This window comes from Panthera leo, chromosome B4 (genome assembly GCF_018350215.1).
Source record: "Panthera leo isolate Ple1 chromosome B4, P.leo_Ple1_pat1.1, whole genome shotgun sequence".
Classification (NCBI taxonomy): Eukaryota; Metazoa; Chordata; class Mammalia; order Carnivora; family Felidae; genus Panthera; species Panthera leo.
The window spans coordinates 29,634,731-29,923,088 of record NC_056685.1 but is presented as its reverse complement, the minus strand read 5'-3'; the positions used below and the strand labels follow the sequence as shown (position 1 = coordinate 29,923,088).

Sequence of the window (288,358 nt, the reverse complement as noted above, 5' to 3'; positions counted from 1 at the left end):
AGCAGTCTGAGTCATATATAGTTCAGAAGTCAGAAATGCTGAAATTGCTGGGACATTCCTATGGTTTGTGGGATGATTTGATAATATGTTTGTATTGAATCTGGCTGGAAAACCAGAAGGTATGTTTACTCAAAGAGGTCACACACAGAGACCTTCCTAAGTAGGAATTTGTCATAGAGGCTGGCCTCAAAGAATCATTGATTCCCACCCAAGGAGAAGAGCTTCCATGAGATTTTTCTAGTAGCAGAGACTAGATCGTATCTTTGTAAAGTATATACCTGCAAAATTCAATTCTATTCACAATTCCACTGTATCTAACAAGTAACTATTGAGTACTTAGTATTTTGAAATCCCATTGCCTTAAAATTCTTACCTACTGGCAAAAATGCCACACCTCTTTCATGGAACTACATGAAAAAAAAGTTTTTTTAAAGGATTAACTGCTTTACATATTTGGGCATTGAGATGGCCCAGTCTTCCCTTTGACTTGATTTTCAGTTAGCTGGCTTTCTTAATCACAAAAATAAATATACATTTTTCTGATAACAAGGTAAATCAAATCATGATGCAAAAGCACAAAAGTAGAAAATGAATACTATTCCAAAAATCACCACTTACAGGTAGCCACCTTCTAATCTTTTTCCTGTGTGTGTGTGTGTGTTGGTATTTCTTCAAAACTTGCCTCTCTGCCACTTGATCAGTATCCATCACATCCACTTAGATTCCAGATCCCCCAAGCCCTCACCATAAGTCCCATATGGTTTCTTTTCCTCAATCTCAAAAGTTTTGGATGCAACCTCAACAATTGCTTTATGCATCTCTGGCTCTTAAAGTCATGCATTATGTTTACTTTTGGGTTACGAATCACTTCATTTATCAGTTCCCTGCTCATCTTCACCATCTTAACCTTTATCCTCGTGCACAAGTCAGCATCAGAAATTTCCTATCTTGTAGATAAGCACTATATCTGCCTTTAACTGCTAAGAATAAGAGGATGGGGTGGTGCTTTTGTTTCTCTCGGAAAAGGACAGGTGGCCCTGGCCATCTGGGTGTCATTTATCCCAAACATTTGCCTTTGATTTCCCAGACTTTTTCCCCAATTTCTTCCAGAACACTTGTCCCTTTCCTCTGTCCCTTCCCACCCACACTCCTGTTTCTTCACAGCCTGTCCTCTGTCACTGTTTTTTGCCACTTCCTCTGTACTTTCAAAATCAGTCTTGTGTTTGTCTTGTCAAAATCTTATCTGCCTTCTTTCTAGTTATTTAGAAAGTTTTATTCACATTGATACATAAAAATTCTGACTTTTGTCATTGGCTTATCCAAGAGTTTTCCCATCCCCTCTCTATTCCTCTCTTAATTGTAATCACCAAAAATCCATTTTCTCAATCTACAAAAAGCAGGTTCTAAAGCTTTGTGATTCAGAAAAATGCACTGGAAGGTACACAGATGTGGATGCACAGAAAACAATAAAATCTGGACAATGAAATCATCTGATAAATTCTCTGCCAATTGTGTCCATGTTCTTCATGTTTTCCCCTCTTGCTAAATTTTACTCTTAAGACATTTCTCCTACATTTGTGGAGTGAGTCATGACTTGGGTGTTGCAATCCCCTCTGCCCTCCTATTTCCTAGACACATCCTCTCTCTGGTCTTGACTCTTAAATGTTTCTCCTCATATATCAAATAACCAACCTAAAAATGAACTCTGTTTGTTTCCTTTTTAAGACACCTTCTTTCCCTTCTTGACTGTCAATAACACCTCCCCGCTTCCCAAACTCAGGGGCTTATAATCATGTATTATTCCTCCATTTCCTTCTCTGGCCACATTTCATTCCCATGGGACCACCGCTCCACTTCCTGAACAGAAATCTTACAAAGTGAGCGTTTTCATTCTCACTTCCACTGGACTTTAGTTTAGACTGAAATAATTTCCTGCTCAACCTGCATGCAACCCCAACTTCCTACCTTCCTAACTCTTGCTTCTCCCTTCTCCTTCCTAGGAATCTAAAATTTTACTAGCAAAATATTTTATTTTCTCAGCCCACTTCCCTATGTCCCCCACACCCGCAGGTGTACCCTGTTCATGTAGTTGTTCTTCTTGATTTCCAGAAGTATTTTTTTTTGTTTTTCATATACAATTCAGTGTTTCATGATATTTATGTAGCCCTCTCTTTTATCTCAGGCTCTGGCATCTTTCTTTCCTGACCTGCATTAGCGACTGGCTCTCATAAGCATCCTGTTATGGCATCTTTTAACTTCTATATTTATTCCAACACACTTGACTTAAAGCTTGAGCACTGAAGTATACATATTTTATCTACACTATCCCCTTCCAGATGAATAGTTTGGTTGCAAATAACCAGGATATGCTAGATTATGTTACTACATAACAAATGATTTCTAACTACTTCTTGTTTTGAATCACAACAAACAGTGCCACAAGGCATCCTTGTTATTATTTCTTTAAAAACACTTGGAGCCCTTGTACAGGAAGTGGGAAGTAGGACAGCCTTGGAATAGCCTTGAGGAAATATTGTGTTGTGGAAACTACTTTTGGGATTACATGGGACATTTCCTAAGACCCAGGTAAAAGCAGAAGCAAGAGAAAGATAGTCTAGGCTGCTTCCCAGGGAGTTTTCACGCACTGAAAACCACAAGAGTGTCTCCATGGCTCACTTAATGGAGAAGGTACTTGAGACCTTGGGACTGATTTGTCTAACTTTGGTGTAGTTGGATTGGTGTCAAATATAAGCATCAGTACAGTGGAACCGGCCAACTTTCTGAAATCTTTCCCTTGGTTCCAGACACCTCCTCTATGATGTTTATACTAACCCTGGAGCTAGAAAATCCTCTTGAATCGGATAACTATGAAGACCTATATTTCCTCCAGTCCATCTTAAACCTGTTCATTCATCCCTTAATAATCAACATGATGCATTAACTTTCTCCCTTTGACTTTCAACTCTTAGCTATCGCCTCCCGAGTCCTTCAGCCCAAAGATGCGTTGAAATGGCTGATGCTGTACAGCTGTCACAACCAAACACTCAGTTTAAATGTTACTTCTTCCTGGAAGAATCAGTTATTGTCTTAATGTTGCCCCAAGCTGGTCCCCTCAGACCACTCCTGGGGACTCTGCCACAGTTGCTTGCGCTGTTTCACCTCTTAGATTTTAATACATATTAGAAAAATCTAAATGAGATTTTTCATTGGGGTAATTTCAATTTCTTCCCAAAAGATAGGCAGGGAAAGCAGCGGGACGCTTTGCCAGCTGCAGCTTTAGCACTTTGATGGAAGGATGCAAACTCAGTCTTTATCTCTTTATGGATCACAAAGGCCTGAACTAATTAGTACTTATTAGAAAGCCAATTAGAAATACATTTTATTTCTCCATGTGGTGTAAATGGAATATACCAAGGTTGATTGTGGACCAAGATATGCTCTACAGCACTAATGCAGAAGTGGCAAGAGAGCGGAGGTATGGTTCTCTCTTTTTCACATGCTAACTTGACCAAATGCTATGCACGGCTGGGTCTATGGCTAATATCCATGTGCTGTGGGGAATAAATATCCTTGCCTACTTTTGATCTAACATCCCTAGCATTCCAACAGATCGCTCACCTAGAGTGTTTCCTTTACTTTCTCATTTTTCTTCATTATCAAACCTATTCAGCTAAGATGTTATGTAACTGGGTTTAGACACCAATAACCACACAGATGTGACATCTATTTTTGAGAACCTTCCATCTTCTTCTCTGACAACCCTTTTACTGTGTTATCCAAAGGTGCTCAGTCAGGGTTGATATAATACCACCTCCCACCTCCCACCTCCCACTTTAACCACTCTGTCTTGTGCTGGCCTTAAGTGTGCTCCTGACCTTCCTCTTAGAGATGCTTTGCCAATTAGCTAGGTGATAAATACAAACAACTCAGATCCATATTCTTCCATAAATTTCATACTCACTCTATCGATATTAGAATGCTAATGACTGTTTATCAAATATAAAATTCATTATATGTCTGTGTATCAAGCCATTTGCCCATCCATCTATCCGTCCATATCTGTATCTATGTCTGTATAACCCTCATTCCCTCTCCCTCCCTCGCTCTCTCTTTTCTCATGTGTGCGCACTTTAATAACAACCTATATAGCTTAGGAGGTTGGAAGAGTGATGTCTTTTCCTGTCATATGCCTCCTTTTGGTTCAGACTCAGTAAGTAAACCATTTTTGGCCCTCCACTCACAATCTGGACCTTATGTGTTTATATTAAGTGTCACCTCTTCCTTCATTAGACAAAATGCTTCTTATTAGCCAGCACTGTGCCCATACTGAAATGGAGATCATAAGCTCAGTAACCTCCATGTGGACAAAAATTATTTGCTAATTATCAGAAGTACTTGCTCAGGAACTTGGTTCTGCCCCACTGTTACTGCTGAGCTGACTAAGCCATCTGCTAGCCTGCTTTCTTTTATTGTACAGTTTGGGGCCTCCCGTGTGTCATTCTGAAAGCTGCTATTGCGACTCCCTAAATTACTTTCCACTGCTCATATTCTTTATTGCCTTTGTCTTATTTTAGAATCTTAGATTGTTCTCATTCTTCACCTGTCTTTGAGCTTAAACAAAATTGGCCTGGTTGTATGGGTCACCCTTTATGTGGTCATTCGAAATTAAATGAAAGCTTTCAAACAGAAAGGTCTAATAAAGACATTAACTTATTTTATCCTATAATATCAATGCTTTTTTTGAGGGTGGGGTAGGGTGGTAGGGGGAGATTTTCATGGTTTGTAACTCTAATCTAAAATGCCCAAGAAATTCCATCACCCTTAAAGTGAAAAGCAAACAGACATCCACAAAAAAAGCACATTCCTTATGCCCCTAATATTGCCTTCAACGCACTGGCTACCTGGCTGACATTTACACTGGTATTTTCTTCTAGTTTTTCCATGAGATTTGCTTCCTTCCCCTCTTTCAGTCATCTCCCTGGTATTAACTTGTTATAAGTAGAAATCTGTGGCATGTTTCTTCTTATTTCAGGTGCCCAGATAACACATGGATCTTCATCTGTCCCTAAGATCAGCTCTTTCTTTTCATTCTAGGACATTATGCTGTGCTTTTTTTATCCCCTCTTATATATCTTCATGTTAAACAATCAAGGTTTTGTACCCATCTTGTGTTGATTAACGAACCTTAATTCTTGGAAGAAAACTCTGAGACAAGATTTTTGAGTCGTTCCTGACTCAGCGAAGCTTCTAGCATTCCCCTGTCCTCAAAGCCCTAATACGAAGAATGTCCGTCTGACAGAACCTGAGTTCATTGCCCACAAATTAAAAGTGTAATTCTTTTTCTTTTCAAAGACTCAGGCATTTGAGCATTGGAATGCTCAACTCTGAGGTCCCCAACTGCACAACATATTTCACATCATCCTTCTGTATTACATATTATTCATTCTTGATATTATTCCCAGCCATGTTCTTTGTTATTATACAGATTGCTGATGTTACATTTTTGTAGACATTTCTCCAGTACCATCCTCACTTTCTCTCTGATGGGTTAAACTTCTGCCTGTCTCTTTGAGTCCTGTTCTAGTCACTTTGATGCATTGTGATTGACAGTTTTTCTGACCCCCCCCCAGGCCTCAAGAAAGGTCTGTTAGTGCAATGCCAGTTCTCCCTCCACTTTTCTCTGGTGAATGATTGGGCAGGTGCTCCAGAACTTGTTACCCAGCTCCCCATTGGTCCTGCTGGGACCACCCAGGTGCAAGTTGCTTTTGCTCTTGGGATCAGAGTTAGCTGCCCAGGTAAATGTGGTTCTTGCCTCTGTATGCAGAGAAAGACTCCAGAAATTTTTAAAATTTAAAAAAATATTGTTTTTATTATTTCTTTTTGAGAGAGACAGACAGACAGAGCACAAGCAGAGGAGGGACAGAGATAGAGGGAGACATAGAATCCGAAGCACAGAGCCCGATGCAGAGCTTGAACTCACAAACTGTGAGATCATGACCTAAGCCGAAGTCTCAGACCTGAGCTTAACCACCTGAGCCACCCAGAAGCCCCCAGAATTTTTTAATGTGGGATGGGTCATCAGAGATTTCTATAGTTCCCTAGGAGCTAGGACTGTTGGAGTGTTACCACTTTCTAAATTACTAAAAATGCATTTTTGTTATTTATCAGATGGATTGGATATGATTTAAACTTCCTCAGTTATGGTTTTCATATCTAGAAATTATGCATGCATTTTTATTATCTTTGATGGATGTAAACTTTTTAGAATTTGGCAATCCTAAGGAAGCAAGATTATGTCTCAGAAAGATGAATTCTAGCTGTTTCTTCTATCTTTAGTTCCTTCCTCATAGGCCTGGTCTTCCCCAACTCTGGTCAACAGAAATAAATACAGCTTTCCTTGCCATATGAGGTCACAAAGCACCATTTCACCAGGGGTACCCCTGGGCCAGGTGCTCTCATCTGGACTATGTGAGCCTGAGCAAGTTATTAATAATAAACTGTTCTCTGAATCCTCACAAGGTATATGTGCAGCTATGCAACCTTCCTGTAAATATCTCCCCACTTCTTCACAGAAAAGGATTTCAGTACATTAATCCCAGATTCCCTTTGTCATAGATATGCACAATTTCACCCCCATGTCGTTCAGGAATCTATGACAGCGCCTTCCTTCTGTCCATCCAACTGTGTCACCACTAGTAAATGTGATCCCTCAATGACACGCTAACAGCTTTTATCCTTGGCCTGTGTATCAGTATTGCTGCCAAACCAATGCTCATCTTATCCTCCAGAATAAGTCAGAAACAGCTCCCTTGATGAAGCTGACTCTGTACTCTCAACTCTGGAATCTGAATCACAGCTAAAATCACAGCTAAAAGGTTTGTGAGTCATGGCCACGGTTTTAATACCGAAAGTTCCCAGGGCCAATGTGCCAGTGTGGGAAGTCACTGGCTTCTTCTTCAACCCCCATCCTGATGATGACTCAGCTTTCAGCTCTTGTGATTTGCCCTCTTCCTTTTCATTAACCCTTCCAGATCTGTTCTTCCCTCTGTCATCTGGTTTCTCCTTCTGAAACTTTAGGGGAATTAACTGATTAATTCACCCATGCCAAAAAATTCAACTGCTTTTTTTTAATGTTTATTTATTGGGGGGGGGGGGGAGAGAGACAGCATGCAAGAGTGGGGAGGGGCAGAGAGAGAGGAGGACAGAGAATCCAAAGAGAGCTCTGTGCTGACAGAAGTGAACTTGACTCAGGACTCGAACTCACAAACCATGAGATCATGACCTGGGCCGAAGTTGGACGCTTAACTGACTGAGCCACCTAAGCACCCCCAGAAAATTCAACTTCTTAAGTCTAATATTTCCCCATCCTTTTTATTTTTCCTTCTTCCTTCTTTTTCCTTCAAGCAGCAATTCCCCTCATGTGGTCACTTGTCTGGCTACTCCTAGCTACTCCTCAAAGAAGCATCTCCCATTCTGATGGAGTCTGTGCTCTTCCATGATATTTCGTACAGCCCTGACTTCCTCTGTGTCTCTTACAGCTTCTCTGACCTCCCACCGCAGTGCTCTCTACAGTTGTTGAAGGAGTTGTCTCTCTCCCTCTTTTGTCCTTGCAAAGTGGCCATCAGGCTTAGCTTATGTATCTCTCAGATTGGGAGGATCTTGCCCAAATATAAAACTTCAATCACATGACTAGACTTTTAGGGAACCAGTATTCCTTATGCATCCCAAACTGTCATTTCTAGAATGGACAGGGAAACTAAAAAATGGTCAATGTAGGTGACAAAAATATTCAGGACAAAACAGAACAATATCCTATAATCAAGACTTTAAATTACAATGGCAGACAAAATAGCAGGTGAAAAGAAAACTAAGAAGCATCTTTCTTGGTGGATGGGATAGTGCCATCTTCCTACCTTCACCCTCACAGATACTAGAATTTTCTCAGTAAAAAGCCACAGACTTGTGGGATTCCTTTACTAACCCCTTTTCTCTCCTAACCATGCTTGGTGCCACTAATACTATAATTGAGAGCAGATAGGTATCCCAGCCTCTCTAGAGCATTCAGGGGCTCTTTAGATAGGAGGAGAAGGCAGCAGAGAAACAGCCAGACTAGCTTTCTGAGTCTCCATCACAAACAGCTGGCCAGTTTCTATGTCAGATGAACAATAATTTCATGTATATTGCTCAAAATTCAGTAAATCAAAAACTATATTGACTTTCCATGAAAACTGGCTCACTTTCTCACTATTCCATTCTCCTGCATTGTGGTGTCTTTATTCTTTGGTTGAACGAGAACTTCAGGTTGGCTTCCCTTCCCTATCCCTGATATCCAGTCTGTCACTACTCTTTTTAGACTCTTCCTCCTTCCTCCTCCTCCTCTCCTCCTCCTCTTTCTTCTTCCTCTTCCTCTTCTTCTTCTTTTTTGTTCATTTTAAATTATTTTATCTTTTCCCATCTTAGATCAGATTACCACACCTATCTGGTGGATGGGAACTATGGCACCTTGTGTTTCCTTACCCTTGCCTATGTTCTTGGGCAATGACATTGACCACCCCAAACCCTGCTCTCAGGACATCCTCTCTCATTCAAGGATGCACCATGGCTTCATTTCATCACTATACCAAAAGCAACCAACCACACTTAACTAAATTTAAAGGTGGAACACTATTCAGTACTCCCTGTAGGATTGCCGTCAATCTTTGTTTGGTTTTTTTTCAGTATTATTTTGTTAAGTATATGCAGCTCATGATTGCTCTGATGACTTTGTTCTTTTAAGTATTATGTAATATCCTATTTTTGTCCCTATTGTTTCTGCCTTAAATTCTAATTTGTCGGATTAACATTACCAAACTAAATCTCTTTTGATAAACATTTGTATGGTGTCTCTTTTTACTCCTCTTCATCTTTAATCTTTCCGTGTGATTTTAAATTATCTGTTTTAAGCAATATATACCTGGATCTTTATGATATTGAATAATCTCTCTTTCAATAGATGGTTAATTCATTACTTTCATTGAATTTTATTTACTTTCAATAATTTTGTTTGGACTAATTTCACCATCTTAGTTACCATTCTTTTCCTTGACTTTTTTTCATCTTTGCCTTTTTCTGTAATAAAAATATTTCTGCATTTTTGTTTATATATTTGTTTTCTTCCACTACTTTTGTAATTAGAACTTGTGTTTCCATTCTTTCAGTGACAACTCTTAATTTTTTAAACATATATATTGTATATTTTGATACTTATATCCTTCTGTTGATCATGACAACCATATCAGTATGATTTAACACTCTCTGAAGAATGACCCTCTCATTATCTTATGGTTATTGGTTAGATTGTGTTTTACATTTTTTAGTTATTTTAGGGTAAAAAAAAAATAAACAAATGTAATGTCCTTTAATCAAATTCTGTTATAATCGCTTTTAACTTACCCAGTGCATTTAGCTTTTAATGTGCTCTTAAGAGTTTCTATTTTGATCTCACCCTTGAGATAGTTTAACTGGTTTTTAGATCATGCTGATGATTATTTCTCCTCACCTATTTGTTTATCTGCCATTTTGTTCTGGATAATCTATCTTTTCTGTGTTATGAACTTTAAGATTTTCTCTTTATCTTTGATATCTACAAGTTTATTATGAAGTGAATGGGTATGGATTTGTTTTTATTTCTCTTTCTAGGTACATGGAATGTGCTTTCAGTCTGAGTACTCATGCCAGTCTTTTCTTCCCAACTGTTTCCTCCATTTTCTTCTGCTGGAACCCTTACTAGATATACTCTGGTGGTTTTCACCTGGCCTTCCTGTCTCTCAGTGCCTGTTCATGTGTATTTTCAAATCAATCTCTCCCCACCACCACCACCCCACCCCACCCCCCACCTAGCCCCAGCCATTTGCTTCATGCTGGGTACGCTGTATCTTAGCAATGTCTTCCAAATGTGTAATATGTTATTCCACAGTTTATTCTGTATTTTGGATTTTTATTTTTATTTAATTACTATATTCCTCAATCCCAAAATTTTAGAATTGGTTCTTTTCTATATCCACCCATTCTAGTTTTATTTCTGCCTTTTGTTTCCTACTTATATTTTATGGTTTCATTTATCTCTTTATGCACCCTAAATGTAGGTCTTTGTCCAGACTTCATCTATGCTAATTTCTTGTCCAGATTTTTTTTTGTCTACTTCCTTCTTTCTTACCATTAGTTTTCTCCATGTGGCTTAGAGTTTTGTTTTGCTGGTTCATCCTGTTTGATTGGTTTCTTTCTCTCTTCCTCTCTCTTACATCTTCATCCTTCCTAGTCCAACCATTTGCATCTGCTTCTACCTGGTCCCTGAGTTCCAAGTGCAGAACCAGACTTTATAATGGTCATTTGGGGACCTAGTGTTTTGGGGAGAGGAGAGATGTCACAGATGGAGTTCCTTATCCTGAGACTGTGCCTCTACCTCCTACCTTCTTGGATTTCCAATTACCATCATCTGTAGTCCCTAGGCAGCAGTCGATAACAGTTTTTCCATATCTTTTTGAGAGCTTGGAGAGCCCAACCTCAGCCCCTGGCATTTGTCTTCATCTCTTGATTTTTTTTTTAAATCTCTTTTACCCTGTAGGAACTTAGTTCCCATTGCCTGCTGCCTGACCTGGACTCCATCCCACCCGTGGCTATGACCCTGCTTACCACTTTGTATTTTTGTTTCACTTTTGTTCCATGGAAATGTTTTAATAGTACTTCAACTTAGCTATTATAATTTTCCCATTTAATACTTAATCATTTCTTGGTATTTGAAACAGATGGGAGGTGTGCCAAAGCCCTGCCTGCCTGTACCAGCTTGACCACAGTTCAACACTACTTCCAACTACTCACCAAAATAAGATGTTTGGTTGAGTTAGGAAACCAAACACCTCTGCCCATGCTGTATGCAATAACATATTCAAGTCTTATGAGACGTATAACCCAACTCCCTAGTCCTTGGCAAAGTCTTCACCAAAGCCTCCAACCCTTAAACCTTCGCCTCTCCTTTGAATTTCCCAAGTAGTGTAGATCTCAAATAGAAACTTAACATTCATAGCCTAGTCATTTTATGAACTATTTAGAAGGCCCATGCTTTACAATAACTTGTAATTGGTTGAGGCATAATTAAACTAGTTAGTAAAACCAGATAACCCCCAATTAATGCTGATTTTATTGTGCCTTATTTATCAATTGGTTGGTTATTACAAAAAGTGACCAAAAACTTCCTCTCTTTGACATTTAGAGGCATTTGTACATATTGCTATTATGCATCTATTTCTATTAACATAATATAGTAAAGAGTTCATTTGAGTTGTAGGATTCATTTTAATAATGTAGTATAGTTTTTGGTTCTAAACCTATATAGTTTTAAGTTTTGAATTGGACCACTGTATTTTTCAATTATATTTTATTGAATTTTAGAAAGGAGAAGAAATATATCTTATTTATTTTTTTCAATCAAATATATTAATATATTTTTTCTTTTTTATTAGGTTTTTATTTTAATTCCAGTACGGTTAATATACAGTGTTATATTAGTTTTAGGTGTACAGTATAGTGATTCAACAATTCTATACATTACTGTGTTCATCATGATAAGGGCATTCTTTAATCTCCATCACCTATTTCACCCATCCCCCCACCCACCTTCCCTCTGGTAACCATCAGTTTGTTCTCCATTGTTAATAGCCTGTTTCTTGGTTTGCCTGTATTTCCTGTTTTCCCTTTTGCTCATTTGTTTTGCTTCTTTTTTTTCAAGCATTTTACTTCTTAGAATTTATTGCACAGATATATATTTGAGGAATGACAAAGATAAACAGAATAAAAATACCTAAATGTCCATTAGTAGTGGTCTTTTAAGGTAAGTTAGAATGTTCAGTTAAAAGTCACGTGAATTCTATACCTACAGATATGAAAAGATTGCTTAAAGTCTGTTACAGAATCAGATGTAAAGTTACCATTTATATTATGTATAAACATGCACATATTTACTACACCACATGCTCAACTATGCATACATTATCTTTGCATGAATACATACAAGAAACTGGTCACAGAGGTTGCCAGAGATGAATTTACTTTTAACCAACCATGTGTTTGCTTTTCAAGCTTTTTACTATTATATGGATACCTATGCAAAATGGAGAAAATATTTCCATTTTCAATTCATTTTGCCATGTTAAAGAGTATTTCCAAATCTGGAGGATTTACAAAGACCTAGCAGCATCTTTCATCAACGTCAAGAATCTACTCATAAAATGTTCCATTCGGTACCCATAGCTTAGCCTCTAATTTTATTTAATACTTTCACTCATATTTTCAATCTTTACAGCTGAATTATAAGCCCTTTGGTGGCAGAGAATGTCCTGCAGGACCTTGAAGAAAGGGACTCAGCTCTGTTTGTTCATGTGAACCCAGGATCTGGTACACAGAAAAATCTCAGCAAATGGTTTGCTGTGTTTGTTTGTTTGTTTGTTTTGCTCCATCAGTTCATTTTTACTTTCTTCAATCTTATCTGTAGTAGATAAATAAGAATGGGAACAAATACCTGTTACTTGTGAAAGGCTTTGTTCAATTTGACGCACAAGCTAAAATCAGGAGTAGATTCTTAGTACACGGAGATCAAGATGATATGATGAGCCACTATTATTTGGGTTGTTTGAGGGAGCTTTTCATGTATCTCAAAGTTCCTCAGGCACAGGGTTTTGTCTTCCACTTATTTTTACATCTCCCTTAGTGCCTAACAAAGGAATGCATACCTACGTAGTTACTCCACAAATTCTTGTTGCGTGAATGCCACTTTCAGAGACTCCTAAATGGTGGATGTGAGAGCTCGAAAACTCCCTGGAGAAATCAGCCTAAAATGGGCTTGGGGAGACTGGCATCTGCGTAAAGCAATACTTTAGTATCAGGCGTTGGACTCTGAGATGTGCTACTTTGCCAGTAGGATCATCAGTGTGGCAAACCTATTTCCAGTGTTAATATTAAATTCTCTATCTCGTTGTGTCCCCTTTCCCTGGTCCCTTAAGTCCAATGGCTTGACAGTTTTAGATAATGCAAAACAATGGTAGTGCTTGGTCTTTGTCTGATTTGTGATTAGTTTTTCTTGGTTATTTTCGTACTTTAGCATTTCATCTGCCTCTTGAGACTTTGATGCTGGGCACATATTTTATTTATCTGAATTTTAAAATGCTGCCATCCTTTGTGAGAAAAGATAAGTAAAAGTGCTTTTTTGGTCCCCCTGTGGAGCTGTTCTTTGTTTTATCAGTAATGCATGTGCTAGGGAACAATTTTAATGGGATCTGTTCTGAGTGTCTGAAGGACATATGCAGATTGGATTTCATTCCTCAGTGAATTTTCATCTGAGAAGATTGCACCATCCTTACTATACCCATGCTTTAGCCTTTGCATGGCTGTGGTAGACTGAGTAACAGTCTCACCCCCCACTCCCCAAGATATTCATGTCCTGATTCCCAGAACCTATGAAGGTTACCTGATGTGACAAAATAGTCTTTACAGATATGATCAAGTTAAGGATCCTGAGATGGGGAGATTATCCTGGATTGCCCAGGTGGACCCAATGTAATCATAAGAGTCCTTGTAAGAGGGTAAGCAGAGGGAGATTTGATGAAAGGAGAGGATGAGGTGATGTGACAATGAAAGCAGAGAGTGGAGTGATACTCTTTGAAGATGGAAGAAGCCACAAGCCAAAGAATATAGACAGTCACTGGAAGCAAAAAAGGCAAGGAAACAGACCCTCCCTTCAGAGCCACCAGAAGGAGCCAGCCCTGCTGACACCTCCACTTTAACCTCATGAGTACCCTCTGGCTTCTGGAACTATCAGAGAAAACAAACATGTTCTTTTAAGCCATGGAGTCTCTGACAATTTGTTACAGCAGCAACAGGAAACTAATGCATACCCCATATAGTGTAAGCATCCAACTTGCTTATATAATGACAAAGAACCCTGGAAGCTCTCATTGAACAGTTCCTTAACAGCCACAGAGTCTAACAATCCAAGTACTATTTGAATCCCTGTTATGTTATCCATGGCAATGATCACTGGAAGGAGAGGAAACCATCCATCTGGAACATAGTCCACTTTACCTCTGACAGCTACATTCAGGGGGTAGATAATATACAGTATAATAGTTCTTCCTGAGAGAACCTTCATGCAATGGAAGAAGAGAGCCAGATAGGTTTAAATTATGAATGCATCTGAGATCCTTCAGCAGCACAATGAGGATAAAAACATATACCTTACAGGGTTGTTGAAAGGATTAGAGATCCTGGCAGAATACCTGGCATGTATGGGTCACTAACAAATGATAAACACCATTATTTTTATTGTGCACCAAATAAATTTGCTTCAAATAAATAGCTTCATCCAATTACACAATCCGTACTTTATCGCTATACAGGAAAAGTCTAATCCTTCCTCTTACATAGACAACCTTTGCAATACTAACAATAGCAATGCGTCTTGTGAGACTTTATCTAGTCCAGTGAAACCTTTCCAGATTCTTCAGCTGTAGTTCCTATGTCATGGTTTAAATCTCCTCCATTATTTTCTAATCTCAAGCTCTATCCCATCCTTAGTGTAGAAATAAGACACGTGGAATAGGATCTGTTTGAGGGGTTCACAGCACCTGTGAATGGAAAGACAATATATAAGCACCAATGTTCTCCATTAAGGCTATCATGTAGCTGCTATGACTCAGCGTGGAAGATGGGCCTATGGGTAATAACCAGCCAGATGATAATCTCTGTCTTTAAACTGACATTTGAGGGATAATCCTCAAATTTGTAGTCCAGTGCCTAGAAAGTAGGATAGACTCAGGAGGAACAATTTGATAGTTTTATATATATAGTTATAAATATAAACAGTTATATATATATATATATATATATATATATATATATAAATTTATATATATAAATACACTAATTATGTATGGGATCTCTAAAACATAGTGCAGTGGCCTCTCTGATTTTACTTTCTTGGGATAGAAAGCAAGTGGTCTTAACCTGCAACAAAATATTCCTCTAGTTCTGCCTTTCTCATTTTGTCATTGACCTGCATCAAACCCATTGATAACTATCCTGCTTGGCTCTTGCCTCCCTCCGCAGCCCTCACCTCCTACCGCCTTGCCTTTATCTCCTATATCCCCACCATAGCAAACTTCCAGCAGCTTGGCAAAGTGCCACTTCCCCTTGCCCATAAGTCAATCTGCCTGGTACAATCTTCTCCCCCTCCTATGTCTATTTCACCTCCTATTTGACTGTCAAGATCCATCTCAGTATTCACCTCACTCAGGACCTCCTTCTTTACCCATCCCACCCCATCACCACCACAAGGATGAATCAGAGCTCCTCTGTATGTGGATAATACCATGTACTTGCTGCCATCATAATATTTGTTTATATCTTGTTGTATTTGATGATCATGTGTCTCTCTCCCATGTGAGTTTCTGAACTTCTTAAAGGTTGGGATTTGTGTATTGCATGTACTTAGCACAGAGCTAGACTATGCAAAGCGTTCAATGTGTACATGCTAAATGCAAAGATAAGTGCTCACGAGTTCTCTGGTACTATATGTGCACCTTTGCCTAACCATTCTGTGTGTCTGGTGTTCTGTCATTATGTCACCAACAGGGATTGTCACACAGCCATCTCACATGGTACTCTAGATGCCAGAGCTATCCTAGTACAATTTCTCCATGGAGTAAATGCTCAAATAGACCCAACAAACCCATAAATTTGAAAACTGGAAATGATTTACCTAGGAAAAACAGCATGGAACAACGCTTTGAGCTCTCTAAACCAGGTGGTATCTCGCAAACTAGAATGTGGTTCCTGATTGATATTGGGTGCTTGAATTACTTAACCCTGTCTCCCCTTTAATCAATTAATCATTTATAAAAAAGACCAAATAATATAAATGATTATTTATTTATTGCTTTTATTCCTTTCTTTAAGCACTCTCTAGACTAGTCCATATTTCAGTGCATGTCAGCCCTCTTCAATCATTTTTTCTTGACACACACTGATCTCAGAATTTGGTATTTATTGCAACCTACTTAATGTATTGCGGTGTGGGGCATTTTTTTTCCTAATAGCATTTAAAAATGTGTGCTTATACTTCCATAAGAATAGTTACCAATTTTTCAATACATTTGTATTTGATAATTTTTGTTTCAAAAATAAATTACAAGGTCTTCCACAATTCCTTTGGTTATATCCTATGCAGGGGAGAAAATCTGTACAAAAGGATATCACTGCAAGTTTATGTGGAAAAAGTAGAGAAAATTTGCTTTCACACTTTCTAGTAAGTCTTTAGTAATTCTTATTCCCCTGAATTAACTAATCACTGACGCTTGTTCTTAAATTTGTTTAACAGGTCGGATAAATGCTGACTCAGCATTTATGGCTTATTTAAGAGAGGTAAAATTTATGTGTGTCTCTTAAACTCATTGGATAAAAAACACAAATAGTAAATCTAGGACACACTTCACACAAGTCACCAGAGGAGGTGAATAGTGTCAGATGCTAAACATGGGTCTTTTCTGAGGGAGAAAATTTTGTCAGTTTCCAATCAAACACAGGCAACTGTAACAGCTATGCTCTGCTCACTACCTGCCATGTCACTTAACTGCTTGGTCAACAGTTTCCTTTAGAGGCGCACAAATAAGCTTTATTAGGCCTAAAGCCACTTTTTTTGCTTATGCTCAAGCCCCATTGAACCAACCTAAGTAATCAGTTGCTTTTCGGCACCTATGTATAACACAAGAGACTGGGAAACATCCGGTGGCTTGGAGGGAAAACTAGCAAGCAGGACAAGTCCCATTGGTTTGTACAATAAAATGGCTCATGCACAGAAAAAGTAAGCCATCTAAATAGAGCGTGTGGAAATTTACTAGGACTTCTGATTCTTTTCCATGGAAAAATCTGTTTAGTAAAAACACAAGATAAAATTTAGACTATTTTCTGATTAGATGAATGCACAAGAGCCTGGGAATAAGAACATGCTAGAATATAACAATCAAATTAGAAAATGGGCAAAAGACATAGACACTTCACTGAAGAGGATGTACAGATGGCAAATAAGCACGTGAAAAGATGTTCCACATCAGTAACCATTAGGGAAATGCAAATTAAAACCACAATGAGCTATTACTACACACCTATTAGAATGGCTAAAATAAAAAATAACAAATGCTTGCAAAGATGTTCAGAAACTGGATCTCTCATGCATTGCTAGTGGGAATATAAAATGGCACAGCCATTCTGGAAAAGAGTATGGCTGCTTCTTATGAAACTAACCACATACTTACTATAAGACCCAGAAATTATACCACTAGGTGTTTGTTACAGAGAAATAAAAATGCACATTCACACAAAAACCTGTACATAAATGTTTGTGGCAGCTTTATTCCTAATAGCTAAAGCCTGGAAACAATCCAGATGCCCTTCTGTGGGTGACTAGTTAAGCAAATGGTGTTCCATCTGCAGCATAGAACACTACTCAGCAAGAAAAAGGAACTTTGGACTAATGATACACAGAACAATTTGGATAGATCTCAAGGGAATTATTTGAATTTAAAAGGTTATGTACTGCATGCTTCCATTTATATAACATTCTTGAAATAGCCAAATAATAGAAATATAAAAACATATTAGTAGTTGCCAGCGTCCAGATAGTGGGAAAGAGAGAAGTAGCCCAAGGTATCCTCATGATGAAACTGTTCTATATTTTGACTGTTGTGGTGGTCACATGAGTGAGTCTACACATGGATAAAATTGCATAGAACTAAATGCATGCACACTAAAATAAGTGCATGTAAAACTGGTGAATTTTGAACACAGTTGGTACAGAGTATCAGTGTCAATTTCTTGCTTGTGATATTGTAGTATGGTTACCATCAAGGGAAACTGGATGAAAAGTGCATAGGAACTCTGTGTTACTTCTCAAAATGAAAAGCTAAAAAAATTTTAATGTTAGAAAAATATCTGTAGGTTACTGATTGATAGGATTACAGTTTTAGGTTGATAAATTTGCTCTTCTGAAAAATGGTCACCTTAGGGTTTCAACATTACTCAGGGTTCTAAAGCAATGGATGACAGACCTGGACATCACCCTCAATTTTTTCCCTGTTTTTATCCTCTTCCACACTAACTCGTCAAGTTCTACTTCCTATACACTCCTTAAATATTATGTCCTCCCTTGTTTCTACCGCCATTGTCTTGGTACAGATCATCATCTTTCCTTAGAGACTATTCCAATAGTCTCCTGACTAGCCTCAAAGTCTTTGTTCTCTTCTTCATTGCAGTCCATTATCAAAAGTGTAATAAGCTAGTCCTCTTTCTTAAAAAGAAAGTTTGCCTTTCATCTACTTCATTGACTCCCACTTACCCCCAGGATAATAAAGAATTCTTATATATTAGAGAGAAGCCCCAACATGCTGGAACCATTACCTTAGTATCTACCATTATTTTTCCCTCATGACACTTGATACTTCAAGGATTTTAAACTACATGGGATTTCTATTCACACCACAAGTACTTACACTTCCATACTTTGTCCACACCCTTCCCTCTCCCTTGAATGATCCATTCCACCCTCTTACCTTCCAAGCAGTCTTCTGCAAAAACTCAACTTAGATATTAGCTTCTCTATCAAACCTCCCCTGAAAACCTAAGTAGAATTGATCACTTTCTTTTGTGTCTCGAACATACTGTTGAATTTATAACATTGGTTCATATGTGTTGATGTACATGTCTCTTTCCCTTCTCAGGGCGATGAACTCGTTAAGGACAAGTTCCATGCCCTCTCATCTTTATCTTCTTATGATCACACACAATGTTTATCAAACAATAGGCACTTGATAAGTGTTTGATGAATTGAGTTAGAGAAAAATTATGGAACTCCAGCAGTCTGATTGACTTGGATGTAGCTATTTGGTATCAGTAATGAGAATTACAGCTGTGATTAATTGCAATGATGGTCCCAATTAATAGCCTCCCATTACAATGTGACTTTGCAGCTCCTCCCATCGGGAGGGGTAGTCTGTTCCCTCACACCTTGATTCTGAGCTTGTCTTGTGATTTGCTTTTGCAAACTGAAAGTGACAGAAATGTCAGTGTGCCAGTTCTGAGCCTAGGCCTTGAGAGACCTCTTGTGATTCTGCTCTCTCTCTTGGAAAGCTGCCCAACCACTATGTGAATGAGCCAGGCTGACCTGCTGGAGGACAAGAAACCACATGAAGGACAGCCCAATATTCCTAACCAGGCTATGCCAGACAAGCCTATAGTGAGCCAGTCCCTAAGACAAGCCAACAGAACTATCTGTATGACCTAAAGTTGACAGGAGATTTATAAGTGAGCCAGTTGAGACTAAGAAGACCACCCAATTGACCTGTAGATTCATCAACAAAACAAAGTGATTATTATTGCATGCCACTGATGTTTGATTGTTTCTGATATAATATTAGTTTGGTAATAAATAAAGATGTGAAAATTAGTACCAGAGGTGGAATGTCGATGTAACCAACATCCAAAGTATGCAGCATTGATTTGGGAAACAATGTGTGAGTAGAGGATGGAAAAACAGTAAGTACGCTCTTAGCAAAGGCTGGAGAAATGGTGTAAATATTGTTTTCAAAGCTAGAAAAATGGTGATCTGTGTTATGAAACAGCAAAATTACTTGTAATGGTCATCCCTGCACATTACATGAAGTGAAAGGAGCCAGTCATAAAAATCCACATATAACTCCATTTGCATGGAATGGCCAGAATAGGCCAATCAGTAGAAATAGAGGTGGAATTTGAGGAACTTAACAGAAGTCCATAGAGGAAAGGAAGGAAAAATAAGTTACAAACAAAGAGGGAGGCAAACCATAAGAGACTCAAGTACAGAGAACAAACTGAGGGTTGATGGGCATGGGGGGGTTGGGAGGGGTGGGGAAAATGGGTAATGGGCATCAAGGAGGCACTTGGTAGGATGAACACAGGGTGTTGGATGTAAGTGATGAATCACAGGAATCTACTCCTGAAGTCAAGATTACACTGTATACATTATATGTTAGCTAATATGACAATAAAATATTATATATATGTATATTAGATTAATTAATGTTTGCCAGGGGCTTGGGGAAGAGAGAAATGGGGAGTGACTTCTGGTGGATATAGGATTTATTTTTGGAAGCACAAAAATTTTCTAAAATTAGATAGTAATGAGAGTAGTACAACCACTGAACTGTACAATTTAAATGAATGAATTTTAGAGTATGTGTATTATTTCTCAGTAACGTTGTTATTGAAAAAGCTATCACCTGCTGCAAAATAAAACATGCTTCATCAATCAATCAATAGATTGATCAATCAAGTATCATATATACACACATATATATGTATATATACATACATATATATATATATGTATATATATATATACACATATACATATAAAACCTAAAAAATGCTTGGTTTTGGTTAAGTGCATTCTCCAGGCAGAATGTTAAAAGTGTTAGCTGGTCACTTCTAGCTGCATATGGCAAGGTACATAATCAGAAGATGACGTAAAGAAAGCCCTGGACAGTGTGTAAACAGAATGACTTGATGGATTGAAAAATAAAACACTTACTTATTTCCAGTCTCTTTAGATAGCAAAAGATTCTTAATGTAAAACTCTGCCTGAGGACACAGATCAAATCAAGGGTATCATTGTGTGACCATTTGTTTAAACCTCTGAAATAGTTAAAGGACACATTGAGACAAATGATTCAATTGCCACTGAACCAAAGGACTTCTAAAATATTAATGGTATAATCTCTCAAAAACGGAATCCCAAAGTAGCAGTTGATGAATCTAGAGAGCCATATCTACAGAACAATCTTGGGTATTGGCTTTGTCCAATGAGGTGAAGAAAATAATCAGATTAATTAGGAAGTTATATAGGCAAAAGCACTGCCATTCTAGACTAAAGGTGATTGAGATTGTCCAAAATGTTCAAAATATTCTGAGCATCCTACTTTCTGTAGGCAGAAATAGGTTAAGAACGTCATTCATCAAAAAAAAAAAAAAATCCATTCATCTGCCAATATGGGTTATTTCTTCAGATAGAGCCAATGAGGATGATGGAAAAGAAGAACATCTCAGAGGCCAGGGACAGGATCTCAGAGGATGGCATAAGAACTTTAAAACAAAAAAAAAAAGACCAAGGAATCAGTCACAAGAATCAGAACCAAGGTTCTTCACCACCAGCCAAGGTCTAATCAAGAAACACTCCCCATCTCCAGAGTTGGAGGCGCCTGGTAACATTTCCCTGGTGAGTTTCAGAACTGCTATGGGTCAGTTCTTGCTAGTGTCTCCCATCCTCTCCCTTTTTCAAAAGGAGTTTTTATTGCAGTGATTTGCCCCTGTGCCATCATGATATGCTGGGTCTCTGGTGACACGTAACTTGTCTCTACATTTCACAGACCTCTGGATCAAGAGGATACACATTCCAAGAGCCACATGCAGAGCTGATATTAAGTTTAATGCCATGATTGGTTGAGATTTTGTCAGTCTTAGCAGAGTCTGACTATATTTTGCGTGTAGGAGGGCTATGAATTATTGAGACCAGAGGCAAATTGCTATGAATTGATTGTAGAGATAGCCCCAACTAATGGCATCTCTATATATGCACTCTGCAATGTGACTTTGCTGCTATTCCCATCAAGAAACAGAGACTAGCTCCCTAGCACTTGGACCTGGCTAAATTGTCTATTTGCTTTGACTAATAGAATATGGTGAGGCCAAAGTTATGCCAGTTCTGTGTCTAGGTCTTGAGGACTTTCACACTTTCACTTTCTTTTAGAATCTTTCTTCTGCTAGGAGAACAAGCTTAATAAGCCTGCTAGATAATATGAGAGACAGAGTGTAGAGTATAGAGTATGAGAGAATTCAATTTCCATTGTTATTCCCTAGCCAGTGACTATAGAAACGAACCAACATCCAGAAGCAGAGCCACCTGGCCTACTTGCAGATGACTGCAGATGCATAAAGAAACATACCAAGATGTACTGAACCCAGTCTAAATTGCCAGCCTTAAGAATTGTAAGCCAAATTAGTGTATATGGGTGTAAGTTGCCAAACTTGGGGCAGTTTGTTATGTAGATATAGTTAACTGATACAATAACTAACATAAACTGGGTACCTACTCAATGTTAGGCATTGTTTTATACACCTTGTAGGTATTAGTTCATTTATTCCTTACAAGAACTCCGAAGTAGGTGTTTTTATTATCTCAGTTTTACAGAGAATGAAACTGAATTAAAGAGAGTTGAAATAATTTGCCAAGGCTACCAACCAGAAGGTAGTAAATCCTGAGCTCAAACTCAGAAAGTCTGGAGAGAGAGTCCACACTTTTAAGCAGTATACTATACGATTGCATTGAGCAAGCAACTTGAGACAAACACCTTGATTTATTTACCTTTGTTTCCCCAATGCTTGGCATCAACTAAGGGCTCTAAAAATACTAAATTTTCCATTTGTAACAACATGTATGAACCCATTTTTAATTTCTACATGTTGCTAACTATAAGGAGCCATTATCTGAGGAATAAAGTTCAAGTCCTTTAATATCTATCTAAAAAGCAGCCTATAATGTAATTTCCTCTACCCCTTTCCCTCCATAGTGTACACACTATTCCTTGATAATTCTCCATAGGGATCTACCAACATGTTCAAGTGTTCAGTAAATATTAAGTACATATGGTTTGGCAGATACTGGTCCTCTTGCTTTTTATGCATTACGGATGGCTCAATTCACACAACTCTATGAAGTATTTTATCCTAATTTATAAATGTGCGCAAGTATATGATTTTTTAGTATACAAGTACAGTTGTAAGAACAGAACCAAAATATCAATGATTTAAACAATAGAAAAATTTATTTATCTATTGTTTAACAGTCCAAATATAAACCAGGGAAGGTTGGAAACCCCACAGGGTTGCAGATGCAGACAATTTCTATCTTTTTGCTACATTATCCCCAACCCACAATTTTTGCTATATGGCCCAAGATGGGTGCATTGGCTCCAGCCATCACATGTGGATTCCAGCCATAAAGGAGAAAAATAAAGGCAAATAAGAAAGCATCTTCTTTCCTTTCAAGGAAATGACCCAGAACACACCCACATTTTTTTTCCATGTTCCATGGGCCAAAACTTTATCATGTGTTCACATCTGGTAATAGCGGAGGCTGAGAATTATAATCCTTAGCAGAGCAGCCATGTTCAAAGTTTAAAAAAAATGTGTGTAATGTGAGAATGAGAGCATAGGCACTAGGGACTACTGGTCACTGTTGTCGCACCCACTGGGTCACATCCAGGTCACAGAGCTAGAGAGTGATAGAACTGGGATTTAATAAATGTGGGCCTGCCTCTGCCACCTGTGCTTGGTGCATTGTGCCGCCCTTCTGCTTTCCTCTCTCTTGCTCCCTCAGCAAGTTGTTTGTGCTTTCCTCAGAGCACTTGCACTGTCTGTGTTACAGTCGTGTCTGTGCCTCTTTGTCTCAACAGTGAGACAAGACGTCAGGACATCCTGAAGTCACAGAGCTATTTTAATCATCATTCTTGCTCCTAAGCCTTCAATATAATCCTAATGACCATTGTGTGCCAGGCAGTGTGCCAGACTCTGCATTCATTCACCCCCCCATGTGAAGAACACTGTACTGATGTACTCGTTTCAGAGGCCAGGAAACAGACACTTCAAGAGATTAGGTAACCTGCCTGAGATCATGCAACTAGAAAGTGTCCAAATGGAGATCTGGAATCTGCACCGCTGGCCTCCAAATCCTCTTTTACACTGTCTATTCCGGACCAAGCTTAGCCATGGAAAGTCATGATTTACATACAGCCCTCCCATTCACTCAGTAAGCCACTTAATTATGCCACTGAAACTATTCCCTTGGGAATTATAAAGAATAGTTATTTTGTCCGTGTTCTCCAAGATTTTCTGGGTCAGTTCTCTTGGTCTTCTTCTGACAATTTACTCCTTTCTTACTTATCCTTATCCAGGGGTTTCCTCTCTACTGATTTTATTCTTTTCCTGGGAGGTTTTTTTCTCTTTCCTTGAAGGCAGGTACCCCACAAGTATATTCTCTGAGCTCTGCCCACCCTTCTCGTCCTCTCACTCAAAGACAGCATCCAGAACACTCCTTTGGAAGCTCCAGTCAGCCAAATTCCCGATGAGTCTTCATCTCTCCCTTCCCTGTCTCCCCTGTTCTGGTGCACATCCACCTGCCCGTGGACACCTCCTCCTGTTAACTATGCTAGCCATCTAAACTTGTCATGTCCAAAATGGAACAGCGTGCCTCTGCCTCTCCTCCAACCCAACCCCAAAACTAAAATTAAAACATAAATAAATTGACTCCTGCTTATTTTCCTTCCTATATCAGGGTATCATTTTTTTCTGTATTTCGCCAACTTTAAATGCCATAGTTGCATCTTACTTCTTTTTCTCCTTAGCCCAGTCCCTTCCCCTGCCCTTCTATGGTTCTTTGTTTTCCTACTCTATTGTTACCCTTATCAGATCCTGGCCACCTGTGACAGGGCACGACCTCTCACCAAGCCTCTCTGCTGCCCCCAGATGCATGAGTGTGGGCTGGGACTTGGGGCTTATCTCCCTGCAGCCCCCGTCTCCCTTGTGGGTTCCCATAGAACTGCACCTTGGCTCCCTTGGTCCTACCCAGCCTCCTCCCACTGGCTTCTGCCCAGCAGTCACTTCTACCTTCCACTCCCATCAGGGGCTAGGCAAAGACTCAGGGATGGTCACATTTGGACACATGTGCCTTGCAGAATCTCAGGGCGGAGTATGGCTATGGCCCTCCCTGACCCAGGCTGGCTGTACCACTGACCACTGTATGGGAATTTGGCAGAGATGAGCTTCTCATCCACCCTGATCCAGGAACCTCGCACCTTTAGGTGCCCTGAGGCCACCCATCTGCTCTGGGTTGAGGCACCGGGCCATGGGAAGGGAATACGTACGTGGCTTGACTTCCTCACCACCAGCCAAGGCAAAGCACACTTGTACAGCAGCTGGTGGGAGGGAGAACCCAGCAGCTAAATGATGGGCTCTAGCCAGGCACCCATGGAGCACAGATCTTCCCCTGAAAGGACCCTGGTGCCCTGTATATTATCCCTAAAACACCCCTTCAACTCTAGTATCTCCTCACTTACTGGACAACCTGGCAAACAGGCTGCAAGTGCTTTAACCCAGTGTGTAATTTCTCCTTGCTCTGGACACGTGAACATCACCAACATCCTCTCTCCCTATCTCTTTCCTTCCTCCTGCTTGCCTGCCTTTGCTCATGCTGAACTCCTGTTGGAAATGCCAGTCCACACCTCAGCCCCATTGGATTCTACTTACCTGAACCCTGTGCGTCCTGCAGGGCTAGGTAAATCTCTCCTCCACGATGTCCCCATGATTCCCAAGGGATGAGCTCTCCCCTCTGAATACGTACATCACTCCCATACATTTGGCTACTTTACTGCCTTATATTTTCATCGGTTACACATATATTTCTCTTCATTCTAAAGGAGATTTTAAACCTGTTGAAGTATCTGGGTCTTAAAGATCTTTGACTACCATCAATATCCAGCACAGAGCTTGCACACAGTCAGCCTACAGTAAGTAGCTGTTGATTGTTAGAATGTAGACAAGGCGTGCAGAACAGACACTCCAAGAGGGTCAGCCAGTATCTGCAAGAGTGTGGAGGTGGAATACGTGTAAGGGACAGAAGGAGGCTGCAGAGAAGGGGGTAGAAGCTCGAAGAGGAGACTTCTTGACAAGAGCTGGGGGTCCTGGTGGGGAAGTGAAACATTTAAAAAAATCCCAGGTCACCGTATCTAATGAAATGTCAGACTGGTTCTCAAATCCTCTGCACAATTTTGCATTCCCACTCCGGTAGCCTCCAGGTGCTGTTCTCATACATTGATCTCCCTAATTGTATCTCACTGTTCGTTTGAAATGTGATTTGCAAATCCAGCCCGTTGCTTCAGAGCCCAGGTCCTGGCAACTGCTTGTGACTGATTCAGACGAGACTGTTTGAGGATACTCTCCTTCCCCCACCTCGTACATGTTTGCTGCAAGTCCTGTCTCTCAGAAAGGGTCTTTGTGCCACTATTTTACAATAATATTTTGGATAAAATGTTCAGTTTCTTCTTTGTGATTCCAGTCAGATGGAGAAGATCTGAGCTCAGTGTGCAGGAAAGGGCAGAGGATCTGTAATTTTCCTTAAAACAGTTCTTGGCCAGAGCCCTTGTCTAATTTGTATGATGCATTGCTTGACAATGTTACGAAACACCATGCTGGCCTACAAGGCTAATTTATGGAAATTACAAACATGCATGGATTGGATTCTTTTTTATATTATAAAGTGGTTTGACGTTTTGAATTTTTGTTGGCTTTTTAGTCTCTGAGGGATGAGTGAGCCCAGAAACTTCCTAACGTTCCCATACATCAGAATCTTGCTAATCTTTTGGTGGTCTGTGAGTCCAAAAGCAGCAAAGCCTTTGAAAATGCCTCCTGCATTCTGTTCCACATTGCATTTCAAAGTTTCTTTTTGATGATTTTATTTTTGGGAGACCTTCAGAATCCTGTTTGTAAGTTGGCCATTTTGTTCCTATTGCTTGATATTTCACTAACATCTCAATAGACAGTACATTCAGCCAAAAGTACTCTGGACTCATACATCAAAGAAATCCTTAATGAAAGTACATTAAAATCAGCCTTCAGGGTCTGACTTAAATCACTAGAAATACATTTACACTGTAAAAAATTTAATTGAAAGGATTTTCTTTTTTTCAAAAATGTATGTAGTGATCTGATCCTAAGTATATTCCAAATCCAAGGTCATCTTCATAATGAAGCAAATAGCTACTGATTTGCTTAGCTTTGATGATAAATTCCATTTTTTTTCCCAGGCAAAATATAAGCCACCAAGGATTTGTCCATTAGGAAATAAGGTTGATGCACTGGGTTTGTCTTAATTTACTATGTAAGTAATTGTTACTTGAGATAATGTTTAAATAGTTCCTAGATACTCCTTTTATTCCAAGAAAGGTAGCCTATCACCTGTTTTCACCTAAATGAACATGCTTTCTAAATTTTAAAAAAGTACATTTTTTTGCTTCTTTAATTAATCCCTTCTTCAATCCTAGAGACCATAAAAACAAAAGCAAAATATTTCTTAAAGTCACGTATTACTCTCTCATCTTCTCCTTAAAAATGTCAATCAATTTATTCTGAAATCTTCTTGTAATTAAAGTATGGAATATCTTACTTTTTATTCATTCATTCATACCACAGACATTTTCCCTAAGAATTCTCATTTCTCCATTCCAATTTTGGCTTTGCAAGCAAGCCTGCTATTTATTTCTGGTACTGTTCGATGTCTCTCAATTTAATCCTCAAATAATTATATTCAAACATCCAAAGAGCATAAATGTAGCAGCCTAACTATTTAACTCAAATTCTAAATCACAAGTTATTCATGTTAATGGTTATAATGAGTTTTTAAAGCATATATTACCATTATTTAACATGCCAGAAAAGGAGTTCAGTGTTTCTTTTCCTCATGAAATTTCAAAAATCACTAGAATTAAAATCACATCAGACATTTTTGGCTGACCTGTGAGTATCACAGGGCAGTGGTCCTCACTTCCCATGACTTAGCACCCTCTTTCTCATTCAGTGTTCTCTTATGTAGAGAGGAAACAGCAACAGAGGATCAAATAACGGGATCTTTTCCATTTTTTTCCATATTTTGTCCACACATTTACACAGGTCTAATTGGCAAGATATAAATACGATGATCTTTTTCTGAAAGGAGAGCTTGTGGCATCATCCATATTCTCCATGCCTTTATACATGCATACACACACACTCATGTACACACACACACACACACACACACACACAGGATCTGTTACTGCTCCTTGTGAAATTACCCCAACTGTCTATGCTGGGAAAACTAGGAATATGTCCTTACTCTGCAGCAAGTCAGCTCATTCAGACAATGAAAGCCTGGAAGTTAGGACTTGGCACTTGGCTTTATTCTCCTTCCCAGAAAAATGCAAATACCAGCGCTGTGACCAGGTTCTGTATCCTCTTCACCACTCCCTGCCACTAACCCTGCCTCATCCAGGTCTCATTGCCAAACCCAAGCCTGAACAGAGGAGAAGAGCCACAAACACAAGGGGGTGGGCTCAGACCAGCAGTGGAGCAACAGGTGCGGAGGACTCCGTCATAATCCCAAAAGGATTCCATGTCCTAACACTGCTTTTGTTACTGACTGGACCAGGTTCCTTGGACACAGCTAGAGTAGAAATGAGGCTGAGCCCCAAATTTAAAGGCACAGGCAAGGCTTTGTTGGGGGCAACAGCTGCAGCTGAAAGGAGACACAGTCAGACAAAGGTGTCAGACTGGCTCCCTGAACAATATCCAGGGAAAGGCTTAAAGGGGCTGAGGTGGGAAAGGAATGATGTGTAAACAGGTAGGGGTGGGGAATCCCAGTAAAGTGGGAGCACAGGCGCAGTTGACAGAACATGATCTGGGTGTGGTTTTTAGCATTAAAATGAGGGGAGATGTTAGTGAAAGGTCAACTTTGGTGACCCTCTTGTTTCAGATCAGTTTGAACAGGTCTGGGCTTGCTCCTTGGTCCCAGCTGTACTCTGGAAGAAAAGCAACAAGAGCCAGTGGAGGGTGCCCCGGGTACATAGGGACTGGTTACCAGAGTCCTTGACTGTCTCACTTTCCCTTCTCCCTCCTGTTTCCAGGCAGGGTTCCCACATACTGGCCTCCTAGGACCAAATTTCTGATTTTCTTTAACCTCTCTTAAGCCTTCCTTTACTGGCCATTTATCCCCATCTGCTGCTTCAGGAATTTCTCTCATTTCCTTTCCAGAACAAGGTGGACTATCAGAGTCCACTCTGCAGACTCACCCCAATTCAGCATCCTCCCCTAAATTGTTGGTCTGTGGGGTGGTAACTATACCCATGATTCTGGAAAAAATCTCCTTGTTAGGTGTATCATCAGTTCTCAGTGGTGAGCAAGTTAGTGGAAGGCTACTTGGCATACGGGCTTTCGTGAGGATCATCTAACTGTAATGCTTGGCATCTCAGCTATTCTGGCCACATGCATATTCCCTTCTGTCTGACTCTAGCCCAACATTTGAAGTAAGTCAACAAGGTAATCTTTCTAATACCGATTCTTCCATCAAAGGCTGCTTGGATTAATAGGCAAACATTCAGGCCTTGACCGTATCAGACTTTCCTTTTACTTACATTGTCTTCTAAAATATATTATGTAAGCCAAACACTATAACTGAAATTTCTACTCATTCAGAATTAGTCGCCCCACCTGCCTGTCTGACCAACAATGACTCAGTGGGAACTTCTGTCTATCAATGTCAGAAGGCCTTCAGGATGTTCTTTTGGCTGTTTCCAAAGTCATTCCAAAAAGCATTCCTTCAGTGCTGTAATAGAGGCCAGATTTGGTATTCAACAGCACAAAGACTTTTCTTTCTTTCCTGCCAACTTGAGACATCCTTATAGCTTTAAAGGACAAGAATATTCAGTAACTGCCAAGACTGAATGAATCAGCCCCCAAAAGCTATAGTAAAAATTATGTAGGAAATAACAGGCCAAGAAAACCCAGTGCAAAACAATGGTCATTTTACATGTAAATTTCATGGCCTTCATGTTACAAAAGAAACAAACAAATTAGTAGAGACCTTAGCCCCAAGGAAATTAGTTTGGAATTTAGAAAGTGTGACAAATACATTTAAAGATTTTAACAAAACCTGACATTTTTAGCCAACACACAAGTCTTGTATTTCATCAAACTTTTCCTTAGATCATAAAATGCTCCGTTATGAATATATTGGAAACACGATGAACTATTGTTCTTGGCTTCTTTGCAAGAAAGCAATAAAGTTGCCTTTTTCTTGGCTGTTATCTAGATTCTTGTCATTATCCATGACATTGCGTGAACCTGTATTATCTTTAATTTTGTTTTTGCAAACTAATAGTCATAAGAAAATCTCCTTTTTTCACTTAATGATTTGGTTTATTTTCAGTCTCTTTTTCAGTATGATCTCAGCTCCCAGGCAAAAAGGAGTTGAGAAACTTGTAGAAGATTGACAAGGGCAGAGGACTGCAGTTGGCAGGTAGAGGCACAATAAAGCCCTGATAAATCTATAAAATTTTGGCTTAAATATCTTAAGTAGCACTACTGTTTAAAACCTGCCCCAATATCATGGTAGTAGGGAAAGAATTCCAAAATATTGGCCAGTTTAGTGGGCATTCCCTTTCCTCTGGTGACCCAACACCACAGGAGAAATACACTTAGGAAGCTGAACAATGATATCTGACTGATGTGTGATGGCTACCCTGTAGGGGTACCCTAAAGGGTTTAGGCCAAGGTGGCTAAATGCGTTCTCACTAAGACAGCAACATAGGTTATGAGACAAACACTTTAGTGACTTCATATTCACTTTGGAGTCCCAACACCAGCCACTCTAGATTATTGTCTCATTATCTCCTGCTCTGGGCATATTATTCATAGACAAGGTGGGGGCTTATGATGGCAACAGAAAGAGAAAATTATTATTAAAAATATTTCAAGAACCCCAATCTCTTGCACATTTAGAATATGAATCAGGCAGAAAGAAAAAGCTTCATGTTTGTCAAACAAAAAGCATCCTGATAGACAAATAACATGGAAAGTTTAACATTAAGTTAAGGCAAAAAACAACCAGGGCTGGTAATGTTGTCCATCAAGGACGGAGACGGGGGGAAATGTGGGCAAATGCTACCAGCATGTAGACAGTGACCTGGATAATCCAGGACGTTCCAGGTAAGGGAACAGTGCTTTCCCATGCCCTGACTCCCTCTGTCTGTGGGGGGCCACTTTATTTAAAAATCTCAGTTAGTTAAAACTTCAAAACACCTACAATAAAACTGAGGGACCTACAGAAGGTACACCCGTAAACAAGACTCCTTCCCTTTCAAGGTCCTGACGGATAACAAAGGACCGGTGGTAAAAGCCTAGAAATAGATACAGTATGAGTGCTGTGAGGGGGTTATTTAAATAGACCCTGAGGTGAGGGTGGGAGGATCCCAGAAAGCATGAAATTGGTTCAAATCTTACAAATGAAGAAGGAAAGAGATTTGTTCAAGATCCCACAGTTACCAGGGTGCCTGGGTAGCTCAGTGGGCTGTCAGACTCTTGATTTTGGCTCAGGTCATCATCTTGGAGTTGTTGAGTTAGAGCCCTGCGTCACACTCTACACTGACAGTGCAGAACCTGCTTGGGATTCTGTCTCTTTCCTTCTCTCTGCCCTGCCCCGCGCCACCCCCCCAAATAAATAAATCAACTTTAAATATAAAAAAGATCCCACAGTTACCAGTAGAAACTGAGTCTTCTACTTCCTCCATTATGTAGCACTACCTCTCCAGGACTCACATTTCTGAGAAATAATGAGGTTAATGGAATTAGATAACTCATAACCCAATTTCTCATTTCTCAGTGAGATCAGGAAGGGAACTATGAAGTCAGGATGTGTGTGACAATGAGATAGGGCAGTTCAAAGAGGACCAAGGGTAGACAGGGGTTAGTGCTGATATCTATCAGGGAGGGGACTTCTGTCCAGGATCTGGGAAGTCTGCAGAGGTGTGCAGAAAGGACTGAGAATTAAAAGCAGGTGTTCGGGAGCAGCCACACAGGTCAGCAAAGCAGAACAGACGAACCTGTTCTGATGTGGTGCTGAGGAATAGAATATTTACTCAACCTAGGTCAGAGGCTCTTTGTTTTCCAGTTTTATGCTGTTAGAAACACAAAAGACTATTCCAGACAGAGGCATGCTTTACAGGTCCTGACAAACGCTACTCACAGAAAATACTGGATATAGGCTTGTTAAGAATGAGGATTTAAAGAATCTAGCCGACTTCGCGAAATAACCAATTAAATTAGAATTAATTATTGAGAAGAATGTACATACATATATGTACATACATATATATTTGGGTCTCTGGAAACAAATAACAAAACCAATTAGAGCTACTTTGCATCCAAAAAAAGAGGAAAAAAAAGAAAATTTACTCTCAGTATACAAAGTCACTCTATGGAACTCAAGGTCAAGCAAGCCTCAGGCTTCAGCAAGGAACTAGAATAGAAGTTGCTGGAACTCTCCACTTGCCCAGCCTGCTTTGCTCTGTAGATTGCTTCGTTGTTCCCTCTCTGCATTTTGCCTGTGCTGCCTGACTACCACACTGGGCAGGAGGCGGCCACCCCCAGATCCACAGGTCACCGTTCAGTCACAAGCAGATTCTGATTGGCAGGACCACAGACCTAACGCCAAACACCTGAAAAGAGAATATGTTCATTCCAGCTCAATTCCAGAGTCCATCACTGGCCTAAATGGCTCTATCCAGGAAAAGTGCCCCAGCAGAGGGAAATGGATTGGGGGCTGAGCAGATGGTTTCCAGAAAAAGACCTGGAGGTAGGGTCCTGAGGCATCTACTATGTATTCATTCCTTAAATTTAAAACTAGGGACCTCCAAGAGCTTCTAGGCCAAACCAGTCATTTTGTAAATAAAGAATATGAGGCTCTAAGAAGTGAAATGCTTGCCCAAATTTATAAACCATATATATGGCAAAGCCAGAATTAATCCGAAGTCCTCCTATTCCTTCATTCCTTCATTCAACTCATGTTGACTTATAGCTTGTCAGCTTACTACATGTCAGGTCCTTGGCCAAGGACTAGAAATAAGTGTTGTATGCCAGACAAGATCTTCTCCTTCCTGGAGTATACAGACATGTGGGGGAACAATCACACAAATAAATAAAAGTATAACTCTCATCAGTGTTAAAAAAATTGACAGTACCAATTTTCATTTTGCTGTTAGATGTCATTGGCTAGGTCAAAAGAGTAGATATCAGCACTCAGAAGAGGAGTTTCACCTAAAATCAACTTTGACAGGCATGATATCGCCAAGATGGTTGCATAGGAGGCTTCTGACTGGCCCTTCCTTCTATGGACACACTGCAAATATAGCTACCCACAGACCAATTGCCTCTGAGAGAAATCTAGAACTAGTTGAGTGACTCCTGCACATTGGATGACACAGAAAATACCCACATCAAAACACGTAGAAAAGGCTGAGACACTCTTGCTATAAACTGCACCCAGGACACAGTGACATGCATTTGGGAAGGAACCCCCAAGTCTAAGCTGCTCCTTGAGGACCAGAGGATTTGGACCACACTTAAGTATCCTAACTTCTAAGGCTGCCACTCAAGGGACAGTCTCTCACACAAGGGACAGACTCCCAAATCACCTAGCTCTGAGAGTCAATGAGGTTTGTATTTACCAGATCCATAGCACTATAGCAAACAAAAAAACAGTTGTTAGATGGACATCTGAGCACTCCCCTTGGTTATATCCCCAGCTCAGCGCAGAGGGAGTAGGGAAAAATAGCCATCCCTCAGTTTCTTGCTGGAAGGGACTGCATACTTTCCAAGCTGCTGCCTGAAGGTCCAGCTTCTTATCAGCCCGTTGCTAGGTGCTGACTGAGTTCCTCCCCAGAACCCAAAAAAGCTGGTAAGCACTTTCCCTACAGTCTCCCTCCGGCTCACTCTAACAATAAAACCAAGTTTCCAGCTTCTCTCTGGAAGGAACTTGTTCACACATTTAGTGCCCCAACTTCTCAGCTTTTGTGGTGGCCACCCAAGGGATAAGCCCTCAAATCACCTAGCTATGATAGCCAACAGGGCTCAGCATTCACAGGTCTATATTAAACAAACAAACAAAGAAAACAGTTTTCAAATGGGTGTGCAAGTACTTCCTGCAGATATCTTCCACCCTGGGCTCAGCACAAATACCAAATGGAAATAAAGAAAATCCCATTTACAATAGCATCAAAAGTATTCCTAAAATACTTAGGAATAAATTTAACCAAGGAAATGAAAGAACTATACACTGAAAACTGTAAAACATTGTTGATAGAAATTGAGGAACACACAAATAAATAGAAAATATTCCATACCCATGAATTGGAAGAATTCATATTATTCAAATATCCATAGTACCCAAAGTTATCTACATATCCAATTCAATTTCTCTCAAAATTCCAATGGCATTTTTCACAGAAATGGGAAAACATAACCTTAAAATTCATATGGAACTACAAAAGACCCTAAATAGCCAAAGCAATCTTGAGAAAGAACAAACCTGTAGACATCACACTTCCTGATTTCAAACTACACAAAGCTGTAGTAATCAAAACAAAGTGTAGCACTGGTATAAAAACAGACACATAGGTCAATGGAACAGAATAGAAAGCTCAGAAAGAAACCCAAGCATATTAGTCACTTAATTTTTGACAGGGATGCCAAGTGGGGAAAAAATAGTCCCTTCAATAAATGATGCTGGGAAAACTGGGTTTCACATGGCAAAAAAAAAAAAAAAATGAAACTGGCCCCCCAACTTATACCATACAAAAAAAAATCAACTCGAAATGGACTAAAGACTTGAACATAAGACCTGGAACTGTAAAACTTCTCAAAGAAAACATAGGCAGTAAGCTCCATGACATTGGTATTGGCAATGATTTTCTTTGGGTTTACACTGAAAGAAAAAGTAACAAAGACAAAAATAAAGAATGAGACTACATCAAATTTAAGAACTTCTGCACTATAGGGGCACCTGGGTGGCTCAGTCAGTTAAGCCTCTGACTTTGGCTCAGGTCATGATCTCACTGTCCATGAGTTTGAGCTCCCCTTCAGGCTCTGTGCTGATAGCTCAGAGCCTGGATCCTGCATCAGAGCCTGGATCCTGCATCAGAGCCTGGATCCTGCTTCAGATTCTCCATCTCCCTCTCTCTCTGCCCCTCCCCTGCTCATGCTTTGTCTCTCTCTCTCTCTCTCTCTCTCTCTCTCTCTCTCTCTCAAAAATAAATAAAGATTTTTAAAATTTTTTTAAATAAAATAAAATAAAAGCTTATGCACCATAAAGGAAACCATTAACAAAGTGAAAAGACAACCTGTGGGGGAAAAAGACAACCTATGGAATGGGAGAAAATATTTGCAAACCACATATCCAATAAGGGATTAATATCCAAAATATATAAAGAACTCATACAACTCAACAGCAAAGTAAAGAAATTTTATTTTCCCTAAATTTAAATAACATTTTATTTTGCTTAAATTTAAATAAAAATTTAAAAATGAAAAAAAAAAAGACAAAGGACCTGAATAGATATTTTTCCATTTTCCAAAGAATACACACATATAGGCAACAGGTACATGAAAAGGTGCTCAGCATCACTAATCACCAGGAAAATGCAAATCAAAACCACAATGTGATATCACCTCACCCATGTTAGAATGTCTATTATCAAAAAGACAAGAGATAATAAGCATTGGTGAGGATGTGGAGAAGAGGGAACCCTTGTCCATCACTGGGGGAAATGTAAACTGGTGTAGCCAATATGGAAAACAGTATGAAGCTTCCTCAAGAAATTAAAAATAGAACTACCATATGATCCAGAGATCTCACTTCTGGGAATATAGCCAAAGGAAATAAAATCATTATCTCAAAAAGATATTTGTACTCTCATGTTCATTATAGCATTATTCACCATACCCAAGGTACAGAAACAACCTAAGTTTCTGTCAGTGAGTGGATAAATAAATAAAATGTGATACATACACATTTATACACAACGAAATATCATTCAGCCTTAAGAAAGAAGGAAATGCTGCCTTTTGTGAGAAGATGGATGGAGCTAGAGAATAATATGCTAAGTGAAATAAGTCAGAAAAAGACAAATAATGCATGCTTTCCTTATATATGGAATTAAAAAAAATAAAGAAAAAAGCCTTCCTCATAGAAACAGATAGTAGAAAAGTGGTTCCAGGGGCTGCAGAGTGGGAGAAATGGGGAGAGACTGGTAAAAGTATACAAACTTTCAGTTACAAGAAGAATAAAGTCTGAGGATCTAACACATAACATGGTGACTATAGTTGAAATTTGCTAAGAGATAGATAGAACTTAGGAGTTACCACACACACAAAAGGTAAATATGTGAGGTGACGGATATGTTAATTAACTCAATTGTTGGAATCCTTTTTAAACATTTTTTTTTAACGTTTATTTATTTTTCAGACAGAGAGAGACAGAGCATGAACGGGGGAGGGTCAGAGACAGGGAGACACAGAATCTGAAACAGGCTCCAGACTCTGAGCTGTCCACACAGAGCCCGACGCGGGGCTCGAACTCACAGATCGTGAGATCATGACCTGAGCTGAAGTCGGCCACCCAGGCGCTCCTGGAATCCTTTAACAATATACACATGTGTCAAATCACCACACTGTATACTCTAAATATACTACAATTGTATTTGTAATAAAATAAACTTAGACACTTCATTATTTCATCAATCAATATAGTGTGTGTAGACATGTTACGCTATTATAAAATCTTGAGAAGTGGTTTTAAAAGCACCCATAGCTGTGGCACAGCCCTCAGTGTGACTGTTTACCAGCAAACAGCATTTTATCAATAGACATTAATTTTTGTTTAATTGGCATTGGCTGAACATTTGGAAACAATGAAAATATTCCATCAACTCAGAATACAGTCTTTTTCGAAGATTCTTATAGTACAAGCATCCTAGATATTTCTTTTTTGGATATCTGTGGCTCCTTAACTGAGATGTTGTCATCAAAAATGTAAAAGCCTATGAAAAATTAAAATGGCTTTGGTTTGGCTAAGGCCCTCAGCTGAAAGAATATCATCACATGTCTTCACTTCTCTTGTACGTATGGAATTGTATTTTGGAGATTTTTTTTCTTTTCTTCCTTTTGACTAAAACCAAGTGAGTTGCAAAGTATCAAGCCGCCTTGCTTCTTAAGAAAGTACTCTTGATTTTTAGGTGTCATTGTTCTCTCCCATTACCATGCAGCAGGTTTCTTCTCTAAACAAGTGGCATTCTTAATCTTTCCTTCCATTCCATGCAACACAAACTGAGTTGGAAAAAAATAACTCCAAAATAGCATCTTTCTATTTTTGCAGTTTTATATGATTATAACATGCTAGAAATGTCACTATAATTATAGCAACAAATTATTTCAACAATCCTCACAAGTGATGCTATTTATAGACACTTGGAGAAGTATACAGAGCATGAATCGACCCTGGCGGAAAATCTACTGAATGGCTGTGCTGTAGCCTTGGGCGGGTACCACCTGGCACCAGGTGATTAGATGTGTCCTGTGGAAACGAGGTTCCGGGAGTCTTCACTCAAATGCAAAACATAAGAAACAGAATAAAGGAAAGAGGACATTTAACTGATTATAGCTTGGCATTCACTCTGCATTCCTAGTGTGTTAGATACTATTTTAAAAAATTACAATCACTGTTTCACTCTCTTTCAAGACTTAAAGCTGACTGTTCTATCAGAGAGACCTCAGGTTCAGGAGAGGTAAATGGCAAGGGAGAAATGTTTAGGTCAGAAAAAAGAATGAGATATCCACCTATCTCTTATCTGTGATCATTTATGGACTATTGAAGCTGGAAAGAATACAAATAGTTATTATGGACCATGCTTACTTCGTTCATGGCAGTTTAAGCAGATTGGCTGGACGTGTTTGTTTGTTACTGGGTTTTCCCTTTTTTGTTTTTAGTTTCTTTCATTTTATGGTTTTTATATAGTATTGCTTAACAAAGCTGTAAATTCAGGGATGAAGTAAATTTCACAGTGGCTCCTTTAACCTCTACTGCTCGGATGCATTTGCAGAAACTGCACTTTAGCTCAGAGATTCAGCCTAGGATGAGATTTAGAGAGCAGGGAAAACCATTTCATCAAAAGTAACCCCTCAGTAAATCACAATTTGCTCCAAATTATCTGTGTTTTTGCATATTGGTTGATGAAGCTCTCTTCCTGGGTCACTGAGTAGAGTTGACAGTGCTGTCATTCTGACAGCAATGGGTAAGTAGCTTCCCTTCTCTTCCCCAAAACCTGACCATGCCTCTCCGGGACACCTCCCAGGAAAGTGTGAGCACCAGCTGCAGTAGCTGATAATGACAACCCTATGTTTGATTTTTTTTTCCTAGCAAACAAAAAAGATGTCCCTAATTTTCCTAATCTCCCTGTGAATGTCCACCTCTGTGTCATTAAATGTTCACCTATTTTAAACTCTATCAGAGATTGCTTTTTTCCTATCTGTATTTCTCTGGTGTGCATTATTGCCTCGAGTATGCAAAGGTAAATTTGCCATTAGTCGGCTGTCATTATGTTGTGGGAGTATACATACAGAGTGAAGCTTAATTCAGGGCACAAGGTTGAACTTCCGTGACTGTTGCATGGTGCAGAGAAAGTGATCTGGGGACACACTTTATGGGTAAATGGCAAGTGCAAGAAAGGGGTCTCCAAGGCAGAAGACAAAGATTTCCGGAATTAATTGCTAGTAGCTTCTTCTGATCCATGTAAAGGACCAACCTAAGTAGGAAAAATAGTAACAATAAGAACAACAAAAAAACAAACCCAACAACATGTGTACAGCAGGGACTGCAGCCGCAGCTCCATTTGGAATGAATAAACATGTGTTAATCATTAGAGTTTGAAACTGATCCCAGAGTATGTTGCATTATAGCTACAGACGTGAAAAATGCATATTTGCACAGACAATAACTATGAATGCTTAGATGGCGACAAAGCCATCCCTCATAGTGCAGAGCTCAGGATGGGCTGGGGAGGACAACGCAATGTTACAGGTCACATTTAAGGAAGGAGGAGATGAATTTTCTTCAGAAGCAGCAGGATGTTCCCTGGCACGCAAACTACGGGCTTTGTAAGAGAGCTCCAGATGGATGCTGAGAATAAGATACTAAACACAGCAACACCATGCTAGTTGGACAGCTACCTGACAGCATTGGAAGAAGCCTGCAGAAAGGGTCCCTTCATTACGCTAATAATACACGGGCTTATGTGGTTAACTGAAGCCAAGGGCTGGGGATAATTTTACAAAAAGGAAAAAAATTTAGCTGCCATGGTAACCTAGACAACGACAGATCTTCTGGATGTGACAAGATTCCAGTCTGAATTATACAAAGTCACCATAAGCCCAGAAAGCAAAATGGATTTAATTAGTTGGTTAAAGTCTGCAGTACAGGAAAAATGGCAACATTTGTCCTTTATTCTCTTTCCAAACTAACAACATTTCACTAGTATGAGCGTTCCTAGAAAAGGAGCATTTTTAGCTAAGCACGTGATTGCAAAACGATGCTTCGCATGGGAAATCCCCAAATTTAAATTCCCTCAAAACTCCAGATCCAAATTAGCCATGACTCCTTGAAGGATGAACAGAGAATAGGCTTCATGTCATGTCATTACTAAACATGGAGTCTTCAAATGTTCCTCCCTGTAGCCACAGATGCCAGATTCCTAATTTTAAGGCTATTAAGATAACTATAGCACAGGAACCTTCTTCATCTTATTAATCAAAATATATTTTGGTAAGTACATATGGCATATTGAATATTAAATAAAGCAACTCTCAACAGAGAAGATTCCTATAAACTAAGATTTACTAACCAAAACAACAGCCGTGTTATCATAGCCAGGCCTGTGGGGGGATATTAAAGGGCACTGAAAACTTTTCTAAAATTGGAAGACTTGTGGGGATGTTGCACATGTATTTTGCCTTCCTATAATTTTCTTTTCCTTGGTGTCTTAACTGTGTATTATAGACTATTAAGATTATACAATTATTATTACTACTATTAATAATAATTGTTACTATTACACCTGCTTTATAACTCTCTTCTTTTGGTTTTCTAACCCCCATTTCTGGGTAATCTTGGTCCCATTCATAGCTCCTCTTCATGGAGTCCTCGTTCTCTCCTTTTCTGATGTCAGCTTCGACTCCTCATCTCCCATTTCTCCAATTTACCATTCGATATTTATATGTTTCCCAAAGCCTCCTCTCATATCCACAGTTAAATTCTTCTCCCCGGTCCTTTATTTCCGTAGGCTTCTGTCAATGCAGTCATTGCCCTTCCAGGGTTTCTAGTCGAAACTTCAGAATTGGTTGTCTTCACATCTCATGTCTAATCAACCACCAAGTCCTGTGGGTTCTTCCTTCAGATTCTCCCTCAATCCTGCCCACATATTTATACTTGGCAATGTCAAATGAACTGCTGCTCATGAACAGATCATAGTCCCTCAGGTCTGCGTGCCTGCGAGTATGTGCTTTCCTCAAGTATCATTAGGTAAAGAGCAGTAGAAACTCAAAATAATTCTTAATGAAGGGATATTGTGTAAAGATTCAGAGAAATCTCATGGAACTCAAGGTGGGAAGCCAAGAGTAGCTGGCAGTCCCAGAGCTGAGAGTGGGAAGAGCGCCAGGAACTAAGGGGGTGTTTCTCTTTACTCAAGAGGTGCTTCATTCCCTCAGTTTGCTTGAAGGCCAACCGTCTCTTTATTCATCAACATGCAAATGACTACCAGGCATCAAGACCTTCCAGCTCTATTTTCTGTCACCACTTGGCAACATACCTGGGTCTCTCAGTTCAAAGTTCAAGGGAAAGAAAAGATTGGACCAAGTTATCTGTTTAACCAAAACCACACATATGTTTGGTAGCTGGACCATCAGTAGGCTGCCTTTGTGTCAGGTGGCACGTGCCTACCCCTTAGGCAATGAGCCTGATTCAAGTAGTGGGAGCCGTAACCATTGTGGCCATTTGCAGAGACTGCAGGTGGAGGATGGTCTTTAGAAGGGACCATGGGGAGGACAGGCAATGAAACAATTCTTGTCAAAAGTGCTGTTTCCTAGAACACTCTTTTCCCCACCCATCTACTCAGAATACTCCTCCTACTCATTCTTTGAAACCCAGAAAGGGTCACTCTTTTGTTCACCATTTCACTTATTTTGCTCAGAGCCCCAAGCAGAAACAATCACACCCAGCTCGGTGTTGTTGCTATTTCTTGAGCTTATATCTATTACTGCATATAAATCACTAAACTGTAATTATTTATTTGCATGATTGGGTCTCCCACTGGACCGAGCATCTCTTCAGGACAGTTTTGAATTCTGTTCATTGCAGTATTCCCAACATTGAACACAGTGTCTGGTAGTAAGTACTCAACAAATGTTTTGTTGACTGAGTTGCTTTTAATATGCTAATTAATTAATTAATATTTATGAATGTTGTCTCCCAAGTCTGCCCCTTGCTTTAGGGAATTAATTGTATGTAATTGAAAGGGCAGAAGTTGCAGTTAGAAGCAATGAATTAGAAGCATCTATAGAAATATGGATGAATCTTAAAAATACAGTCCTTAGTAAAAAACAGAAAGGAAGAGAAGATATGTAATGAATTATCATTTGAATGAATTAAATTTTTAATGCACACAAAATGTAGTAATATTTAGGAACACATACAAAAAAACAAATATACAACAAACACACGGAAATTTTTGACTATGGAAAGAGAGTAATGGAAAAAAGGTACAAGAATTTTTAAGAGATAAAAACAAATAAATAAAATAAGAAAGGGGTCTTACACAGATTGAAGATGGTAATGTGCCTTGATCCAAGGAGAATGATGGACTCAACCATCTGCTTTGACTTCAAAATAAAGAATAACAAATGGAATGAATTTTAACATTATTAAGGTTTACATTGGTTTACGTATCCTAGCTCTTGTTTGTTGGTGAATTGATACTGGGAAAGTTACTTACATCTCCTTGTACTTTAGTTTCCCTATTTATAAAATTGGGATATTATCAACTTAGTAGGTATGCCTTAAAATTAAATTAGAAAATGTATATAAAACACAGGTCAAACAGCAACTCAAGAAATATTCATATAAATGGATTCCTATGCTGTATCCCTGCTTGCATTTGCCTTTGGGTTCTTCCAGATCAAATTTACCTACTATAAAAGACAAAGACATCCTGCCCCTATTCAAAAATTTTCCATTATTTCCTGATCCCTATATTATCTATTTCCCACTTTGTTGGAATTGGGGGGTTAGTGGTAACAAGGTAGAGGTGTTAGAAATGATGTCTTAAATCTTACCTGTGAGTTTAACACAGTAGAGGAAAAGGTGGCTGAGGGAGACAATAGAGAGGGCATGGAAGGATATTGCCCTTGTACCACAGAGTTAGACCATGGAATTGGCTACTGGAATGACTATCACACTCCTATAATATGAGAATTGGAGTGCCACCCAGTGATCCACTAATCAATGCTTAGCAACTCAAGGCCAACCTTACTCACTTCCTTTCATAAATCTTGAGCTCCAGGTAAACTGATTTTGTTATCATTCTCTCTGTAGGAGTGCTGACATTTCCTGCTCTGTGACTTTCCTGAAGATATTCCACACTTGGAATGTCTTGTCTCTTGTCCCCCTATTTCAATACTATTCATTTTTCAGGGACAAGCTAAAACCCAAACTTCTGAAAAAACTTCCATTGATCACTTCAATTTTTGAGGAAGCTCTCCTTTCAAGATGGTCACTTTTATTTGGCATTATATACTACCCCCTCATAAGTTTGAGTCATCTGTTCAATCTGAATTATATATTGGGTGTATAGACTTTTATTCTTATGGTATCTTAGTATCTAAACAGTGATTTATATGTAGTAGACCCTCAAAAAATATTGTTTAACAAAGAAGTCACTTCAATAGCCTAAAATTATATAATTTTTAGGTGAGTTAACTGAAGGCTAAAATCTCAACTTGTTTTATCAGTGAGGAGACAGCAGGTAGAGGAAATAACGTCGTATCTATGAATTAATGAATATATTTGTTCTTTTAAATTTTGAGTTTCCCTGTCTTTTTCCTAATCCATAGAGGTTTATGGGGATATCTTGGGATGATACACAACCACAAAGGGCCTTAATTTCAACCATTTGTGAAATGAAAGTGTTTGATTAGAACTTTCTTCAATCAAAATCTTACAGAGAAACCCAATCAACAATAACAACACACACACATGCACACACACATACACACACATACACACACAAATACGTAGCTGCTGTGATTGAAGATTCCCATCATCTTTCCCTTACTCCATTCACCAGTTACTTGGAAGTAGAGTTTGAAAACCCCAGGATGGAACCAAAGGCTCTCAGACACTTGTTAGTTGCTGACTCCATGACTGCAGGAAACTGAACACCTTCTTGCTTCTTTCATACCATCCTCCATTTGGCAGGCTATCTGAGTGGTACAAATTACTTAATAGGCCATTCAAAGTAGTAGGAGTTTCACTGCCTTCCCAAGATTCTATGAAGATCAAATGAAATAACATCAGTTGAGGTGTTTGCCAGTAATAAATCATAGCATAAAGGCATAGTGGTATTATTCATATTTAGATGGTGATTGTTGTTGCTTTTACCATTTTTATTATTAACTTGTAACACTACTTAGAGATACTAATTTTACTTAAATATGAGGAAATGAGGACTTATAGAGGTTAACTAACCTCAAACCAGGCAAATTCTAAGTAACAGAACAGTGATTTTAATTGCAGGCTTTCTTATCCAACATCCATCTTTTCACAACATGCGTCCTCAAACTGAATTAAAAAGGCTGCCTGAAAGAAAAGATGGTTTTTGAAAAATATGTTTAAAAGAACACAACTTATAATGTCCTCCATGACAGTAACCCTAACTGATATATCTGAAGAGCTTGGAGTGAATCATTTTGATCCTTGGGGCCACCTTGAAACATGGAAGTGTTGGGGGTGATGGAGTAACAGCTTTTCATGAGCTTGGGATGCAATAAAAGATGTCAGAGGGAAACAAAGGCCAGCTGGTGGAATTTACCGGAAGCCAGGGATGAGTGTTTCTGGTAAGAGTAAACTCTATTCCCTGGGATATTACTCTGGTTCCTGTTTGTCATCTCCTATACTGTTGGTAATAGTTGGACACATTTCTATGCTTGGTTTCTAGGCACTCCCAACCACATACTAACAAGTTTAATCTTTGCTCCCCATTGATCTAATACCTCTCATAGATAAGACCTTCACACTTCCACATATGTACACTCTGCTTTGTGGTGTCAAACTTATGTACTTGTTTTTTTTACTCTGCAAGCTCAAGACCCATCATCAGTCATGACAGGTAAGACATTGAGACTGAGACTGCCTATATTACTCAAATGAAATGACTTTCCCAAGATCATGAGAACACAGACAAATTCAGTGTCCAGATCCAAAATCCAGCTGTCTTCCCACCACATAGTTTTTTGGATGAAGCATTAAAAACTGGTCTGCATATTATTACATTGCTATCTGATTCCATTAGTGACATACGAGCTTTGTGAAATACAGTGCTTTCTTCCTCTGGAAGCCATTTGATTCTCATATAATCAAACACTGAAAGTATTGTATTTCATGTCCTCACAATCAACATGGAAGGTAATGAATATGGAGCATGTTTGGTTTTAAGAAATCTCTACATGAGGGGTGGAAGGGAGCAGGCATGGTGTATATTCATTTGTTTGACTTCATTTTATTGTCTTTTGCAAATCCTTTTTAAATTAATTGATTGGGCCCAATGAACAGGTCTTTCTTTTCTCCTTCCCACTCTCTTCTCTTTCCATAGAGATCCCTCTGGGATCCCAAAGACATCTATTCAGAGAAGAGAGCTTGAGACATAAAGGGGTCCATGCTTTGGGGAAAGTCTTCAATACCTGCTGTCTCATTGGGCTCCATGTGTGTCAATAACTTTACTTCTGGAAGGTGCTGGTATGAACATTCAGATTCAGGACAGAGACTCCAAAACCTCTAGTTAAAACCTCTGTCCTACTAGTTTCAGAGAATCTAAGTCTTCCCTCTAAGGTTTCATTTTTGGTCTCAGTACTACAAAAAAGGACATGTTTTCAATATAATTCACAAAAACCAGTCACATCTGGCGAATTATTAGTAAATACTAAATAATTAAGCTTCAGTTCAACAAAATTTGAATCTAATGTCATTAGGTGACCTCCATTTGGAGTTTCTGTTAACTACTTCGAGTCTAAAACTAGTACAAAACCCTTTCAATTCACCAATGTTTAAATTTTGCATTTCAATTTAGGAGGAGAAACAGGAAATGAAGAAAGAAAGAAAATTATTACAGTTCCAAATGTCTAAAAGTGTTTAACTTCAGTTTTTTTTAACTTGGTTTTCATTTTATTCAAATTAGTGTAGGCACTGCAAATAAAATTTTAGAATGCAGACAGAAGGTCTGTGAAGCATAAATTATAGGTGTTTTCCCAACTGGTTTGTATAAAGGATTTGCTAGATCATAAAAGTTTAATTCACTAAAAGTCAATTCTTCTGAAAAAGAAATTAACTTGGTTTAAAGAATAATATTCATTCACTTAAGGAGTTTATACTGAGTGCCTAGGATGTACCAAGCATTGTGCTTAGTACTATGGGAGACATGGATATACATATAGGTATATAATCTAGAAGTTTGGTGAACTTATTTGAAAAAGAAGAGGAGAGGGACAGAAAGATATACCTATAATACTGGAAATGCTGGCAAATCTAGTTTTTGCAAACATGATATATGTTGAATTTCCTCTGCCACAGTTTGGATGCATATACCTTATCTATAAAACAAATATCTATCTAGTATTTAAGCACCAGTGAAGATACAATGATGAATAATCTCTAACCCCTGCCCTCAAGGAGTTTACAGTCTCGTAATCAATTTGATAACTAGGTGATTTTTTAGAAAAAGGGGTGAGCTCTCTATTCTCCCAAAGTAAGGATCAGTAGCTTTGAATACAGGAATTAGGGAAGCAGCAGAACCAGGCAGTATCTGGGTTGAATTCTGTAGGAAGGGGATGATGTTAAAAAGACTAACAACTAACTTTTGAGAAACAAGCTCAACATAGAAGAAAAATAGACTGGAGGGAGCCAATTTTAATTCCTGAGCCAAGAATTTACCACGGCCTGGATGGATGATCCAATCTGAGAAGAATCTGTAAGAATGGCCTCTTTATCTTTACAAAGCTAGATGCCTTATCCTTGGTGCCTGCATGCTCCTATCAATAAGGAACTGGTACCCACATCTGGCTATAATAAGTGATGAGTCCTTCCCCCCAAAAAAGATTCAGAGTTCCAAGACTGAAGCACAGAAGAAAAAATTGCAGAATATACATTCATCCTGCCACCCACCCCCACCTCAAGCAGGGTGCACAGTGCCAGTCCCCCTTCTCAGTATTGAGAGGACACTGAAGGGACTATGTCATTGTCCACAGTAACAGCAACAACCAATTTAGATCCTTAATGACAGTCATCCTGCACTTTTTCCCCATGCAGAATCTAGATGAAACAACAAGCACACCAGAGATGAGGTAAGAAATTAAAGTCATAAACTCAGACTCTAAGAGTGTACCTTAGTGTAACATTTAAATTTTAGCATTAGAGATTGTCTGTCTACTCATAATATAAAAATAAAACACAGTAAGTCTTTTAAAAATCTGGCTCAAAAACTTTTTCATGAATTGATTTGAAATGAAATCTATGACATGTTCTAAAAACTCTTGAATCACTTAAAAAAGAATTCTGTAGAACCACGGAATCTTAAGGCATGGATGTTACCTTAGGAGGTAATATTCAAAATTGATTATGGGATTCTCCTGGGAATTCTCTATCGGAAGTACCCATAGTGTAATTCTGTACTGGAAACCAAGGATTACCTGTCCTTCAATATTCCCCCTATATCATCTTCTACAAAATCTGCCTCAGTAAGAATCTGCATTCTCAGGGCGCCTGGGTGGCTCAGTGAGACTGACTCTTGTTTTTGGCTCAGGTCACAATCTCTTGGTTTGGTTCCTGAGTTCAAGCCCTGTGTCAGGCTCTGTGTTGACAGTGTGGAGCCTGCTTGGAATTTTCTCTCTCCCTCTCTCTGCCCCTCCTGGACTTTAGATCTCTCCCTCTGTCTCTCAAAATAAATAAACTTAAAAAAGAGGGGTGGGGAAGGGCTCCTGGATGGCTCAGCTGGTTAAGCATCTGACTTCCACTCAGGTTATGATCTTGCCATTTCAGAGTTCGAGCCCCGCGTTGGGCTCTGTGCTGACAGCTAAGAGTCTGGAGCCTGTTTCAGATCCTGTGTCTCCCTCTCCTTCCCTGTCCCTCCCCCACTCGCACTCTGTCTCTCTCTCAAAAATAAATAAACATTAAAAACATTTTTTAAATAGAAATAAAAAAGAATCTGTGTTACTCACATTCCCTAAAGTAATTTGCAAATGGGATTCTGTTTGCCTACAAGAGATGGAACAGGGTAATTTTAACAACAAAATTTAATTTGATCTAGGAAACATATGAGGGAATTTTAGCCATTCAAAGCAGAAAAAAGGAATAATAAGAACTGAGGCTTCTCTTTTCCCTCACTTTCCTCAAAACTTGAACTTCTGGCAGGACCTTGTTCATTCTTTCACTTCTCAAACCTGCCATTCTTTGTTTCCAGTTTTTACCTTTTTCTTTAATACCCCATTCTCCTTATTTAAAGACAAATGAGGAGTTATTAAAAAGTAATTTTTTTAAAAAGAGAAATAAAATTTGTAGAGTACATACCAAAAAACCCCTAAATTTTATAAATTATAAATCTGAGGCATAAGGAATTTAGTGACTTGCCTGAAGTCACACAGTGAACACATCAAAAACCTAGGGACCCAGCTTCTAGGAAGATTAGAGTCAGATAGACATTGACTCTGGAGGCAGAATAATAATGAGATAACGTTTGGAGATTAGTTCCAAACCTGCATATAGTAAATACCCAAGAAAAAAATCACCATCATAAGTTTCTGTCTTCAAAGATGTCAGGATGATGAGTGCTGCAGAGGAAAAAAAAAAGGGGGGGGGGAAGTAGAAAGTAAGGAGGGATGCTAACTTCATTGAGAGAGATGTATGTCGTTCACAATAACCCTGCCCGCTGCCTCCTGACGTAGCCCCCTTTTATCCTGGCTCTTTGCTTTAAGACCTTTTTTTTTTTTTTTTTTTTGCCTTATATCTCTTGCTTCCTCTACTTTTTGAATACTAAATGTTTAATACCCAAGATAAAAAATATAAGTTCTGCACTCAATAAAGAGAGAGGTGAACGACATGGATACAAAAATTACTTCAGCAAACTGTGTATAACTTGGCTTAATTTTTGTCAAATATAGGGATGCCTGGGTGGCTTGGTCAGTTGAGCGTTGGACTCTTGATTTGGACCCAGTTCATGATCTCACAATATAGCCTGCTTGGGATTCTCTACCTCTCTCTCTCTCTGCCTCTCTCCTACTCATGCTTGTTCTCTCTGTCTCTCCCTTTCTCTCAAAATAAATAAACATTAAACAAATCTGTCAAATATAAGAAAAATGGTTTCAAGTTTTAAAAAGAAAACCCAAAATACACAGAAAAACTAAATTTTGTTGAAGACCCGTTAGTCTTTGCTCATTCATCTCAGGATAGTTGCAGAAAGGTGAAATCCATTCAAACAAGCTGTGGTCCCTAAAATTGAATTTTCACCGAGTCCCCAAACCTCTCTGCCAGTATCTCATTGACCTACTCATTTTTTTTGTGTATCCATCAAATATAATCCTCCACACACTGAATTGAAAAAGGAGTTAGAGTCAGAGTATTCAAATAATTTAGAATTTTTATAGCAGCTGATATCTATTATTAAATTAATTTTCACCTGTAGGATAAAACTGAAGTGTTTTATGGGCATCTACAATCTTAAAAACCTTTATTTCCATTTTAAAATAACTGAATACATGTTCTGGTAATCTCTCTTTCAGACTCTTCTTCTATGAAAAGAGGGTAGATTCACAACCCCTTTGGATACTCAAGCAGGAGAGGACTGAGAGACACAAACCTTTAAAAGTAATTTTAATGCCATTTAGAAATTATCTCATCAAACCTAAGATGGTGGCATGAAGTAGTGAGAAATCTTTGCCCTGACACTCTGGTGGGGTTGGGAAAGGAGACAAACCAAGTTTTCTAGAACCAATTGTGCTGGAAAATGCTATATGGTATTTTAAAAGAAACACCTTCATTTTTCCAGGTCCCAATTTCCTCATCTATAAAATGATGGGGTTATGTCAGCTGCTTCTAAGTTCAGGAATTGAAACTTAACGTAGTCAATTTCAACCTAAATATCTTCCTTATCTGGGGTGCCTGGGTGGCTCAGTCAGTTAAACATCTGACTTAGGGCTCAGGTCATGATCTCATGGTTCATGGGTTCAAGCTCCAGATCTGGCTCTGTGCTGGCAGCTCAGAACCTGGACCCTGTTTCAGATTCTGTGTCTCCTTTGCTCTCTGCCCTTCCCCCGCTCATGCTCTGTCTCTCTCCCTCTTTCTAAAATAAATGAATTTTTTTAATTCGAAATATCTTCCCTATCTTGCTTTATACCTCAACCTGACCAGTGCCATCTGTCTCAGGAAAAGGAAACACCACTCACCCAGGTGGTCACACCCGTCACCTAGAAGATGTCGTTCATGCCTTTCTTTCTCTCACAACCCAAATTCAAGCCATGAGTACATGATTTCTGAACATATCCTGAATTTGGATCTTTCTTTCTATCATAATTGCATTCCAAACTACCTCCCTTTCTCTTCTCTCCTAATGTATTTTCCTGTTCCCGCTTTTGCTCTGATAAGGTTTATTCTCTACAGAGCAGCCAGAGTGATCCTTTTAAAACATACATCAAACCCTGTCCCTTTCCAGAACAAATTCATCCACAAGTTTCCCTTCAATCTCAGAATACCTTGGCAAATCCTTACCATGCTCTGCAAAGGCCTACACAGCTCACTTCTGGCTATCCCACCAAGTATGACTATATTCTCCCTCTGCCTATTGGCCTCCAACCACTCTGCCCCCCTATTGTCCCCACTCACAGTCTTTGTACACACAGCTCCCCTGGCTAGTACCCTCTCCCCTCACACCTGGATGGCCCCCTATTCTGCTGCACAGGTCTCTGTTTTATTGTCACTTGCTCAGAGATACTCATGCTGACCTCCATATCTGAAATAACTTCCCTGTTACTCTCTCTGAATCCCCTTCCCTTTGCTTTATTTTCCTTTGTACCTCTATCACAAATGTGTTAGATTGTTTCCATAGTGGTGCACAATGAATCATGGCTCCTGACCATATGTAGCTCACTCTGAGCCCCTGGGACATGAGCAAATATGACACACTTGATAAACACTTGTTCTTTGGTGCTTGTTCCCATGGAACCCTAGGACCACCCAGGGTCAAAAGACCACATGGACAGAGGATCCCAGCCAGCCCCGCTCTGCCAACTGAGCCCAGCCACCAGCTGACCTTTCAGTTCAAAGCGGTCACATGAGGGAGCCCAGGTGAGGCCAGCAGGGACCCCGCAGCTCATCTAATTGTGGGACATAATAAACCATTGTTTAAGCCACTCAGTTTGGGATGGTTTTTTATACACCAAAATATAACCAACACAGCTCCGATGGCATATTATTCCTTTATTGTTGTCTTCCCATTGGCATGTGTAGCCTATGTGCATGTAGGGACTTGGTGCCAGAGAGTGTTGTGGTGGCAAACTGCCAAAGGAAAAGTATTTGAGAAGGTACTCCCAGCCAGAACGAGTGCAGACCAATCAAACAAAAATATCTTACAATATTTCAGTTCATTCACACAGGCAGTGCCCATGACCAAAACCACTGCTGTGCCCATCCTGTCTTCCTGCTAAACCAGAATCCCCTCAAGCTGAAGCCTTAGCTCATTGTATTATTGATTTCTAAACATACCCATCACTGAGCTTCTAGACCCTTGGACAAAGAACAATATACTTTTTAAGTAACCATTATTTTATATCTGGTATAATTAAAGTTATAAACCTGCCATTCCTCCCACCACATTAGAAAAATGACTTCCCCACACACTCATAGCCTCAGGCAAGATGGGCAAAGAAAACTATGTTCATGGAAGAGCTGTCAGTTCTATTGATGATGAGCAACATGGATTGAGAGGCCAGACCTAACACCCTGTCCCCTGCCCAGTGGGCTGGTAGAGCAAGACTGGGGGAATGAATCAGAGAAACAGGCATGGAGGCTTTAAACTGAGCCCAGAAGTGAGCTGAATCTGAGCAGACAGTAGACAGGAGATACCATTTGTTTTTCATAGTCACTACTCTTGGGGACACCCTGGTGTCAAGTAAGGCAGGCAAACTAGGGGCTCGTTTGCTTGGGAGCCATTCTTGAGTTTTCCCACAGGCTACACTGCCTGGAGCAAGTTCATTCAGCACTCTGGGTTGTAGTTTTCTTATCTGCAAGAAGAGGAAATTGTCCTAGATGGGATCTAGGGCCCTTTTAAGCTAATGCTATGAGCCTAAATCAGTAATACCAGAAAGATGCTGTTTATCACCCCCACATCCAAGAGATGAACAATGAAGTCACTATTTTTATCAATTGTTAGACACAAATTAATAGTCCTATGAAGCAGTTTTTATGAAACTGCTCATTCCGCATGTATGTGCTGAACACCACTGCATGTTGGAAACTGGACAAGCACCCAGGCCAGGTGAGAGGCACAGAAGACAACCCCCTGTGGAAGGCTGTAGTCAGTTCATAAAGGATCTTGAGTCCCCAGTGGCTTTAAAGGAGGAAGTTACTGGTCAGCGTGATTCAGAGGAGGCTCATTCTGGTGTCAGGGCTGCTGGGCAGGGGGGGAGAAGCAGATGGTGGGGAAGCCAGCAAGAAGGCTGTCGCAGTAGTGTGAGTGAAACAGAAGCATAAAGATCTTCCTCTGTTATGCGGGCAAACTGTAACAAAGAGACCCAAGCAGGCCACAGCTCAACACAAGAGGCATTTCCTGGGCAGTGGGTCAGCACCGGGGGTAGTTCCTCCACATGGGTTGTGCCATCCGCATCTCCACCACCTCATGGGGACTCATGGCGAGCAGTGTACAACCAACAGAAAATGAAAGAGCACAGAAGACCTCGTGTGGCAGGTTCTCAGAGACCACACCTGAAAAAAACACATTTCTGTTCTGTGTCCCATTGGCATGGCCTGGATGATACAACAGAGTCTGGGAAAACCATGTACTCCTTGACAGTCCCAGGAAGACAAAAACTTTTGGAAAACTACTGGAAGTGTCTGCTACAAGATGTGAGCTGACAAAGTAGCAAAGACAATAAGATGAGGGAAGGATAGAATTAGGAGACATTTCTGAGATTAAATCACAGAATGTGGTGACAATTTGGAAGGAAGCTAGGGAACGAAAGGGAGACATTTGGTGATGACCCTGAAATTTCTAGCTTAGTAAACTGAAATTAAAAATATTGCCAATAAGAAATAATGTTTTTGAAGGGCAACTTAGTGTTATCCATCAAAACTTCAAATGGAGCATATCTTTCATACAGACATTCTACTCTAGGAACTTCTATATAGAAAAATTGATTCTCTCTCTCTCTCTCTCTCTCTCACACACACACACACACACACACACACACACACACTTACACACACACATACACACATGCAAAAGCATTTCTTGCAACATAGCTTGCATTAGTCAAATAAGGGAAAACTACTTAAATGTCCATCAAAGAATACAATAGGATGAAATATGATATAGCCACATAAGTGACAACCATTAAAAATTGCAAGAGTGATCTATATGTATTGACAAGAAAAGATGTTTAAATTGTACTGTCACATTTAAAAAGCAAGTTGCAGAATGATATATACAACTGTTTTTGGAATAAAAATATATGTATGCATATTCATTGAAGAAAAATTCTAAAATAATATACCAAAAACCATTAAGTCATTACTTTGAGAATTATGTATTATTTAAGTTTATTTTTATAGAGTTTCTATCTTCACTTGAATAATCAGGAAAATATATGATTAGGGGTTTTATTATTCATCTTTTCATCTAGCTAGCTATCTATCTAATTTATTTCCCAGGATCTAATTTATTTCAAGGAGTACATAGTTTCCCATGCCTGTTTAGGTTTAGGAGAATGGTCAGAATGTGAACATGTATGTGTGCATGTGTGGAAATGTGTGTTATTTTTGCTGTTCCTCCAAAACGCTTCATAACATCAGCAGCTTTCCCATTTTAGACAAGAGTCTCTGAGAAGTTAATGTGCTTCCTCCATATCACAAGCATCCATATGAAGGATCTTTCCTTGGGCTTCAGGGAAAATATGAAGGCCTTCTTCTGCTATCCTTGTCTGCACAAGACCCCCACAGGCAGACATTAGTGGTGGCTTGGTGGCAGAAGGGTGGGCTGAGTGGGCAGAGAGGGAAAGGCAATGAGCAAAATAAAGAAAGCTGTGTCTTCTTTTGGAAGATCATGTGGAATGTCAGCTAAAACAACCCCCTGTCTATTTTCACTTTTCCTAGTTCTTGTTTCCCTTTTCTCTTGATCCTTCTCTCTGACTCTGTTTTTCTCCCCTCTGCCTTTCAGCAAAAGATGATAATGAGAAGAGATATAAAAGCCAACAAACCTTTAGCTGTTTTTGATATTTGGAAATGTTGCCTTAGTATTTTTTTGTTTGTTTTGTTTTTGTTTTTGTTTCTGATCACAAGCCCTTGAGAGATACAAGCCGTGCAATTTTGAATTTTTGTTTGTTTGTTTGTTTGTTTGTTTAGAAAGAGCAGGAGGTATGTAGAGAGAGGGAGGGAGAGAGAATCCCAAGCAGGCTCCACACCATCAGCACAGAGCTCAATATGGGGCCTGAACTCACAAACCACAAGATCATGACCTGAGCCAAAACCACGAATCAGATGTTAAACAACTGAGCTACCAAGGCATCCCACAATTTGAAAATTGTGTACCCTGTCTTCTATAGGGACATAGTCATGCCCATAAAATTCTATTATTAAGCTCTTGATCACAGGTACCATTTGAGAAATAAACGGCAATTGTTGAGTTTTTTAGTTGTATATCGATGTTACCAGTTAATTTTTGTTTTTCTCTTTCTTCTCAATCCAGTTATCTCTCTCAAATGTATTGAGTGAAATAAATAACAAGGGTGTACATTTTGTCTTCCTGTCTTGTTTTTTTATTTCTTTTTTTTTTTTAACATTTTATTTATCTTTGAGAGACAGAGCATGAGCAGGGGAGGGGCAGAGAAAGACAGAGAATTCGAAGAAGGCTCCAGGCTCTAGCACAGAGCCAGATGCAGGGCTTGTGAACTGTGTGATCATGACCTGAGCCAAAGTCAGAGACTCAACCAAATGAGCCACCCAGGTGCCCCTTCCTGTCTTGTTTTTGATGAATCATAAAAGGATCCATATCAAAAAAAGGAAAAGGCGTTTCACATGCAAAATATTTCACAAAAAATGAAACTAAGACATAAGATATCACATATATTTGTATCAGCTCACAGAAACCTGTTATTTCCATGTAATAAGACATTTCATAAGCTACCCATGAAGTCTGTTTCTTAATATTATAGCCACTACACACACACACACACACACACACATGTACACGCACACACACATGTACACACACACAGCGGGTTGGGGGAGAGACAAAGACTGACTTGGCTTAGCAAATATCACTAATAGCCAGTATTGTTGCAAATTCATCTTTATTGCTTTATGTATAAAAATAAATTTAAGTATATATTTAATATGCATCTAATGTAACAATAAATTTGTTATAAAAATAATCATTAGAATGCAGATGGTAAGACTTTGTTTCTAAATAAAGTCGGCAAAAATTACTAAAAATGGTTTATTAGGTTCTTTTTTAAATAAAGGAAAATGATAAGCCTCAGTGTGTGTAGGATATGTCTGCATCATGCAGGTTTACTTGGAGCATAAGAATGCATACTGCTTCAGTAATTCGGATGAGAAGAAAGAAGTTACGATATTTTAACTTGTAACAAAAATCCATCAAATATGCTTTTCAAAAAATATTATTGTGTGAATGTCTTAAATGGCTATCATTTCTAGGAATCTTCTTTAGCTATCTCTGCCCTCAAGAAAATCAAATAAATTACACTAGACCAAGCATTAATTGGTTGCCAAGATTCATTTTGGTAAAAATCATTCTGGAGTTATAGACGTTCATAAAAAGACTAATTGCAAAGTGGTTTAAATTATTGTTATTATGATTTAATTGTTCAAAACAATTTTCCTTTAGGAGTATTTTTTCCAAGGCATTTATTTCACTTTACCAAATGACCTTTTAAGAAGTTCTGTAATCAGCATACTTTGTCAAGCCAAAATAGGAAATATGCAGAAATACTCTGGACTGTTTGCTCTCTTTTCTTCTCTGTCTCTTTCTTTCTTTAGGAAAGCCATGAATTTTATTATTAAAGTAATTCAAAAAGATAGGCACCTATAAAATTAAAAACAAAAGCTCAACCTTAATGCCATTAGGCTCATTAATTTTATGTGAAAAATAGAAACAGTATGTTAAAGTAGTATGCTGAATATTTAATATGAAAAATAATGTGAAATGGCTTAAACATATTAGATGTAATATTAATATATAATATAATATAAATATAAAATTAAAATATAAAATGCAATACCTAAATATATGATGTGAATATATTTATCTTGTAACACTTTGTATTTAAAGTCTTCTTTATAGGGAGTCTTTGAAAGGCCCCAAATATTTTCCTTTCCACAGCGTATAATTTAGCAACATGTCCTTTCTGTGCACTGACTGATATCAAAGTGGTTCAATAATCAAAATATATACAGAAAAAGAAATTCAACTCAGTATATTTGCATCTGCTTAATGTGAAAAATTTTATTGTCATCTGAGTTCCCAAAATAAAGAGGAGGATTGGAGACTGACAGTCTAGCTTGTGGCCCTTTTTCTATCCACACATTGAGCACAGGGTCCATGGGGTAAATATGAAGATGTGGGCCAGCTGACCTTCCCATCTTATGAAGAACCTGAGTAAATAATAAAGCTAGGAAACAGGATGGAGTTCATCTACAGATGATCAAACTCAATATTTTTTCATAGTTAAAAGCTGGGTGTATTTAAAATAGAATTTACTCTTGGGGCGCCTGGGTGGCTCAGTTGGTTGAGCATCCGACTTCGGCTCAGGTCATGATCTCACGGTCCGTGAGTTCGAGCCCCGCATCGGGCTCTGTGCTGACAGCTCAGAGCCTGGAGCCTGCTTCAGATTCTGTGTCTCCCTCTCTCTCTGCCCCTCCCCTGTTCATGCTCTGTCTCTCTCTGTCTCAAAATTAAATAAACGTTTAAAAAAATTTTTATAAAATAGAATGTACTTTTGATAATAGTTTGAGATTTCATCTATATAATATTAATCAGTAAAAACACAGGTTTATCAGATTCTCTTTTAAATCTAGCATTTATCTCTGGTCTTCAAATGGTATAAGAAGGTGGTGACCAGTGTCACGTATGCACAAAAGGTGTCTTCTACCAAAAAAGAAAAAAGAAAGAAAGAAAGAAAGAGAAATCAGCAGATGTAGTATGCATTAACTGTTCTTTAAAACTTTGTGGCCATGGTAGGAATATGGAGGAAAAACAGAAGGTGAAAATATATGCAGATGAAAGGATCTTGTTATGGACTGAAGTGTGCTCCTTCCCCCAAATTCATATGTTGAAGCCCTAACTTCCAATGTGACTATATTTGGATATAAGACATTTACGGAATAATTAAGGTTAACAAAAGTCAAATGGGTGGGGTCCTATTCTAACACCGATGGTGGCCTTATAAGAACACAAAGAGACACCAGAGTTCTCTCTTTCTGCTAGTGCACAGAGGAATTCCATAGGAAGACACCATGAGAAGGTGGCCAACTGCAAGCCAAGAAAAGAAGTCTCATTAGAAACCAACCCTAACAACACCTTCACCTTGGACATTTAGCCTTCAGAACTGTGAGAAAATTAGTGTTTTGTTAAGCCACCCAGCCTGTGGCATTCTGTTATGGCAGCCCAGAAAGACAATGCCAGTTTAAAAAGTGCTTCCATTTGTTAGCTAATGGAAGGTGAATGAAAAGAAAAAGGAGACACAGGACAGGGGCAACAACTGATTGAACAAGTCCCAGAGGAGACTAAAGATGATGGAGTCTTGAACACAGAACACAGTTCACAGAACACAGATGACTTTCATTGAATAAATCAATTGCTCTAGAACATTTTAGACAGAATTTAGAGAACTTAACAAGCATTCTGACTTAGTAGGTGCAGTATTTTCAAAAATGCTTCAAAACAGTACCCTTTCCCTTTTATCTCAGAAGAAATAGCTCCTACTCCAGAACCAAACCTTCCACTTGTGCTTAGGATTTCAAAACTTCCCACCCCCTGAAGACATCTTAGACTTTCTCTTCATTACATTCCTGGCCAGGCCTCTCCTTGAGGTCTCTCCCCACCAACAACCACACCCATATACCCTATGCCCAGGCTTGAATTTTCTAGCCTCTTGTGACTTACAAACCCCTTTCATAATGATCTTGCAAATCATCTCCTTTAAATTTCTCCATGGTATAAAATGAGTAAATTTTAAGTTAAATTTTTTTTAAATTTTACATCAGTGTATTATTAAAAATTATATCACAAAATTCATTTAAAATACTCTCCTATAATATTAAATCTGTGTATAAAAATGTTTAGCTTTTTCCATTTATTATATGACATAGTACTGTTTGATTTGCTTTAATTATGTAAAAAAAAAAAAAAGATGGTTTAGTAACAAATCCCAAAATGATACTGTATGCAATTTGGAGACTGATGTATATTAAAATGTAGATTAAAATTTAATTACGTGTTACATCATCAGGATTTGACTACTTTAGTAGCTGATGTTTAGAATCCCTATATTTTGCAGTTTAAAAATCAACTGGTTCATTTATATAATTGTTAAGTTCTAATGATGATATGAAAGGAGTTTTCAGGCTGTTATTTGCAAGCACTTTCCAAATAACGTATTTTTATTAGATGAAAAGCCAAACTAGATATGATAACTACTCTATTTTTTTCTCTTTTTCTGTTTTTTTTAAGCATTTGAGGCATCTTGAAGAGCTTCTTCAGAATTTTAATATATGACTTAGGTGGATTAGGTGAAAATCACATAGAGGCAAACATGCAGAAATATTATCATGTGCTTTTCAATAATTTCTATTCTGACATCAACATTCCTTACTTTATGCCTTAAACCCAGAGGCCCCTTTGTCAGCTCCAAGACGAAATTGAACAAATTGCTTAAAAATTATATGATGATTAAAACCAGTGGTATTCAGTCTAGTGACAACCTTGTTATTTCCATCTCCACTTTCTACCATGCTTGCCTATCTGGTGTGTATAGGGACTCTGGCATCCTGCTGCTATTACTTACTAGGGCACAAATCCCTTGGAAAATCTTGGGGAATCTCTGGGTGTCCACAGATCACAGATCAGAACACATTGCTTTAGCCCCTTGCTCTCAAACTTGAGTGAGCATCAGAATCAAATGAAGGAACTGTTAAAGCACAAACTGCTGGGCCCCAGAAAATCCAAATTTTCTGATTCAGTAAATCTGGAGAGGTGCAACAATTTGCATCTCTAGTGAGTTCTCAGATGATGCTGAAGCTGCCAGGTCCAGAAGCAGGCAGGAAGAAGCACTGCTCCACCATTGCAGACTGTTTAAAGTGTTCCCATTTGTATCCAGGGTCCAGGTCTCAGCTTTTTCCCTTCCTGGAATGCCACTCCCCCAGCTCTTCCCATCCTCTGAGTTCTACCTGTGGAAACTCCACCCCCACCTGTCCTTCAAGGCAAATTTACTACACTTCCTCTAGCCAGCTTTCTATTCTGCCCAGAGTTCCCCATGTTCTCCCCTCTGAGACAGCCAGGTGGATGCTTGCCCAGCATGCACACATTGAGCACAGACTACGGGCTAGGCTGCAAGGAAAATGTCCAGGATACAAAGATGTGTAAGCTGCAGATCTTCCCTTTAAGGAGACCTCATTTATGGATCTCACTCTTGTTGGCTGAGTTGAAAATGCCTGGATTGTGACAACTATGTCTTATTAATCTCTATATCCCCTAAAGAGCCTCATGCACATTTAGGCATTTAATAAGGTTACTTCTAATTTTAATTGACTCATGAAAAATATTATTTACTTATTCAACAAATACTTATTGGATGTGCCATGATGGATGAGGAAGACCTAATCCCAGCCCTTATAATAATAATGACACATGATGGTTTATTGAGTGCTTATTATGTGTCAGACACTGTACTGAGTGCTTTATATTTATCAACTCATTTAAACCTCAAAACAAGTCTATATGATGAGTACTGTAATTACTTTGACTTTACATTGAGGAAGTCTAGGTAATCTGCTCAAGGTCACACAGCTAGGAAGAAAAGGAACCAGGATTTAGGGCCCAGGCAATCTGGCCCTAGAGTTTGCCATTTACCATGACAGTACAGCTGATGAAACCTATTTTATTTAGTAAGGGAGGAGGGCAGTAATGCTGAATGAATTAAACACAATCCTAATATGTACTATGAAATGAGAAGTACAAGATGTTGTAATACTAGATGATGTAGGGGCAAACTTGGTCTTTGGGGATGGTCAGGAAAAGCTTTCTTGAAAAAATAATTTCAAGCTAAAATACAAAGTGCAAATAGGAGTAAAGAAAGCAAAAGAGAAAGAGGGTAAAGTGGTGTTACAAGTCAAAGAAAAGGCATGTGCTTAGTTTGAAAGGGGTGAAATATGTTTAAGGAACTGAATGCTGGGGCGCCTGGGTGGTTCAGTCAGTTGGGTGTCAGCTCAGGTGGTGATCTCAGGGTTCCTGAGTTCAAGCCCCGCATCCACCTCTGTGCTGACAGCTTGGAGCCTGGCACCTGCTTCAGATTCTGTGACTCCCTCTCTCTCTGCCCCTCCCCCGTTCACACTCTCTCTGTCTCTCCAAAATAAATAAAACGTTAAAAATTTTTTTTTAATTAAAAAATTTTTAAAAAGGAACTGAATGCTTATGTCTGAAAAGATGCAGCTGAAAAACACTGGAAGCAGATCAGTCAGATTTAGACATCCTGTTGGGGATTCTGAAAATCATCCTAAGAACAATGGGAAGCCACTGAAGTTGTCTATGTAAGACAGTTGTATGATTGGATGTACACAGATTGGAAAAGAACAAGTACAAATATGGACACTGGCTGGTAGGCTACTTCTATAGACTAAGCAAGAGAGGAAGATGGCTTATATTATGGTGTTGGCAGTGGAAAAATTGAGAAATGAATGGATTTTAGCAAGACTGAGAGAGAAGATAAAACTTATTGCTAACTGAATGGGAGGGCTGAGGGAGAAGTGCCAAAAAGGACTCTGATTTCTGTCATGCAGAGGGAGGTGACAGAGAGTGACTGAAGGGTGACTTTTAAATTGAAACCAGAGTGATAAAGAAGAACCAGAAATGTAGGGATCTAGACGAGGAAATTGCAGGCAGAGGTGAAAGTAAGTTCCAAAGCCCTGATGTGGGAATGAGCTTGATGTGTGTGGGATGGCAGTGTGACTGGGGCACAGTGGGAGAAGCAGGGTGTGGAGGAGAGCAAAAAAGAAGACTAGACCTGAGTCATCACAGCCTTGAGAGTGAAGGCAGAGAATTTAGAATTATTCTAAGTGAAATGGGAGCCACAGAAGAGTTGCCACATAATGGAGACATACATGCACATGTTTAAAAATTGTTTTAGCGGGGTGCCCGAGTGGTGCAGCTGGTTAAGGATCTGACTCTTGTTCTCGGCTCAGGTCATGATTTTGTGGTTCATGAGTTTGAGCCCAGCATCTGGGTCTGTGCTGCTGGTGCAGAGCCTGCTTGGGATTCTGTCTCTCCTTCTCTCTGCCCCTCCTCCATTTGTTCTCTCTCTCTCTCTCTCTCTCTCTCTCAATCTTAAAATAAATAAATAAACATAAAAAATTGTTTTAGCTGCTTTTGTAGAGAATTGTTTATAGCGAAGCCAGAGTATACATAGAAAGACTTGCAAGAAGCTACTATAATAGATCAGGTGAGAGATACTTGAAGCTTTAACTGGGGAAATGATTATACTTAACATTTAAAAGATCATGGGTGTTAGATTTTGGCCTAGACAACTTATGGATGGTGGTATTTACTACTTACTAATGTGGTGCATGCTGGGGAAGAACTTCTCAGGTGGACAAATATCAAGGGTTCTGTTTCCAATGTGTAGTTTAAGATGCCCAGCAGACTTCCCAGTGGAGTTACACTGACAATCAGGTATGTGGGTCCAGGGCTCAAGACGAGAGCTACTAAGAGTACATTTGGAGCTTTGCTTGAAGCCATGGGACTGAATAAGATCACTGAGTGAAACATGGAAAGGGAAGGGACAAACCCTGAGCTCTGGGACACCTCAAATATGGGCCACCTGGATCGTTAGGATGAAACTAAAGAAGTGACCACCACGTATGGCCACCTGCACATCATTGTGACCTTGACCAGGGCGATGTCAGTGGTATGGTGGCAGCGATAGCCTCACGGAATTCCAGTGAGGAGACAAATCAGAGGGAATGACACTGACTACTTGTGTCTTAAGTTGTGTTGTGATGAAACCCAGGGGAGTGGCGGGGGGCTGGAGAGGGTGTGGGAAATACTATAGCATATCTGGGTGCAGGGGAGAATGACTTTGAATAAAGGAGTGGCAGGGAGTGGGTAGCGAGAGAGAGAGAGAAAGAATAACCATAGGACTTAGTCCTTGAGAAGGCCAAAGGGGGTGACAGAAGTAGAGGAGATGGCTTTAGACAGCAACAGGGATAGCTCATCAACTGAAATAAGAGAGAAGGAATACTATATGGGTGCAGATAGTTAGGTTGGTACAGATAGGTTAGATAGATACAGATAGCAGTTAAGTTGTTAGATAACGTGGAGGGAAGATGAATTAATTCAGTTTCACTCTCTGCTTATATTTTTCAATGAAGTATGAGTTGAGGTCATCAGCTGAGCAAGATGGGAAATTGAATACAGATATTAAAAGCAAATAAAAAGTGACATAGTCAGAGAAGCAAGTGGAAAAAGAAACTACCAGAGAAATAAAGCAGGGTTGTACAACAATGTCCAGTACAGATTGTGGTTATGAATATAAGTGAGACCGGTCAGCACAGTTATGTGATCTTTTCCCCCAACATTGTTCAGCTGTTTTGGTGAAGCGTGGATGCATGGAAAGATGGATAATTGGTTGAAGCAAGGGTGTACATATGCCAAGCAGGTGCAATGAAAGAAGAGAGGGACAACAAAATGAAGGAAGTGGTTGTAATTATGGGCTGTGCAAATAAAGGTAGGTGAGGAGGGAAGGAAGAGAGGCACTAGATTTGAGATCTTGATAACATTTAAGAATCTCCGGTATAAGGTACCAGAGCATGTAATAGGGTAGCAAGGATAGGCTGTGGTGTCTCAAAAGAATTATGTTTAAAACCAAGCTAGTTTCTCTTGCATTATAGGTCATAATCACTTATTCAAAGCTAATCTGGCCAGATGCATTCACTATTCAGAATTTTTCAAATTTCCCAAAACATAGTGCATATGTGTCATATTCCAATGGGAAACAGGGGCACTCTCCAATCAAACACATTAATATTTCTGTAGCAAAACCACGAATTTTCATGTGAAGTAGGATAAAGACTATTAATACCCTTGGAACAAATCAGATCAGGTCATCTTGCCAGATGAGTTGTCAGAACTGGTGGGATGTGGCCTCCAAATGAGTGGCAAATAAATAAATAATCAAATAAACAAAGGTGTCAGAGCTATTTGATTGGGGATTTCAGATAAGAGATTGTGAATACAACAACCTCTGTGCCCCCAAGTCATTTGATTTTTAATTTTCTCTCGTTTTCTTTTTCTCCAAGAAATTTCATATACTTCCCAATTAACACAGCCATAATGCTCAAACAATAGCCATAATTTTAAAGGTCACACATGTTTACAATTGCTCACCTAGAGGAATAAAGTTTTACACCAACCCATGAAAAACTTAACCTCCTGTAAAAATATGTGAACAAATGTAGACTTGCTTCCGTAGGGAAGGGAAGCAGGGGGCAATTATCCCAGAGTGTGCCAGCTCTGGAATTGCTCTGGGGTCAGCTCCATCCTCTGGTTTACATTCGTGGGGAGCATCCACCCAACAGCTGTGTTTCAATCATCTATAGAGATACTGTCTCCCACCCACTACCCTAAGTTAGTGAATTGTAATAAAAAGCACAGAATTGAATGTGCTGCGAAATATACATTATGTTCCATTGTGTAACTGTGTAATTACTGTACTATACATGCTGGGCCAGAGAATGACTGAAAACTGAAGAATTAACCAAAGTTATGGCTAATCCTGGGCCAGATCCAGCAGGCAGATGAAAGGGAAAGTCCTGATATTTTGCCAAGGCCAGGGCTGTAGATAACTGAGCGACACATGGGGTAATCGAAAGAATTAATTGACTGAAAGTTCAGATTAGAAGGTTGTTGAGTGTGGCAAGCTTTGTCCAGAATGGTCTCTTGGGATGTGGTGTTAAAACAAACAAAGAAAACCACATAGGATATTAATATTATTTTAATAACCAATAAAAATCTACATAACCTTAAGTTTTAATAATCTTTCTCTGTATCAAGCAATGTTTCCATTCCACCATTTAGCAATGTTTCATCATGTTGTTGCAAGTATCAACCTTCTTCCTTGTTTCTTTTGTAATTTACTGAGGTAAATCTGTTTTCTTTTAGGATAATCTTTCTAGCCCAACATTCCTAAGCAGACAGAGTTTGCAAGAGTGGTCCATTAAGAATTTCATCTTTCCAAAAGCTTAAGAAAACCATACATTTAATTAGGATAAGGCTAAGAAGCTAATTAACCTTGCAAGTATATTCCTGAGAAAGTACATTCCAAGTGGGAGAAAGAGTGAATGAAAGTAGAAAGGTAGAGAGATGTAGATGCCCAGGGAGTTCATTCCAGCAGGACAGAGAGTGTAGGTAGAATTAAGGAAATTGAAGAGCAGAAATGAATGTCACCATCCAGTTTTGAGTCTCTTAAATGCTAGCCTGACAAATTGGAATTTATTTAGTTTGTTTGCAAAGACAACACGAAGGTTTTTGAATAAGACAATGGCATTATCATATTTATATAGCTTTTTTCCGTAGAACTCAAACCACTTCACGTTCTTCTGAGTCATTAAATATGTCTGTGGCTTTAGGGTAACATCAAGTTAATTTGAGTCCTTGTCCTAGTTTTTACTGACTTCCAAGACCTGGAATCTATAAATTAAAGTCTGCCAGTGACTCAAACTCTCTGAACTTCATTTTACTTCTATGTAAGTGGGGATAATAATACTAATTTTATAAAGTCCCTGTGAGGATCAAATGAGAGAATATGTAAACCACATTGTGGAGTATATGGTACAAAGTCAATGCTCATTATAAGTCAGTTCTCCTCCCAGGCCTTCCATGTCTTCTAATAATTAGAATGATAACATCAGAAAGAAAATATCCCTCCTGTAAGCCTTTTCATTTTCTCTTTATTCAATTTGAGAGACTTTTATATGGCAACTTGCTAGATCCTAGGACACCAAGATGAATAAAATAAGGCTCTTTTTCTCAAGAATTCCACAGGCTAGTGAAGGGAGCAGAAACCACATCAATAACCAGAACACCAAGTAAGGAGAATTAACAAAACACTGGAGGCTTAGAGGATGGGAGCTAATCCTTGCCAGTGGATCTGAGATTTCACAGGAGAGCTGATAGTTTAGCTAGGCTTTCAAGAATGAGGAGGTAGACATGTGAGCAAATCACAGAGGCATAGAGGGTGAGTTCCTAAAACAAGAAGGCCAATAGGGTGGACTAACCCAGTATGAATCCGGAAGGAATATGAGAACAGGTTATTAAGGAATGTATTTATCCTACTGTGAGTATGAGTTTCATCCTACATAGAAGCAGAAACCACAAAAAGCGTTCAAGCTGATTTGATATTTTAGGCAGTGGTGCAATAGGATATACTGGAACACCAGAGCAGGACCACCTCCAAGATCCACAGAGACCTTCATGTTTCCAGCATTGGTATCACGATGGAAACTGTAACCAAGATGAAGGGTCCAAGGAGAAGAAAAGTAGGGAGAAGTGGGTTGAGGAGTGAGATGAAATTATTTGGGAGCCCTTAGACTTGCATTGGCTGTGGCACAACCAGATTAAATCTGCTTTGAAGTTCAGTAAAGAGATCATGATGGATTCAAGGAATCACAGGTTATAGGTAAGGGCTGAAGCCTCGCATGTGACCAGGTTCAACCATGAAAATATGGAGTGTGAAGGAAAGAGGGCTAAGGGTGAAATGAATGATGGGGATCACAGGGTAAAACATGGTGTGAAGAAAAGAAAGGATTGGTAACAATAACACAGGGGCACCTAGCAGGCTTGAGCTATACAGCATGCAACTCTTAATCCCGAGGTTGTGAGTTCAAACTGTATGTTGGGTATAGATATTACTTAAAAAAATAAAAAATAAAATAAGTAATACAAGTGGAAAAAAAACAGAAAAAGAATGTCTATGAAGTCAATGGAGAAAGCCAGAAAAGACCAACTGTGTTGTTGTTTTTTTTTTAATGTTTTTATTTGTTTTTGAGGCAGAGAGAGAGAGCATGAGCAGGGGAGGGGCAGAGAGAGAGGGAGACACAGAATCCGAAGCAGGCTCCAGGCTCTGCGCTGTCAGCACAGAGCCCGACGCGGGGCTTGAACTCACCGACCATGAGATAATGACTTGAGCTGAAGCCAGAGGCTTAACTGACTGAGCCACCCAGGGGCCCCAGACCAACTGCATTTTATGCAGAAAGAAGGTCAAAACATGTTTAGAGTGAAAATACATATATAGGTCTTTTTCCTTTATTCCTTTATTTATGTATAAATAAATATAATAAAATATAATATAGAATAAAAATAAATATATATAATATAAATTTAATACATAAAACATATCTTTTATCGCCATTTAACAAACAAGATGAAATGCTTACCTGATTTTTTCCATGTATTATGTAATGGCTCCAAGTAGAAAACATTTCCTGAAGAGAATATCATTTTTTCTCATTCTTAGATGATCTAGATGGCATCATTCAGTCTTTTGTGTCCACACTCATTATAATACAATCAATCCTATATAATGACACAAGATACATTTTCCTGAGACTACCAATCTGCTACTTTCCTATTCAAAGAACTTTGAGTTACTCCTAATTGCTTACAGGATAAAGAATAAATCTTTTCCTTTGTCATTAATGACCCTTCGTATGCAAGCAACAACTTCCTGTCCTGTTACTCTATTACATGAATCTTCTCTCTCTGGTTTATTCATTGTCCTCAAACAAATCTTATGCATTTATGCTTCTAATAGTTTTTTAATACCTGATATAATTCCCTTTATCCGACCCTTAGAAACAAAACGAAATGCTGCTATGTAATTCCTGAGCATCCTGGAAGGCTTATCTCAAGTATCATTCCCACTAAAGTCCACTCTGCTTTCTAGACCTTTGATAGTTTTCATTTGGTACTTATCAGGCCAGAGATGAGAGAATCTGAGCAGGGCCCCTGAAAGACTGTGTGACCTTTGGAAATATCTCCAGCCCTCTGTTTTCTCATCTGTAAAATGAGATAATTTTTAAGATTCTCAAGCTCCAAAATCATTTTGTTAGAGTGGGCAGTAGGTTCTAACAGGATACTAGAGGCCAGCAAAGAGGAAGACATGGGGCAACACTCCACAAGAGTTGGATCAAACCAGACAGCCCAAGATGGTGGATGCCATGACAGGAACCACCCCCCAACCCCGACCAAATTAGGAAGAAAAAGCAGGAAACACTGCTTCCCACCCCAAGAGATGAATATTCCATCCCCTAGCTAACAACTATCAATACAAGATAGAAACCCAACCCCCAGGGCATGCAGCACCTGTGCAGTGCTCTATCTCTGTCTCTCTCTCCCACTCTCATATCTCCAGAGTGTACTTTTTGCTTTCATTTTCATAAACTTTCTTGCTTGTGTTGCTCATCCCCTGTGTTGTATGTCTGTCCTCGAATTCTTTCTTGAGACAAGACCAAGAACCATCTGCACCTCCTTCAGGATGGGCTAGGTCTAGGCCCTGGGGTTCAGGGTCTCCCCAGTTCACCCAGCAACAATTTGATCCTATATGTTATAGTGCGTGTCTAGCTAAAGAGATAGGCACAGAACAAAACAGAACAGAATAAAACAAACCATGATACTAGGCACACACATGCGGATGTGCACGCACAGACACACACAGACACACACAATATTCCAGCAAGGAATGAAATTGAATATCTTCTAATGAAATGAATGTACTAATACTGATGAAGGAGCATGAGGTAGGCGGAGGGGCAAAACACAAGCTAGCACACACCCCCTCCCAAGGTGGGATTTGTGTGATATTCCTTGGACACTCCCGGCTGCCCAAAAACAAGACAGGACAAAAAAATAAATTGTTAAACTGATAGGAGTCTCCACCAGCTTACCAGAAAAAAGCAATCCCATCAACAGCCTAAAGTCCAGGAACTGCCTACTGTCTTAATGTTAATGTTTTGCTGGAGGGAAAAACAACCTTAGCTTGACAATAGCTAGGCCTCCGATTGTCTGTGAGCCTTTACCATATGACAATCCCTTTAGGAACTTCCTCTTTACTTTATCTCCCCCACTCTATAAAATGGTCACCCCTGACACTTACAGCGACGCTCTTCCTGCCCATGGGTACTGTCCCCATGCTTCAATAAAATTACCTTTTTGCAGCAGAGACGTCTTTAAGAATTTTTTCTTGGCCTCCATCTCCGGACGGCCCCTCCCCCCCACCATCACCTCAAAATTTCATCAATACTAAGACTTTGCCAATGAACTTGAGTTTGGAAAAGAACATATATATGGAATAGAATGACAGTAACACAGGAATCAATTCAAGCACCTCACAAAATTGGAAGCTAAAAGTGTAGAACAAACTTAAGCTTTTAAAAAACGTTGTCAATAAAATGAACTTAGGGTCCCTATTTTCTGACTTTGATGACCTCCTGGGATTCATTTCATGTTCCCCTCTCATGCACACTGTCCCATTTTGACATACAATATCCTCTCAAATCTCTCTGAGTATATTAGTCATAGTTTCCATATTTTTTTAAGTTCTTTTTTTCCTCCCTGAATTTTCTCTCTTTCTTATCTATCTATTTTTGTTTTCTGGTGTTTTGCTTTCACACTGCAGGATTTTCTCAAATGCTTTGTGATCCATGGTTGGCCCTTCAGACTTAAGATGAGGGAGCAAAACAGTTGTTTATATATCTGCTTTTCTTACTGAACAGTAAGTCCTTTGACCAGAAGGATTATGTTTTGTTTACCTTTTTTTTCTTAAACACTTTTGCAAACTTGACATGCAATATTAAAATTATAGTATTTAGAACACAGGAACTGACCCACTCTTTTCTATCCATACCATATTTGGAGTAAGAGTACCATTAACAACCAATAAGGAAGACTGAATCAGTTATGAAACTTCATTCTGTAATCAAAAGTTGAATAGTTATATCATTGATCACACAAATGGAGAGGTCACCTGGAAAAGAACAGGCAGAAGGAAGTAAGGAAAAATGGGACATTAAAGGCAAGTCAGATATCTGAATGACTAGACATGACTGTTGTACAAATACCATTACTATGATAGGCACTCTCCCTATATCAGGCACTATCCTGAAAATTAAACATCTAACTCTTGCAGTCCTATGAGGTAGGTATTATTTTTTGCCCCATTTTACAGATGTGAGATCAAAAGGCAAAAATACTAAGTACTTTGCCCAAGGCAACACTGTTCATAATTGGCAAAGCTGAAATTTGTACCTAGGCTATTCCTAGAATAGTCATTTAATCTCTATAGACCTAATTATCATACATTAAGGGCTTTAGAATTTGGAAGTGAATGGAATTTATTAGAATTTAGAATTTCAATCAGAAATTCAATCCAATTAGAATTTCCCAGTGATGAACTAATAGAATCAAATGTCAGGGACATCAAGAGGGCATGTTTGCAATGGTCAAGAAGTTAAGTCTTCAAGATCTACTCTAAATCCAAGAGTCTCTGATGGCAGTTTTATGTGCATATATGTAGTCATCCTTTCCAAGTAAAATGTAAGATTCTTGGAGGTATGAATAATGTCTTAACCTTTTCCGTGTTCTATGTTCTCTCCATACTGTTCTGTATGCATAGTAAGCAACAACTATTTGTTGTTTAATTTTGAAATACTTTCCACTGACTAGCCTTTTAGAACAGGGTCGATTATCTCTTCTCTGTGATGTTTAGCATGAAGGCAACAGAACAGATTGATGACTTCTAAAGCTCCCTTCCAGAGCTATGATTTGGTAGGGGACAAAAATAGACAGGAAAAAGCACCAACATCCTTATGTCCCTCTGTGGCACAGTTGGAGAGTGCTATGCCAGGGTTTCTGATTTTAAAGGTTGTTTTAAAAAAGAGAGAGAGAGAAAGAGAGAAAGATAAAATGAAGTTCTGAGCAAGTCTCAAAATGGCTTATTGATCATGTCACGCAGGTCTTCTAAACTCCATCCTGAGTATATACAAAATATCAAATACGTGTTGGGAAAAGGAGCTAGCCTTTCTGATGGCCTCAAGGATATGTCAGATATAGCAGCAAGTTATCTAAATATTTCTAGACTACAACATTGAAGACAAGACAAGAGGAGCAATCACAAAGATTTTGCAAAATAATTGTCAGCAATAAGAACATATCTGACAAGTTTGGGGGTAATACTTCTTAAATATCTCTCTAGGTTGTTTAAATCCATTTGAAATCATCATTTTGTCTCCAAACAATGACAATTTGATATTACAAGTAGAACATTACAGTAATTTTGAAGCAAATGTTACTGGGTCACTTTGTAACTGACACTACATTTAAATACATTATATTATTTTTTTAAAAGCTGAATGAAAGTGCAAAAAATATTACTGAGTTAAGAAAGTGAGAGTATAGGATAATAATAATGATACTTTAAACCTAGTCTTGAAATTTTTAGACAGCATACATAACTATTTTCATCCAATAGCAAAAGCATACAGACATAAAGATTTGAACAAAGAGAATTAGATGTTCTTGTGTTGAGAGAGAACTGAAGAGCAGACCTCAAAAGTCTTTGAAAGCATCAAATGATCCTATAATAGTGAGATATGGTTGCTTATAAAGTTATAATTATATCCACATTGACTAAAACAGCTCCTAACCTCCAAAAAAGCCATTTACAGAGAAGATAGAAATTCTACTTACCTGTGGCCCCACCCTCCCAAACCACAAAGCCTCACTGATGGCAGCTGTTCCCTCTCACCCTCATCTTCAACTGCATGTCTTTGGCTGATCAGGCTCTTCCTTCAGGAATATGAGTACTATCAGGACCTCAACCAAGGCACTTCTTTAGAGCCCCACTATCCAGAAAATTTCCCCTCACAATCCTAGGAGTAGAACCCAGCTGCCAAAGCCTGGCTTTTTTGAGCTTTTCCCTATTATTACCCTATTGACTTAGTGTCCTTGCCCTTCTTAAAAATAACCAGGTCTAGGATCATAAGAAGCCTCACAGCTCATGGCTACCAATAATGAAAGTTCAGCTATGGGTGAGTTTACAATGTCTTAGTGAACTGGCCTGTTGCCTATCTTGTAAAACCTTGTCTCTGTGGGGAACCATGTACAACCCTAACCAACTAATTTTGAAACAGATATCTAGAGCATAACCCATGCCTAGGCTAGGGACCACCCATAATAATAATCACCCCCAAATAAGCAGCAGGAGCTAAAACTACAAATTGAAAATATTCCACCAGGGAAAGAAGAGGAACTAAGACATTGGGAATGCATATTTAATAGTTGTAGCTATAGAAAAAGAAAATAAATTAATACCCAAAAACAAAAGCAAATTAAGAAGGCTTTTTAGGTGAAACTACTAGCTAATAATGCTGTCATGGGAACTCTGATAAAATGCTTACATTGCAGTCTGACAGATCCCAGAATCCTCTGATGGTCTGGGAAATCAAGTTATTGAAAACAGTGTCTTTTGTATTTAGAATGTCTTCTCTGCTTTGGAGTAAAAAAAATGTGTCCACACTGGATGTTAAAAATAACCAAAAGGAAAAGAAAGGAAACAAGCAAACAAACAAAAATCACTCTCTTTTTTTCTTCTTTTCCAATGGAAGCACTAGAAGGAACAGTAAAATAACAAGGCCATGGTATCAATCTGTCAGAATTAAAAGGGACATAGTAAAGGTCACAATTGCGTAGAGTGCACGAACTCAACACCAAGAAGATTTGGAAGTCATTTGGCTTTGACTTAATACCGTAAAAGTGTTTGTGCTTAATTATGGAAGCCCTTGGGGACTCGTCCCTTTCCCCTTTGAAGGTGGGGAGTCACCAGTAATGGAAATTACCTGGTTGTGAGATTAAGAAAGACAATGTGCTGGACACCAACGAGGGGCCAACATGGTTCTGACAAATTACAACCAAGCCTCTCTTTTAGGGCAGCAGGATATCACTCTGGGGGATTTTTCCATCAACCAAAGTACACCTACCTGGATCTTTGTAGATGTGACCTTCAATTAAGGCAATGATTTCCTCATTACCCATTTTCCACAGGCTTATTTTACAGAGAAACTCCCAGGGAGCATGAAATAGGAAAACTCAGAAGGAACAACAAAAGGGATTTTAAAATCAGGATAGTCATTACAGCCTCAGGGGAAAAGGAAGAATGTTTTGGGAGCCTTTATAAAACTTTTATTTTATTTATATTGTTTTCCAAGGACAGCTTTTACTAAGGGATGTGGTTGTTAAAATCACAGCAAAGGTACGCTTTGTCAGATAGATGAAGAAGCTCTACTCTGACCTCCTCATGCTTTGGGCCAGCAAGACACTGAGGAATATTTTTATCTTAGCCACAAAAACAAACCTATCTTCTGGACTTAATAACATGGGGAATATTTGCTAGAGCCAACCACAGCTTAATCAGTATGAGCTCATCTAATACCCCTATGAAGAACCAAAAATTGCCCCAGAAAATGCTCCTGTGTCAAAAGCATGGTACTGGGTAGGTAGAGCTTTCAATCTCACGAGCAAGTCTGCAACTGAGGTCCAGATTAATCTGAAAAATACTCTGAAACATAATGTGCCCTTGATATGGAAGCTAGAGGTAACATAAAAGGAGACCCACAAACCAAATGTGTTATTTTTTGTCTTCAACTTGACCTAGCACTGGCAAGTCTCCATTATTGCTCCCTGAAGGGAAGTGGGAATGAAAGAGCAGAAACCCAGCTTGGTGCATATCCCGCTTCCATTGACAAGGGTACCCAGAAAGGCAGAGCATGTCCATTAGCACAACAGCACATGGTCAGAGAAACATAAAGAGGAACAGCCTTGCTTTAACCTGTACTTTCTCAATAAACCTTTTCTTAAATTTTTAATCTAGTTAACTCACAAAGATCCTTTATGAAATAAGTACTCCTGTTCCCAGCTGAATAGGAATGCTGACTTGCCCTATACTTATGAGAAATCAGGCAAAGAAGAGTTTTGGTGAGGGGTGTTTTGTGGTTTCTTTATTTTGCTTTCTCTTATGGTTTTCGTCACTCCCTGCCATTCCTCCAATAGTACTATTTTTATTTTATTTTATTTTATTTTATTTTAATTTCTTACTGACAGTATATACAGATGGACACAGGACACAGTCTTCAAGTCCACTGCAAAGCTTCATGGTCCATGTTAGGAAAACAATTCAGAAAGAAAATACACTGGGAAGGTTTTAAATATCACATGAGCAAAGGAGCCAGTGTGAGAGACTCCCTGAGATGTCCTGGAATAGCACCCATACATTCAAGGTCTTACAGAATATTGGAGAATGAGACACCCACTCTAATGTTTAAAAAAAAAAACTGCTCTCAAATAGTAAAATTATCATCCAATTTTGCCACTGATAAGGCCTTGAAAGATTACTGAATCCAATGCCTGTGTTTTACAGATGAAAACCCTGGCAGCCCAGCAGGATGAAGCGATGTGTTCAGTACTGCACAGAGTTGTGGTAAAATGGTAGCCTGGACCCTCTGGGTCTGGACTCTCAGCACAGTGCTCTGAAATTAAGTTGTACTTTCCTGTTATATGCTTTCATAGGTAAGCATCTCTCTGACATTGTTCACATCCTTATTTAAGCATGTATCTTAAAAAATTTTTAGGGACAGCTGGTGGCTCAGCCAGTTAAGTTTCTGACTCTTGATTTCAGCTCAGGTCATGATTTCACAGTTAATGAGATCGAGACCCAAGTGGGGGCTCTGTGCTGACAACAGGAACCTGCTTGGGATTCTCTCTCCCTCTTTCTCTTCTCCATGCCCCCCAACCCCTCTCTCTCTCAAAATATACATTAAAAAATACTATTTTTAAAGAGTAACATTATGTAAAAAAAAAAAGTCTGGTACTATAAATGTGTGTGGGCCTGTTCCAAATATGTCTCAATATAGTCAAGTAGTTCTTTTGTTCCATGAGGCTTAACATACCTCAAGAAAACGTACCACATAAGACCTGCATTGTTCCGAGTTCTTTTTAGGATGTGATTACTGTTTATTGCGAACTTCACACCAGAGTCTACCAATCATGTCACCCTAAAACTGTTTATTTGTTGAAGAAAACAAATTATTTTATAAGTGATTCTTAGGCTGTGTCTTCACAGCAATCTCCCCAAAGTAGATATGTTTTTATTTCCCCCTTGAAGGCAACTTAACATTTTGGAACCCCAGTGGTGGTACTCTGACACCATTGTGCACAGATTCCTTATTCATATCCTTATGAGGGTATCCTGAAAATTTCCTGGCCTCTAAGAGCTTACTAACTTGGATTACATAGCCCCTGAAATTTCACCATTCTGTGGGTCTTGTGCTCTTACAGTGAGTGCTATATTTTTTTTAAAGGCCTTTGTGAAGGAGCAGGGAGAAGAGAAATAAAATGCAGGAGAGTCACTGAAAAGAAGGTGGAGTTAAAAAGGAACTCCTTCACCTGCTTTATCATTTTACTGACAGCTAACCTTAAATGAAGTTTGAAATAAAAACTATAGATGCATGCTATGTCACAGTTGGATATTTGGATAAAAATCTAAAAACAAAGGAAAGCAAAACAAACACACACTGTCATCCACCATAATAAAAATGAAGAACTGAAAGTTTGGTAACTGGTCACTCCCAAACAACAAAGAGACTGGTCTGCTGAATAGTGGACACTTGTGGCTTCTGGTGACCTGGCATTCCTTCCTACTTCTTCCAGGAAACTAGAGACCCTCTTTTTCTTTTGGAGACTGCCTCTCTGCACTCCGTCTATCATGCGCCCTCATGCCCACAGCTCTGGTTGGGCAAGTGACCCGAGATGACGAACAAGAGGAATCCATCTCCCTTGACAACTGTCTGCTCCAGGGATGGGCACATAAACCAAGGAGATCCATCTGGATTTTATGGAAGGTAAGTACATATTTTGGGAGAGAAAGCCTACCTCTGAACCCTTTCTCTACTAACACAATCTACAAAGAAGGAAGCTTTAAGTATGGACTTGCTATTACCCTTGACACTGCCTGGAGAGTGCCCGTTGGAGAATGAAGCCAGCTCAGATGAAAACACACATATCCTGCTGATTGGCACCAATTGAACCTTTGGCCTAGCTATGCCTGAGGCTAGGTCCACATCTTGATTTCCCAATTAGGACCATTAAATCACTTTTTTGTTTAAGCTAAAACGGACTGACAAGTGACAACCTTGATTACCCCTCATCAACCTGGAATTTAGGAGATGCTTCCTTTTATACCTGACAGGAAAGTTGCTGTCTTATATCTACATAATAAAAGATATTCACCTGACATGATCAGAGCTAATAGGAACTACACAGATATCAAGAGTTGATCTGTTTCCTACAGTAGCACCTGTTTAAAAACCCAAGGCAGACCATTTCAAACCAAGGTCCAAAGAATCTTAAAAATCAATGAGACAAGAGTTTGCTTAGGCAGGCAACATTAAATTTGAGTATGTTTGAGTAAATCTGAGAATGAGTTAAATTTGACTACATCCAGTCCGTGTCTCAATATAATTCCAAAGTCTGAGATATCACAAAGGAATTTTAAAATCCAATGGAGAAATATGCCTTTGAATGCCAGACTAGAGACAATAGCACAGTGTGAATTTAAGATGCCATTTGACCTCATAAAACACAAGCTAGTGGATATTTTATGAATTTTCTAAAGAATAAACCAATTGTGTTAAACTTATTTTATAGTTTTACTTCTATCTTCCTTAAGATACAAAGGAACATCAATTGGTAAAGATAAATTCAGAACATCAATTTCCCACAGTTTATTCCATCATAGAATTGCTGCATAATCTTGCCAAATTTGAATTCTCCATGTATCTTGGTTCTTCAACCTGTGGCATAAGAGGGAGAAATGATCTCTTTAGAGGCTGGTGAGACCCAGGTCCACTTTGAACTCTGAATGCAAATTGTAAGTAGTAAAGTTCTCATGGATGCTTGCTTTTTGTTTCTTTCTTTCTTTTTCTTTTTTTTTTTTTTTTTTGCTTTTCATTTCAAAATGCAAGCCCATATATTTTGTTTTATCACCTATCGCTTAACAATTTTGCTGTCTCAACTTTTACATTTCTATTATTTTTAATTTCTACAACTAAAAGTTACACCAACAAAATTGAGAAGAGAAAGTGCAGGAGTGTCTCTTACTAAATATTTTCCCTTCCTGTCTACATTGCTATTTATTGTCCCTGCTGAAGTGTTTATAGCATTTGTGCAGGAGGAGAATGTGCCTGCAAAAGGTAACTTGTTGAATGACTAGTCTGAGGAACTTTTACAGTACAAAGGTTCCCCAAAGGCTTCCCTTGTTCTGCATGCCTTCCTCAGGTCATACAAACTTTTATGTGGCATTAGGACAAGTCCATCAAAGCAATGAATTTTGTAGCTGAAAATCAACCAGCAAGTATATGTTACCTCTTATATAGGAGAAAAGGTGCTTTGACAATCTATTGGTTTAACATAATAAACTGAAGGAAGAGGGCTTGTTGAAAATGATGCCCACTGACAATAGTCTATCAAATACATTTGACTGAACTATCAAGGCAGGAAATTGTATAACAACTCAAAGTAAGCAAAACAATCACCTATGTATCTATGGAAAGTGTGTGCAATATTGTTGTTGAATCTTGACTTTCCAAAGTTGAAGAAACAGTTTATTTCACATGGAATATCCAAACAAGCAAGTCTGTGGATGGCTTCTATAGGGTGTAAGTGAACATTTAAAATTCTTCTTTGGCCATCTCCAGAAGGATAAAAGACAAAGAAGAGATTGGGTGGGAGTGGAAGACATTGCAAAGAGTTATTTGGAGTGACACTTTCCTGTACATTAGTAGACACATTCATTAATTTGTTATAAATAATAGTTAGAAAAATTCCCTTTTATTAAGGCATTATTAAACACCTACTTTGAGTCACTAAAACTGAAATAATACCATGAATATTTGATTACTAGGTCAGTAGGGGTTAAGCAAGCTTTTATGTTTCATGGAAGCCAATTTTTCTAGGAAAAGTGTCCCTAGTTCAAATTTTCAACCTACAAAATTATCAAAACAACAGGAACAGCTTCTCTGGTCAGTCTGTTCTTCATTCCAATTATGCTCATCTCCAGAGACTTTCAATACCTCTCTCTCTCCCTCTTATCACATGGGACATGAGAAAATGGAAGACACTGGAGAGAAACTGTCCCCTACCAGGACAGCAAACCTCCATGCAATTACATCCACCAGCTCCTCTTTCCTCACATGGCTATGACAGAGAGGCTGTGCCTTATTTTCAATATCTTTCCCAATACTAGATTCTACCCATTGGCGTTCAAGAGTGTTCGAGAGCACCCATCTTGAAAGCAAACAAGAAAGAGAAAAAAATCAACCTCCCTCCACACTTCTTCTTCCAGGGCTATTTTCTGTCTCCCCCACCTTCAGTAGAAACTTGCAAACAGAATTATCTTTGCTCATTGTCGCTATTTCCTTACCTTCCACTCATTCACTAGCCTCCTCCACGCTGGCCTCTAGCCCTGTCCCTCCATCACTCCACTGGAAAGACTATTGTCAAAGTCACTCTCAGTAGTGATTGGCCACTACATCCAATTGCATTTCAGTCCTCATCCAACTAGGACTCTCAACAGTATTTCAACTTGCTTGTCTAGCATTTCCTGTTTGAAATCTCCCTTCTACTTGACTTTTATGACAATATACTCTCCTGGTTTTCCTTCTACTTCTCCAGCTGCTCGTTCTCCAGAACTTTTGTTGAATCACCCTGACAATCCAGTCTTTAAATGTTCCTCAGCATTCTGTCTTGCTCTCCTTTTCCAATTCCCTTAGTAATTTAATCCATTCCTTCCACTTCAATTACTAAATTCTTATAATTACTGGATTGTAATATCACAATCTATTGCTACATACCAAAGACTACGAATGTATATCTCCAATCCAAACCACTCCTCTGTATTCCTACCTCATTTGATTGTCTCAAAGACACTAAACACTAAACCTGGATCAGATCAAACTCATGATCTTCTTTCCACACTAGTCTTTCTTCCAGTGTCTTTTGCCTGTTTGAAGACTATCACCACCAATTATGAAAGCCATAACCTTAGGGGTTGTCCTTGACCACACCCTCTTCTTCATTAGCATAGCCATTTCACCATCTGTCCTGTTATTACACCTTCTAAATACACCAGAAATACATCTTTTTCCAACCTCCACTGCTATGATCTTTGTTCATGTTCATATTCAGATTCTACCATAGTTACTTCCTAACTGGTCTCTTGGCTTCTTCCCTTATTCTACTCTTAACCTATTCCCTACATAGCAGCTGGAATCATCTGATATGAACACAAAACAAAATTAAATTCTGCTAACATAAATTCTACAATTCTTAACTGTGGGTTTGTTTTGTTTTGTTGTTTTTGTTGTTGTTTTGATTTTTGTTTTCAACTTTTAAATTAGTTTTTACTAGTTTTTTTTTCAAAATTCCTTAAAATTTTAGTTCTCTGTATAAAACTATGATTAAATGTTAAGAGAGAACTACTTCCCTGTTTGATTGCTCAAATTATATTTTATACATTGTCCTACTTAAAAACAATCCCTTGGAAATTTTGAATATGTTCTCTGTAATGTTTTTATTGGTCTGATGAGTGTTTCTATTGGTTATTATTACCTTAATTTTCCTAATTAAAAAATAATTCAATAAAGGCAGAACAATCTAAGAATATTCTTTTAGACAAATAATACATAATTTTCAAATTCTAGCCCTGACCTCTAACACCAAAAACTGTTTTAAATCCGATAACATGCTTCCAATTTTAGCATTGTCTTCCTGCATCTTGTTATTGCATGTACTGTATTATAACTTTGTCTTAAAACTTTAGATGGTAGCATTTTCTCCAACATGTGAAGAATTTTTAAAGTAATTTTTTATTTACTTAATTTTTTTTTAACATTTATTTTGAGAGACAGAGACATAGAATGAGCAGGGGAGGGGCAGAGAGAGAGGGAAACACAGAATCTGAAGCAGGCTCCAGGCTCTGAGTTGTCAGCACAGAGCCTGACACGGGGCTCAAACCCATGAACCATGAGATCAGGACCTGAGCCTAAATTGGATACTTAACTGACTGAGCCACCCAGGTGCCCCTTAAAGTAATTTTTAAAAGGCCAAAACTGAAAGATAAGAAAGTAAAGGTTCATTTGTTTATTTTCTTCCTTCCTCTGCCAATCCAAATTAATGACATACCTGTGGATGAGGTCCAAAAGACACCTCCTGAATAGCAGAGTCCTTTGACAGAAGTGTCATTTGTAATATAATTTTAAAAAATAGTAGTAGGGACTCCTGGCTGGCTCAGTAGGAAGAGTATGCAACTCTTGATCTCAGGGTTGTAAGTTCGAGCCCCATCTTGGGTGTAGAGATTACTAAAAATAAATAAATAAACCTAAAATAAAATAAAATAATAGTAAATTAATTTAAATTTAAGTTTCTAATCTTTCCCCAGTTTCACTTCTTCCATCCTTACATTTCAAATGTAGGTTAGCTCCTGCTAAAAATATGTTGTTTTATTGCTTTTCTGAAATATGTGGGCTTGGTGCTTTAAAAAACTTGCCTAGACTTGATATAGTTTTGAAATACCAACCTCAATCTCCATATTGCATCAACCTGGAATACTTTGAGGAAGTTTGTGGCTCAAATGGCCCTCCCGGAGCAATGGATCTCATCTTATTTCTGATAAATTGATGAGAGCTTGATGAAAAGAACCAAACATTTACCACCCAGTCTATTCTTAATGGCGGGCAAAGATTCCAGCCCTGCTAGGGAGGTCTGAGTCCCTTATTCCTCTGCAGTTCCAGTGTGGGAGTCTATGGGCCTCGGTGTTGCCCACCCAGGGCCTCCGCCTGGCATTCTGGAAGTATGCTCCATGAATCTTCCCTTCACTGAAACTGGGTCCTATCTAGTCTGGGGATTTGTGATGTCAGGAAGAGCGATGTGTTTGTGAGATCAAAATAAAATCAACCTAGGAACACTGCCAAATTCTTCCTCTGTCTATCACTTATTCTCATATAAAGGTCGGTCTGTCTCCCTTGCTGGAGAATTGCGGAAATCTAAAACTGACCCTCTTCAGCACTTAAGCGGAATCTAACAGCAGAGGAAAGAGGTTGTTAGCAAGGACAATTTGCTCTGTACCAACCCACTAGCTGGCAATTATCAATCAGTGTGGTAGGGCTCCATTCCCCAGTACTGTGTAGAAACTAAGAAGTCTAGAAAAGCCTCAGATCAGGTAAGCCCAGAAAAATCAGAGGCAGAACTTAAATTTGATATTTCCCCCCAGCACTTAGTGCAAGTCTTATTAGTTGCTTGGAGAAAGCCTGGCTAAAGTGTTCACCGGTGAGCAAGAGAGAAGACAGGAGTTTTTTTTGTTTTTTTGTTTTTGTTTTTGTTTTTTTCCTGCGTGTTGACACGCTGGAGGAGCCCTTCCTCCGGGAAAGGAGGAAGGGAGCCAGAGGGGGCGGCGAGGTTGCAGAGTGGGGGTAGTCCCTCTCTGAGCGTCTGATGTGGTGGCTTTATTTGTTAGCGCGGTGGGTCCAGGCTGGGAACTGCACACTCAGCAGGGAAAGGGGAAGAGAGATTGGCGGCAGTTTTATAAAAACAATACAGCTCAAGTCTCCCGCGTGTGCCCCCTCGCTCACCCCGCGGAGGCACAGTCCGGTCAGAAACGGCTCCCTGGAGCGAGTGCGGCCTCCTAGTTCCCAGTAGGAAGAAGGCGGGTGTTTGCGACTGGAGGACGCCCTGACCGCTGCACGCCCCTCCCCATTCCCCTTCTCTGTCAAACCGCCAGGTTCTGAGAGGCGCCTTTCTCTCCGAGCCCGGGACGGAGGTCGCTCGGGGTCACCCCAAATCTGATGATGCCGCTCGCCCTGCGCAGCTGGGGCTTGGGACTGGCGGGGGTGCGCTGGAGGCAGAGAGGACACGGGGAGGAGGCGACGTGCGCCTGTCGTAGCCAAGCGCCGGGGCTTTCCTCCGCAGCGCCTGCTCCCCCGGGTCTGCGCTGGGCGCGGCTGGCGCCCTGGTCTCGCCTCCCTCCCGCCCTCCCGCCGGCCGCCAGGGCCCCCGGACGCCGGGCTGCCCACCGCCCCGCCACTGTCCCTTCCGCTCAACCCGGGCATTTGACTCCCGGCCTCGTAGCGCCACCTCCCCACCCAGCGCCTCCCGGGGGTCCGAGAGCCAAGACTCGGGAAACTGATGAGGGGAAGGAGGCGCCCTGAGGCCGAGTCTCCAGCTTGGAGGCGGGGGCTTCCCGCACGCCCGCAGCGGGAAGGAAAGCTGGACCCGGAGAGAGCGCGCGGTGAATGCCGGCGCCACGGCTGCACCTCCGCCCGGCCACTAGCCCGCCGGCACCCCGAGGGGCGCGCGCCATCGCGCGTTGCCGGGGCCGCGCGCCTCGGGCTGCCCTCCTCCCGTCCCGCCCCTAGTTCTTCCGCCAAAACCCTTGACCAGAGTCTCCTGGCCAACATTCTTAAATCTCTTTTGCCAGCTCTTTGCGCCAGGTAGGAATAAAGCTCTGCTTTCAGGGTGTGTGAAGAACGCCTATTCCCAGAAGGTGTAGTGACCTTTTCACCTCCCGCACGAACTCCTTGGGAGGGGGGTCCGAGGGCATTTACCCTCTCAAGGGCCTGATCGGTGGCCGAAACGTTTGTTCCCTATTCTTGCTATCCATATCCTCAGAGGCCTTATGCAGCAGTTCCGGGAAAGCCTTTGGGGATGGAACTGGGGGGCATCCAGTCCACAGTGAGGACGCGCCGCCACGGGAGGTGGGGGTGGACAGGAGCTGGAGGACTGGCATGACAATTGCCTGTGGCCTGGGGCGGGCACCGTGCGAGCCCTGCCAAGAGCCCTCCTACCCCGCTACCGTTCTCCCTCCCAGCAGAGGCACAGAAACGGGGGCCCCTGGACCCCTAATTGCCAACCCCCGGGAACACCTGGGCTCCAGAGAGACAAGAGTCTGGGCGGGGTCGGGCGACGGCTGCCCCCTAGCTGAAGGCGCACCACTTCCCACCCTCCCGCGTTCCCTCTGTCCCGCAGGAGAGGGCCCCAGATCTCAGTTAACAATGGAGCCCCCGGTGCGCGGCGGGCACCCGGGCACCACTGGCGCCCGGCAGCGCGCCCTGCTGCGGGACAGGGAGGCCGTGTGCGGCTGCAGCACAGCCTCGCCCGCTCGAGTGGTCTGATTCGGATTTACGTGGCAGCGACACTGTCAACCCTTGCCTGGCTCTGTGGTGCGTCTCCCACTCCAGCCTAGCTTTCCCGGGTCTCCCTCGTCCTGGCCCGGAGCGCCAGGGGAGCCCTGCTCCTCCTCGCCCCAGGCCTCGGGCCGGCACAGCGGGAGTGACCCGGCAGGCCCAGCGCTCCTCGCCGCCGCGGGTCGGGGATTTGAAGTTGCTCGAAGCTGCAGCCAGCTCCCGGGCGCGCCGCACTCCTCCGCGGCCGGATCCCGGGGATCCTCCACCAGCTGCCGGGCTCTCCCCCGGGGGTCCTGAGCGAGCGCGCAGAGGTAGGCTAGCCCGACCCAGTCAGTCGCTGGCACCGACCTCGATGCTTTCTTTCCAAACACACACACACACACACACACACACACACACACACACACAGACGCCCTGGGCGCAGACCCCCCAACGCCTCCCTTCCCGTGGATATCCTTCAGGGCCTCCGGGAGAGACCGACAGACGGACGGGGAAAGCACACGGAGGGAAACTTGTTCCTTCCAGTCTCCTGTCAGGCAATTACTGGCGAGCCTGTGCCGGCAGAGGGGAGGGAGGAAGCGAGGGAAGGGCTCCAGAAGGGGAGGGGGAGGACGAAGGAGGTGGGGGAGGCGGGGGTGCAGTTGGTGAAACTCCTCTGTCTCCCGCTCATCTTTTCATTGCGTGCTCCTCTCCTTCGCGCAGACACCCCAGACCTCCCCTGGGCGCCAGCTCCTCGGCTCCAACGGGTCCAGAAACAAGCCGGATTTTTTTTTTTTTTTTTTTCTGGAAATTGGCTTTGGTGTGTTTCCCTACCTCCCTCCTCCCCCGTCTAGCCCCCCCTCCCTTTTTTTTTTTTTTTTTTTTTTTTTTTTTTCTGAGACATGGCCCGGGCAGTGGCTCCTGGAAGAGGAACAAGTGTGGGAAAAGAGAGAGGAAACCGGAGCTAAATGACAGGATGCAGACGACTTGAGACACAAAAAGAGAAGCATTTCTCTCGGATCAAGGCATTGCATCGCTGCTCTCCTTTCTCCAAGACGGACTGAGGATTTAACGGCTCTAGGCGGAGTTGAAGCTCTTCAGATTGTTTAGATTCCCCGCTTTGCTCTATTTTCCCCGCACGTTCTGGTTCTCCCGCGTCTGCCTGGGGATCCGGCGAAGGGAGAATGGAGAGGGGGCTGCCGCTCCTCTGCGCCGCGCTCGCCGTCGCCTTCGCCCCGGCCAGCGCTTTTCGAAACGGTAAGTGACAGGCGGAGGCGCGTGTGACAGCGCGGCGCCCGGGCTCCCCCGCTGCCCGCGTCCGGCCGGGACTCGGGCTTCCCGCTCCAGCCACGGGACTCACGCGGAACTGCCGGGATGCACCGGGAATAGCCACCTCCTGGGCGGAGGAAACTTTTGTCCAGGAGGAGAAATAAAAAAAATAAGAACGGTCGGTTCTGGGCAGGAAGATTTCAAGTCCTCCGCCTCCCTCCCGAAGTTGGTTGTTTGGTTATGGGGGTTTTCCTACCTCCGTTACAAGGCAAAGCTGCCTACCTTCCCAGATCAGCACACCAATTATCTTAATAATGTTTCCTCCCAAAGGCAATTAGATGAGACTCCCTTTCAAAAATCTGATGGCTGTTGAAAGTTAATGAACACTTTGCCGGGAGAACTTCCTGGTTGTTTTGCAGCTCTTTGAAACCATCTCCTCTGGTGGGTGCCTGCAAGAGATAGCGGCTTTGGGGTTGCTGGACCTCCCTCCTCTGTCTTTACATATCGCCCCTCATCTGTCTGAAGTATGAATGAAAGTTACATAGTGTCAATAAAGGAATCTGATATATACAGTGTAAGACACCGGGATATCTGAAAATCCCTAACCTAGCTACAGCTTCCACTTAGCTTCTAACACCACTCACTGCTAAGTAAATGAAAGAGTGCTGGGATATAAACAGTATTCTGTAAACTAAATAATATATTTTAAAATGTGATCTGGTTATAGGCATGTTTAACTTACACTTTAAAGTAGGTGAAGGCAAGGATATGGAATTATCTTTACAGTAATTCTTCAGCAATTATTATTAACTATTTATCAAATATTTACTTTTGTCTGGCTTAGGTTTCAATCAAAGTAATTAGGAAAAAAAAAGAACACCCACTACTTACTGTGGTATATTGTTTTAATAAGAGGCCACAAGTGGAGGGGTTCATACCAAGAGGAATTTAAATCACGTCTTTATGATAGGAGTTAATCTCTCTAATATGCTTTTTGGAGGTTTTGTGTTTGAAGCAATAGATTTCCCCCAACAGCCACCAAGCAGTGTTCTAAAAGAAAAGCTTAGAGGTGACACACACACACACACACACACACACACACACACACACACACACCTGTAAATATGGAGTTCAGTTTATTAATGAACCTGAGTTAGTGGCATCTTTCTATTATCTGGCTGGCAAGGGATGAAAAACATTCTCCTCCAATTGAAAGAGGTCAAGTGGTTAGACTTTAGAAATTACAGTAACCCAACCTCTGCCCTCTACAACTCCCGAGATTAAGTCCTTAGTAGGGATATTCACAGGATGGATTCGTAGCCTAATGCAAATAGCTTCCAGACTTTAGATTGTGAAGTCCATGGAGATATATATATATATATATATATATATATATATATATATATATATATAGTATATTTTTAAATTTTCTTAGCAGAAATCTGGGGAATGCTGAGAACCTGAGCTCCAGTCTGTGAGCTTGCCTGGTTAAAGCCATGTTGCTATGCGTTCAGTGACCAGAGCCAGTAAATGCCTCTGTAACACAGCAGACCTCTTAAAGCCATGTCCACCTCCACCAAGTACCAGTGTCTGCTAAATTAATTCATTAACCTTATTTAGGTCTAATGGTCCAGAGTCATTAGAAATTGCTCTTTCTTAATCAACTGTTAGAGAGATTTAACAGAGCCAGGGAGTCTAGCAGTCCACATTATCTTATTACACTGTCACTTTCTCAGAAGTCACAGATTAAAGAGCTCTGGTGTGGTACCGAGTCTACCTAAATGTCTTCTGAAGTGACTCTGTGGAGTGACTAGAAACAGTGCTGTTTTATTTCACTCCTCTTACGGATGCCAGACACTGCCATGATGTTTGTATAGAGCTGGATGAGACTTAATGAGATGGGGTCACTTTCCAAGTTTTCTACACATTTGAAATAATGGAAAAGCCTCAGTAGAATCACATAACAGAGTCCAACATGATCATTAGTTGAGATCCTGAACTCTAGTTGCAACATTTCTTCTTGGCAAGCCTTAAGCTTTTAAAAGCCAAGGCAAAGGAAACCAGTAGAAGGGTACCCCCCAGTCTAAGAAACAGGGTCAGAAACATCTAGCAATTGAGAAAAACAATGTGATTTATATTGTCTTCTTTTTAATTTATGGGAAATGATTTCTGTAATGCATGTAGCTTTATGCATTTTTGATGTGCACTTCATCTTTCATTTCCATTTGACCTGGTTTTCCTGTAATAAAATTCTGTAGATTTATAAATTCATGCTGAGAGCAAAGAATGCCATTCTCTTTCCACAGGGAATCTATTAGATGCAATATTAAAATCTATATATACCATTACTGAAAATTTGTGATTGATAGGCTTATATATTTCACTGCTTTCATACCTATTCCTCTTACATAGTTTATGCACCAAATTTTTATTGCTTAAAATTAAGCATCAATAAATGTGGCAGCATTTCAGGCTGAGACTCTCCAGCATGAAATCCATCATAAAAAGTGACAATGAGAATCTATGCTGAACAATAAAGCAGCCCAGTGACTGGTTTATTTGGCTCTCAGTGAATCACTTCAGCATTTGGTTTTTGTTTTTGTTTTTTAAATGAGGGCTCAAAACTAGTTAGCTCACCTTTCGCAGAATGTGAGACTATGGCTTACCATACCCGGACCTCATGTGTGGTAGGATTTTTTTTTCAACATATAGGGAATTAGAATTAATGCTGGGTGGCTATTTATTTTTCTTTCTGCCCAGTAGCTTTGATCTAGTCTCTAGGACTGAACAACTTTACTTGGAGCGGTAGAGCAGAATTATTTCTGCTTCACCAAATACACTTTGTTCTCTGTTGATCTGGATCTCCAGAGCAGAGATAACTCAAAATCACTTAGATTTATGGGCAGATAAAACAACAACACAAAAGGTTTGGCTTTAAGCCAATCGAAATCTTGGATGACAATCCCCACTGATCAATGACATAGACCAGGCTTATCATCAAAAAGCCACACAAGGGGTCGAATCACTTCTTTTAGTCACCTTCCACTCAGAACTTGCTACTTAATGCGATTACACTTCTTGGGGGATAATTAAGTCTAGTAGAAGCTCCCTGGGGACCATGTTAACATCCATTGAGAGGATTTAATGTTTTTAACGCTAGAAGACCTTTTTTCTTGGGAAGGAACTTTGTGGGGGTAAGGGTGGAGTCCTGTCAGATGTCAGTCTACTTTTCTCCTGTGCTAACCTTCCTGGGATCAAAGAGTGTTCCTTGGTGGGGGGTTGCTATCAGTGCCACCTGAAGGGCCTGTGGGGACCTCTTGGAGTTCCCCCTACAGAGTTGTGGAATGTTTAATAACCAGTAATGTTTGTATAAAGCTAGAATACCTAAATGGTTGTCAGGGAAAGATGTTATAAAAATGTTATTTTTATTACAGATAAATGTGGTGATACTATAAAAATTGAAAGCCCAGGGTACCTTACATCTCCTGGTTATCCTCATTCTTATCACCCAAGTGAAAAATGTGAATGGCTGATTCAGGCTCCTGACCCATACCAGAGAATTATGATCAACTTCAACCCTCACTTTGATTTGGAGGACAGAGACTGCAAGTAAGTGAGAAAGTATTTGAACAGGGCACCACACCACCATCTAGTGGTCATGGATGCCTAAGGGGGGAAGTCTGTGTGTACAGTATGGGATATAAATGGATCCAGGAGGGATTCTGATCTAGACCAGATCATGTATCAATGGTATGGAAATTAAATTATGTTAAGTAATTTCTGAGTTCCCCAAACTAGCATATTATGTTTAAATGTATAATCTCTCAATTTTTTTTTTCCTGTTAACACTTATGGTTTCAGAACTCTTTTGTTAAGAAATGTATATTTACATTTCTTTCTCTCTTTTTTTTTGTTCCTGGAAAGGGGAAGAACTAGAAACCCAAACTTTCACTTCAGATTTTTTTTTAATATTGTGGGATACTAACATATATAGCATCAACAGATGATGAGGTTGGGTATTTTTTAACAAATCTGTGACACATTTTGTGATTTAAGGACTGAATCTTATTGAGTTTGACATGACAAAAGCAAAGTGTCATTGAATAAAAATAAGGCATATAGTGTAAGCTGGATGAGGGGTTTTCGTTGTAGATTAATGATTGCAAGTGTCTTATGGAAAATGCAAAAAAAAATGTTAATGCATAATGAATACAATGGGGCTCAAATGTAAATTATTATTTCATCTATCTGCTTTCATCTTGCTAACGCCTTCTACTGTGAAGTAAATAAGCATCAATTTATGCCAGATTTCCTTATTATCAAAATATCCTCACTATAGATACAGTCTAAATTTTATCTCTTCACTTTATATGAATGAGCTAGTGTGTGGGTCTTGCTTTGCACAGTGTAGAAAATGTGTTTTAACATTGCAGGCAGCAGTCTTCTCAGATCCAGGATTTGCTCTTCTCTCTGGACATCCACGAGACCACCTGTCTCTGTCTTGTCCACGTTACCACATTCTGCCACCCTGCATGTGATGTGTTCTCCAGACACTTGAACCTGAGTATCTATCTTTAATGAATGTTTGGACAACGAAATAGTTTTAGCCAAGGAAAACAATCTACTTAAATCTCAGTTCTAAAGTGTTTCTCGGGGACCAATATGTTTTCCCAAGTTTTAAAATGGATCAGTTTGATATAATTTCATACGATGTGAGTAGGCTATGGTTTCCATTGGATATGAACATTATTATGCAGGCACATTCGTTATTAAAAATGTTCTATTTGCAAACACATAGCCTTTTTAGGGAAGAACAGAGTAATATGAAAACGTTCCCACCTGTAGGAAGTCCTTAACGACCTGTTGAGTTGGTGGGGTAAACTAGTGTTTCATGGGCAGGGAAATGAGGTCATCGGACTAATTCAACATTCTGGTACCTAGAGAATTAGCATACATTCATACACTGTTGATCAATTTCCAAATAATCAGCATACACTAGAGTGTAAAAAAAGTATGCTGATTCCAATTTAATCCTTGTTCTGTGCCTCAGGGCATTATATTGACTTCTTAATCTTATATGAAAGTTGCCATTAATAGAGTGTTCCAGTGACTGCTAAGAAACAGGGAGTTTATTGTTGTTGCCAATATTCTGTATGGTGGTTTTACAGCATCAGTCACCTAGAGAAGCTGGATATTTGTTCTCTCTTTCATTTTATTTTGTTTTATTTTTTGCTTTTTGAAAATATTTAAACTGCTATAAGAGATATTTTTAAGAGATGGTAAAACATGTTCAAGTAATAACATTTTTCCAAAGATAAGATGCCATTACATTTTAGTAAACTCATGTCTACTAAATCCTGATCTGAAAATCATGACCACAACTGCATATGATATAATAGCTAAAACATTCAAAATAATCAGTAGTCAGTAGCAATGGTGTGCTGGTAAGGGTTGAACAACTGGTTCTTGGAAGGGGGTGGGTCAAGTCCTCATTTGTAACATTTGCCAATTTCTGTAGTGTAAATATTCCCACCATGGCCAGTTTCAAACTATCTATGTGATGTCACTGTATGCAGACTTGCAAAGAGACGTGCATGAGGGGTTCTTGTGAGCTGGTGCAAGCTGGAGTAGAAGTGTATGAAGGGGAAGCCAGTCAAGTGAGTTAATATGTGTTAAGTGCGTATCACAGTGTCTGGCAGGCAGTAAGTCTGCAATAACTATTTGCTATATCATAATGGGAGGTGGAGGGTTGTGGAATTGGAAGAGCACTTTTTCAATGTTCTTTCTTAAACATGACAAGAAAAGGGATAATTATAATTTATAGCAAGGGAAAATTTTAGTGATGTCGACAAGGTATTCAAGAAACTGACATGACCAAGAAGATTGTTGCTGTTGTTCTGATAGAGGCGAGACTTTTCAAGGCTACAGAGTGAAGTGGTTTCTTAACTGTAGCGAGTAGGGATTTGTTCTCTGTGAAGGTGCCATCTCCTGGCCAGCCTTGAAAGGCTGATAATGTTTAGCCTGATGAAGTCAACGGAGATGATGGCATAGAAAAATAGCTTTGTGCCCTGTTTTGAAGTGTTGCTACCTGATTGTTTTATCAATAAAAATTCAAAAAATGATATAGGAAGAGCAGCTTAAGACATTGCTGTCACTATATTTTCAGGCTGGTCCATATGTGACTCCTGGTCACTGTTGCACGTTGCAGTTGAGATATAAGTGTAGCACAATTCTGACAATCTTTTGTGAAGGCTGTGAGAATAATCTACAGCTTTAATTTAAAATTAAAATTCCCTACAAAAATGAAAAATACCAATAACCCTTGGGAGAACAAATTCATAGGCAAAAATTTTTTGTTGGATGTGCAAGAGCATAGTTTCTTTGTTTTTTACATTTTAGTGGGTTTGGGGTGGGTTTTTGTTTTTGTTTTTGTTTGTTTGTTTGTTTTTTGGTCATTTATAATAGGCTCCTTCCAAAAACATATTTGAGTTGATACAAAATTAGGTACAATAAACCAAATACAGCGAGCTGGCAAGCTTTTAGTTATCATTCCTGTTAAGATCAAACTGATTGTCTTATTTGAGATATTTAATATCTTCCCCTGTTTCAGCTACATTTTATATCTAAGAGCAGTAAAAAGTCCAATGTCATTGGGTTATTGGCAAGATAAAATAGGGTAGTGGCTATGAAAGCCCTTTGAAAAGTTAAAAAGCTTCCCTCAAAAGAAGTTGCCACTGTTATTATGATACCTTTAACAACTTGGTGATGGTTAGAACATTTAGAAATATGAAACTTAAGCATATGTCAAACTAAATACATAGATCCAGTAATGGGATGATCCACATAAAATATACCTGGCAATTTCTCTTGAAGCTTTCTAGTATTTGTACAGTCAACTTCCACCATGTGAAAGTTTAAGAAATCAATTCCCTAGCACATTTGCTTATTGAGGAACATCCTTAAAACCCAGGTAAAATTCTTTTTGTGGAGTGTAGTGATGGATAAGTAATTAAATAGATTAGCTCTGGTAGGAAAAATATTTACTTATTTAAATTGGTATTGTTTTATTTATAATTAAATTAAAAACTATGTGATATTTTTTAACAATATACTAATGCAGTATCAATTTTTCATGTGAAGAGCTCCAAGACCAACCCAACACATAAGCACTATGAACCTAACCTTACAAAAGGTTTTTAGAATGGATATCAAGGCGTTACTTCCTTAGGGAAAATGGATGTGCAAGTTTGTGCCTGATAATTTTAAAATGCAACAATCTATGCTTCAGGTTGCAGTATGAAAGTCAGGTTTCATTACTAATAAACATAAAGACATACTATTATAACTACCAGAGTTCTTTTATTGAACAATGTATAGTATTGATCAATCAATCAATCAACCAATAGAGCAGTAGAGAATCTGTCTGTGGCTAACATTGCACTAAGACGTTTAGCTAGAATTACCACCTGGTTTTATTGTTATGTTGATAAAAGAGAGGTGGCTAGAGAATATTCTGAAGGAGGAGAAGGTATGGAAGGAATGTACCAGTAAAATCCTCCATACCTGTGAAGTGTCAAAGCATAGTTACAAACAGAAAAGAAAGAAAAAGGCAACCTGCTGAAGTGTTTTTCAGAAAACAGTGTTCATTGTGACCTGTAAATGGTTTTCAGCATTTACATTGAGCTAGTTAGCTCTTACTCAGCTACAGTTTTCTTCGGTGGTAAAGCAGACATCTTGAATCTCATAAAACTTTATATCTGCATAATAAACAAGAATGTCATTGATACAGTAGTTAGAATTTATGGAACTTTTCCGGTTTCCCAGCAATGCAAACTATCAGCATGATAATTTATAATGGGTTGTGACAAATACTGCTGAGCAAAGAGGTGTGTGATTACATTCAGATCAGATGTCCTCATCTAGGGAGCAATAAAAATTTCACAGACTTTGGGTTAAAAACATTAAGAAAATGAATGTGGAGCTCCAGAAAGAGTCTAAAAAGGTGGTAGTATTGGAGGGAGCAAACTCAGTAGTGGTCTTCTTACTGACTGGTTCCTGGCTCCAATGGCTGATTTGTCAGTTGCTGTTTTGCAGGATTTCACCAAGACACAAGCTAACATGGTACAGATGCTTTTTTGTCTATAAGAGATTTGTAATCTGTTCTTTGTGTAACCAAAAGTAGGTTTTTTTTCTAATTCAATGGAATCAAAGGAGATTTCACTCTTGTAACTTCATGTGAAGTTTAGTTATAAGAAAATTCTAACTAAACAGAGATAATACTCAAGTTTGGGCATTTTGTTGGAATAGATCACACACTGTTTCTTTAGTGCCACTTTTAAAATTACCTAAGTTATTACGAACTTAGAAACACTGGTCATTTCATTTATTTTCATAGACTATAAACTCACTGAATGAAAATTAATGTTATGCTAGTTTCTCAGGTCTGATAATTTCCACCAATTTAATTATCCAATGGCCACTTTGTCATTTATTGCCAATTTGGGGAAGTATAAGTTCCATTTTTGGTTTCCCTGAGTGCTATTTTCTGTTTCAGTCTTTTCTTATTTTCCTTTGTTCCACATGGGGTTTTTTTTCCCCAATTAATTTTGATTTTTTTAAATGCTGCATTAAAATATTATTTATCTTGATTGGTAAGTTTTTCATTTTTTTGTTTTTGAGGTGAGTGCCTTACTCTAGTCCCAGTCGTGCATTTGAGAGCATCACTTACACCCAGACAAAGTCTTTGTTTTATGGAAAACAGTATTTTAAACCAAAATACTTCTCCATTTTCTATATGAAATATAGAAGTATAGGTTCTTTTAATTAAGGTATGATATGTATGTAGAAAATACACACAGTGTGAAGTTTGATAAAATTTTATAAGGTGAGCACATCCATATAACCAATCCAAAGTAAACATTTCCAGCTTCCTATGAAGAAGCCCCTTATGTTCGCTTTCAGTCACTAGCCTTTAGCTTTTTAAGGATGACTACTATCCTAACTTCTGTGATTCCATTTCTATAAATTTCAAAGTCAGACAAAACTAAACTATAGTCTTAGAAGTCTGTATGCACTATCCTTCAATATGATAAAACTCTTTGGAATAGAGATAGAACAATGCATACTATTCCCTTTCTAATAATAATAATAGTAATAATAGTAATAACAATCATACTGAAGTGTACTCTAATATTTTTTAGTAACTCCTGTAGAAATCTCTTGTATTTGTTACATATATTATGCATATGTTAAAATATACACAAAGTTTTCAATCTGGAGCTTGCTTTAGATTCAAGGCAAATGCAGAAAAATCTTCCTTTGCTTTACTTTTCAGTTTTTCATTGTTGATTTTCATCCCAAGTAACTTCCTGACATGGTCAGTGTGAGAGACACCACTCAATTAAAAACTTTTGAGTGGATAAGAATGAACCCTTCTTAGAACAACTGCTGGCCAATGTTGTTGCTACCACCTGCAGCCTCCTTGGTTACTACTCAGGCAGATAATTATCTACTTTCTTCCTTTTGATTTTTTTTTTTTCCATTAGCACTGATTCAATTTGAACAAAACCCCATGTGTTTAATAAAATTAACTTTCTTTATTATTTTTTACTATAAGCAGTCACATTTGATCATAATGAATTTTGAGTATTATAGGGTTGTTTCGCGTTAGGCATTTTGGTAATTTGAAAGAAGAAACCTTTATGAGAAACTAAAAGAGAAGGTTAGTTGAAATCTTATCAAATTGAATCAACATGTGCATGGCATTTCCAACCAGATTTCACTTGGGGAGCAGACACTTAAAAATTGATCCAAATGAGACATATGCCTTCAGCCGGCATGCATATTCTCAGCTCCTTTCTTTCCAGCATAAAACTTGATACTTGCATGCATGCTGACATACTCCAGCAGAAGCACACACACAAACACATATGTGCATGTGTGTGTGTGCTTGTAAAGGAGGCTACAAAATAAACTTAACTAATTGCTGTTGTAGTATTCATCAAGGCTGATCATTAAGCCCAAAGAAGAACAAGAGACAAGATTAGTGTTCAGATCAGGTTCCAAATGCCTCTTAATTGGGTGTTTGTAATCAATCCTGATTGTAGGAGTCAGTGACTTGGCAGAACATAGCACCTCAAAAAAAGATTTTTCCTGCTATTCTGTGGTTGATAGAACTGTGTCTAGTATCTAGGTCAGTTAGGGATGGCATGAGGTCAGGATAACTCTCAGATTGGCTGTGAAGCATGCCAAACACATTATGCTGCTTATGTTTGAAATCACTTAGTCTTTGCAGTTAGCTTAGCAAATGAACTTCATTCATTCAGAACTCTACTAAATTCTGCAGAAGAGCAGAGAGGAAAAATAATCTTTTGGCTTCTGTCCACTCAATTGCCTTGTAACTTGGATTCTTTCCTGATCACACCCAGGTCTATATTGTACACATTTTATATCTTATTCAGTCAACATGTTTTTTTCCCCTTTAATTTAAATAGTTGATAGAGTGTTTAGAAAGTAATGGTCATGGCTGGTTCTTATTGTTGGGTCCTCACTCCATGCCTGCCATGGCACTCACTAAGCACTATGTACGTGCACGGGATGTCACTTAATCTTCCTATCATCCCAATTTTACAGATGGCAGCACTGAGGTTTACAAAAGTTAGACTGAGCCCAAATGCTCAGCTGCTGCACCAAATCTCTTTCCATCTTTGTGACTGATGCGGCTTGTGATGTCCCTTTTGAATGAGAAAATTCTTATGAAGGGTTGCCACCTTATCTTTTATTCAAGTAGCCATTTTCTTCTATGAAACACCTCACACAAAACTTTGAATACAAACCAACTAACTCTGGGGAAGGACTCAGTTTTGGAACTCTCAGTTCAGATTAGTTAAGAACCGCTAAAAATGGTGCACAGAAACTTCACACCAATTGGTGATTTTCCACTCAGTTAAAACTTGCCTTGGGGTTGGGTGGCTTAGTTAGTTGAGTGTCGAGTCTTGATTTTGGCTCAGGTCATGATCCCAGGGTTGTGGGATTGAGCCCCGCATAGGGCTCCACACTCAGTGTGGAGCCTGCTTAAGATTCTCTCTCTCCCCCTTTCCCTCTCCCTGCTCACTCTCTCTCTCTCTCTCTCTCTGTCTGTCTCTCTCTCTCTCAAAAATAAATAAAAAATAATATAAAACAAAATAAAATAAAATGAAATTAAAGTAAAGTAAAATAACTTGCCTTAACTTGGGGATGAAATCCTGGGGGGGAAATATCTAAATTCTGGTCCCTTTGGTTGGTGGAGTTGGAAAGCACAAAGCACATACAAACACAATATTTATGTAAAGCCTGATAACCAGGCAGCACAAGCGTTAGATTTATGCAATTGGTTCGGGGGACATGTGAGATCCCAGCTGGGTCCAGGGCTTTTTCGCAGGCCCAGAAGGCAGCAGGATGCCTAGTCTTCCAAGCATGGCTCATTTACTTAATCTCAGGCAAATGTCAGGAAAGTTTTGCTCTCTCATGTCTTCCCTGTCTGTAAAGTTTTGATACTTCTCTTTGCCATCATGACTCTGTAAGGGTTAAATGGAGAATGTTTGCTCAGGCACTGGATTCCTATGAGAAACAGAAGAGTGTTTTTTGAGAAGAAACAGATGCTCCAGAGTATTTTGTTTTTATCTGGTCAGATACTTGTATAATCAGCTGGCCAGGTTGGAGGTGATGGCTTGTTGCTTCTGATTGACTGGCATGTCACAGAGAGAGCAGCCAGTCCCAGGCTGAAAGAGGATGCTGAATGTCTCCTTATTCAACTTCTTAAATTTCTTTAGAACAGCCAGAGGTGCCAAAGGCCAGTCAATATATTTGTGATTCCAACTTCTTGCCTGACTCTCCAACCAACAGATGCTATGAGCAGGGAAGCTATTGTGTGAAATATAAGCAGTCACTGAAATGGCATGGAAAAAAAATTAAATGTGCTCAAAATCTTGTTCTGAGAGAGATAACTTTAAAAAAAATTGAAGGCACTAGGGATGCCTGGGTGGCTCAGTCGGTTAAGCATCCAACTTCAGCTCAAGTCATGATCTCCCTGTTTCCTGAGTTCGAGCCCCACACTGGGCTCTGCACTGTCAGTTGTCAGCGCACAGCCTGCTTGGGATTCTCTCTCCCTCTCTCTTTCTCTGCCCTTCCCCACTCATGTGCTCTCTCTCTTTCAAAATAAGTGAACTTAAAAAAAAAATTAAGAGCACTAAATTCCCAAATTTAAAGAAAAAAGAACAGGCTCTTGACCCAAACAAAATAAAGGACACAAAACCCCACAAGCATGGTAGCTTGACTTCATCTCGTTTGGGATGATGATTTTTAGACAGAGCAATCCCTGGCAAATGAGACTGATATTTTACCTTTTATCTCAGTTCATACCTGCCTGTTCATTCTTGAATAGCTTGAGAAAACAGGCGTTTATTTGTAACACAGTTGGTCACAGAAAAAGATGATTAAAATTTTAATTTCTGGATCAATCCACTGTTGAAAAAATTTCAGCCACTAGAAATGACAAATTCTCATTAGTTCGACAATGAGAGTGCATTTGCATCTCTCTCCTACCACCCATCTGTTCAGGTTCTTCATTGTAACAGTACAGGTAAAGGTTGGTCTCCCCATTGGGTAGTGAACTCTTTGGAAGTAGACACTGTGTCTTACTTTCATTTCTACTCTCTACCATCCCCACAGTGCTTTGCACATATAAGTTAGTGGAACTACACAGCTGACTTTTCTTGAAATTGAAGTCTGGAAAGAAGAGAAGAGAAGAAAACAATGTTGCCCTGAGTAGAGTTCACAGTGGGCAGTCTGGGGGACAGACTAGCAAAAGTCAGTGAAGGGAGAGCAAAGGAGCAATTCTGGTAACTGTCCAAGTGGGTGTTCTCTTGGTCTCAGTGCCAGTTTTTCGAAAAGACATGATGGCAGCCACTCCCCAGACACGGAGGTGCGTTACCGAAATCTGGCCAGGTTCCCCCTCCTCCATCCCCACCTGCCTAGTCAGAGGCATCAGAACTGGAACTTTCTTTGTTTTTTGTTTTGTTTTGTTTTGTTTGTTTGTTTTAATTTATTGTCAAGTGAGCTAACATACAGTGTAGTCTTGGCTTCAGGAGTAGATTCCGTGATTCATCCCTTACTGATGACACTCAGTGCTCATCCCAACAAGTACCCTTCTCAATGCCCATCACCCATTTTCCCCGCCTTCTCCAACCCCCCACCCCCATCAACCCTCAGTTTCTTCTCTGTATTTAAGAGTCTCTTATGGTTTGCCTCCCTCTCTGTATCTTATCTTTCCTTCCCTTCCCCCTATGGTCTTCTGTTAAGTTTCTCAAAGTCCACATATCAGTGAAATCATATGATATCTGTCTTTCTCTGACTGACTTATTTTGCTTAGCATAACTTTGGAGTCTCAGTTCCCAGCCACACAGGCAAGGCTGGCTGATCAGCTGGGGAGTGATCAAGCAGAAGGTGGGGGGGGGGGGGGGCAGGGGTTAGCCTCTCATACATGTACAGCCCACTGCTCTTACCCTGTGTATGTTTGAAATGCATTTTAGCCCTGGTTCCACTGGAGCCAAAACATCACCAGAACTGCCCTAGAAGCGTCTTCCCTTCTACAAGCGGTAGCCCGTAATTTCATTTTTCAGTGAAGGTTGTTGACCCCGGGCAGAAGGAAGAGTGAGGTTTTTTTATAGAACTGATTGGATTTTCTTTCTTTCTTTCTTTCTTTCTTTCTTTCTTTCTTTCTTTCTTTCTTTCTTTCTTTCTTTTGAAAAAGTTTTATGTTTTCCTTATCCTTTATTCCATTGCCAATTTTTTTGTCCCTGAGCAACTGTTAGGTTATCTTGGTTCAGTCCGTTAAGACATCCTCCTTTCCCTCCTTAGCGGATCTAGCCTCATATCTGGTGTGTGTTAGTTCATTAACAGGAGCTGGAGATTTCTGATTGTCGGGGGAACATGTTAGCAGCTCCTGTGAAAAGTGTTCTGGTGAGGATCAGGGGCATGGAGTATAATTGCACGTCTGCCCTTCATTTCCATCTGTGAGGCAGGACACAGGGAAGGTGGGCGGGGTCACAATCTGTGAATGGCTGGGTTGTGGCGCTGTGAATACTGTGGTTTTCACAACCTCAACCAGTGCATCTCAGGCAGATGTAACAACATCAGGCTCTGATGGAGCAACACAGCCTAGACATAGCTTCAATTCCTCTTTTTCCTTCTCTTTCTGGAGAAAAAAAAAATTGCTTTCCTTCCTCTACCTATCTCGGTGACACAGTGTTGATGAGATAACGTAGGTGGAAGTAGCTTAGGAATACAAGAGAAATATGTTAAATAAAGCCTAGGTATTACTATAACAGGAAGTGCATCCGCAGGTTTTGTTCCTCAAAATAAGTTCAGACTGTAAACAATAACGTCTGCATCCTTACGAGGAGGCACTTATAAATATTTCAAAAGCACTGCACATGTCTACAATGGAGATAGTATCTCATGCCCAGCATGTATTCAGCAAACAAGAATTTCTGAACGTTCTTATACTAAGTTTGGCTGGATAAGTGGGCTATAATTGCTGTCTTCTAAAACTCTGGATGGGTGGAGTTTCTGGAAAAATCTCATGGAAGATGCTATCTCAATGTCACAGACTTGATAATAAAATTCATGGCTTTAAAAACATAATTTTCTCAAGTTTGCCTGAGGACTTATAAATATATGGTACATTCAGACAGTAAACCAGCCAATACTTTATGTACAGCAGGAGCCAATATCATGGTGGCTGTTACAGGAGGGATGCCAGTCCTTTCCGACCAGTTAACCAAAATTGTGCCAGTCCATTCATGTCCACAAAAGAGGAAATTAGACGGATTTTGTGTTAGAAATTTGTACAGAAAAGCAACTGGGAAAATACATGTCTTTAAATTGATGATTCATTGCATTCCTGTCCCTGTCCCTGAACTTCTGGTGGCCCCGAGTCTTTTAACTTTGCTGTCTCCTTCCCCTATTTCTGGTTGTGAGAGATTTCCCAATCGTGAGGAGATGTCTCGGTGGCTGTGATGAAAAGCACGTTCTCAGGAAGTCCCTTGAGAGAGTGGCAGAGGAGAGATTGCTGTTTTAGCCCCCTCTCCCCACTTCACCCTCATAAATGGCCTTAGATGATACAGTCATATCTGTAGCTTCTCAAATGCACTTTCAATTCTGTTTTCATTTGAAATGCCTTCAGGTGCGTGTGTCCGGGAGCTCCAGCAGAAGTGGTTTGCTTTCCTTCTTGTGGGACCATTGTGGTTCTTCACAGGTCAGATAGATTCTGTAGGACTTTCTTACTCATGAGTAAAAGAAATCCTCCTGGGAACTTGTTACCCTTCACACAAATATTTCATCTCTCTCTCTCCCTTTCCTCTTACTGCCACAAATACTACACTCCACAACTCTACCTTCTCACTTAACTCTTTTCCACATAATTCCTGTCCCCTCCAGTTGATTGAAACCTCTTGTTGAAACGTTACATTCCAATTATTCTTCTAATGCCTCGACCACTAGCCTTGCCTTGGCTCTAATTTCAATCTATGTACAACATTATACACAATTTGCTACTCTCTACACGTCGGGGCTTCCTTCTTTCCTGCATCTCGTCATACTGAACCATCATGGTTTCCTCCCCACCTCTTTTTTTCTGACTTTCTCTTTCTCTTCTAACTAAAAGACAGGCCCTTGCCAAGTTTCTGCCTTTGCCCTGAATGTCTTCTCCCTGAATTGCCTTGTTGATCTTAGTCACTCAGCTCAGATAATACCCAAATTTCTGTCCAGCCCTAGACTTGACCTACGCATTGGACTCAAACTTCCAAATTCATATGGGATGATGTTGACTGCCTGAGTGGTAGACCATTGCTACAAATGAAAAATCCGATTTTGTCCCACCCCTGCATTTTCTTTCTCTTATTGACTCCTTTCTTTCCTGTTTATCCAAACTCGACACTCTGGAATGTCTCCCAATGCCTATTTGTCCCCCAGGTGCAGTCAGTTTAAAGCCCTCTAAATTACAAATCTAGAAGGTCTTTTTTGTTACATTTCTTCTGTAACCACTCAAGCCCTAACACTTTTAACCCCTTCTTGGTGCTATTGCGCTAGCCTTATAAAGGGACTTTCCTTATTCTTCTTCTTTGCTTAGAAACATGGAGCTTCCCATTTCTCCTTGCTTCTGTCTGTACTTCTCAGTCAGTCTTTCACAACATAATTTCCCCCATCCCTCTGGCCTATCTCCTGTGGTTCCCCTATACATCCTAACCAACATACATTGTAGTTCTTTAGACTTACTCCTGCTTTCCCACCCCACACCTATTCATAAGATGTTTCCTTCAGAAAGGTGGGAAGGGTAAACACCGTTCCCTGTGAAAATGTTACATATCATTCTAGTTGAATCTGAAATGCTGCTTCCTTCATAAAACCATTCACCGAATAAACATGGTTTCTCTTTCTCTGTCCTCCAACACCTTAAAAACTGTATTTATACCTCATTCATGTTCTTTAAAATATTCTACATTGTGTCACAATCATTAATATTCTGCTACTCTTCATTCAACTAGTTCGTGAGTTGCTCAAGAATGGAGGATGACATTGATTTCCACTGCTTGCAGGGCCTTGCGTAGTGTTTCAGCTATTATAGGTGTTTAATTAACATTTCCGAACTGAACTGACCAACTGACACCCAGCGAGTCTTCTCCAGTGTGTCTATCTAGCGTGGAAGAACCAAGCCAGCTTTACAGGGAAAGCTCTAACTTAATCAGACTATTAAAATGCACACTTACACTTCTCATTTACATAGTAAACCCTTCATTTTCACGGGTAGTGGAGTCAAACTTACATTTTCCTTCTAAAAACTGCTAGTTTTAAAAACCTAGATTTCAACAGGTGAATTGCTTTAGCTAAATCTCGAAAAAATATGCAGAGGTAGTGCTTGACTGAAAGCTTTGCTTTCTGTCTTACACTCATCTCCATAACCTGTTTTGGAGTTAGAGACATAACATGAATACTATTGTATAGGTATATGTCCTGATTGCTGAGTGTTTTCTGATATCCCCACAACTCTTAAGACCTTGTGTCACTACTCTGAATATTTTGTCCATTGTATATTTATATCTGGGCTCATGTTCAAACCACCTTTATGTAAATTTAACACAAATAATTTAGAGCTTTCGTCCATTCCAGCTGGCAACCTCAGTATATGCACATGTTAACTTCCCAGCAGATCACTGGGGAAGTTGTATAAAGTTAGGTTCTCTATGATAGAAGTCAACAGGGCATACAAACTGTGCAGAATGGTGTAAGTTTGTTAGTCTATATCGCCAGATAAATACCATGCCCCAGGCCTTGGTACAGCCACTTGTAAATACCACTCTGGGGAGGTGTTAGATTGAGCTAGCCCAGGGGTTGCTGCAGTGGGGTGTTTTCTAAAATGGACAGTACAGGGTTTCAGCTACTCCTCTGGTTGACAGCATGGCAGTGTTTCCTAAGTGTTTCTTAAAGTTGTGTGTCACAATGAGCTAGTGTCAACCCAAGGGGAAGACACAAAGAAAATTGTAGGTTCATGGCTACACCTACAATAGCAAGTAACCTCAGCCACCATGGCTCATTTTTAGATTTCTTACTACTTTACACTGAGTTCTCTGGGATAGTTCCAGATGTTTCTGTTATCTGTCTTATCTAGAAACCCACAGCACATCCTCATTCTCCCATGTCCAGGTTGCCTGCAACCAGAGAACAGAATGACTTAGATGACAAACTCTTGCATTTCCATGGGTATAAAAGATTAGCTGGGGCAGAGGTGGGAGTGCTACCTGACCAGGCCCTCATTTTATGCTACTTTGTGCCAGTCTGTGTTGACCATGTTCATCGGTCCCTCGGGAGACTTGCTTAGTTAACAGTGTGCCCTTCATATATGATGCCTATAGGAACCTATAGTGATTCTGGATTAGAAGCGATTCAGCCTTTATGTAGCTGTGGGCTCCAGTATTTCATCTTTCTGGGCTTGCATTTCCTCATCTGTGAAGTGAGAGGATTGGGCTCTGTGCTTTAAGCTGTCTTGCCTCTAATATAACAAGAGTGAATGTGTGCAGGGGAATTCTGCTGCCATAAGAGCATATTCCAAAGATGTCTTTTCTGGCGATTTTTCCTGACCCTGATCCCTGGGCCTTCCTTTTTCTTTGACAAGACCCCTGCCCCTTTTTCTTTTGTCTGTCTTAGCTGTAAGCTATCCCCACTCAGCCTTTTGTAAAATGGCCCCTCCCATTTCCTTACTCTTTTTTTTTTTTTTTTTTTTTTTTTTTTGCCTCTGAGATACTCTTATGTCAGAGACACTCTTTTATGTCAGTTTTCTACCCCCAAATGGTATCAGACATTTTAAACTCTATTTCAGCAACATTTATTCCGAGGAATTGCCCATTTTCCCACCTGACTTTAATCTTCCCCATTACCAGGTCTGTTTCAGCTAATCAGTCATTTGGAAGAACTGAGAATGTGGTCCTCAGAAATACTCATCTCTCGTTCTGCTGTCGTTGAATATGATATTTGCGGGCAGTGGAAATTTCGCATAGGAATGAGTTGTTTATTCTTGAAACTAAATGAGCCACAGGCCAAGTTCGAAGTGTAATTTAACTGCAATTGATAGCCTAAGTGTTAATCGAAACTTGGATTTGATCACTAACACAGAAGTAGCTCTACCTTACCTTTTTGTTTAACATAGTTTCTTAAAATTAGATTATAAAAAATAGAAATTACATTGGAAAAAATACAAAGGAATGACAACAGCGATTTTGTTAATGAATCCCACCTCACTCTTTATGTCTCAGAGGCAGTGTAAACTGTGTAATAAGCTATGCATCTATTTGTAAAACAGCCTCGAATTAAGGAGCTTGTTCAGATGCCATTGTAAAAATAATTTTCTGAAATTGTGGTCTATCAACAGGAGATAAGATGGCACTTTGTTGTCGCCTGCTGAGGCCCATTATGAATATTCTATTTCAGAAGCAAATCACACTGTAAATACAATGTTCAGATTCATTTATTTCCACAATAGCATTTTTGCAAAGGTGCAATTTCATAATTTGACTTAGCATTGATAGCACATCATCATTTCAAAGCTCTTTATAACCACTGGTTAATTCACACATCCTTAGGAAATTGTTTATTTGTACCAGCCCCATTTTACAGTGAAATCACCAAAATGTACACAGATAAAGCAACTTACCAAAGACTAAACAGGGAGAGAGATGTGATTAAAATGTGCTGTCCTTCTCCTGAGCACATCTGACTAGGCACTTCTGAACATACATGTGTTCCCAATAAAAACTAAGAGCTCTCTTAATGATTCTATTACAGGCAGGAAACTTGGTTTAAAACAATAAATCCAAGTCATTCAAGATGCAAATGTAAACAGGACCTGAAATGAAAGAACATATTAATTGTACTTTTCTCCTCCCTTTGGTCCCCCGAGCCATATTTTTGTTAAAGCAAGTGATCAATGGTGGACTAATGTCTAAAGTTATTTAGCTAATTCCCAGCATTAATTGGAAAATGTCTAGTATTTCTAAACACCGCAATAAAAAAAGAACTTGAACTGTCAACCCCCATTATTTTTGTCATTACATCCTTCCTAGGACTGACTCTGGGATTTAAGCTCTTCATGCTTCTTATCCATGTTGTTTTAGGGTTTGGTGTAGATATCATTTATACAGGCCCTGAGGCTGATGATGATCATGAGTTTACCGTTCAACATCTATCACAACATATTCTTAAAAAAATACATGGTGATAAATTCAGAACTTATAACCTTGGAAGTTGAGGTCAATTCAGGCACTTTCCAAAACATTGTTTATTTGGACACCAACATTCCTCCTTTGAATACCTCAACTGTTGCCTACTATTTCATTCATTTGACAAGTAATTATTGACTACATAGAATGTGCCAATGACTGTTCGGTGATATAGCAGTGACTGTAACAGACATCATCCCCTTCCATCATGGCACTTATATTCTAGAAAGACGGTGATAAACAGAAGAGAGCCTCTGTGGCAGGAGCTGTCCTTTGTGCTCACTCTGTGCCCTTCCATCTTGATCCTCATTATCTTCACCTGCAATTTCCAGACTGTCCCACCTGGGACCTGACTCTCTCTCCAAATAAGATGCATATAAAAACATCTGGCTTAGGCAATTGTTGGTTGAGTGTCATGTTTGTTCCTGGTTGCTGATGCTCTCTACATGTAACCTCTGCTGAGGTTCCAGACCCTCTCTGATTCAGCCTTCAGTCACTACTCTTGCTTCCCAAGCTCATTCAATCTCCAGCCCTAAATACTTGACCGGTGCATGCCGGCTATCCACATCTGACACTGGCTAGGAAGGTCCTGCCTCGGGTCCTGGCTCCTTTGACTATAATTATGGATCCCAGTCCATCCTCTTTTACTCTCCAGCAGGCTCTGAGTGACAGGTTTCAGGAAGCAGTGGACATGGACAGAGTGAACATGTGGCCTCCAAAGTTCCAGGATGGTTTTGGGTTGCTTTAAAGTATATGTTTGCCAGAGCCGGCTCGGCAGGGCTGCAGGGGACATGGCCTCTGGGTGATTCATATACAAGAATCTCTCAGTGGGGACCAAGCACAATCAGCCCTCACATTTTAGAGTTGGCTTATAGCCTGAGCAACCATTTTACTCTTTCTTCAAGTGGCAGAAATTAGAAGACAGAAGGAAACTATAGGAAATCTTTTCTCTCTCATATCCCTAGCTGGAGTATAAAAATAATAATACTTTAACAAAAATGGAGCAGAATGCTTTACCTTACCATTCCATCTTCGTCTCTTTCCATTAAAGGTCCCCATCCACTTCCTGAACATAGTGAGGGGTAATAGAAATAGAAAGGAAGAGATAATCCTCAAGGAGACATGGACAGAACTTGACCAATGATTGGATCTAAGGGGAGATGGAGGCTGGGATTAGCGACTCTGGGTATCCCTGTCTTCAAGACCTGAAAAAACAACAGTACCAGTAACATAGATAGTAAAAAAGCAAGGTAGTAGGTCCCATTATGGACATTTTGAGATGCTTTTGAAATGTATACACAACATTCGATTGCTTTTGAAGTAAGATGATCCAGTTCAATGCTGATAAAAATGGGTTTGACCATTTTGTCTTAAGAGAAGGAGGAAAACTAGAATTCACCTACCAAATCTGTCAAAGATGGCAAATATGTTTGGTATGGATTAGCAGTGGCCTTCTGTAGTACATTTGAGAAAACTTCTTGGAAAGGAATGGCACAGTAGAATGCAGTGCCTCCCACAGGTTTGAGAAAGAGGTGGTAGTTCAAGTGCTACAAATAGCCATCTTTAGTCCGTACACAGAAGCAACCTCTTTTGGAAATAGGCTAACCACAGAATGGTAGACAAGAGTTTTATGTAGAACAAACATTTTTGTTGATTAAGTTAAGGCATGAGTATTTTTTTTTCTTGAGCACAGAGTTATCCGAAATAGATTTTTAAGTCTAATTGCTATCAGCCCAATGACAATTTTTGGATTATTTGTCTTGAAAGAAGTCTTATGTATATATTCTATAGAATCAATTTTAAAAACTCAAGATTTGCAGATACTGTGAAAATATACATTATCATTTTTATAGTTCTAAATAAAGATTTTCTCTGTGGCTTGGCAAACTCTACGTTCTGATTTACACAATAAGCCTTTTATAGAGACATGCACACCACACTGAGGTTGCATATATATGATGGACTCATGCTGCATATTTTTCCTTTGAATAAATATTTGAAAAAAAAAAAGACACAAGAAAATAAGTTACCCATAATCCTACCACTCAAAGATAACACTGTCTTCTTTTTGTGTATCTTTTTTTAGGCTTTTCTCTTTGCATTTGGAAATATGCATATGTTAAAAAAAAATGAGACGATTCTCTGTAAACACTTTTTATTCTACCATTTTCTCTTCAAATTACATTTTAAGTATTATATTAGGCCCTTAAATAGCTTTTAAGACATGACTTTTATAAATCACATTGTCTTTGCAAAAATAATAATTTTTATTAAACTGCTTAGGACATTTATTTTCAATTATTCAAAATTATAAGTAATAACAATAATGGCGAGATGAACATCTCTATGCACATCGTTTTGTATCTTTGAGAATTTCTTTGGAAGAGATTTCTAGAATTATGATTTCTGAACTGAACAGTAAGGACAGTATTAAGCCTCTTGAATACAAATTAGCAGCTTGCTTAAGAGGGTAATTCTCAGAGATAGGGGAGGTTGGTGAGATTTACTTTAAAACCATCTACATTTTCAAAGAAATTGATATTTTTATGACCTAAATTGACACTTTAAATCAGGAATTGGCACACTTTCTGAAAAGGATCAGCTAGTAAATATTTTAGGTTTTGCTGACAAGATGATCTCAATCTCAACTTCTCAGCTCCTCCATGATAGTGTGAAAGCCCTAGACAAGTAAATGAATGAGCATGGCTGTGTTTCAATAAAACTTTATTTACAAAAACACACAGACCAGTTTGCTGTGCTGGCCGTAGTTTCCCAACCCCTGTCTCACCTGAAAATTCTGCCAGTCTGTGAAAACATCTAAATTTGTCACCAGCAAGATTTGGGAGCCATGTTTTGCAGTGTTCCCTTTGTAAAGATTTGAGCTTGTAGGATTGTAAATCCCAACTATAGTCTAGGGAAGGGAGTAAATTTGCTTTTGTTGAAAGGCAATTTGGAAACTAAGCAAGGAAGCTATGAATCAGCCTGTTGTTTCAACATATGTAGACTATGAAGAAGTCTATACAGTTAAGCTTCTGTTTGCCTCTGCTGGGCAGCTGTAGCTCTGCCTTGCATTTTTTCTTAGTGTGCTTCCTTGAGATATTCACTCTAGCTTCCACAAAAGTAGTCCCATCTATGTACACAAACTAATTTAACTCAACATTGATTCAATCAAGGGCTCCATCACTCATTAATTCCAGCATTACTGCACAATTCCTAGGAAAACAAAGCTGACGCTGGAAGAAAAAAAAAATCTTATGAGAAATAACTTTGTTCTCATGAAACTTACTGAACAGGGAATATTTTTCCCAGATGTTAATCATGTAATTGCTTTTCCTTAGGTGACCCTTTATGGACCAGCTAAAAGACATCACTGACTACCTTTAACAAAGGTATAAAACAAAGGAAATAAACCAAGTATAGTCTAAATAATGCTACTATGTCATAGATAACTAGCAATTATTTGTCAAGGAAATTAGTAAACTAGCCACAGGTGTAATATATATTTTAACAGTCTTTATGGCAAAATAGAGGATGAAGGAAATTACTTTCAGTGACTGTCGGATCTTACAGAAATGGGCATGCATGTGCGTGTACACACACACACACACACACACACCCTTATGACTTTAAGAATGCAAAAGCAGCTGCCTTGGTAAACACCACATCTGAGTCCAGCAGTAGTTTTATGCTCATTGTTTCTGTCTCTTTTATTTATGCTAGGGAAACAATGTGAGCTAGATGCAGACAGCATCTCTGCCAATAATAGAACTGTGTTTGCTGGGGAGCCCAAGCAAATAACAAAGAGTTAGAAAAAAATGGATTTGACCTTAGCAAATTAATATAAACAATAACTTCCCTGCACACACGCACCCGTACTCATACACACATACACATATTCACACCATGTATGTATAACAGCTACAGTTAAAATTTTGGTTAGAATTTTTTTGTTTTACTAAAGGACCCCAAATTGTGTTCCTATCATAAGCTTTTAGGTCTAACATAGTTTTTAAAATGTATGGAAGTTATAAACACATACACTGCTTGGCAGTTAGCTAAAATGATAACCCCAGATTTATATTCTGACCCTTCTGTTGGGTGGATGAAGAAACTGGAGATTTAACAGTGAGTGACTTTCCCAGTGAGTGAGGCTGTGTTACAAGCTTGTTTCTCCTGATTCCCAGAACAATAATTCCTTCACCCATTCACACTGCCTCTGTACCTATGTTTCTTTTCCTATTTGTTGTTTGTTCTGGGTAGTATATATTCATGATTTGTTGTTTGGGACACATGTATCTCTTCTGCAGCTTGTCCTTCAAGAGGTTGAGAACTTATTCTGTGTCATCTTGAAAGGTAGGACTGGGACCAGTGAGTAAAAATGATGGTCCTAACACACCATCACAACCCTTCTAATTGTCATAAAATATGACTTCCTGGGAATGTAAACTCAATCTTGAGCTATTTTAATTTGAAAGGTTTACAAGTTAAAAAAATAGTTTTAGTACATTATATATGTTTATACAAATGCAATTCAGTACCTTATAATAGTTGCTATATGACAGAAAATCTTCAGACAGAGTTATCAGTGAGGTCACGCAAATCAATGATTCCCACTATCACTGTGTGCTGTGAATTGGTCCATGGTAATGTCACAGAGTGCCCATTTGTAGCCTGGCAGAACACATGTTCCTGATGCACAGTGTTCTATAGCAAATCACTTTTCAATTACAAAGAATTGATTTGATTCTTTACATTACTTTAAATCAAGCTGGATGCTTTTGCTTTTCTGACTTTCATTGTTTAGACTCAAAGTATGTGGTTTTCTACTCAATTTCTACTCTAGTGAGGGACTATTTCATAAAGCAGTGGGCTCCCATTACCCCCAGAAGCTTTCAAGCAGTGGCTTGATGCCATCTGTGAGGAGTGTCATGCAATTCTGTAAAATTTCAGACCGAGACTGAATCGGGTCCACAAATAAATGGAGATGAGTAGATTGAATGCCAACGCCATGGCCATTGGTTTAGATGGAGTCATTTTCATTTCATTCCCCAGAGTGCATAATGAAAGACACAGCTTATCTCAGAGCTAAGTTTGACTTGGAAAATAGCATCACAACAGCTGCTATGGGACAATCATCATGTTGTAGAGTCCTGGTGCCCTTGGGTACTGAGAAGCAAAGGAACCAGTGAGGCAGTATGGATTAAAAATAAATAAATAAATAAATAAATAAATAAATAAATAAATAAATAAATAAAAGGCATCCCAACCAGGATGACAGAGAACCTCACTGAAGACAAAATGCTACCAATTGTCTCTTATGGTTGGGGTTTGGTTTCTTCCCCATTCTTTTCTTAGCTTTCTCAGTCTTTTGCAGTGATGAGTTAGTACTCCTGGGGGGCTAGGGGTTCAGTTCAAATAAAGAGAAGTAAATCAGTGAAAGAAGAGGAAAGGGAAGCCAAAAATAGAAGGTACTATAGTGAAAACATGTCTTGGGTCAACTCCTAAACTAATTATTATAATGTATTTCAGTTACCTTCAACCGTTTGACCTTTTTTTTCGTGTGTTAACCAAATTACTTTTCGTCATTTCCCAAGAACAGCTAAGTATCATACAGGGAATATTTGTTCTGTCATATGATTTGGTTGAATCCCCCATTTATATCTTGATGGAAAAATGGATTCTCAAAATTTGAAAAAATCAGAATCTTCATTTCTTCTTCCTTATCACGATGCCAATACTGTTTTATTCTATTCAGTAAAAACAAAAGGCAGGGGCATATATCACATGAAGTACCACAGTGGGCAGTGGGCACTGGGCTCAGGATGATGAATAACGCCTTGTTTACCATCCTCAAAGGGGCTACAGTAAATGGGGGAAGCAGGACTGGTAAACAGATGTTTTATAATTTAAGATGGTAAATGCTATAACTGATGAGTAAATGAGGCGGTTTCCAAGTTTGGTTATGTGGGCAAAGCTTCACTTTTCTCCTGCCACTTCCATCCCATTTAACATTATTTACTTTTTTCTCATTAACCACCAACCTCCCATTTAGAGAGGAAACTGAATATCCATTCACACCCACAAATTTTGGCCTTTCACTTCATTTCCCTATTATAATGAAATAAGGCCCTAATCATTGTCAACTGGAAACTAAATAAGGTAGAGTTTAAACATGAATTGTTATTGATCTGTACCACCTACAACTGTATGAAAGGCAGAGACAAAGAACTGTACCCTGGAATGCATCCCTTGATATTTAAAAGTTTATCATCTCTTTTGGAATATGGAGTTTATCCAAATAATGAGATAGCAAATGAAACAAGGCAGTCTGGAAGTGCCAGCTGAGTGTTACAGAGGAATGTGTGATAAGAATTCAAAGCACCCGTTTTTCCTTGTCAGGTAATTAAAAAGAAGAATGAGTTCTACAGATAAGACGAATACAAGAGAGAAGGTCTTTTAGAAATGTTTGTTTGTTTGAGTACACTTTGATCTATTTGTCCAATTTAGAGAGAAGGTAACTGATAGCGTTGATTGCTCTCTCTCACTTCACTCTTACATAATGAGGTTCACATACAGGTGTGATTAACTAGAAAGGAATGCAAAAGCTCGCTATGGTGGAGGGACAAATTTTGCCTGAAATTGGTAGATTGTAGTGAAATTACAGAGGGGTGATTAACTGCCTTGGACAAAGATGTATTCAACTTTGGAAATATGAGCTGTGACTATAAAATGATAAAGTTTACTTTATAAACAATCATACCCAGAATTTCTGCCTGGAATGATGTCTCTACCTTTTAAGTCATTGACTGTGCTCCCATTTGTCAAAACCAGTTTCGAAGTGACCTCAGGGCCCTTACTAACCACAGGGATAGAAGCGATCTTTGTGTTTACAGTTATTATTTTTATTTCTAAACTTCGAGGTCCCCAAACTTGCCAGAGCACCTCCCACACCTCTCCTGTCCCCCTTTGTACTGTGAACAGGTCTGATCAGCTTGCCTTCCTTGGCTGTTAATCAGGACGGAGGCTCCAGGCCTGGGCCTGGATTTCTCAGAGGAAATCTTAACTTTTCTCCAAGCCCCACCTCCTCATTAACAGACCAGCTACAACTTACTCTTCCTGCATTTTCTGTGTGGCTCTTGCAGTCCTGGCAAGATGCCGGCACCTCTGCCACGGATGGTAATAAAGTGCCCTCCAAGAGAACATCTGATCTGCAAAGTGTTAATGGTGAAAAACTGGGGGGAAGTCCTTATCCAAAAGCCATCTTTTGATCAAGGAGGGGCCCTCTGCCTCAGAGGAAATCTTTCCTGTTTACAGACTTCTGGGGCTTTGAAAAGCCTTGGCAGACAGTGGGCCAGGCTCCTTAGCTTTTACAGAGGGGCAAACAGGATGAGACCAGGATGGAAACTACATATCATAGGAACCCAGAAGGACAGGAAGTAACAACATGAGAGGGAACTCTTGATTAAAAGTATAATTGGAAAGGTTTGTGGGAGGTGGGAAGGGGATAATGACATTAAAATATGTCTGTAGATTTTGTTCGTGTTTGTGATAGTACAGCCATTAGCCCACCTTTTCTTCAATTGGTTTTCTTTGTCACATTATTCTCCACTTTGGAGAAATTTGATCTTTTTTTTTTTTCTCCCCCCTGCATGAAGATTTTGTGCTAAGTCTATTTGGGAGAAAAGGCAATCAAACTTCATTATTTTGATTATTATTAATTTCTTTTTTTTTCTTTTTTTAAATATGAAATTTATCATCAAATTGGTTTCCATACAACACCCAGTGCTCATCCCAACAGGTGCCCTCCTCAATACCCATCACCCACCCTCTCCTCCCTCCCAACACCCATCAACCTTCAGTTTGTTCTCAGTTTCTAAGAGTCTCTTATGTTTTGGCTCCCTCCCTCTCTAACCTCTTTTTTTTTCCTTCCCAATCCCCATGGTCTTCTGTTAAGTTTCTCAGGATCCACATAAGAGTGAAAACATATGGTATCTGTCTTTCTCTGTATGACTTGTTAAGTGAAATAAGTCATTCAGATTATTATTAATTTCTATGTGAAGTGGAACTTGGGAAAGACCTTATTATCCTTTGTAGAATTAATTATTCTAGAATTAATAATGAGGATATTGAAAATAAAAGAAGTAGGTAAAGGATGAAATTGCCATTCACTATGCTTTTCCTACATCCTGTTCTCCAAGAATGACATAGATGGTTGTGAATTCTTTTTAAAAAATGGCTCAAAATTAGACATTACTATTAAAGGAACATTTTTTTCTCCCTTCAAAAACTGTGTTGTGTGTGTGTGGTGGTGGTGGTGGTGGTGGCCATTGAACTCCCACTTGTGGATGGGGATGTCCACGAAATGCCCCACTAATCTTTACTCCATTTCCTGGCTCCACCCAGCCTTCATGTCACTACTGAGCCACACCCACCCAGCTCTGTATCCCACACTACAGGGTGAGCCATGATCATCTGTTTCCAGACAGAAGTCAGTAGTAACATGTTTTATAATTGTAGTCCTATGCCAACTAGAGAATAAATTGTCATTACCAGATGGCTCCATGTTGCAGAAAAATGTGCTAGTACAGAATTCTGCATCAGCCTCCTTGACTTGCACCCAGCAGGTGATATTTATGGACTGTTTACAAGTTGCTCACATATGGCATTCTAAAGAGGTTTGTAACTTTTATATGCTGTCATCCAGTTTATTTATTTTATGAAAATCCCACTCCAAAGGTCAGTCTCGTTCTGTCTACCTCCCTAACTTCAGACTGAAGGAAAAATCCTGAATGTAATCTCAGGACAAAAGAGCTAAACAAAGGGACTTTCAAACTCTCCAAATGTAGTGCTCCCCCACACACACACACACGTCCCTGCCACGCTGCTCATCCTGACTGCGGGCGTAACCCCAGTGAGAATGGGGTAGCATCTCTCACTTATTCAAATGATACAACATTCATGTGCTTCTGTGTGGAATCATCTGCCAGCACTGGGCTTGGTTCAGCTCATATGGAGGAGAGACCCCAGCAGCAACCCTGCGGAGTGAAGTGTAGTCAGTCACATGGGAGGGCAAGCCATGGGCACAGAAGCAGAAGTGCCCACAGACCCCTCCTGCCACGCACGCCTGCCTCAGTCCTCAATGGGCCCTGGCCATCAGGTAGGAGCCTTGCCTGGCCACCGTCCAAAGTGGAGCATCAGGGCTCCCACCTGAGACAGTGACACATCGGTTCCTGAAAATAGTTCTTCCTGACCTGGATGCACTTTGCTCTGGACATTGGCATTCCCGACTTCATCATCCTTGGTCCAGGTAGACACTCAAGATGCGTGGAAATTCTACTCATTTTTAGGTCAAGGAAAATAGGAAGAAGATGTTTTCTTGTCCTCGGGAGAGCTAATCTACAGGAGTGACATTATTTGGTCATTGGAAACATTTCAATACTGAAATGAACACAAGGTGTCCCCATGGTGGAAAGAAGGGGCAGGAAAGAGGGGAGAAAGAGGGGGCAGGCTGCCCAGGAGCCACAAGGTCCAAGGACCATGAAGATTTTAGACGTCTTGAAAGTCAAGTTCTTCATCTTCATTTGGTAGGAAATAGGAGACAGCAGGAAATTTTTTAGAGCATGAACTTTTCAAGTGACTTTTCCAAGTCACATAGGTAATCTTTTCCCTTTTCACAGATTTCTTTAGGTAATTAGAGAGCATATCATAACACAGAGTTCATATGGGGAAAATGGAGGCCAGTGATTCCCCCACAGTTCAACAGGCACTGTCAAGCTAACCAGGATCCAGTCGTTATTCTCAACTGATTGCACCCCTCCGAATCAGTTCCTGCAGCAACTTGTATTTTTATTTTTTCAAAACGTTTATTTGCTTATTTTTTAGAGAGTGCAAGTGGGGGAGGGGCAGAGAGAGGGGACAGAGAATCCAAAGCAGGCTCTGAGCTGACGGTCTGACAGCAGCAAGCCCAATGTGGGGCTGGAACTCAGGAACAGTGAGATCATGACCTGACTGGAAGTCCGACTCAACCAACTGAGCCACCCAGGTGCCCCTGCAGCAATTTTTTAAAAAATACCTAAAACTGGGCCCTCAGATAATCCTGAGCTAAGAGCCTGGGGATGGTGCTCAATACTGGTGAGCGGAACAGACAGAGACCCTGCCTCAGCACCCAGGCCTCTGGCCCACAGGTCAGCCTGCAAGGCTGATGGACCCCTGCCTGGGAGAGCCAGTGGGTCTAGGGAAGGCTGCTTCTGGGGGAAAGGAGACAAGGCTTCTGTGGTAGGGGTGGGGCAGGTTTGGCTCAGCCTCTAGAAAGAGTAGGGCATGGTTTATAGAGCCCTTTCTCTGGACCACACTGACCCAGGGTCAGCCACTTACTCTGTGACCTTGGGCAATGTAATCTCATTAAGCCTCATTTCTCTCAAGGACAAAGTGGACCTAAAAATAGTACCTGGTGGGGTTATTGGAGTATGGAATGAGATTATACAGGGCAAGTGCCTAGAAAAGCTCCTGGCGCACGTAAATGCTCATGAATAGTAGGTGGTAACAGTAGTGGCGGTGGTGGGAGTATTTTGATTAGTGGGAAGAATCTGGGGTTTCCATTCTGGCAACATTCCAGCCTCGGCCTATAACAATAACAGCTACAGTTCCTGTGGTGTCTACTGCGTGCCTGATGGCATGTGTATATCTTTAATCCTCACAAGCATGCTGCAAGATATTGCCATCCCCATTTTATGAAAGAGAAATGAAGTATAAAAAAGTTAAAAGATCTGGCTAAAACCACAGAACTTGCAGTGGCAGAACAAGGGTTTGAAGCCAGAGGTCCTTCTGATGCCAAAACCACTGGAGGATCTAGGTTACCTGACCAGATACTGAATTATGGGAACTTGTGTTCCCTTCCAGCTGAGCAGGGATCCCAGAACCCCTGACCACATGACTGGTACTAATGTGCTTATTTCCGGGGCAATAACTGAAAAGCACTTGGGATCTTGGGAATTCAGGCATGACATAAGGTTAGGACATTAAATTGGACCTCCAACTCTGAAGTTGAAAAATCAGGCTTTTCTCAGGGCAAAAGATGGCTGTGAATAATGAACAGGGGCTGCCTAGATGGGTGGGTGTTGGCTGTGTGCAGGCAGACCCCTCAGATCCCCCAGACTCCCTTCAACCTGGGCAGCACACCCTAATGGAGCAGGAACCACATGAGCCCACCTGCTGGTAAGTCCCTAGTCACCCAGGGTAGAAAGAAGACTTTCACATGCTGCTCCTGGGACCAGTGCTAGAAATAGGCTCTCTTAAAGTTCCCTATCACAAACTGAAAAAAAATTTCCTAGGGATCCCAAGATCTTAAAAATCTGCTTGGCTCCAGAAAAACAGGTACATTTAATGCTCATCTTGAGCAAGATTAACAGGATAACGTGAATTTCCACTGTGAACTGACGTTGATAAGTATATTATTAATAGGAAAATGTAGTACTCGTTTTCAGAGAATAATGTAATTCCTAAGAATGTTTTCTTAGAGCAGTGTCCAAGGGTCTAATTTTTTTTTAAGTTTATTTATTTATTTATTTATTTATTTTGAGAGAGACTGACACAGCACGAGCTGGGAAGGGGCAGAGAGAGAGGGGGGCAGAGAGAATCTCAAGCAGGCTCCACACTGCCAGCACAGAGCCCAGTGAGGGGCTTGAACTCACAGACTGTGAGATCATGACCTGAGCTGAAACCAAGAGTCGGTCACTTAACCAACTGAGCCATCCAGGTGCCCCAAGTCTAATTTTCTAGAGCCATGAGATCCATCTGACTACAGGATCTCAGGACATCATTGAGAAGGTGGTCCTCTGTTTTTTTTCCCTCCCCTCCCTCTGTCCTCAGACCTGCACAATTTAAGGCAGTTAAACCCTACCTTGAGGCCCAAAGTGTTTGAAGGAAAAGTAGGTTTGCTGGAATGGAGTGCACTTTGACAATATGAGATACAAGATGGAAAGTAAAACTGCAGAGTCCCCAGAAATATTTCAGAATCCATATTTATATTCAATTGAAATCTAAAGAAACAGAAATTCATGCAGGTGGCTTATAGGAACACCCTTGAAGAAAACAGTTCATTAATAGACTACAAGTGAAATATTCACCCCTTAAACAGTGTGCTGCTTTTTATAATAAGACACACAGGCTGTGGCCATAACTAAATTTGCCATAAATTATATGGCATCACCACAGACAGTAGTGTTTAGTGTTGGGTTACAGTACAGATTGTGTAGACTCCCAATCTGTAATTTATAATCAATTTGTAGAGTATTTAAAGTTGCAGTGAAGGAAAGATTTTTATTTGTTTAAATTGGATTATTAGGACTGACATGCTAATGCTGTCTGGACTCTGGTAGCCCAGTAGGTGCCTTCCAGGGAACTGACTGACTTGCCTAAACCAAACTTGGTGTGTGGCCTTGGAGCACTTGGCTGCCAGATTACCTGTTCCCATCCTATCCCTGCAGCTCTAGAGTAAGAACAGACCCCTTGTGCCACTCCTGGGTAGTGACTGCTCCAGATCAACCTTCCTGGCACTCCTGTCTGCATTAGGCCTACCCTGAGAGTGCAGAAACTTCTTGTGCTTCTCATCAAAGAAAAAGCTTATTTCCAGCTGGCTCTGGGCTGGTTTGGGTATAAGAAGCAGGATTAAGATGAAAGGAATCATTTTTCATAGGTCTACTTAAAGTAACTAAAAGGAAAAGGAGATGGAGAGTTCCAGAACAGTCAAACTAACCTCCTGAGAGGTCAGTGGACCAGGGGCAGCTTGCCTTCAAACAGATCTTCCTGTCTGGCTGTCGGTTCCTGCCCTCACTGAAAAGCCTGAGGATACAGCTGAAAGAAAAGTGTTTCCCAAACTTAAGGAATATACTTATCCCCCCTTCAAGAAAAGCATTCCCGCCAACCTTTAGTGTTGAAAATTATTTTATTATTATATTGCTTACTATATACGTACAAACATGTGTTCATGTCCTATTTATGTTTAGCATTCCCACAGAATAAATAAAATAATGCAAGTTTACACATTAATCTTGACATAACAACAAAACCAAAACACTCAGATAACAGCGTCAATTTTACGTGATGAATCATAGCATTTGGCAGAAACAAAATCCCTGTCATTGAGTAACGTAATAATAGCATGATGGGTTTGCAGTTTTATACTTAACTTATTATTAACTTAATTTCCTTGAGTTTCAGCACAATGGACAACCCTTCTGGCTACTAGCATGGCCTTTGCTGTTTTTCCTTTTTAATTTTTTATTGTTTAATTTGTTTTAGCCACTGATGGTGGTTTAAAGTAATGGCGTATTAACGATGGATTAATTTAATGGTGTAGCCCAAAATATTATTATGTTGGAAAATAATAAAAAGTTGTTCACTGCCTATTTATGTCTGGAGTTGTCACTTGTGAACTACTGCCTATTAGTTCCCCAGTGACTAGACCATGGTGCCAATGGCCAGGATCCCAGTGTTTTAGGGTTCAGTTCTATGTTACTCCTGTGTTATCTGGTATGACTCGCCCACCCCAACCACTTGTGTCTGTTTGAATGAACGGGAAGCCTTTGTCTACACAGGGAGCCATGCCTTCAGGTGGTCTGCACTGCTCACTCATTTAATCATAAACGCAAATACACGCGTGACTACAGAAAGACATGGCAATGTTCCTTATATGATGGTTATCGAGGCGATCTAGAATATGTTTGCAGTGCAGGTTTTTAAAAAGATAATCATCAAAAGGAAAACCCCATAATGTTAAATTCTTTTATAACTGTTTGACACTTGAAGAATGACTGGCCTTAGGTCCAAGTGCCCACATATGACGTATTAGAGATCGTATCAGGGCAAGCCACAGGCTCTGGATCTTGATCATAGCTATGGTAAAACCAGAACCAACATGACTATTTTTAAATCCTGGTGTGTTGTTAATGGAAAAGGCCTTTGAGATCTTCTGGGGCAATACCTTTAGGTTACAGATGAAACAAAGGCCCAGACCAGTCAAGTGACCTACCCAGCATCACCCGAGTCCCTCCTGACTCTTTGACCAAGGCTGTCCTGTCACTGCATTGGCTTCAGAGGGGCAGTCAACCCTGGCAGCTCAGCAAGTTGGTAGCTGTGGCACAGAGGAAATGTTCCTTGTTTAATGTTATGGATTTTGCTCAGATACAAAGTGGATGTCGGTTCTCTCCCAGGTTTCACTTACATCGGGTGAACCCTTCAGGATTTCACAAAGACTGGCTTATTACTGCTTTTCTTCCTCATTAACTTTCCAGTGCTTATCCTTCTGGCCCTTTCTATCTCTGAGCAGTTGCTAGAAATGAGTTTTGCTGAAACATTATTTTGTGAAAAAGATCACACCCAGAAATAAGGACTTACATATGTTAGCAGGAAGTAAGATGTCACTTTAGACTTCGTTACGATTCTCACATTCTAAGAGCTTAACCCAAAGCTTTTGAGAAATGTAGGGACCTCACCACTACATAAAACGTCACATATACATAAAAATCAGTAAGTGATCAACACCTTACATTGCAAGAAATAACATCAATTTTAACTTGAGGTTGTAAACCCCACTCTGATTTTATATAAAGTTCTACTTTGTTGAATTTGCTCACACATGTTATTGTTCAAGGTAACATGAAGTAAAGAATATATTTAGCTGGTATTAGTGACCTCTTTGAGTTGTCTGAAGAAGGAACATTATCCACGCTACAACTGTGATGGAGGACTACACATTGGGTATGGGGCAGTGAAATTCATTCATTCACATGGTAATGCAAAAATTGATAAATCCTCAGTATGGTGATAATGCCACATACCTATTATACAAATCAGCTATGTTTTAAGGGATGTTTGTGGCTTTTAAGCGTGTGTGTGTGTGTGTGTGTGTGTGTGTGTGCTGTTGGCAGATGTCAAGCATTCCTCCTTCAAAGGTAACAAATATGTTTTTCGTCTTCTCCCTCTTGCTGAATGCTGAGTGAGTGTGTTTTAATAGAAATGCTGGAATGGGGAGAGACAATCCAGAGTCCACTACTGACTCTGCTGCAGTCTCCTGGTCGTATGACCTGTAGCAGTCACATCACTTACTAGGGACTCTGTTTCCTTATCTGTAACATTTAGGGGTCAGAGAAGATGCCTGCCAAATTCCCTTCTGTAATTCTTGTTCTTGATAGCTTTCTTTGTTTCTAGCACGATGAAACAAATTGTGTGTGATTAAATACACCATCACCATTATAAAGATGTAATAGTCCAAACAGGTTGTAAAATTCTAAGGATGCAATGCTCTTTCTGTTTTCTTCCACACTGGAAGCCAAGGTATCTACTAAAGATGTTAGAATCAAAATTGGCTGGGCCAAAAACATTCCAGGGAAGGAAAAGCCTGGAAAATTCCTTCTCAGATTACTATATTAAAGTCTATATTTCATAAATGTCTCTTATCTCATCTCAAAAGAAATAGAGAATCTAAGTATTCTGGAATAAAAATAGATTGTTATTTAAGTATATGTGCATGCGTACATTGAAATAAATTGGAGAAAAGAAGAAATGTTCTGAAACTGAAACGAAACAGGTTGGAACTGTCTTCAAAAATTTTCTTTAAAGTAGAGGTTACAGAATGCAGGAATAAGTTACTAGGGAAGCTGTGGAATTTCTTTCTTCAATGGGTTTTAAACGTAGGACAGACATAAATCTGCTCATCTGCCTGAACTGGATTAGGTTGTACAAATGAACTCAAGCCCTTCATTGTTGATTCCCATGAAAATGCTCAGATGCCTTTCTCTGCCCATTAAGGTTCAGGGTCAAAGTCAGCACAATGGTACATGCATAGAAAACTTAATTTCCTCTCCTCCCATATTTGTAGCTAAACATTAACTGAGCCCATCAGAAGGCTTGAAATCATTTATTTTTTTCAAGTGGGGACTTTAAAAATCACTTTGCTTGCTGTTCACATATGTGCTAGAGAAACAAAGGAGCCAACAACTGTAGAATCCTGTTATTCAAGAAAAATCAGGGCAAAAGTAAATTTGTAGAGAAAGTTCATGTTCTTAAACCATGCAAGTGAAAACATGTTTAGGAAGTCTGTGGAAAAATAGTAGCTAGGGTATCAGGATGTTAAAACTCACTCTGATCTTGGCTACTCCACTTCTCTGTCTCAGTTTCCATATTTAAAAATAAGGAGCTCAAACAGACAATTTTCAAGGACATTTCAACTTGAAAATAGATATATAAAAACCTTTCTCCCTCCCTCGCTCTCTCTCTTTATGTAATATATGGCAATATATATATGACTGTATATGGCATATATGTGACTATATATATAAGATAGATGTGTGTGTGTGTGTGTGTGTGTGTGTGTGTGTGTGTGGAGAGAGAGAGAGAGAGGGAGAGAGAGAGACAGACAGAGAGAGACAAGGTATATAGATATATACGTATCTTCTAAATTTTGTCCCCATTTAATTGACTCTCTAATTCCAGGAAACACTTTTTGACCCATGTTTTAAATGTTTATTATAAATGAGTTTGCAAGCCCTCGGTTTTCTCTAGAATTCATGCCGACACTCTTTTGAAGATTCTATTTGCATCTACTCTACGTACCCCACAGATGTCTTACTGCTCTCCACGTCTCCACAACACAGCTCTGTTTAGTGGCGCGCTATGGTTGCTGTTGTTCGTAGTTGTCTGGAAAAGTCTTGTCTCCAAATTACAGTGGCTTTCTTTTCTCTTGCCCTGAAGCAACAAATGATGGGAGAAATCTGTGTATGTTTCTGTTCTTCAGAGTCAGAGCTGCCTCAAGCGTAGAATTCTTAACCCTCTAGTTTATTCCAAATGCAATGAATTGCTAAATAAATGAGAACCATGGGCTGCCTATCAGGGCATTTGTGTAAGTTAAATTAATTTTTAGAACCAGATTGCATTAGTTAAGGCTGGGATCTTAATGTGCGCCGACAAAAATGTCCAATCAGCCTACCAAGGTGCCTGAGATGTATTGCCCAGATAATAGCTGAAAATTTGAACTTGGCATTTTTATGGATTGGTTTGTGTCTAAAAGGCAGGCAGCTTTTAAAAGCCCTGCATAAACACTGCTTTCTGTGGACACCTATGGCGTGACTATTTATAAAAGTACCCAATCATTTTTCCCCTCCTAAAAGTGCTATTGGCAGAGGAGGGCTTGATATTTAATCCATAACCTGCAACTCACTGCACCCCACAGTGGCAAAGAACACACAAGAGCCAGAAGAAAGAGATCAAGAAAGCATTAAAAATGTCAGGCCACAAGACCATGTTTAAATTATTAGGTGAGATGCTGTCCTGCATTTAACAATGGCCCAGCACACCTCCAGGCCCAACTTCCTCTCCACTTGCTCTGTTTTGATGGGTTACTGCAATCTGTTCTGAAATTGAATTTCAGTTTGTTTCAATAGCATTTTGCAGTAAATAAGAGTGACTCTGGTATCTTGTTTGCGAATCTTGATGTAATAATCAGAAGTAATTGAAGCATGCACAAGCCACAGAGACTTATGACATGTTTTTAAACAAGTATTGACTGATATGAAACTAATTTAACTAAAACTGGAAATCGGACTCCTCGGAGAAGGCGTGCACAGAACACAGGGTCTGTTGCAGTTGCACTGAATTGGCCTTAAAAAATGGCTCGTTCAAGTCTCCTTACCTTTCCTGAGGAGTTTAGGTGCAAGTTAATGGCAGGCAAGGTTGTGACCCCATGAATAGGGCTAATCATCTGACAACCGGAATTAATCATTTGTCAGTCCTGTGGTTTGGATTAAGTGGGGTCAGTCATCCACGACTGCCTCGGTGGCTCCTATGGATAAGAAAACCTCTTGGTAACAGAGGCACACAAAATCGACTGCAAATGACAACATTTTGTGTAAACCAGCACAGATTTGGAATCTTTTTGTTTTATAAGTGAAACTTCCTTAGATAAGATTGTAATCTTTTGTATTTATGCTCATGCTTACATGGATCTATGTAACTACAGACATCCCACATAACCATCATATACATTCTCACTTGCAGTGTGCCTGCTGGACTTATATTCCACTTAATGCTACTTAGGTACTGAAAAGGAGAAATAAAAGAACAAACCTATAATTTACATCTCTAAGCCTTATTACAGACAAAGATTATTAGAACAGGCCGTGCTATTCTCCTTAGGCTCCGGATTTAAAGCAGGTGAAAAGCGTTTGAGGATAAGAATTTGGAATTCAAGTGATGGAAAAAAATAGTCTAAAATGTTGGCTTCCACAGATACTGACCTTAGGTACAAATGGTGGTGAATTCTTTTGTTCACACACTAAAGAAAAGAGAATGGATTGTGTTTAGTGCACTCAGATTAGTGATAAAGTCTCTGAAACCTTTTGATGCTTGTCCCCTAATTGAAGGAAGTAGAAGAGAGTGATAATGCAGAGAGGGAACATAACAGAAAGAAAATAATTAACAGCTTCATTAGGCAAATTTTACCATTTGAATGTGTTTCTAGCACACAACTAATGTCAGTTGGATTGAGACTTTATGTGGAGCAAATTTCTTTAAAAGACAATGAATTACAACATATAATTTGAAATGCATAAATGCTGCCCTTATCAGTAACACTACCAGAGATCACAGAAAAGTTGAGGTCTAAACAGTATATTTTCCTAAATAGAATCTTGAAGACATGGACCTCATTAGAATCATCATTCCACCTGTGGAAACAGGATTGACAGAGCGACTGGGGATTTATAGACGTAATACCTATTATCACTAATAGGAGTTAGGTACCCAAATCCCAGAACGGTAGATGAGACTATGCCCCTAAGTATTTGGCATACTCCTCTGCAGAGGTGTTGTTGTCGTGATGGCTATTTTAATAAGGTTTAATGTAATTGGAACAAAAGTAGAACCACCCGGGGTCTTGAGTTTTCCCCACAGTGATTGATATCATTTGTAGAAAAAATTTCTTAGAGCATAATATGTTTTCTTCCAGAACCTTTAGTAAGCAAATTAGACAATGCAGCTGAAATGTTGTTACAATATCAATACCAAAGAGTTGGACTACCTGAGTTACGTGATGTTTGTTGCGATTTTTCTTGTTTATTCATTTTCTCCATAAGCATGAGCTTTTTTCCAGGGAGGCAGTTTTGTTTCTGATTCTCATAAAAGCCCGAGATAAATAGAGAGACATATTTTCTACCTACCAGAAATCTTATCAGGGAAAAAACTAGGGCATGGCAACACCTAAAAACCAATTCCAGGGCAACACTGGGCAAATATAATTACCTGGTCCATACTGGCTAACAAAGGGCTCCATAAATTCAAGTGGAGGAAACATCTACAGATGACTGACTATAAGGAAAGCTTCACAGAACAGATGAACCTTGAGTTGGGCTTTGAAAGAATGGAATTTGGTTTGGCAAAAATAAGAAAAGAGGAACTTCTAGGAAAAGAGATGCCAGAACAATTCTGTGCAGTTAATCTTAGGTGAGGGGTGTTAGGGAAGTTGTCTCTGGTCTTTGGAAGAGTAGTACTATCCCAGGGGTGGTGACTGGGCAGAGAGGCTGGGAGCAGAGGCCCACAGGAGTAGCCAGGAGAAGACTCTTTGGGTTTGTGTCTTCAGACGACACGCATTTGCCTTCAAGTCATCGTTTCTAATTTCCTTTTTACCCTGCCATTTCTCTAGTAGGCCTTTTTTTAAGGCCATTATCAGCATTTCTATCTACATTTAAACACTGTTTTTCAAAAGTCCAGGGGAGAACAAGGGAGAGATGTGTCATGTTGTTTGCAGCCCCAGAAGAGCCTGGCTGACACTCTACCTTGAGCCAGCTCTGAAGTACTGAACGAGCAGAGCGTGCTTGAGAGGCAGTGGGAAACACCTTGCTAGAGAGATATCTTCACATCATCTTCAACTGGCACGACTTCTATTTCTTGGACTTTCCGTCTAGCATCCATGCTATTGGTTTGCTTTTTGGTCCCTGACAGTGAGGTCGAGAGCCAAGGATGAGAAGTCAGCTCTGTCTACACTGCCACTCATACCCTTGACTCTATTCCAGGCACTTCTGTGCGACTCTAGGTGAGCAATTCAGGAGTTAATTCAGCTTATTCATTAGTAAGTTCAGTAAAGAATTGCCTGTGACACCAATGGTTTAACAAAATCGACCAGCTACTCTGGTCATGATGTGGACATAGCTGCAGTAAAGACACCCTCACATGTCACAGGACACCATGTATTCACTCTTTCCTTTCAAGCCTTTAAAACAATGCCAAGTGTAAAAGCTCTGTCAGCTTTGCAGAAAAAGAGTGCTGCATAAATATAAGCTATTATTGCTTTTCTCACCAAAAATTATATATACACATATATGTGTCACACATGCTAAGAATACTTTCCTCCTTAATTGCAAAGCATAATGGGAGTAAAAATCAAAGCTTTTGCTAATAGTCTGCCATTTGTACAGAACATTTCCATTGAACAGATCAATATTATTACTGTTCAAACATTTACACAGCCTGTGTTTAACATGTCTGTCACACATTAAGGGGCAAGTATTTTTGAAGACATTGGATTTTAAAGAAGAAAAATTAGAAAAACATCAAGTTGAAGTTATTATTTTTAATGACTGCTAAACCCAACATTCCTTCTGCTTTGATAATATTTGAACTATTAACCTGTGTTTCTGGAGTGTATGTTCATCAGTGAATAATTAAGGAGGAATTCAGTAGTAAAAAACTGATATAAAAGCCATTTGATTCTAAACTTACAAAAGCCTATTTTAAGGTTTAAAAAAATGATTAAGGCTATATGTGTGCTTAATTAGTGAAAATGGGTATTTCGCCTATGTCTGGCAAGGAGAATTATTACAACCTGTCATTAAGAAAAGTATCCTGAATCAATGACATTTCTACAGTATAGCAACAATCTTGCTATATTACACTCACACACACACACACACACACACACACACACACACACACAAATGTTAAAGGGACTATCGCTTGGCATGAAATTACATAGTAGTGTGTGTGAGGAGGAAGGGAGTAAGAGAAAATTCAGCATATAAATTTAACAGTTACAAAAATAGGAACATTCTCAGTCCAGCATTGGGAGTTCTTGGCTGGTGTGCCTAGTTTGTAAAAGAAAAATCAGCAAAATAAATTCTTTCTCTGGCATCAGAAAGCCAACCCTCAATGTGAATGTGGAAAATTTTTGTATTAAATTGTCATCTGGGCATTTCTTTTGCCCTCTGGCTCCATCCATGGGGAGACCTAGAGCAGCCCTTCCTCTGCCCTGAACCTCTCTCCATTTCCTGGGTCCCTGCTCCACAGAGACAATTTGTCATTCCCATGGCAAGACCCTGCGTCAAGATTGCCTAGCCCCAAATCAATAGGAAAGGTGGAGGCTGGAGAGTATGGGAATGGAGGGAGAAGGAAAGCATGGTGGGGTAGGGAAGAGAGGAGAATAGAAGTCTAGCCACCCACCCTGCCTTTTGTGGCACCAACACTACTCCAAGTGCCCACAACATTACAGTGTTTGAAATACATATGCACCTTCCATAGTGCTCACTGTCCTTATACTTGCTAAAATAAGCTTGTCTCAACAACCTTTGAGCAATTTGAGAAGTGGTTCCTTACATATCTGTGCTTTTGCCTGTTTTCAAAAGTGTCAGTCTCATATATGTGTTCTTTAATTTTTTTTCTATTCTTATAATACCAAAAAAGTTAGAGACTTTAGGGTTGTAATGCTTATCCACAGATACCTGAAGAGCTGTCTTGTGGAGGAGGAATTGAATGTGGTCTTAGGATAATGGGTGGAAGCTACATTAAATACTGAAGAAGCATTTATTGAGGGAGCAGATCCAAGGTAAAACAAGGAACACACAATAATCATCAGGATGACAAAGATGGAATGAACTCCTTGTCTGGACTCAGTCCATCTCCTCTTCCTATAGGTTTTGGAGCAAGGCTGAGCAGTCCCTTGGTAGGAATCTCAAATTGGAAGTAAATCCTGATGACCATCAAGACCCTTTCATCATCTCCTCACAAATGGGATGTAATGGTTTGTCGTTCATCAAAATACAGTAGAATGTTCTGGTTCTTCTGGTAACTGGATTTGAAATATTGCTCCACTCCCCTTAAGTGTTTTTGGCTTCAGTTTTCTCATCTATAAAATTTAATTTTTTTTATTTTAGAGAGAGAGGGAGAGAGTGCATGAGTGGGGGAGAGGAGCAGAGGGAGAGAGAAAGAGAATCTTAAGCAAGCTCCATGCTCAGCACAGAACCAGACAGGGGATTTGATCTCATGACCCTGGAATCATGACCTGAGTCGAAATCAGGAGTCGGATGCTCAACCACCTGAGCCTGCCAGGCATCCCTATACAATGCAGTATTGGTCTCCTATCCCTCAGATCTCTTCCCACTGTAAAATTTGCTAGTTCTCTTCATGGTGCTCACCACAACATGAACTACATAGTAAAAATCAGGACATTCCCAATTCCTGCTCTCAGAGTTGCAAACTAGAGTAATCTAACCAAGTGCATCTGTCAGGCGTGGTCAAGCCTGTTTTACCAAGTATAAGGATCAGTCTTAGGGATCAGCATTGTACTTGTTTAGCTAGAAACAGTTGCTAAAACAGTTTTCCAAGCACTGATTAAAATTAAATTCCTAACATTTAAGGCAGAAAAGAGGAAGGAATTATGTTGCCAAATTTATCTCTGTCTTCGCAAATTTATGTCATCACTTACAAAATTGATTCCCTTCCTGAATTTTTTATTATTTTTGACCTGTGGCTAGTTCAAAGTCAGTGACTTTCCAAAATAACACTTTGAAAATACTTTCTGATGAACAATAGTTCCACAGGTATTATGTAATAAAAGACGCTTACAATCAATAGATTGGCACATGTTGGGTTAAACCAAGTTAAATCAAGGTTTTGGCCCTGTGGGACTTCTCAGAGCCTTTAATATACTGACATAAATTGTGAATATTCACAAAAGGAACATTATGACATGTAGCATTCCCAGATGATTTGGGAAAAAAAAAACTATTTTTTCCATGAAACATTTCATGAGTATTCTGGGGAACACATTTTAGGACCAATTCTCCACTGTTTCTGCTTCCGTTAAAAAATAATAATAATAAAGGCAAACACAACAGATTGGAAATTGATGAAAACAACAATAATATTATCTAGGTAATTGGCCATTACTAGAGAAAAAAAGCAATCACAATTAATGAAATATCTGAAATATGGGATATTTTTAATGTAATGTGATAATCTCAAAGACCTGCACTATTTTAAGTAAGTTTCCCCTGAAGGATTCTCAAAGGGCCTGTTTTATTGTACATTTGTAAGTGAGCACTTATTTGCCCCCAAATAATTCAAGAACGAAAATGCTGAAAAACTACCTTGCTATCTCTCCGTGTGACTTTACACTATCAATTCTCTTAACAAACTTTTATTTATAAAGTGCAATAAACTGTAGCCCTCTACGTTAAAAGCGTTCAAAGAAAGTAAGCTGTTTAAATACAGTGAAATGTTCAATGTTTCATGTATTCTGGTTTTTAATGCAAAAAGTCACCTTTCCTTATGGAATAATTAGTCAAAGTAAGGGAAGATAAAGCACAACCTTCTATCTCCTTTGCCTACCTGTCTTGTTTTTACAGCTGAGTCTTTACTATCATCAAGAGGAAATTTTTTATGGCTTTCTCTAGCTTATGTTGTGATAAAGAGAAGAGTGTATTTGGAAATGCTCCCTTTATGCTCCTTTTTGTTTCAGCAAACTTGACCATATTCCCTTTTCCTTTCTGTGAAGCTTGCCATTAAAGACACCTTGGGGTTGGGGAGGAGTTTAGATGGTAGGACGGAGGTTGTCTGATCTCCCGGTTGAGTCAAATCCATGCTTCCCCCACAGAGCCATTTTGGCAAACTGACCCCCTCTATGTTCATATGGTTAAACTTAGATGGTGCTTCTGCTTTTAGTCTACTGGCAATGTTTATGGCCACTGCTTTCTTTTCTTCTAAACACGCAGTTACTCTTTAAGGTCTGCATAAATCATGGGGCCACCTAGATCATTAAAATCCTTTCTTCTCTCCATGAGCTTGCTCCTAACACAGAGATAGTTCGAGTCTTGCTCTATACCAATTAATTACTGAGTCTGTAATGCAAATCAGTGATAAGAAAAAATCATATAAACTAATGTTTAGGCCAATAACCAATGATTCCCTGAATATATTTTTTAACTGGTTTGCACGTTGCAATATAGAAGAAACCCTAGTTGACATTTGAAGTATTTTATGTCCATAGATATATTTCTTATTACATAAATTATTCTCTGTATTACTAATCGACTTGGGGGTTCAGAATATATGCTAGGTTAGTAAAACTACTAGTGACCCAGTCATGTGCAGCTGATACACCTGTTTTTCAAGTTAATAGAATCTTAAATAATGAAAACCAAAAAACAGAAAAGAATACTGTAAGCATGGATGCACCGAACTCTAAAGATGGCCTACAGCAATTCAACAGTACACTGCTTTCAGTAAACATTAGGGGTTAAAGAAAAGACAAATCTCCCTTTGACCATGATCTATTTTTCTCAAGTGTATTTCATTCTAGTATTATAAATGCATTAGGCCCACGGTGCCTGGGTGGCTCAGTCGGTTGGGCGTCCAATTTTGACTCAGGTCATGACCTCACAGTTCATGGGTTCGAACCCCATCTCGGGCTCTCTGCTGTCAGCACAGAGTCCACTCTGGATCCTCTGTCCCTCTCTCTCTCTCTCTGCCCCTCCCCTGCTTGTGCTGTCTTTCTCTCTCTCTCTCAAAAACAAACATTAAAATATAATTTTTTTTAAATAAATGCATTAGGCCTATACCTAAAAGATTCATATTTCTTGGTTATGGCTAGCTTAGTGATTTGTATCTTAGGTAAACTCTAGGACCTACTGAACAGAAGTGTAGAGTTCCAACTAGGGTCAGTGCTCCCTGTCCATACTAAAATTCAACTCAATGTTGCTTTCACTGGTCGTGTCACTAAAAGGAAAACTAATCTGTGTCACTAGACACATTTTTCTTTGGCATTTTTTTTTCTTTCCACTTTTTTTTCAGAAAAGATGGGTAGCCATTTCAGGGTAAGGGACTTCCCCATTCCAGAATGAGTAATCTCACCTACCTGACACCATAGCATTCTACTGTAATTAACCTGCAAAGAAAAAAAAAACTTAAAAAAATGAGTATTTGCCAACTTTAGTTCCTGCAGCTCTGATTTGCAAACTACCTAGATCCCCACTGAATAATTACTAATTAATCAGGAGGATATTTTTAAAATTCTTGAAACTAGCACCTCAGGTCCTATAGTCTAAAGCAGAATTATTGCTTTATTTCTTTTTCCAAACAATGAAAAAGGAAACTTGAGGATTATGATTTTGTGACACTATAAGCCAGAGTCACTGCCTTTCTATAACTGGAAGTTGCACCCAGGGTGCTTCCATTGTACCAATTATGGGGGCTTTTGGAGAAAATTCAGCACTGCATGCTAAGAGTACTAATCCAACTGCACATCATTAAATCAGTTGGGCACATCAGTGGAAACACTTAACAGACTTAGTGATTTAAAAAAACATATTGTGGTTATCTATAAATTGATTTCTTTAATTCCATTATTGACAATGGCTTTCATTGATTGACTTTTGGTGGTAGTACTGGGGCAAGACCTACTGCCATCCCAAGTCATATTTTTCAGAATAACATGTTATCATGGTCATATTCTGAGACTTAGTCATGTGACTGATGGATCCCCCTGGGAGATAACAGTAGTTAGATTTCCTGCACTACCTGAACTACACAGTCTGTTTTGAGCTTGGTGGCATACCTTTTGGAAAACAAAGCTGTGCCCCATTTACTTTTTGATACATTCATCTCTTTCCTTCTTATGCATTCCAACCTCACTTGGGAAGGGACATCAAGCCTGGCAAAGGTCATTACATTCATTACCTAATTTAACCCTCCCTATCGTCCTGTAGGTTAATCCTCATATGAGTTGTCCATTGTACAGGTGAGCAACAGAGGCTCACAGAGTTTGGTTAATACCTGCCCAAGGCACTCAGCTAGTCAGTGGCACAGTGTAAGGACTTGGATCACAGTTGTCCCAATTTGGCTAAATTGACTGCCTGATGGTCAGGCAGGTGGCACTTCCTTGCCTCACTGACCCCTGTGACACTTTGTGGGAGGTCAAATATAGTGACACATCTTGACAGACCAAAGGTGCCTGAGTGGTTCCTGAAGTTCAGAGCCCAGACCAGAACCCTGTTCTTCCTGCCCCAGATCTCTCCACTGGGCCACGTTATAAAAAGCTCAGTTAACTTAAAAAACTCAAAATTATTCCCTTTGGAGGGCCAAGAGGAGAGGAGCAGAGAGAAGAGAATATCTTTTTAGAAAAAAAAAAAAACCTTAAAGATACAAGGATTTAAAATAAATAAGAAGGAAGTAAATGTGTCCAAAAAAACCCCTCTGTCACTTCCTGATGGCTTGACTTGCTATATAAACCCATCTTGAGACAATCCATACAAGTAATTCCTTTTTTTTTTTTCCCTGAGAACAGTGGAAAGTTGGCAAGAAGTAAAAATTTTCTATGAAATAGGGAGGCGAACAAGTTGTAAATGATGTTAATATCTTCCAGATGGCACAGTTTTACTTGGGAACTGAGTTTATTGTAATTAAAGGCATGTGAATTTTTCTATAAATACTGAACTTTGCAAGTTTGACACTGAAAGACTCCATCACTTCTGGAGGATAGTTGTTTTAAGGGAGGTGTTTCTTCTCTTCCATTTAAAATGCATCATTGAATTTCATAATCTGAGTTAAATCATAGAAATATTTTCCCATGTGAAGGACTCTTTTTTATCTTCCATTCCAATAAATCTTAATTACGAAGTGAGATTCCTCAGAAATGAGAAATTTTAACTCCAAACATTTTCTATTAAAATTATGTATTTTGACCATTATTTTATACCACATGTCTTGAATTCTTTTATGTATTTATTTTTAAATTAAGCTATTATCACTTTTCTGTCTCCAGACATATGTGTTGGGCAATCTTGGAAGTTCTGTTTTTGCTTCAAACAGGAGAGTCTGGCTCACTCCAGAACCCTGCTTTCCTTTTCCCTGCAAGCAATGCCTGTGGGCTCAGGGATCCCAAACCAGCAGCCAACATGACATGAGAACATTAAAATTGTTTCCACGATTGCTCCAATTTCCTAATCCCATCCTTAGTCTTACCCTGTATCTACTAATCTCTGCTCTACCAGGTGATGCAAGTGGATGATCCCTGTTGGCTTCGGTTTCTACTGTAGCTTCCAAGCCCCGTATGTCCTACCAGAGCTTGGTCTGTGTGGTAGGCAGAATTCTAAGGGCCCCCAGGATCTTTGGCCCCTGGGATGCACACACCTTCTCCCAGTTATTCAATCAGCCATTAATCCAGGTGCTGCTACAAAGGGATTTTGCTGATTTAATTAAGTGGCTAAACCAGCAGACCTCAAGAAAGGGAGATGATCCTGAATGAGCCTGACCTAATCAAATGAGCCCTTAGAAGGGACTGAACTTTTCCTGAAGACCATGAGGCATGAGTAAGGCAGATTTTCTGCTGTTGGCTTTGAAGCTGGAGAGGGCCACATGATGACAGGTGCAGGTGGTCTGTAGGATCTGAGAGCAGCCCCCAGCTGACAGCCAGCAAGAGAGTGGGGATTGCAGTCCTGCAGCTACAAGAAACTGAATTCTGCCCTGGTGGTGTGGGCTTTGACAAGGACACCAAGCTCAAGTTGAGAATGCAACCCTGCTGACACCTTGATTTTGGTCTTAGGTTGCCCCGAGCAGAGAGCCCCAGCCATGCCATGCCAGACTGCTGAACTATGTGACCTAATAAATATGTGTTGTCTTCGGCCCCTCTCTTCACGGTGATTTGTTATGCAGCAGCAGGGATCTGTCTATAACCTGCTGGACATTTATTATCTCAGTTTTTCTCCTATGCTAGTCCTGACCAGCCACGGCATCCCTCGTAATCAACTGCCATCCCTTTGCATGGCTCCAGGGAGAACCATTTAATATCTCTTAATTTTACTCCAGTAAAACTTTTTTCTTTAACACTTTCTTTCTTTACTTTTGTAATGCCTCATTTCCTGGGACTGTTAACTCTCATACATATTATTATGTTACTATCTAGTCTATTAATCATCAGTTTTCAATAGCTGCAATAAAATTATGGATATTCATTATAATGACCCTGAGGCATCACAAAAGCTTAAAGATGAAAATTTTAATGTGTGAGATTAGCTTTATGAGTTTTACTATACTCTGATTATTGAGAACAAGTTATCTGACTACCTACATAAAGAAACCCTTACTATACTGAATCAGCAGAACCACCTTCTGGAAAAGATGCTAGGGAGACTGTATTGTGTTGGGATTTCCTGCAGGAGAATTATCTGGAAGCCTGTGGACAAGTGCAAGATTAACATCTTGCAAGCCTTTGAGGAGGACAATGACAAGACAAAAGCGTTTGCAACAGTTTTTGTTCTAAGAGAGGTAGGGGGTTGGCCTCCCATTCACAATCTGTAAAGTCAGTTACAGGAGGCATGGTTTGGCTGGAGTACATCCAGCAGCCACTAAGCAAAGCTACCTGTTCTCTTTTTTTTTTTTTTTTTTTAATTTTTTTTTCAACGTTTTTTATTTATTTTTGGGACAGAGAGAGACAGAGCATGAACGGGGGAGGGGCAGAGAGAGAGGGAGACACAGAATCAGAAACAGGCTCCAGGCTCCGAGCCATCAGCCCAGAGCCTGACGCGGGGCTCGAACTCACGGACCGCGAGATCGTGACCTGGCTGAAGTCGGACGCTTAACCGACTGCGCCACCCAGGCGCCCCGCTACCTGTTCTCTTTAGCACCACCTACTTCCCAGCTCTGTGGCATGGGCGCAGCCAGCTGGCCAGGGTTGTCATCCCTGCCCTCTGGACCTTGAGCTCTGTACTGAAGAACTCCAGGGTAGAGAAATGGCAATGTTGATAAAATGCCACTCTCCTTATAAGTGAATGGGGTCGCCACTATGTTGGGTAGCTCTGCAACTGAAATAATGCTCCCCCATGCCCAGACACTGTCAAGAGCATATCACTTAGGGCAACTATTCGTAACCACATCATAAGTATAGCTATAGTCAGGCTATGGACTAGAAGTTAGGGGTGTATCAAAAGGATAACTAGACTTGGGGCATATCAGAAGGATTGCCAGAATAGAAATAAGGGAGACTGACTTTTAGAAAGTGTCAGCACAAGTTAAAATGAGGCTTAGCTTAAAGACTCATGTCCTACAATCCTACTTATAATACACAGAGTGCATACAGGAAGAAAATATATATATATATATATGTATATATATATATATATATATACATATATATTATATATGAAAAAACATGTATCATTAGGAAAAGATATTTAGCATTATTTTAATAAGGGAAAATTACTTTATTAAGTTACAAACAAACATTAAAGGGGAATATGACAAAATATTAAACAAAACAATTTTCTGTCTATAGTATAAATTTAAAATTTTTGCCAGATTCAGAATGGCTTTCTTAGAAATTGGCACTTCATAGAATCAGCCAGCACAACCCAGTTTCTCTGTCCCTCTGAAAATGTCAAGGGCTCTCTGGCCATGCCCAAGGCTCAGGCCCTCTGCTTGTCCTGAGTTTGGTGTGTTACTACCTCCTTCCTGGGAGGAGTGGCCCAGGCCGACTCCAGCTCTGGTGGCAGTCAGAGGGGCCTACCTTTCCCACTTATCCATCCTGGGGAGTGCAGATAGGCCTGCATAACCCAGTCTCTGTGCCTGCCCCATCCTTACTGGAGTAATCTGTGTTCAGACCCCAGTGCCAGCAGTGGGGAGAAACCAAAATTTGAGCTGCTATTCGATAACACTCTAGCACCCTCCTCTGTTTCATCTCTATTTCTCTACTGCCCAGGCGGGGCTTGGATTCTAGTCATGTGGTCCCTGAACATCCAACCCAAGCAGGAGGACCAGGACCAGGACTAGAATAGCTCTGGAAGAGGCCCATTAAATGACCACCACCAATTCCACTGAAACTTTCAACCCACGTGACTCCCTGGAGGCCAGTGGCTCTCTCTTATCTCTGTCTATGTCTGTCTCACACATGCACACATGCACATAAACCTCCATACACACTGATATGTCTGTGTATATAGCTCTAGCACACTGTTAAGAAAAAAATCAATGAGATATTAGTCGATATGGTGGTTTTCTAGCAACAATGACCAGTTGAAAATGAATTATGAGTTGTTAATAAGTAATTCTAAAATAATAAGGTCATACCCATCCTCCACCTCTCAAAATATATGTATGAGAAAGAGTAACAAGAACAAAAATAGGAATCAAATTTGCCCAAAAGTAGGCAATGTCGAAAGGATGCAAATTTCTTCATCTGTGTCTCCCACCCAGTGCTTCCCCAGCTCTGTGCTCCCTCTGGGTTGGTACCACCTGATCAGTGCCTTCCTGGGATCATGGGAAAGACTATGTTAGATAGTACATCTGACAGCACTTTGTAACGTGGAAATTACCATACAAATGGCAAGTATTATTGCCAGTATCAGATCACATCTGATTCATTTTTACTTTCTAATACTTAAAAAAAAAAAAGCACACAGACTTTCATTGATCCAGTTATTTTTTAAAAAGATGAAGCCTTTGATTTATTTCCAAATAAAACCTCATAAAAAATAGTGTTTTCTGACCAAGAAATAAAAAATTATTAGCTAGGCAACAGGATATTGATTTGCTACTTTATATACAGATAGTTAATGCTTTTCAAAATAACTTTTATTTGATTACAAAGAACACTTATCCATTGTAAAAATTTTGAAAAATACAGAAATGACTGAGGAACATAATCTCACTACCTGGAGACAATCACTTATTAATGGCTCTACATACTCCCTTCCATTTCTTTTTCTTCATATGATTAAGAATTGAGAATATACTGTATATAGGGTTTTATGCTCTTACTTTTCACTTATGATATCATTAACATTTTTCCTATGTTATAAAAAAATCTTTTGTTGAATATGCTTTTAGTGGCTGAATAATATTCCATGATATGAATGTATATAAATTCCTTCTTGTTTCCTTCCTGCCTGCCTTATTTCCATTTTCCCCCATTATTCTAAATAAAATTTCAGGAAATATTTTTGCATAAATATTTGACATGATTCCAGATTATTTCCTTTGAATGGATTTCTAAAAATTGTTTTTACTCAATAAGAAGCCATGAACCTTATAAGCCTCTTCATATATCTTGATTAGAACATTGCAAGCAAGCCAGAACTTAGGGGTGAATATCATGTAAAATCACTCAGAAACACAGATACAGATACAGACTAATTGGCTTCTTCTAGCTCCATCATTGTATATTTTTATTTCCAAATCCTTCTCTAATGCTCTGAGAGTAAAGCCCATTCTCTGCTGGGGAATATGTAAGGTAATTCTTGGACAGCGGTGTAGTAGTCGTTTACAGGTTGTTCAGTAGGAATAGCTATTAATGCCTTGTGCAAAATAAACCAAAGATCCAAAGAAACACATTTTTGCAGGTGAAAATTATGTTAGCCAACATCATTTCTCACTCTGGTTTATGATGTCAGGTATCAGGTTTCTCCATTATTAATGTACACATGCACGTGGGGGCAGATCCTCTTGGAAGGAGATTAAAAAGACGCCACCACCTATAACCCCCTTCCTAATCATACGAGAATGTCCAGAAGCTGTGGGGGGCTGGTACAGTAGCTCCCCTGTACAGACAACACCCCGCAGAGGATTAGCTTTCTTCCCATTAGCGGGCTCCACCATGGAGAGTCAGGGGTCATTTGTACTCACCAGAGAAAACCTGACTTGAGTAAAGTGTGCTATTCTTCTCTTCAGCACTGCGTACCTATAAAGCCTCTGAAACCACTCTTTAGTGACTGAGTACATTTCTCATTTCCCATCCCTTCTCCCCCTACTTGGCGATTTTCCTAAAGCCGTAATTCAAACTTCCCAAGAGAAAAAAAAAAATAATCTCTGGGTAATCCTTTCAAGAATTCTTAGAAGGAAATCTTTATTCTTTTATCATTCTTATGGGAAACCTAACTCGTGATTAGTATTAGGACTCAGAATGTTTCACCACACACGTATACCCAGGTAGGGTGAGGGAAGGGGGAGTGTGGGGGCAAAACACCCTTTAGCTTAAGGAATTTGTGCTCCTGGGGCGCCTGGGGGACTCAGTCAGTGGAGCATCTGACTTCAGCTCAAGTCAGGATCTGGGTTCGTGAGTGGGAGTCCCACATCGGGCTCATTGCTGTCAGTGCAGAGCCCACTTTGGATCCTCTGTCTCCCTCTCTCTGCCTCTACCCTGCTTGTGCTCTCTCAAGACTAAATAAACATTTAAAAAAAAAAAAAAAAGAGCTTGCTCTCCCAAGCCCGGGACACTCTTGAGAAGTGCCACCATAGTACCACACCCTAAACCAGGAACCATGGTAAAGTGTCTTTAAGTTGTAAAAGAGTTAGTTCCCAGTAAATGCAGTCTCCTTAAGGGAATGCATTAAGGTAGGAGAGTTAAGAAAAAAAGTGGCAGGATACCTAAAGGGGGAGAGGTTGGTTGTCCTCTAAATATTTAAAAAATCCACGTGACGTTTACATTCCTGTGCTAAGTGGACAGGATGAGGTTTGAGGAAGGGCTTCCCTGGCTGGGACCCTCCAGGCCCCTGCACAGAAAGACAGTGCGCTTTGGACTCAGACGCAGCTTCCCTGTCACCTGGAGCAGTCATGCTCTGGAGCAGGGCTCCAAACGGATGGGCATGTCAGCTTGCTGGCCCCTCCTCTAGCTTCTATGCGTGGGCCCAGCTCCTGAGACAAAGTTCCCGGCTCTCCTCCGGCTCTTCTCCAGCGTGTGGGTTCAGCACGAGAGTCAAGCAAGTGGCCCGGCTTCCACCTGTATAGGTCCCCGCCGTCATGACCAGGGATCTTGACATTCCAAGAAGTGCGGCGTTTGCCACACTGGAGCACTAACAGAGCAATGTGCAGCCGCCTGGGGGAGCGAAATTTGCAAACTCAGTATCTCGGGCCTCAGGCCAATGCAGGCTGGGTGCGTTGCTGTGGTGACACATTTAGTCTCTAGGGAGGGATTGCTGGCATGCCTGCTGCATTCCTGGCACCACGTTTGCCAGCAAGAAACTTATGGAGTGGAACTGGTATCAACTCCAGAGGGAGATGCAAGCTGCTTTCTTAACTTCCTTGGCAGTACTACCCTTTGCAACTTGTGCACATAAACCCTCCTGAATATTTACATGAACTGCTATTTGTGACACTCTTTGGGGCCCTGTTGGATGGTGCTTTGAAGGGAAGTGCTAAAATGATAGCAGCCTTCCAGTTTATAAATGTAACTATTGTATCCCCGAATAATTCAATTTCCTAAAATTGGCACTTAACGATGCAATGACTTATCTCTTGCTGGGAAGAGATTCTAATCCCTCTCCTCCTGTTAAAAATAGCTTTTACTGTTGCCAAGAGGAGAGCCTGGTATTTACTATTAGCAGATATGTGAATTAAAATACTAGCTTCTTGCTCTGTTGCAACTCACTGGCACTATCTTAGCTGAGCTCTCTCCTACCTGGGAGGAAAGGCTCCTCACAGAAGTGCCCCCAGTTCTTAGGAAAGCCTGACCCACCTCCCTTATTTGTGCCTGGAAAGCAAAATGCACTAAGATTTGGCCACTTAGTATTCAGACCATGTCAAGATTCAAGTAAAAAGCCTATATTGCACCATCACCAGGCCAAACATAGCCAACAGTTCAAACCACAGTTAAATTATAAGCAAACATGGGGCAAAACATGCAGACCTGTCTAGTCAATGAAGCAGTAGAGATAAAAGGAATTACTACATAAATGCCAATGTGGAGGCTTAATGAATACAGAGATGGTGTCCTTTCCAGCTGCCCCCAGTTAAGTGTAAAAGGCCAGTAAGGATTTTGAGCATAATGCTTTCTTCCTCCTCTTCCTCCTCCTCCTCCTCCTCCTCCTCCGCTTTTTCTTCTCCCCCTCCTGCTTCATCTTCTTTTAACATGCAAAGCGTCTCCCAAGGTATTGAGAAATGAACAATTCTTCTGTGCATGTCCATAGTTTTGCAGAGGGGTCAGCCAATGATTACTACTGGAAACATCAGATGCAGCAAAGGAAATGCAGTTAATACAATAATTCACATATGTTAATGCTTAGTTCCATCAATGTCAGCTTTATTTTCTTCTTGATATACACAGAGCTGGCACACAATTTTAACTGATGAGGTAATGTCATTTTTAATTTAGAGAGCCTTAAGCTGTCCACTCTAACTAGTGATATCATCTTTGCAGTTCCCTCGTGAGACTTTATGTAAACATAAGTAATGTGTCCTGGACAGTTTGAAAAGAGATTGTTAAAGATGACATTGGTCATCATGAAGATTTCCCCCACTTTGATCTCTTTTAAATTGCCAGATACAGTTTATATTACTGCCATATTCTAGCCATTCCTGAAATTAATATATCCCAGGACTTTTGAACCAAGTCAAACGCAGAAATAAAATAAAGGTTTGAAATGAATGGACTGTAATGTTTTCATGTCAGTTCTAGAAGAAAAATGGAAGACAGCTCAGATTATCTGGATCCTAGGTGACTTGGTAAATAACAAGAGAGGAAAGGGAAAGGCACTAAGAAGTGTGTAACACCAAACAAACAAAACTCTTCCTATTTTTGAGGGGGAATGCTAGTTTGTTGGAGATGGCTCCCCACCTCTTGGAGGTAAAGAAGCATATGTGTTATCTCAGTACAATATTTAGAATAATATTTTATTGTGACTTCCTTTACCATTTGTCTCCTTAGTGTATTATTATTAAGCCCGATTTTTTAAAAAATCACATCACTTTGGTGACTTGGAGTGTGTCACATTTCCTTTTCAAGCAACAATATTCCTTTAAAGATTCAGGCTGGTGGGTATAAACACAGTAATTTTCCATTTTTAAATAAACCTTTTTCTTTGGAGAGATTATGTTCTGCAATTCAAGTATAGCTTTGGAGAAGATGATCTGTGTTTTAACCACTGTGGATACTGAGAGAGTTTTTCCTAAGAAGTCTGGAGTTTGGTAGAATTGAGTTAAATAGTAAAGAATCTGTTTATTATTCTGTGGCCATATGTTTAGAGAGTCGCTCACAGAAATCAAAGTATTTTTCATGGAGAGCTCCAGCCAAGGAGACATTTTGGATTCATAAAAGAACTTCACAGTTTGAAAAGAATGCATAGCATTATGTATTGACACCCCACCACCACAGACAAAGGAACACAATTTAATAACAGAGAATTGTGCTCGTGAGATTTTTCTTTTTCTTGTTAATTGGTTACTTTAACTGACATTGTCTGCAAGTATAATGGACACCATTATTCTTAATAGTTCTGTGTTGCCAGATGATGTATACAGACATGATGTAGTCCATTTTGATTATTTCATTTTGCTAGATTTTTATCCCTCCATGTAATACAGTGGTGAATACAGATAGCACTGTTTTCCTAACAGACTATGCTGGATAATGCTGCCTTCTATATCACTGAAATTAAAAGGGCATTTCTCACTAACCTGTTGTCTCCTGTATTTATGTTAGGTATGACTACGTGGAAGTCATCGATGGAGACAATGAAAATGGACGCTTATGGGGAAAGTTTTGTGGGAAGATTGCTCCTTCCCCTGTAGTGTCTTCAGGGCCATTTCTTTTTATTAAATTTGTCTCTGACTATGAGACACATGGTGCTGGATTTTCCATACGTTATGAAATTTTCAAGAGAGGTGAGTGACTTCCTGCAGAACAAGTGTGGCTAAATGTTCATTACCATTGTTTGATTCCATGAATGACAAAGGGAAAAGAAGACAAAGGCATAATGCTTTGATCTTCTTGTAAAAAATTGTATATTCCCATTACAAAACTGTTGGAAAATACTTTAAACAAAGGAAAATTACCCAATGTATGGAAGAAGTCGTGTTTAAAGATTTTTTTAAGTGGGTCACCTGGGTGACGCAGTCGGTTGAGGGTCCAACTCTTGGTTTCGGCTCAGGTCATGATCTCACAGTTCATGAGTTTCAGCCGCACATCAGGCTCTGCGCTGATGGCGTGGAGCCTGCTTCAGATTCTGTCTCTCCTTCTCTCTGCCCCTCCCCAACTTGTGAGCACGCGCGTGCGCTCTCTCTCTCTCTCTCTCTAATAAATAAATAAACTTTAAAAAATATTTTTAAAGTATTTCAGGACTCAAAATTGCATCATTTTAATGTGGTGACCAGTGTTTATAGGGTATATATTCTGTAAAACTCTCTAAGAGCATTTATTCTTATCTTTCTTCAAAAGTAAGTGTGATCTTCTCTTGAAGTTTTATTTCTTTCATTCAAAATGTGTGAGTCTCCTTTATCTTAAAGCCATGTACATACATCCTGTTCCCTTTATTTCATTACAAAATTCAAAACTAGTATTTCCCAGGAAAGGGAAAGCAGTCTACTGGTGTTAGAGTTTCTAAAGCTGCTGAAGGAAGAAGAGGCTTTCTATTAATGTCTGTTAAGAAGAGGAATAGTTAGAGAAAGAACCTCTTGGAGGAAACAAAACAGTAAAGCTTTAAATGCCATTCCCCTTAGGAAATAAAGATCTTTCTCCCTCTACAATATAATCACTTAGTAGTAATCTTCTGTTCAAATGGTATATATTGAGATGGATAGAATCTGACAATTCCTAGTCTCCCAGCCTTGAAGAATTGAATGCACATATCAGTCAATTGATAAACAATGTATCTTTATCCAGATGTCACTGTTTTTTACAACAGCTGGTAGATTCCTTTAATGTGTTAAATTTAACCTTCCATTTTAGGTTGGCAGTAATGTGGTGGGTGGGAGTTCCAATCCAGGGACAGAAGCTTAAGATTTGAGTGTACTGTCCTAGAATAGGAGCTTTTTTTAATAGAAAAAAATCTAGTTACATCAATTACAGAGTCTCAGCGGCAACTGAGAATAACAAATAGGAGTCATTAGGAGTTTCTAGGAACATAGGTACAACTTCTTAAAATTTCAAAGAAATCTGCCATTGCCCCATACAAGTATGGATAGATAGAAACAATTCTGCAAACATTTGAATAAATAATAGTATACATATGACTTCAGTATGTACAGCTGATTACATATATACATATTTTCTTGTGTTGAAAGCTGTTTGACCTGTTGTAGAAATCATATTGTACATGTATGTATATGGACACACACACACACACACACACACGTATCTACATTTGCTCACTTACCGGCATATGGCACTATAAAAGAAAATAAGGTGTCAGAAAGGAATTTAGGAGTAGCCTTTCATTTTCAGTGTTTCTCGAAGATCTGAAGATAGTTGAAAGAGGAGAGAGAGAGAGAGAGAGAGAGAGAGAGAGATCTATAACTAAGTCATTGAGAATTCTTCATATTCCTTCCTAATGAACTCAGCCCCCTATACTTCCATTTCCTCAGAGGTACTGTAATTTCCTTATCCTGATCTCCAACACCACCTTTGAAACTTGAAGCCTTATTTTTTCTCTCTCTTCTTGCCTCTCTACGTCCAATATGGCTTCTAGTTCTTTTGAATTTACATCCAAAAGCCTCCGAGAGTCATGCTGCCTTTCTGCATTCACTACATTAACTGAATAGGCCCAATTTGGGTTCTCCCTATGTTTTCTCATGCTACACACAGCTTCTCAAACAGTCATCAAGCCACTGTCCTCCAAATGCCTATGGCAGGTGTCCATCACCTATTGGGTCAAACCTCAATGTCCCATTGGGTCAAGCTTAAGGCTTGACATCAAGTACTCCCAACCTTCTCCAGCTTCAAATCCCACAGATCCACACCTGGTTTCCTGCCTCGGATAGTGCACTGGGTAATGTCCAGCAAACCTGAATGTGAAGTTTAATTCTGCCTCTGACTATCAATCTGAATGTTCAGAGACTTGGATTCCTCATCTGGTAAATGGATAATAGTATCCAACACAGGTTTATTGAGAAGATAAGTTGAGATGAAAACATGAGAAACATGTAGCCAGTGCCTGTCACCAAAGATGTGTTCAGTAAACAATGCTTATGGATGAAGCTGGTGCCATTAGCTTTCAGAGCCTTCGCTCTCTATCAGTTTATATCCCTTAACCTCCATGGAAACCTGGCTCTGGCTCTTTTCTTTCTTCTTCTCAAAAGCTTTTTTTAATTCTTCTACTTTTTTTTTTCCTATGCATATACCCAACTTGTCCTCTACACATGCAAGTGCACACACACATACACACAATATACACATAATGCATATTATGTATACACACATATATCCAAGTATGTTTCACTAACCATTATGCTTCTTAATATTTTCAAATTTGTTCATATACGCATATTTTATTTCCCAACCAGATTGGTACCACCTGAAAAATGCAAAGAAAACATCTTTCCCCCCCTCACTGCATATACTATAGTCCTTACAGGTGTTTCATAGAAAGTCATTAACGAATACATTTATGCATACATATACAGGTTCATGGATATTTTTTTTCCTCAAAAGCCATTTAATGATATTATAGAATCCATGAATCTCCTTTTTTTATTTTTGAAAACATACCACCTCTTCCAGACTGCAGCAATTTCAAGTTTCCTCAAAACACATAAATTATACTAATTATAGTTGGCCCAATAAATGAGTCTTTCACCTGTTGGCCTTGAGGTTTTCTGGCACTAGATTACAGTTCTAAGGAAATTTTAGGCCATTTCTGCATCCCTAAGGCTGCATTTCTCGAAGGCCACCTTTGCAAATGTCAGTCAGCAAAGCCAGTCCCCGCCTCTTCCCATGCTTCCTGGAGCCACCCTGGACACCCTAACTTTCTACCCAGGTCCCTCACTTTTCCCTTCTATGTGTCTTTTCCTAGATGGTGAAAGATTGGGCCATCAACCTGAAAATTATTCCCACTCACCTAAAACAATTTCTCCAGGAAACCCAAGCATCACTACCTATCACTCCTCCCCTGTCCTTCCCTTGGTCTGGGTTATCCAGCCTCAACTGCTGGAAGAAGCTGTAGACATTTTCTTTGCGTGTCCATGTGGGGAAGACATGGCATTTATTGAGAGCAAGAATGATCCCTTCACATGTTATTTGGTTATGAGTCTGGATTTTAATAATAATTCCAAGGAGACCATCTTAGCTGTTACCATTGTGTACCCTTATTGTCATTAACAATGAAGCGTGGCATTCTTACAGCCACACAAGGTCCTCCAAGTCTTACAAATAAATCAAAAGCACAGTGTTCACTGGCGGCCAATGCCGTGTGTCACCTCTCACAGCAGCAGCTCACTCATGCCTAGACACACGGGGCTGCTCTCCCTCTCTCCTGTTTAGTGCTTTTGTACTCTCTACAGAGTTCCTTCACCCACTCCTGCCTTGCTCGTTTTTGGGAAGTGCTTGCTCATCTGTGGCAAACCTATGCAACAGTGAACAGGAAAAATATTAAAACAAATGTTGATGTTTACTGGACAAGTAGGAAAATACAGAATCTTGAAGTTTAAAGGGATTTTTTTCCCAAATCCTAAAGCCCACCTCCGATTTGTTATGTACAAAATCTGAAGACTGGGAAGGTTAGGAGGCCACTCAAGTTTACACAGCAGGTTAGCAGTAGAAGTAGGACTGGATCACAGATCTGGTGCTCAACCCAGTTCTCTTCTACTACTCCATGGAATTTCTCCAGTTTTTGTCACACTCCTTAGCAAACCTGGGCCAGCCTTAGTGAAAGCATTGAAATTATTTGATTTTGAAAGTATGCCTTTAATCCCTGTCATTTTTTCCTCTTATTAAATCTTGATCTCACCTGGATAATTTTACCTTTTTAAGAAGGAAAAAATATTAGTACCTGAATTGAACCCCACTGTCAGCTTTTCCTTATAAGGATCTTAAAAAAGCATCCCCCCCCCACCCCGCACTGCCCCAGGGAGGAAGCTGGAGGTCTCCAGGGTCACTGTTCCTACATCTTAAAAATAAAATGAAAGGGATTCCAATATTATATATATATATATATATATATATATATATGTATATATATATATATATGTATATATATTTATATATATGTGTGTATGTATATATATATATATATATAATTGTAAACTATAATGTCTTTGTAAATTAATGTCTTAAATTGGCAAAGTCCCTGTCATCTTAGAAGCCACCCATGAACTTAGAAACAGAATATAAATGATACAGCACATTCTGTAATCTTCTTACCTGTAATTGACATGGTAAATGTCACATGTTAGTAACTTTAACCAGAATCAAATAAGTGAGTATCTGAAGCCACCATGGTGAAGGATGAGCCACATCTGTGAAGGCTTTGGAAGGCATTTTAAACCAGTCAGACCTCTAAAGGCCAGGTTTATTGTGTACATCTAGTAATTTTTATTCTTCTGTGTCTCCAGTGCCACGAACATCTAGTATGTACATGGAGAGCAAACAATTGATTTGTTTTCTCAAAAGCCTGCCAAACGCACTGAGGTGGAGATTCAGCGTAGCAATTCTAAACACTAAAAATAGAGATCTGTTGGTTTAATTTAATCTGTATTGATGCCTACAGTGTTGTCTCTAGTACTTGGCTCTGTGGGAGAATATTTAGTTAAGAACACTCTCAACCAACCTCCTTATTAGAGCTGAATCCATGCATGCCATCACAGGGTGCCCATCAGTGAGACAATGGCCCAGGGAAAGAATTGTTGAATTGAATATTCCCAGGTTGGATCTTGAGTTTCAAGAGGATCAAGTCGTTGCTGATTCCCAGAGATCCTTAGGATCCCTTTGAAAATCATAGCAGCGGTGATGGTGATAAGGGGTCAAGTTGATGTGCTCATATTCTTGTAGATGGGCCATTTTCAATGGTGTGGTGAATACCACCCCATTTGCCGCTGGACGCCATGAATCAAAATTGTGGTCATTCATACGGTCATAAGGTCAACTTGCACTATAGGTGTGTATGAGCTTGACCAATTTAAATTACCAATTACCATAATTTGTAAAGTGTTGAAAACCCTGAATAGTCACTAAAATTATACACTATAAATAGACACATTACACACCCACACATGTATGTTAAAAATAATTTTAGAATGGCACTGTATCTGATACATTGGGGAAGGCAACAATGTCAACATTGATATCAAGTGACTTCTAGCAACACGGCCTGTAATCACAGTTTATCGTGCCCTCACTAACAGCCACACTTTACCGGCACACCTGTGTCAACACCACTCAAAATGAGTCACTCACCCTGGATACATGTACGAATTACCTTTCACATTTAGTTTGTCAAAGAGGCATAGGTCACATCTGGCAGAGTTACTGAGTCACTGGTGTAGGAATCTGAAACCCAAACTCCCTCCACTGAATTCTCTCCCTCGCCTTTGTAAATGTTCTATTTCACCAATAAAGGGCTGTCAGCCTCAAGATTTAAAGATTTAAGCTTGAAGGGGCTATAATTATTTCTCTAGGGCTCTGTCGAGATTTCTGTAGCTTACTCATTCATTGTTCCCACATGATTTGATATTTGTCATTTTTTTTTCTCTGCAACAGCAGAAGTTTTTAAATTGCTTCACACAAATGGAAAACTAAGGTGAACACAATAAATCTGAACTTGACTTTCCATACCTATCACTCCTATAGTAAGGCTGAGTAATGAGTGATTTGGAAAGTGACTATAATCATGAGCTTTTGTTAGAAAGATATGCTGCCTTTACCCAGGTTATTTGTTGGTGAAGTTGTGTGAGTGGGATTTTCACTTTGCTCTTTCTTTTCTTTTGCTTCTAGGTCCTGAATGTTCTCAGAATTACACAGCACCTAGTGGAGTGATAAAGTCCCCAGGATTCCCTGAAAAATATCCCAACAGCCTTGAATGCACTTATATTATCTTTGCACCAAAGATGTCAGAGATTATCCTGGAATTTGAAAGCTTTGACCTGGAGCTTGACTCAAACCCTCCAGGGGGGATGTTCTGTCGCTATGACCGGCTAGAAATCTGGGATGGATTCCCTGATGGTAAGAAGGGCAGGAAGCATCCCCAAAAGGGGAGAATCTGGGGAAAGGGCACTGAGACCTTTTACAAGTGTCATGATACATGCATCATTTTTTAAAAAAATAGTTCAGAAGGAGGAGATAAAACAAAGCAAAATGGTAACTCTCTTTATGAAGAGTAGTGATGAAATATTTGAGCTCAAAAGACAGTAATTATCTAGTCTAATTTCTTCAATTTATAGGTAAGGAAACTGGAGCCATGAATGATTATAAATGGTCTCATAGCTATTTTTGTGATAGAATTAGGACCAACACATGGTTTTCCTGACTAAAGTATTTGCCTCATTTCATTGACCTGCCTACTGGTCATTAATTCACAGACCTGAAGAGATCAGTTAAGTCAAACAATTCACTTGACAAATGCAGAGACTAAAGACCAGAGAGGTTAAGTACTTGATACAATTTTAAGGGTGAAATGGCATCCATTATGCGGTTACCAAAAATTTAGAAATTTAGAAAAAGAAAGAGGATGTTTGGACATTCCTAATTTAGACAGATTCCTTATCTGCTCCCTAGGGAATTTTTATCTTTGGCAATTTGAATCATCTCAACACATCATCTGTATACATTGTTTTTATCATCTAAATTTATCCTACATTTTAAAATATATTTACTGAATACCTGCCATGTACCAGGCACTGGTCTAGCTACTTAGTAACAGAACAATCAAAGATGGCTGCCCTGCCCCCCACCCCCCCCCCCCCCACCCAGAGTTTCGATTCTGCCAGGGGCCATTGGACAATAAACAATACACTTACAGATGAAAGAATTCTGTCCTTGGAATGCAAAAAGTGAGAACTTCTGTAAACAACAACAACAACAAAAATGAAAGAAAGGAAAGTAGAGTAGAGCAAAGGCATGAAAAGTACTAGGGTTAAGAGACGGGGATATTTAGGTTGAAATTTTAAATAAGGTGGTCAGGTTCGGCCTTATTACAAAAATGTCATTTTAGCAAAGATTTGAAGGAGGTAGGGGGCAGGGGGGTGGCCATGTGGACAGCTAGATGAAAGTTTTCCATTTCTATCCTTGTGAATTAGAAGGTGAATGGCAAAAATACACACCCAAATCCTGAAAAGAGGGAGATAATATCAAATAATTTGTTGCAGCTGCATTGCTTGTCTTGTGTTTAGTCTGGTTTAATATTAAGATTTCTCTAGAGAACACACTCTACACAGATCAGGAAGGGCAGCTTGGAAGTTCTTACGAATCATGCAGTTAGAAATATGTAACCACCTATAAAATAGAGTCAGATATTATGATCAGGCTGGAGGAAAGAATATTTAAATAAATATTAAATTGTAAATGAAGGGCAAGTATCATGTGAAAGAGATTGCCTTTGCCTTTGAAATGACATTAAAATTCTCAGCGTAATTCAATTTAGCTATGTTCCTCAACAGTAAACAGCAATGGAGATAAACTGGGTTTAGAGAAAGCTTATATTGTCATTGCAGTAAGTGGGTGAGTTATCATTGGTGTAGTTTCGTCTTTGCTCTTTTACTATATAAATAGGGTTATGATGATCTTATCGAAACTCTTCATTAAGTAATGAGATTTGCCCAAACAGAGTGCTGATTGATTTCTAAGTATTCAATCTGATAATTAGGAAAACAATATTATAACAGTATTGTAATAATAGTTGGAACATTTAATAATGGGTTTATTTGTTCACAACCCAAATTTGCAGCCTTCCATTCTAGAACTTACATTTAAATTGACATTTGAAAAGGAGGTCCAATCAACCAACTTATTTAGAATACTTTCAGAAAGAAGCACATTGTTATTAGTGTCAAGGGTTTTTCAAAGTAGTAATTTTCTGGCTCTAGAAAATCACTGAGTTGAAGCGAGGAACAATTAACAATAAGAGTTATCAGCCTTGCAATTCACTAATGTTTTAAACTACGGTGCACTTGACTTATTCCCAGAGAAAACTGGCCTTGGAATATGGAAACTGTGTTTGTATATTTGTTAAAATTTACCTAGCCTTGTCCAGCCTACACCAGCATAACAGCTCTCTCCTTTTTAGGCAAAAATGACAGACTTCCCCTCCTGGGTTTGTCAGTGGCACTAGAAACATTTTTGTTATAGTAGTTCAACACATACAGTCCCTTGCCAGCAAAATTGCTTTTACTCTTTGATATCCCTTCCAAAAACAACAACCAGAAGGCGCTGAAGGCTTTTAACCATCAAGTGATTTTATGTTGCCTTTTATCATACACATTGAATTAGGTGACTATGTAATTGAAAGCTACCCATTGAATAGGATTGACTTTGAAGAAAAGCAGTTTACTCCCAAACTCAAGTCGAGGTATGCATTGTTGTGAATCACACATCTCTGTCTATCACTCCTTAAGCTCCATGGATTCAGAAGTAGCGACTCTGTAGTAATTGGTGGAAGTTTACATATGGTTTGTGAGCCATGAGCTGAGCACACTGCCCGGCCCTGGTGGATATTGCAAATGTTTGTGCTGAATTCTGGAGCCAAACACGAATGCTTAGCTCACACCACATGGGCACACATGAAGTCAACTCTCCCCCCAGGCTTTAGCTGCTGTCGTTACCTACATTCCAAAAACTATCAACTATTTGAGGAGTAAGTTTCATGAACGCTAGATTGAGCTCTGTTTGGATTTTATTGACTTACTGTTTATATTAAAATTAACTTCTGGGGCGCCTGGGTGGCTCAGTGGGTTAAACGTCCAACTTCAGCTCAGGTCATGGTCTCACAGTCCGTGGGTTCAAGCCCTGCACTGGGCTCTGTGCTGACAGCTCAGAGCCTGGAGCCCGCTTTGGATTCTGTGTTTCCCTCTCTCTCTCTGCCCCTCCCCCGCTCATATGCTGTCTGTCTCTCTTAAAAACAAATAAAAACATTTAAAAATAAAAAATAAAATTAAATTAAACTTCTAAAATAGAAATGATATAAACATAAAATTATAAACATTCCAAAATGTAAATGACATAAATGTGCAATTTTTTTTTTCTGGGGAAAAGTTGCCAAGTCCAGATATTCTCCAACAAAAAGTTTATTATTGTAGGAAAACAATACCTGGTCTATTTTGTACTTTTTCGAAGTGATTACCTTTTTTGTTTAGTTATTCAGAATGCCTCCTTTTGAAAGTCTGTCTTTATAACAGATTGCTGCCTTTATTTTTTTGCCCCCCACCATAGAAAGGGAACAGGAGACCAAACTGTCTCATTCTGAGGTGAGAGATTGGAGAGATTAATTATTGGAGAAATTAATGGAAAAATGCAAATAACAGGGTAATGCCATTCCCAGTTGCAGTTATATATTTTAAATAGCACAAATACTTTATTGCCTTCACACCTGGAAAGATATGGTCACTATACACCTACTGTCCCCCCAAGAGATTGTTTAGCACATATTGCTTACTTAAATTCTTCAGTAATGCAATTGCTGAGTTCCACTTCTGTTTTTGTGGGTTTCCATTCATCTCCTTGGCCTAACGGAAAGAGGAAATCCAATAGCTGTGTTCATGTAAATACACAAATGAGCACATGCATGAGATAGATAAGTACTGTGCCCACTCTTGCTCAGATCAATATTGCATTAGCTTGCTAGGCTAAGTTCTTGCTGTTGTTCAGGAAAATTCAATACTTCTTTGTCTTATAGTCGAAAAAGCCTTTTCACTCTCATATCTTGAGGGCTCCTAAAGAGAGTTGCACACTGCTATCCGGGGGCAAGGTTCTAAAGGACAGAAGGCAGATTTACCCGGCATGTCTTAAACATTATAAACCAGTGAGTCATGGAGACTCTCTAAATTATGAGTCTGCATTAGACAAGTTCTCTTCTGTTTGCTCTTTCAAAGAGACTCCCCCTCCCCGCTCCCCAGAGGAATGGAGTGGTGGGGGGAGGGTGGAGAATCTGCAGCCAGAGCTTAAGGGGTTGAGTGTGGCTTCCCTTGTGCACTTGTATTCTTGGCGGGTCAATGGCTGTGGTGATCAGAGACCGGCTCCAAGGACTAAGGCTGTAAATGTTTGCCCACAAGCTAAAGAAAAAGAAAGTTATGAAACCACAATAATGGAATTTAAATGAGGGGAAAAAGTGAGAACCTACGAATGGACTCTAGGCCTCTCATTAAGATTGTAAATCAGAAATGGGATTCTTTTCAAGGAAAGGAAAGACCGGAGTTTATGGCTCTAGCTCGGTGTTTTCATGCATATGTCATGGGCAACTTTGTGCTCCATAGGGAAGAAAAAAGTGTTGAATTCATTCAGAATGATGAAAATCTGCCAAAGGACTAGCACTTGTAGAAGAAGCTGAGGCTCAGATTAAAGCTCAAGAGAAACAAAACTGCGAGTTTCATCTCCTGAGATGCTCTCTTCTGCCAACTGGGAAACCTGATAGAACAACATTTTCTTCCCATAACAGAGTCCCTGTTCATGACCATGGCATGCCCTGTAGATAATCTGTATCAATTCCCCTAATGGGCCAGGGTCCTTGTTTTCTTCATAATAAAGCAGGCTACACACACACACACACACACACACACACACACACACAATGGTTGGTTGCTGGAGAATGAGGAGTTACAGTAGAGAAAACTCTTTAAATTCAATCACATCAATTACTGTGAATGCATGGAGAAGTTATCAGATATTCGAAGTAACCATTTTTCACTAACTCGAATGTGGAAACACTTTGGTTTAGTTGTAGTTTTAGGTTTGCTTTGTTTTAAGAGGGCCAGCCAAGAGCTGAAAACCTGTCAGCCAAGGATCTGAGCACTCCGAAAAGCAGGGTGCTTGGACTAGCCAGCTGCCTACTAGGAACTCAGTGGGTAGGTGAGGCTCCAGGGAGATCAGTTCTTATGAGACTCACTTTTCCAATCACATTGGAAGCTGCTTCTAGTCTTCATCAGCTGCTTTCTGCATCCAAGCTCTACACACGGGCCTTGGCGCACCAAGTCCCTTCTGTAGGCCCATCCTTCCAGAGAGGGGTCCACCCACTGTGCTTCCTTGAACAAAGCAATAACTCTTAGTTGAAATGCAGAGAACCATGGATTTCTTGGAGGGGAAAATGGTCCACACCAGATTGTCCTTCTAAGCCCAAACCATCTGCTATGTTTTTACCATATGTGCAATGGAAAAAAAAAAAAAAAAAAAAAAAAAAAAAAAAAAAAAAAAAAAAAAAAAAACTAGAGAAAAGGGGATTTTTTTTTTCCTTGCTGATGATCTGGACAGGGAATTGGAGAGATTCTCCAAGCCCAGAGGGCTTGTGCACTATCTATGTGGCAAGTTGCAATTACTAACTGCCAAGGTTTATCTAAAAGCACTTCAACAAAGGGGTGGCCAGTTTAAGCCCAGTTGCAGTTTGACATATCACAAATTAATCAGTGTTCCCAATTTTTCACTGCCCCAGGTACTACTTTTTTTCCTGATATGCACAGTCAAATGGCTCCTTTGGGCCATCTTTTAGCCACAGGACCTAAGTGCAATGTGGTCATGTCTCTTAAGTTTGGGAGAGAAAAAAAAACAGAGAAAAGTCAGATGCATTTTCTTTTCATTTTGTTTACAACTTATTATTACGTATAAATTATTGGTGTCTGTAGCTTCTAATTTTTTTTAATTGTTACAATTATAAATTATCCATTAGATAGAGCCCTGTCTGTGATGTTCATCATAATAAGGCTCCAGAACTAAAAGATGGAATGAAGAAGGAAATTGGGGTTACTCAATGTTGAATCAGATTCCTGGCACTGGTCTGGTTGCATCCGGGACCAGTTCCCTGGATCTCCTCATAGGGTGGGGAAAGTGAGTAAGGCAGCTTCCAGAACCCTTGGTGATCACAGCCTAGCTGGAATCTTTCAGCACTGGGCAGTGTGTGCAGTTTGGTCCTGGAGATGAATGTCAAGGTGACACTTGACAGCCCAAATCTCATTCACTGCAGATGAAGCAAGCATTTTGATTCTGTTCCTGAAAACAATCCTGCTCAGTGGGGAATGAGGTTATATGCCTGTTATTGCCCTTCTAAGCACACTTTAAATCCCTCTCCACAAACCTGATCCAATATGTTCACAGTGAACCAATTAACCAGGGAAGACTTGCTTTGGGTAAGAAAACACTTCTGGGTTCTGCTGGGACCCATGTTTGCAAATGGTTATTCTTGCATCTGCGGTGGAACAAAAGATACTTTAATGTTCTCTGCATTTCTCCCTTTCTAGTTGGTCCTCACATCGGGCGTTACTGTGGACAGAAGACACCAGGTCGAATCCGTTCCTCCTCGGGCATTCTCTCCATGGTTTTTTATACTGACAGTGCAATCGCAAAAGAAGGCTTCTCAGCAAACTACAGTGTTTTGCAGAGTAGTGTCTCAGAAGGTCAGTATTTATTCACCCTGCAAAGCCCTGTGGTAAACACTCCATGTTATTCCTCCTCACACATCTGTGGCCACATGAAACACTAAAGAAATGGTTTGTGAATTGGAATGTCAAATATTTATTTTTCTCTTTTAAATGGTTTTTATGGATATCAATAGGAAGAACTGTTTGGTGTGCTTTCTTAAGGAAATTGTGGATGAGAAGGCTGCTTGTGAGCCTCTGAAATTATGGGAGAAAGTGGGAAATGGCAAAACAGTGTCCTGAAACAACGAACTATAGCCAGACCCTATCTGGCACCGTTGAATGTGTACTGGGCTGAAAATCATAAAAGGACAGGCATTGATCACAAGGGGTAGGAACAAATCCGCCATAGTTTATTGACAAGGCAGTCTTACAGAATAGATGACACCTGGTGGATTGGTTTGTGAAGACACCAATGGAAGCCATTTGTTTTTTGTTTTTAGGTGAATAAAAGCGGATATTCGTGTAAAAGAAGCATGTTTTAATTTCGGTTATAGCTTTCCACAAAAGAAAGAGGAAGTACTATGTTTCACATCTTATTAAAATGCTCAACTAACTCAACCCTTCTTCAAAGTTTATGTGGTGTCCAGCTCTTTTAAGGGCCCAAGGAAAACACCAGAAAGAACAATGAATAAATTGTGTATTTCATCAGGTCTAGCTGCCAGGTTGTAAAGTAACATAGGGAAGAGGACAGGGGCTGTTTGGAGACCTTTCCTGCAGATATACTAGTATCTTTTTTTTTTTTTTTTTTTTTAGTATTTGTCACATGGGTGCCCTGGGTGGCTCAGCTGGTTGGGCATCCCACTCTTTTTTTTTTTTTAAGCTTTATTTATCTTTGAGAGAGACAGACCAACAGAGCGTGAGCAGGAGAAGGGCAGAGAGAGGGAGACAGCATCTGAAGCAGGCTCAAGGCTCTGAACTGTCAGCACAGAGCCTGATGCGGGGCTCAAACTCACGAATGATGAGATCATGGCCCAAGCCAAAGTCAGACACTTAACCAACTGAGCCACCCAGGTGCCCCATAGATATGCTAACATCTTTTCTTTTTTAAATTTTTTTTTTTTTAACGTTTATTCATTTTTGAGACAGAGAGAGACAGAGCATGAACAGGGGAGGAGCAGAGAGAAAGGGAGACACAGAATCTGAAACAGGCTCCAGGCTCTGAGCTGTCAGCACAGAGCCCGACGCGGGGCTCGAACTCATGGACCGTGAGATCATGACCTGAGCCGAAGTCGGACGCTTAACCGACCAAGCCACCCAGGCGCCCCTGCTAACATCTTTTCTACCAGATCTTACTGGAAAATGAAAAGGCCAATTAAATTTCAAGATCTTATTTGTGCTTAATTTGATTAATTAATTTATATATGTTTGTGTCTATAAATATTTGTAAATGTTTATTGAGAGAGAGAGAGAGAGAGAGAGGGAGAGAGAGAGAGAGAGAGAACATGGGGGAGAGGCAGACAGAAGTAGAGAGAGAGAGAAGCCCAAGCAGATTCCACGCTGTCAGCACAGAGCGCGACACAGGGCTGGATCCCATGAACCATGAGATCATGACCTGAGCTGAAATCTAGAGGTGGATGTTCAACCAGCTGAGCCACCCAGGCACCCCTATAAATATTTCTATATTACAAATAACAAATCTAAGCTTAAAAGTATGAAACCAGTGAAAGAAAACCTTCTATGCCATAAAACTTCATCTATTATGATAGAAAATTCAGAAAATGTGCAAGTTTGGTTAGTTGGCATTTTTCTTGATGATTGAGAATCCTTAATCTCTAAAGCTTTTTTTCCCCATGTTAGTACTTTTAGATTCACATTTCTTAAAGTTGATTATTTATTTCTCTATGTCATATTTCATATCAATGTCATATTTCATTGTTTCACTGAGTATATGAGGCCTAATGGAATACATGCTTTCATGATTCATAGTCATCATTGTGAGCATTATCATTTTATGTTGTAAAACTGTGGTCCTCCTTGGGACCATATGATACTGTGGTTTACTTCTGATGGATACTCTCGTGTTTTAATAATATAAACTAATGATGTTAATAATCATGACAAGGCCAGGGCAGGAGGCATGAGAACAAAGGGAATCAGGGAGAAGTGGCCCAGGTGCCAACTACAAAGAAATCTGAAAGACAGAGAATTAAGGTCTACTATTCACCAAATATGGATTATAAACAGACATAGAATCTTTTTTCACTTTTACTAGATCTTAGAGAAAATACTAAAACTTTTGGTGTGTACTCGTATGAACTTTGAAAATAAATCAAAAGTGCCATCATTTCCTAGTAATTTTTTTAAAGTATATTTATTTATTTTGAGAACAACAGAGTCAGAGCAAGTGGGGGGAGGGGCAGAGACAGAACTGCAAGCAAGGTCTGCACTGCCAGCACAGTCTGATGTGGGGCTTAAACTCATGAACCATGAGATCATGAGCTGAGCCAAAACCAAGAGTCGGGACCCTCAACTGACTGAGCCACCCAAGCACCCCCTAATAGATTTCTAATAGTATTTCTGTCAACTAGGTCCAGTTAGGAAAATAATTAATCCACTACAAGATCTTCAGAACCCTGTTTTTAAAAATTACTGCCATGAATTTATTCCCACGTATCAGTACCACATCTCAATAAGTCCCCCACTGTCATCTTCTGTAAGATTTTGTGTGAATGTCAACATGAATGTTTTAGTTTGCCAGATTATAAAAAGAATCTGCCTTTCAGGTCCCCTATGTTTTCATGACTTTGGGCCATTTTTTCCCCTCTAGATTTCAAATGTATGGAAGCTCTGGGCATGGAATCAGGGGAGATTCATTCTGACCAAATCACAGCTTCTTCCCAGTATAGCACTAACTGGTCTGCAGAACGCTCTCGCCTCAACTACCCTGAGAATGGGTGGACTCCCGGAGAAGATTCCTACAGAGAGTGGATACAGGTATGTAGCAGGAGATGTGGCATCTTTAGGGTGGAAGATTTTGGTCATCTAGAAAAGGTGTTGAAAAAAAGCAGTGCAATGCCTGATGCCTGCAGGTGAGAAGACAAAAGGAATGGGCACCAAGTGGCATCACCCTGCAGAACCATCAGGTCACTGCAGTCTAAGAAAAGCAGGCCTGGTTGATGTCCTTAAAATTCTTTTTTTTTTTTTTTTAACTCTTCAGAGAATGCCCAGTTGTCTCACTTTGGTAACAACTAAAAGATCTGATTTTTCCTAACAACTACACATTTTATATTCATATACTTCCTCCTTCAACAGATTTTTATTTCCTTGATGAAATATATTGGCTCAACCAGTAGACTTGCATGAAATAGTTATATCAAAGTACAAGGCTTCTTATTTGTTCAGAGTAGAAGAAGGAAAGAAAGGAGCTGAGGTTTGCTTTTCCATACAAGTGTACATAGCACATGCCCAAGAAAGCAGTGGGAGCAGATCAAGGGCACTGGTCTTTGTGGGCTGTGTATATACACATGTATGTCTGAAATGGACACATTTGTATCCTTATTATGACCTTGCTTCTGCTTCCCTCCCTTTGCCCTGATACCCCCTTCCTTACCATTACCCTTACATCCCTGACAGACTCTCCTCTTCTGCACCATGACTCCCTTGCCCCAACTCATCCCTGGCACCAATCCTAATACCTAAGCCTGGCCAACCTTGATGTCTGGATATGCCCACTCAAGACCTGATGCTCATGTTCTTGAGTTTTTCACCCACTGTCAAATGAAACATTGGGTATCTGGCTGTGTGGGTTAAACTGTGGGCAAATTATACAAAGTTATTTGCTGAAGGATACAGGCTTAATTTTCATAGAGTAGGCAAAGCTTGTCTTACATATATTGCAAGATATATAAAAATGACTAATTCCCAGAGAGAGTTTCTAAGCAAGAAAAAAAGCAAGATGATTAATCCCCTACTTTCTATATTCATTGCTGTTTCAGTCTTTTGAGCACAAATCCCAGATTTTGTTTTACTTTGTAAAGGTCAATATTAGTTTAACATACACTTAAAGTGAAATGGCCTATTACAGGAGACTGAACTCCTGCTAACCTCTAAATGATAACACTGAGAAATGTGTAGACGGTGAGAAAAGATGAGATTTTTACCTAAGGATTGCTGAATCCAGCTCTAGATTAAGTCAGAAGTTAAATGAATTTGCCTATGTCAAAATAGCTCTTGGTAACTTGTTTTTTCACATCCCCAAACCAACAGGCAGTTCAGTATGATTGACAGACGTGTCTCCAGAGGAAAGCTTGCATTTTGCAGTGCTAAGCATGTTTGCATGGTAACGTGGTCCTATTCTTGGTAATGTGGAGAGTGCTCAATAATTTAGGGACAGTGTTGGGCTTGCAAGACTTCTGAAATTGCAACTGTAGCAATTCTTCTGTGCAAGACAATTCTGTGTCAGTAGAAACATTGAGACAAGATGGGCTCTCACAAAGCATTTGTCAACAAGACAGGATTTACATCCTTCTCAGGAGCTAGGCAAAAGGAAAAAAAAATCTGAAATGGTCCGACTCTTTCTATCAAAGCATAGAAAGCAATGGTTAGGAGAAGCTACGTAACCAAAATCTCTCAAACAAGGTTTACTTATTACTCAAGCTACTCTCCATCGGTCAGCTGGGGGTCTGTTCCACATCTTCTTTTTTTTTAATTTTTTTTTCAACGTTTTTTATTTATTTTTGAGACAGAGAGAGACAGAGCATGAACAGGGGAGGGGCAGAGAGAGAGGGAGACACAGAATCGGAAACAGGCTCCAGGCTCCGAGCCATCAGCCCAGAGCCTGACGCAGGGCTCGAACTCACGGACCGCGAGATCGTGACCTGGCTGAAGTCCGACGCTTAACCGACTGCGCCACCCAGGCGCCCCTGTTCCACATCTTCTAACACCAGGACCTGGACAGAGGGGACAGCTGTCATCTCAAATATTGCTGGTCACCAAGCAAGCAAAGGGAAAAAGAGAGCACAGCCATTGTGCTAACTCTTATGGTCCCCTCAAAGAGCGCTTTCACCCATTTTCATTGCCAAAGCACATCCCATGGCCACACTTAGCTTCTGAGGGGTAGCAATTCACTTCATGCTGGATGGAGGAGAGCTAGAAATTTGGTGAACAGCATGAATGACAATTGTGCCATTCGTAGAATAGTTACCATTTATTGAGGGTTTACTATGGGGCCCCACTTCTGCTGAGTACTTGACATATTTGTATTTCATCCTCACAGTAATCCTGTGAAGGAGGTGCTATTATCCTCATTTTACAAAGGAGGACCCTGAGGTTCCGAGAGATTAGTAAATGCCCAAGATCACAGTGAATGACTGGGTTTGGAATCAGGGTCTGCCAAACTCCCAACACCTGCTTCTTTACACTTCAGTCTCCTCTGTCTTTATCATTTGTTACCTTTCATATGAATTCAGGTATATCTTGGGACATAATTCCCTTCATGCCTTTCCTTGTGAGAGGACACATGGAGATGAGTCGGGTGCTTACTCTTTCTAAATCTAGCATTCAATGCCCTTATGCCTCCATCCCTATGGACGATGAATATCAGAGAGACTCAGCATCAGTTCACCTTGAGGTAAGATTATCTTTTGCTCCTTCTGGAGCTCACTGGACTCATTTACATGTTTGTTGTATCTTTTCCCTCATGATGGGAGCTCTTATGAATAATTTTGTATGTTTCCAGCTTTTCTGAAACTCCTTGGAAGTGGTTGGCTTGTTGTTTTCATTGGGTAGATGTTTTACATTAACCACCAAGTAAAGCATAATTGAGGCTGAGGGCAAGAGGCGCGTACCTCCAATCACAGGAGCATTAGCACACAGACATTTCTATTTATATGCACATCAGTATGCGGTTGGTATTTGTTTTCTTTTTCTGCTTTTTCACATTTTGCATGAGATATACCCCCACAAAACATGTTGCTGTAGCAACAAGAACAAACACTTGCATGTGTTAAATTAATAAGACAGTGTTGGAAGCTGACTTTCCTTCAAGACAGGAACAGTCTTTGGTTGCCATTGTTTTCTCTAGGAAATTACTGAGTGACATAAAAAAAACAATGCGTCGTTAACCGTGGGTATGAACGTCTACATTGGTGCTTCCTGTGAGATCTGTTGTCTGCCAGAAAGCTTAAAAACAAGTCAAGAGGCAATTTAGTGGGAAGGGGCATAAGGGAAGTCCCCACTCGGAGCTTTGCACATGGTCACATCCTGCTCAAAAGGCCACTTCATATCCTGAGCAGCTAAAACCTCCTAATGGTCAACAGCAGAGTTTAATCACACTTTGAAATTTGCCCATGTTTTTCAGAGTATTCCACTCTGTCCTGTTTCTTGGAGCTGCTTATCTTATTATTCATTTAGTCTTTTTCTTCCTTTTGTTTCTGGTTAAACAATAAAGGATTCAAAGTAAAGACTCCGTATATCAGTGGTGTTATAAAAATTCTTAATTTTCAAGCATATCATCAGAGCCCAAGCCATTAACCTCATTGAAGCTGAATTTCTTTCCCTGTAAAATAAAGGTATGGTAGCCTTCTCCATTCAAGCTGTCGCAGTTCATGATACTGTGAATCTCAGAGAAATGCAGTCTTGGGCTTTCTTCTCCTCTGTGCATACTAAGTGCGTAGCATACTGTCTGCTCCGGAAACGTGTTCTCATGGATCCTAAGTGTAGTCATTCACACACAAAGCAGAATTTAATTCGTTAATTATTTCAATGTTTTATTAATGATAGTGTTCACCACACTGTAAACAGATTTATCCTTCTCGCTTTAATTAAAGCTCTTGGGAGCGCTCTCCTCAAAACAACTGTGACTTTTCCCTGATTAAAATGCCAGGAGACGAGGGGGAAAAAAGGCAAGAGATATAATGCCTAGATGGGATATGACCTTTGTTGATCCGAAGAAATAAAATGGCACCAGGGACTAATCGATTACCACACCCTCCAGTGAGTTTAGAAATAGAATTGCTTGATAAACCGACTCAGGCTGAAACTCCACTCTTCTCCAAATTTGGGGGCATTGTCTTTTGTGGGAAAATTTTTGGGTACTAGATTATTTATGCTGTCACTTATCCCAGAGAAGCAGAAAGTGAAAGCGCTGGCTCCTAAACCCCATCCTGTTTGGTTTGGTAAATCAGCCCTTTTATGGATTAATCACACAGAAGAAAGAAGCCTCCACAAAGATACTCTGTAGCTCTGAGAATACATCACCGAGCCCCCAGAGCAAAATCGTCTTCTCTCTCCACTACCTCTCTCTATTTACTAGTACAGATGTTCATTCTGAGGAATGAGGAGAAGGAAAGTTCCAGAAGAGAGGAGCTAGCACTAACTTTATGAGGAGGCTTGATTCTATATTTTCCTTTTGCCTTATGTATGTTCCTGTTGGATAATATTCCACATTTTCTAACTGAAGGAACTTTGAAAGCAGACATCAGCAACAAAAGGCCTTAGTGTGGAAAGGAGGTAATCTGAACTGAGTCATTACACACCCACAATACCACACACCACACACCCTCAGTCGTGTTCACTCACTTACAATCATAGTGTCAAAGAAAGTAAATGCCCTTGTTAATGTTCAACATGTGAAACTGATCAGGCCAGGCCTTAGGGTTGTTTTGTGGATTTTAAAATTAGTTATAAGATTGGGGTGCTGGGTGGCTCAGTCGATTAAGCGTCCGACTCTTCATTTTGGCTCAGGTCATGATCTCATGGTTTTGAGATCAAGCACTGTGTTGGGCTATGCTCTAGGCATGGAACGTGCTAGGGATTCTCTCTGTCCCTCTGCCCCTCCCCCCACTTGCACTCTCATTCTTTCTCTCAAAAATTTAAATAAATAAATAAATAAATAATAAAATTAATTGTAAGACACGCTCTAACAACAAAACTTTATGTTCCTATTGCACTTTTTCTTTTTTCTTTTATTTATTTATCTTTAATTTTATTTTATTTTGAGAGAGAGAGAAAGAGAAAATGCAAGTGGCAGAGAGGGGCAGAGGGAAAGAGAAAGAGAATCTGAAGCAGGCTCCATGTTCGGTGTGGAGCCTGACGCAGGGCTTGATCCCATGACCCTGGGATCTTGAAGTGAGCCGAAATCAAGAGTCAGCTGCTCGACCGACTAAGCCACCCGGGCTCCCTACTTTTCCTTTTTTAAAGCACCTTTTTGTACACATCCCAGTTTAGTCTTAGAATGTAAGTTAAATAGGCCAAAGATTTACATCCTCAACTTCATGTGAGAAAACAGAGGCTCAAAGAAGTTAAATGGTTCATGAGTCCCAACTTGCAGAAAAGATGCAACTTGTGGGGAAAATCGGGCTTACACAATGGAAGTGGACTTCCTTTCTCACACGTGAGAATGGAGTCAGTAGGCACAGAGAGATCATGAAGGCAGACAGCAGCTGGTGAGTCACCACTTGTGGCTGGACCTGACCCAGGCCCAGCGTGCAGCTGGCTTTTCCATAGCTCTTTGGCCATTCGAACTGTGAGTTTTTCACCTTACACTCTCAAATTCTCAAATGCAGTAAACTGAGCAATTCTCTCACGCCGACTCTACAGAGGAAAACCACAAAGTCCGGTGAGGTCGTAAGGCCCCACAGGTCCTGGAGGAGAGACAGTCATTCAAATAGCCAAGTTCCTATAATCCCCAGGCCAAGGGTCTTTCCTCTAGGCCAGGAGGTCCTTCCTGGCTTATTGCCCAAAGGCTTCCCAACATCTCTCCAGGGCTGTGAGTTGGAGCTACCAGCAACTTCCAGAGTGGCTCAGTCATCATTAAAACATGGAATTAACAGTTATGACTTGCTGATAATGGAGACAAAAGGCAATTTAAAGGCATGGGCTTGATTTCAGGAGCTAAGAAGGGGCCAGCTGGATGCCCTGTATTGGAATAGTAACAAATGGAATGAAGTAACTCATGAATTCTTGGAAATATTCCCTCTGAGACATGGAATTATTACACATTTTTAGGAAATCTTAGGTGGGAAAAGTTAGTGCTCCTCATTCAGTTAAAAGAATTTATTTGGAATCCTTGTTTTTATCTTTAAAGTTACTTGTCTCCCAAAATTAGGATAGAAACTGGAATCATTTATCGTAAAGCCTTAGAATATCATTTATTTTAACAGGCTTCATGTATAATTTTCTTCTAAACTTTCTGGAAAAATCTTTTGTTCTCATAATGATGTGTTGAGTATGGAACAGGTATCGTGGATGAAATAGTTTTTGACATTTTCATACAATTGCTAGTTTTTAGCAGGTTTACAATCTGTAATGCTGTATTCATAATTGGTTCCATTTGCCGAATTGACTGGTCCAGAACATATATTGAGCCACGTTATCCTGACTGTAAACGGTCTGCTTATAAACCAGACACTTTAGAGGGTACATTATCTCATTCAGATCATTAGTAAATTGCTGAAATCGCAATAAAATGATCCTTTATAAATGTGTAACTAGAGAACTGACAAAAATAGCTCACTGGGTTACCCAAATGTGGAATGAGACATGTAAAATATAGTGTTGGCAAATTTAGGGAAAATATAGCTGTTTGACTGAATGTTTATTCCCCAGGTGTGCTGCCTGTGTGTGTGTGTGTGTGTGTGTGTGTGTGTGTGTCTGTGGTGCAACTAATATTAATATGCTGTTTTAGCTAAAACATTGATCTGGAAGGGAGAAAAATTGCTTTAAAAAAAATTCCCCCAAGATAAGTCTTTCATTATCTTACCCTGTTTCTGCAGGGACCTCTACTTCCTGATAAAATGAATGCTTTACATCCTATCACAGGGCTGTTTTCTCTGACTAGGTTCCACCCAGGAAGTCTCTGTTCCCAAAATTCCTCTCTGGAGGAACTTTTCCTTTGCTTTCTCTTGTACCTTGTTTTCTCAAGTTGTTGAAAGTCATTTGAAGGAAATACTTACAGAAAACATGTACAGGGATGGGTTAAAGTCAGAACTTGTTGCTGCATTAAAGGAGGTTATGATTTGGGGAACATGGAATAAACGTGTGGCATAATTATTTAAGATATTTTTACCTGACTGTTTTGTCATCTACAAAATACCAAGATCATTTTAACTGTTTTGATCAAATCAACCACTTAATTCAGTTTTAAAAATCAGTCAAATGATTTTGCTAATTAGTATTTCATGTCAACACACCCCAAAGAGAATGTGTGACATTTAAAGAAACCTCTTAGATTTTTATGATGAAATCGCTGGAAAGACAATATTGAAAAAAAACACAACTATTCAGGTAGAACTACACTTCACATAGATTAATTTGCATACCACACACATTTCATTTGTTTATGGTTTTGGTTTCTTAATTGTTTTATGTCTATTTGGAACCAATATTCATAGTTATATTCTAGAGGAGAATTGTTTTCTTTCCAGGATAGCTCAGCTTTAAGTATAAGGCTAAAAGCAGATGCAAACATCATTTTATCTAAATTCCTTATTTTGCTTGAGTTAAGAGGTTAAGTGATTTCCAAGACCACATAGCAAGTTAATGACCCAGACCCTGGACTAGAATCTTAGCATCCTTGCTGCCCCTTCTTTGTTGCTACTCAGTTGTAATACTGTGCAAACATGAATTTGGGTCCTTCTTAAAGGTGACATCATGAAGACCAGGTAAGCACATTTAAGTCCCAGCATATTCCTGCTTAGTTACTGATTGGTAAAGGATGTCTATCAAATTGAGCAGTCATTGCCAAAGCTTTACCTTTGGCCAATGACTGGACTCTGTCCCGACCAGAGTTTCTTGGTCTAAACAATACTGATGTTTTAGATTAGATAATTCTTTAATTTTTTTAATGTTTATTTATTTTTGACAGACAGAGAGAGAGAGAGAGGGTGAGAGAGAAAGAGCATGAGCAGGGAGGGGCAGAATCCGAAGCAGGCTCCAGGCTTGGAGCACAGAGCCCGATGCAGGGCTTGAACTCATGAACCGTGAGATCATGACCTGAGCCAAAGTCGGATGCTTAACCAACTGAGTTGCCCATGCTCCCCTAGATTAGATAACTGTTTATTGTGGAGGCTATCTGTGCATTGTAAGATATCTAGCAGTACCTCTGGCCTCCACCCACTAGAAGTCAGTAACACACACACACACGCACACACACACACACACACCACACACAAACACACACACACACACCTCAATTATGACAGCCAAAAATGTCTGTAGGTATTGTACAATGTCCTACTGGGGACAAAAATCCCCCTCCATTGAAAACCATCGGTATAGAAGATGCCCCAAGTCCTAATCAAGTCATTTTTTAAATAAAAAGGGTAATCACCATTAATAAGGTTGATCACAAAGGAAAGGTAAACTGGTTGCTTGGCTGTTTTTTGTCACATTTCAATTGCTTATCATAGATAATCATTTGAATAGAACCGTAGTTCTTTTGTTTTCCAAAAATACAGATGCATCTGTTTACCTTATGCAGGAAAACAGCATCATAAACCTCCTGGTTTATTTATCTTAAGCTTCACTATTTTTAGCTTTTAAACGTGAACTGTTTTTAGCTAAATAAATACAGATGTGATTTCAAAATACTGTAGCTTGGGTCTCAAAATGCACTGATAAGGATTGGATTATGAAAAGGAAACACAAGGATAAAATCACAAGTCATTGTTGACAAGATATAGGAAAAATAAGACTGAAATGAGCCCCTCCACACCTGGACATTATGTGTCACTGACCTTTGCCAATGTATTTTAATTTTTTTGCAGTATGTAAATCAAACGTGTGTGTGTGTGTGTGTGTGTGTGTGTGTGTGTTTTCACTTCCATGGTAATCAAGAGTAAGGAGCTGTGTTTGAAAAACTTGTCTATTGCTTATTAACTTATCTTTTCATGGGAAAAATACTATTAAGTTTCCAATTTTGTAACCTAAACAACAACACATTAAGAGCTATCAATTCCAACCAGTTTCATATCTGTGGACCAATAAGAAGGCAAGGTTGATGGTTTCACATCTGTTTTGGGTGAAAGGCTGTTCCTGTCTGTGGTATTTAAAATTTAAAGAACTTCTGTTATTATACAATTGGGAATCCTCAGGGAGTAAAATGTTAATGAAATCCATAACATGCACAGATTTTATGATAGCAGTTTTAAGAAATTCCTTTGCTGGGGTTTGTTGATTTCTGTCCCGGCGGTAATAATTGTACCTTTTACAGAGTGCATTAATGTTCGCATTTAGGAGCAATGGCTACGTTTATGCAGCGTGTAATGTAACACACGAACTCCTAAGCTTTAAATAACTTTCATATCGTAATTTGAAAGCCCTGGAGCAAAAAATGTGTGTTCTTCAGAATTGGAACAACCCACAGTTTAAAACTTACCTAGCACGTTCACAACAACCTCCTCCAAAGATGGAAAAGGTACACCCTGCAAATTCCAAAGCCTGGATACAGATGGACATTCCAGACCCTCTTATATTTCTCATTTAATGCACCATTTGAAAGCTCTGCATCAAAAAGGCAATTTTGATCAGCATCACAATAACAATTTGGGATGCTGACCTACAAGAGAGACAGATACTCATATTTATTTCCTTTCTCCACTTCCACTGCCCTCCCCGAAGCTTTCGAATTTCATTTAATTCTGTGTTCAGATAAAGAGAGGAAAGCAGATTAAATCAAAAATGCTCTATAAATCCCAATAGTAATAAAATGCATTATGCTTTCATATTTCCAGCTATTGAACGGAGTAAGCATGTGAAACTAATTGCACACATTATGACTCAGAATAATCACATATGTACTCATGCATGTGACATGCAGGGTTTTTTTTTTAAGCTCTCTTTACCTTAAGAGGTTAAAACTGCATTTATGACACTCTTAGAATTGCCTGTCTTCAGAATAGTGAAGTCTTACTTTTACCAAAGTTTTGTTTTCTCACAATTCTAATGCTTTAAATTTCTGACTACATTTTCAGGATTTAGCAGAAAAATAAATCAGCTCCTTTATTCTTTGAGCAGGCCTGAGAAGGACTATCTATTGATAGAATTCTTCAGGGGATGGATGATTGGACCAGACAGCTTCTGAAGTCTTTTCAAGCATTTAAGATTCTGTGATTCTATTAGAAATAAATTTACTCTATCAGCTGGTGCCCTGGGCTTTGCCTAAATGAAAACATAAATATATGAAACATAAGTGAAATTCATTTTAAATACTCCTGATTACCGTGTGAGGCAGCACATAGCAAAAATGTATTCTCAATTCAAAACATTTTCTCTTCTTCGATCAAGTAATTGTTTAGGTTGGTTTCACCATGAAGTTTATCTGAGGATTTCACATAGAAACTTCACTAGTGAGGCCTGTCTTCCTTGGTTCTTTTGTACTAGCTCACAGGGATGTGCAGCCCACCAGGGAAGATAAGATGAGGCCCAGAGAGTTCATCGTTCGTGTCTCCCCAATCTTTGAAGAAAATATCTGTAAGGCATAAGCTTACCTACCATTACGGACTGTTCACACCTTAAAGTCCTGCCAATACTCAGTCTTTTTTTCTTTCCTTAAGAAGACAAATACCACATTCAATTCTGAGGATGTTATAGGCCATAATACTAGCCCAGAAAAGTGACAGGGAAAAAAAGCGGCCCCAGGGAACCTGGATGAAGCTGTATGAAGAAGGACATTACAGTTGTCTTATGCCTCCAAGACTTGATGTATTTACTTTGGGCTAAAGTTGATGCAGATAGATCCATCTCAGAGGAGAGAAAGACCAAGACCCAGGGAGACACGCAGGCTAATAGCTACAGAAAGTGCAAGAAATCTGACAGAGCTTTTAGTTTGAGAATCTGGAAATGAAATCTAAAATTTGCAGTGGGGAGTACCTGTGATAATAAAAAGAAACTAGCAAATTATGAAATATGAAATACTGAAGAAAATGTTCTTTTATATTTTAGGAGAGACACCACGCTCACAGGAAGAAGAGATAATAGCTCTTTTTTATGTTCCTAGTCTTAAAAAATGAAGGTATAGCACGTAGGATTTTCATGGGCTAATTATTTAAACCTTATTTTAAAAATCCAGGCTAGTCATTGCTACTCTCAATCAGCAACATTCTATCACACACACATTATACTATTTCTGTAGTTTTAACTTATGTTTCCAAATATTGCAATAAGGAGGCTCTAATTTATTTAGAAAGCTCCAATGCCAAGACAGCAAGAATTCATTTACTTAACAATTCAATTTCCATGGAAAGAAAAACCAGTCAATACATTTGTACATTCAATATGGTATTTCCTCTCAATCAACCACTAGGAAATAAATGAATCTTCTTTATTGCGACAAACGTGGAAGGCATCTTACGTGATCTCCATCTGCACATTCCTGTGTTTTCTGGGCAGTAGGACAAAAAGGAAAAGGAGGCAGGAATAGGCAATTTGGGGTTCATCCTGTATATGCTGAAATTCAACTGTGATTATTAATTCCTGTAATACAATAATCCAGTCCCCTTAGCCTAAGAACTTTGCGGTTTCAAGAAGAATTTACGTTAACATCTGTTTATCTACTTATCTTTCTTTGAAGTGTCTAGACTTAGAATATTCATGTGTCTCATATAGAATTCATCTTAATTAAAATCTTTTTATCAAAAGTAATTCAAATGTTATGAAGCAGTTCATTTGATTTCTTTTTAAATACTGGCAGTTTTAGTAAAACCATGCAAAGTGATGTGTTCTTATCCTTAACTTTGTGTCTAAAATTATAGTAACAATGGGATAGGATTCTTTCTGCTCCAAAAACTTGCAAGGGTATATGAAAGGGATGCTTTTTTTAACATTTCCAAATATGTGCCTTAGCTCCATGTTTTTCTGTCAAGAAGTGCCCCTTACACACACACACACACACACACACACACACACACACACACACACAGCAGTGTGGCCATGTTCCCCAAGAAAGCATTTCACCTCTTGTCACCTCCAAGTGTATGGTTGAAATAGATGTATCCAACCACGTGTTAAGAATGGTTCCAGTGGATAAATGCAAGTCATAGCTTCCATTATGTTAAGGACTTTAGGCAGTGCTAGGGGACGAATAACATGATATGCTTAGTGTAACATCTGTGCTCATTCTCCTGTGGTTTGAAAGTAGTCATGCACATGCATTTTTCCCATTGTGTGACCCAGGCTGAAATGCATGAAATTAATATAGATTTTTTTTTCAGCCTGCATTTGGATGGCAAAGCAGCATATCTTCAGAACACAGAATGATGTCATGCTTTTTCCCTTTCTTCTAAGGGGAGCCTGGAAATCACTAATCATTATATAACATTTCTCCTCTCCTTGTTTTCATTGCCCAGCTCCAACACGGAATCAGTCAGTCCAAAACTACAGAACGTTCCTTGTGAATTGTAAATGCAAATGATTTTCTTAGAGAGTAATTTTTGAAAATGCATTATTTCAAGGCTTTTCTTGTCCCCCTTTCTCAGTGATCTTCAAAAAGAATCAGTATACACTTCCTGGATGAACGATAAGCTTCCAACAGGGAAAACGCAGTTGACCAAATATTCAATCGTGACGTTCATTTCATCTCTTCTCAGGAATGATTGGCATCCCTTCAGAGACTAACTGTTGACACACACTTTCTGATGGCCAGCTGTACCTAGGCAGTCTGTTCTTTCTCTCCTTTCTCGTCTCCGGGGCAGCATTCCTTATAACCTTAGGCGGTGACTGACTTTAATCTCAATAATCCCATCAGCTCCTTGCTGGATTGTTCATGCCAAGTGGACGAGTTTTCTTGGACACCTGCACTTGCAGATTTGCCATCAGCACATGAAATTCTCATTAATGTGACAGGCCCACCTAGCTCCCTGAGAAATACATGGAAAGTCAGTATAAAAGGATGCTGTCAGAGTTTATAGGCCAAGAAGCTGATTTAGACGGTTGCCCTCATCTGCAAGTCTTTAGTTTCCAGAAATTCATCCTTGTGTTTGTTTTTGAAACCAAGCTTTTAGGAGGAGGGAGAAAAATTAAAGTCATGACTTACTGGAAAACTAATAATAAACAAGTCTTTTTGTTTGTGCTGGAATAGACAGATGCCTTTGGAGTACAAATGTGTGTTTATCTTGAGTCAGTTAGGGATCTCCCCACTAATGCAGATAAAACTTAACAGGAAGAGTGGAACGACAGCTTCTGAAACAAGTAAATACACTTTACCTGTACATGACGTTTAATATGCTTTTTGGTCTTTTAGGCTTGAAAATCTCTTTAAACTCCTGATAGACCTGAAAGATGTATGTGTCATAACTGAGATCACTGCATCTAGAAAGGGGTGATGCGATTTTTGCCTTGGTGCAGACCTCTAGTACTCCTGCCAGGAGGCTCACTTACGAGGCTGTTTCTCAGACACCATAGACAAAAAAACCCACAAAATTCACCAAAGGCCTGAAATCTGCATGCATTTCCTAGCCACATACAGCTATAATTCCAACGTCTTATAAAGCCCACACGTTAATTTGGTAAAACCGTAGAGACCTATAGTTATGCAGTGAAATGTTGATGTTGTTCCTTTTTAGAAAATACAGGAAGGGTATGGGAAAAGTCTAAGATACCAGATACATAAACAGCCAATACATAAACATCCTGTGGACATCATGTTTGCAATTAACTTAGCTCTAAAATAAAAGGTTTGCGTGAGGTTGAGAGCCTGACAGACATTGTGAAAAAAAAATTTATGGAAGTCCTACTGTCCTTTGGGGTGACTTGTGGGAGGAAGGACACATACTAAGTTACTTGAGAGGTCATCTGAGAAATAAGTGAAAAGGAATACTTCACACAGCGTCAACCTAGCCCATGAAACTCATTGTTCAGTGGACTCCAGCCTCAAGTAGTGGGCTTTTCAAAGGACTGGAAAGTTTATGAGTAGTTATACTAGTTGCAGTTATAAACGCCAAGATAAAAATAATCACATTCCTAGCTTACATGCACAAGTTAGTTGGCCAAACACTAACTTGGCCTTTAATGACAGGCAGTTGGCTTTTGTTTGGAAGAAAGGGGTTTCAGATCTTGCCAACAATGGTGGACAGACACAGCATTGAGTTTAAATCCAACAGATATATACTGAGTATCTGCTAAAGATTAGACACTGTATGTAAGAGCCAGGTGAATTTAAAATGAAAGTTTCTGTCCCTCCTTCAGAAGAGTTAAAATCCAGGTACACTCACACACACACACACACACACACACACACACACACACACACACACCAATTACCCAAGTGACTAAGAGAAAAAAATATTAGGGTCACATTCTTATGGTTAATGTGTGTACGAATGCTTCATTATGATCCTCATAATAACCATGGGTTGTAACTAAATAGAGTAAGCCTTAGTGTTTTTGCTGGCAAGACGAGAAGACTAAGGCTTGGGATGGCTAATTAACTTGCTTAACATTGTCCAGGTCACTTTTTAATGTCAAAGCTACAGAGGTACTTCTGGACCCTGTGCTATCTGCCACCAGTTGCTGCCTGCATCACCCCAATTTTTTCCCTGAAGTCTAGAATTGATTGAGCATTTATAATGCAATCTATCCACTCTGTACTGAGATTTATTGTTTACTTTACTTTTTCCCTCACTGACTAGAGGGCAGGAATCTGGGAACCTTCCCTCTCTTTCACCCAAGTATCTAAGACTTATTTGTGTTATAAATGAGTAATTGCCAGTCACCAACTTCCCTCCACCGAAACAAAAATGCTCACCATTATAAGCTCATGTTCTGAACTCGATGCCCTCTCCTTAAATGTTTGAGGAGCGAATGGTATGATTTCAACAGCAGTATGAATCCCTGAAGTAAACAAAAGGTTTTTATGCCACTTCACTGAAATGTTTTCTTTTAAATGTAGATATAAACTTAAGGTAAGACTGCAGAGTGTGCCATTAGAGCTCAAGAGAGAAGTCCCTGACTCATGCAGATTGAGGTTTAGGTATGTTCCCAGGAATGCTTGGATTCCCAGAGGCAGGGAGAGCCCGTATTTCAGCAGGATTATCTCAGCAACACAGTACATGCTCATGAGCTTAAAGCTTAATTACAAATAAGATGTCATTGTCTCTCTGTCACTAGCCACGCCCTTCCTGGCCTGGACTTGTGGACCACATGAAGGCCCACGCAAAGAGTGATACATGCTAGGGGGAGGGGGCAGGGAGGACACTTAACCTTGATCTCTAAAGCAACTTTGCCAGGAGATATTAGATAGAAAGAAAACATTCATCATATCCAGTATTTCAAAATACAGACAGTTGGGTGAGATATTTTTCCAGTGATTCTGCCTTTAGCTCAACAATCTTGGCCCCTTCCCCAGCCAAAATCTTACCCCATCTTATGAGATCCAGTTTGATTCAAATGACCCTTTTACCATAAACCCTGTTCTTTCTCTTCCTGGAAGGAATCTTCCTTCTTTGGAATCCCATAATGCCTCATCTGTCAACATGGTGGTGTTTTTTACTTTCAGCCTTGTGTTATCATTATTTCCACATAGGCCTACCTGCTTCCAGAGCCTGGCAAACAGTACATGTGTGTTGAGTTTAATGGATTAGCTGTTTTTACTGGACACTTGAGATCCTTCAATTTAATTTCACACTTCCAGCTTGAACATCTATGATGTGTAACGTGCCCTAATTGTGAGCATGCTCCCTCGCTCCATTTATTTGTTTATAGTTTGCCCCCAAACGTTTTTAAGAAGAAGAACAGTAATTAATGTTTATCTACATAATACAGTGTGTCTTAATGTCCAGATTTTAGAGGTTTCTCAAGTAAGAGAGGAATTCAAATGGAATAACTGTCTGGTTTTTCTGCACACAATTATATCTGTTCAAGAAAATCTAGAAGGAAAGATACCCTCAGGTTTTGCAGAGAATATGTGAAGACTTTCTGCTCATACGTGTCTTAAAGATGTTTTTCATAAACTAAGCTGAGCATTTTCGGGTGGGTGTCACAGTCCCATGTGCTGCTGTCAATCCAAAGATCTTCAAAGCCTAATCTATCTTCAAAGCCTGTATCTATCACATGGAGGAAATGTAGACCAGTGGTGGTGCCTCCATTCTAGAACATTCCATCTTTATCGTTTCCATATTGGAGTGATTTGAGTAGCTGGATTCTGGAAATGACTCTAGTTGAAATGCTAAAGTATTAACCTGCTGCGCGAAGTCCCTTTTGTTTCTTTTTTTGCCTATGCCACTTGCCAATTTTAACAGCTACAGCAGATTTTACTATTTAAACAGAACCAGATGGAACTCCAGTTCAAAGAACATAGCAGAATTAAATATTACTTTTTTAATTAGTTGTTTCTGATTTATACCCAAAAAAATTAACATGAGATAGAAAGAATGTGCAATAAATTCAGACACAAAGGAACCCACTTAAGCATTGTCTCTCTTTATTAGCCAAAAAAAGACAAAGTTCTGCCCTTGTTTAGGGACGTGGTTTTTCTTGCCCCTTTCCTTGTTCTTATGCTGGAAGTATAGTGGCAAGTCAGGGAAACCAGGCTTTCCATTGCGTTTCTGCTGTTACATCCTTATCTAATGTTATTCTAACTGGCTGGCTCACATCTTCCGATAGAAGAGTTCATCTGTTCATTCATGTAGGATTGTTGTACTACTGGAGTTTTGTTATAACCAGTCGTTTGTTTCCACCCAAGAGAAATGCTTTCCTTTAATTTAGCTATTGGGGAGAAAAGAGACAGAGAGAGATTAATACAGGCAATTAAGACCAGAAAAGAAAATAGGTAAGGTTCTTCCTGCCTTGCACTTTTCTCATACTTGGATATTTTTACTCTTTACCAGAATTTTAAAAATATTTCCTCATTATCTTTTGCTTAAAACAATCCATCCCTACCATCTTATTTTTCAACAGCATAACTGAGTCATTTGCAAAGTTTTGCTTTCTGGTAGCCTGTGTAAATTTTAAACTCACAGTCAAGGTAATCATAAATGGTTTCATATTTTCTATGATTATACAAAAACGTAATTTTTAAAAAGAATGATCAGATTTCATTATTCTTGACAAAACAATTCTTTCAATACTTATCAAGTTTTTGCAATACAGATGGTGCAACAGCATGGGTGAGTGTTTGTACATGGGCCACGGGTCTCCTCTGGGTAAGTCCTGGCCCAGTCACAGGTGAGCTCTGTGACTCTGGGCAAGGTCCACCCACCAGTTAGTTCCTCAGTTGCTTTGCCCATAAAATCTTCCATGTGTGACTATTGAGAATTCAAAGAGATAATCTTGTAAATTTAGCCCTTAATAAATGCCTGATACATAGGGACTGCCCTGTGGTTTTCCTGTTAATATAGTAACTTCAGCCATAAGTATATTTTTAATGTAATACAATAATAATGAAAAAACACATAGATAGAGAATTATGTCACTGGCTATAAAGTGGTTATATTCCAGTTGGTAACTATACAAAGTCCAAGATGCTAGGTTAAGGAATGCAATGATCAGATGCTTGAATTAAGCCCTCAGATCCTACAACAGCATTGATGTTCAAATGACCAGGCTCTATCAGAAAACATGTGTGTTATCTAAGGAAATGAGACAATTACTTAAAAAATATTTTCTTTAGCTTGTGGTGTCTAGTGATGAATTAAACAGTTCTTTGAGTCATCAGAGATGCTCTAAAAAAAAACCCAACACACTCTCCCCCTGCTTCAAAGTATTTTTCCTGTTTTTAATCAGACTTCAGTTATTTGTCCTTTATTTTTTCAGGCTCTTGTATTGACCTGCTATGGGAATGTTAGAAGATGGTAAACGCTTCCTTACCAATGCTACCTCAATGGGCAGTATTTTATTGAGCAAGACAGATTTTCATTTTAGAAATGAGGCTTTCCACATTATGACATTACCAATGGCTGGTTATGTATTATTATAGAAAGCAACGATATTCATTTCATGGCTCGGAGGCTGCATGCTGGTGTTTAAATGGTAGTTTGCAAAGGTTTGCTACGTGATTTACTACACAATGCTAAGATGTGTGCTTTGTCCAAAAGTGATTCCCAGTAAAACGTGTGCCTCTCCTGGCTTCTCTTTATCTGGGGAATGTGTTTCCTGCCATTACTAAGACAATGCCATGGCCATAAAGTGCATGTGGATTATACCTGTAGACATCTTACAACAAACGTTGAGTCAAGATCATGGTCAGGATCTATGCTGTAGGGGGTCCTCACCCCACAGGTGCTGCTAGCTCTCTACCCCCTCCCCCCCAGAAGTGGATGAGGACAGGATTTTACTATTGCACCTCTCCCCAAACCCGAAATGAAAATTGGGCTTTCCTCTTCTGCATCTGCTGTCTGACAATATTTTCTCTTTGAGGATAGAGCACAGTGAAAGTAAGATGTGGGTAGACATTCTACTAGCAGTGTTAGAATTTATATTTATATTTATATTTATATTTATATTTATATTTATATTTATATTTATATTGGAAACAGGATATATTGGGTAAGCTATTGTAAGCTAACTCAGAGAGTGGCCGACAGAACTCAAAAGTAGCGTGCTAGACTTCTGCAAAATAGTCTACATACTACCAGATAAGTACCAGATGTTTATGTGCATCACACACACAGAGTGAAACATTCAACAATTTTAGCGAATGCATTGATGCTCGGCTCCATGCATACCCGTCCCATCATCACACCCGCTTACCATCACCCTTAATGTCAAACAGAAGTGCATCAAACTCAGCTGTAAAATCACATCCATCTTCCAATTAAAAATAAAGCAGCTGTGAAATAATGATATTCTTTCAAAATAAGAAGATAGTGATTGGAACAGAGCTGATTGGATTTAGGGAAAGCAGGTTACTTAATTATGGTTATTGTGTGAATGAGTTTTTATGGAAAGAAAGGAATTATCGTTCAGGATGATGAACCCTCCAAAACACAGAGGGGTGGCATTATGTAAAACTATTCTGGGGTTATATCTTTGTCTTTCCAGCCGCCTGTCTTGGGTCACCAATCTTGTCTATTATGATGTGAGGTTGGTAAGAGCTCATCATAATTCAAAAAGCTAAACCAGCAAGAGGATGGCCAGTGGCTGATTTGGAAAGGTTTTTGTGAAAACTATTTCTTTTGGCTTGAAAATGACCGGAGCACAATACTCTTTAAAGAGCCATACACTTCTTAACAAATAATGTCTATAGTGGTGAGGGAGGCACAGTAAGTTGTTTAGGGTCCATTTATTTCATTCATTCATTTCCTCCTGCTTACCTCTGCACTTCCTGCTCCTCCTTCTCACCAGAACATTCCTTCCCTTTGTGCCCATTTGTCCACTTCTACTGGGTACCCTTCAATACCCATCTTAGACATCAAAGTCTGCAGTGAAATGTCTGCAGTGCCCCAACTTCCAATTCTCTGGGTAAAATTTTACTCCTTCCCCTGTGCTGGATCACATTTCATGTGTATTGATTGCCCCATTCTGTCATCATGTGTTTGTGTTTCCAACACTCTGACTGCTCTTTATATCCTCACCACTTGATACAGAACTTAAAAGATGAGTGGTATTAAGTGTTCACTGAATGAATGTCAGTTAGGTTGAATAAAAATGTTCACAGGTTGAACAGATCATGCTACAACCATACTGTGGAACACCATGAAGCCATTGAAAATACTTTGGGCAAAAACTTCTATCCATAAAACTAAACAAAAAGCAGGTCATCAAACATAGACTTAATATGACCTCATTTTTTCTGATACTAGCAAAACATACAACACAACATTCACATATAGTTTGCATAGGAAAGAATACTCTGGAAGGCTATTATTGGTGGCTTTCTCCTAATGTTGGTCTTATGGAGATTTTATTTTCTTCTTTAATCTTTTCTGCAGCTTATACATTTTCAATAGACATCTATTACTTTTCTATATAGAAAAGCAGATGTCCCTTGCAAGAAATCCTAAAAGTCTGTATGGAAGTAGAGCAAAGACGCAAACTGATGGGTTCGGTGGTGGAGACATGAGCTATCCCCCAAACATCCCCAGGGGAAGAAGGTACTTCATTCTGTCTACCGGACTGAAAAGACGAAAGAGTGATTTGTTGTCAGAAAAGAGGAAAAGGTTATTTTAGGTCAAGAGAACTTCACGTGGCGAAACAGGGAAACAGAAAGGCTTATTTTGTGTTAGGAATAACAAATAATTTCATGTGGCTGGAAGGGATGGTTGGAGAGGGATAGATGCAGCAGGTAGGACTACAAAGGCCAATGGAGGCCAATGTCATGGTTAGCAGAGCTGGCTTCACCGGTGAGAATGGTGTAAACACCCAGGCTTTAGGCAGTGAGTCCTTCTGAGTCTCCTGACACAGACACGGGAAGTGTGCCCAGCAGGGCTTCTGAGGCTGATGGTTTTGCTTCTCTCCCAAACCCAGTGAGTCACTCCAGGGTTGTTGTTAGGGCATTCCTCAAAAATACCTAGGAAGAAGGACTTGAAAGAACACCCCTGGTGTTGCCCATGAGAATTCCCGCAGTGATAGGGAGGCTGTGTCTTGGTAGAGTTCTGGCTACCATCCGGTTTTAATTGCAAAGGTTCAGGCCCCAGCCCTGATCATTTTGTGAGGTTGTCATTCATCCTTACTAAACCCAGTGGCAGTAATGTGAGGAAGAAAAATGAAATGAAATTTCAAGTATCCCAGTGCGGTATAAACAAGAAAATCTGCAGAGTTTTGAAGCACAGCAGGAAATTTTATGCAATTACAAGAGGAGGTTGCTAATGCATTTCATTGCTGTTGAGAAAAGAAAATATTTTTTTCTTTTTTACAAGTGATTCGTGTACATGTTTTAGGGCCTTTCTATCTGGGACCTTGGACGTTTCCCCTGTTGGATACCCAGTTAATTCCAGTCTGTTGCTCCTTCCTTTAAGTCAGTTGTTTCTAATGCCTAGAGTTCTTCCAGTTGACTACCAATTAAATTCTCTCCTACCTGGTAACCAAATTTTACCCTAAAAACAAAGTTTAAAAATTAGGAAAAGGACAGCCAGGGAATGAAGTACTAGAGTTATTTCAAATCAGCCTAAGCTGAATGTGCACTCTTGAGAATTTAATCATTTCCAAACTGAAGAGCCATTTGTAAGTTGGACAGGAAGAGTTTATTTAAATAGCTCTGCTTCATGCTCCCTTGGACGTCAAGACTTGAAGGGCCCTTCAGCTTGAAAGTGGATATGGCATTGGGCATGACTCAATGGATAGTCAGTAAAGCACTAAGTGTTCTGAGAGCATTTGAAAACAGTTGAAATTGTTGAGTGCAACCATGTCCAGAGTGCCCATTAACTTTCAGATTGCAGCGTTAGGAAATCAGAGAGTTTTTGCGGCAACTTAAAATCACCTGATTATTTGTCTGGAATAGAGTTAGATTTAGGGTTGCCAGAACATCCAGTTAAATCTGAATTTCAAGTAAACAATGGACCAGTTGTTCATATGTCCCAAATATTGCACGGGACGTACATGTACTAAAAACATTTGTTGTTGCTCTGAAATTCAAATTTAACCTAACAGTCTATATTTTTATTTGCTAAATCTGGCAAACGTGGATTTGCCTCCTTTTTTTGAGCTTTGTATACAAATTCATACAAAGTATTATAGTTCACTTGTGAAAAAAACTCAAATTTCAGAAAAAAATTCAAATAGCAAGTACAGGCACTTGATAAAAATGTGTTGGGTAAATATTTATTTGTTAAAATTAAAGCATCTACCATTATCCAAAAATATTAATTTCTATTAAAGTCTTGCTCATTTTTTCTCTTAAATCTGGTAATAGCAACCAGAGCATAGACTTTACATCTTTAAAATCAGGTAAATGAGGGGCGCCTGGGTGGCTCAGTCGGTTGGGTGTCCGACTTCAGCTCAGGTCATGATCTCACAGTCTGTGGGTTCGAGCCCCACGTCAGGCTCTGTTCTAACAGCTCAGAGCCTAGAGCCTCTTTCGGATTCTGTGTCTCCCTCTCTCTCTGACCCTCCCCCGTTCATGTTCTGTCTCTCTCTGTCTCAAAAATAAACGTTAAAAAAAAATTTAAATCAGGTAAATGAGATAAAGATGTTTTTACATTGAATGGTATCCTCTTCCTTTCTAGATGAAGTCTCCTATTATTGAATTGTGTGACTTCAACTTGGCTTTTATGAGCTAGTAATACAGCTGTTTTTCCTGGATTTAACTTTGTGTTCAGTTTTGAAGTGAATAGGCAATATGTTGATTTAACTACTCTAAGGGCCTTCAGGAAAAAGCAATTCATGAAAGACAATAGTCATTCTTCATGAGGCTGACTGTACATAAAATGGAAATTATTTAGGTGTCCATGGCCTATAGGACTGGAGGGTTAATTGAAATTTTGTTTTCTGAAAATTGGGTTGTCATGTGGTAAGTGGAAAGCAGGATTCAGAAGTTTTGGTGGTAGGTAGAGGGTATACTGCAGGGGAGGGGGTTGTTTTCTTTTTCTTTTTCTTTTCTTTCTTTTTTTTTTTTTTTTTTTTTTTGGCTTTTGTTGCTATTTTCATTGGAAAATGGCATTCTATTACCTAATAATGAATGTACTGTTGAAACATCTTGTTACTGTTAAGCAGTTGTGATATGCAATTACTTTCTGTGTCCTGTAAAAAGTATTTGCCAGGGGTGCCTGGATGGCTCAGTTGGTTGGGCATCCAACTCTTGACTTCAGCTCATGTTCTCATGGCTCATGGGTTCAAGCCCCACATCAGGCTCTGGAGCCTGCTTGGGATTATCTCTCTCCCTTTCTCTCTGCTCCTCCCCTGCTTGCACTCTATCTCTCTCTCTCCAGATAAATCAATAAACATTTTTTTAAAAAAACTTTCAAAAGTATTTGCCATATATTTGTATCATTTCTTTAAAGTATTTGCATTATACAGAAATACAATAGAGGGTATGACAAATGGAGGAAAACAATTTTAAACAAATAATCAAATGTATCCCTAAAAAAAAACTGAAAACATTTCTAATCTATAGAAACAAGTAATGATTTTTGTTTTAAGATCATTCTTGGTTATTGGGGCACCTGGGTGGCTCAGTCAGTTAAGCGTCTGACTCTCGGTTTCAGCATGCGAGGTCATGATCTCACAATTTGGTGAGTTCAAGCCCCACATCAGGCTATGCACTGACAGTGTGGAGCCTGCTTGGGATTCTCTCTCTCTCTTCCTCTCTCTCTCTGCCCCTCTCCTACTCACACTGACTCTCTCTTAAAATAAATAAATGAACTAAATTTGTTTTTAAAGATTATTCTTGGTTATTAATGATGGAAATAAGGGAAGTAAAAGAAAAAAAAAAAAACACTGTAGTTGACCCTTACACAACATGGGTTTGAAGTATGGGGGCACACTAAAAAGTGTATTTTTTATAGTATTGTACTGGAGGTGTATTTCCTTATGATTTCCTTAATAACATTTTCTTTTCTGCAACTTACTTTATTGTAAGCATACAGTATATAACTCATATAACATATAAACTATGTGTGTATCAATTATTTATATTATCTGTAAGGTTTCTGGTCAACAGTGGATTATTAGTAGTTAGGTTTTGGAGGAGTCAAAAGTTATACACTGATCTTCAACTATGGAGCAGGTCAGAGCCCCTAACCCCCCTCATTGTTCAAGGGTCAACAGTATTTTACTTTACAGAGTACATGGAATCATAGGAAGTCAGAGTTGAAAGGGGCCTTCCAGGTTATCTAGCCCAACTCTTTTATTTAACAAACGAAGAACTGGAAATCTAAAGTCATTAAAGATGAAGTGATTTGTCCAAGGCCCAACAGCTAGCTAGTGGCAGAACCAATACTAGAGATTTGAGGGCCCGATGCTTAGATCTTTGCCCCACCCACTCATATCACAGGGTCACAGGAACAACCCAAGCCACTGCACACCTCTGCCAGGAAATCGTGGACCTTCAGGCTTTGGTCACCCTCTGTCATCACTGCTGTGATGCTTTCCAAGTAGCCCAACCTTCAGGGGTACGAGACAGGCTAGTGAGAGATGAAGATGAGGCTACAGTGTTGAGGAACTTCTCCACTGGAAACTTACAGTAGGAGCTTGTGAACTCTAGCCATTGTCACTTGGAGGCATCAGTCCTTCCCAGATGATGCCTTGGAATCCACTTGCCTCTTGAGCTGAACTGCAAGAGAGGCCATGGGAAGATATGGGGAAGAAAGAAATCTAAAGATGAAACAGATATCCTTACTTTGCCTTCCTGGTCTCCCCTCCATTCCAGATTATAAGTCTCTGGCCCATTCTCCAAACCACAGCACTCCTAGTGCTTTCAAAGTCCTCTTGTTTCTGTCTGGAAGGGGACAGATGCTGAAGAGTGATGAGAAATGGGAGCCCATTAGACCTGAGTTTTAGTCCAAGCCTCTCCAACATCCAATTTGCAAGTTTATCTTGTCTTTTCTAATTTTATCTTATCTTTTCTAATTGTAAAATAACACATACCAATGCATTGTTTGGAAAGAATTTTTAATCTCTTAGAAAATATAGCAAAATGATATTGAAACCAGTGTTCACTTTTGTACCAAGATCAAGCAGTTGTGGTTGCAGCAGTCTCTTCCTGGAACTGCCAAACTCGGACAATTGCTGTCTTAATCCTAGCCATGCCTTTCTTTAGAAGGAGTGAAATGGAGAAGTTAGGGGATGTTGATGCCAGGTGGAAGTAGGACCTATAACTCTCAGGCGGCTGAAAACTGCACTGTGGAACCCACGGGAAAAGATGTTTCAGGTTATGATGGTGCAGGGTGAATGATTGACTAAGCTTGTATTGTTTTGCAGGTAGACTTGGGCCTTCTGCGCTTTGTCACTGCTGTCGGGACACAGGGAGCCATTTCAAAGGAAACCAAGAAGAAATATTATGTCAAGACTTACAGAATAGACATTAGCTCCAATGGGGAAGACTGGATCACCATAAAGGAAGGAAATAAACCTGTCGTAAGTTTCACTGTCACCCCCTCGACCAATTCAGTCTTTGAAACGGATGATCAATTTTTACTTGTTTGTTTGGGAGCTTTCTGTCTGGCCTGGTTTAGTTTGGGATTGATTTAAAATGAAAAGTGCAATTTGAGGTTTATATCTGACCAAGGGGTGGGGGTGGAGGGGTCTCATGTTCCCAGATCCAGAAGCCAAGAGGAAATTATACAGATGCTTCCTAGAAAAGTCAATACCAGCCAAATTAAGTGTTAGACTCAAGAATCACTTTAACCCTCCCGTGGGGACACTGAGCATGTATAGGATAAGCACTGTCTTTTTAGAACCTGAGGAGTTGTTCTGTTTTGCTTCCCCGTGTTTCTTCATTGTCTTTCATAGATTCCTTCTTTCTTCCTCTCAGTCATGGGCTGGTTTTAGAAAACTCCTTTTCATCTACCCTCTGTGGCTCACAAACTAATTTACAAGAGTGTTTGGCCGTTTATGTGAAAATGAATAGAAGAAAGGCAGTTCACAGTGTTCCCTCAGATCACACAAATGACATGATGTTACCTCCTCACTGCTCTTAACAAAAGAAGACACACCAACCATGCCCTGCCCTGGGTGCCCTGCCCTAAATCATTTGGAGCTGAGTTGTTTTTCTCAGCCTGCGTGTTTATTTGAAGTTATGCTTGCTCTGATTTACTCATCAAAAGATTTCTGAGATCTCATATTCACTGTTTCCTCAAAACTAAAAGCTTGCCCTGAAGGCCAAATAAAATGCACAGAAATGATAAGGATAGTAGCAAAGATCCAGGTAACTTGAAATTCAGGGTTTGGGAAGAGGCCAATTAACATGTCCTTGTCTCTGTTTTGAGCATGCATGGCCTGATTTTCTCCTTCTGGGTCTGGAACTAAGAAGAGCCATAGTGTGAAGTGAGAGAACTGTTAATTCCTTTTGATTAGCTGCAAAGCCCCCACTCTTATTTAGGGCAGAGAAAATGAAAGTAGATATATAGACAGTTGCCCTGTGGGAGGGAAGGTCTATGGACAGCAAGTTCAAGGCCACTGACTAGCCCTGGAGGACATGGAACCAGTCCTCCATCTGGGGAAGAAAAATCCTCACAGCCAGCATTTGTGAAGCTTTAGCAAGTAAAATTTGACCCTAAGTTTCATGACTTAATCTTGACATATTTTTGAAGACATGCTTTAATTTCAAACAAACAAACAAACAAACAAACAAACAAACAAGATATTAATGCCCAGGACACAACAAGAAGAGTAAGGAGAACTGACCTCAGGCCTTCAGGCCATTTCTTTAAAACATGAGTGCTACTTCTCCACGGTGTCCTCATCAGCCGCTGGCCATCAGTCATTGGCATGGCCCAGAAGGGGCTGTCCGAGAGCACACACCAGGTTCTGAGGGGGTGTCTGACAATGCACAGAGCTCACTCTAGGTCCACTATCAGGAACATCCTGGCACATGGAAGGGCTTCCAGAGTGGGAGGCAGAAAGAATAAAGAAGGATTCAGCAAAGATATAGGTGCGACATCCATCTGAGCACTTTTATTGAACCTAAATGCAAGCCAGACGTCCACCTGGCGTCCAGTTATTGTTGTCCACCCTCCTTTCCCTTTACTTTGCGGCCTCTCAGACACTGACCCCTACCCCCTTCCCTGCTTTCTTAGCCAATGACAAGGCCAGCAGCCCTCTTTATGTTGAGTGGAATGTATGTACCTCCATGGTTTTCAGCAAATGTGAAGTCCCCTCAGTGTGAGCCAGAGTTCACCCCCAGCCTGTGCCGGGGCATGCAGTGCTCTTAACTGACTGTCAGGCTCTCCCTGAAGTGGACTTGTTGACCCTTCAAGCGTTATATGGCTTGGGACTCTGCTTCCTCTGGCAGCTGCCCATTCTTCTCTGTCACACAAAAATGCTCCCACACAGATTGTTTCCCAGAGAGATTTGCTGAAGTAGGACAGAAATCCAAAGGCCATCACAGGCGAGGATAAATTATGATATTAAACCATCTCTGGAGAGGGATCAGGCTAACGGCCAACTTTGTAAAGCATTTGACCACCTTCAGTCACACAGGCCACTTAAGCTAAATGAAGTAAAAACATCAGCTCGACCTTTAGAAGTCCTTTCTCCCAGGGGAAGAACAAGTCTTGGGAAATTGTGGTTCTCCTCTGAGAACTTACCTGGAAACGTGGGGAGGAATCTCCAGGCCTCCAATGGACTCAGTAATGCTCAAGTGACACAACATAATAGGAATATGGTGTGGCTGTGTAAGAAGCAGAGCACTAGCTGATTTACTTTGACACAGGATATCCCCAGTTCAGGGCCAAAGTGAAAGACAGGGAAGTAGAGGCTTTCAGTTCCTCCTGAGGTGGGTCTAGTGCCGGATGTTCCAGCATGGAACCTGCTGAAGAACACAGCAGTGGAGCCACGCCCAGGAAGAGTAGTCCCGACACATCCTTGTGGGAAACTCATTCATGACTGGCACTTACTATATTTGCAGTTACAAGCCTCATCTTTCTTAAAATAAAATGGCTCATTTTTAAAACTAGAAGCAGGAGCCCTGGAAAAGCTGATTTCCAGTTACATATCATTTATAACTCAATGTTGATTTTGACCGCTAAAACATGATTTTACCAATATCCAAAAAAGATGAAAGATCATTACTTAGTTGGTGTCAGGGATAAAGTTTCCCATCAAGAAATGGAGTTAAAAGAGGGGAAGCTACTTGACACAGTGCTGTAGCTGGGAATATAACCTAGAATTTTCAAAAAGCCAAACCCTATGGGGGCACCTGGGTAACTCAGTTGGTTAAGCATCTGACTTCAGCTCAGGTCATGATTTCACAGTTCGTGGGTTTGAGCCCCATGTTGGGCTTTGTGCAGACAGCTCAAAACTTGGAGCCTGCTTCAAATGCTGTGTGTGTCTCTCTCTCCCCACTTCCCCGCTTGTGCTGTCTCTCGTGAATAAACGTTAAAATTTTTTTTTTTTTTTTTTAAAGCCAGACCCTACACTGAACTCAAAAAGTCCTCCTTCTGGGGGTTCCTGGGAAAGTAAAATAGAGTGACTTCCCATGCACCGTCTATAGTATTATGTAGGTCCTTATGATAAAGTTAATAATTTCCAACTTTTTTGGATAGCCTTTTTTAGGTAGCCTTTAACAAATGTTGTCTTTGTAATAGTGCTTTTGGAGTCTCTAGGATCTCAGAAAATTGAATGGATGATTAGAACAACATTCTACATTACACGTGATTTCTTCTGATTGCCATCATTTGAAAAAAATAACATGACAAATTACTAATGCCACCTCAACCTTTGATGGGCAATGCTGAAATTATAAATAATTTTTATAGGCATTTGTGGAAACATATTTTTGTATTTGTCTTAAATCTGAAGAGTCTGTCATTAAAGGACCCTTTCTTTTTCTATATAGATCTTTCAGGGAAACACCAACCCCACAGATGTTGTGTTTGGAGTTTTCCCTAAACCACTAATAACTCGATTTGTCCGAATCAAACCGGTAACTTGGGAAACTGGCATATCTATGAGGTTTGAAGTCTATGGCTGCAAGATAACAGGTGAGCTCCAGCTTGAAGATGGCCCAGTTTTGATTTATGTAAGCTTTGCAGTATAGGGAGTTTTTATAATTTTATGAATGGGAATTTTATAATTTTATATAAAGCTGGTCGTTTTCTTTATATAAATCTGGTCATTTTCAGTTGGTAGTTAAGGGCATATGCTTTGAGTTTAGACATCTGCGTTCAAATGCTGTTGATACTCCTCACTAGCTTATTTTGTGAGGGAATTTATTGTCTTTCAAAGCCTTAGTGATCTCAACTAGAAAACAGTCATCATGCACCATGCAGGATTGTTGTGATAATGGAGTAGCTCGTGGATATAAAGTGCTCAGCACAGCCTGGTGCTAAGCGACACCTTTCCACTTGACTCCAAGCTCCATGATGGTGAGCACTGTGCTTTTCATCCCTGTTTCCTGGGTGCAGGGCACACTGACAGGTGCTTAGTCGATTTGCAGTGAAAAATTATTGCATGGCATGCTCTCCACCTTTTTCATTTTGATGCCTATGGGTGGCTCTGTCAGCCACAGTCAAGAAGGAGTTTAACTTATGAGAATTTCTCTCTTCACTCACTCTACCTGGACAACTTTTTGTCTCAATATCTATCCCTCTTTTATTGAATGCATACACTAATATTAGAAATTGATCGGTCAATGTTTCCTCTCTTTTTGTTTGTTTCTTCTGACATTCACAGGACTTAAAAAATCTCTGTTAAATTGATGTAAGTAGAGGGATTATACCCATTTGAGAGATGAAGGTGTACTCTGGAGGCACGAAATGGCTAAAAAAGTGGGCCAGCTCGGGACAGAGCTGGAAGTAAAAGAACTGTCGTCACTGTCACTCTCACTGCATTTCTCTGGCGATTCACTGATCTTCCTGTGCCACCATTCTGTATTCTGAAGTAAATACTAGTCAGGCCACAATTCCTCTCCATTTAAGTAAATACATTGCAAAGGTTTCACACACACACACACACACACACACACACACACAAAGCAGTACAATGTAACCTTCAGTGTAAGTTTAAAAGTTAAATGGAATCAGTAACTGATTCACCAAAAAGTAATTAAAAGTGAACCACTTTTAAAAGTCTCTGAACTGTCTTTTAATATTATGTTAGTGTACATAGTTAGGACAGTTCATCTCTTCTTCCATGAATGCTAGTACTATTGTTTTTATTTTTATCCTTTGTAGGATAATTATATCGAGACAAGGAAACTACTGAATTTAAAAACAAAAACAAAAACAAAAACAAAAACAAAAGCCCCACCACCTGGGCAATTTTCAATGAAATTACAAGCCATTTGGACAAGAGCACCACAAGAAAAAACTAAGGAGAAAAAAAACTATCCTTGTTTATAGGAGAGTCCATTTTGGCAAGTAATAACTGACACCTGATTTTACCAAAATCATATTTATTTCCATACCAGAGACAGGTTTGTTTATTGTTTCAGGACCTAAGACTAAGAAAGTTCAAGGCCTTGGAGGCAGGAATTGGGTGGAGAGAGGTTTGGAGGAAGAAGGGATGTTGAAAAGTTAGATATAACCTTGGCTTTTTTTTGATCAGCAGTTACATGAGAAAAGTTCTAGGTCATTTTCAGAGAATTACAAATTTCAGAAGTTGCTCATAAATTTGTAGAAACAAGGCCATTTGAGGTCAGGGTGGAAATAATTTCTGGCTCATTTCTAATCTAATGTCATTGCACCAAAAAAAAAAAAAAAAAAGAAGACGAAGAAGAAGTAACTTTGTAAAGACTCCAAACGTATTAGTCTAAACTCTGATTTCTGAAGTTCTCCTTTTAGTTCAATAAAACACACTTAAATTTGAACCTCTCTTTCCATTTTCACAAGGATTTCCCTGAGAGTTCATTCTAGGTATGTGAGTCTTCACAGGTGAAGAAGGCAAATACTTTATTGGATTTTAAAACCAAAAATGTTACATGACTCAATGTTAAAGGACTAATTAAATGTCTAGTTTATTTATTTAAACATAGATGTCTAAAATAGCATACACTATTTTCACATATATTTTATTTTACTATTATTTTAAGGAGCTATTTTTTCCCAAAAAAGATACTGCTTTTAAGTTCATAGTGCTAATATTTTTATCATGACCCCTGATATATTTTAGATACTTCTCTCTAGTAAGGTAGCTACAATCTCCAAATAACTGACCAAGGCAGATTTTTGGGAAGGCAGCATGTTATAAGGACGGTCACGTGGACAGAAAGTGTGCAGACATCTATCCAGGCCTCACTCTCGACTGTCCACTTGGTGAATGTGAGACCATGGGCAAGACATTTTGTCCCTCTGAACTCCATTTCCTGGTCAGTAAGATTAACCTTAATTCAGCTGAAATGAATATTAAATTGAAAGTATTTATAATACTTGGCCTAGAGTCAGTGTTAACTAAATGGTACCCAGTAAATTACACAGTGAATGGTACTGCATGAACTGAACCTAGGACAAGTCCCAGCAAGCAGAGTTTTCTTCTTGATGACCAGAAGCAGAGAGTTTTCAGCTTTCAGAGGCCCTAGTCCCCTCAGAATAGAGACTGATGCAAGAGAACAAGGCTGCAGTGTCCCTGTTGGACTGTAAGATCCATGAAAGCAGGGGCCATGTTTGCCTTACTTTCTATTGTATCCTGTATGCCTGGAACAAGTGCTCAATACATTTATTTTTGAATGAATGAATGGATGAATGAATTGCAGTTCTATCCACAAATGACTGAATTTCAAAATACCACCCTCTCCTCTTCAGTTGGCAATTCCTAACTCAAACTGGATTAAAACAAACAAAAACTATTGAATTAAGTTATCCTGTGAATACATCACTCGACTTCCAAAGTCTCCAGAGCCCTTAAGTTTTAACCTAATTTTTGTATTCAGAAACTATTTTTTAGAAATACAATAATCCTAGAGAAGCCAGAGTATACAGTGTGGTCACCATGTAGAGATATAAAGAAAACAAGATTGGAGCAAAAACCATTCTGTTTTAAAGGTGATTGCCAAAGGAGCATTTTCATTATTTTGACAAAGCAGGCTTCATCATTTCGGCAAATATGGATATGTGGGAAAGATAATCTTGGAGGATTACTGCTTGATGTATGAGAACATACCACAAACTCGTTTAACTTGTGTTTGTTAACCAGAAGTGTCTTAACTGGTACTTCTGCTCACATCAGTGTGTTCCTATGTTAATCAAAGTTTGGAGGGATGATCTCAGGTGCCACAATATCCTGAGTCATCATGGGAAGATTAAATTATGCTCACTCAGTTTCACCCATCAAATGCAGTTATCATGAACCCTCTCATTCTCTAAAACAGAGTATTTGATTTACCAGTATATCTCAGTTTTCCTATTAAAACTGTATAATTTTACCATAATATATCAATGAAAAGAATCACCTTAATTCCCCACCACAGAACTCATCTCTTCCTTCCATCTAATATTGCTTTTTAAGTTTTCAAACAGGGTTGCCAGGTAAAATACAGAATGTCCAGTTAAATTTGATGCCAATAAATGACAAAGAATTTTTTAGTATAAGTATGTCCCATGCAATATTTGGGACATACTTATACCAAAAAATTATTCATTATTTTAAATTCTAATTTAGTCTGGCATCCTGTTTCCTGTTTTGTTGTTTTTCTTTGATTGTTTGCTAAATTTGGCAACACTATTTCCAAAGGATTTGACATGCAGCCAGGCTAAAGCACATCTGAGCAAGCCTGCTATGGAAGAATAGAACTAGATCCTAGCATCTTATTCAAACCTTGAAATGTTAGTGTAACTTTTCTCCTAATCATTGCTAAAAGTGAGTTATTAAATTGTTGAATTAATAATTGTTATTTAACATTGTTAAAAGTGCTAATTTTTAGTTAAAGGCAAATCAATGTGCCTCTTCACTGTTCTTTTTTGGATGAGGCAGACTTATAGAAGGAACAGGGTCTAACTGTACTGTGGATATGTTAGCAGAATGGGGGCTGGGCATCACTAGGTTTGTTGATATGTAAACTCTGCCTTAGCCAAGTCTGCATTAGAGAAAGGACGTTAATCTGGTAAGGGTTGTGCTCTCCTTACAATATTCAAGTTAATTGTGTTTTTGTCCAGATGGTAACATCTGGTACTTATTACTAGCTAAACATTTTCTTTATAAAAGCTGATTTTGAATCAGACAGGTGTGACCACAGTGACCAAAAATGTGACTTCTATTTTTAGCACTACAATTTCATAGACTTTGTATAATTTTTTTTTTAATCCTCATTGAATTTATTGTATCCAGGTCCCAGCCAAGAGCAGCTACTGTGACTGAATTACAGGAAAGGGTGCTTGAGAAAAATGGCAGTTGCCTTTATTGTGTTAATAAGTTGATTCACTTATCAAATATTTGTTAAGTAAATACCATAGAAAGCAGGGCTCAAGGAGTCCTAGAAAAAATTTAAATATGACTTGGCTCATGTCCTCAAAGACAAAATCTGGTGAGGCCAGTAGCAGCGATCCAAGGAGCTGCATAGGGTCATCAATATAGAGAAATGCACAAAAGTGCTAAAGAAGATTCTCATAGAAAGAAAACCATGCCTAGTGGGAAATATTGGGAAAATTGTAGCATTAAAAAATGGCTCAAGATTTGTAGTGGTTTAGGTAGTGGGAAGGGCAAGATAATGGGAACTTCCTAGTGGAGGGAACAGAATGAAAGAAAGCCTCCCTCCATCCCACCCCCATAAGGAAGTTTTTTATTCCATTATTTATGCCTGTCACAAATGGGGTAAAATGAGGAGAGGCTTTCAAGGCTGCAGTATGGAAGACAGGACATGCATAATTCCGAGCCGGGACTGAATGCTTGGATAAAGAAATGGCATGACCTGACATGTACAACTCAGTGGAAAGTATCTGAGCAATTAACTCTTAAGGACCAGCTGATAACATGGACACAGTTTAATCTCATTAAATGCATGCCTCTCATTTAGGATGGCTATATTTTTTAAGCTAAATTTTAGTTATATTATGCAAATTGAGTTGTTTCAAAGAAAAATAGGTTATCATTCTTATGCATGTCTTTGATTGAGCATACAGTTTTGAAAGGAGAATAATTGAATGATTTGTTATTAAGTGGCCAATCAATTAATCAATGATTGATACTCTCCTTATGCTCAGAAGCTACTTGGACTGCTGCAGAAGATGTAAAAAGATCTGATGCTGTTTGTTGCTTTTTTTTTTAAATGTTTATTTATTTTTGAGACACAGAGTGAACAGGGGAGGGTCAGAGAGAGAGGGAGACACAGAATCTAAAGCAGGCTCCTTCCAGGCTCTGAGCTGTCAGCACAGGGCCTGACGCAGGGCTCGAACCCACGAACTCTGAGATCATGACCTGAGCCAAAGTTGAATGCTTAACTGACTGAGCCACCAGGTGCCCCTGATGCTGTTTGTTGCTTTTGAGAAATTTATAATTTAGCTGTGGATGCAAGATAACCAATCTTAAAGCATGGAGAGAACAATTTAATGCTAAACTGTGTGCTACTTCCTGCACATGCAATCATATTTCTGACAAGGGAGACTTTGGAATAAAGGCTAGAATAGTTTCAGACGTTTTCATGAAGTGTTTAAGATGGGTTTTAAAATTTCAGCAGAACTTACCTCTGTCAACAGGAGGATAAGGGGCAGCAGGAACATTTTGAGCAAAGATAATGATGAGGATTGTATCTAGGGTATACAAAAAGATGGATTCACTGAAATATGCTGTCAGTAAGAGGAAACAAAATTAGATAAACAGAATGAAACCAAAATGAAGATTTCAAAGGCTGGATAGACTTTTTATATAGTCCTATAAATAATGGGGGGACATGGAAATTTTTTAAAGCTCTCTTTCTTTTATTATTGTGGTGAATACACATCACATAAAATTTATAATTTTGGCCATTTTAAGTGTACAATTAAGTTGTGTGAAGTACAATCACATTATTGTGCAGCCATCACCACACTCCATCTTCATAGCTTTTCACGATCACAAACTGAAACTCTGTACCCATTAAATACCACCTCCCCATTCCTGCCTCCCACCAGTTCCTATGGCCACCATTCTACTTCCTCTCTTTGTGTATTTGAATCCTCTCCATACCCCACATCAATGGAATCATACAATATTTGTCCTTTTGTGTCTGGCTTATTTTACTTAGCAATGGAAGATTTTTGAGCTTAAGAATGACATTGCAAAAAAAAATTTTTTATGGAAAGTGAATTGGCAGTTATGGATGGTATAGATTCATAACTGGGGTCTGACAAGCCAACCAGACCAGTTAGCACCTTGGCCAGGAGGGTGCAGACCAGAGTAATGCCAAAAGGAAATGAGGACCACAAGGCAGGACCAACCAACATACTTTTTTTTTTTTTTTAATGAAAATATGACAGGATTTAATAGCAGAACAGGAATGGAATATATAAAATAGAGAAAGACTAGATGACTAGGCAGAAACTAGCTGGTTGGCGGTTCCACTGGTTAAAACACAGAGTTTGATAAAGAGATTCAGTATCAAGGGGAAAAGGACCGTTTGGGTTTGGACATGGTACGTTTGTGACAACAATGGGATTTTCGTGTGGAAAGCTCCTACAGCAGTTAGAACAAGGGGTGGGCAGAACAGCCTCCGGCTGTTGGAATTACTGATTTCCTATCTCCAGCCTATCATAAACTGAACCTCTGTTGGGCAGGGCCTGTACTGGATCTAGGGCTAAGTTCTAGATACCAAAGGGACTGGAACATCAGTACTTTGACATTAAGCTTGGAAGAACTCAAAAATGGGGAAATGTATATCTTCACGGAAGAGTTTCCTTCTTGGAATGTGAGTGTGGGAGGGAGTGCTATAAGTCTAGGAGAAAGGTTTGAGGGAGGGAGAGCTTTGGTTTAATGTCAAATGATCCAGAGACTTAAAAATGTATATGAATGGGTACAATGTTCCTATTCAGTCTGTGGTATTCTCTTTCTAAGCATGGAGAGTTATAGAAAATCATTTTACATCATCTATTTCCACCTTCTAGATTATCCTTGCTCTGGCATGTTGGGTATGGTGTCTGGACTGATCTCTGACTCCCAGATAACAGCATCAAACCAAGGGGACAGAAACTGGATGCCTGAAAATATTCGCCTGGTAACCAGTCGCTCCGGCTGGGCACTGCCACCTGCTCCTCACCCATACATAAACGAGTGGCTCCAAGTGGACCTGGGGGAAGAGAAGATTGTGAGGGGCATCATCATTCAGGGGGGGAAGCACAGGGAAAACAAGGTGTTCATGAGGAAATTCAAGATCGGGTACAGCAACAATGGCTCAGACTGGAAAATGATCATGGATGACAGCAAGCGCAAGGCTAAGGTGAGATCCAGGGATGGGAGCAGCTGCTGGGGAGGAAGTCATGTCATTGACTTAAATCCAGGACCTCCAGCATTTTCCTGAGGAAGTACGACTTTGTATTTCTTTTAAGCCATGACATCAGTGGAAGTGTGGATGATGTCCATAAGACCCCCATTCTAGGGAAGACAGGAATGAGATGCTAAAAGTGGTATCTGAGATCAACGCAGAAAAGAATTACATTGCTGGCCGCCTCTCCTTCCTTAGGGAACAGGGGAAAGCTCAACACTCAGGAGACAGGGCGGCCCAGAGCCTGGGAGCCTGGGGACTGACAGGGCAGCCCAGAAGAAACTCAGAATCTCTCAACAAATTTTAATCTGTTAGCCACTGCCCCACCCCCATCCCTTTTCCCTTCTCTCACCCATCCCTCATTTAAGTGGTTTTTGGGGGGTTTTTGTTGCTGGTTTTTTGTTTGTTTGTTTTTTTTCTTACATTTTAATTGTGGTGACATACACATAACCTAAAATTTACCATCTTAACCTTTTCAGATGTAAAGTTCAGTGGTGTTAGGTACATTCCTACTGTTGTGCAACCCATCTCCAGAACTTCCTCATCTTGCAAAACTGAGAATCTGTACCCACCCCGCAATGACTCCCATTTCCTGATGCCCCAGCTCCTGGCGACCACCATTCCACTTTCTGTCTCTGTGAATTTGACTTCTTCAGGAGCCTCCCATAAGTGGAATTATACAATATTTGTTCCTTTGTGACTGGCTTACTTTACTTAGCACAGTGTCCTCAAGTTGGAGCAACAGGATTCCATTTCTTTTTAAAGCTGAATGATACTCTACTGTATGCACATACCACATTTTGCGTATCCATTCATCCACCTATTGCCACTTTCATTGTTTCTGCCTTTTGGCTTTTGTGAATAATGCTGGAGTATGTTTTTTTATGCCTTGGAACCTTTTAAAATACACTTGGCTCTTGATCCAATGATAAGGGAGATATTCCAACATTCATCACAACACGTGGTATCGTTTTTTTTTTTTTAACCAAACAGATTCTTTAGGGATTATGTTTTACTCAGGCTGGTGGTCAAACTAATTTGCATTTTCTTTTTTTTAGTATATGTGCTGCCGAAGTGAGCACTGATTTGCATTTTCTGAGCACACAACACCAGCTAGGCCTGATGATGGCTGGTTTGAGTGTGAATAAGTAACAACCCATAGACCATCAGTTCTGTGTGCACTGAGGGAAGTATTCAGCTGATGGCACTTCTCACACCCAACACAACTGGCTTTCCATCCCAGCTTTTGCATCTCCGCTTTGCTCAGGACCTACTCCTTTTGTGAAAAGATTTTAGCCCATTGGAGGGAACGTTATCCTTGCTCCTACTCTAAACGACTGTGGTGATGTGCCTTGAATATAGTGACTCAGGCCAAGGGCTTTGCAGGCAGGAAACAAAAGCCCAATGGCACAGCCAGATCCCCCTCTGTCCAGAAGCTGGACTCTGCAGAGACCACCTGTCCCCACTGGCTACCTATCCACCAAGGCCGTGGTCAGCACCAGTGTGGCAGGCCACTGACAGTGATGATGCTGTCGGAAATGTAAGAATCTCTCTCCAATCTCGCCCCTACTTAACTTGTGGTTTCTAAACCATTTCCAGTGTTTTTTTTTTTTTAAATCTACATTACAGCTACTTTCCTTCTTGTGTTCATTTCATTCCCCACCCCCTTTATGCCTGCCCGTCTTGTTTTGATAAAAGAAAAAGTAAAATAAACACCAGAAACTGGAGTTCCCCTTAAGAGCCCATCTTTTCAGAGGAGTTGTGAGCCTTCTGACTTTGTCACAAAGTGTGAATATGCCACACATCAGCAGCATCCTGGTGCTGTTGTGACAACAGCAGGTGTTGTGACACCTTCAACATGAGGGTTCTAGGAGAGAAAGAAAACAAATTACCATATGCTTTGGATAAGGTGCCTCATCGAGTCTGCAACTAAGTCTAGAGCTATCACTCTACTGTAGTACATTGCGCATAGAATTCCACCAGGAGCCAGCACACAGGTTTCAATCTTAACAAAAAACTCCACTCATGAGTATGTGAGATTTTTCTCCTCAAATATGATCTTATCCGTCATTATCATCCCCCTATGATATTTAAAACCACAAAAGCCTCTAAATTATTTACATAGAGCCTAATCTGTCATTCCTGACATGTCCTTCTCCTTAAATAAAATCTTTAAGATGCAAAAGGACATGGGTAAAGCCTTCAGTTTAGGTGCAGTGCATATTACTAAATTGTATAATGATACTTAAAACATACTCTATTTAAACTTACAAATGAAGGTCACCTGCTTAGGATGCCAAGTATCTTTTGTGTAATAGTAGAATGAGTACTGGGTTTTATGAATAAAACAGTACTTGATGGCTATAAAATCCCCTATATCCTGCTCCTCACTTCCTACCCTCAAGTAGTACATGATGGACAAGGTATATCAGAGTCTTTGAATTAAGCAGAGAGGAGATCTAAATGCTCAAATCCCTCTTCTTCTAAACCACGGTGAGTAACAGGACACAAAGATATTTCATAAACAATCTTATGTTAGCAGTGTTAGCTCATTTCCATATAGATCCTCGCTGCTAATATTCTTTCCAGCTCATCACGGACAGCTTTTATAATTTTCTACATTGTCCTAATTCTTTACTCAAGTTAAAATTAGAAGAAGAGCTGGGAGTCTATAGCTATAAGTGCTTTTCTCCTGTGATTGTTGGAGCTATATTAACATAGAACAGGCATGCATAGTAATGTTGTTTTCATTATAATTATATCTCACTGACGACACTTAATTGGGCCTAACAATAATATATGTCAGATTCCCAATTACTGGAAGCAACTGTGTTCCATCAAGAGTGCAGAACCCCAATAATGATTTTACTCTTCAAAATAGAGAAGGCAGCTTTAGGGGAAGAAGTGAGTCTGTGTTAACCATGTCCTTTAGATTTCTGGAGACTTTTCTGGATTGGATAGGACCAATTAATTTATTTCTGGAACTCAGAGAACCTCTGGCCAGATCACAGTCAACCCAATCTGTCTGTTTTCACTTACATGTGTGTCCCTTTTAGCCCTGATATTTCTACCACTGAATGATCACATCTTTTGCTGGCTTATGACATCTTGATCCAGGAATCGGGTATGGTCCCTGCTCCTGACTGACATGGCCTGGTGGCTGGCCATCCACTCAATCTAATCTACCAGTCAGTAACCAAACTGCAATACATTTAAAGAAAAATTAAGGAAACTAAGTATGTGGCCTTGGTTATAGACCTTAGTTGCCTGAATGTAATGAGATTAGACATGATTATTTCTAAGGGCAGAGGCATCATAGCAGTGTGGTGAAGGGCCCCAATTAAGACTGCCTAGGTTTGAATCCTGGCTCTGACACTTACTGTACGTATGGTCTTGGGCAAATTACTTGATGTCTCTGTGCCTCACCTGTCAACTGAGGATAATGATAGAATGTACCTCAAGGAGTTGTTTTGAGGATTAAATGAATTAATATACTTTAAGCACTTAGAACAACGCCTTGCACCAGGAAACATGATGCGATGTTTCATGTATAACAAGACACTCGCAATGATAAGGCAACTTGATTTTCCTAATCTCCTTCCCCACCTCCCTTTAGGGGTAGGATTAAAGAATAATGTCGGGAGAAGAGGATAGAAGAAGGCTTATCTATTTCTTGAAAAAAATATTGTTCCATTTTCTTATGATTCCACTCAAGGATTTTGACCTTCCTGTCAATGTAAAAAAGGAAATAAAATAATCAAGTAGCAGCACGGGCAATGGGTGGCCTGGCCCCTGAAGAATGTCACAGTGACTTCAAGTCAGGAATGTATTTCAAAAAAAGGAGCCCATTCACACTGCAGTTCAGCCAGGCATCAGAGCCTCACTTGATAGCCAGGGCCCTTGTTACTTTCCTGAGAGGCTCTTTTATCTACAAATGCCTCCAACTGGTGGTTCTGCTTAAGTAAATAGCAATTTCAATGAGTTGGAATAACCCCAGTTCCTAACTAAATAGCACTTGTACTACATTAAATTTAATATCTCCTTCTTCAGGAATTTAATCACTCCCTCTTCTACAGGTTTTAGCAAACTAAGACCCACTTCTTTAAGAGAATGTAACAGGAGTCGTCACTGAAAATGTGGTGTCTAACATAGCTCTGAAAAATGGCAGCTTCTCTTCCTGACTTCTCTTCCTCCACCTCAAGGAGGTGGTAGAAGTGTCACTTCTTGAAGGCACATCAGCATAGCATTGAAAACGTGTCTCATTAAATCCTCAGCTTCTGGTATAGCCTCAGTGTGTACTTCAAAGTTTCTGAGAAATGACATTTGTCACTTCTTAGAGAAGGTTTAGTTGTCCCCCCCCCCCCCCTTTCTCATTTATGAAAGAAATGTCAGCCATTTACGAGGTGGTGGGATGGGGTCTGTTTCTCTGCCCTATTAAGAGTCCTGGAGGGATTCCTCTATCAAAACGGAGGTTTTATTGATAATGGTGTTTCTCCTACTTCAGTCTTTTGAAGGAAACAACAACTACGATACACCAGAGCTACGGACTTTTCCACCTCTTTCCACACGATTCATCAGGATCTACCCTGAGAGAGCCACTCATGGAGGACTGGGGCTGAGGATGGAGCTGCTGGGCTGTGAAGTGGAAGGTAATTACAACGTCTCGAGTCCCTTCTAGTTTCCCGCTTTTTAATCTCTTTCTTCATGCATTTATGCCCCTGATGGCGCGGCTGCACATTGCCAGCTTTTTCCCCTGGGTGATCCTACCTTGTGCCTGTCAGTCTGTGAGGCTCGACGTTCTAGCACATTCCACCAAACAGTGCCTTCAGAATCCCACTTTTGTATTGGTTGTTTGTGGAACTCTCCTCAGATTCTTTGGGTTGCCTTCTTTGACTTTTTTAAGTTTCCTGAGGTGAAATTTGCATAACATAAAATTCACCATTTTTAAGTAAACAATTCAGTGGCATTTAGTACATTCACAGTTATTTTTGCGACCACCACTTTTATCTAGCTCCAAAGCAAAACCCCCACCCATCAGGCAATTTCCCCTAGACCCCTGGCAATCACTAATTCCTTTGACTTTTTAGTGTTGTTTAGCCATCTGTGTCCCATTCAACTTTCTGTCTGCAGTGTTGACTGCCATCTCATACTAGTGGGAAACAGCATTTGACAGACAGAACCACCACCATTATCTTGAATGAACTGCTTAGGCTACTGCAGAGAAACAAAACTTTACATGAGATAATATGTATGAATGTACGGTGAGGTCTGTTTGAGGATATTACTGCATACACTTATCATATGAAAGTCATCTCAAGGACAAATTCAGCTCACACACTGACCTCAGAACTGCACTTACCTCTGCATTTTTTAATCACATAATAAATAAAAGGAATGTTTGAAAAATGATATGATAGTTGTTTATTGTACCATCTAATGCTTTTGTGCATTAGAATTCCCATCTGCCTTAGATTTGGGCATAAAGAGTAACCAACTTTTCCATCCCCATAAAGGTCTTTCTCTAGTTTAGCTCAAAGAATGGCTATTGTTGGTACCCAGATGTTAATCAATTGAGCATATGCTCATGGTTGTTTCAAAGAATGCTTTTTAATATCACCTTCTTGTGGTTTCAAAATTATTTGTGTTTTGAGCTACCCAAATATAATTACATTCTTGAGCACATTAAACATCATAAAACTTTTCTTATGCACTAAAGAATCTGAAGCTATAAATCACCATACTAGTGAATAATTCATAGCTACTTTTGTATGTATTTATTTTAAAGCAGGCCATTATCTCCCATTCTTTATTGTGTAGTTGTTTCCTTATCTGTAGTCATATCTCAGACCTCTGAATTATCCAGTCACTATCAGCACAGACTAAGAATGACTATGTGCCAGCACTTTGGCAAAGACACCAAGAAACAAAGAGGGATGGGCAGATTGAACCCACTGCAGACAATGTTCGTTCCATTTACTGGGAAACGTGTTCATCTGGAAAAGGGAGTTGGTTGCCATGATGCAGGTCATCAGCCTGGATTCTAGAAAGCAACACTGATTTAAGAGGTGGAATGAATGGATGGCTGAAAAGACTGAGGCTGGTGGCAGTTTGCCAGTGTCAACTCTGTAGTGAGAGGTACAAATCGTTGGTGAAGAGATTTGCCACAGATGTTTCCAAGCACTCACAAAAGTGAGGAAGTTGCCCTTAGCCATAAGAGAAACCAACATCCGGGGAAAGTAATGTCAAAACTTTTTGACACAATCTGTGAAAGGGAGTGGTTTTATTTTTTTTTTCTTCCTTAAAATGATTAACAGGCCCTATTAAAATATCTGCTTCATGACTGTGCCATGGGACATACCTAGAGAGATACGGGAAGACGGTGAGATATAGCTGAGCCTTCTGCAAGTGTCTATCCTGTTTGGGGCTAGCATTTACAAGACACAATTAGAGAATCACAGAAGATAAAATATATCCAAGTAGTAAAATTGGGAAATAAAAATTATCCACTTTCTATTTTTTAAATTTAAACCAAGTACTACCCTGGGCCACTTCCAATGAGGAATTCCTCCTTTATAAATCCCATAAGGAATGCAGATGAATAGAGAGTTTAAAATACTTAAAAGTGGCACGTAACTCAGTGAATACAAGCATCTGGATTAGCAGGGAGGATTCCACTGATTCACTGATAGCAGTAAGTGGAGCCCAAAATTTGTGTGTATGCATTTCATGAAGTCTAGATGGTGTGCCTAAACACTGTGCACATTCTCTGTACACGTTCCTAGTGTGTGCTCTGGGCAGCTGAGGAAGTTGAAGCTAGCTAAATTTCTTTCTTTTTTTTTTTTTTTTTTTAATGCTTATTTATTTATTTTGAGAGGGGGGTGGGTCAGAGAAAGAATCCCAAGCAGGGTTTGCGCCGTCAGCTCAGAGCTGGACACAGTGCTCCATCTCATGAGATCATGACCTGAGCCGAAATCAAGAGTCGGACGCTTAACCAACTGAGCCACCCAGGCGCTCCTAACTACATTTCTATATTTGTCATAACTCTGCTCAGTAATTAAGCACAATAACAAAGACTATCAATTTTTTTATTGAGAAAGAAGCAGTTACCAACACATTCCCAGACACATGGCCAGAAGCTATTAGAGAACAGGCCCCCACTCCCAGTATCTTGTCTGGTTCTCAGACATTGAGAGCTGTACATTATCTCAAGCCTTGCAAAGTGAAAGGTAATGCCAAAAACTGTAAAATATTAAACAGATTGCAAGAATGAGTAACAGGCTGAAAAATAATAGACCAAACTAAGTTTAAAGAACTTCAAAAGCAGTCTTTGATTAATGTTGGCTACCTTTCAACTACACACTCAAAGATACAGGAATACCTGTCCACAGTGGAATGCAGTCTTCCGGGAGTTAAGGGAAAATGACCCCAGGACATCTAAGACAGCTCCTCTCAAACACCTGCTCTGGAGAGGGGGATCACAAGTTGAGAAGCTTACTTAAAGAGAAATGGAGTCATTCACAATTTTCTTTCTTTTTTTTTTTTTTTAAAGAACAATATTGTACTAAAAGTGAATCTTGAGACTCCCTTTTGGAGAAAAATTCTAATACAAACCTAGCAAGCTTAGCTAATACTAAGAAAGTAAAAGAATTCATGACAGGCGAATTCTCTAGCCCATTGAGAATGTAAGGAAAAACAGTTGAAGCAGAATCTCTGTCATCAAAGTTCTCAATTCCAGGGTCATGAATAAATAACCAGTGAGAATGCAAGCACTTTTCACAAAAAGGATGTTTATGTAGATAGCAATGTATAAAATGCTAGGGCAGCCAGCTCTACTGAACAGATATGGATCAAATACCAAAACAAAGCAGTCCCCAACGAATTCTGCCAAATCCAAGTAGATTTAGCTCCTGAAAGGGAGGCAAATCATGCTCCTGGCCTTCTTACCACAGATTAGAGTTTTCTGCAAAGGTGTTAGCAGACTCAATAGCCAGAGCCTTGCAAATACATTTCAGAGGTGTGAGGTAGTAATCCTTGGATCTTGTTTCAGCACCTACAGCTGGACCGACCACTCCCAACGGGAACCTGGTGGACGAGTGTGATGATGACCAGGCCAACTGCCACAGCGGAACAGGTGATGACTTCCAGCTCACAGGTGCAGAAACCATCTTCATCCCATTGCTGTGCCATTTCAGTCATGTCGTAGTGGAGACCTGCTAGTGCATGTCTGTTCATGTTTGTGTAGCTCCTCACGGTGGCGGCCATCATCAACTGGGGTCACTGCTTCCTTTCCTCATGCCGTCTGCCGCCGCCGTTCGACACAATTATTTTAGCCATTTTCAGAGCCAGAGGCTAGGATTTTCTTAATTCCATAAGAATTTCTCTATGGCTCCATGTGCTAAACTCATCCTCACCTTCAAACCCCCACCCCCCACAACACGTGCACCACCCCTACACAACCACACACTTTAGAATGTTTATTTGCATTTTTGAACAAGGGGAAAATGCTTTGAGTGGAACCTTTACCCCACTAATTGATGAAATTAGGCTTATATTTGAAATGCAGCTTTTAAGTTAGGGTTTTGTAAATCATTTTACATTGAAATTTACAAAGGCAGAATTACTTCTTATTTCACATCAGCAACGACTAGCAAATGTATCAGGGACGGTGTGTGCCAAATACCTCACTAATTAATTTAGAGTATTACTCTATAACATTCTAAAACCCTAAGAGCTACAAAGTGACCTTCTCTTCTACTTGGAATGGCAGAGGAAATATTAGACAAGTGGGGAAATGGGATTGTACCACTTGGAAATTGGCCAAGGCAGTAGGATTTTCACCCTATTGTTGCCAAAGGCACTGTGGGACCTTTATCGCCACTTGGGTCAAATGCAGTTTCATATAGCATCTGACTCTCATTTTAGATTAAACATGAGCCCTTGGATATAGGTCTGTATTTTTAGCCAGAGGTGACTCAGAGAGCCCACATAATTAATTTCCATGGGGGAAACTGAAGGCGTTACCATGTAACTTCATAATAGTGCCATGTTATTGGCTAATGCATTAATGTAAAAATCTGGAAGGAAATGTCCCACAGTACATTTCCAATTACTTCAAAAGCTCTCCTCTGAAGGAGCAAGAGAGCTCGGCACTCAGATAGAATAAGAGGTGAAATGTAGCTCAGAGACATAGTACCATGAACTTGGTTTACATTTAAATCCCAGCTCCTAAGGCTGTCTCCCTCCAAACTTCCAGGCTAATCACTTACAGTCATAGGGCCAATAAATGTTACTATGGGCTTTTGAAAACAAATCTTGTGTGTAAGCAGCCAAAAGCCACAAAAATTAATTAATGTAGACGCATTTTCTTTGTGAGATGTCAAGTTCAAGCTGAAAACCCTACAGCTGATGTTAAGAACAGAGTACCATTCTATGAACCAGGTCCTGTGGAACCTTCCCAGGATTGCTTGTAAACACCCTGACACAGACCTCAGGCTCTTTGTGGACCCTGTCACACATCTGTAGTGAAATTCCTCATAAAAAGGAACGACTGTAGTCATCACAGTATACCCTTTCAATTGCCCTCTTGTGGAGAAGGTTCTTTTCTTTATAAACCCTAAAGTGGTCAGTTAATATTGATTAGAAACAAAGCCTCAGATTTACTTCTCATATCGGAACAACCAACCTTCTCATTTTTGGATCAGTTCATGACTGAATCAATTGAAACTGAACGCTTTGAATGAAATAGGGCAAGTATGTTAGCCTGGAGCAAATTATGTATGCCAAACAAGTAACAAACCACAGAAAATGGGTCATTTATAGTAGAAACACTGACAGTCTTTTAAATGTACAAGGTTATAGTTTATCTACAGCATTTAACATCATTTATTGGTAAGATAGGAAAAAGTTCTAGTTTTTTTTTTTTTTACATATTACAATGGCAAAAAAAAGTTATTTTCTCGAGCCAGCCTGTTTGTCTCAACATTTCTATGAATCAGACATATATTAAGAACTTCCAGAGGTATTGATAATGCCTGCTCTATGCCCCCATCGAAGAGGTGATTTCAGAAGGCATCTCATGTTTCAAATTCATTTATTGCATTGCGGCCAGTTTTGGGTTTTCTTCTTGTTGTTGCTGTTTTTACTTGTTTTGCTTTATGAAGTTACTTGTTCTCCTTTTCTGAGAAAGGGTGTGCTCCTATGTAAGCTTTTCTGCAAGGAGCAAAATCCTCCCTGACCCAGGTATCGCCTTGCATGGAAACAGCTCACATCCTAGGCTCACACACACTCCTTGCTCCTTCAGTCACAGGCTTTGCTGACAGAGCCTCAAACTTGGCACGTTGAGTGTAATGGAGCCAAAGTGAAAGCATCCTCACCTTATCCTGATAGGAGGGGGTGTGGAAATTAGGATGAATGCTCTCTTTCATGGTGTTTGGTTCCTTAATGCAGATGGTGTCCCTTTAATTTCTCCTCCTGGGTTGGCTGCTTTGAATATAGTGGCGAATAAGTATTTTAGCAAAATGCTCATTACTTACAAACAACACTGAATTCCAGGTGAACTCTACCAAAATGCATGGAAATGAGGAGAGATTTTGCTCTCCCACACTGCTTGCCAAGGTGAAAATTCACCCCTGAAGTTACTCATTTGCAAATGCTGTTGAAGTCATTAGATAATACAATTAGCTTCAAAGGCACCAGGAGGCCAAATTTCTCATTGGGTCTGTGCGTACCCAACATCAGAGTTTGGCTCCCAACGTATAACAAAACTGATAATCATATCAGTTTTAAAAAGTGAATTTTCACCTTGAGTCTTTCTCCCTTGAGACCACTGGGAACAGAATGCTAATGTATTCTGGCCTCCCTCCAATTCTGCCATTATAGATTCACCTCCTTAACCCATAATATATATAATTCTTTCTTCCTAATGCTTGCCTCATTGAGGCCACGCACACGTGTGACCGCTCATCCAGCGTATTTGCTGGGAAAGCAAGGGTAACATGACTTGGTGCTGTAGTCGATTAGCTCCAAAATCTTCATACCATCCCAAGAGCATGATTTTACGGCTCTCTGATTCATGATCTAGATGATTTCTGCTCTGTGGCAGCTACAGGGTGAAACTAGGACCTGGCCAGAATAGAGATGATCACACATCTTTATTGAATGATCCTACTGGAAGGTGTACAATGGCACCTTATAACCACCTCCCAAACTTTCCCTGATACTCATGAGCCCACCCCATGTCCTTCCCCTGAGTCTGCCCTGGGCTTTCCCTCTTGGGGTAACAAATAGATTATCTCTGATCATAATCTGCAAAACAGATACACATAAGGAGAAATGGCTCCAACACCTTATGTAATAAACAGCAAACCGGTGTTTCCCCTGCACTTAGTGGGTTATAAGCCTCACCTGAGAAGCTTTTGCAAATTCAGATTTAAAGGCCTGAACTTTGGACATTCTGGTTCAAGGAGTTCCAAGGAGGACAGGCGGATTGGCAGCTGCAGTTTCAGCCAGCGTTCAGGTGATTCTTGTGTTTGGCAAGTTCAAGAACACGACTTTAAAACAGAAGTGTAGGGGCACCTGGTGGCTCAGTTGGTTAAGCTCAGGTCCTGATCTTGTGGTTCATGGGTTTGAGCCCCGCATCTAGCTCTGTGCTGACAGCTCAGAGCCTGGAGCCTGCTTCAGGTTCTGTATCTCCAGCTCTCTCTGCCCCTCCCTCTCTCTCTCAAAAATAAACAAACATTAAAAAAACTAAACCAGAACCAGAAGTGTAATAATGAGGAGGAGCAGAAAATGGAAGCGCCAGGGTGCAGAAGAAAAGAGGGTGGAGCTAAATCAGCACCTGGTTCCCTCACCAGGAATTCCTAAGTTGCCCCACTGATTGAGAGCTCACAACATTCAGGATATTCTTTGTGCAAACTTCCAGTTCTCTGGGCCTGTGAACTTTTTCTGCAGCTTCTCCAAATCACACACTGGGCAGAATATTTGTCCTTGGGAAAAATAAACAACTACAGCAGCAAAAGAAAGGAACTGCTGTCGCCCTCTTAAACCTACAGTTTTCAAAATAGATTGTGGGGAGCAGCCCTACACCGCCCCTGAAGGCACACATCTGAAACCTTGGGAAACTATTTGAAGCTTAAGAGGCCCAGGTCAAGTTTAATTCCCAAGTCACTGGGGACTTGTGGAGGCTTTTGCCCTTCACTGTCACAATGGTGTAGCACGCTTAGCCTGGGAACCAGGGAATGCCCTTGGAACAAAGTCTGAGACTGTCCATACCGCCTGGATGCTTTATGAGCAAATGTGTTGAGTAAAAACTAGTGGTTTATTTGAACTTGCTATCGTGGTGGACAAAATCTAAGTAAAACAAATTACTACAGGCGGAATTAAAGGAAGGATTTTCTGTGGAAAATGTTCGCCTCTAACAGATGTATGCACACATGCAGCATTTCTTTAATGCTTATTATCCCCAATGCTTACTTTTTCTCATTTTTGTCTGTCACTATTTTTGTTTTTCAGGTGGGACCACCGTGCTGACCACAGAAAAACCAACAATAATAGACAGCACAATACAATCAGGTATCCAACAAAACAAAATGGCGTAGATTCCACGTGTGCTTCTCCCCCTCCCCCCCTCCAAATAGTGCATGTCCGCCCCCCTCCACGCCCTGAAATAGTGCCCTGCGCAGCTTCTTGGTTTCGGTTTCCCCCAAAGTCCTAGAAGAGGGACGCCACGCAGCATCTGGTCTCTAAGCATGAGCCATAAATATTGCTTTCCTTTCATCCACATGTATGTGCAGCCGGGAGTGAGGTTTCCTTCTCCATCAGTAATTGCCAAATGGTGACAATCCCAGCTCCCGACTGAAGGAACTGAGTAACATACTTTGTTTAACGCAGCACATCTAGGACATGGACTGTGTTTGCAAACTACAGGAGAAGGAAATCTCACAGGCAGCAGCCTGACTATTTATTTTCATCACAATTCTGCAAAACCGAGACAGGCAAAGTTTGTCAGTTTTGCCTGCCACGAAGTTGGCAGTTTGACAACAGCGTTTCCAGTGGGCGTGCCACGAAGTGGGGTGCAGGAAACCAGGGCTCTGATTGTGCGGGGGGGAGAGCGGCGCCCTCGGGAGCGCCTCCGCATCCTTTTATTCATAGGAAAGCATAATGACTTTTCAAACCCTTGGCTTGCTGTTTATCAGCGGCCAGCGGCAGTGAAATGGCAGCTTCCCCCCTTCTCTCTTTTGTATTTTGTTAGTATTCTGTAAAATTCTTCCCCCCAGACACACACGAAGGGAAATGGTCAGTATAAGCAATCAGAGGTTTTAAATACTTTAAAGTTAATCATTAGAGTAAGGTGACCAGGTCAGTTTTCCAGCTTCTCCCATTTCCTTTATTGAAGCTCACTCAGCCTTGGCCTCCACAGTCATTTATTAATGGGGCGTGTGGTGTATATCAATGTTTCCTCAACAGTATGACACTACCCAGCTAGGCAGAAAGTAGAAAGGACTGCTCTAATTAGTATGCTTCCTTAAAGGACACTGTCACCGTTGACCTGATTAAACTGCAAAACAAACTTCTCTTCACTTGAACTTAACCCCAAGTTTCCCTGTGGTGTGCTCAGGTTGACAGAGTTCTTGCTACCCCATGGCTCAGACACCCCCAACTACGGAAAGGTGAAACAGAAGAGTATCTGTTCACCTAAATTCAGAAAAAACTATAGTCCAAAGTACTTTACAAGTTGTAAAGTATGGCCTCCAGGGGTTGTGCAACCACGCTGGATGGCTGCAGTTGGTCATGAGTGAAGCCCGGCCCCTCGCTTGTTTCCTGACTTTTCTGGGGGCCCTTGGCCCTCTTGGGTGGTTTTCTGTGGAGTAACTGCCGGCTGGCTTTTTGTGACCTTCTGTCATAGGGAAGAGGGCTGAGGTGAAAACATGAAGTTCTAATGATGTAACAAACATATTAACTGCTCTGTTAGTTTTTTCTCTTGCCAGAGAGTTAATTAAAACCACTCTAAGGGGCGGCCGGGTGGCTCAGTTGGTTAAGCGTCTGACTTTGGCTAGGTCATGATCTCAGAGTTCGTGGGTTTGAGCCCTGCGGCAGGCTCTGTGCTGACAGTTCAGAGCCTGAAGCCTGCTTTGGATTCTGTGTCTCCTTCTCTCTCTGCCCCTCCTCTGCTTGCATGCTCTCTCTCTCTCTCTCTCTCTCTGTCTCTCAAAAATAATAAACATTAAGGGGCGCCTGGGTGGCTCAGTCGGTTAAGCGTCCGACTTCGGCTCAGGTCACGATCTCGCGGTCCGTGGGTTCGGGCCCCACGTCGGGCTCTGGGCTGATGGCTCAGGGCCTGGAGCCTGCTTCCGATTCTGTGTCTCCCTCTCTCTCTGCCCCTCCCCCGTTCATGCTCTGTCTCTCTCTGTCTCAAAAATAAATAAACGTTAAAAAAAAAATTAAAAAAAATAATAAACATTAAATTTTTTTTAATAAATATTTTTAAAAATTAAAAAATAAAGCCACTCTGAAGTTGCCAATGAACTTGTTTCAACTCCTCTCTCCTCTTGCCTATCAAAAGAGCTAGGGATCATTTAAAAACTAAAAGTGAGCAACAGTTCTAGAGAAAATGGAAAGGTATACACCGGATTCCAAAATGGGATAATTCTCCCTGGAGGTGGAAGGTTAGGCATGACTTTGTGAATGCATTCGGTTTGTGCATGAGTTCAAGGGCCAGCCATCTCAGAGGGTGTACTGTGGTCAGAGCACAGATGTACAGATCGAGAACCAGTAAGACCCATAGCGACCACCATCTAAACCAGTTTATGTCAAACCAGAGCTTACTGATAAAGGCTGTCTGCTCTGGTTTTGAGTTCCACAAATGACCTTGGTTTCCTGTTTTTCCATTGCTTGAGTCCTGAATCTGTCTCCCAGTCTTTGTGGATAATGGATAGTCTGACCTTCTTTGAGGAGTTCTATTCATTGTCACCTTCTGGCTAAACCAATGCTCAGAACAGTTCAGTAGGCCCAGAGTGTACATAAAGTCAGATGCCAAGTCTGATTTTGAGGTGTTCACCCAGTGGTGGGACCCACCTATCTGATAATTTGATCTACACTGTTCTGCAGTTTTCAGATTCTTTGGACATCTTTACAAGCAGCAAACTGAACCCCTGAACTTTCATCTAATCTCATTTTGCTGAAACCATTAGATACTCAAGCAGAGTCTTAAAATTTCATTTTTGTGGATTCTTATCAATATAATAAACTCAGTGGATATATAACATTCATATACTGCCTCGGTTGTAATCAGATGCATAAAAGCCTATTAATGCTTTGCCAGGAAATGATGAGAAACCCTGCATTTTAAATCTAACTCCCCCTGATGAAACATCTCACCCTCTGAGGATCTGCAAACACTCCTATAGCAGCTCAGAGTATATTCCTAACCTCTGATTACATGGGCCTGAGCACCTCCACTTATTTGGACTGAAAGACCAGTCTGTGAGTAAGCTAGTTAACATCCTCAAAAGAAGTTTTGAAAAGCAGATTCTAAAATTAAATCCTTGTGCATATATGGTGCTAATGATTCGACTGTGGGCAAGATAGTTCAACAATTGCAGCTGGTGCGTGCTCACAGCGGCTGTAAATTTGTTTTAAGTTCAGAATATTGTTTCCTGCTATTTTTAAGAGTCAAGAAGGGATTTAGCCAGATTATTCCCAATGAATTTAATGAGAATCATGCAGCCACAGGGCCTGGAGAATATTTTGAAGACGGAAAGGTCAATAGTCCTATATACTTAACTTCATTCATCAATTTGCTTTTTTCTCTTTCTCTTTCCTCTTTTCTGCTTCTGTCCTTCTTTTTTCCTCCCTCAATCTCTTTTTTCTTTCCCTTCCCTATAAATGTTTGTGTATATTTTATGTGTTTAATAGCCTTTCTGGCCAGGCTTGAATTTTCAACATTTTCTCACCCCACACCCCTCGCCACCATATGCATTGATTAAAAAAAAAAAAAAAAAAAAAAGAGTATTTCCTTTAAATTAGCAAGATTGCCAGAGATTATATGATTGGGACAAGAAGATGAAAGAGTAGTAAAATACATAACGTTAGAGCAGATTGCCTTGTTAAATTCCTAGGACTGGAAAAAACATGAGAAGATAAACACAGACCACTGAGCAGTACAGCTGCAGAAATGCTTGAGTCCTCCTTTCAAGCAAGGCTGTCCTATGTCCTGGTCATTACCAAAACATCCAACTTCATATATTGTATTGTTATCACCAGAAAATTAAGAGCCAAAATAATGCATGGTGTGGTTTTCTATACTATACAATAATAATTTGATGTATTAACCAGAAATACAACCAGAAATGTTGCGCTGTAATGGCTTGCTGCCTTCCTACATGTGCATGTCTTCTAAACTACATTTAAGGAGGAAACTCAAAACCACACACATATTAACATTTTCCAATATTAACATTTTCTAACATGAGATTATGCGGCAGTACATTCCAGGTTTGTGGGTGTTGACATCCAAGGTTGCTCAACCATTCAGTCACTGTTCAATGGACTGTAGTTCATCTGCATAATTCAATCTTGCTGCTCAAAAGTGTGGTAAATTTTGGAGAGGGTTTCTCATGCTTTAAGAAGCCCTATTTCATGGTTAGGATAAACTAGACATGAAATATATCACTCCAGTGACACCATAGCTGTGAAATACAGCCCTTTTGCACTAACACAAAGTCCGCACGTTATATGCATCACGTGGCTCACACTAGAGTTACTTTCCCAAACTGGCCCTAGGCACCCTTCCACCCCTCACCCCTCAGGAGGTCTCCTTGTCCCTGGATGGGAGAATCCATCCAGTTCCCTTTTGACAATGCATATGGTGCATTCCTTCCAAAATTCTACATTAGCATTTGAAAAGGGTTCCTTGGAAACTAAAAATGCAAAGTAAATCATCCTTATCTATTCACTAAATCTTCCCATTAAAATCCCTCCTGCCATTGTTAAAGTGGGGGAGGGGCAATGGAGCCCAGGCTCCGAGAAGAAAGCAGGCTACGTCGTGTTAAACGCGGACAAAGTTAAAGATCAAAGCGAGCTAGGATCTCAGGCTGACCCTAATACAACATACGATACTATACCTCCCTTATTGTACATAGGAATTGTTTGAGGAATGTTCAAGATCCAATTGGCGAGACGCCCTGGGCACCTTTCTCTCCGTTTCAATGCTGCCATCTTGTGGACTACCTAAACTCAAGAAGCGGTGACCTTCCTTCATTAGAGAAAACAGCCGCGCTTTGTGTGTTTAATTTTATGTAATGGGGGAGGAGTGGGACTGGCAGAGGCAGGAGAATTTTATCTTTAGGATTATTTTTATTATTCGCTTCAGTTTACCAAAAACAAAATCCAAGCCATTATGATTTCATTTTTTCCATACTTAACAAGAGAAGCTACTTCTAAGAAAAAAAGGAGTTGAGTAAAAAAAGTAAAGCTATGGGGGTTTAAAAAAACACCACAGTCAAATAGCACCTTGTAGAACACACAAAATAAATAATCCCTCTGAGAATCCATTCATACTTTCTTTTTAGATTCCAAAGGAAACACTTTGAACATGAAAAAAAAAATTTTTTTTAATGCGCAGCTATTTAAAAATGCTTTGGCTTTACGTGAACTTGCCTGGGTTTTAAGTGGGGTGAACAATTTACATACACATTTTAAAATTCACTAAAAAAGCAGAAACTTACATTTAAAATTGATTGACCTGATACAAAGCACAGAAGAAAAAATAATCTTAAGAAATGCTTCAGAGATCTGACCTCAAGACCTGAGGCATTAGCCAGAATGGTGAGAATACACATAGCCTCCAGAATGAGACATCCAGCCCAGTCACATTTCTAGACTTTTAAGGTTCACAGGTCAATCTGTACTTAAGATTCTTTTCATTGGTGGATATCAATTTATATAATACTCAAAAATAGAGTATCTTTCATATTAAATATTGTGGACCAAGGGAGAATGCTACAGATGTAATATATATGCCTTGGAAAGTAACCTTTCTGGAAATTTTATGTAAAACCAATTTGGCAGGCAGTCCATAATCTTTTTAAAGCTGGATAAAAAAAAAAAAAATCCTAAACGTGATTTTGCAAACATTTTGACATCTCCATGCGTCTTTTGAGTTTCCTGGTAATCCTGGATTTTGTGGCTTTCCCAGAATTTTCAAACATACGTTAAATTATATAAATTGTGCCTTCTGTGAGCAAATTAAAGGCCTTTCTGACCTAAATGATTAAATTTGTCTTTCTCTGCTTTTCTCTATTTTTCTTTTCCACCCACTGAAGAGTTTCCAACATACGGTTTTAACTGCGAATTTGGCTGGGGCTCTCACAAGACATTCTGTCACTGGGAACATGACAATCACGTGCAGCTCAAGTGGAGCGTGTTGACCAGCAAAACCGGACCGATTCAGGATCACACAGGTAACGGAGAGTTCACTTCAGCCTCATTTCTTTGAATTAGCAAAGGTGTGGCTATGGAGGGTTTCTGTGGTCTGTGGGACCAGCGGTGTTTGAAAAGACTACCATGCGTTCACTCATGCCTTCCTTTCCTGGAATTACCAAGCTCTCCTTTCCTAGAAGGGATGCTTGTCCGCCAAGTGGTAGAGAAAGCTGATTAAATTTGGCAACTGGCTGCCTTTCTGGTAAATAGCAAACTGGGTAAAGATGTGTGAATAAGTACCTGTTTCATACTTTTCCTGAGCTGTTTATGGCAATTTCAAGTATACTCAAACAGAAAAGGCTTAGTGAAATGAACCCTATATGTATATAACCCAACTTCAACAGGCACTAAATCACAGGACTCTTATTTTATCCCTATCACCCCTGACTCTGGATTATTTTGAAGTAAGTCCAGACATATGTCATCTCATTTATTTTGCAGCTAAAGAAACAATAAGTGAGACTATTGCTTGCTCTCTCTTGACCCTTGACGTGGAAGTGGAAGAAGGTGGGGTGGGATTCTTATTCTTTAGAGGAAGGTTGTAAATCTAGCCCATTTTTTCTGAGCAGGTGGAAACCTCACCCCACACCACCTCCTGTCTTGCTTTCCTGCTAAGATTAATGAGGGGCAGAGGGATGGGCTGGGGGTTACAGGGGGCTGACAGCCACTCCAAGAACTTTTTATCCACCGCCATCCTGTTTTCCTCTTAGTCATCTTGTCACCCAGTGTAAAGATCCAGCGACGTCCTACAAAGACCACATATACACACACTCCCATACACAACAGATACAACCCACCGACTTCTACCCTACTCAGGGAGACTTACAGGACTGTTCACTGAAGAGGTGGCTTCTCAAATGATACCTTTGAGGGGCATTTTCTGAGGCTGAGAAATCTCATTAAGCAAAATTGCCCCATGCTAGGGCTTTGGGCCAGTGGGTCAGTGGGCCAATGGACGGGCAGAGGGCACTTCATGCCTCTCCCATTTTATTGTTCACTTCTTTTCCCCCAGTGAATATAACCATTAAGTAGGTTGAATTGGCCGCCTTCCACCACAGCTACCTCTTTTCCTAATGAGAATGACAAGGAAATTGGATAAAATTGGACTCCTTCAATTCTGAGACACTTTCAATTGAATCTTAAGACAAGCAGTTTTAGAAAACTTAAAATACTTTGACTGTAAATGGCACTGTACATATAAATGGCATCAAATTAACCAAATGCAATTAGCTGAAATGAAGGCAGTAATGGTGGAAAAATTGATGCAAAGTGAAGCAAAATGGCTCAGTAGGATCTGACATTCAAAGGAGGTTAAAAGCTATGTTAGCCAGAGACAAAAGCTAAAAGGCTTGCAGAAGTAAAGTGCTAATTGAGAAAATGAAGACAGAGTTCCTGACCCAGAACTGTGATAAAACCCCTGAAAGGGAAAAATATCAACGCTTTATGTGTTGGAGTATCAGAAAAGGAGGGGTTGTCTTAGATTAACAGCTGAGAAGTGTGATTCCTTCAGAAGGATTTGTCTCTTTTGTTCTCCCAGACACCCAGATTTACCAGGTCTGCCCTGAAGAGAAAAAGCCTCCTGTAGCACTAGGAAGGCAATCATTTGCTGAGAGAGAGGGGCGAGACTGATATCTGAAAGGCAGGAACTTGTTAACATAAAAATCCTACACGAAAAGAGCCTACACCCAGCACACATGCACATGGACCGACATTACACAGTATTCCGCACTTTGCAAATCAGACCTGGAGATTTCTTTAAATTAGCAATATCTAGGTAAAATATCCTGCTGTTCAATTTTGAATTTTTTCAAAGAAACCCACGTGGTTTTCTGCAGTTGACTTCTAAGAGGGAAGCTATGTACCTCCTTAAGGAGGATTCCTGAAGCCCGTCATCTTCCCTGGTTCATTGAACAAGGGTTGTTTGAGGAGCTCTATTACTTTAGATTAGATGCTGAACTGGACACTGGAGATTCGGGAATAAAGGAGGGTAGCCCTGCCCTGAGGAGCTCACAGTCTGGTTGCAGGTGAGAAATGATTACTGTGCTGGCGTGAGGGTGCCCCAAGGTGGGGGTGAGCAGAGACAAGAAAGGTAACACGGGGGATCAGAGAAAGCAGTTCTGTCCCGGAGACTGTCTGAGCTAGGATGGCGTGTGCAGACGTGGAGGAGGGATGGCAGGTGGTATGGTTGGGCAGGTTCCTCTGTGAAGCAGTTAGATATGTGGCAGGGGGGGTGTGTGGCCTCGGGTGTCACGTGAAGAAGTGAAGAGGCTAACGGTAGTGAGGAGCCACTGACAAGCTTTGAGCAGAGGAGTGACAGGAGCATGTTTTTAGAAGACCACGGTGCATCGGGGCAGAGGTCATGACAGATTTCTCAGGCAGCCATCTTTCCTCTATCCAAGTCCAGTTTTCTCCTTCTTTCTTCCACCTCTTCACTGACTAGCCAAAATAAACCTCTTGGACTCCATTAGTGTGCTTCCTCTCTGCAGCATCTCTAACTTCAGTATTTTTCCCTAAGATGGGCATGTTGGGCACAGAGGCACGATGGGTGTGTTTTCTACCTGTCCCTGCTGGTAGACTGATACCCTACTCACCTCAGGGAAATGGCAGTGTCACACAGATAGGGTAAAGTAGTGGGAGAAAACAAACCCCAAGAGTGACTGAGTTCCCTTGGTCATGGGAGCGCGCCACAAAAACAGTATCAAACATAGTGCTGGAATTTCCACCCTCTTCGTATTTCACCCGTTGGTTTCATTAAGAGTGTTTTGGTGCAATCTCATCTAAGCAGCCAGGTGATGGAAGCAAGTTGCCCACTGATGCATCCACCTGGACACTGTTGATGCAGGCGAGCAGATACAAGGACATGCCCACATGTGCACAGTGAAAAAGTATCTCACAAACACACAAACCCCTTGGGCAGCAAACAAAACATCCTGCTGCCCACTGAGGCCCAAGCGTCAGATTCGCACTTACATCAGGTGAAGCGTTAGAGTAGGTATTTCTATTTGCAGAGCAAACAATGAAACATGAGTTGTGTGTATAGACCAGGTGGTGGCAGGAGGAAATGTTCCCACTGGGGGTAATTAAAAGCAAAGCCAAGAGTAAGTCCTTGCCGCCCGGCAAGTGTCTACGCTGCCAAAATGGCAAGTTCTAATAAGCCTCAAATATGCAACCTTGCCTCTCCTTGAACCAGAAGCCCACATCAAACAAGAGTGGGACTTGAGCTGAGATTCAAGCTCTCAGGTGTATTTAAGGAATTTATAAGCCATTAAAATAAATGAGGAAAAAATCATCTGACTTTGTGGGAAAAAGAAGATGACTAGATTATTTGGAAAAACTGCAACTTTATCATTATCAAGAAGCTATAGTGACCTAAGTATCCTCACCCAGCTGAAATGATAAATAAGAAAACATCAAAATATGTTCCATTTAATGTCTGTGTTCACATCAGTGCTGCTGAAACTATTCTAAAGTTGCATGAAAGTAGGTCTGCCCTCTGCTTTCAGGGTGCTTGCAACGATGCAAAGGCCAACTGGAGTCACAGCCTAGATCCATGTGACAGTGCATTCCAAATATGTAGCATCCAAATTAATGCTGCTTCACAGCCTTCTCCCAATTAAGCATCCACTCACAGAGGCTTGGAGTGCAGACCCAGTTGCCAAAGAGGTTCCCCAACAACAGCACACCGCTCCCTTTCCACTGCACATTTGGGTTCTTGGTGCTTAGCCTAGGAGAGAAGGTTTGAGTCACGGAACTGGAAAGAAGAGGTAAAGGATTCATACATTCAGCCACTCTCCCTAACCTGGGTTTTTGTCACAGCAGGAGATGGCAACTTCATCTATTCCCAAGCCGACGAAAACCAGAAGGGCAAAGTGGCTCGTCTGGTGAGCCCCGTGGTTTATTCCCAGAACTCCGCCCACTGCATGACCTTCTGGTATCACATGTCCGGTTCACACGTGGGCACGCTGAGGGTCAAACTGCACTATCAGAAGCCAGAGGAGTATGACCAGTTAGTCTGGATGGCCATCGGACACCAGGGAGACCACTGGAAGGAAGGGCGTGTCCTGCTCCACAAGTCTCTGAAGCTTTATCAGGTATGCCCCTTTCCCTTCCCCGGGTGGGAGGGCAACTCCTTCAGAGACACTGAGATAATGTTGAAAATCATGGAGAAGAGATGTGGGAATTATTCCAAAGATGATTTCGGGCATTTCCCGAACCTGGGATTTCGCTGCAATCTCAGTAGCTTCGCAGTCTCCAACATTATAGGAATAGAACCAATTTGCTGAGAAAGAGGAGAATGCTACTTTATAATCTATTTCTGGCTGCCACAATGAACATTCCTTTTATTTGGTGCTTTCCCCAGTTTAACGTTTTGAGTTATAAAAAGAGAGTGTTAGAAGTTTGATGCCATCACCAGGCAGTTAACATAGATTGATGATCGAAGCGCACGCTTACGTGAAATCTCATGAATTTAATTTATGTGCCATAGATTGAACTGAACAAGCGTTTGTAAACACTGCTATTCAGGACCGAACATTTCAATACTGTGAAAATGATTTCATTTTGTTAGGTGATTTTTGAAGGTGAAATCGGAAAAGGAAACCTTGGCGGGATTGCAGTGGATGACATTAGTATTAATAACCACATTTCACAAGAGGACTGCGCAAGTAAGTGTGAAGTGCTGTCGAAACCAGACGCACTTTCCCAGGGCACAGTTATTTTCACGTGATGGTGTTTGTCTTGCTCATTTAGACCTAGAATTGCAATGCAGGCTATAGGCACATCCTGTGAAGTGCAAATTTTGATGCAACAGGGCATAAAATCAGGTCAGTTTATCTTTAGCTACGTCCTGTCCTAACCCAGTTCATTTAGTGTCTGATTGTACCTGCAAAACCACATAAATAATGTGGAATCCAAAAGCCGTAGCTCAGAAGAAAGACTCACAGTTTACAGGCTATATATACCATGCCAAAACATTTTGATGAAAAGTGGAAAACTCAGACATCTGGATAATTCCAAATATCTGAGTCTGTAAACAAAACAGCAGGCCGTTGAAAATTTTGAGCACAGTGAACTTAATTAAGGTTACATTTTTAAGGAATCATAGAAGCTATAATTCTTTGCTTTATTACAAATAAGTAGATGTTTCTGACTCTGAAAATAGTGGAAATGACTCAAGAGAATAAATGAAATTTTGAGACTTTGCCTAGTATTACAGTTTATGGTTTTTATTGGTCTGGATGTATAGATGAAAGTTGACATAGAAAACCAATTCATATTCCCTGGTTCTTGATATGTAATTATAAATAGAATCACTAATGGCAATGTAATAGCACAGTAATTAGTCTTAAGCTCCATTTGCTACACTTAAACTTTTGCTATATATCATATAATAGGATGTTAATTATAACAAAATGGAGTAAGCCTACTGGGCAAATTTAAGACAAAGGGGGCCTGTTGGCTGTAATGGGTTTTTGGTCATTTCAGCAATTTACAAAGCTTTTAATATACAATATATTGAATATATGTAATCCTAAAGTGGCAATAATTTGATATGGTCAATTAAAGAAATTAGGGGAAAAAGAGCAGTGAATAAAGATCTGCTTCTTCGTAGTATGTAAGGAAATCTATTTAATGCCACGCTACTTAGCAGGTCTTCACAAGAAATGATAAGACTTAATATTTCAGTTGCAATTACTCTACAGATTGGCCACATCCAAGTCTACACTGTTGTTAAAATATGTATTTCAGGGGTGCCTGGGTGGCTCAGTCGGTTAAGCATCCAACTTCAGCTCAGGTCGTGATCTCACGGTTTGTGAGTTCAAGCCCTGCGTTGAGCTCTGTGCTGCCAGCTCAGAGCCTGGAGCCTGGTTCCGATTATTTGTCTCCCTCTCTCTCTCAAAAATAAACATTTAAAAAAATACGCATTTCATGCAGTTACACAGGCTTTCCTATTCCAAGATGAGAATTATATTTTTAGAATGTAAGAGTAAACTCCCTAAACTAAGGAAAAGAAATCAAATTTAATTCCATTCAGCAAGTTTTAATGGACTGCATATTGTATGCAAAGCAGCATCCAAGTGCTCCGGTGAATATATAGAGGGATTGAGACAATTCTGTGAGCATTTTTCTTTTCATGTGACTGGTCCACATGGCTATAGTTGTTATGAAGCAATGTACTCAGAAAGTCACAACTAATGCACTGTCAAAATACTGTATGTTGCTGTCACAATAAAAAGATGTCTAAGATAACTGTATAATTATTCATCAAATATATATCCTTGAATATTTAGCTATGGATGCTATGAGACTATCAACTATTTATTACTTATCCACACATTTATGCAACAAATATTTATTGAGGCACCTTTTATGTTCTGGACACTGTTGTAAATGTTGGGAATATAGCAGTGAATAAAGTACTCAAACTCCCCACCTCCTACTCAAAACCACATGAGCTACTGGGACTCTTTTCCAGAGGGTTTTTTTTGTTTGTTTGTTTGTTTGTTTGTTTGTTTTTTTGTTAAGACACAGGACACAGTCTCTTGCCTCAAAGAGCTAGGAAGCAGTTATCTACAAAAGCACAGGATGGTAGCCATATGCACAACCCCACTACTGTTTCCTGTTTTCATCAGACTTCTCCCCACACTCCAGATGCCAAAACCATCACCCTCCACTCTTCTCTTCAAAACATGGATAGCTGTGCTACCTGGATTTTGATGTGACACAGATATCCTAGTCATCTGACATTGCCCCTCTATTGATCTATAGTTATGTGGTAGGGTGAGATTAGACTAAAAACTCTCAAGGAGATCTAGCAGAACCATTAGTGTGAGGAAGGGGTGTGTGTGTGTGTGTGTGTGTGTGTGTGTGTGTGTGTGTGTGAAGGTTTATGTGGTTGTGTGTATCGGATTTTGTTGGCAGTTCAAATATCTCTTTCAATTTTGTTTAACTTGTCAGAACCGGCAGACCTGGATAAAAGGAACCCAGAAAATAAAATTGATGAAACAGGTAAATTTTTCTTGCTGACCAATTTTTTTTTTTAATTTACTATGGCTTTCATGGTAAATTTTATGAAGCAACTTTCTGGAACGTTAGTGACCTGGTATATCAAAGCAGTTCAAATAAAATAAACGTCTCTGCCCATGGAGCTGCGAATTGTCACAGAGTGAGTGCTCTCTTCTAAGCTGTCTGGAGGTCTAGGGAAGCCACTGAGGCAAGTCCAGCTTGGGGGAGTGGCTGAGCCCTGGGGGAGCGTGCTCGCCCTGCCCTCCCCTGTCTGAGCTGGAGGAGCCCCTAGAGCATAACTGTGTGAAACACTCTCACTTTACAACTGTAGAAGTAGGAAACCAGTAAAGACCATGACTTACCCAGAGACCAGTGCTAATTTTCATACAGTAATTTGAAGCCAACCTAAATTCTTGTCTGGTTGATATCCAGACATGATCTTTGAGGACTGGAACCCAATTTTTGTGATAAGCTGTTGTGTTCAATCTGTTTCCCTCCTCCTCTTCATGGGACCCCTAACTTTGTGTTAATGAAGACAGTGATGAGGATGAGGATGATAATGATGATGATGGCAAGGATTTATTGAGGACCTAGTATGTTCCACACACTTTACATATGTATCTTCTATGCTCTCTAAAGCTTATTTATCCCCATTTTGTACACGAGGAGGCTGAAAAACTCAGATCAGCGACTTGCCTTTAAGTAGCACGGTTAATTGGGTGGTAGCCTCGGATCTTACACGGATTAATCTGAAAATGTATGTTTTTCTTGACTACTTTGTGATCAAATACAAGACATTTGATCAGAGTTGGGCCTTGCCTACTGCTATTTTATTTCTAGAAGCTTCTGTACCTCCCAGCCAGCAGTTGTGGATTGATGGACACTTGCCCCGGAATCACTCACAGCTGCTGCCAGCATTTCTGTATCCTACACATTAGCATAGGCACCTGTTGCCCGTAGAAATGTGGACTGGCTATAGTCAGACTTGGACTTGATAGACACAGATAAATATGGCACTATACTATGACATTAGTAACATTAACACCCAGCTCATTCAGCTTAGTTACACAGCCCACCACGCTGAGATGTAAACTTTATTAGAGGTTGTTTCAAAACAATGTTTCAAGGGAGAGAATATTAATATGCCCCAAGGCTTGTTTTCCCCTGTTTAGGGACTTGCATCTCATATTTTTAGTTTTCTTTGATTGGAATCTTTGTTGATCAGAACACCATTAAGTAAACACTGAATGTTGTGCATTAACATTTTAGTCTCATTTCTAGTACCACATAATTAGGCTCAGAGCTCCCATGTTAATAATTTTTCATGTTCCACTCTAAAGAAAACATTTCCCCAGTGACTGAACTGCAGAGCAGTGTGACTGTCTCCAGTGAAACCACCAAGGCTGCAAAGATGCTGATTATTAACTGTGTTCTATTCAGCACAACACAGACACGGTCTCTAGCTCTGAGCCATAACCCATTTGAAATGTCAGCAGCAAGCATCCCCTTTGTCCTGAAAGCTCTCTCCTTCTTGAGTGAACCCACGGTGGATTTGGGGGGAATCTGTTTGACTTGAGGATTTTACATGTGGAGGAACAAACACGTGTGTAAACTGTGCCCAGACTCGCTGGAAATGGTGCCACGTGAAAGGGCAGCTTGGAAGATTTCCTTGTGCCTGGTTTGGGGATCAGGCAAACACACAGGTCATGGTCAAATCCCCTTACTAGCCAAATGTGTGACTAAGCATTTTGCAGAGCTTGATGACCACATGTTTGGCCAGGGACTGTAAACACAGATTGTGATCTAGCACAGATGGTGGGCTGTGCAAAATCTGAATTCGATTAGAACATAACCCTCCCTGTATGTCCAGAATCAGTTGTTTCCATGTACTGAGCTATCAGAGTCACAGCACCGACTCCCCAGAACTCTCCCCTCCCATACCTCAGTTCTAAATCTTGGTGTTTCCCGCACATGGGGGAGCCAAACCCCACTTCAGAGATTGCCCGCGGGTCCTTGAGAGAGGACAGACGAAACTGGAGTGTGGGATTTGCTTTTTTCTCTCCTTTTTGTCTCTTCTGTTCACTTTCATCTGGTATGTTGGCATTGCTCATGGGGCCAATTGTTCTTTTCCCCTAGGGAGCACCCCAGGCTATGAAGGCACAGGAGAAAGCAATGAGAACATCTCCAGGAAGCCAGGCAACGTGTTGAAGACCTTGGATCCCATCCTCATCACCATCATAGCCATGAGTGCCCTGGGCGTCCTCCTGGGTGCCGTGTGTGGGGTCGTGCTGTACTGTGCCTGTTGGCACAATGGGATGTCCGAAAGAAACTTATCTGCCCTGGAGAACTATAACTTTGAACTCGTGGATGGCGTGAAGTTGAAAAAGGACAAACTGAATACACAGAGTACTTATTCGGAGGCATGAAGGCAGACAGATGAAAAGACGAGTCAGAGAATTGAAGGGGAAGGACGTAACTTGAACGTGCTGGGGAACTGTTTGTTGATCTCTCTCACTGTACAGGCTGGGAAGTGCGTTGATGACGCTGAGCCAGGCTTTTCTCAGGAGCATCCATGAGTACGGCCGACAGACATGAACAAGTTAGCTGTGTTCGCAATCGGAATCATGTACAGTCAGCTTTTTTCTGTTGGTTTCATTTGAATAATCCAATGCTGGTGTTGAGACCAAGTATGAATGACTTAATGATTCATTTCGACTCTCCCTCTCCATTCTCTCTCCTCTTCCTTTTATGGATTCTTTTCAGAAACTGTGCAAAATCCAAGATGCTGGCACCAAGTGTATTCAGCGGGGCCCTTTTGATGGACATGCTACCTGTAGCCCAGTGCCCAGAATCTATTAGAATAACTGCACTTCAGTGGACTCCTGAAGCTGTACTTGTGTATAATTGCCCGCGTCGTGCATAGGCAAAGAAGGGTTAGGATGTTTTATGTTAAAGTGCTGTAGCCTCAGTACCAGTATAGTGTGTCAGCTCTGTTTACAAAGCAATACCGTCAAATTTTCTTGATGTTTTCCAGTGTTGTACTAAACCTCGTGCTTGTGAACTCCATACAGGAAACCGTGCCATCACCAAACACTGCTGGCAACTGGGTGTGCTGCCGACAACCGCAATGAAAAATCCTTGGCACTGGCTAGTCTATGTCCTCTCAAGTGCCTTTTTGTTTGTACTGGTTCTCATTGTGTTACATTAACAACCTGCTCTGTTTCTCGCTGGTGAAAGCCCTACTCTTTAATCAAACCCTGGTGGCCCACTGACTAAGAAGAAAGTATATTTTAGTGTGAGATGTCAGCCCCTGGGAAGGCAAGGGCTCCGAAGATTTGGCAATGTGGCTTAATTGTTCTGCTTTTTCCGTAGTTCAATTTCATGTCTCTTGACCCTTTTGTATAAAGCTGCAATATTCTCTCTTATTGGTCTTTCATATGGAATGTATTTTCAAATGTAAACTCTTTCTCTCCTCTCTCTTTCTCTCTCTTTGTCTCTCTGTCTCTCTGTCTCTCTCTCTCTCTCTCTCTCTCTCTCTCTCTTTTTTCTCTCTTAGAATTTAAGCATTTGCCATTGTCCAGAAAAGAAACTTGCAGCTTTAACCTGCTGGTAATGGCAAGCAATTTTGCTAGACTTTATGTTTAAAAATAAATAAATAAGGGAAATTCCTAACTTTGCCCTCCAAAGTCTAACTTTGGTTTTCTTGTTAACTGGTTAAAGTGACAGTATCTTTTTTCCTTAAGCCATTTGTCTGTCTGCTCCAATCAAAATGATCTGAGATAGAAATGTTTGCATTTAATAGAGTGAGAAGCTGAGGGAGAAGGAATACTAATTGGCTTTTAAGTGAGACCCAAAGGAAGGACTGAATACAATTCTCCAAGTATCCAAAAATATGAGATTTTTACATCCAAATATGCAAAATGACCCTTGAGAACCCTCTTGTTTTGCTATTGAATCAGACAAGGAAAATGGAAGAAAGAACAGTTAATTTAAGAAAGTGACTATAAATCCTGGTGCCTGGGGGGAAGTATTTTAAGATAATACGGGGAAAGAAAACAAGTAAAGTCAAAACAAATCTTTAAAAACATCCATTCAGCAGCAACGCTGAAAAAACAGACTTGAATGAATGCACCTAGAAACTTCCAATGACTCACAAAGAAAAAGCCTGCCTTGGGACTGGTAAGAAGGAAGCCTAGAACCAACAGCACAGAGCCGTAAATATCTTATCAGGCAGCATGCGAATTAATCCAAAGAAGCTGTGGTTGTTTCCCGTGTATTTGTATCAGGCCATGGTGTATAGAACTTTTAGATTGTCCTTCCTACATTGCCCTGGGTCTCTTTCAGACGCATTTGTGGGAGTCACATTTGCATCATGAATGGGTCAGTCCATTCATCTTGGTTTAATTGGATTATGAATGCCTTTTGTTTCCAGGAAAGTATTGATCACTAGGAAAAAAGAATAGATTTTTATCCCCAGAGGCATTCATTCAGTTGTTACAATCATACCAGGATGAAAGCACCAAGATGTGTTTTTGTTTTTTTGCTTTTTTTTTTTTTTTTTTTTTAAGGCAACAGACTTAGAGTTGTCCTTAGTCAAGGAAAAATGATACTGCAACTTTAAATTTTAAAGTATCTTGCACTGATAAATATATTTAAAAATTATATGTTTATAAAGTTATTAATTTGTAAAGGCAGTGTTACAAAATGTTCAGTTTATATTGTTTTAGATTGTTTCGTAATTTTTAAAGGTGTAAAATAACCTATTTTTTCTTTATTGAAATCTATAAGACTTTCTGTAGTAAAATGTTTTCATTTTACTGGTATATGATTGCTTCATGTTTTGTACCATCATAAAATTTTGTGCAAATTTTTTTTACAGAAATTTTTATTTTCTATGACAATATGACGCTTGTAAATTGTTGTTTCAAAATGAACAGCGAAGCCTTAACTTTCAATGACATTTGTATTCTCAGACACTGAGTAGCATAAAACCACATAGAACTGAACTGTAACTTAGATTCCAAACTATGACTACTACATTCCAAAGAAACAGTTGAATTAAACATTTTCATAAAACACCCACACCTGATGGCTTTTATTATATTAGCTTTGTTCTTGTTAAAGAAATTGGTATTGTGCCAACATTGAATCACTTCCAAGATTTTTTAAAGTTCTTTTTCTTTTCAAAATTTTATTTTTCAAAATTTATTTTACAAAGAGAGAGAGTGAGCTGGGAAGAGGGGCAGAGCGAGAGAGAGAAAGAATTCCAAGCAGGCTTCACGCTCAGTGCAGAGCCTGGCATGGGGCTCCATCCCACGACCTGAGCTGAAATCAACAGTCACTCAACTGACTGAGCCACCTAGGTGCCCCTAAAGTTCTTTTTTTAATTTTTAAAGTATATCCTAATTAGGAGAGAAAGTTAAGAAGACATATACCAAAGTAGAATACTGACCCAAATTAGACACTGTCCGGATATAGGAATATAGAATTTAGCCTTATACACAGAAATTTTTCAACCCCAAATCTTATGTCAAATGCTCTTTATTCCATTTGGTAAATCTTTTTTTTTTTTTTTAATGAAATTCACAAACATCTGTTGGTAAGTTTTGTTTTTATAGAAAGTAGGTATTAAACTGACAGGGTTTATGCATGTGCCTATGTAGGTGTAAGGCAGTGTTAAGCATGGCATTACAACTGGTCATTTGCTAATTCTTAGGAAAGTTTCTATTCCATCTGGGACTAAAATAATAGTAATAGTAATAATGATAATGACAGCAACACGAAAGCAAGAGAAATGTTAAGCCAAAGCATGCTGAGTATGACTCTTTACAAAACTTCTTCCAGCAACCCTACTGTCCACAGACCAACAATTCTTTGTTTATCTATAATACTTTGATTGTAGGGAAATTTGAAAGCATAGGAACTTCTTGAGAAGTGGGCTGTTCTGTATAGCTCTTTGCAGGGAACCAATATTCCTGCTTCTCTGGACATTTTTGCCTTTTGCATCTTCCAAGATTTATCTAAGAATAAGACATTTTCCCTACTGAGGGAATTTTCAAGTCTCTCTGCTTAGAAGAGAGAGACAGAGCTGGGTAATCACTTCACCGAAGTTAAATTCTACCTACTTTCAGGGATGTTTCCAGAAAACATGATGACTGGCAAGTGTCTATCAGAATTCATCTAGAGATGCTTTCTGAAAAATGCTAAGGGCCCTCAATTAATATTGTCTCTGTCTCATGTTTGAGAAGGCCTTAAACATAGATGTTTTCACCCTGTGTCACCCCTGGTTAGCTGCTAGGCTATGTCCTTCTTACTGGGTGTAATGAGCTACATCACTCTATAATACTTCCCAAAGTCAGGAATTAAATGTATCATAAGGGTTGAAACACTTAAAAGCATGAAAATTATTTATTGTTTCATCTCCTGTCTTCCCTAATTACTTATTAATTGCCACTCGGGCTGAATTACACTAGTTCTTTTTGCAAATCAAATGGATTTTGTAACATTCCATAATATTTCTGCTTCCCAATGGTAATTATAGCTGTTGTGTTGCATTAAAAAGCAGTTCTGTTAAGCATTAGTTCTATTTCCCTAACCTATATCCACTAAGGGATCTTTACCAGCTTTTCAACTTGGAGGTTGAGAAAGGGAGTAAAGGGAGCCCCAAAGTAAGTAGAACTGAGCACCAAAAGTAGGTAAGACTAGATTAATAACCTTTTTAAAAACCTGTCCAATGAAACATTGCAAGATGATTCAAATGAGAGCATCACATTATCACATTGCATGCAATGTGTTAGCAATAAATGTCCTTTGAACCAATCGTATCATTTTAGGAAGAAAAGAGTAAACTCCACTGCACCAGAATTTTCTATGGTGATGTCATTGTACTGCTTTTTATTGAAAGCATTACCTATTTTCACAGCAGCTCTTTGAGGTAAGGTTTGCAATATTATTCCACCTTATAAATGAGGAATCCAAAGTTTAGGGAGGTTGAATGATGAGTTCAGTGTATCTCTAATCTCATCTCCTCTTCCATTGCTCCTACCATCTCACAGCCCTGCATTTTCTTGCAAGGTGCTTGCATAGGGCCTTGCTACTCAAAGTGTGGCCCAAGAATCAGCATCAATAGTGGCATCACCTGGACACCTATTAGAGCTACAGAATCTTAGGCCATACCCCAGACACACAGAGTCATTTTAATAATATCCCCAGATAACCTGTATTCCCATCCATTTAGGTTTGAGAAGTGCCAAAATAGTCTTCAGTTAATGCTGAGCCAGGTGTGTGAAAGTTTGCCTCACTTCCAATAGTGATTTTGAGACACTCAGAGATGGGGAAAATACACATGCCTGCAGGTTTCACAAAGCACTTTCCAGATGAGTCGGAAAACAGACTGGATGCAACCTGGAAAACAGAAAGTAAAATTAGCAAATGGGCAATCCCACTCAGAAGCACGATTGCTCTGGAGGGACCTACACATACATGGGCTTTTCTGAGACTGCAGAAATAGTGCTGATGAAGTATTTTGCTGGGCAAAAACTTTAAAGTGCTACAGAGCATAGCAAATACTCTACTCATCAGAGTATAATCGGGGGTGGGGTGGGGAAAGGAGGACCCATTTGTAAAGAGCCAAATCCTCCTACCCAAAAGAAGTTGCCTTATTTATTCAACACACACAGTTTACTACTTTACAAAGATGTTAAAATCCTGAATGGTAAAACTAGACTGAATCCTACTTGATCTTCCTTTGATGATTTCTAATCTTATTCCTTAGGGTCATCTGTACAGCTGAATGGAATGGTACCTATTATGATATAAGAGCTTAAGAAATGCGTAACACTTATAGCCAGTACCTACTGGTATCATTGCCCTGTTCGTGGTGTTAGGAAGCTGCTTGCTCTGGTAGAGTGTGATGCTGGGATTGGACATGCTGTCCTGTGAGGAGTTGTTGAGTCTCACCCTTGTGCTACTCAAATGAAATGTCTTGCCCAGATGGAAAGCAGGTCCTGGTCCATCATGATGCTCCTTTCAGGGATTCAGACATCCCCCCTACTCCATCATTTCTGACATGCACTAATGCCACACCCTTCTTCAAGGCCTGATCATCACCCTGACAGGATACAGTGCTGGCAATGCTAACAATGCTAACAATCTTGATGTAATCCAGTCGGGAAACTGTACCATTGTTAACTTGAGCTATCCTTTCTCTAATTTTGTCCAATTTCTGAAAATCATTGATGTTGATTAAATTGCTTCTTGACTTTGAATATGTGATATCTTTGAAGCAGATTCAAATCCTCAGGTTTTTGTTTTGTTTTGGTTTTGGTTTTTGGGGGTTTTTTTGTTTGTTTTTTGGGGTTTTTTTTGTAATTCTTCTGCTGTGATTCAAGCCCTCCATCTAAAAGGATCTTCTTTTTGGAGTCAAACATAGTTTTTGTTACATCAGCTTCTAATTCTCTATGTATTTAAGTTGCTGTTAGTTATAAGGAGAAATACTCTTTCTGGCATCCAGATAACAAATCATCCCTTTGATTTAATTTCATCTATTGATTAGGAGGTTTGGGTGGGTGGAGAGGCCCAGGAAGTGGCACCCATTCCATATTTTCCCTGTTCCTTAAGCACACGGAACTAGGACATCAGCTACGTGTACTTCAGCTAATGAATGAGCATATGGTGGCATCTACTTCGCATAAATTTCTTAACTCCTTATCATCATAACCACTACAATTTCCTGAATGTTTACTGTGTACCAAACTTCACTATATGCTTCAGTTAATCCTTAAAACAACCTTATTATGTTTTAAAGTTACAAAACAAGTCCAGCAAGGCTGAGAAATATAATTGATATCAAACAATTAGTTAGTAAGTAGCATTTCCAAGATTCAAACCCAGATCTGTCTATATTCCAAATGCTACTCTAAGCTACCTCCACAGGTGAAGGAAAGGTCTTCTTGTTACCAATGTCATTTGTTACAGGAATGTTCTAGAATGAATGGAACTGTGATCTCACTTTACTGTTGGTCCAGGTGTTAGCTTAGGCTAACTATGGCTTGGCTATGCAGTAGTAAGAAATAAACTTCCAAGTATTACTGAGTCAACACATAAAAGGATATATTTCACTCATATAAGGCTATGGTGAATCAGGTAGCTCTGCAGGACACTTCTGTTCCAAGCAGTGACTCAAGGATCTGGGCTGTTTGCCTCTGGCTGCAATACCAACCAGAACACGGAGCTTCTAGTCTCCGTATAAAAAAAGACTAGCACTGTCTCTTAAGTGCTGCAGCCTGGGATTGGCCCATGGCCCTAATTTTAAGGGTTTTGAGAAAAGCGGGGGAATACATGTATACTAAAGAAGTAGGAGGTGTCTCTACCACAACTTGCAAAGGCAAAGCCAAACTCTTACTGTACAAGGTAACTGAGATTATTCACTATGCCTGCCTCATAGGGAAGTGAGGTCTTTCAGACTGGAGACCAATCATAACCTAGGGAGAGAAATAACCAAGGATGAGCAGTAACATGAGATGAGATTGCTTATGTCAAAGATGAGACTCCTGGGGCACCTGATTGCCTCAGTTGGATGAGAATCCAACTCTGGATTTTGGCTCAGGTCATGGTCCCAGGGTTGTGGGACTGAGTCCTGCATTAGGCTCTGAGTTGAGCATGGGGCCTGCTTAAGATTCTCTCTCTCTCTCCCTCTCTCTCTCTCTCTCTCTCCCTCTGTGCCTACCCCCTGCTCTCATGCTCAGGCACTCTCTCTCTAAAATATACAAAATAAAATAGGAGGGGACAAGATGGTGGAACAGCATGGAAGCTTTTTTTGCATCTCTCACCCCTGAAATACAGCCAGATCAACACTAAACCATCCTGCACACCTACAAAACTGATTTGAGGATTAACACAACAATCTGCACAACCTGAACCAGAGAACTCAGCAGGTACACAGCACGGAGAGGTGAACTGAGGGAGAGAGAAGCTGTGGAGGTCAGGGAGCTGTTTTGCTTGCAGAGAGAGGACGGACACAGGGGGAGAGTAAGAAAGAAGCTGGAGAGAAAAGAAAGAGTATGTAAGGGACTGAACAAAAAAGGGAGAAAGGAGAAAGAAGAGGATTTAAATTCCATTAAGACTCTATAAACAAGGGGAGTGCAGAGTCTGAAACTCCACAGCTCACTAGCTGGTGGAACTCTGGTGCGAAGAGCGAATCCCCAGGAGCAGACAGTGAGGTCCTCAGGGTCCTTGGGCTCCATGGGGTGAGGCAGTTCCCCTGCTGGGAGGACATTTGGTAGAGGCTGTGAGGCCACCCCACAACCAAAGATCCCAGCGGACCCTGGAGAACAACCACATTCACAGGTGTTGGAACAAGGACGTTAAGGGGGAAGCCTGGTGTCAGATGTGTGTTGTGATTTTTCATATTCCCTGAAACTCTGCTGCTACATGATTGTGTGAACTTTTTCTGGGGTGGGCTGGCACCCAGCCATAGTCTCTGGGCATCAGCAGCAGCACGGTCCTGCAAACATTCTTGGTTGAGGACCATTGCTCAGTGAGACCATCTCTTGGAAGGTCTGAGTGGGTCAAAGCCGCAGTCTCTCTGAAGTATGGGATTGGGAAACACAGCTGCATCTGAGAAAAACTCAGGAGGGAGGTGCCTGATGGCTTGGTCCTGGACAGTGTAAAAGCAGGGTGTGGACAGAGGGAAGTGTGATTGCTGGTTGGGGAGAGCACAGAGTTCTGATACTAGAAACTGGGTAGCTGGGTAATACCATTTTCACCCCTCCTGTGCATGCACATACACACCTACATGCGCCACTACAATCCAGCCCATTAAGCTAAGCAGCACCATCTAGTGGATAACAAAGCCATTACACTAAGCCCCACCCACTGGGCCAACCTCGTTCTTCAGGACACCACAAGTCTCTCTGCCTGCTTAGTTTACGGACTGTAAACTGCTTCATAGTTTGACTTCTAGGGGAAACCAATGTAATTTCAATCATATTTCAGTCTGTTTGCTGGTCCATCTATTCAATTTTTTTTATTTTCTTATTCTTGAACACAGAAAGAGAAATTTCTTTTTATTTTCCATTTTTATTAAAATATTTTCTTTCATTTTTTCTATTATATATTTTTTACTTTTTTGTAAATTTTTTAAATTCTATTTTACTTCCATCATTTCATTTTATTCTATTTAATTGTACTTATTTTTTCAAATTTTCAAACTTTTTTTTCTTTTCTTATCTTTCCCTTTTTTCTCTCTCAAGCTCCTTTCAACAACCAGACCAAAACACACGTAGGATTTAGCATCCTTTATTTGATTTTTTTGTGTTGTTTTTAATTTTTTAATTTTAATTTTTTTTTTACCTTATTAATTCCTTTTCTTCCTTCAAAGTGATGAAATGGACAAATTCACCCTAAAAGAAAGAACAGGAAGAAATGACAGCCAGGGACTTAATCAACACAGATACAAGCAAGATGTCTGGACCAAAATTTAGAATCACAATAATAAGAATAGTACCTAGGGTTGAGAACAGATTAGAATCCCTTTCTGCAGAGATAAAAGTTAGGATGAAATAAAAAATGCTATAACTGAGCTGTAATCTCGAAAGGATGCCACAGCGGCAAGGATGCATGAAGCAGAGCAGCAAATCAGTGATATAGAGGACGACCTTCTGGAGAATAATGAAGCAGAAAAAAAGAGGGAGACTAAGGCAAAAGAACACAATTTAAGAATTAGAGACATCAGTGACTCATTGAAAAGGAACAACATCAGAATCATAGGGGTCCCAGAAGATAAGAGAGAGAAAAAGTGGTAGAAGGGTTATGTGAGCAAATCATAGCAGAAAACTTTCCTAACCTGGGGAAAGACACAGACATCAAAATCCAGGAACCACAGAGGACTCCCATCGGATTCAACAAAAACCGACCATCAATAAGGCATATCATAGCCAAATTCACACAGTACTCAGGCAAGAAAAGAATCATGAAAGCAGCAAGGGAAAAAATGTCCTTAACCTACAAGGGAAGACAGATCAGGTTTGCAGCAGACCTATCCACAGAGACTTGGCAGGCCAGGAAGGAGTAGCAGGATATATTCAATGTGCTGAATCAGAAAAATATGCAGCCAAAATTCTTTATCCAGCAAGGCTGTCATTCAAAATAGAAGGAGGGATAAAAACTTTTTCAGACAAACAAAAATTAAAAGAGCTTATGACCACTAAACCAGCCCTGCAAGAAATTTTAAGGGGGACTTTCTGAGGGGAGAAAAGATGAAAAACAAAACAAAACAAAAACAAAAGCAAAAACACTAGAAAGGACCAGAAAACACCACTAGCAACTGCAAATCTACAGGCAACATAATGGCAATAAATTCATCTTTCAGTACTCACTTTAAATGTCAATGGACTAAATGCTCCAATCAAAAGACACAGGGTAACAGAATTGATAGAAAACAAGATCCATCTATATGCTGTTTACAAGAGACCCACTTTAGACCTAAAGACACCTTCAGGTGGAAAGTAAGGGGATGGAGAACCATCTATCATGCTAATGGTCACTAAAAGAAAGCCAGAGTAGCCATACTTATATCAGGCAATCTAGACTTTGAAATAAAGACTCACAAGAGATGAAGAAGGGCATTATGTCATAATTAAGAGGTCTATCCACAAAGAAGACCTAACAATTGTAAGCATTTATGCTCCAAATGTGAAACAACCCAAATATATAAATCAATTAATCACAAACATAAAGAAACTCATTGATAATAATACTGTAATAGTTGGGGACTTCAACACCACACTTACAACAATGGACAGATTATCTAAACAGAAAATCAACAAGGAAACAATGGCTTTAAATGACACACTGGACCAGATAGACTTAACAGATATATTCAGAACATTTCATCCTACACACATTCTTGTCCAGTGCACATGGAACGTTCTCCAGAATAGCTCACCTACTGGGACATAAATCAGCCCTCAACAAATACAAAAAGATTGAGGTCATACTGTGCATATTTTCAGACCACAATGCTATGAAACTCAAAATCAGCCACAAGAAAAAATATGGAAAGATAACAAATACTTGGAAACTAAAGACCATTCTACTAAAGAATGAATGGGATAACCAAGAAGTTAAAGAGGAAATTAAAAAGTACATAGAAGCCAATGAAAATGATAACACCATAGCCCAAAACCTCTGGGACACAGAAAAAACAGTCATAAGAGAGAAGTAAATAGTAATCCAGGACTTCCTAAAGAAACAAGAAAGGTCTCAGATATACAACTTAGCCTTACAACTTAAAGAGCTGGAAAAAATAACAGCAAATAAAGCCCCAAACCAGTAGAAAATAGGAAATAATAAAGATTAGGGCAGAAACTAATGCTATCGAAACCAAAAATAACAAACAAAAAAACAGAAGAACAGATCAATGAAACCAGAAGCTGGTTCTTTGAAAGAATTAACAAAATTGATAAACCACTAGCCAGTTTTATCAAAAAGAAACAGGAAAGGACCCAAATAAATAAAATGAAAGAGGAGAAATCACAACCAACATAGCAGAAATATAAACAATAATAAGAGAATATTACGAGCAATTATACGCCAATAAAATGGGCAATCTGGAAGAAATGGTCAAATTCCCAGAAACATATACACTACCAAAACTGAAACAGGAAGAAAAAGAAAATTTGAAAAGACCCATAACCAGTAAAGAAATCAAATTAGAAATCAAAAACAAGAATCCAGAGCCAGATGGCTTTCCAAGGGAATTCTACCAAATATTTAAAGAAGAGTTAACACCTATTCTCTTGAAGGTGTTCCAAAAAATAGAAATGGAAGGAAAACTTCCAAACTTCTTTCTATGAAGCCAGCATTAACTTGATTCCAAAACCAGACAAAGACCCCACTAAAAAGGAAAATTATAGACCAATTTCCCTGGTGAACATGGATGCAAAAATCCTCAACAAGATACTAGTCAACTGGATCCAACAATACATTTAAAAAATTATTCACCACGATCAAGTGGGATTTATACCTGGGATGCAGGGCTGGTTCAATATCCAAAAAACAGTCTATGTGATACATCACATCAATAAAATAAAGGATAAGAACCACATGATCCTCTCAATAGATGCAGAGAAAGCATTTGACAAAATACAGCATCCTTTCTTGATAAAAACCCTTAAGAAAGTAGGGATAGAAGGATCATACCTCAAGATCATAAAAGCCACATATGAAAGATCCACCACTAATATCATCCTCAATGGAGAAAAACTTAGAACTTTCCTGCTAAGGTCAGGAACAAGACAGGGATATCCACTCTTGCCAGTGTTATTCAACATAGCATTGGCAACCTTAGCCTCAGCAATCAGACAATGCAAAGAAATAAAAGGCATCCAAATTGGCCAGGAGGAGGTCAAACTTTCACTCTTTGCAGATGACATGATACTATATATGGAAAACCCAAAAGATTCCACAAAAAAACTGCTAGAACTGATCCATGAATTCAGCAAATTCACAGGATATAAAATCAGTGCACAGAAGTCAGTTGCATTCCTATACACCAATAATGAAGCAACAGAAAGAGAAATCAAGGAATAAATCCTGTTTATAATTGCACTAAAAACCATAAAATACCTAGGAGTAAATCTAAGCAAAGAGGTGAAAAATCTATACACTGAAAAGTATAGAAAGCTTATGAAAGAAATTGAAGAAGACACAAAAAATGGAAAAAGATTTCATGCTCCTGGATAGGAAGAACAAATGTTGTTAAAATGTCGATACTACCCAAAACAATCTACATATACAATGCAATCCCTATCAAAACAACACCAGCATTCTTCACAGAGCTAGAATAAACAATCCTCAATTGTACTACTAGGTATTTATCCAAGGGATACAGGTATGCTGTTTCAAAGGGATGCATGCACCCTTATGATTATAGCAGCACTATCAACAATAGCCAAAGTATGGAAAAAGCTCAAATGTCCATCGACACATGAACGGATGAAGAAGATGTGGTATATATATATACAATGGAGTATTACTCAGCAATCAAAAAGAATGAAATCTTGTCATCTGCAACTACATGGATGGAACTAGAGGGTATTTTGCTAAGTGAAATCAGTCAGTCAGAGAAAGACAATTATTGCATGAGTTCACTCATATGAGGACTTTAAGGTACAAAATAGATGAACATAAGAGAAGGGAAGCAAAAATCATAAAAACAGGGAGGAGGATAAAACATAAGAGACTCTTAAATACAGAGAACAAACAGAGGGTTGCTGGAGAGATTGTGGGAGAGGGGATGGGTTAAATGGGTAAGGGGCATTAAGCAATCTACTCCTGAAATCATTGTTGCACCATATGCTAACTTGGATGTAAATTAACAAAATAAATAAATTATTAAAAAATAAAATTAAAATAAGATAAGATAAGATAAGATAAGATAAAATAAAATAAAATAAAATAAAATAAAATAAAATAAATGAGACTCCTGAATATTGGATTAGGAGGGGGCATCCGCCACGTGGAGGCAGGTCAAGAGACAGGAAGTGAGGAAACTGAGCTAAGGGCCTCTGAAATTATTTTAAACCATCGGGTCCAGAGAATAAGGACCTTAGGGGGCAGTATGTGGGAGTTCTCTGTGAGTTTGGGGAAAAACTTTTGTATTTCTCATACATTTTGTGTATTTCTATTTGATTTTCCTGTTATATTTAGTCATTTAGTTTTTAGTCATTTGGTACTAGTTAGTAATTTTTAAGTCCCTATGGATCTCAACTGTCCAAATATGAGACAGGGAAGGGTTTTTGTTCATATGTGGCCAAAACATAAGCAAGGAAAGCAAACAATACCCAGAGCTCCTCCTTTCCTTCTCTACTGCTGTTCCTATCTCCACTCCCTATTATAGTTCTTTCCGTAGAATTTATCACCTTTCATTCATGCTATTATTCATCCACACTAAACATGCAAATTTCATGAGGGCAGTGGTAAATATTTGTTGAATAAAGGAAGCATGGTGAGCAGCTGGGAGAAGATAATTTTGAAGGAAATGGGAAAAGAAGACACAAAGTTAGGGTCAGGCTTAACCTCCCAGGATGTTCTTCTAGAGCAAGAACTTGGAGGGTTGGCACACCACAATTTTTTCTTAAAAGAGATTTCTTTCACACCCTGCTTGTTATGGAATTTCTCAATAACAGAATGGCATCTCCTCTAATATTTATGTCTTGCATAGAGACAGGCAATCCCCCTACCTAAGTTTCTCTTTTTCTTATTCCTACCCAAAGGCAACATCATTATCATATAAGATTTATAAAGTGAGAAATCACCCACAGTGTCTCATAGCAGCCCAACTAACAACACTGAGAGGATGAACTTTCTAGAAACCCTGTTGAAGATGCCATGTCAGTTTAGCTCTGTGGGATGCCAACTTTAGAGATGAATTTGGGGAACACAACTGGGCCACCCACAGGATCAGTTAGGAAAGCAGACATCTTCCTTGAGTAATATTGCTTGAGGATTATTGAAAGATTTCCAAAAACCTAGCTTTGACCCTGCTTCTCATACCAAAATATAGATGAAACAAAGCTACTATTTTCTCTTCTCCCAAGATTTCATTTTCCATGTAAAAATGATACTTTTAAAATAATAAGACTATGGTAGAGCTACAAAAACAAGCACACTCACAGAATGGAAAAGTTGAAGAAATTTAGGAAGATGGAAAACAAGCAAGACAGACCCTGGACTTTCTGAGTGAAAATAGTGAATAATTTTAACTGCCTCACATAAGTGAAGGGGAGAAAATTAAGCAAAGAGGGAGACAGAGAATGCTGGGAGGGGGGTTATAAATAGTCAAAGAGAAAAGAGAGAGGAATTGTAATTAAAAAACCCTGTATCACAAACTTTCCCTCTCCTGGTAACTATGAAAATGAGATTAAAGTTAGCAAAAATCAGCAAATATAATCATTAAAAGCAACTAAAAATGGTAATAAAACCTATTTAAGGAACTTCAAAACCTGAAACCAAACAATTAGAAAACTCTAGAGCAGCCAGGAGCAGCAGGGGGTGTAGCATAGCCTAGCTTATCACCTGATTCGACCCCCAGAGGGACATATCCAGGTAAGTCGAAGACATGTGAAGGAGTCTCACTAACAGTGCCAAATATTGAGCTACACAAACTGAAAGGATGTTCTCATCTTTTTTTTTTTTTTTTTCCTTTTTCAACTGAGAAATGAAAACTTTTGGAAACTATTTCCCGAAATAAAGGGAAAACTGGTGGAATGAGGAGAGGAGAGGACCACGAAGCTCTCTGAATTGGGGAAGCTGTCTGAAGTCCAAGAATACACCCTGGGAATGAGCTACAGTCCACTGTTAGGTGAAGGGAAACTTGGTGAGGCAGAACCGGCTGTTTCTTCAATTTCTTCCTTTAATAATAGAATTCCCAACTTTCCTCTGCACACATGACTGTCCAGAAGAAAGACTGCATTTCCTAGCCTCCCTTGCAACTAAGTGTGGCCATGTGACTATATCCTATCCAATCATATGGAAGAAGTAATGCTTGAAACCTCAGGTTAATGGCTTTAAAAAAGAGAGAGATCTGGCCCTTTCTTCCCTCCTCTCCCCTTGCACTGGCTGGACATGAGTGTGCTATAAGAGCTCGTATCCACTGTAATGCATAGAAAACTTGTCAGACAACTAGATACAAAAATTTAGGATCCCTGATACTACAGAGCTTCTGCTGCCTCTGTACTGTCAACCTGGACTGCTTACATTCAAGTCATTAAGTAAGAGAAATATAAATATCTACATTATGTAAATCACTACTGTTTTGGCCTTTGTAGCTGTATCAGTATTATATCTAACACTTGATTAGATATGTAATTTAGAATGTTTAACAAAATCTTAGAGGAGAGAACTGGGCCCAGATATTCATGAAGACTGCACCAAGATGGTCTTGCTTCCTTTCTCATTTTTCTCACCCTATAGGTCAGGTAGAGTGGGAAGAGAGTGAAGACTTACTCATGCTAGGGGCACATGGGTGGCTCAGTCGGTTGAGTGTCCAACTCTTGATTTTTGCCTGGGTCATGATCCCAGGGTCCTGGGATATAGACGCATGTCAGGCTCCACATTGAGCGTGCAGCCTCTTTGGGCTTCTCTCTCTCTCTCTCTCTCTCTCTCTCTCTCTCTCTCCTCTGGTCCTCTCTCTCCCCAGATCATGTGGTCTCTCTCTATAAAATTAAAAACAGAATAACACACTCTATATCACAACAAAGAGAAGGTCCAGTCCATGTGGTCTAAACATAACAAGATAAAGAAGAAGCTGGCACCAGGCAAACAAATAACAGAAAACACGAAAACATCATGAAAAAAAAAAAAAAAAAAACAGATATTGTAATCTAGAAGAAAACAGAAATCAAAAAACAAGAGATTTACTCACAATGACTTGGTCTTATGTAGAGAACATGAACATAATAAATGAAAATATAGAATGACAGAAATGGGGTTTTTAGACTCAAGACAAATTGAGGATCAAAATAGCATTATTATAGGTTTAATAAATAATTTAAGACAAAGCAAAAATACTATTGAACATAGAATTACTGACATAGAAAGGCAAGGTTTGAGGTTATTATGATAACTGCAGATGAAAAAGAAAAATCAAAGCATTTGATGAACACTACTATAAACAGAATAAAAGGCAATCCAGCATCAAGATACTTTGTATCCCTGTGTGAGAGATTCCACCTAAGGAAAAGAGGATGTGTTGAGAGATAATACAAGAAAATAACCTTGAAATAGAGAGGATACTGAATATGCTTATTGAAAAGAATACTGTGTTTCAGGAAAAAGTGATACAGAATCCTGGTTACATCCTAGTTAGGCTGTTGGAGTATAAGAATACTAATTAATGTTTCAGATATCCATGCAGTAAAGGCAAACAACTAAGAAATAAGGGGAAAAGCCAGTTTGGCCCTTCCTCAGAGTAACATACAAGTATCCATTTAAAACAATGGAGTAAAGCCTACAAAATGCTGAGGGAAAGAAAATGTAACACCAAGAAAACTCTGCCAATCTGGAATGTTATTCAAATACAGAACAGATATTCTTAACAATAAACACAAAATTCATGGAGCATAGTACCCCGAGCTGCTCTTGAAAGAACTACCAGGGGTGCCCGGGTGGCTCAGTTGTTTAAGCCTTGGACTCTTGATTTCCGCTCAGGTCACGATCCCATGGTCGTGGGATCAAGCCCCACAATGAGCTCCACTCTGCGTGGAGCTTGTTTAAGATTCTCTGTCTCTGTCTTTCTCTCTCTCTCTGCCCCTCTCCCCCACTCATGTACACGCACACTCTGTCTCCCCCCTCTAAAATGAAAAAAAGATAATTAAAAAAAAGAGAAAGAACTACCAAACAATTAAATTCATACAATTCAGAGATAGATTGAAAATAAGAAAACCAGGAATAGAGAAAGTGGTGAAAGGTAAAAGCTATGTGGGAATTAAAGTCATCCTACAGAATGTGAATGTTATAAATTTAAGTAATGCAAAACAAATGATATGGCTAGAATACCTATATCAGGATGTAAGGATAGTGAGTCGAGAGAGAGGGGGAGATTGCTGATGCCCTCTTGTTTCAGAGCTAGGATTCAGAACACATTGCTTTAGATTACAACACCTGCTTGCTCTTTGTCACAATTCTGACTCCTTAAAAAAATTTTCCCAAACTCCTCTGCTGAACATAAAATGATCTTTTAGACACTAATATTGCTGGTAGTAAAGAATCATTTTTTGACATTCTACATTTCCTTCATTTTCCTTTAATTTTTCCCATTGAGTAAAAATGAATTCAATAATTTTCATTAAAATTGAATGTACAATACGATCAATCACATTTATATAAAATAATTTTCTCAATCCATTTATCAATCTGCATTATATCTTTACTGTTCTAAAAGTAGGGCTATTAACAAGTGTTACTTTTTGACCTGTATTTTTCTGTACTTACAAAAATTACAATAAGAAAAGAAAGAAACAGGTATCTGATTGATGCAAACACTTGATGTGCCATGGCAATTTATTGTTTTACTATCTATTTTCTTTTTCCCCTTATTTCAAACAGGCAACCGTGTAACTCCTCGTGTCCAGCATTTTTGCTAGATGACAAGCAGCTGACGTCAACTTTGCAAAAACATTAATGCATTAAAAATTAACATTAAGAATCTTACAGTGAACGAGAAGAGGGAAAAGATTTTGGGGGCAGGGAGTGATGGCATTGAGATTTGCTCAGTCTGGAAATGGAAGAAAAGTCTCTGGATTCTATGCACCCCACAATGGCTCCTAGGAAGGGAAGGGGAGATCCTACCAGCCTATAATTTCTTATGACCTGAGGATGGGAACAATGAAGAAATTATAAAACAAAATGGAAATTAATATTTATTATATTCTAAATAATAAATAAAGTGTATTTTTAAAATAGCTTAAAAGTATCACTTTAAGTTTAAAGTCCACATGTCAGCTCTTAAGGCTATATTACTAAGATAATATATTAGTTAGTCGAAAACTTGGTAAGAATTGGTTTATCTCATAATGTTAGTTTACCCACTATCACTGAAGGAAAGTGTGGCTCTTATTTTTTTTTTAATTTTTATAATGTTTATTTATTTTTGAGAGACAGAGAGAGAGAAAGGCAGGGAGAGAGGGAGACAGAGGATCCGAAGAGGGCTCTGTGCTGATAGCAGGTGTGGGGCTCAAACTCATGAACTGTGAGATCATGACCTGAGCTGAAATTGAATACTCACTGACTGAGCCACCCATGTGCCCCAAAAGTCTCATAGAAGATGAAACATTGGGTCAAGAAGACCTTCTGGGGAGGAAGGAAACCAGGAGCACTGGGAGAGGAAACAGCTCTGGAGGGAACCTGGATACCTGGAGAAAGTATCAACAAGGGAAAGAAGATGGGAAGATGGGAAGAAAGAAGGGAAGGAAGTATGAGAACAAAAAACAAATGGCCTGTATTCTCATTTTTCAAACAGTTCCCAGCAGGAAAATGAGGTTTTTGTTGTGTTTGTTTTTCTTCCCCAAACCAGTAGGTTGTCAATCCACAGTGGGATCATATAGTAAGTCAGAGTATTGGAACAGCCAGCCTGGCACAAAGTAGGAGCTCAGTGAGTTAAGAAATAAGTGATAAACTTTATAAATAAGTTAATAAATGATTGAAAAATTCCATAATCCATAGAGTATAAGGTCCGATGGAGTGGGGTCTAGAAGGTTATATTTGGCTGGCCAATGACTTGGCCTGTGTAAATCATAAGAAACAAACAACTGTTTATAAAGCATTTAAATGTTACAGGCCTCAAGGACATCTTTGTTTTAGAAACCACCCTGGGAGTAACTTATTCTAGAAAGGAGATGCTTGTGACAGCAGGTCAGAGTTAAATGGCCTGGCTCAGGCCTGTCTTTGGCTACCCGATGGCCCAGACCCCTGGCACCCACCCTTCACCAGGGTGCATTTGTGAACCTGTGGCTGACAGACATTCTAGGCTCTCTTACAAAAGAGGGTAACACACCCCTCAATCTCACCCCATTGCCACACCTTCATCATCAAATCCCTGGCAACATTTGAGGATTTGAAGGTCATCTTGAAAGCAGTATTATTTGTTCTGTCACCTGACAATGTTACCCCACAAAGTCAAAGTCATTCTAGTTTATAACTCCTTGATGTAAGTTCCTGCATTTACACTCTTTTTAGCTCACACGAGAATATAGCAGGCAAAGCACTTTGCAGGTAAGCACCTTAGTAAAGGTGTTTTTCCAAAGGAAATGTTATTATTAGGTCACATTTTCCCATCATGCTCAGAATTCCTTTTGAAGTCAGTGAAACCTCTCTGCGGAGTAGCCCAAGCACAGAGTTCTGCCATTGTGTAATGTGCCTGCTTGCCTTGGGAGCCTCAGTCCTGGGGGAGATGGGGCAGGGAGATGGAGTGAATGTTTATAAAATACAGATCCACAGATAGACACTTGCAAGTGGAAAGTATTCTTATTATGGAATCCCAAGGTAAAGAGCACCTTCTAATGCAGAATGGCCAATGTGTCATGCTGTGTTGCAGTGACTTTCGACTGCTACTCTGAGCTCCGGAGAGCATGTTCTGCAAAGCACATGTCAAACGCTACCATTAAGCTCTTCTAACCTCTTGTTAGTAAGCTGGGCAGAAACCATAAGTGAAAAAAGTCACAAACACAATGATCTATTATTTAAAAAAACTAGACTGCTATAGATCTTAAAGAAATTCCGAATGATTCCATTTCACTTCTGAAATACATAAAAGATTGTTAGATGAAATAAAAGCAAGCAAAATGTTTATGTTTGTATAGTGACACTTCAGTCATTTCTCATACTTGGTTGGCAATAGGTATCTTGAACGATCTGCATTATACAAATCTTATTTCTAAGTTCACATACTTTTGTTTAAGCAGTGGAGAGAAATTTCTTTGTTAAACATTGCATTAACTCTTCATAACTCATGCTAACTTGCAAACCAACACGTGCTACTTTAAATCAATATCATCACATGAAAGAAGGATGGAAACCAGAAATACATCAAGATAGAAAATGGAAACCAGAAATGTATCAGGGTGATTCAATGTAGGCTTATACCTTGGATTTGTTCTGATCATTAATAGTCAAGATAGCATTTTGTATAGTGGAGAGGACAATGGCTTTGACTTCAAGAGACCTAAGTATTTATCTAATTCCTCTTTTACTTCCCTCCTTCCCTCCCTCCCTCCTTCCATTCTTCCTTTCTTCCCTACATCCTTCCTTCCCTCCTTCCTTTTTTCCTCTTTTCCCTCCCTTCCTTTCTCCATAAATATTTACTAAACACCTATTTGCACAAGGTGTTATGTGACATAAAGAGATATGTAAGATCCAATTTATGCCCTCAAGTGATCTATAGATTTGTATGGGAAATAGGAATGACAGGATGATAAAGCTATAACAAGGGTTGAAATTTACCAGTCCTAGATGAAAATGCAAATTCAATTGTGCACTGACTTCGTAACTTCATTCACATTACTTAACTTTGCTAAATCTGTTTACACATCAAAATGGAGTTTACTTATAAAAATGAAGATAGTTCTATCTGACTCAGAGACTGCCTGTAGAGAGAAAATTGTCAAGGTGTCTAAAATACACAGAAAACTGTCCAGTGAGTTCTTTTCTTAAAAAAAATTCCGGACTCGAAGTCAGAAGAGGTGTGTACAAATTCTAACTCTGTGGCAGGAATGACGAGGTCCTGTAACCTCTCTAGATCCCATAATCTCCCTCAGTGCAAGAAGAGAATTGAGTTCACTGATGCTCAACACCTCCTCCACTTCTAAAAGTTACTTTTATCTCAGCCAGTGGAGAGACCCTTGGGATTTTTGGCAGAAAAATTACTTACGTTGATTAGAAAAGTTTAATTTGGTAGCAGTAGATTGAGCAGGGAGTGTGCATAGAGTTAGCAGAAAAAGACAAGGATATCTGTTAAGAAAAATCTCTTTTCTCCACACCACAAAACAGCCACCTAAATAAGCAGCACCTACCTAATAAAAGAACATAGAACCTTTTGTTGTTTTTTGATTCCCCCATAGAACCACGCACATAAGCTATCGCTTATAGCAGAGTTTTATTTAAAGTTTGGGAATGAAGAGTGTGTGTCTTGGGGACAGGGTAATAGGAAGTGGGCATGAGAGCCACACCATAGCAATGATTTAAAACAGAACCGTACATGGTACATCCCTTAAAAGTCCTGAAGAAGCTATTCCCAACACTGGGAACTTCGCAATGGGCTTCTCTTCTAGAAAGCCCCCGGCCTCACGCACCACCCCATGCTGTTTCTTTGCTGCTAAGATACACAGGTACAGTTTCTCTTCTTCTTGGCCTTGCTCATGCACTGCTCCTCCCCAGTCCAGCTGTAATGACAGCTGATATTTATTTAGTGTTGATAATATTCCCGATATTTAAGAACTTACTGTGTGCCCAGAGCTATTTTAAGCATGTATTATTTAATCCATACAATTCTGTGAGTTGAGTATCATTGTGATAATCACCATTTTCACTTACAAAGTATGAGATTTAGGCACAAGGAGGTGAAGGTGACCCCAGTGAGAACGTGGAGGCAGAACTCAGGGATAAGCAAGCTTGATTTCAAGGTATGTGGCATGCTTCCCTCACCAGCTTTGTCTCTCCTTACCACAAACCCTTAGTCCTTCTTTTTCTTATCTTCCAGGTCCCAAGGTAAAAATCCCTTCCTTTTTTGGTGCTCAGAAATTTCAGCTTTCTTGTCTTGTTTTACCCAATCCCATGGCCTTGTCTAAAGCAAGGCAGCATCTCTGGGCCTCTGATCAATGTCCTTCATTGGCTGTCCCCTGTTGCTCTTCCTGGGACAAACCTGTTTTCACCTGATTCTTGTTCTCCCTGGGCAGGATGGGCTCTCTCCCAGGACTCCCTGGATTCTCTCCAAAGCCAGAGTCAGCAAACAAGGCACAAGGAAAGAATGCAGGTGCCTTAGTGTCCCCTCACTTATAACTCCAATCAGACTGCCACTCATCTCAATCTGAATATAAATAACTTGATTAAAGGTGACTTACAGCCAAGTCATCCATTAATTTCCATCTGAAAATGTGCCATCCCCTAGAGTTTATTATAAAAGGATTGTACCTGTACCACTGTCTTCAACATCAAGAAAGGAATCAATGTACTAACCTTGAAATAAGAAAAAAAATTGAAGACCCTATTACTGTCTGCGGCAGTCACCTTCCAACTATTTTACAGACTTATACTTTTGCGGCTTGTGTTTACTTTTCAAACTCATTTCCTAACAATCTCCTGTTGGTTGCTAAAAATCCCTTTTTGACAGAGAAAACACAAAGGTAGTAACCACCTGACCTAGTGATTCTGGATCCATAGTGGCCAACGTAGTAATGAAACACAGCTCCTTCTAGAGAAACTTGACCTCTGAAATCCACTACCATGGGTTGTAACCTCCTCTTGCACTAAAGCCTGTCTCAGGACTAATCATGCCTATTTCAGCACAGGTCCTGGAGGAACTGTTCGTGAGGCACAGAATGGAGTGAAGAACAATATTTCAGAGGGAACAGGAGGAAAAATTGAGGATCTTGTCATTTTAAATCATGGAGAGGTGATCATATAAATTCCTGGGATCTTAGAGATTCATATTTCATTAACTCTTAGAGGAATAGTATCAGAATATGGCACAGTTCCAATAGGATTGAAATTTGTCAATTCTTCTGTTGAGACCACTGATTTTTCTTTAACATCTACTTATTTATATTGAGAGAGAGCATGGGAGAAGGGCAGAGAGAGAAAGAGGGAGAGAGAATCCCAAGCAGGCCCTGCACTGTCAGCTCAGAGCTCATTAACTGTGAGATCATTCCCTGAGCTGAAATCAAGAGTCTGATGCTTGACGAACTGTGCCCCGAGAACACTGATTTTTATCTATTAGGTGTCAAGGTGTCAGCATGCTGTTCTAACACGAAAGATAAGGGAAACTGGTGGAATTACTGCTATAAAGAAGACATGGGGCAACATGGTCACCCCGCACATGGGAGGGTGGGATCTCTAGATGATGCTTCAGGACATTTTCACTTTCCTGGTGCAAAGATTCTATCAAAATCGGCTAGTGGCTGTCTTGCTCCAAACGTGAGGAAAAGGTGGACAAAACACAGTGACTGTGTTATAGAGGGAACAAACTGAAACTAGTGAGCTGGCTGGAAAAGACAAACAGAAGAGAAAATCTCTTCACCAAAAGTCTCCAAAGAAACCTTGGTTCTTTGAGATATTTCTATAAAAAGGACTCTGTGGACTGATGTTTTTGAGAAACATTACATGGAACTACATCCTCTGGAAGAATCAATCACAGCTGCTTTGATGTGCTAATATACACTTTAATCTTTGATTCAGAATTTTCTATACTTATTTACCTATGGAAGAATTGTGTGTGTGCAATACTCTGAAAATATCCCCATTCTGAGAAATGGTTAGATAATAATAGACTAAAAATTAGATTTAGTTGCAGGAACGAAAGACAGGAACATCATGGCATGTTACTGCTGGAAACGTTGCCTCAAAATGAAGTGGTCCTTAAGATCCTTTGTTCTGGTTGAGCAGATAAAAAGACCAAAAAAACCTAAGACAATTATTGATGAGGGGGCACAGATGTTTAGGAATCTTAGGCAAGAACTCTTGACCAGAATTTACAACTTGTTCCCTATTCCATTCTTTCAACAGATTCTTTATGCTAATGAGCCTGGCATTATCGTTCATCATCATCTCCTTGCTTAATCACCCTTGATTGCCTCTGTTGTGCATTCATAACCTCAGGTTAAACAATGCAGACAACGCTTTCCTCTTCCCTGACTGTGACAATGTATCATAATTGAGCCATTTCTGCCTCTCTGGTCACCCTCCTATTCTCCCAAGTGCATCCTCTGTACATTAATCTGCTAGTTAAATATTGATAGCAAGCGGCTCCCTTAATATTTACTTTCTTGCTCCATTATTGCTACATACAGGGTGATTATTTGTTTCTGTCTTCCCAGCCTGTTTAATCAGAGCTGAGTCAACTTTCCTATGTTTAACCTTCTTGTCCAATCAGAGTTGGAGAGTGTTTGGAGTGTGTTCTGACATCAGCTCTGAAATAATTCTCTAGGTTTGGTACATGTGCCATCGTAGCCAGCAGGGGTCAGAAGGGCATTTCTCTCTGGGGTCAAGAGTGTTGGTAGTGAGAAAGGAAAACCCTAGAGGCACCCTCTGGAGTTGAACAACTCTTTGAGCATTGTCTTCTAAGTGTAGCCTAAGAGAATTGGAGTGATCTGCCAGCTTTTGTATTTTTTATGGAATGTTGGTGCTGGAACCCCTACAGTGGGTAAACTGGTTGCAAGACTGGGCATCCCAACAAAGACTGTATGGAATTGGGGAAAGTGTCCCTACCAAAAATAAAGAAACCTGGATGCAACCCCTGATCTGGATGAGATTCCACTGGAGACTTTTGAGCAGGTAACTGAACTCTCTCCATTTGCCCCACAGGGTCATGTGGGAGCATCAAGTGCTAAGTTGACAGAAAGCATCTTTAAAAACATACCATTCTCTGCTGCTAAGGCATAGAAATGTAAATATACTGCTCAAAGGCAAGCAAACAAATCATTTTGCTTTAATCAGAATGGTGTGGGTGGTAGTCTTCAACTCTTGTTTTTCAAACTGGAAGCTTCAATACCTGCCCCCAACAGAAAGATCACAGTTGCCTTGCATAGGTGTGTATTTAGGGGGACAGGACGATGATTAAATTTGGGACACACTGGTGTTACTATCAAAAGAAAAAGATGAAACAGGTGTGCTCTGGGCTGTTTCTAAATCCTGGGTCTGGTTGGTTTATCAGTGACTTAGGAACTGTCTCCCTGCCTCTCCACCCTACAGAGGAATACAGGCAAGCAAGAAGTGAATCCTCCAGAAGGTCACTATCTGATTTTCAACAAGAGTGCCTGGCAGTTGAGAGATTTTAAGTAACATAAGAATCACATGCAAGCACGTGGTTTAAAGTTTCCCCAGTGGTTGCTGATAAGGCGAATATTCCTCTGCATTGATAGAGTGAGTGGAAGGACACAGTGCTAACTTTTCCAGGTGATTCAACCCGTCCTCCGAGTCCTGGGAAATGCAAGGTATCTGTGGCACTAGTGACATCCACAGTCATGGAAACTGGAAACTAAAGAGCTATCTTCCAAGTAGTCCCCTTGTTTTGTGCCTGGCCTATTCTTCAATTGTTTTGATTATTTGACATTCCTCTAAACTCCATATCCTATCACACTGCCATACATTTTGCAAATGATTAGAATCTCTCTCCTCTCCTGCTTCCTCTTCCTCAATTGATTGTCTTGGAACTTCCTACACATTCTCAGAGATGCAATTCAAATTTCTCATTTGGTATAAGCCTTCCTAGTCCCCACGGTGAGAGAGAGTTACCTTCTAGGCCTCTGTAACACCTTGCACAAACTCTGTTTATGGGAACATCACATTAACTTTATAACTATGTGTTTATTTCCTTTACTGGTAAGCCTACAGACAATAAAATAAAGCTCATTCCAGGTGGTTCAATAGGAGGAATTCAGTCAATAAACTAGTTACAAAGGTGTTGAAAGAGTTGATAAGCCACAGAGGGAACAATGAGACAAGGCAGATTTTGGTGACACTGGAAGGTGCCAATGACTGCCTGACCTGGAGGAACAGAGGCAAAAAGAGCTGTTGTCAGAGCCCAGAAGCCAGGGCTGGATCTGATCCATGAGAGCTGGCCCCACTGGGACACCACCCAAAAGCAGAGAGATATGGGGACAGATGTGCCTGCATCTCCCTAACACCCATCCTCCAGTCTCCTGCTGATAATCCCACTACCTTAACTGTGGCCCCAAGCCAGTTGCTAAGGGAATCTGGAGAATGCAGGTTTCAGGAAAAAGTCTGAGGTTAGATCTGAGAGCAAAGAAGCAGATGACTGGCTCAGTTTCCTCCCTCAGAAGACCATGAGCTTGTATCCTAGGCACTAGAAAGACACTACATGAATCTGTTGAGTAAGGTACTGAAAAAGTGAGATGTATTTTTTTTGTATTCTTGTCAGAGGGGCTTAAACCTTTTTAGAAAAATAGTATCCACTTTTTTGGCCTACCTTAAACCACTTTCTTTTTTTTCATCAAATTGAAAAGTACTCTTTTTTTTTCCTTTAATGATGGGATTTCCATCTTTGTCTGTTGGCTTTTCACAGTTTCTACATGCCCAGAGTTCCAAGAGGATGATGATAAGAGGCAGCTGGTAATCTTGTTTGAAATTTGCATTGAGTTCAGTCATCGGTTCCCCAGGGCCCTACTCTGTAGGCCAGTCAGGCTAAGAAAGGAGCTTCTTTGCTATCAGATATTTTTTAAGTCTTTTCATTACCAATTCACCAGGACAACACGTAATGAGGTCTTGCAGTAGCAGATAGGGAATTCATTTCTCTGCCAAGCGGCTGAACTTGTAGCTGCCACATTGTGGACCATTATCTATAATTACTTCATGGGTATTCCACAAAGATAATTTTCCTTGTGGGATATAAAAGGCAGGTCTCACTGAAGGTTTTGTAGATTAAGCCCAGGCCAAAGCAAGATGAGCTGGTGTTGATATCTAAGTGGGGGTGTTTCTTTTTTCCAGGAACCATTTGGCTTCTGCCTTAACCATGAAGCCACCTTCAGTGAAACAAGTGACAGTGACAACTGGATGGATGCGTCATTATTAGTCTCTAAAACTTGGGGTTCCTGGCTCTTTACCAATCTTTATATGCAAATGCTCTATGCACAAGTTTCTATTTCAGTCATGCCATTCCTCAGAACTTGCTTATAAATCAGCTGGGTGCCAGATGTCTCACACAAAATCAGGAAAAGAAAAGACCATAGGGGGTGTCTGGGTAGCTTGGTCTGTTAGGCATCTGACTTCAACTCATGTCACGATCTCACAGTTTGTGAGTTTGAGCCTCACATCAGGGCTCGTGCTGTCAGCGTGGAGCCTCTTGAGATCCTCTGTCTCCCACTCTTTCTGCCCCTCCCCGACTCACCCTCCCTCAAAACTAAACATAAAAAAAAAAAGACAGAAAGAAAGAAAAGAGCATAGGCTCCTCCATGGAGAAACAAATTCTGGAAAACTCAATGAAGGGAAAAATAAGTTCTTGTCTGAGGAAGGTGGGTGAGGAAACAGCAGGGGTGTGGCAGCACCGTATCATCTGCCTGAAAGCTGACCGTGCATGTCTCCTCCCAACTCCATGTTCGGTGATGTCACAGTGGTAGCTGGAATTGGATAAGAGTGGGAATATTTATACTATGCACACTGGCAAACTCTACAAAGTAGGGCTTCTTCATTTTCCTTCCTCTTCAGGGATCTAGTTGTAACACATTTACCAGTGCGGCACCAGGGGCTGAAGAATCCTTTTATTTATTTGTTTGTTTGTTTGTTATTTTTCAGAGAGAGAGAGATAGTGTGAGTGCGGGAAGGGCAGAGACAGCAGGAGACACAGAATCTAAAGCAGGATCCAGGCTCCCAGCTTTCAGCACAGAGCCCCGTTCAGGGCTTGAACTCACAGACAGTGAGACCATGACTTGAGCCGAAGTCAGACCCTTAATCCACTGAGCCACCCAGGCACCCCTGAAGAATACCATTTTTGCCAATGCCTGCCTTTGATAGAGGCCATCAAATAAAGACCAGCAGGAACTCACCAGCAACCAAACAAATCCAGTTGATTAACTTGCTGTACCCAGGGTGATGGGACACCACAGAGACCGTGGAATGTCTCATGATGGTTAAAAGGGACTGGGAGGCACCTGGGTGGCTCAGTCAGTTACACGTCAGACTTTAGCTCAGGTCATAATCTCCGGGTTCATGAGTTTGAGCCCTGCATCGGGTTCTGCACTGACAGCCTGGAGCCTGCTTGGGATCCTCTCTCTCTCTGTGTGTCTCTCTCTGCCCCTGTGCTTCACTCTCTCTTCTCTCTCTCTCTCTCAAAATAAATAAATAAACTTAAAAGAAAAGATGGACTGGGGAAGGGGGAACAACACTACACTGGAGGCTGCCATGAAGCAGCAGGCTAGAAATTGGCTTTGCAGGTGTCCTCCATTATTCAGGAGGCAGGAGAATGAAGCAGGGCTGAGGAAGCCCCTGGGAAAGGAGCTGTCCTCAGGTAAGAGAATAGTGACCCTTCAAAAGGAGAGAAGTTAGCCATTATTTAGCAGCAGTGGTATTGCCGTGGAGACGCCTGTCTGTTCAGCCTTGACCATGTTCCATCAGAAACTTTTTTTTTTTAAAGGTTCTATTAGGAACATCACAGTCTGATTAGCAGCAGTGCTAAGAAGTGAAGTTGAGGTCCTGTTTTCTTGGAAACTGCCAAGTTTAGATAACTGTAGAATGCTGTGTCCAAGCCCCTTTGTTGCCTGCTTTGAATCCAAGGCTGTCTTCCCTGTGTCAAAGTGACCCACAGGCTCAGAGCCTCCAGGCAAGAGTGGGGTGTTCGTTCCCAACAAAGTGAATCAAAAGCAACACTTCTAAAAGTGTAGGATGTGAAAAAACACAGTTTCTCAGCATAATTTCACTCCTTTCAATGAACAAAAGCTGTTTTCCCAGGTTCATACCTTCTACCAACCTTCTTCCTGCTCACCATCACATGCTTCAGACTCACCGGTCTGGCCACTGGATTCATGGGGAACATGGTGGCATTTTTACTCAAAGGAGGTAGAGACACAGTGAAAGCTTTTAAGACCTCTATGTCTTAAACACCTTTTGTCTCCAGTGCCTGGCACCAAGTAAACACCTAATAAAGCCTGATGGAATGAAATCCTCCATGATGGGGGTCCTGGGGACAGAAATGGGTCTTTGGACACTTCTCAGACCACCCTGTTTGGGCAGTCTTATGCTCTGTGCATTTACAGGTTGTTTGTTACCATCCCTGCCAAGTTCCTTTTTCTGTAGAGAGGGCCACTTGGGTACCACACAGATAGGAAGGAAAGTGTGGTATTTGCAGCTGTGCCCTCTAGGTGTGGCCCTTGATGCAAGAAAACATATAGCGTGATTGTTTTCTATACTTCAAATCCGTAAGGCCACAGATTATCGGAACCTTTCATCAGGGTTTCTCTTATGCGACCCACCAACCACCTGCACCAGGATCACCTGAGATGCTTGTTTATAAAGTGCACATTCCCGTCTCTAGCCACATCGACTGAATTGGAACCTGTAGCATTGGAAACCGGGGTCTGCGGTTTTCACAACCTCCCCTGCATGTTGTTTGTGTGCACTATGGTTTGAGAACAGCGCATTCAGACGATGTGATTTTTTCTTTTCTTTAAGGTCTGCTCGTCTAATAAAAAAATGAGAATCTATTGAGTCACTTGTCCATTCGACCAACATTTACTGAGTGCCAGGAGCAGAGTTATCTGTAGTGAAAAAGATACTCAGGGAGCTTACAGTCTTCCAGCCAACTCATCTGTCAAGACTGTTTGCCATGATATGAGGGAGATTTTGTTTTCCTTTTTTTAAAATTAACTTATTTATTTTTGAGAGAGAGAGAGAGAGCAAGAGAAGGCAGAGAGAGAGGGAGACAGAGAATCCCAAGCAAGCTCCCTGTTCTCAGCACAGAGCACAATGCAAGACTCCAACTCATGAGCCATGAGATCATAACCTGAGCTATGATCAAGAGACGGACACAACCAACTGAGCCACGCAGATGTCCCTTTTGTTTTCCTTTTTTAGACCATTTTAGAAAAAAAATGGCATCATGCTTCCTGACCAATGATCAGAATTGCTAATGTTTACAAACTAAGCTGTTTATAGTGGTTACTTCTCAGAGGATGGGATGCTTGGGAGTAGGAACAGAAATACACTTCAAAGGACTGCCCCAGGTTTTATTGTGTCCTCCACCCAGTCCACCCTCCACATTCTGACCTTAGTGACAGGTCAGTGCAGAGTGTGACATCCAGGCTCATCCGCTTCTGCTGCCAGCTGCCTCAGTCTCTCCCAGGCTCTGATCGTGGTCATGGTGCTGGTCATGGCAGTGGCTGAGGCAGGGGCCTGAGCTCCCATGCCTTGGCTCCACCTGCCCAGACTCCCTGGAAAGTCTGCTTCTGCCATCACCTCCAGGCTCTGAGGATGTTCTCTATAGTGTGGGATCTCACTTGCTCCGAGGGCTAGTAGGTGTCCCACATAGGGCAAACTTTGACTAAAAGGGACAAGACAAGCAAGAGCCATCAGAGAAGTATCTTGCCATCCCACCTCCAACTCGCACACCCATGGACTGTTCCAGGCAAGGTGGTTCCTAAGTCTGCTGAGAGATGCCTGTCCCCTTCCTTTTTTCATTACTATTGCCTTAAGAGAGCATCCCTAGGGACTAGCATATAAACTTCACCTCAGGCTTTGTTTTTCAAGGAAACCAGGCAAAGATGTCGTCTCTGTTTAAAAATTAATTTCTTCCAATTCATCTATTAAAATATTTAAATTGTCTAACTTTGGCATTATGGCCAAGTGTCCACCTCTGTCCTGAAGTTGGGCATGGTGGCTAGCTCATATTTGTTTTTCTGGCCAAAGAATCATGCCCTCAAAATAGTAGAAAGTCAGTAAGCATTGCATTTGATGCAAAAAAATGCAAAATCTTTGCCTTTGACAAGCTGGTGATTAGAATTTTCAGGCACCTGGTGTCATCCTGGAAATGGGTTTGGTTTCCTCAACCACTCAGGCACCTGGATAGTGAGCTAGAGCCACCCTATGTGGTCATGCAACAACAAGAGTACAAAATGGGTGGGAGCCTGGCAAGAAATTAACAGAAGTTAGATTATACCTTTCAAATTCCCAAAAGGAATGCTAAGGGGACTGTGATTTTCCTGGGCTATGGAAATCACTGGTACACCAGAGGATGCTTTGAATCACTTCCATACCAAGATCAGTCAAGTGAAGCCACTGAGAAGCTCATCCCACATACAAATGAATCTCTAGATTTTAATGTGCAGATTACCCATCATCTTATTTTTCAAAGAACTTTTTATTTCATAAATTTTCATGCATTGACAATACTATTTTTAGTTTTTTATATTTTTGTCAAACACAGATTTTACATCCTACATGGTTATTGAAATTGTTCTTAAAGGCAGTCTCCTGCCCCTCCAGTCCCAGTTGTCTAGGCATGGTCCCCAAAATTAACTATTAAGCAGCTCTTTTGACTGTTCCCTAAAGTGTTTAGAGTATTTTCCCTCTAAATACTCTATGTTCTCTCAAGTATTTCATGTTTCTAAACAATATATTTCTGATTCTGATTCTTGATTGTCCACTTTAGACATCAACTCTTAACATCCCACCATGGCATATTAGATATATAGCCTATTTCCCCATATCCCTGCTGCCTTCTCCCACCCTTCCAACTAGACTTTTCACAAGATTTAGCTGTATCAATAGTCAGTTGCATATACTTATGTAATTATTATTCGCCACTGAGCCCATTAACACACAGGCCAATACTCCTTTACTACAAATTATTTTCCTGGGGTTAATAATTACTCCATTTAATTCATTTGCCTGATTTTCTTTGTAGGTGTCCTGGTTTTTTTCCACATACTCCAATAATTCTGTCAGATATCTATAAATTTTCCTCTGCCATACACTTATTAATATTTCCCCATCCACAGTTCTCCATCCTGTTTGAACAATGACCTGGGGTCCTTCTGAGCTTGCCTAAATGTGTAGCTGTCACTCTGAGCCTCCTCCACTTTGGGGTCTTCTATTTTTTAGATTGTGTCCTGTCCAATAAATGTAAGTGTGGAATAAAGACCCGTGCTTATATGTAGGGACTGAGATTATCCATTTCTCTAGGAAACTATTAGAGGATATGATCCTGCCAATGAAAGAGTAAACCAAAAACAGGAAGTCACAGACCCTAGTCACAGAGGTTCAAAAACAGGAGAATGCTGAAGGAAGCTGAGTCGTTTCTCTGCCAGAACAAGACCTCTTTAATGCTGTCCTAAGGAGATGACCACAATGTATCCATATATCAAATCACCATCATGTACACTTGAAATATCTTATAATTTTGTGTGTCAGTTATAACTCAATTAAACCAGAAGAAGAAGAAGAAGAAGAAGAAGAAGAAGAAGAAGAAGAAGAAAAGGACTGAAAACACTTTAAAAAAGTGTTTGATAGCAGATTCTTTCTTAGTCTGGCTTAGAGCAGGATCATAGGGGAAAAATAATCTTACAAGAATTCAGTGTAGACTTCAACGTGATTACCAGCATATTCCTGCTGATTGGTAAGCAGAGATTCAGAGGTCGGAATTTATTCTCCCTGGGCACTCTGAAGGCCTTGATCTAAGTCTTCTGGCTTACAGTGTGACAATTGAGAAGTCTGGTGCTGCTCCCATTACCAAACCTTTGTATGTGACCTGTTTCTGGAATCTTTTAGGGTGATTTTATTACCCCAAGTTCCACGATGTTTTGCCTCTAGGTGGGTCTTTCTTGACCCCTCAGTGTATCATTATGAGTACATTATGGGCCCTTGCAATCTAGACACTTATGTCCTTTGGTTCTGGGAAGTTGCCTTGGATTAATCCTTTTATAATTCTGTGCACTTCATTTGCTTTATTTCCTGCTTCTGGGACTCTTTTCAGTCAGATGTTCAATTTCCTGACTTAGTCTGTAAATTCCTAGTTCTTCATTTCTTTATCTCCATCTGTCCTTTTATCCTGTTTTTTTTTTCTAGAATATTTCCTTCTCTTCTCTCCTAATCTTCCTAATAAAATGGTGGAAGGAGTATCCTAGTTTTAATTTCAATGATCTCTTTCCTGTTCTTTAATTATTCCTTTTTTTAAAGTTTATTTATTTATTTTGAGGAGGGGGGAAGAGGGAGGAGCAGAAAGAAAGAAGTACACAGAGAATCCCAAGCATATTCAGGGGCTGTCAGCATAGAACCTGATGCTGGGTTCAGTCTCACAAACCATGAGATCATGACCCAAGTTGAGATCAAAAGTCAGACACCCAACTGACTGAGCCACCCAGGAGCCCCTTATAATTCCCATTTTTATCTTTTTAAAAAATTATGGTAGAATACATCTAACATAAACATTTTCCCTTTTAACCACTTTTAAAGTGGAATTCAGTTGCATTAAGTATATTCACAATGTTGCACAAACACCACTATTTATTTCCAGAACTTTCTCACGATCCTGTACTAAAACTCGGTACTCATTAAACAACTCCCCCTTCAGCCCCCTGCCCTGTTTTTAGCAGCCCCTGAAAACCACCATCCGTTCTACTTTCTGTCTCTATAAACTTGTCTACTCTAGGTATCTCATTTAAGTGAAATCACACAACATTTATCCCCTTGTGTTGGGATATATCACCTAGCATGTTTTCAAGGTTCATCCACATTGTAGCATGCATCAGAATTTCATTCCTTTTTAAGGCTGAATAGTATCCCCATTGTATGCATACACATTTTGTTTACCCATTCATCCAACAAGGAACACTCAGGCTACTTCCACCTTTGGCAATGGTGAATAATGCTTCCATGAACATTGGTGTACAAATATCTTTGTATACATTAGTGAGCAAACATGTTCAAGTTCCTGTTTTCAATCGTGGGGAGTCTATAACCCCAAAGTGGAATTGCTTGATCATATGTATAGCAATTCTGTTTTATTTGGGGCGGGGGTTGAGGGGAACCATAATGTTTCCCACAGTGGCTCTACCATTTTACATTTCTATATGTGCAAGACTTCCAAATTCTCCACATCCTCATCAACACTTGTTATTTTCTTATTTTTTTAATAACAGGTACCCTAACAGGTGTGAAAAGTTACCTCATTGCAGTTTTGATTCCCATTTCCCTGATTAGGGAATGTTCCCTGGTTAGGTAACTTCTCATGTGCTCATTGGCCACTGTATATTTTCTTTGCAGAAATACCTAGTGAAGTACTTTGCCCATTTTTATACTAGGTTATTTTTGTTGTTGAGTTTTAAGAGTTATTTTTTTTTATTTTTTAATGTTTTTATTAATTTTGAGAGAGAGATACTGAATGCACTTGGGGAGAGGGGCACAGAGAGAGCTTCAACTCAGGATGGTTAACTGATTGAGCCACCCAGGTGCCCCTAAGAGTTTTTTGTTTTTTGTTTTTTGTTTTTTTTGTATTACGGTTATTAATCTTTTTCAGGTATATGATTTGCAAATAGATTTCCCATTCTATGGATTGACTTTTCACTCCCTTACAGTGTCCTTTGATGCACAAAAATTATGAGGTCCCACTTAATCTATTTTTTCCTCCTTTTGTGCCTCTGCTTTTGGTGTATGTCTTATTTCCTTTTTAATAGTAACGTTATCTAGTTTCATGGATGTGATAACATCTCTTGACTTGCAAGTATATGAATTTGCAAGTTTGCTTGTTTGATTTTCACATTTTCTTCTGTTCCCTGCATTATCTCTGTTTTCTTATTTGTCACTATTCCTGGTATTTATTTCTTTGGTTTTGGTCTTGTCTTTCATACTGGAGGTTTTCCTTAAATGCTTGTTAAGCCTTAGCAGTTATTCAGATTTAAAGGTGAGATATTAAAGCCTGATGGGGACTAACTGCATGAGTGACTATGAACAAAATAAAATAGTGGACTTTACTCTAAGATGATAAAATGGCAATTCAGCCTTTTTAAGGTAAGTGTCACTAAATGTCAATATATGCATTTCTCTGGGGCCTTTAATAGAAGAAGCTTCTATCATCTGACTTCCTGATTTGGGGACATTTGGTTGGCTACCAGTACTATGGAAGCAGATGGGGGAAAAGGATAGTTGAGCCCATCATTCACTGCAAATACATTTACATAATATCCTTGTTTTCATGTGTGTCCTTCTCTATTCCCCACCCTCTATATCTTTGTCTGACATGTTGGAATTCAGAGCCTCTTAGGTTCCATTGCCCCCAAAAAGAATGAACTTCTAGTTCTTGATTAAAGAGCACATGAGAAAAGGAAATGTACCTGGAGACCTAGCCTTTCTTCATGTAGCATTTCTACTGGCTTCCATATTATAGTACCTGTCTTAGTCAGCTTAGACTAAAACAGAATATGATAGACAAGATGGCTAATAAACAACAGAAATTTGCTTCTCATAATTTAGGAGGCTGGAAATCCAAGATCAGGGTGCCCAGATGGCTGGGTTCTGGTGAGGATCTCTTCCAGGTTGCACACTGCTGTCTTCTCATAGTCTTACATGGTGGAGAACAGAGATGGGAAGCAAGCTCTCTGGTGATTCTTATAAGGACACTAATTCCATTCACAAGGGCTCCACACTCATGACCTCATCTAATCCTTATAATTACCTCCCCAAATCCCTGCCTCATAATACCACTGCTCAGGGGTTTAGGCTTCAACATAGGAATCTTGCAGGGGACACATTCACTTCACAATAGCATCTCATCTAACCAACTGTGTTTTAAAGCAATTATCTTGTGCCTCCAAATTCTTAGCCTCCTTCAGTGCTGAGGGCAAATCAGCTCACCTCTCTACAGTATCTCCTCCTGAAATCTAGGTTTAGATCCTCCACTTTCCTAAGTCATTGGCATCACCATGAGCTTCACATTTCCTAGGAATTTTCCCACTGTTGTCTTCTACCTTTGAAAGTTTACATCCCTTTTTGGTTTTTTTTTTTTCCTTTGCTGGCACATTTGGAGAGAAAAAAGAGATGTATGGGGTCAATTTACCTTGTCTTACCAGACGTTTCTACTGTCTCCCTGAGTTTCTGCATGTCCTTTTCTTTGTGATTACTGTAGTTCACCATGTCCCAAAGGACATTTAGAGACATAATGGTTACACAGGCTGTTAATAAAGATGTACAAAGAAAGAATCTCATGGCCAAATAAGTGTGGGAGACATTGGACAATAGAGACTTTCCAGGAATGCTTGTATTTTTCAAACAAGTTGAGTACTACTTTTCAAGAAATGCCACCAGGGGCACCTGGGTGCCCCAGTTGGTCAAGTGTCTGACTCTTGATTTCGGCTTAGGTTATGATCTCACAGTTTATGAGATCGAGCCCTGTGTCAGCACAGAGCCTGCTTGGGATTCATTCTCTCTCCTCTTTCTCTCCTCTCTCTCTGCCTCTCCTCCCACTTTTTCTCTCTCTCTTTCTCTCAAAATAAATAAATAAACATTTAAAATAAAAAAAGAAATGTCACCAGAGCCAGCTTAAATTCACATAAGAAAACCATTCTCATTGCATTATGACACTCCTCTTTTGTGATCAGACACACACACACACACACACACACACACACACAACTTATATTAGACTCGTCTTACACATCTATCTTAGTTCCCAGATTTGGTTCTATATTATTTCAGATCTAAAATATTCAAAAGAATGTGCTTTGGTCTCTGAAGAATTCCAAATATGTTTTAAGTGATGACATAGTCAGCTTAAGTCTAGAGCCATGTAAGATAAGTACTTTGGAAGGAACAGCATGTAATGGAATGCACAGCAATGCCTATGAATATTTTGTAAGTCTTTTGATTTTATGGCTACATGTCATATACTCAAATGAGGCAATCTTGTACAGTAGCTTCCTATTTCCTAAAAAAAAAAAAAAAAAAAAACTTAATCTCCTTCAATGACCAAAGAAGTCTTCTCTTCTGACAGGCATCAAAATCAGGAAGGGTTTTGGCTCTGTTTTCTTTATTCTTCCTGTTAAGCTCTTCCTATGAAGTTGTCCCACATTTGATGTGTTCTTTGTTAAATACCACTCATTCTCTGCCAATTTAGAAAAACATGCTTTAGTTCTACTGCTACAGCTGAAAAGGAGGATAAAAGAGGGGGTGGGATTTTTTTTCCAGAGTGGGTGGGGCGAAGCATTTCCAAAGGCACCCAGTGATTTTCTCCATTCCCAATTTTGACATTTCTTTCATGGTTCGTCTCGTTTCTGAGGAAAAGACGTTTCTTGTATGCTGCCACTTGTTACAAATGCAGTCAGTGTCCCTGGAACACTTGTAGGGTAACTTCATGATCTGCTGAAGTGTCTGGCTGACACACGGTGCGGCTCAGCTGCCAGGACCCTAAATGAACGCCGATTACAATTAAATGCAAATTAGTTGCAGCAGTTCATACATAATTTCTTCAGCTGCCTCTATTTTCCAAGGCACAAATGCCATTCCAGACTGTTGTAATTAATTACCCCCAGATAAGTGTGCAGTAAGGATATCCCTATCATTTCATTTTTCATCATTGATTTACACATCTGACATGGGAGCACGTCGTTTGCCAGTTAGGCAGTTTAATTAGGTTAATTGACGCAGCCACTAGTATCCTACGGAAGTCACTAGACTCATGCTACCCAGCCACCTTGTCTTTATGCAGTGCAGTACACTCAGGTTAGACTGCAGCTGGAACCAGGCACAAATCTTGTAGTGGATAATCCTGCCCTCTGTCAGTCTGTGCACAGTGATAATAAGCATAGTAGGCGCTTATTGCATTTGTTAAATAAATGGATGGATGAATGTTCTAAAGCCTTATTTTCATCACTGTGATGTTTGGCTTCCATGGGAAATCGGAGCAGCTCTATGAATGAAGGGGCCAGAGGACATACAGAGAGAAAAGCTGGTGAAGACAGAGCCTGCGGCCAAGTGTCCAATCTTGCCATATTTCTGCAGCTACCAAGCTGAGCCTCTGGTCTGTCTAGCCTGGGGGTTCTACTGGAATGTGCTGAAGGTGGAGAGTGTCAGAATGCCATCTGGGCACCACATGGCTGCACTCTCCCCTTAAGCAGAACCTCAAGTGCTTGCAGCAGGATGCTGCTTTCTCTGCCAACACCCTACAAAGTGTCTTTGCAGATGTCTCCATTTGACCAGTGAGCATTACAATGGGTCCATTCATGAAATGAAAAAGTGCCTTATTGCACGTGACAGAGGTTCCTCACTATACCCAAAATGTGGGCTTTCCAGCCATCATTGCCCCTTTCAAGTGGTTGCACAAGGGCTATATTTTCTAATGCAAGATTCATCTTGCATCTAGATGGCTTCATTTGATTACATCTCACCAATATAATTGTGGCAGATTGTATGATCTAAAGTCATCCATACCACGGGGTCCCATTCAGACATAGTTTTATAATGTGATGTTGTACTCCTGTATCAATCAGTGAGCTCTATGTTCTCTCCCTTTCATCTGGGTGAGCTTGTGAGGTTTATCAGGCCAAATCATAAAAGGTGACACAGCTTCTGCCCAGACCTCTTGGGACACTCATGCTGGGAACCCAGTCACTGTGGCAGCCCAGCAGCCACATGGAAACTCCAAGTGTAGATGTTGTGGCTACAGCCACAGCTAATGTACCGTCAGACACCAGCCTACAATAGAAGGAGGTGAGTTAGCCAACAGCTGTAGCCCTCGGCCTTTGAGCCACCCCAGGAGACACCAAATGGAGCAGAAATAAGCTGTCCCTGCCAAACCCTGTCCAAATCACAAATTCATGAGCAAAGCAAATATCATTGTTGTAAACCCCTAAGTTTGGGTGATTTGTTACACAATCATAAAGAACCAGAACAGGAATGTGAGTAAAAATTATATATGTTACTTCCAAGATGAGGCATTGAAGAACTAGCAGTGTCTTCTCCATATCCTGTCTCTTTCCCCAAGGTCTTGAGGCAACTGAACTACAAGAGGGAGTGACCCAAGTATCTTGGTTACCATGCTGTGGCAAGCTTTCCATCACTCAAGAATGCCTGCATCAGACTGTTCTGGGAATAGAAATAAATTTTTGTTGTGTTAAGACATTAAAATTAAAGGGTTTATATTTTTATAGCATCTAGGGTTATCCTAACAAACTCAATACATTTTTTCTAATCTCCCCTAAATCTTCTACTCCTACCAGTATCTTCCTGTCCTTTATTTTCCCAGTTATCTGTGTCATACTGACTGTTGTCACTTAGGTTTCTGTTCAGTTATCCTCACACCTATAGATGAACCCTGTGTGTCATCAGAAGGATAATACTTAAAAACTTCACATCTCCTGGAGGATGTAGAGCCAGAAGACAAAGGAAGGGAGGGAACTCATGACTCTTATCCCTCCTCAACACCTCAATGACAAAGGCAGCACTAGCACAAGGCACAGAGGGAAGGAACCACTATGGTCCATAGAATAAACCAACACAGGTCAGTGGAATAGATCGCCAAGTTCCCTTCCAGAGGCTGTCTTGTCTAATGGAGCCAAAATTGTCACACACAGACCATTAGGAGTAGACCATGCTCATATCCTTTCCCCATTACATAACCAGTTCAGAGGGAGCAGGTAGATCTTGGGTTCCCATGGGGCTTTGGTGCCAGATAGAGGGCTAAGAAAATTAGAGGTCCAGGGCAGCATCTGCACCCCCACGTCTAGTGGCTCTTCCATAGGTCTCAGGGATCTGGGTCTAGTGCTTATTTCTGCAGCTCTCCATTGACAATAATCTCCCTGCTTCCCTGATTCTCAAAGATCATAGGCTACCCAATCTTCCCATGTAATAACAATGCAATGTCCTGTAGCATCATGTATGACACTTGGGAACACAAAAACAGAATGCTTGCTCGGTTTTAAATATTCACATGAGTCAGTGCTACAGGAGGCTTCAGTGGGTCTCTCTTTGCATTTTTTTCTTTTTCTATTATTTTTTAAAATACAGTTTATTGTCAAATTGGCTAACATACAGTGTGTAAAGTGTGCTTTTGGTTTTTGGGATAGATTCCTGTGGTTCATTGTGGGACCCATACAACACCCAGTGCTCATCCCAAGTGCCCTCCTCAATGCCCATCACCTATTTTCCCCTCTCCCCAACACCCCATCAACAATCAGTTTGTCCTTCTGCATTTCTGAATGCTGAGAGATCCTCAAAGATCTTGCCTTCTGCCTAGTATTAAAGTTTACTCCTTAACCTTAAATGCGCTTGAAAAAAAACTGGAGAAATTCTATTGGGGAGCTCAGATTGTGTCCCTGACATTGTGGAGGGGAATCTTGGTGTGAACCATACTGTTCTAGGAAGTGGCTTTTCGAATGTTCAGCATAAAATATACTCAGCATAAAATATCAGTACCTGACCTGACCTGATACCTGCCCCGTGTATCTTCCTACGACAAAGGGACCTGCCCTCATCCACCCGCAGCTTCCTTCCTGATGATACCTCTCACCCCTATTACTTACAGCTGCCTAAAGCCTTCTCTGCTGAATTTTTCTTTTTCTTTTCAACACTGAATGGCAGCAGCCCACAGAGCACTTGGGATCCAATCCAAAATGAGAAAGCTTTACCACTAAATGGAAAAGTACAATAAAAATACCCTTGGTTTATGTTTACTTTTTGAATTACTTCATCTGTGAGTTCCAAATCCTCTAAACTCACAACTGCCTGGCATTTTGGGGGGTACAATCACAAACCAGGGTCTGTGGAGTTCACTCTGGATGTTGCTAGCCCCAGAACAGTATGAGACCAGATCATGTGCCATTTCCCCAAATGGCCTGTGGGAGAATTTTTTTGTTTTTTATGCTTCAGTGGAAATCCCAGAGTGGAATTCGACTTTTCACAGTTCATTCCTAAGTTGAACAAACCCCTTTTCTATGGGGACCTCAAGAATGTCAGAGATTCCCTCATCTTTCCATGGTTCCAAGCGTGGTCTAATCCCTTATCTCTTCATGAGCTGTTTGGCTCATGCTGTTTTGATTTCACTGGAACGGCTGAGCCTCTGAGATCCCTAGCTCTGGCCTCCTCTCTTCAATGTGTCCCTCTGGGCCTCTGGGCTTAATGTCTTCAATGGAGATCTTGTGGGATAATGTTTCCAAATTTGTTTTCCAGAGCCTCAGCCCCTGGGAGCAGACTTGCCTGGGTTTTGTCAGTCCCTGCCCAGCCCCTCCCCATCAATCTCTCCTCGCCCCCCTTCCCCTCCATCAGCAGCTCTGTCCCTGTTGGCTCCATCACTCACTGCTGACCTTGGAGAAGCGATAAAGACTTTGGTGGCTGTGCTCAGCCAGGGAGACACAGAGGTGCCAAAAGCCAATTTCTAGTTTTCAGTCACTTCTATCTTTCACTAGCTTCTAAAAGATTTGAGGGTTTTAAAGACTTTGTCAATCCAGGAAACCTCTTTCCACCCATCTCTGTCCTTGAAGCTCCTCATTAAGGGACCAGCCCCCTGTTGACAAGACTCTGTCTTCTTAGTATTGGAGCCAGGGATGATCTATTTTTGTGCGGCCCAACACTGCTGAGTGAATGGTGGCCTCACTGAACCCCCAGGACTAGGTCTAGCTGTTACCCCATTTCTGATATTCTAGTCAGCCTGAAAACTACCTGGGGATTGGGGGTCTTTCTAGGTGGCCCCCCAGCAGTGCTGTCCCCTCCCCTCCTACAGACGTGGGTTCTGTTTCCAATCCCAAGTTTGCTGGGCCAATACGAGCATCTGTCTGAAGCAAATGAGCCGAGAGCCTTGACAGATCCAGGTTCCCTAGCAAATCAGATGAAGAGGAATGTAAATCAGGGATGAAACTCATTATCTTTAGACCCAGCATCACTCAGGCCACAGGCTCACAGCTGTGTGACTATTTTTTGCCTTCAAGTTACAATCAAGTTTCAAAACTGACCCTCCACACCCTTCCTAGCGCATTTCACAAGCAGGGGCTGTTAAAAGCTTAGAGGCACAAAGGAAATGAAGGACAGACTGTTCTAACAGTGTATTTCCCAGACACAGACCCTCACACCAGAGAGGATGGCTTGATCAAAGCCACCTTACAGTCATTGGAGCTCTCTGTTTAGGAGCACTTATAAAACAGGGGCTTTAGCCAGGGGACAGATACCATCCCCAGCCTGAAGGAAGCCCCAGACTATTCAGGAAGATGAGTTGGGAAAACCCGAGCTTCTCCCACACCCAGCTCCCAGCCACATCACCCAGAATCTCTGGATCTGGACTTCAGGATATGCACTTTTAGACACCACAGATTATCGTGATGTTCACTTGGGGTGGGAAATCCTTAAATACACACCAAAGAATGTGATGGCAGAATGAAAGAGGAGCAGCTTACATATCCAGAGGGAAGGAGAGAAGAGTGCAGAGGACCAGGAGGTGCCTGGGTGGCTCAGTTGGTTAAGCATCCGACTTCGGCTCAGGTTATGATCTCATGGTTTGTGGGTTCGAGCCCCACGTTGGGCTCTGTGCTGACAGCTCAGAGCCTGGAGCCTGTTATGGATTCTGTCTCCCTCTCATTCTGCCCCTACCCCCCCCAAAATAAATAAACATTAAAATTTTTGTTAAGAATTTAAGAATCCATTTATTGACAGTTGATTATATGTCAGCCAGTCTTCTGAGTGCTGGGACTATGCCAGTACACAAAACGGATTTTTAAAAATCCTTGTTCTGGGGTACCTGGGTGGCTCAGTCAGTTAAGTGTCCAACTCTTGATTTCAGCTCATGTCATGATCTCACAGTTTTATGGGATTGAGCCATGTGTTGAACTCCTCATTGACAGTAGAGCCTGCTTGGGATTCTCTCTCCCCCTCTCTCTGCCCCTCCCCTGCTTGTACACACTCTCTCTCAAAATAAATAAATAAACTTAAAAAAAATCCTTCTTCTCATGGAGATTATGGACATTGGTCTCCTTGAATAGGGTCCAGCTTGGGGAGAGGTGAGGAAGGGAAAGCAGATTCTACTTTCAGTGTGCAATTGAGGAACCCAAGGCTTTGGCACTTACAAATGGCAGATGGTAGGTGGAAATGCAGGCCTCCCAAACCCACTACGTGCTGCTACATAAAGGTATCAATTAAGATGAAGTCAGAGAGCCCTGGTAAAACACACACAGATGCTGACATTTAATGTGGTTGGGAGTTTGGTCCTTCAGTTATTTTTCCCTTCCTAGCAGAACCTTCTGGGGACACAAGGTTATCAATGCATCCATCTTTTTGCTCAGCACTTTTAGTATTACCTCCTAGGCCTATCGAATAGATATATTCATCTATACAAATAACACAATTCCCTTAAGGAATTCAAGACATTTTAGAAATGGCAATCAAATTTGCAAAATAAGGCAAAGCAAGGCATAACAAAAAGACAACAAAAAAGTTAGTAACCATTTTTTGTTATGCGAAGCTATAATTAAGAACAAAAATGGGGCGCCTGGGTGGCTCAGTCGGTTAAGCGTCCGACTTCGGCTCAGGTCATGATCTCGTGGTCCGTGGGTTCAAGCCCCGCATCGGGCTCTGTGCTGACAGCTCAGAGCCTGGAGCCTGTTTCAGATTCTGTGTCTCCCTCTTTCTCTGACCCTCCCCTGTTCATGCTCTCTCTCTCTCTCTGTCTCAAAAATAAATAAATGTTAAAAAAAAAATTTAAAAAGAACAAAATTAACGGGCAAAAGACATGAATAGACACTTCTCCAAAGAAGACATCCAGATGGCCAACTGACACATGAAAAAATGCTCAACATCACTCATCATCAGGGAAATACAAATCAAAACTACCATGAGATACCACCTTACACCTGTCAGAATGGCTAAAATTAACAACTCAGGCAACAACAGATGTTGGCGATGATGCGGAGAAAGAGGATCTCTTTTGCATCATTGGTGGGAATGCAAGCTGGTGCAGCCACTCTGGAAAACAGTATGGAGGTTCCTCAAAAAAACTAAAAATAGAACTACCTTATGACCTAGCAATTGCACTACTAGGCATTTATGCACAGGATACAGGAGCTGTTTCAAAGGGACACATGCACCCCCATGTTTATAGCAGCACTACCAACAATAGCCAAAGTATGGAAAGAGTCAAAATGTCCATCGATGGATGAATGAATAAAGAAGATGTGGTATATATATACAATGGAGTATTACTCGGCAATCAAAAACTAGAGGGTATTATGCTAAGTGAAATTAGTCAGTCAGAGAAAGACAAAAATCATATGACTTCACTCATATGAGGACTTTAAGAGACAAAACATATGAACATAAGGGAAGGGAAACAAAAATAATATAACAACAGGGAGGGGGACAAAACAGAAGAGACTCATAAATATGGAGAACAAACTGAGAGTTACTGGAGGGGTTGTGGGAGGGGGAATGGGCTAAATGGGTAAGGGGCACTAAGGAATGTACTCCTGAAATCATTGTTGCACTACATGCTAACTAATTTGGATGTAAATTTTAAAAATTAAAAATAAAATTTAAAAAAAAAGAACAAAATTAGACAAATATACAACAAAAGAGCACAGAGTTTATCAGTGTATTATTTTCAGGACAAACTATAAAAGCAAATGTGTATTCAGGGGATTTCATACGTGTGATATCCCAGACAAATTGAAAAATTCCTGTTTTAACAAAAAAATTATCATCCTCCACTAGAGAAGTAAAGCATGGAATACATTGGTACTTTCCAGCAATTTCTTTCTTTCAAATCTATACTGGTTACAGGAAAGAATACACTTTTTTATGACAATCAACCCCAGCTTGGTTTTAAGAGGGAAACTGAGATACATATATATCTACCCATGGTTATTTCCGTTCAAAGAGAAAGAAAACAAACCCCAAATCCTTGAAGTGATAACAACAGTTAGTTTTACTTCACAGCTGATAACAGTTTGTCCTTTAATAGGTAGAAGATACAAAAACAAGACTGTGTGTGACTTCTGTTTCAGTGAATGGGCAGGTCCATGGACTTCACTTCTCTGACAGTGGCTCCTACCTCTCTGCCTGGCCATCACTCAGCTCCTACCTATTTACTCCACCTCAATGCCACTTCCCACAGGCACAACTTAAACCTTGTCATCATCTGCAACATGTTCTGTGTCCCCACCTTGACCTCCCTGTCCCCTCGGTTCTTCCCCTTTTGCCCCCCTTTTCCTCCCATTTACCCTTCAAGCCATCCCTATTCAGTAGAGCTGCTCTTCATCTGTCACTTACACCTCTCCCATCTTGCTCTGCTGCTGTCTTTAGAATCTCCTCTCCTTCTCTCACCTCTCCACCAAGCTGTTCCTTACTCAAGGAGATCAAGGCTCACCATCTCCATGAGAACAGGGATTTTTTAAAAATATCTGTTTTGTTCACTGCCATAGTCCCAGCACCCAAAAGAGTGGCTGGCATATAATCAGCTCTCAATAAAAAACTACTGAATGAATAAATGAACAACCTCACTACTTAACTCCCCTGGTCCTCTACACTATTCTGTCTTTCCCTTTGGATGAGAGACCTGCCCCTCCTTTGTTTTCCTATCATATTCTGTGTTCACCTCCAGGACTTCTCAACCCTGAGTGAAGCCTGGTGCATAGCAAACGTTTGCCATGGGTAGCTGTGTGAATATCATGATCCTAAGGTCTGTGGGTCTTCTCCTCATCCCCAATGGCCCAGGTGTCTGGCAATCAATCCCAAAGCCCCCTTCACAGCTTCGCCCAGACAGTGGAACCTCAACTTGTGGGGTAACTAACATTCTGGTTGAAAATCCTAGAGCCCCTGAGGAAATACGGTAGCACACACATGGAGTCCTAAATGATCCTAGAAAAGAAAAGTTTTGTTGTTTTGTTTTGTTTTATCTGCATGATTTTCCAAAAGAAGCTAGTATATTTTAGAGGGAAGAGCATTGAGTTTGGAGACCTGGGACTGGACTTTGCGACACAGGGAGGATCCCTTAGTGATTAGTAAGTAATCTATGTATTTCTTCCCTTTCCTGTCACCTTCCCTCCTGTCATCCACACACCCAACCCCTTGGTCACTTCACTGCATCTTCCAACAGAAAGGATGTATAAGAAAGATGTATTCTTACTTTTAAATCCTAATACATTACTTAATGAAAGACAGAAGAGGTTATGTCTGTTTGGGCTGAAATGAGTTTTATGAGTGAGTTGCAGATTGCTCAGTTAGCCATGCCTGCCCCACAGTTTCCGTGGAGAGAGGCTGCACTCTGCACCCGGAGCATACACCTGTCTCCTGTCATGTCGTATCCGAGTCAGCTCTTCATCTTACATGAGCAGGCTTTCTCTTCAGAACACTCCCATTTTGCTACTACATGACCCCCTCTCGTGCAGGGGAGTTTGCCACACACCACTCCTCAACACGGGTCTGTGCTCATAACTGCATCATCTCCTTGGCTTGGCACATCTACACAAATAGCTTTGATTAGTTTCAGTCTCTTTTAACCGTAACAGTTGTGTCTGCCAAGGGAAGCTAAACTTGGGCTTAGACTAAACCAATTAGCAGCAAGACCCCTACTCTCCCTGCCTTTCTGTGCTGCTCCTGCATCAATGCCTGCACTGGCAGCACGAGCAATCTCCACAGTGGCTGTGCCAAGTTCTAATCCAGGACCTTCCAAAGCCCTTGCCTGGCTGCTGTCCCCACTGGACACAACCTTTGAGAGCACTGGTCGGTCTGGGCTGAGCCTAGCCATCTCTGCCAAGAACGACCTTTTCTGTAAGGTGCTCTTCTGATGGTTTCTGTTGTTTATACCACAGTTGAATGCTGGCCTCTACTTTTAGCTTCACCCAGTAGAGCAAAGTGGTGACACGGTTGTTTTAAATGTTATTCCAGTTATATAATATGCTTTACACTGTGAAACACAGTGAATATGTAAAAGCCCCCAATTTTAGATCAGTGCCAAGGGGCTGCACTGGTGGGTGATAGATGACCCACAGGGTGTGTGTAAGCTGGCAGATAAGCTGGAAGTGAAAGTGGCTACTTTGCTGCCTCCAGTCCCTTTGGGCTGGCTGAGCCTCAGAGATGAGCTCCAAACACAATCTAGAGATGACTGGTTATCTCCTGTTTGTTGATGATCGTTGACTGGAAAGTATTACTGAGTGTTGAACTGGCACAATCTTACCTTGAAATGACTAGGCTTGCATGACTAGGATGAGTCACAGGCACTGCCAACTTTCAGGCACAGGCCCCAGGGTTGGGCTTTTGTTACCCAATTGAGGGTTCAGGCATCATCCAGTTAGGACTCAAAGGTGGCCTATCCCATCTTCAATACAAAGGAGGTGACAAAGTTGAGCACAGCGTGTGGTGGATGACAATTTGTATCCCCTGGGAAAAGTGAGGTTTTTTTTTTTGTTTGTTTGTTTGTTTTTGTTTTTTTGCCCCTGCTCATCATTTCTGATAAAGATTTGGCAAGATTTGCCTTTGCTTCTCACTCACAGACAGAACTGATTCCTGTCTGATAGTTGGAGAATTTGTTCCTTTCCCTACCTGGTCACTAGATCCTGACTCTGAAACCTCAGGAGAGTTACCTTCAATGACTAATATGTCATCTTTCTCTTCCCTTTGTATTTTATTTCCAAGGGGGCAGGATGATAGTGGTACGGTACAGTTTTATTTAATTAGCTAAAAGGCTCTGTGTCTACCTCCACTGCCCATAAATTAATGTGCACTGTGACATGCTGTGTATAGAAACATTCAAGGTTACGATTAGCATGTCAAGAGCTAGAGTTTGATCTTTACTAGTCGTCCCTGTCCTGCCCAAAGGAAACAAGTGACTGAATAGACCAAGGACAAGGATCTGTGAATCATGTAACATCACATAAGCAAAGAAAAGAAGGAAACACATCATCACCAGCTAAGATGAGCAGCTGCTGGACTGAAGTTTCCAACTGCTAGTGGTAAGTTCAGGGTGCTGTGGGAACCAGGGAGGGACATCCAACCCTGCCTGGGTGAACATAAAATGGAGGTTACCCCTGCGTGGAGTCCCAAGGTTCAACAGGGATCAGCCATTTGCAGAGTGTGAAGTTATCATGCAGAGGGAGCAGCAAACATGAAAGGTCAAGAGGAGTGAGGAAGTTCAGCATAGCCACAGAGGTGGAGAGTGGTTAATGAGGGCTCTAAAGAGGAAGGCAGGACTGGATCAAGAAGGGCCTGTGTGGCTTGCAGGAAGGATTTTAAGCAGAGAAGAAACATGATCAGAAATGCAGTTTATAGAGCTCACTCTGGTGGAAGAGTTAAGGAGACAAGAGTTGAAGTAGAGCCGTCAGTAGGGAAGCCAGGAAAGAAAGGTGGATGACTTGGAATCTAGCAGTGCTGGTAAAGGGGAAAGAAGACAGAACAGAGGAATGGTAAGATGCTCAATGATATATGGGGGTTGGTGAGGGACAAAGGGGGTACCTGGTTTCCCAGGCTTGGAGCTTGAGCATCTGGAGGAACATCAGCGCCATTTGCTAAGACTAGGCACACAGCAAGTGGAGTGGGTCAGTAAAAGCGGGGCACAGAGGGAGGATGCAGTGATGACAAGTTCCATTTGAGAATGTTAACATGTTAAACTGGAAGCTCTTGGGCTCCTCAATTTCTGGTCAAATCAGCATGCACATGTGTGGTCTAGTGGCATAGGCTTAGGTAGTTGTAACACCCTCTGTGTCCTATGTGACCCTCACCTCCCCCACTCCGGGTGGGAACACAGAAAGACAAACTGCAGGCTAGTGTAGTGCAGGACTGGGAATACTGGTGAGCGACAGGTATTCTGTGAATCACACAAACACAAATGGAGCTGCATTAGTGCACACCATCGAAATGCTATGCGGCTCATGAGATTAAAAAGACAACAGTCTTTTTAATCCTGATATAAAGGACTATAATCATTTTTGTCACACGAAGCAAAAACTATAGCTCCACTACAAATTTGGAAAGAGCTGACTGGTAGGATTCAATTTTGCTACACTAGTAAAAGTCTCAAGATTCAGGTAGCCAATCAGTAAATAATTAATAGGGTTCATTATGTGAAAAGGCATCTAGGAGATGCAAAGATGTGGTGATGGTCCACATCCTCAAAGAATTTGTAATTTTAAAGGCATTTAGGAGTACAAATGGCTGTAAATAAAGGTAATATTTCATATGTATCAATAGCCAACTATCAGCAAAACCCCAGGGTCAGAGAGATTAATTGTGATTGGGGCAGGGGGAAGTCATGAGGGGCTTCTCAGGCCTGGGGTGGCATGGGCTGACCATGCTTTATGAACCAGCTCGCACCTTTGAGCAGCAGTAGGATTTCCTTCTACATGCCACATGGGGTCTTTCCGCCACCTCAAAATGAAGAGATCAGAATCAAGTGCCCACACTAAGTCAAATCGCATGAAACTGCCATTTTGTACAGGTAAAAATGGTCAAATATCAACAGTCTCATGAAGTTTAATATAATAATCCTATCTGATCTGAAGCCTCCGGTCAAAGAACCACTAATATATGCTAGAACTCCCACAGCCTGCTGAAGAGACGTGGCTGGTGCTCACTCCCAGCATCTTCACATGGGCCTCCAAGGGAGGAACAACATTCCAAGGAGCTGGCTCTTTCCGCTGGAACAAATTCACAAGGTTGGAAGCCTCTGGGCAGTTTGGAAAATTCACTGGTGACATCTACGTCATTCCCCAGATTTGATTCCCAGTCTTGTGGCCAGTGAAGGAAAATCAACTTGATTAGGCCACGTTCCTGATGGCAAATGCTCCTGACAGTCTCTCGCATCTGAAATTCTCACTAAAACAAATTCTTCTAAGCCTCAGCAGCTTCTGTGAAATCCATGTTAACTTCCTGCTTAATCTTTTGTGGAGAAGATTAATCACAAGCGCACCCCCACCGTCTCAACCCTGCTTTGCTAAAACTTGCCCAGTGTGGAAAAAAACCCGGTTTGACCCCAGACTTGCATCCCACAGGAAAGTCCTGTAAAGGCCTGGGCTGAGTCAGGCTTTTTGAAGCACACATGCTTTTTTGGAGCTGACTGATTACTGATGCTGTCACCTGATGAGGATGTAAAGATTCCCTGAAGCTGAGGTCATGAACCTAGAGCTTATTTTTAAAACTGTAATATTAGAGAACCATTTCAATATCCATGTGGGGATGAGAAGAAACACTTTTTTTTTTTAAATAAATAATTTAAATGGTTACATTTTGGCCCTGCCCAGGATCGTGGATTCAACCACAGTTTGTCTATGGGATTACTGTGCACAGCATATTTAAATTCACCCCACAAATGGCCTTGTTTCTTTTTTAAAGGGACAGTCTCATTCTAGAATTAGAAAGAAAAATGTTTTGCGCACCCAAAGATCTCTGAAACGTTTGCAGACATTACTTCATTGGCCCCTGCAGCACCTTTTATGGCTCCTATTTGGCTAGGCTCAGATGCTGAGGCAAAACGTGGAGCTGAGCCAAGGTCAGCCCCCCGCACCGGCAGGGGTATGCCGCGCACAGGATGGCACACGCGCTGCGACAGCCAGAGAAAACGCTGCCTCAGCAGCTTGGTGGGATTAGTAACGGCTTTCTTTCTGCCCCCGTGGCACCAAATGTGGGCAGGAAAGAAAAAGAAAAATACTGTGAGAGCTTACTTCAACGGTCGAATGATTTGGTGATTTGGAGTCTGCCAGTTCCTCGGAGGCCCTCTGAAGCTGCCCGGCTGGGCTGGCCGGGGCAGTTTGGAGAAGGCTCGAGACCCTCGGTCATCACGTTAGCAAGCTCAGCTCTGTATTCATGCTCCTAAACTGTAGTCCAATCTCCTGCTCCTGTGCATGAGGAAAGTGAGGACCAGAGGGGTAAGGGTCCATTCTAAGGTCACAAGGGGATGGGTGCAAGCCAGATTTCTTGGTTTCTAACAACTGGGCGAGGAAGAAAACTTGGGCAAGCGGAAAGGAGACAAAGGGAGAAAAGGGGGGAAGATGGAAGAAAAAGGACAGAGGAGAGAATAAAGTATTGGAAGTGTCAGATGCTTTTGTGTCCCTGACAGCGGTCTGCGGCCTGCTGACCACCCTGGGTGGGCGTGCGTGTGGCCCGAGTATGGCCTGACTGGCAGTCCTGTGAGAACCTGCCATGGGTAAAGTGGCTCCGGGCAGAACCCCAGCCACTGTCCCTGTAGGAATGGAGACTCAGGAACTGAGCATCACCCCCGGCCCAGGCGTTACGCATACAATGGATGCCCTGCTCCTTGTCAGTCAGCTGAGGCAGGGCCCTGCCTCCTGGGCGCATCCCTCCTGCATCTGCCCTCCCATCAACAGGCTAGTACGGTATGCGTGCCCGCTGTGTGCGTGCTGCGTGCCCGCTGCGTGCCCGTTGCGTATGTGCTGCAGTCCTAACACTGGGGTGCTGGGAGGGCAGGTGGAAGGCAGCAAGGGAAAAAGCAAAGGACATGTTATTTTTTCCCTTTGCTTTTGTGATCCCAAACAAGAATCTTCCATGTAGTTTAAAAAAAGAAAAAGGCCCCCGAGAAGGACCTAACATTATTGTCCCCAACACTCAAACTCTAAATGTCTGTTCTGGGACGCAGTGTGTGTGTTTGAGGGAAGAGGACAGTTTGTTCCGTTTTTCGAGTGGTGAATGGTGATGGTTTTCTGGGTGCCCTGAACTCCAAGGGAAGAGCAGTGCTGTCCTGACCCTTGAGCCGCGTCTACTGAGAGTCTGTGGCAGTACCTCTGTAGGGGACAGACAGTATGATCGCTGGGACTTGCAAGTTAGAGTCAGGGAGAGCTGCAGGGGCCAGAAGCTCCTAGAACAGCAGGAGCAGCCATGCTGCACCCCGCCTCTGGGGTCACAAGATGGCACCTGTGCAGTAGGGACATGTGGTCAGAAACTCCTATGGATGGAAAAGAGAAAGTCCTTGTGCCTCTGGCTGAAGGTGATTACCAAAGGGTGAGTGTGGCAACTGACTCTTGCAGCTGTGAGTATCATGGTTAAGAGAGACCCTGAAAGGGAATGTTCTATCATGGTTTGCTTGCTAATTGTTTTTCTTCCATGACTCCCAAACTCAGTTACACTCTCCCTGACATCAAGACTCTTCTGATCAATGGTGCTCCTTTCTGGAGCTGCAGAAGGCAGCCCCAGAGAGCCCAGCGGTCCCCTGGGTGAGCATGAACATACCAGAGATCTGGGCATTGGCTACAACTTTGAGGGTAAGAGGCAAAGTAGAATATCTGCATGTCCTTGGCAGGCAGGAAGTATGAGCTGGTCTTCATATGGCCTAGGGCAAGACTGGCACACCAGATGTAACCAACACAGACTGTGAATAGTGTGTGTGATGAAGGGTGAGCAGCATGGCAGTGTTTCAGCAAAGTCTGTCTTATGCCCAGGGAAAGCCCTGGAATGGTGGGCCCCACCCTTCTCTCTTCCTTTTCTGAAAGGCCTGGCTCATCTACCTCTTGGCCTGACTATAAATTCCTAAGAACATGTCAGATCTCAAGACAAAGAGGGTGCTGCCTGAGGAAGCACCACCACATGCCACAGAAATGAGCAGGAAGTGGAGGCAAGGACACAGCTTGTGGAAATAGGTCAAGCAAAGGGAATGCCTTGGAAAATCACCTTCCATTTGCCTTTGGAAGCTATTAAACATGAAAGGAAATTCCCAGAGGAAGAGGTGAGGTATCTGTCCCAGTCCATCTCCACAAATAGCCCAGATACTCAGCATTCTGGAATGATTGGAGACGTGACGGCGCTGGCTGAAGGTGAGGAAAGGATGAGGCCACTCCTCACAGTTCTCCACCCACAGGAGTGCACACTAAAGCTCCGGGTTTGTTGCTCCAGCCAAACTCACAAGACCCATGCTCTATCTGAGTATTTTTATTCACATTATGCTAAGTACAGCTGGCTTTTGAACAACAGGGGTTTAAACTGTGTGGGTCTACTTATACACAGATCTTTTTTTAATAAATACAGCACAGAACTGTAAGTGTATTTTCTTTTCTTTTTTCTCTCTTACTTTACTTTAAGGATAAAGTGTATAATACATATAATTTACAAAATACGTGTTAATGGACTGTTTATGTTATCAGTAAGCCTTCTGGTCAGCAGTAGCCTATTAGTAGTTAAGTTTTGGGGGACTCAAAAGTTACACGGGGATTTTTGACTCTGCAGGGGGTTAGCATCCCAACCCCTGTGTTGTTCAAGGGTTAGCTGTAACTTAGTAAGCATCACCTAAACCTCCTGGGTTCTTTGAAAAGAATGCCCCAACTATCCACACTGTCCAGGAATGTATGAAGGACAACGATCTGCAGATCAGCCTACCTCATGGCCTTCAGTGTTCGTACCTAAACACCCCTCTCCAGTCCTGGATGTTCCAGCTCCACTTCTGTGCTTCAAATCTTGGCTATTCATTCTGCTTTGTTCTCCAAGGTCTGATGACTGGGCAGTGCGCCTATTAATCTTGAATGGAATGAAGTCGCCGCCACTTCCATTTGAAAAAGAAATAGCTTTGCCTTTTCCATTTGATTCAACAGTATAAAATATTTATTATTCCTCTGGCACCTCAAAGCCCCCTCTCTCCCATCGATTCTCTCAGTCAGCACTAAGTGCTCACTTGGAGGAAAGTACTTCCCGTCCATCAGGGACAAGCCCAGGGTGACAACATGCAGTGAGCCCAGCTGCCCTGAGCCCACTGGGTCACCAGCAAAGCTCCTGCTCCTCACATCGGGGGCTTTCAAGGCTTTCCAAGCCACTCTGTGGAAGATTGCGTCCCCTGGGGTTCCGGGGTCCTGCTTTTCCTTATACCGTAGTTCTTCAAGCTGACAAAAGGTTTTCCTCTTGCCTCTCAGGGGTGACTCCTGCTCTCCCCTTGCTGGTCATCGCATGATACTTCTGCCTCCGCTGTACTGGTATTTCCTCCAAACTCACTCACTGCCTTATGGGCAGGAAGTGGTGTGAGATCTCACCTAACCCAAAGAAAGATACAAAGCTCTATAAGTCCCTAAATCCTTCTGTGCCTTAATTCCTGGGGGTAATAATGGTAGTCACCATCCTGAGTGATTAGGATTTATTATAATAAATGTAAAGAGCTTAAAACTGTCTGACATTTAGTAAGTACTCAGCAAATAGGAGCTTCTATTGTGATTGTTCTCAGTTTTACTTGACGAGGCATTATCAGTCCCAACCATCAATGACAAGGTGATGTCTTGTCTTTGGCAGATGGCAGGGAAACACACTGGGCTAAAAAGCCAGGGGACAAGGAGAACTTAATTTGGAGAAACTGCTGCCTCAGACTGGGAGCCCCTCTATACTTCCTGTCATTGGCCTAGAGCCAGCAAGGTAGAGGCAGATGAAGTGTGTTGGGCCATGGGTTAATTAGGCTAACCCCACACCTCAGTGCCTGCTATAATTCTCTATACATAGTATATGTTAAATAAATCCCGAATGTGTGCACATGTGTTCTGCACCCCCCGCCCCAACACACATCCTATTTTTGCATCTTCGTAGTGTCCTAAGTGTTCTCCCTAAGGAAGAATACTATACTCTTTCTCTGCCCTGGCCATCACCATCAAAACATTACCGTCAGGTATTCTGAACTTCCAAATGCCCAGAGTCTTGCAGTTTGCCAAGTGGGTAACTGTGCAACTGTACAGTGGCATGGTAACTACAAACTGTAAACAAGAGTTTTAGAGTAAGACAGACTTGGGTTCAAATCCTGACTCTGATAACTCATCCACAGTGCCCAGGGCAAGCTATTTAACCTCCAGAAGACTCTGTTTCCTTATCTATGAAATGAATAATAATAGTGATTGCCTCACAAAGTTGTCACTCATAAAGTAAGGATTTTTTGAGGTATTGCAAGACGAGAAATCAGCAGAGTGTCTGGCACATACTAAGTGCTCAATAAATGTTGATTGTTATGGCCACTGTTGCTCATGAGTTAATGCACTTAACTGGAGGACATTTGAATTTACTGAACTTTCTAGAAGTGACTATGCCACAAGACTATCAGAATGGCAGTTAGTTGTGGACATTTTGTTCAGGCCAGAGGGAGAGAGATTTTTCAATACGTGATATTCTGGGCAGACATCCCTTCACCACCAGCAAGAGAGTGCTACCTCCCCTGGCCCTGACCAAGGAAAACAGAGGAAAGAAAACCCTGCTACTGGACTGGAAGGTGAACCCAGCTCATTCAGTCTTTTCACTGTGCCAAAGAGGAAGGATGGAGAGAGACAGAACAAGTAGAAAACATTTTGAGTCAAGTGTGGTCAACCTGGCAATGGGGTGAATTTCAGTCACGAAATTATTTTAAGTGGTGGCAGTAGGAGGCTTGAGGTTACTTAATTGTATTGCAAAATATCCAAAAGCTGGAGGACACAAAAGAAATGATTAAAAGTCACTGTGGCTAACATAGTATATTCCCCTGAAAGCTCATAAACAGGCTGCTGCTCAAATGTCTCCTGTACTGAAATGGTACTGCCCAGCCTCTCCCAGGTGGACCCTGAGAGAGTATTGGCTGTGTGCCTCCCTGATGTGAAACTTTTGAGCCCTCCTGGAAAGGGCTGAGCAAACACAGTTGTTTAATGCAGCTCCATTTGCCCAACCAGTGTCAGCATGTTACTGCATTAGAATGTATTATGCTCGGCCATGCTGGCACTTTCTCCATCTGTTTACATTTAGAATGGGACTCATTGCCAAAGATTAGGAATCCCAGTGCCCACAATCCAGAAAGCACAAGCCAAAGGGTAGAAATAAAACAAATTGAAAAACTACTTGTAGCTCAGTTGAATTCAGAAGGACTAGGAATTATTTTCCCTAGAGCATTCAGTCCCAGGAGAATTGGCCTTAGTGGCAGAAAACCCAAATGGGCTTCTCAGTGTCCCTCTCCAAGCTTGTCACCTTGACTCTAGGCTACCTATTCAAACATCATGATCAAACCATGAACTCCTCAAGGCAGGCAGGGACATGCTGAATCTGTTTTAGTTTTCCCAACCTAGAGCTGGGAACCTGTGCTTAACAAATGCTGGTTGGTTGAATAAAGAAATGAACTACAGTCAGTTCTTGTGTTGGTTTTCAAGCATGGCTGCAAATTCTTTGACACTCTCCATTAAGAAGTAATGTCTGCTGGGGTGCCTGGGTGGCTCAGTCAGTTAAGCATCCGACTTTGGCTCAGGTCAAGATCTCGCAGTTTGTGAGTTCCAGCCTCAAGTGGGGCTCTGTGCTGACAGCTCAGGGCCTGGAGTCTGCTTCAGATTCTGTATATCCTTCTCTCTGCCCCTCCCCCACTTTCTCTCTGTCTCTCTCTTTCTCAAAAAATAAACATTAAAAAAAAAAAAAGTAATGTCTGCATTTCCTCCTTTTGAATCTGGACTGGATTCTGACTACTCTCACCATCCCAGTTGAGCAGAACTGACATTTATATGATTCCACAGCTAAGTGATATAAGACCATGCAGCTTTTGCCTTTGCTGTTGGAGCCTAGAGCCACATATAAGACGTTCAACCACTCTGAGGCTGCAATAATGACATGACGTCTTGATACTACATAAACAGAGATGCCCAACGTGACCCCAGACATATGATATGTGAGTAAAGAAACTTACACACGATGTCAGCCCTACATTGCAAGTTACTCCCAGCTTTTTCAATCTTTCCAACTGAGTCCCCAGCCATCGAGGAGCAGACACGAGCCCTTCTTGCTGTGCCTGTCTGAATCCCTGATCCACTGATTCCACAAGGACTATGAAATGATGCTTGTTTGTTTTACACCATGAAGTTTCAGGACAATTCATACACGTCAGTAGACAAATGTAACATTCTTCGAGACTCAGGGCAGAAGAGCCTGTGCTATTCTAGCCCCTTCTAGTTGGTAAAAATCCCCACAGTCAGGAAGTTGTTCTTAAAAAAACTTAAATTCTCTGTTCAGTTGAAGCCCGTAACTTCTGTATTTGACCTCTGCAGAGATGGGCAGCAGCTGGCTTTCTGCTCTCACTTTATCATAGGCCTGTACATACTTGAGAATACTGAGTAAGTCAATTTTCAGGGTTCTTTTTCTTTGGGTTGAATACTCTGAAATCTTTGCAGATCCTTTTATCTTTACCTTGTCTTTGCCATCCTCTAAAAACAGATGTCAACAGCTTTTGGAGAGATGGAAAACATCATCATGAAATGAGAGCCTTTGATCAAAATAACAATCCTTTTGGCATTTCAGGCCCCTTATGATATGTAAATTATTTTCACCTGTATTATCCTTAGATTTCCATAACTACCCAGTGACATGAATGAGGTGGACAGTTATTCCCACTTATTAAAGTTAAGCTCCTTTCTCAGAATTATATTTGTTAATAGCTGAGCTAAGACTAGAAAACACACCTCCTTGAATTGCAAGTATATCTGTGCAGAACAGAACGGAAATGAGAAAGAATGAAGTCAGCTGATGTATTTGAATAGTGAATTATTTTCACTTCAATTTTCCTTGATTACAATTTTGTCCTTTCAATAAACAAAATCAGGACATTTTTGAAAAAAGAAATACAGGTTTTTATAAAGTGTTTGGACAGTATTGAAATATTTTGAAGTATGTAATTTTAAACATAAATAACTCAAATTGTAGGCACAACAGAAACTACACAGTGAATTAGGTTCTCATTGCTGTCATTGACTTTAATTTTCCAGTTCTGGAGAAAACGGTAGAAAATTTGTTGTGGTCAGAATTAGATGTATACACTGAGCATCACTGTGTTGGTGTAAAAATATATCTGTATTTAAATGCCAATTACAAATGTGTTCTATTATGTGAACAATGTAAGTATTAGACCATAAAGAAGCACCAGGATTTTATGGATACCATGTAACATCTTCACCAACAAAGCCCTTGAATCAAAATTCCAGCTTTGTCTTGTACTATCCTAGCGATAGAGCATAGCAAGTTGAGACATAATGGCCTATGCCCTGTAATAGGCCATTACTGTAGGCATAGGTTCACATTTCTTCTCAATTTTAGACCTTCCACAGGCATGATAAGGCAAACAGCTAGATAGGATGTGTATTTCTGTGTCCTGAATAGAGCCAAGGGAGGAGAGAAGTGATGATCCAGAAGACAGAGGGATGGAGATGGATTGTAAGAAGAACAAGGCTGACCAAGATTCCTACTTAGCAAAGGGAAGCTACACTCTCATGATCATATTTGTCAATGGCTGAGCTAAGACTAGAAAACAGTGAAGAGACAGCTGCCTAATCCTGTTCCATCACAACATCAAGACTCCCATTTGTCTCCACAAATTGTTCCATGAAGAATGGCCCGTGGAAACCTGAATCCCAGCTCTGCTGGAGTATTGGGAGAGAGTCTGGAGTCTGCACTTTTAACAAATATTCCAGGAAATTCTGAGGCACACTAAAGCATGCGTGTTTATCCATGTCATCTTCTCAACAAGTCAAAAGGTAACAAAGAGTAATGCAAGACTCAGAGAGGTTCTGTTGAGTGGTCACTGGAGGAGTCAAACTTGAACCCTTCTGACTTTAGGAGCAGATTCTATTCTCTACTATGCATTTTCACAAAATGGTGGCAAGTTACTACCCTTCTCTGCAGTTCAGTGTTCTTGTACACAAAGTGAGAAGTTGAACTACATTAGCTTTAAGAATTCTCTTGTGGATGATATTTGATGATGATTTGAAATGAAACAGTGGCTGAATCCAAGGTACCTGGACACAAGGTGCCATTTTTGGTTGGAGAAACTTGTACAAATGTTGGGCCAAATGTTTTTCTAGTGGTCTCTGAATCCCTCGGACTGATTTAAAATCTATCCAAGAAGAAAAAGCATATGGCGCATTTATATCAAGATCCAGCTCTAATTGGCACTGTATCCGCCAGATCTTGCAGAGAAGATTGCCACCAGCAACCCAGCTACAGCGGAAAGGATGTGGGCACAAACCCTTCAAGACTTGGGTGTGTCACTTTAGACCAGGCCAGGGCCATCAAAGCACTGTGCTTTCCTCCACCCTTTCCGACTGCCCCAAGACTGGCACAGGGCTTACTAAGAGTGAAAGTAACACTTGCCTATCTGGGGGCCAACAGTCTTTTGTAGGTGGTTGAATGAGGTGCCAGACAGAGAGCTGCCACCAGAGATGAATTTTTCACAGCCTCGAACCAGATACTTCTGCTGCCTGATGTGCCAACTCACCCAGGCCTGACCCTTCTGCTCTACCAGACCACACTGCAGCAAGCAACAAGTGCACGTTTACTGTCAGGATTTGACTGCAAATTCTTGTCACTTTTAACTTGTCATCCCAAAATGTATAATGGCACCTACTTAGGCCCTACAGCCTTCTTTTGCCTAACGGTGTTTTAGAGATAAATTGGCAATGAGAGGATACTGCATCATCATGGGGCTGTTTGTCAGTTGATTCCATTTATCAATTTATCAGTGCCATTTTGCAAGAAATAGTCTCCACTTTCAAGATGACACTTCATACATAACAGGGGAGGGTTTGAATGTTACTCAATCGCCAGCACATTACATAATAGAACGTGTCACCAGGCTTCAAATGAAGCAGTAAGGCTGCGTGTGTAGATGACACCAAAGCCAATATGTGATTAGCCAAAAAATGATTCAATGCCTTCAGAATGTGGGATGCAAAGTGAGATTCTGTAGGAGTCAGAGATCAATGGTGTGGAGTGCAAAAGAAAGATCTGACAGCTCCCAAATTCTGGGCAATCTGTTCTCAGTTATCCTATAGTAGGGAGGAAACAGCGAAGGATGAAGCACTAATACTCCTAAACACTTGAATCAGTTTCACTATTTGGCCTGATTTTATGTGTCTGTTTCCTATCCCTCCCTGATTCCTTCTTTGGGCTGCAGAATAGACCTAATTAGCTGGTTTGGTCATCAGCTATCAACTTTAAGGGAAATAAATGGCAGTTAGGGGATGGTGAGGAAAGGAACCCATCTGTGAAGTCCCAGTGAACTGCCAAGCCAGACAACCATCCCTAATTAATCAAGAGAAAATGAAGGCTGTTGATGGTTTTCATTCAAAGACAGCACAGCACCATTTTGAGAACTCCCCGGGATATAATGCATATAACGCAAAAACCCTGAGTTTTCTTTCTAGCTCTCTCTGGTTCTGGACTGAATGCCCCAAACCATCCAGTTAGCCTCTCTGGATCTGTCTTCTGAAAAGGGAGGCTAACGTGAATGTGGCCTTCTGCAGAAAAGGACTGGGGACGAATGATCAAAAATTATTTTGAAGCCCTTTGCAATATAACAGTGGTCATGAAGCAGTAACCTTTGACTAGAAGTTCTATTTTTCATGAGGCAGTTGCTTTAATTGCTCCTGTTTGTTATTAAACTGGTGCAAGGGTGTGGAGGAAGGCATAAGGAAAGTGCTTTGGTCTCAGGTTGTAGAGTATGGCTTTTGCAGATATGCAACACTGCCCTCTGTCGGCATGCAACATATTAATATGCTGCTGAAGCTGAACAGTCCATTTTCCTCAGCCATGTGTCTTTGTCGTACCTCGCAGCAGAGGCCCAGAGAGCTAGTGTGCAAGGGCCTGTGACCAGACCACGCTGTGGAGGGCTTTTGCTTCACAGAGTGTGGTGTGTGTCCATTAGAAAGCTGCTGAGTGGAAATCTTATTCCCTGGGATTTTAAACAGCCACATTTTCTGGTATTTGACATCAATGGGACATTTAGCAAATGGAGTGCCAGATGGAGCTCCTGGCTCTATTTTCCGTAAGACACTTGAGAGTCGGAAACCTCCGGATGTTTGCGTCTGATAGGCTTGCTCACCATAGAGCTGGCCATGGCTCAGTGGACACGGGGCATTCTGTGGGCTGTGAGTTGAAGGGAGAGCTGGGACACACAGGACAGCAAGTGGCAGCTCTGCTCTACAGTGCTACACATAAAAGCATCCTTGGCAACTCACTTTAACACTCAAGCACTCAATTCTCTACTACCCTCTGATTTTCTTAAACCACAGGCAAGAATGCAGATAATAATTGACTACTGCTTTCGCAAGCCTCCAAAGGAAGGTAGGGCAGACACTGGGAACCCCATTTTACAGATCAGAAAACTGGGCCCAGAATGGTGAGAGATTTGCCCACAGTTTCACATTTGACACAAGACCATGTAAATACAGGAAAACGAACTCTCAGGTCTTCTCTTATAGCTAAGCAGCCCCCACCCCCCAACACACACTTTTTATGTAACCACATGTACATATGTAGATCATTTTGTTATTTCGTGTTACTAGTTAACATTCATGTGAATCAAAGCCCAAATTATAGTCCCTTCAAATTGCTTTATTAATCACTGTCTTTATGAAGGCTTGGAGAAAATCTGAGTGGTGATATTCTAAGAGTCTTCAATATGTTCAAAATTGTCCTGTAGTTATGCTGAAGATGGCTGACAATGATCAAGTCAATGAAATAATGATTGTCTGAGAAAGAGCATTTGGATCTTTTCTTCCCATCCAGTTGCTAGTGCCTTTGGTGTTCAGGCAAATAGATGTTACATTGCTTTGTTAAATTGGCATGATATAGAATGGCTGTTGTTCTTTGTCTTACACAGAGATCATCTAAAATTCTAGATCTATGATTTATCCCTGAGGATTTTTTACTCATCGCACAATAACCAGAAAGTGTTTAGGACCCAGACTGTTAAATGGGCACAGCCCCGTCTTTCTGTAGTTTGCATGTTGTTATTTTTAGAGATTCTCCTCAGTTCCCACCTTAATTCAGGTCAGGGGAGTTACTGGGAAATGAAACTGTGTTGCCTCTGTTTCCCTCCTCCTTGCACGGTTGACTTGAATTGTAAGCCCACAGATATGCTCTACCGGTCCACATTTGAGTTGTTTATCACCTCAACCAGGAGATGCAATAATTACCTGTTTTTGCTGGCTTTAGATAAGGGTTGCTTCATCAATGTATGAGGAGATGGTCCATAGGTCGAGCACTCCTTATCTTTGACTTGAATTATCCAGTGGTGCCTACTTCCTTAAGGAAAGGCTACACCAGTCTCGTGCTGCTCCTACAGAAGAAGCTACAATATGTGTCACAATTTAAGATGATTTCCCACACACCAAACAAACTGCTCTGTTCTAATTCCAAAACAAAAACTGTCATCCCTTAAGACTCTCTCAACAACAACAAAACTAATAAAGAACACTTTTAGTTTTCAAATAAAACTACTACTTATAATAATAACAACAAAACCTTCCATTTACATGTATGACACTTCCCTTGGCTCACCTACATTGAACTAAGTGTTTGAGTCGTTTCAGCAAATCTGAAATTTCAAAAGGAATTTTAGTGTCTCTTCCAATCTTCCAGTTAACACAGAAACATGCTCCCTTTATAAATACATCCCCTGAAAAAGAGTCCTCTCTTTAGAAGGTTGTGCACTCCATTTCCAAAGAGCTCCAATAAACGATAATCAAAAGGAAAGGCCTTCCTCTCCCTGGACTTTGCAAGTGTTCCTTTCGGATATATTCAAGAGTAAGAGGAGAGTGGACTACACAACTCAAGAATAGGCCATTTCTGTGAAATAACAGCACAACAGACAAAAGTTGATAAATTTGATCAATTTTATCAATTGTGAAAAAAAGAAGTCTTATAGAAGCAGCCTGGGCAAACCCCCAAACTGACCCTTTTACATGATTAGTGATCATCTGGATAGAGTTGTGGAATGTGGCATTTTGGTCTAACATAAGCACAGAATATAACATGTAGCCTACACCCAAATTAAGTGAACCGCTAGTGAATAGGTCCTGAAAGTCTACAAAAACCAACCACAGGACTGTAATGAAAGAAAGTGATGACAGACAAGTTATAACATATAGCCAGCCAATTTCTGAACACAGTATTTTGGCTGACTAGTCTTAGACATGGGAAGAATTATGTTGCTCAATTTACAACTTATTAAAGAGGGAGAGAAGCCGTCGATATAGATGGCTGGTTCTATATCAAAGAAGACTAGGGGAGGTGATATTACAGAGCTTCTATTGAGCAAACTGTCAAGCAGTCCTTAACTCACTTTTTTCCATACCTAATCATTAGAAAAGAATGAATTTTCAGAAGGTTAAAAAAAAATCTGCAGTATTCTTAGTAAGCCCTGGCTTTGCTCTCTTGTTATCTGCAAAAGCCTAGGCATGCTGATAGAATCAGGTTCAGTCCTTAGGCAAGGCAGTAATTACTTTTTCACATGGTGCATGTTCCTTGCAAGCAGTTGCCAACAACATGCAGAATGGAATGCTTTTGGAGGGGGGGAGTGAATTGGAAGTTTATAACAGTGTTTTATGCTAGTAGATGAAATCTTCCCCAGCTATAACATAAAAACTATTTTTGATTTACCAGAAGAAACACATGGTACCTTATGTACAGTCTATGAACACTTTTAACAGTAAGCCCCAAAATAGGCACCAGAAGTATAGGATATATGAAGAAAAGAGCCATCCTAGCCTAAATGGATTTTGAATCTGTTTTACTACTCCATAAATGAGATTGTGTTCACTGTTTCTTTCGGTTGGTGTAATGCGAAGAGCCAGAAGACCCATGTTGTAAGCATGAGTTAAGCATGCATGCCTGATTTTGGATAATCTCACAGAGGCCTTATATATAAAAAGGAGAGAACTGGATTAAACTATATCCAAAATTCGTTCAGTCTTTATATTCTGTGATTTTATCTTCTCGGATTAAAAAGTTCACCACCTAGCAGTGGGAAATAAAAGACATCAGAAAACTCTCACACAGCCTTCGTCCATTGGAGGGCTTCTGGATAATATACTTCACAAGAGGAATGGGATGTTAGTCCCTTCATTTCTGTGTAGGTGTGAATTAATCATCCCACCACTGAATCATGTGTGACCTTAGAGAGACCCTTAAATTCCCTTTATTTTAATCCATTTATAAGTGGTGATACACTGTCTACCCAATCTGATCTCATTTATAAAAATTAATTAGATAACATCTTACATTTTTTATTCCATGAAAATAAATGTTCTAAAAATGTAACTAATGTTTATTTTTTAAAACAGCATGTAAGCAATCTGTTGTGCTGCCCTCTATAAGTTAAACTTTCCAAAAGAATATTTTGAGTCCACTCTTGACTCATGAATCAATTATCACTTTTATTTACAACCATGATCTCTCTGATTTTTTTTCCCCTGAATTTATAAGCTGTGTATCAGAATAAGTCACCAGCTTGGGCTATATTTCCTTTTCTCTGCAAAAGGATTTCACATGGTGAGTTGGAATTTCCTTAGTTTAAGATGCTTAGAAAATCTGGAATGGTCTCACTGGTTCATTTCTAGAGTGGGAGTATCCAACCAAGAGACAAAACTTGACATTATGCCTAAAAGGTCTCTATGGCTTGGCAGTAATTTATATTTTGTACATGAGCGGTTAATGCCAAGCAGTTGTTCAGCACATGCTGAACCAAATTTCATAGAATATAAACTCCCAAGTCAGAAATATCCTGATATATTTCAGAATTGGGTAAAGGGCCCAGCATATCTCCAGAATAGCTGTGTAAACAGTGGATAACCATTGGGCTTTAACTGCCATTAACAAAAAATCCAAACAGTTCCATGGGATTTTGGAAGACTAGTTAGCAATTATTTGATTTCTCTCCTCCTGTTTGATTTGCATCAATCTATGTGGAGACCCATATATGTTGAATTTTAATATTTCAGGATAATAAATTATGTCTCTCATTCTAATATCACCAGAACAAGATAAGAAGCAATAGATGATTTTTTTATTTGAAGTTAAGTCTACCTTAACTATTCTTTGCCTTAAAAAACCCAGCCACAATTTAGACCAGCAAATCAGTTCAGGTCTTCTGTTTGTCTCACATTCTGTGGGGGAATTTGTAGTTAATTTCCCACAGGTACACAAAACTTAGAAATACTTTTAGGCAGTATTATTTTTAAGAGCTAGTCAAAAAATCTTATTGAGTTAATTGAGATATTTCTGAACTTGAAATCGAAATTTGAGAATTACAGCATGGGGGAGCCCAGAGGGATCTTCCCACTAGGGCACACTCCCTTCAGGAGAGGGAGATGGCTAGTGAGGCAAGGGGCCAACCCAAAAACACCATTGAGAAACTAGGACCCAAAAGGAAAAGTTAAAGAAATTGTCTGGTTTTGGTCTGGCAAAGGGAAGGGCGAGGAGCGATTGACTGAGTCTTCCAAGTTTGTGAAGAACCTTGATACACAGGCAGTAAGCGGGTGTAGTCCACCTCCCTGAGGACTCGTCAGGAGAAGGCAGACACAGACAGCAGCACCCGGGGAAGCGTTTCCTGAAAGTGAGGGCTGTGAAACACCGGAACGAGGTACCAGAGGAGGCTGAGCAAGCTCCATTCTTGGCAGGCTTAGAAATTAGATAGATTCTTATCTGCTGGAATCAAAGCCATGGGGAGAGAACTGAACCACCTCTAGAGAACCCTTTCAAGCATCAGAATCTTCACACTGTTGTGGTTGGAGAAAGTAGATCATGTAAAAATGAAGAGAGCTCTCAACTGACTCTGTTTAAACCTTTCTTTTCTCTGTCAAAATGAGAATTTTTTTTTCTTTGCTGAGAGGATGTGTATCCTGAGGAAATTATTATTTTCTATTTGCTCTTGATAAAAATAGTGCTAACCACTTCTGGGTTTTTAGCAGAAGGCTTGGCAGAAGCTTTGTCAGTGGCGACAACAGCTCAATTATGAAGCCTCCAAGAAGTTTTTCATTAAGGGATGCACGAGGAGAAGGGCCACTCCGTGTCAGTTTGCAAGACCCCTTAGACTGTGTATCTGTGTGGTTCTTGAAAAGAAAAGGGAAATTTGAGTTTTCTCATGGCAGGTACCAGAGGGATTGGGTCACTGCCAATCCACAACATTCTGAAGACTGAGCAAATGAAAAAGAAGCCTTTTCAGGCTACACTTGCTTTCTCTCAGGGTGCTTCTAAGAAAGTTGCACGTGTTTCTTATAAACTTCCAGATAAGAATTGTGTAGAGTTGTATTGCATCAGAACATGTGGTTTTCACACATACTTTTGCAGACATCACAAGATTTGGGCACTTACAAGAACATCTTGGGAGAAACACCAAGAAAGAAATTTGAACCCCTCTACAGACTTTTTTTCCCATTAAGATTAATCTTAGCCCACATGTGATCTGTTCCACTCTCTCTGTTCCCATGCCTTATACCAGTAGTGCTATACTTTGTTAAATAAAAATGAAGACCCACCTGAAAAACACAGTACAGCCATTCCAATAAGTAAGGACAGGAATCCATTTTGTGTCTTTTAAATTGTAGAGTTAATAGTAACTTCAAGATTGTTTCTACAGCCCTTTGTGAGGGAGGCTGAAGCAAGTGCCCTTAGGGAGTGATTATCTAGTCTCTCTTGGTTGTTGTTTAGGGTACAATATCTAGTTTTCCCCTGGCAGCTGGGAAATTATGTTGTGGCAGGAAGGACATCATTCTGCCTGTCTTGAAAGGCTTTTCCCAAGGGATCTCAAGCTGAGGCTGTGTTGATGAAATGCACATAGAGAAAAGACCTTTCTCTCTTCTTTTCTTTCTTCTTTCTTTCTTTCTTTCTTTCTTTCTTTCTTTCTTTCTAACTTTTGGTTATACATCTTGGGAAGAAAACTAAAGATAGAAATAAAATGGAGAGAAAATTGAACACCTAATTTGACTTAGGCAGCCTCTGCCTATGTAGGGAATGGACTAAATTATGGAAACATTTATAGAACTGTTTCAGCTCCAGTGGAAATTATAGATTGGGGCACCTGTCTGCAAATAAACCAGTTGAACTTCTTCAAAAGTGTATATGCACAAACATCTGAACCCTGAACACAACAGATTTATGAAACCCCTGGGAAAAAGTTGTCCTGTCTTCATAGGCCTTCCTGACTCTCAAAAGCTATGTTTCAGAAACTCTCTCATTCCTCCCACTAGTGAACTTCACTGTTACACTTACTGTGTTTACTGACAACCACAAACCACTTCAAGGTCCCATCCCTATAATCACTTACAATGCAGGTGGTTTTGAAGAGTTGCTCTAATTACTCTCCATGCAGGAGGACAGCACCCACTTAACTATGACTGGGACCCTCTGTGAACAGATCAGACTTTAGAAATGAGTACAACAAAACAAATTTTTACCAACTTTTGGACAAATAAGTTCCTCTGGCATAAACTGTTCCCTTTCTGTTCTCCAAGACCTTGGAATAAGTAAAGCAAAGTGTATAGGCATTGTATTCCGGAGAGACCTGTATTTGAATTTCAACCTACATGGTTGTCTGAGCTGTATGACTTTAAACAAATTGTTTACCTTCTTTGAACCTGAGATTCCTTATCTGTAAAATGAGTTTCAGTCTCTTCTTTACAAGGTCATTGTGAAGATCAGTGGAGATGATAAATATGAGGCATGTGGTGCAGAGTACGCACATAGTCCAGTTGTTATTGTCCTTTGGTCCATTGTAGGATGTGCCCTAACCTCAGACTTGTATGAAGACTCTTAGAATATTATTGTAAAGAAGGCTTCAAATAATATAAAGGAAAGATAGATCCTAATATTAACACACTAGACTGCACAGAAACCCAGATAGTCCATCTTTCTGCCTATCTTTCTAATCTCTTTCTCTTTCTCTTACCTCCCAGATCTGCATGGGTTTCCAGATGCATAAACTGGTTTAAAGTCTGAAACTTGCAACCCTCATTACAGTGATTCAACTGTTCTGTTCTCTCTTTCTAGAAGAGTTCAGAGTGGCAGTGACCACAGGCTCTTCTAACCAGTTCCAACATTATTGCCTTTCCCATTCTCTTAAAAAAAAAATGACCTTCTGGCCTGATCCAACTGGAAGGCTATTGTAACTTCCCAGGCCAGGGTCGCCTGGGGTCAGGTACATTTATAGCCATTCCCTCCTCTGAACTTTCCTGGGAATTTTAGAAACCTCCCTGATCCATGGTAATGAGCTTTAAGAGCCCTACTTCCCATTTCCAAAGGACTGTGGCATTTGATTTTACCAGATATCCAGCAAGACTGCATTACCCTCCCTGTATTTTTCCTTCCAACTCCATCAATTTATCATATACCATTTGACAATCTGAGAATTTATGAACTCCCTCATTTCTACAAAATATTTTTCCCATTGACTAAATTTGTTCATTAAAACCTTCCTTTTTCAGGAAGGGCTCTACTAAGAATTTATTGATAGGTCTTCAAAGTACTTAATATATTTATTGAATACATACTTCATAGCAGAGGTGGTTCTAAGAGCAGTATCTCAATCACTCTTCCTAACATTCCTATGAAACAAGTACTTTTGATTCAGACAAGGGAAACTGAAAACTGGAAGTCAGGGAAGCACCTAAAGGTAGGATACACAACAAACTCTGCCACCTGATGTCAGAGCCTGAACCCCCTCTGCGATCTTCCCCTGCATTTACTACCCCAAGCTGTTCATTCTCTTGCTTGAGTGAGCTCTACATTGATGAGCTCTACATATAGTTTCAGAGAAACTAAAGTCAACCATGAAAAATACTGACACAAAACTCAAGAAAATCCCAGAATTGTCAGAGAAAAAAGCAATCTTTCTGTTTGAGCCAAATCACCATAATATATGTTTCCAAAACCCAATAATTCTGCAAAGTTGAATGAGTCCAATAAGAATTTAAAACCATTATCAGGAGCAAACCACCAAAAGTTCTTTCCCTTTGCCACGGCAGCTATTTAATTACGGTGCACAGATTTCATCTCACTCTGCAACAAACAAGTTCCAGTGTCTTTCTACTTTGAGAAAAATAGCATGGGGATCATATAGGAAAAGTTAAGTTTCTATCAAGTGCAAGAACCAGTTTCAAAACCAACTCTTAAACACTTAGTCTTCACACACCTCCTCTGGTTCTTGCTGCCTAACTATCTGTGGTCTGAGTGCCCTCTTCTTGAACCACATAAACTTTCTAGCAAGGTGCCAGCATAGGTGGCTAGAATCTTGTGAGAATAATCAGCACAACCAAAGCACCAAGGACGTTTCTGACGTGTTAAATGCCACCTATACAAGAAGACATTCTTTGATCCTAATAAACAGTGAATGTTTATTTTAAATAAACTGCTAATTTGCAATGTTGAACTTGAGTTTAAAACAGTGCTAGCCACCAGTTTGCCTCCAGCTGATTAGAAATCCACTCCCAAATGTCCTTCAAGTACAATGCTAATAGGACCAAGTTTGAAGTCTGCCCTGTTTGTACAGTTTAAGAGTATGTTCCTTTTGGGGTGCTTGGATATTTCAGTCGGCTGAGCATCTGACTCTTGATTTGGGCTCAGGTCATGATCCCAGGGTCATGGGATAGAGCCCTGTGTGAGGCTCCATGCTAAGTGGGGAGCCTACTTAAGATTCCCTCTCTTTCAGGGCTTCTGGGTGGCTCAGTTGGTTAAGCATCCAACTCTGGCTCAGGTCATGATCTCATGGTTTAGGAGTTAGAGCCCCATGTCAGGCTCTGTGCTGATGACTGGGAGCCTGGAGCCTGATTCTGATTCTGTATCTCCCTCTCTCTCTCTGCCTCTCCCCTGCTCAAACACTGTCTCTCTCTCTTTTTCAAAAATAAATAAACATTAAAAAAAAGATTTCCTCTCTCTCCTGCCCCTCTCCCCAACTCACTCTCTTCCTCTCTCTCTAAAATTAAAAAAGAAAAAGAGTATGTTTTTTTCCCTTCTGATTCTACAATTAATGCACATTCAGTGCAGGAAATTTGTAAAGCAACAAAATATACCAGCCATAAATTTAATAATCCATGTTGTATACATGTGTTGGTGAATATAATTCCAGTATTTTTCATATATATCATGGACTACATAGTACAACTTGTTTAGTAACAACCTGCTATTGACAAATAAGAGCATATTGTGAATATTTTCCCATGTTATTAGTCTTCTACTTTGTTGTTTTAGTGACTGACCTATATCCTATCACAAGGGCATACCATAACTTTATCCCACAAACTCTATTAATGGATGTATTAGTTACCTATTGCTGTATTATAAATTATCTAAAATTTAGTGGCTTAAAGCAGCAAGTATTTATTGTCACAGTTTTTGTGGGTCAGAAATCCAGACACAGCTTAGCTGGGTTCTCTGACTTAGAGCCCTCACAAGGCTATAGTCTGGGTCTTGGCTGGGGCTACAGTCATCTCAAGGCTCAAACAGGGGATGATATGCTTTCAGGCATATTCACATGACTATTAACAGGTTTAAAGTCCTCACTAACTTTTGGCTGGCAATATCAATTCCTTGCCATGTGTGCCTCCCCATAAGAGTTGCCATAATGTAGTAACTGGCTTCCAGAACAAGGGTTCCAAGAGAGTGGACACCCAAAATGGATGGCAAAGTCGTTTTGTACCCTAATTG

The 288,358-nt window shown here is 40.2% G+C and overlaps 2 protein-coding genes across 5 annotated transcripts; both read left to right on the top strand.

Annotated features, from left to right (window-relative positions):
* The first annotated feature begins 81,709 nt into the window (after positions 1 to 81,709).
* Positions 81,710 to 82,674, top strand: LOC122225320 (proline-rich protein 2-like). The gene is made up of 3 exons (XM_042948264.1): positions 81,710 to 81,789; positions 81,848 to 82,152; positions 82,544 to 82,674. Exons 1-3 carry the CDS (start codon positions 81,710 to 81,712, stop codon positions 82,672 to 82,674), a joined length of 516 nt encoding a protein of 171 aa, XP_042804198.1.
* Positions 82,675 to 82,710: 36 nt separating this feature from the next.
* Positions 82,711 to 220,603, top strand: NRP1 (neuropilin 1). Of its 4 annotated transcripts, none has more exons than XM_042945308.1 (17): positions 82,711 to 83,077; positions 86,524 to 86,698; positions 138,623 to 138,804; positions 144,845 to 145,072; positions 151,285 to 151,440; positions 154,232 to 154,398; positions 179,191 to 179,346; positions 182,768 to 182,912; positions 189,939 to 190,270; positions 194,820 to 194,964; positions 198,363 to 198,446; positions 202,826 to 202,885; positions 208,636 to 208,773; positions 212,612 to 212,883; positions 213,360 to 213,456; positions 215,750 to 215,800; positions 217,934 to 220,603. In XM_042945308.1, exons 1-17 carry the CDS (start codon positions 83,005 to 83,007, stop codon positions 218,221 to 218,223), a joined length of 2,751 nt encoding a protein of 916 aa, XP_042801242.1. In that variant the 5' UTR covers positions 82,711 to 83,004; the 3' UTR covers positions 218,224 to 220,603. The 4 variants fall into 4 exon arrangements, with proteins under 4 accessions (XP_042801242.1, XP_042801241.1, XP_042801240.1 ...); XM_042945307.1 differs by having other exon boundaries at positions 212,609 to 212,883; XM_042945306.1 differs by having other exon boundaries at positions 198,363 to 198,467.
* The last annotated feature ends 67,755 nt before the right edge of the window (positions 220,604 to 288,358 follow it).

Bases quoted from the DNA above. Each gene is read 5' to 3' on its own strand.
- LOC122225320 (XM_042948264.1), top strand. From the start codon at position 81,710: ATGGAGCCCCCGGTGCGCGGCGGGCACCCGGGCACCACTGGCGCCCGG. The intron at 81,790-81,847 runs GTGCGGCTGCAG...TTTACGTGGCAG, and splicing joins CTGCGGGACAGGGAGGCCGT to CGACACTGTCAACCCTTGCC. The intron at 82,153-82,543 runs GTAGGCTAGCCC...TCCTTCGCGCAG, and splicing joins TCCTGAGCGAGCGCGCAGAG to ACACCCCAGACCTCCCCTGG.
- NRP1 (XM_042945305.1), top strand. From the start codon at position 83,005: ATGGAGAGGGGGCTGCCGCTCCTCTGCGCCGCGCTCGCCGTCGCCTTC. The intron at 83,078-86,523 runs GTAAGTGACAGG...TTTTTATTACAG, and splicing joins GGCCAGCGCTTTTCGAAACG to ATAAATGTGGTGATACTATA. The intron at 212,884-213,359 runs GTATGCCCCTTT...TCATTTTGTTAG, and splicing joins AGTCTCTGAAGCTTTATCAG to GTGATTTTTGAAGGTGAAAT.